We start from the raw sequence: 231,915 nt of genomic DNA, 5'->3' as shown, positions 1-231,915 counted from the left end.
ACAATCCCAAATAAATGACATGTTGGTTCATGGGAATTCTTTCTCCGGGTGATTCATGTTGAATAAGCTGCTTTCTCATGTTTGTTTCATGGGAAAGGGGAACCTAAGAAAGCAGAAAGAGTCCTGATGCATTACAAATTAATGGCTTCATGGAAGTGACTTTCAACTAAGTCAAAGGCTGTAGAAACTCAATGCCATTATTTATTTTTTGACAAAGGTTCCAAAGTTTTATTAAAGCAATCAACCAAAAGATATTACATCAGCAGAGAGCAAAGTAGAGGGAAGAGAAGCCCCGCCTTTGGCCAAAGTATCAGCAAGGACATTCGGCTCACGATACACATGGGAGAAAGACACTGAAAGAGAGAGAAAGATCTAAAATTTCCAGCCAGATGGACCGGAGCTTCCAAGGAATAGAGTGTTCCTTCTTGCACCAACCAATTACATTTAAGGAATCACCTTCAAATATGCAACTTTGACCAAGGTTATGGGATAAAAAAAATTTTAAACCTTGTAATAACGAAGCAAGTTCGGCATGATTTGCAGTGGCAATGCCTACGAACCAGAGTAGGAAAAAGATAACACCCGAACTATTGTGTAAAACCCCCCAATGCCAGCTAACCAGGATTGCCCATTGAATTTCCATAAAAGTTCAATTTGAAGTGCCCTCTTCTGGTGGTGTCCAAAAAATCCAAGGTCTCATTTTAACTTTACCCGAAACTCAATGCCATTATTCCACTATTCCTGAGTAGCTCAGAGGCGTGCCTTCTTTTGCCCTATTAGAACACATAAGTAATGGAGAAATTTGAATTCAATTGTCAATTGTGTATATCCTATTGGCAGCAGCATTGACTATGGATTTGAAATCCGTAGCCTGCAAGGTATAAAGCTGATTTCTAGGAAATTTTTCTCAGGAGAGAGATTTCCGTTGAACCAATTGTGCCCACAAGTAAATCCTGGTCCAAGTAATCATAATTGAAAAGCATTGTAGAAACATGACACTAATTCTCCAAAAATGCAGAAACATGACACTAATTTTCCAAAAATGAAAACACTGGACTAGAGTCCCTTTCAGTATCTTCTAACATCTCCCTCTCCCTCTCTCTCTCTCTCTCTCTCTCTCTCTCTCTCTCTCTCTAGGGTTCTCTAGTTTTGAAATCATACTGTTACAAAAATGCAGCAGGTAGCTTCCAAGTTCTTCAATGGGCATCTCAAACCCTAGAATCAGGGCAGCAAGAAGGGGTTCTTCCCAATAAACTCATTCCCTCAAGCTGTGATAATACAAGGAAGAAGATTGGATCCATATTTTCAATGCTTAGCTGAGAATGCGTCAATGGTAGGCCCTGCTTTAAGGGCCTCTAGGCCTCAGTTGTGGCCACGGCGTCTAAGTAAAATTCAGTGGGTGGGGTGGTTCCATTTGTTTAGAGGCCTTTGAAGTAGAGCAGATGCCATATTTGCATAAACACTCACTCCAAGTGTATAGTTCCATGGTGGTTGAAGCTTTATGGCACATGCCCTTTATAGGTATCAGATGCATACTTAGAGAGGTTATGCGGTAAAAATGACCGATTTGCATTGGGAATCCTAAATAAAGAGGGGCATTGTGATAGTTTAGCCTCTATTAAGTGCCGAGTCAAATGATAAAAATACTGCTGATAGTACAGGTTTAGCAATATAAAATTGCCCAGTAATGAAAATTGTCGTTGTTTAGGGTTAGCAACACGAAACCCACTTTTTTTTAGGGCTCGCTATGGGCTGGTCGGTCCAGACAGGCTGGCTATGTCCTAGAAAACTAGGGGTTGGGCCATAAAATGTAGCTCAAGGCTGGGACATGGCCGAACCACCACGACTTGAGGGCCAGCCTGGTTCCACCTGACCAAGGTAATCCTTGCCATGATAGGGCTAAGGGCTAGGCCTGGGCCAAGGCCTCTTGGCATGGTTAATGACGAGCTAGACTCAGGCCTACCCAATAGGAACTCAGGCCAATGTAGCCCGGCCCATTGCTAGCCCTACAATTTTCAAATTGTAAACCCGTGTTCCATGCCGCTAACGAATTTTGATTATATCTTTCAAGGAAGTGCTCGACTAAAATATAAAGGAAAAAGTTTATATAAAGGTTACAATCTTAAAATGTAGAATTACAGATGCTCCTCAAAAATCTATCGGAAAATGTTGTTTTAATGTTAAAAAAATCTCTAATCATCGAGATGCATAAATTAAAAAAAGAAGTAGATTTTGAGTCCCAAAAATAATGCATCTTGCAACACATTATCTAGACCGTCTATTTTCAAGATTATCATATGTTTATAAATCTACTTGATTTTAACCATTTTTTTTAGTTTAAATTTTATAATTAGATATGAAAATATATTTTGAGATAATCCTATGAATTTTTTACACCAAAATTACATAATATAAAATTTGGAGGTGGGCCTGTTTAAGCCCAAATATCAATTTTTAAAAACCAACACTCGTAATGTCAAATGGAATAATTTGATACCCTAACTATTTTAATGGACTTGGTCATTTAATTAATATTTTTCCATTTTTAACGATCTCCCTCGACCATTATTGATGTGTTTCACGTGACATCATTGAGTTGCGTTTGCTCTGTCCGTCACTTGAGTTCTTAAAGTTGTAGGCTCCATTTCCCTGCGCATTGTCCATGACTGATTCTAGAGAGAAAGAGAGAGAGAGGAGAAACAAAATTAACCGTGTCCGCATCTTCAGAGAAAGATGAGAATTGGATTCCAAGAAAGCTAAAATCAACACATGATGAGTCTTCAGAATAATTACAATTAGCCGACCGCACCGTCCATTCCCACCGTTCACATATCAAAGGCATACCCCTCCGTTCCCACCATTAACGCATCAAAATACAATTTAATTTGAATTTGACATGACCCAACAAATGTCTGATCTAAGGAAACTTCCCCTGCCTAAGCTGCCTTCTCTCCATATAAAAGCGCACCAACACACCCTCTCTTTCTCACAACACACTCACTCTCTCTAAAACACTACTCTCCCTCACCCCTCTTCTCCCAATTAATCATACACCATGGACAAGGCCAACCCCAATGGTGAGACACTCCATCATGTCTTATCCAACGGTATGAGGGAAGTGCCTATAGAGTCTCCGGAAATGGGAAATGACATTCTAGTCCCACGCCGAGCAGGAGTTGTGGAGATCCATAACCAAGCACTAGGCACCCTGGGAAGTGGGCTAGGTGCACCTAAGCCCATGGGCCTAACCCATAGGCAACCCACTGCTCTCACAAATGGGGACCCCATCATGCGAAATAGGGTCCCACACAACACTAGAGCCCCTCCCGTAATGCCCGAGGTGAGCCCTACAAGACCCTCACCACAAACTCCTACTGCACAGGCGAAGGCTGGCCCTACACAAGCTCCTCCAGTGACTAAAGTGGGCCCCACAAGGGCCGCTTTATCTCCTGATCTAGAGGCCAAGGTGGGCTCTAGACATGCTTCCCCTGCTCAAGAGACCAAAATGGGTCGTACAAAGCCCATCTCTTCTCCTCCAGAAAGCAAGGTGAGCCCTACAAAGACCTTAAGAGATCCTGCTCTAGGGACCGTGGTGGGCCCCAAATCCCCCCTAGCTCCTTCTCTAGAGGCCAAGGTCGGCCCTACAAAGGCCCCACTAGCTCCTTCAGAGGCTGCTGTGGGCCCTTTTAAGGCCCAAGTGAGCCCCTCAAAAGCTAAGGACCACAGAAAGGGCTCAGTGACCTCTCCAATTCAGGAGAAAGGCCTAGACAAGGTCGGTTCCCTTCCTGGCCGAGTTCAATATGATGCCAAAGTGGGCCCTGAAAAAGCCCAGGCCCAAGAGAAAGGGCCCATCTATGTGGATCCCACTACTAATATGGGCCGACAGAAGAGTGAGCCCGCTTGTGTCAGCCCACACGAGAGTGATCAGGTGGTAACCAAGGTTGAAGCAGTTCAAGAGAAAGAAGGTGCTGATAAATTTGAATTGCCGAGGGTGGTCTCTGATATAGATAAGAGATCTAGTGATTACATCCAGCGTTTTAAGGACAAGATGGCTAGGGCTCTTAATTAGTCTCCAAAACCCAAAGTCTTCTTCTTGAATTAAATGGAATTTTCATCTCTCTCATATATATATATATATGGTAATTTGTGGCTCCTTTAGTTGTTCCTCTAGAGGGAATTCGATGAATGTTGCACTCTTCTGTTTCATTAGTTTAGGGGGGAGTTACATAGCTTGCATACAATTAAAACTTCAGGTGTTTTGAGATACTATATATATATATATGCTGACAATGGTGTGGTGAAGCATAAGAAAAATCAGCTTTGTTTGATAGTTTACTACCTATGCAAAAGAGAAGGGAGCATAATGTTCCAAAAAAGAAAAAGAAAAGAAAGAGTGTGGGGCATGGAAATACTATGAGAGAGAGATTAAAATTTCATTTAATTTACTTTATTATGTGTGCTTAGGAGAATTCGACATGCCGACGTACTAGACATGCGTGTCAAACATAAATACTGACATCAGAAATAAGTACTAACTTGCATATCTGAAAAAAAAAAAAATTATTTGTTGGAGGACACAGTTTCTACGAGTCCATGTAGAAATGAGCCAATCTCTAGAAATGAGCCAATCTCTTAAAAATATATTTTTGAGATGGATTTTGGGGCTTATTTTTTTACGGACATGCAATCTCTAACATAGAGTGTCTGTGATGTGGACACGCGAGTCCATAAATTAAATTAGCAAGGTGTGTGCTAGTTTTGGAAGAGACGTGCATCCTCATTGTGAGACACATGTCCATTTAGTAAGACACGCGTGAGCACATGTGCCTTATTATTTGAACACATTTTTCTTTGATTTGGATGAAGATGTTTTATTGTTTAATTTATTTTATTTTAAGAGATCACAAGAATCATTTTTACAAGTGTATAACAATACGTATGTGTTGTAGGACTGGTATGGATGCGTCAGGATTTGGCAAAATATAGGTAGGTGAGTCGGAATAGTTAGGTTTTACCGAATGTTAGAATAATCATCATCTTCATCGTTCAAGTCTTATCTCAATTATTTGAGATCGGTTAACAGAGGTTCAATATTCATAATAAGATGTGGCAAAATTTTATGCCAACTGTCTACCACCTATAAAATACTAATTCATAACAAAACAAAGGACAGATTGCATACGATGAAGACCGTCAATTTTTATATAGAAATGTCCCGAAAAATCGATGCCATTAGATGAAATCACATGTATGAGGTTTATCGTTTTCCTGTACGTAGTTTGAGGAAAACTTAGATGAAAATCAGATGTCGAGGTTTATCGTTTTCCTGTACATAGTTTGAGGAAAACTTTCTTAGATTTTGAGCATGAACAATTGTTCACCCTGCCCCTCTCGATTTCACATCTGCTAATTCACATCCGGTGGTTAACGATGATTATGACCTTTTTATACCAAACACAAACAGCCTTACTAAATACTGCCAATATATTTGTAAGTCCCTGTATTTGAAAGTGCCCTAAAAAACCAACCACTTGGTATTGTTCCTAAAGTCCAATCGTTTGGCCCTTACATAGCCCTCACCCTCACTTCTAACATCCCTGTCATTTTCTCTTATCAATATTTGTTGAGAGCTCTCGAATCGCTTCATTCATGGAAATTCAATCCTGAACAGAATCAAATTCCTTTTGTCCATGGAAATCTTTCTCCAGGAGATTCATGTTGACTAAGCCCTCATGTGAAGTGGAAACTAAGAATGCAGTAATGGTCCCAGTGTTCGTAAAATTGAACCGGAATGGTTAACTGGTCATGAGCCTAGGAGCGGTTCGAACCGGAACCGGACTAACCGGTCAAGTAGATTAAAAAAAAAAAAAAAAAAAGGGTCGAAAACCCCCAAAATATTTTAAAAAATAAAAAAATAGAAAAACTTAGATTGGACTATATATAAGTCATTTTTCTTTTTTTTTTTCATCTTCTAGACTAGTCATATATTAGTCATTTGGATCAAGTTGCATCAATAGAGCAATAGAAAATTCTTGCAAATTCACAAGACTTCTACAGTAATTCCATAGATTCTCACTTAATAACAGCGAGTAGTGTTGCAATAAATATATTGGTACGTATAAAGTCTAGCCTAATCAAATGTTATATAACAAGGTTGTTCCAAAGTCCAAACTAGATATGGCTGAAAATTTATGATTTACTCCTGCCATCCTACAAAAGGATACGATTTGAAATATAAAATGTAGCAAAGAATGGAATACTTTTACCACGTGCTATGATTTCCTATCAAAAGCCTAAGGAATTCATTGTAAGCTTAACCAAGAAATGTCAATGTTTTGATACTATTCAGTCAACACAAACTCATTCCACATTTCCACACTGACGAAGAAAGTAGAACAAAAAAGCATACTTTTATAAAAAAATATATATAACATTACAAGCAATCCAACAAGCTCACCAAAAATATATAACACTAAAAGGAAAGAAATATTTTTTTTTGCATATTCCTCACAAAAAAAAAACATATTTTTGTAAAAAAAAATATAACATTAAAAACAATCCATGAAGCTCATCAAAAATATATAGCATTAAAAAGAAAAAAATATTTTTCTCATATTCATCACAAAAAACACACATATATATATATATATATATATATATATATATATATATATATATATATATATATACAATCCAACAAACTCACCAAAAATATATAACATTAAAAAGAAAGAAATTTTTTTTCTCATATTCATCACAAAATACATATTTTTGTAAAAAAATATATATAACATTAAAAACAATCCAACAAGCTCACCAAAAATATATAAAATTAAAAAGAAAGAATATATTTTTTCTCATATTCATCACAAATAATATATTTTTATAAAAAAAAAACGTAAATTTATTAAGAAACAAATTTTTTTTTTAAGAACCCTAAAATCGAGCCAAAGAACACAGATTCTTTGGAGTCAAAATCGGCGCCAAATCTTTCATTTTTCGAACAAATTGATAGGGGGATATGATAGATACTTCAATCACAATTAAAATGCCCCTAAAATCATGAAGATCAATTCACAATTGAGATCATTCTTCAAAAAATGGCAGATATTTCACTTCATGCAATTTTCAAAACAAAAACGCACCAAATACAAATTCATACAAATAAATATACTGAATGACAAATCAACATACCTAATGTATTCGATTTATGAAGCCTTGATGATCAAATTTAACTGATCAATTCAATAAAAAACGATCAATACATCGATAAAAAATCAATTTTTTTTTAATCGAACATAGTTCTTTGAGCAGCAGCATTTTCGGCCGAAATCAACCTCCAAAATTCATCTTTTTCGACAAATCGAAATAGAAAAAAGTTTAAGGATTCAATAATGAATCAAAGCCCTCGATTTCCATACATATTTATGGGTTTTGGTAAGTGATCTAATCTCTTCAGCCATGGAAACTCAATCCTGAACATAATCAAATTCCTTTATCCATGGATATCTTTCTCCAGGAGATTCACCTTGACTAAGCCGCTTTCTCATGTTCCTTTCATGAGAAAGTGAGAACTAAGAAAGCAGTAACGGTCACAATACTATACAAATTAGTAGCTTTATCCTGCAAGGTATAAAGCTGATTTCTTGGGAATCTTCCTTGTGAAAGATATTCCCATTGAACCAAACGTGCCCAAAACTAAATCTTGATCCAAGTAACCATGATCTATGGCCGAGTCGAATTGGTCGAATCTAAGAACAGGGTCCAAAAGTATAGAAGGAAAGCGACACCAATTCTCCAAAAATGAAAGCAATGGACTAAAGCCCCTTTCAGCATCTTCTAATCAATCTTCCTCTCTTAAGGTTTTCTAATTTTGAAATTAAACTACCACAAATTGCAGCCGGTAGCATCCGAGCTCTTCAAAGGGCCGCACAAACCCATCATGGCCCGAGGTTGGGTCATGCCCTGCCTGAGCCTGGGCCATGAGAGGTTGGCACAATTAGACCTGGCCTAGCCCTTTTTTCTTCAATTTTTTTTTCCTCTATTTTTTGTTGATTCTGTGTGGCCCATCCTTGCCCTGGGCCTAGGCCTCTTTGGTCTGGGCCAGCGCCCTACGGGGACTAGCGCTACCCCGGCCTGGGCCCGGCCCCTTGCCAACCCGACTTCCAATAGAGTTTCAATGGTTGGGGTGGTTCCATTTGTTTAGTGGCCTTTGGAGTAGAGGACATGTTTGCATAAAGACGACTCGAGTGCATAGTTCCATGGTTGAAGAAGCTTTATAGCTCATGTCCTGTATATAGGTATGCATATTTCGAGAGGTTATGGTGGTAAACATAACCAATTTGCCTTTGGCATTTTGGTAATTTAGCCTGGTTTAAGTAGCCCAAGTCAAATGGTAAAAATAGCATTGATTGTTTAAGGTTAGCAATATGTAGAATAATGAAAACTCATGGTTGTTTAGGAAGGCGGGGCTTTTTGCTCTGGCGAAGCCAAAGCTAGTTAGCAACTCAAATTCACTATTTTCTAGGGCTTGCAATGGGTTATCGCCCTGGTTCTAAAAAAAATAGGGCATGGGCTGTAAAATGTGGACGGAGGGCTAGGACAGGACCTAGCCAGGCTTGGGCCTAGGCCTGGGCCACAACAATCCAAACAAAGCCGACCATATTCGGCCCAAAGTAGCCCCTAATTATTTTCCTTCTTTTTTTTTTCTGCTTTTTTCTTGTAATGTACTCGGCTTGGCCTTGATAGAGCGAGAAAAGGGCTGGGCCTAGGCCCATTCGGCCCTATTAGTGCGAAGCCGGCCTTTAAGGAACTAGGGCCCTAATAGGGCCAAGAATGGCCTGGCCCATTGCAAGCCTTATTTTTTCAAATTTTAATTATTCTATATTCTAACCCTAAACAATCATGGATATTTCATCATTTGCTCCAGTGACATTAAATCATCAAAATGCCCTTGTTCAAGTAGGTCATTTTGATATATCTTTCAAGGAGGTGCACGAGTGAAATTAAATTAAAAAAGCACACTCATAATGTTAAGTGAGATAATTTGATCACCTTAACCATTTAAATTAATACTTTTTCCTTTTTTAATTATCTCCCCGACTAATAGTGATGTGTTTCAGGTGACATCATTAGCTGCGTTTGCTCTGTACGTCGCTTGAGCTCTTAAAGTTGCCTAGGTTCTTCATTTTCCCTGTGAGAGAGAGAAGGGGGGACACCTAAAGAGGAGAAAGTAAACTAAGCCTGCCTTTTAAAAGAGAAGAGAATAGGATTCCAAAAATCAACATCACGAGTCTGTCGAATAATACGACTGGCCCCGGCCTCACCCTCACCCTCCATTCCCATCAATTAACATATCAAAAAAATTAGAAAAAGTCACGACTCGCCGGCCTGTATTTCCACGCAACCCCATATCTTTCACATTAGTGATACGAGGAAACCTCCTCCTGCCTTCTGCCTTCTCTCCATATAAAAGCAACAACCCCGTACCCACCCTCTCCGTCTAAATTCAATACGCACTACTTTCCCTCCCTCTGAACCCAATCCAAGCACTAATACCCTCTCCTTAGCACTTCTTCCTAATTCATTCACCATGGAGAATGGAAACTCTATGCTCAATGGTGAAGGCATATGTGAAAGACTCTCCAACAATTTGGCCCTGACACCACTCAAAAGGGTTAGCCATGTGACCAATAACATGAGGGAAGTGCCTATAGAGTCCCCAGAAAAGGAAAATGGCATTCTAGTCCCTTATCAAGCAAGAGTTGTGGAGGCCCAAAACCAAGCACTAGGCACCCTAGAGAATGGGCTAGGTGCAGCTAAGCCCATGCGCCTAGCCTATAGCCAACCCACTGCTCGCACAACTGGGGACCCCAGTTCGCAAAATAGGGGCCCACCCAACATTAGAGCCCCTCTAGTAGCCCCCAAGGTGGGCCCTACAAAAGCCTCACCACAAACTCCTACTGCACAGGTGAAGGCGGGCCCTACACAAGCTCCAATGGAGATTAAGGTGGGTCCCACAAGGGCCACTCTATCACCTGATGTAGAGGCCAAGGTGGGCTCTAGACAAGCATCCCGGGCTCAAGAGACCCCTACAAAGCCCATTGCTTCTCCTCGGAAGAGCAAGGTGAGCCCTACTAAGACCCCTAGAGATCCTACTCTAGGCACCATGGTGGGCCCTAACAAGTCCCCGCTAGCTCCTTCCCTAGATGCCCAGGTGGGGCCCATAAAGGCTCCAATAGCTCCTTCAAAGGCCGCGGCGGGCCCTTCAAAGGCCCAACAAGCCCTAGTGGTGCCCACACAAGCCAAGGACCACAGTAAGGGTTCAGTCACCTCTCCAATTCAAGAGAAAGGCCTAGACAAGGATAGTTCCCTTCCTCGCCAAGTTCAATATGATGTAAGAGTGGGCCCTGAAAAATCCCAGGCCCAAGAGAAAGGACCCAGCAATGTGGATCCCACTACTAATTCGAGCCAACAAAAGAGTGGGCCCACTTGTGTCAAACCGCAAGAGAGAGATCAGGTGGTAACCAAAGTTGAAGCAGTTCAAGAGAAAGGAGGTGTAAATAAATTTCAATTGCCAAGAGTTGTCTCCAATATAGATAAGAAATCTGGTGATTACATCCAGCGTTTTAAGGACAAGATGGCTAGGGCTATTAGTTTCCAAAATCCTAAGTCTTCTTCTTGAATCGAATGGGATTTTTATCTCTCTCACACATATATGGTGAATTGTGGCGACTTGAGGCCTCGAGTTTAGGGGGTGTTCATAGTTTTTATGCTATTAAAACTTCAGGTGCTTTGAGATACTCTCTCTCTCTCTCTCTCTCTCTCTCTCTCTCTCTCTCTCTCTCTCTCTCTCTCTCTCTCTCTCTCTCTCTGTATGGTGACAATGTTATGGTGAAGCATAAGGAAAATCAGTTGTGTTTGATAGTTTAGTACCTATTGCACAGAAGTGTTATGGAGCTTAAGTGAGCTACTAGTTATACAAGGGCTAAGCATTTAATACTCCTGCTCCCTCGTACAAATAAGGTGTGGGAGGTTTGTGGGCATAGAGATACCATGAGAGAGAGCAAAAAATGAAAGGAAGTAACACTTCAAAGGGAAACAAGTGAACCTAAACATGATTAGGCATGATTTATTTATGAAACACATGGAACTACAACTAAACAGGCTTTTGTGTGCTTTTGAATCATCATAGACAGCGTGCTCATTCAAGACTTTGTGGTTTGATCGGGGGAGGCATTTGAGCTACATCTCGGATCTCGGATCTTGTCCTTGCTGTAGATTTCCTTCGCTTGATGAAGGCATCGGATTTCGCGTCTATATTTGAGATCACCCTTGAGATACTCCTCTCTCTCTTAGGACCCTTTGGAGCCTCATCTTTCCCTTGTAATGGTGCAGGCCTCCCCTCTCCTATATTCTTTCCTCTCTCTACCACCTCCATCTCTCTCTCACCTCCCTTCTTCACATCTCCCCCTTGCTTTTGGGTTGCTATGGTGGCAGCTCTTCCTTTTTCTTTCTCTTGAGACTGGATCTGAGGAGTTAAGACCTTCTCCATTCCTTTATCTTGTTTTTCACCATTGGTGATACTCTCCTTTCTCTCTCTTCCCTCTACAAGTAGGCTCTCATGGCCTCCAGGCACCATGGAACCTTTGTCTTGTGCCATAGGCTGAGTGTTTTCTTGACTTGGGGTAGGCATAAGGGCTTTTTGTCCACCTCCTTTCTCTATTAGCTGGTCTTGAGGAGCACTAACCTTCTCCAAACCTCTCTCTTGAACTAACGCAGGCTTCTTCTCTCTCATCTTTGAAACCAACTTCTCTTGCTCTTGAGCCATATTGGACTCACCCTTACTAGGGAGTTGGGTATAAATAACAACTTCATCTTTGTCTGAGGGCTTGTCTATTGCCATATCACCTTCACCCGCATTCCTCTTCTCCCCTTGAGACCCATCTTTGGGTCCAACTTGGGTTTTCAAGGGACTCACCTCATTCTCTTGGATGTGAATGTCTTTTCCATGGAACCCATTTGTGGGCTCAGTGGCTTTATCCAATGAGCACTTGGTTGAACCAGGGTGGTGATTCTTGTTGGTGGGGTTGAGAGTCACTTGACCAGGACCCCTAACCCCAAAAGTTAGCCCTTTGAGGGATTGGAAGGCCAAGTTTTTGGTGAGAAATGTGTAAAGTCTATGGCAAATGCACTTAGGCTTCTTGGTGGTTTCCTCCCTATCCATTTCTAAAAACAAGTGAGAGGTTAAGGGATAGACTTTTGAGTGGTTGGATATTACAAAGGGGAATGGAGGGGTTTTATGTTACATTGTTATGTGATTCTTGTCTTGGGATATGAGGTTGCTTGGGAATTTTACCTACATAGTAGAAGAGTATTATTGTGAGCAATCAATCCAATGTATTCTAAACTTTACTTTTGTGTAAGTGGGGTGATTTAGGCTTGGGATCCATTCCTTCCTTCCTTCTTTTTACCTAAAAGAAGTGGTAGGTCCCCAAGTAGTTGATGTTATTTTCCATTCTTCCTCTTTTCAGCTTATGTAAAGTTGCACACTCCTTCACCAAGAAACTTGCAACACAAACATATCACTTACTTCTAGATTCCAATCATGTAAAGTTGCAAACTCCTTCACCAAGAAACTTGCAACACAAACATGCATCACTTACTTCTAGATTCCGGCCGTTTTTACACACAGGGCATTGACATTTCGGTGGTCTAGTTCGTTATCACGCTAGTCTCACACACTTGAGGTAACCCCGTTCGAACCTGGGTTCAGACAATTATAACTTTTTTAAATAATACCTTTTTTAAAAAGAATTTCTAAATATAGCAAAAAAAAATTTATTTTTCTAACGAACGTTATTATAAAAAACAAAAAAACGAGATTAATAACCAGCGTTATTATAAAAAAAACAACATTTATCAGCGAGACTAAAAAGGGAGGAAATTGTATTGCAGTTGATTTCTAAATAATGCCTTTTTTAAAAAAATTCTAAATATAGCAAAAAAAATTATTTTTCTAACAAACGTTATTATAAAAAAAAAACATTTATCAGCGAGATTAAAAATTTACAACTTTTATTTAATAAAGAAACCATAAATGAAGAAAATCAGAGAGAGAAACAGAGACATTTAGAGAGAGAGAGAGAGGGGGGATCAATACCATATGTACTCTGCAATGATCTTATCAGTGATGGGAGTGAGATCCGGTTTCAGGAGGTCTTCCAATCTATTGACGACGCCATTATCACCGGATTTTGCAGGTTTTACAGAGAAAACTCTAAATTTGGTGGCACTTTTGAAGCTGTTTCTTCTGCGAAGTCTCTGGTTCAATAGAAGGGCATTCCACATTTTTGCAGTCACAAGCTCCTACTTTAATGGAAACTTTCGCGGATCCCAACGATTTGCACCATTTTTCTGCAAGAAAATGGAAGAAATAACTTCAAAATGTTATAAGTTACAGAGAGAGATTACAAAAACGAACATGAAAGAGTGCCACCAAAACGCATATGGGCATTTCTCAAGAGTACAGGAGTTGCCAGGCTAATTAGGGAGGGCAAAGTACGAGAAACTTATCTGTAGAAGTGAGATTACAAATACTGTGCTAATCAAATAATCAAATAATCTACGAGGACCATGGATTATAATGTTTATCCGAGAAGCATTAACCAACTTCTTATAGCATTTCAACTTCTAGGGCATTAACTCGACGACTCATGAAAGCATAGAAGATGGATATTGTATAATAGCAAGTATACTCGTACAAAGCATATTATAACTTATAAAAAAATGGAAAAAGTAAAAACATACGATTTGCAAAGCAAAGCATACCATTGATTAGGAACAAAATCAAGCATTTGGAGAGAGAGAGAGAGAGAGCACTTGGACGATCATATCGCTGCTTGAAAAACAAAATATCGTGATATTTTGCTTGATTCACAAAATTTCAAGGAAAATAAATGTGGGAAGAAGAAAGTCGTAAATGATTTTATTTTTAATACAAAAAAATCACAATTATCACTAGCCATTAGAGGTAAAATAGGACGACTAGAGATCACATTTGAAGTTTGAGAAAACTCTCTCAAAATTTGTCAAAAAAACCCCCAAAACATCTTATTTTATTTGTGAGCTTTGGTTGTCTGACTTTTTAGGCCTTCATATTTCATAATAACATCCTCAAGCTAGCAACCAAATCCCAAAGAAAAGGAAGAAAAAGAAATTAATACCATTCGGTAGGTGCCTGGGAAAAATGATGTCGTAAATTTCAACACAGGTTGTCCACTTTTTGGACTATAAGATCCAAGTATTTAGAAAGTTAAAAAACTAATCTTTTTTTCATTTTTCTTCAAACACCAATTTGGTAATATTCTAAAATGGATCCTAAAACTTTATATAAAAATTGCTCCTAAATAGGTGTCATACCCGAAGGAGTAAATATACAATATGATCAAGTGGGAGCATGCTGTACGAGCTATAGAAAAGTAGGCAAAATGTTAGTTTTTTTTTTTTTTTTTTTTTTTTTGTAATTCAATAAGGATGACGGCCCACATACAACTGAGGTATGAGATATGCTACCACTATGACCCCCTTACCCACATAAGAGAAAAAATAAGGATACTTAAAACTATGAATATATAAAGTGCTCCCGTGAAAGCAAAAGAACCATTTAGAGAATTTTCTGGTAAAAGAAAAAAAAATGGAATCCATGTTAAACTCAACCACGAGCATTTTCATTAAAAAACATAGATAAGAGTTCCACAATGCTTGTGATCAAATCATCTGAATTTAGACAATCTCTATTCAATCTTAAGACGGGTGGTGCGGCATTGCGCTACATCCTTGAAATTTGGAATCCTAAACTAAAACAAGTAGAGGAAGTGATAGTATACCCTTTTGACAGGTGACATCCCTAAATTTGAGGTCCTAAATTACTCTTAAATAAAGGGACAGAGCATAAAATCTTTTAATTGGAAAGTGAATCATGGTGAAACATAAAAGATAGATTCAAAGGCCCATTTTGGAGGATTTATGAAACCTATTGTAGCTCGAGACAATCATGCTTGGATATTTATTAAAGAGGGTTTATCAACCTGAAATTTTGAGATCCACAACATAATCACGAGGTATCGACAAATTTTGGATTATGAGTCTCTAAACGCTTATTGTGTGAGAATATTATAGACAATCCCTTAGATCTTAGGATTATTTTGGTTTTCCTTCTAGCACCTAGAGTGCATAATAGAATCATCAAATACATATTTTCAGAAAAGAGAAATTCAGATTCTAAGATTTTGAAGACTTCCCTATGAATTCACAATAGAATCATGAAATACATATTTTCATAAAAGAGTAATTCAGATTCTAAGCTTTTGAACACTTAGTCTGTTTGAATATCAGACGGTCACAATCTCTCTTAAATCTTTGGGTATTTTTTTTCTCTTTCATTCTTCATGCATCATGCGCTCAAATAAGTGCATATGAGATTTTTCTTTTGTTGCTTCAGATTAATCGATTGGTTGAAGAAGTCACATTCCCAAAATTTGGGGTTCTAAAGTACATTCTTAAATAGGGCTTCATTTGGCTTTTGAAAAATCTAGGGGATCAAATCCTTCTTTCTCATGAGATGTATAATAGAAAAGTCAGAAAGGAGACGATAAATGGGGGCTATGATACAATTTTGAATATCAACAGCAATGGTTCTCTGATATGAACCCAAGGCACACGATAAAAGACCTGGCATTCATGGAATCACTAGAAATAATTTTTTTTATCAAGCTTACAAACAACCATACAGAAATAAGACATACAATTAACAAGCTTCTAATTAATAAAACAGAGTCAAATATCATGAACAAATAATGCCCCAATAAAATTCCAAATTGATTAAAGATAAGAGGCTAAATGATAAATCGTGACTTAGCCCACTAACAATGGTGGGCTTTATATGGGCCCCATACACAGCATTTATGTGTATGGAGATCGATAACTGCCTGTTCTGTTTAATCTTTTCACCAGATGGTTGGCTGTAAACCGACAATAATACTACATATTAATTACGGTTTGACAAGAATGGTTGGTGTTAGTCTGTGACATTGTCAGTCACCAGAGATGTAAATCATGACTATGCGAACCCATAGAGTTTCCCATGATGATATACAACGATCACATTTTCCCTTCCATCACGAAGGGCACTTCACAACCCCTTGAAGCACATTAAATTGTAATCAGAGCTCCAAGCAAACGTCAGCTAAAACTGAAGCTGCTCTTCTCCTTGTCCTTTGGCTCACTTTCCATTTCTCAACCACCACCTTTTTTATACTGAGACAGCTTGAGACCACGGTGGCCACACCAGCAGCTGTTACAGATGGGCAATAAACCATGTGGCACGATTCGAGCCTCGTACATCTCTTTACAAGATGCCCAAGACCTATATCAGATATTTTTCGACAGTGAGACAAAACAATGTCCTTAAGTAAGGGACACCCTTCCCCTAATTCAGCGAGGGCCATGTCTCCTACATTCTGCAAAGCCACCATGGATGATCATAAAGCAGTCAACTAATTAGGGAAGTGTTGAAAAATGACATACTAGATAAGAGAGTGCATGAAACCGAGAATGTGAGAGAGAGGTGCAAACAGGTTAAACCACGACCATACCTGGCAAACACTAATGGGTGTGTGCACGTGTGTGAGTGAGAGAGAAACATTTAAATGGGTTGTGAGAAGGCCTACCCGGCAAACACTAACATCAAGATAAACAAGTTCAGGGCAACCCTTGGCTATGGCCATCACTCCGGCATCCCCAATACGGTGGCAACCACTGACATTGAGATACCGTAGAGAACATCCCCGACCGATCGCAATAAGGGCCTCATCGCCCACCCTGGTTAATCCATGGTAAACGAAAGTTAATACCTCTTCTTTAAACCAAATTTAACTACAACCCAGAATGAAGATAATGACATGACAAAACCAAATAGTTTCCAATTCAAACTGTAGGAAGACGAGAAAAAGAAAATGGATCAGAGTCACATTATTAAAGGAAAAGGAAAGCCTGCTATAGCAGCATGCTCATCATATTCCTGTCAGAATTGAAACCATCCAAATCCATAAAAAGAGGAACCCAGAGGTGATGATAACACATCAACAATAACCACTTTTTCCAGTGAACGCCATCAGCATCAACCCTACTTCAGCAGTCCCAAGTAACAGTAAGATATTCATTTGCCTAACTAAGCCAAGGTTTTCTAAGCAAAAAATACAACACGGATTTGGAGAGAGACATGTTTTCACAAGAATCACATTAGAGATAATTTCAAATTGCAGAAAAGAGCCAATATAATGAAGAGCAGAGCATAAGAAAATGGATAACTTCCAATAATTGGCCTCATAATGCCAAGAACAACCATGCTTTTCAAGGGAAGTGATGAAAGGTGACAAACTACGAGACAACATTACCATATAAAAAATAACTCTATAACAGAAGGAAATATAATGGGTCCAAACAAAACTCACCTATCACAGAATCGAAGGCTTAGATCTGTCAAAAATTTGCAATTTTCACCCACAGCTATGATACCTTTGTCACCAATCTGTGTATATTAATAGCAAACATGAGATCTTTTACAATAGATTCAGAAACAAGAAACTACAAAGCAAGCTGATTTATCATATACTATAGCCTTAATATATTACCAGCACAAAATCTTGAAATAAGACGACATTCTAATTTCTAGGAGAAAATTTCAAGCAACACATGCCACTTAAGGATATTGTTTACGTAAATTCAAAAAAAAAAAATAAATAAATAAAAAAAGGGGCCAAGTGATGAAAAGGCTACCTCATAGCATCTACGCACATGAAGTTTTTTCAAGTTCTTGCATCCTTGAGCTATATTGCATATGGCAGCATCTCCTATACTCGAACAGTCAACTAAGTGAAGTGCCTGCAGCAATTTGCACCCCCTTCCAATTTCCAAGAGGGCATTATCACCAATTTTTTGGCAGTACATAAGAACCAGTTCCGAGAGGCCCCTGCAGTTCGTAAAAACAGAATAAATTTTTTTTACGAGAGCTAATAACAAAAAGAACAGTTACACGTAAGATTCCCATCTAAAGGAAATAAACGGCGAAAGTAAAACTAGCAAAACACAAGTTTCACATGAGATGGATCATTGACAAGAAAATTTGCACATGCCGAGGATAAACACGTCACAGTCAAGTCTTAAAAGTGATGCTACTGATTATCGTCACATTAGCAGAGGCCCCTAAAACCGCCACAACATAGTGTGCTATCCAACATGTACCTAAGTCCCAAGGTTGTAGAATCCTATAACATACCAGCAGTTAGGTCTTTACAAAAGAAAATTTACATGTAAGATTCAACCATTGTTTGGATGAAAGTCCCAGACTAGTTGCGAGAAACGGCCTTTTTCAATGAACCATTGTCCAGTGATAGATATTAACCCCAACGACATATCTCACCCATGTATCCAACAACGTACGTAGTACGCCAGCATCTAGTGACAGAAAATGACATCACTGCTTAATTCCTCCTCCAACATCCCCGCTGCCAGACTATAATGTGCATAACCATTACAGAAACTCTTCGGCAAAAGTTTGAGGTACAATGGTGTATCACATCACAAGGAAGAAGTTCCACACAAAAATGAGAAGACAAGTAAATGACAAATAAATTAGCTACTCAGCATCAAAAACCAGTTCCAAGGAAGCCTTACCCAGAATCCAGAGAGAAGTTAGGAAAAGAAAAACATACTGGCAAGATCTTCCAATGGCTTCAAGTCCAGATGTTCCAATATTATGGCAACCGTTAATTTCCAGATGAGTAAGCTCAGTGCAGCCAACAGCAATTGCAGCAAGACTCTTGTCACTCAAGAAATAGCAGTCGGTCAAAGTGAGAACATTGAGGTTTTTACATCCCTTTCCAATGGCACAGAGGCTCCTACAAGATCCACGAGAAAGTAAACATCACTGCTGACCAGGAGTTAAGAAGCTTAAGCTAATATTTACTAAGCCGCAGAAAGGGGAAAAGATTAAAGCCCACTAAGCCCTGCAAAGCGTCAAGTATGCATTGATACCATGAGAATGCATTTTTTTGTTTTTTTGATAATGCATTGATAGCATATGTGTACATGTCATTCAATAGCTCTCTCTTGAAAAGACACACAGAACGACCCATTGTAGACAACATAAATTTAGAGCATCATGATGGAATAAATCCTTAAATCTCCAATATGTTAAATAAGTATCTGGATGAATGACATATAAAGGAATTCTTCTGTTATGAGAAGCTGAGATCAGTCAATACATCCACAACAATATATCTGTTAATTTTTATTTAAAAATTTTTGGAGTTCAAAAGCCTTCTTAATGTTAATATTGGTGCTGGTCCATCATGCTCTTTTGGTATGCATGGACCACCACTTCTTCCTCCCACCTTTTTCTTTTGTCTTAATTGTTTGTTAATTGTTGCTTGGTCATGGAGACCTCACCTCCTTGCCCTCATGGGAGACAAGTGTCCATGCACTTGGCATTACACATTCTCTCTCTCTCTCTCTCTCTCTCTCTCTCTCTCTCTCTCTCTCTCTCTCTCTCTCTCTCACTCTCACTCTCTTTAGTTGCCACTTCTCTACCCTCCCTATATTATATTATTTCTCTACTATATAAGCCTTGGGCAAGAGAGAGAAAGCAGATGGAGATGTATGAATTTGGGAGAGTGGAGGGAGTGAGGTCAATGGAAATTCCAGCACCATTTTGAAGAGGGATTTGAGGTATTTTCCAAGAAAAATAAACTCATAGAATTTCTTCTTGATGTTTCTTTTTCCTTTAAGTAAGATCAGTTTAGATATTGTGTTTTTAGAGAGTTTTTTGAGCATGCAACTCAAAAACTTTGATTGTTTATGATCGGGCTATATCCTGGGGGTTTGTTCACCAGATACCCTATTGCATCTCGATTTAGTATCGGATAGGGGGTGATCAACACTTCAAAGAAAGCGAGCTCCTCTCGTGCCTCCAGATCCCGATCTTTGTTGCCCCATTGTGTAACCTCCGAATCCAAATTCCCAACTCCTACGGGAGTCCGTCTGGTACTAGGAGTGTTTCGCTTTTCCATTGTATAACCTCCAAATCCAGATTCTGACTCCTACGGGAGTCCGACTGGCACTAGAAGTGTTTCGTTTTTCCAGATATAACCTCCAAATCCAGATTCGGACTCCTACGGGCTGATTGGTACTAGGAGCGTTCTGGTACAATCCAAGCTTTATCTCAGTTTAGGGGAGTTAGTGCAAAGCTTATCGGTATGGAAGCTCGCTTAAAGCTATGACCCAAGATTTTGTCAAACTAGACTGTTTTGATGGACTTAATTAAAGACAATGGCAGTCGAAAGTACTATTCTTACTTAAGACCTTAAAAGTGGAATATGTGCTAAGAGAACCATAGCCTATTGCTCCAAGTACTTCCTTGATACCTACCGGTAATTAGACTTCTGCAGATCGGATTACCGAAGAAATTGCAGCATGGGACGAAAATGATTATAATTGCAAAGGGCATATCCTGAATGCTCTAAATGATCCGTTGTTTGATCTATACTCAGGAATGCCAACTGCAAAGGAACTATGAGCAGCTTTGGAAACTAAATATAGAGAAGAAGATGTTGGCAACAAGAAGTATCTCATTAGCAGATACTTAAACTTTAAAATTACAGAAGAAAAACTGATATTCGCTCAAATTCATGATTTTCAAATCATGGCAAATGAACTTGCGTCGAATGGCATTAAACTTGATGATGCATTCCATGTTGGGGCAATAATTGACAAATTGCCTTCTTCATGGCAATACTACAGAAATACATTGATGCATAAGTCTAAAGACTTTAGACTCGAACAGTTAATGACCCATCTGAGAATTGAAGAAGAGACCAAACTCCGAGATGCCAAAGAATACAAATCTCATATGGTCACCAGAGCTCATACAATTGAAGGTACGAGAAGAAAGAAACCAAGAACTCATAAAGGAATCAAGATGGAAGGAAAGAAAGAAGAAAAGAAAGACACCAAAGATGTAAACCCGAAGACAACCCAGGATAAAGGAATGAAACCCTTGGTATGCTTCTTCTGTGGCAAAATTGGCCATGTGCAAAAATTTTGCAAAACCAGAAAGAAGCTACAAGCTCAAGCCAACGTGACCAAAGAAAAATTGGTTGCCATGATCTCCGAAGTCAATGAAATAGAGAGCACTGCAGACTGGTGGGTGGACTCAGGTGCGACTAAACACATCTATAATAACAGGAACTTCTTTAGGACTTTCAAAATGGTGGGGGGCGACGCTGTCTTGTATATGGGTAACTCTTCCTCCTCTAAAGTTGTTGGCAAAGGGACGGTTGAACTAAAATTCACATCCGGTAATGTCCTTACCCTTCTGGATGTGTTTCATGCCACTGCAGTCCGGAGAAACCTAGTATCTGCATATCTTTTGAACAAGAGCGGTTTCAAACTTGTCTTTGAGTTCGACAAGTTTATCTTGTCGAAAAATGATGCCTTTGAAGGAATGGGCTACGCCTCGGAAGGCATGTTCAAGCTCAATCTTCATAATGAAATAGTTACATCTTCTTCTGTGTATATGCTTGATTTTCTTTCCTTATAGCATGGTATATTACGACATGTCAATTATCATGCATTAAGAAAGATGAGTAGTTTAGACCTAAATCCAAAGTGTGCGACTTTAGAGAATACTCTGTGTGAAGTCTGTATACGGTCTAAGATCAAAAGAAAACCCCTTCCTAAGGCAAAACGAAGTTCCATGTTACTGGAAGCAATTCATAGTGATGTCTGTGATCTGAGAGGCGTACAAACTTGTGGTGGGAAGAAATACTTTGTCACTTTCTTAGATGATTTCTCAAGATACACCTATGTTTACTTGATTAGAAACAAATATGAAGTATTTGAGAAATTCAAAGTTTACAAAACAGAAGTTGAGAACCAACTGAATTTTAATATTAAGGTTCTTAGAAGTGACCTTTAGGGAACGAAGTTCCATGTTACTGGAATTAATTCATAGTGATGTCTGTGATCTGAGAGGCGTACAAACTTGTGGTGGGAAGAAATACTTTGTCACTTTCTTAGATGATTTCTCAAGATACACCTATGTTTACTTGATAAGAAACAAAGATGAAGTATTTGAGAAATTCAAAGTTTACAAAACAGAAGTTGAGAAGCAACTAAATTTTAATATTTAGGTTCTTAGAAGTGACAGAGGTGGTGAATATTGTTCCCCTGATTTCACTAACTTTTGTGAAAAAAATGGAATTAGTCACTAAGTTACTGCCCCATACACACCACAACATAATGGCTTAGCTGAAAGGAAAAATCACTTTCTTATGGACATGGTCAATGCGATGCTCATCAGTTCCAACCTCCCTGCTAATATTTAGGGAGAAGCCCTTATGTCTGCTCGTTTCATTTTAAACCGTATACCATATTCGAATTCTAGTGCTTCACCATATGAAAATTGGATAGTTAGGAAAGCTCATCTAGAATTTCTCAAGGTTTGGGGATGTGCAGCCTTGGTAACGCTCCCTGACCCAAACTTGGACCTAGATTTATAAAGTGTGTTTCTATGGGCTATGCTGAACATAGCAAAGCCTATAGACTTCTGGACCTCGAGTCAAATGTAATCATAGAGTCCAAGGATGTAGAATTGTTTGAACACACATTTATTGGTGAAAGGGATAATGAATATGAAGCCTGACATTGTAAACGTAAAATTGGTGAACTAGATGAAGAAATTTACATTGAGCAACCACAGGGATTTGTCCTTAAAGTAGTAATAGTTTGCCTGTATGTAGATGATATGCTCATACTAGGCAGCCATACTGCATGCATTAAGGACACAAAGAAGTTTTTGTCTTTTGAATTTAATATGAAAGACATGGGGCTAGCTAATGTGATACTTGGAATTAACAGCGAAACTACCGACTGGGTATGTCTTAACCCAGAGCCACTATATAGAGAAAGTGTTCAAAAGACTTGATCACTTTGATTCCAAGCCAATTTCAACCCCTTATGATGCTCATATGAAACTCAAAGACCGTGAAGGTCCTATTTCTCAATTGGACAATGCCAGAGTCATTGGATGTATAATGTATGCAATGTCATGCACTAAACTAGCTATAGCCTTTGTTGTGGGTAAACTGAGTAGATATACCAATAACCCAGGTCAAGAGCATTGGAATGCAGTCTACAGGGTACTGAGATATCTCAAATGAACCATAGACTATGGCCTGCATTATGTGGGTGAACCCGCTATATTCGAAGGATACAGTGATGCAAATTGGATTACGGTTTCGGAAGAAATCCATGTCTACTAGCGGATGGATCTTCACCTTTGGTGAGGGTGCCGTCAGTTGGGGTTCCAAGAAGCAAACTTGTATCTCCAAATCTACGATGGAATCGGAGTTAATAGCCTTGGAAGTCGCTAGCAAAGAGGCTAAGTGGCTAAGGAACTTGCGGGTAGACGTACCACATGTTCAAGTCCCAGGCTTGCAGTCTCATACGATGTGACTATGAAGTTTTGTATACCAAACATATGGTTAGGGATTTACTTCGAGAAATCCAGTTTTCCTTGCTAGAGGTAAAATCAGTTGAGACTTATGCTTGAAATGGAGTCAGTTGTACTCCATATGAGCGATACCTAGCACTTGGTAGAATTTTGCGAAAAACCTTGCAAGGCACCAAGTCTGGAAGAAAGCTAGAGGGATGGGATTGAGCCCAAATGAATTTATGCCACAAGGCGATGGGACCCTACCTAGGATAAGGAGATCCCAAGACAAATGTTCAAGGGGAAAATAAGTCGCTCGTGTGATGTATGATGGTTGTGGGTACCACAAAAGTTTTATATTATGGAAATTTATAAATTTCTACCCCATCCCTGGCCGCGTGGTACATTTACTGCAATGAATCAAGAGGTTGAGCTTTGCTCTTAATGATTCCATTTGCCTAGATGATGTAAGGCCTAGGCTAGGATGTTGTATTGCAAAACATCTTCCTTGGACTCACCTTTATGAGTGTGGAAGTGGAGGTTGCTTCCTATGGGAACTAACCATTCCCTAGAGCGCTTATGAAAACCAGGTAGAGAGCATGGCCTTTAATGCGCAAGCCTTTAAGAAAATCATAGCTTTTGAAAGGAAATATGTGGTATATGGGAGGCTTATCTTTTATGGACATAGTTCAAGGTTCGTCCACTCACTGTCCTGATAAGTGTTCAGTATAACACTATGTAGAGGTTCAAGTCTGAATAACACCTTCACTTATGTATTTCCTTTCCTGATCTTACTTCTTTTCTGCCTGTCTGATAGGTTTTTGAAACTGGTGGGGGATTGTTAGTTTTTATTTAGAAAATTTTGTAGTTTCAAAATCCTTTTTAATGTTAATATTGGTGATAGTACATCATGCTCTTTTGGTATGCATGGACCACCACTTCTTCCTCCCACCTTTTTGTTTTGTCTTATTTATTTTTTAATTGTTGCTTGGTCATGGTAACCTCACCTCCTTGCCCTCATTGGGGACAAGTGTCCATGCACTTGGCATTACACATTCTCCATGTCTCTCTCACTCTCTCTTTAGTTGCCAGTTCTCTACCCTCCCTATATTATATTATTTCTCTACTATATAAGCCTTGGGCAAGAGAGAGAAAGCAGATGGAGATGTATGCATTTGGGAGAGTGAAGGGAGTGAGGTTAATGGAAATTTCCAGTAACATTTTGAAGAGGGATTTGAGGTATTTTCCAAAAAAATGAACTCATAGAATTTCTTTTGATGTTTATTTTTCCTTTAAGTAAGAACAGTTTAGATGATGTGTTTTTAGAGAGTTTTCTGAGCATGCAACTCATAAACTCTAATTGTTTATGATCTGGCTGTATCCTAGGGGTGTGTTCACCAGATACCTTATTGCATCTCGGTTTAGTACCTGGTAGGGGGTGATCAACACTTCGAAGAAAGTGAGCTCCTCTCGTGCCTCGAGATCCCGATCTTTGTTGCCACATTATGTAACCTCCAAATCCAAATTCCGACTCCTACGGGAGTCCGACTAGTACTAGGAGTGTTTCGTTTTTCTATAGTATAACCTCTGAATCCATATTCCGACTCCTATGGGAGTCGGACTGGCACTAGGAGTGTTTTGTTTTTCCAGATATAACCTCCGAATCTAGATTCTGAATCCTACAAGATACCGACTGGTACTAGGAGCGTTCTGGTACAATCCAAGCTTTATCTCGATCTAGGGGAGGTGCTGCCGAATTTTTCCCAAGATGAGAGTTAGTGCAAAGCGTATCGAGCGCAAGTTCCACTTATGAGAGGGCAATCAGATCTATCGGTCGTAAGTTCAAGCTATCGGTCATGAGTTCAAGCTATCGGTCGTGAGTTCAAGCTATCGGTCGTGAGTTCAAGCTATCGGTCGTGAGTTCAAGCTATCGACCGTTAGTTCAAGCTATCGGTTGTGAGTTCAAGCAATCGACAGTGGGTTCAAGCTATCGACCATGAGTTCAAGCAATCGGTCGTGCGTTCAAGCTATCAATCGTGCATTCATACTACCGACTGTGCTTTCCAGCTATCAACAGTCTGTTAAGTTTCCACCATGCAACAGCCATTACCACTACCCAAACATAACAATATCCACACAAAAACATCCTTGCAGAACAATATGGAGGAGCTGAATAAGCTGAATTATATGGATGTGTTGTTGAGTCATAATAAAAAAAAGCAGACAATATTGACCTGATGTTAGCAAAAGGAGAATTAGAATATCTGGAAATTATCTATGTTCTGATGTTCAGATTTTTTCTTTTCTTTTTCTTTTTCGACACAAGATTTGACTCCTAAACTAAATGGCCAATCATATGAGCTTATTACCACATGCCACAGAACTGAAACAAATTGCATTAAATTTTCTTCTAGTGTTATTGAGCAAAGGTAAAATAACAGGCAGGAATAAAGAAAGAGATTACAAAAGAAATTAGTTCCAAATGGAAGATTGTTTGCATAATTAGGCGAGACATCAGAATAAGAACCCAAGAACAAATAACTTACCGATCTGTGAATTTCTGGAAGCTGGATAACGCCAAGACTTCCAGTGACAAACAATAAGCACCTACTGCTTGCAGAGCTTCATCAGTGACATTTATACATTGCAGTCTCAAGGACTTCAAAGATTGGCATCCTTGAGCTACAGCAAGCACGCCACTGGTTTTAATGAATTCTGAATCCAAAGATAAGCTCTCAAGTGATGTGCAGTAAGCCCCAACTGCTTCCAGAGAAATATCAGAAATTCTTGCACATGTAGCCACACCCAGGGATTTTAATGTTTGTCCACAACCAGCTACTAAATTGGTTAATCCTGTGTCGGTTAAACCCTCACAGAACCGCAAGTTCAAGTCTTCAAGTTGCTTGCAACACTCCCCAACTGCTGCAAGACCTTGATCCCCCACATAGCAACCCTGCGTAAGTAGGTCTAGAATATTATAGACCAATTTCAGATCAAGTTCATATGGTTCACACACATACAATGATACAATTTAAATTCAAAAAGACAAAGAAACAAAAAAGCCAAGAAGAAGACAGGCCACTTCAAAGTTCAAAAATCTATTAGAATGGGACATGCATATTTGCAACTCCATTATGAGGCTCTGTTTATTGTGAAAATATGGGTGCCAAAACAAATTTGTTTGGCTGATAAAACTTTTTATTTTCACCAGCTAGGAATCAAACCCCAGTCTATGTGGCAGATAAAAACATTGCTGTACATATTTGAAATCACAAGACCAAATTTTATAGGTTTTAAGACAAGCAAGTTTGAAACTCAAAAGCTGATTTCCAACATACAAACGGGATGCCAAACCCCGACCTCAATGTTTGGTGAACATGCACAGCGTGAAATAGAGACCGAGGATTTATAATTTTTCGTTAACCTTAATATATAAGAATGAATACTGAATTTTCAAACTGATATACTTTTGCTTCTAATTCCTTTATGGTCACCATTTTGGCTTGTTGACCAGAACAGGCCAGAAACCAAAGACTTCTTCTGGTTATTGATTTAATCCTGACCCATAATAGATATTGTTGTCAATAACATCAACTAACGGTGCATGTTTTTATTTAAATAAGTGATAGTCATTGCTTGAGAGTAACTCAATGACGTATCATTAATACACAAAGAAAATATAATATAAGTGTTTTTGCAGTTTTTGGTGCAGGTAAACTTTATTTATGGTTTAACATATGATTCGAGCTTGGGCTTGATCATATAAGGTGTTGTCGATTGCAACACTATATCCCAAGTACGAATCATACCCCTAAGCTACCCCAAAGACATATATCAACTATACGAATGAGTACCCATCCTTCCCCGAAGAGGCATGATTTCAGCGAAAACCAAAAGGCAGGACAACAAATAATTTCTATTAAGACAATAACCAGCTTCTCCATAAAAGATAAATAACAAGAAACATTGCTCTCACTTGCAAATCTAGGGCTCTCAATGCTCTACAGTTTTCTGCAATTGATTTCAGCCCTTGACTAGTGACAGCATTACACCATATTAAGCTAAGCTTTTCAAGCCTGGCAGAGCCTCTGGCAAGAGCAGTGAGACCAGCATCAGAGAGACTGCACAATTCAAGCTCAGCTTCTTCAGATCCACTATTTTCAGGCGCATAATGAAGTGTTGACAATAAGCTCAAGACATCAGAACTCCCACGAGTAATCCTCTGCATCAAAAGAAAAATTCATCCGGGTCCTTCAAATGAATTTGTGAAATAAAAGCAAATTTACCATGGCAAACAAAAGAAGCCAACAGATTAACTCTGACAATACATATATATATTAACGCAGCAATAACAGACTACTACCATTTCACAGTTCAAGGATGCATAAATCAGTCGTCAATAAGGCAACATTTCAAATAAGCTGAATCACTCAAGTTAACACTGATGGCACCATTTTTCCAATTATTATGTCAAAAATCCCAATGTGTTATTTGCAGTTAACATCTAGAGAAGGAAAATCTCAATAAGTGGATTGGCTGCGAAATCATTTCAAGAAGCCTAAAATATTCTTAAGTCTTAAGGTGATTTAAGGAATAAAAAGTCTAAAAGTGTATCTTTTTGTGCACATCATTGGGGGCTTTTAAACATGGAAAGTGTATGTCTGCTCATCATTGGAGTGTAGGTAGATCCCATATTCCCATTGTTAACCTAGAAATGCAACCTAGAAAATGCCTAGTGAATAGACTCATGGGAATGAATGCCATGCCCAATGAGAGAAGCTACAGGCCTCTAAATTTCAACATTAATGTCGCTGTATATTTTTATTTCTGAACTGTATCTTAATAACACTCTCCTCTACACCTATCATCAGTGGCAGGATGAAATTAACTTGAATGAAAAAGTTATAATGGACCACAATTTACGGCTTCGCTTATTTGACATATTATCTGTCCTTGTGTCACAATTCCAATCTCTCAAACAGAAATAAGAATAACAACTTAAGGGATTAAGGGCCAACATCTTTCAATGAAATTCTATTGTTATCATTGTTGCAGCTGTAACTGTTGTTTTTGTTGGTTGTCAGCAATCAAAAAAGTGAAGGCAAAAAACACTAGTTCAAAAACTAAAAAAGTTAAAAAGTAAAAAAAAAATTCAAAAAAAAAAAAAATTAAAAAAAAAAAAATATATATATATATATATATATATATATAGAGAGAGAGAGATATCGTTGTTGGTGGTGGTGGCTGCACGTTTTTTGACCATTCCAACAAATGGGACAAATTCCACCAGAATTTATCCAATATTAAATATTAAGAACTAACATTGTTCAAAGAAATTCCACTATTGTCACTGAACTACTGAAGCATTGGTTGTTGCTGGTGGTGGTGTTCTCCTTTATGTGATAATAGATGGAACAAGTTCCAAAACAGTTGTCCCATCAAAAAACATTAAAAATCAACATCATTTAATCAAATTTTATTTCTTCTGCTGACACAGTTTGTATTGTTGGTCGGGATGTTTCTCTCATTTGTAATATATTCAAAAGCAGAATGGAAACGAATCGTTATATCATTTAACAACAAAGTCACTTCACTTCATCATTAATAAATAAATAAGTAGTTAATCATTTCCTAAATAAAAATAAAAAATAAATAACCCGTTCTCAACAAAATCCACCAAACAGAGAAGCAAAACCCAAAAAAATGCAAGCTAGAGAGAGAGAGATTTACAGGTTTAAAGTGCCGGGAAATTCGGCCAACAAGGCCATTACCGCGATGGGAGAACCCAGTCTGAAACTGTAGACAAACAGGCAACCTCTCATCGATAAACACACTACGAAGGCCCGTGAATCTCTTTACAAGCAGTGAAATGCACCAATCTGGTATACCTGAAGCTCCAATTCTTATTGTTTCTCTGCTCATGCTCTCTAACCTACTCCATCTCTTACAAACCAATGAACAGGCATCCCTGCTCTCTTTTTGTCCATCAAGATGGTGGAAAATCTCAATCAGGAGCTCATCTGGTAAAATAGTATTGATCAGATCATGGCCTCTCATTTCTGGTTCCCCAAAAACACAAAAGCAGGGGAGTATGACCTATAATAGATGGAATTGAGGGTCCTATTCACAAAATCGCAGTGGATTACGGCATGAAATGCCCTATCTAAAATACGACGGAATCAGGGCACTGGCTCTAGAGAAATATAGGTGAAATGAATGAAATTTACAGTTTTCTGATAAGGACTAACCACAATTGCCCTAGAGAATCATGCTGAATAAGGGCAAATGATTTCCTAGCAAAACACAACAGGCAATGGAGAGAGAGAAAAAATTAAGGCATTTGCCCTAGAGAAACAAAGCTAGAGATCGTTTAAAGTGCAGATTCATCGCAAGGATGCCAGAGAAGTGCCTGGAATATAACAAATTCAGAGCAGATACACAGAGAATCACAACCAAAGTAGGGCATACGATGCCCTAGATAAACACAACCGAAACGGATCAAAAAACCCTAAAAAAATAAATCAGGGAATATCCCCCAGAGAAAAAGATATCCTTCCACAGAAATTACAGAATATCACGAATTAGGGCACAGATCGCTCTCAAGGGATTGCAAACAGGAAGAAATTCCCCCTAAAACGACTTCTGCCTTAAAAATGCTGGCCTTTAATAGCGGTCGCCCAGTGTGAAAATGGATAAATTGACCGTAGAACCATAGAAGTGCCCTCGAATAAAAAAGCAAAAGGCCTCTTATAGTATACATAGGGGAAGAAATCGAGGGGTAGCCATGGAGATTAACAGTGGTTGAAGCTGCCGCTAAGCTTAGGGCAATTCCCCTAGAGAGAGAAAGTAGGAGGAACTCAAAAGGAGCCAGAGCCACTTGCCCTGGTTCATGAGACAGGCACTTGCCCTAGAGAGAGAAGATGGACGACTCTTAGGGGCACGTGTCCTAGAGAGAAGATGGCACCTGCCCTAGAGAGAGAAAGTGGAAGATGCTTGAGGGAAAAGGCCCTTTGCCCTAGAGAGAAGAAAGACATGGAACGTATAGGGCACATGCCCTAGAGAGAAAATGGAAGATGCTTAAGGGAGGGGCACCTGCCCTAGAGAGAACGCGGAAGATGCTTAAGGGAGGGGCACTTGCCCTAGAGAGAAAGTGGAAGATGCTTAAGGGAGGGGCACTTGCCCTAGAGAGAGAGTGGAAGAAGCTTAGAGAATGGGCTTAAAGCTTTGATAAAAGTCCTAGAGAGAAGGTCAAATGGATTTGGAATTTGAGAAAATTACGTTAATGCCTGTTATAATATGCTTTTTTACGGATACACCTTTGAGTTTTCGTTATCATCGGGATGTTCATTTTTTCTCTTTCACAACGATATTTTAAAAAAAATATGATTTTACCTATTTTCGGATGTTGAATAACATAATTCAAAATTTCGATTTCGGTGTCGAAGAAATGAATTAATAATTTTCGGTTGAAGAACGGAAAACGAAAATAGCTGTTTTAACCTTCTTGTGCTGGAACAACCGAAATTAGTGTTTTCAGGTGTTGAACAATCGAAAATCTAATTTCGGTTGTTCAACATTCAAAAATGTGAATTGCTCTCCCTAACAACTGAAATTAAGTTTTCCGGTTGTTCAAAAATCGAAATTTTGATTTTGGTTTTTCAATAATCGAAATTTTGTGGAGTTCGGTTTTTTATTAACCGAAAATATTCGTGCCTATTTTTCCCACGTTTTAGCGTAATAAATTTTTTATATATATATAAGGTTGCAGGAAAACAAGCCAAATACAATATCATACCTTTTTTACTTTCCCCCAATACAATATCTCACGATATTAGCTCATAGTCGGGCTTGGTGTTCTTACTCTTACCATATGTTGTTAATTATTTTTGTTAATTTTCTTACAATTAACAGAGCAGTTTGTTAATTTTGTTACAATTGATTATTTTGAGCAGTTATTTTTTTTTTTGTTTATTGATTATTTTTCCTTTTATAGTAGTGCACTATTTGAATTTGTTATGTAATACTCACATTTCATGAACCCTAAAATAGTTAGAAATATCTAAATTGATTGTATTCTTTATTGTATCAATTTATTGTAACAACACAAATTATATTATCCATTTAATATAATAGCATTGACGATAGTTAATGAGGGAATGCAACTGGTATTCCGATATGGGGGGTCATTTGAAATAAATGCAAACGACGGTCATATCTTTTACAAAGGAAGAAAATTTAAGGTTACAAAGTATAATGGAAATAGTTATTTGGAGGAACTAAAAAGTTATTTTAGTAATTTAACAATGTGTGATCCAAACAATTTAGTCATTGTGTACCACAACATAAGTCTTTTTAGTGGGCTTGATTTTATTGATGTAAGTGATGATGTAGATATATATTTTATGTTGGGGTGAAAATCTTCTAAAATTGTTGTTCATTTTCAAGAAATAGGTGCCTTTACAATGGAGTCAGAACGGGAATCTATTGGTGATGGTTCATTTTTAAGAAATAGGTATATCTACAATTAACTTTTTTATCTGTAATTTGCTTTATTTTATTCTTTTATGTATATAAATTGTTGTTTCATCTTACACTCTATCTTTTGTCAATAGTCTGCGTAACACGTTAACTAATCAAGATCAAAACATTAAAGTGGCATCTAACCCTGAGCTTGTATCAGAGCGTGATATGGAGGATATTGAACCACTAGAGAGCCCATGTAGAGGAGTTGGTAACGAGGTTCAATTGAATATAGGGCAATATTTTGAAAGTGCCAATGAATGCCGGCATCTTGTTAATTTTGCAATCCACAATAATTTTGTTTTGAAATTTGACAAAAGTGAATTGGGACAAGTGTGGGCAAGTTGTAAGGCAAAAGGATGCACATAGCAAGTGCGGTGCTTACGAGTTAGTAGTACGACATACTTCAAAGTGAAATCTATGGTTAAGGAATACACATGTAGTGGTCCAATGGGGAGGGTCCATCAGCCAATAGCTCATAGTGATTGGGTGGCAAAAAAATTAAAGCCCGCCTTAGTGACCAACCAAAAATTAAAGCTAAAAACATCGTAAATGATGTTCAACATGATCATGGTGTTAGGCTTTCCTACATGCAAGCTTTGTAGGGAAAAGATTTAGCTAGAGAGATGATAGATGGATCACATGAACAACAATATCATGACCCCCCTGTATGCGGAGAAGCTCTGAAGAACCAACCCAAGAGTCGAAGTTCGCATTAACATAGATGAAGGAGTTCAAACGACTATTCATTGATTATCGTCCATGCATCATGAGTTTTGTTAATGGATGCAGGTCGTTAATTGGTATTGATGACACATTCTTAAAATAAAAATATCAAGGCATATTATTGTGCATCATTTATATAGATGCAAATAATGGACTCTTTCCATTGGCATTTGCAATGGTCGAGAAGAAGAACTACAGAAGTTGATATTGGTTCTTAAGTATAAAAAGTGAGTTATTAAATGAGTTTTCTAATCTGCATGCCTTAACAATTATATCAGATCGACAAAAAAAAATAAAAAAATGTTTTCCCACGTGTTTTCCAGCATTATGCATGCGACATATGGGAGAGAATTTCAAAGGATTTATAAAGAAGACAACAAACACCGAAGTATTGCTGATATTGTTTTTGAAGGCTACCCGTAAAGTGACTATTAGTGGGTTTGAAAAAATTATGTTTGACATACAGTGTGCTGACCTTGAAGCATATGAGTGGATTAAGAAAATCCCTCCCAAATACTAGGCAGATGCCTATTTCCTAAGGACAAGATACAATCATCTTACGTTTAGCATAGCCGAGTCATTCAATATTTGGATAATGTCAGTTGGAGATATACCGATAATTACAATGTGTGAAGAAATAAGGGTACAGTTGATGACCAGGTTTGAAGAGAAGATGGAGTTAGGTGATAGTTGAAGCGGCCTGCTAGTATCAAAAGCCCAAGAATTACTGAACTTGAGAAAGATGAAGGCTAGATTTTTTTACATAGTTATATCCGCTATGGATACACAGCTTGAGATCTACTTGTCGATCTAACTCATTGGACATGCAGTGGTAGAAAATGGCAACTCAGTGTCATACCGTGTACTCATGCGATTGTGGCTATTAACCATATACATTTGGATCCCACTGCATACTGCCTTCAGTATTTCACAGTGGAAACATTTAAAAAGGCCTTTCAAACTCCCTTTGGGCCTGTCCCCGATGATATTGAGTTGACAGGTTTGTTGAACCGTACAATGTTGCCACCAATGACGACACGCCTTCCTGGTTGACTGAAAAAGCAACGAAAAAGATCAAAGACTGAGCAGCCCATCACCAAGCTTATGAAATGCAAACGAAGCGGCACAATGGGTCATAATAGGATGACATGCAGAGAACCGATAGAGTGAATTATTTGTTGTCAATCTTGTGTTTTTGTATGGATGAATTGAGTGATTTTGGTGCTGTCAATCTTGTCTTGTATTTGGTGTTAGTGTGAATTGAGTGATTTAAGTGTTGATCTGAATCTGGTTACAATTCACTGTAATATAATTCTAATAGAAGATAAAAGAGCAATAAAACATAAAAGAGCATTCAATGAAAATCCACTGTAATATAAGAAGATTCAATGAAAATTGTGATTTCAGTTGTTCAACAACCGCAATTTTGGAAATTTCAAATGTTGAACTACCAAATTCTGAAAATTTTGGTTGTTGAACAACCAAATTTCTGATTGCGAAGATCCAAGGAGCTTATGGAATTCACAATCACAAATTCGGTTTTTGAACAACCAAAATTGGGATAATTTTTGTTGTTCAGCAACCGAAATTGGGATTTCGATTGTTCAACAAACGAAAGCACAAACATTGCGGTTGTTGAACAACTGAATTTCTGACTGCGAAGATCCAGGGAGCTTCTGGAATTCGTAGTCATAATTTCGGTTTTTGATCAACCGAATTTGAGATTTCGGTTGTTCAACAATCGAAATTGGGAATCACAAAAATGTCGGTTGTTGAACAACCGAATTTCTGACTGCGAAGTTCTAGGGAGCTTAGGGAATTCGCAATCGCAATTTCAGTTTTTAAACAACCGAATTTTTTATTGCAAAGACAACCTCGGTTATTCAACAAACGAAATTGTGAATTCAGTTGTTCAATGACATCATGCAAGCGTTGTATAGTAATATGATGCAACGACCTTAAAAAACCATTTTATGACCTAGAGTTGTTTTTTGAGGTGACTCATTTCGACCATATCTAGGGTTCAAATTGAACTTTTTTTTTTTGGGGGGGATTGATTATTGAAATGAAAAGAGTGTGTGTGCAAAATTTTGGGTCATACAAATACCACAAACATGGTTTTCTAGAAGTGTCGTAGCATTATACTATGATACAACCGTTGCATTGGATCATTACTCATATATATATATATATATATATATATATATATATATATTGCACAACAAAGTACAAATAATTCCCAGAAAAATAAAATCACTTACAACATCCTTTAAAAACAATACAAATGTATTCAATGACCATTACATTGCCCTTTCATAATATTACAACGGTCAAAATGACCATTACATTGCCAAAAAAATAAAATTACAAATACGCTTTCTCTTCAGCTGATACTGCTTCTGTCTCGTGTATGTCTTCTACGCTCCTCAACTGTAGGTTGTGTGGATGGAGCCAAATCTTCCGTAGCAGCCTGTCTACTCTCACCCACTACATCTTGTCCGCCTTGTTATTGTACAGCTTCATCATTAACTTCACGTTGTAATACTTCCATCCTAGCTTCTGTATCTTCCATGTTGACCGGTACAAACTTAGACAACATTTCAAACGCGTTGTTAACATGCTTATATACTTCAGGGTACCTCTTTTGTCTGTGTAAGTGCCTCTGCTAACATGATTATACTAGCCTTAAATGCACTAACCTGCAAAAACATTTTGTAGGCTAATATAAACATACAAACTGATTAGCAAATACAAAACTAAAGCAATTTGTAGGTTAAAATATATATACCAACTCATCCTCATAGCCTAGAGGTCTCATTATATACTGTGGTTCATGTGCAGGAACCACCTCTTCTTCTTCCTGATTACGAGGTTGCAAAATGTCAATAGGTGGGTTAGCAACATTGTGTATGATAAGATGGGACACTCGGTTGTACCAAGCCTTGTACTCCTCTAAGGCCAACCCATTTGCAGTATCGACTTCAATGTCTGTCATCATGTGATCATGGTGAGATAACCAATGATGAATCTTGTCAGAATTCACATTTCGCCAATCTCGCTACCCACTATGTTTGATGGACCTCTTACCAATAGATAAAGGTTTTATTAGAACGCCCTGTTTAGCTTCAAATTGGCGGGAAATACGATCTGGCATGTATAGGTCGGCAATATCATTAAAGATAAGAGTTACTATGCACATTGCAGTTTCGAATGTTTCATGCCTGTCATCTGAAATGGCTTCATCAGGCTTGAAGTACGGATTCCATATTACATGTTATATGAAGTGCAACACATATGACAATCAGTCAATAAAAAAATTATAAATAGTATAATATAATTGAAAGTATTGAATATCAAAGTACAAACTGACCTCATTTAGTTAGAGGCTATCTAATTCTTGTATAATGGGAAGCATCAAATTATGTAGATTGCCATAATAAATATTGGGTGGCTCCCACCATTTTGCCCTTGGCATATTTCTGAAATATCTTATGCGGTATAGGTCTCATATGCTTAATATGCTCATAAGACCAACAATGCATTACATTAAGATATGATAAGTTAAAATTTTCTAAGTAGTTAAAAGTATTATGCTTATATCTATACAAAAAATAAATTTACCTGCATAAGAATGGCAGAACCACTGAAATGTCTTCGCTTGAAAGTACAAGCTTTTCCAAGTGAACGATATAGATATGCGAGGGTTGCAACACCATTCATATCTGCTAGCTTGCTCAATATATTTAAAGAATTGCAAGTACCTTGTTGGGACTGTTGCAACTGACGCATCAACGAAAATGGTAACGCTAATGAGGAATAGTAGATATGCTCGAGTATACCTGACTATTTCCACAGGGGATGCATTAGGTGGCAATCCCCTAAAATTAGCCTTCAACCATGAATGTTTTATGGTTGTCAAGTTGCCTCCAATGGGGACTATACCCAAATTGTCCTCTATAAACTCGTGGAGATCACTGATAGGACGATATGTAACAGGCTGGCCATCTACAGCCAATCTTAAAATATCGTACACATCAAATAAAGTTGGAGTCATCTCACCAATTTGAATGTTATAATGGAATGAATTGGTCTCTGAGCGCCGCCTCTATGCATTGGTAGCAACCAAAGGATAATCAATTAAACCTGGTCGAATGATAGACAGAGCATCCAACCCAAAAGCGTTCACTAATTGAACTTGCTCTTCTGTTAGATGCCAATCGTTAAATTGAAAAGTCTTCTCATCGTTTTAAATTTCTTGTTTTTCCTGAATATGACAAATATAACATGTACGAGTCACATTATATATGCACATGTACTTCCCATATGAAATTGAAACAAACTACAGTTTACTAAAAAATAATAAACTTATGGAAAGAGCATATGCATATATTCATATACCTGTCCTTCCCATATGTAATATCTGTAGTAGGCTAGGGTCCTACGGACCTCTTGAGTATCCCCCCTCTGGATGGATACCACTCATATTCACTGAAATCGAGACATTAATAACTCATCATGCATATTACAATTACATTATGCATTTGCATGTACAATACTTGAATACAAGAATGCGATAATAAATTTACATATCGAACTATAAATGGAGTTACTAACACATCTACAACTTGTATGTAATCCATATATCAGTAAATCATATATTACTAACAATGGAATGGGTTTGTATGTAATCCATATATCAGAAAATCATATATCACTAACAATGGAATTGGCATGAAGTATTGTGTGCAAAAAATTTGTTCTCATATGATAACCAAAACAATGTACCTATTCATCTATGTACCATCTCTGTACCTATTCAAAATTTATGCTATAAGAAATTTTGAATTACAAAACCCACACCCATTCATTATAACTCCATTTCATACAACTAAAAGATTCGTTAAAAGGAGAAGAAATAAAAACAACTATTGTTTTTTGCTTTTATTATAACTCAAATGATATGTACAACAAAATACAAACAACAACATCCAACAACATAGAGAAACATACAAATATCTGTATTAAGCTACTAAATTTGAAATTACAAGTCCAACATAGCATAAGTCATACATTTTCAATGATAGCAGAGGGTGCTACATTAAGCTATGTATTTCAATTTACATATGGATTCATTTACATACATTCACAAAACACAAACCCATTCAACAACTGAAAAACCAAATCCCCAAAGAGCAAAATGATATAAACAACTTCCAAAAGCTTAAAAAAATAATAGAAATCACCCGTAAAAATCAAAATATATCGTCACAACCATTGGCACAACAACACATTTAACTATAGTAAGTTATTGATTTTGAGTTCTAACAAAACCCCCCAATTTTGAAGTTCTCAATAACCTTAAATTTACAAATTCTTAAACAATATAAACAAACATAACTCAATAACTCATGTATATCATTAAAAAAATTTAAAAAATCCCAAACTTACAGTTATAAAAACCCCAAATAATACATACCTTCACTACAAATTAAAAATCCTCCAAATGACCTCAAAATGTGTCAAACGCCGTTATGATCTATCAAGATGCTTCTATCCATATCTAAATAGTGATTTCGGTAGTTAGATATGTAAGAAAGTGTGAAAAATAGGGGGATTGAATAATTTTGGATGTTTTGGACCGGTGCAGCCCAAAAACAGTGACAATTATTTTTTAAAACGAGCCCTGTATAATTTCGGATGTTGAACAATCGAAATTAGATTTTCGGTTGTTCAACACCCGAAAATACTAATTTCGGTTATTGACCAACCGAATCCAGCCCGAGAAGGTTAAAACAACTATTCCCATTTTTTTTGAATTCGGTTATTCAACAGTAAAAAATGGGTAAAGTCGTATTTTTAAGAAAATGTCATTATGAAAGGGAAAAAACAGACATCCTGAGAGTAACATAAACTCAAAGGTGTATCCGTAATAACGCATATTATAACAGATATTAGCGTAATTTTATCTTGGAATTTTGATTGGGTACAAAAAGAACAAAGGGATTAGGGAGTTTTGTAGGCACGTGAGCATTTGTGCTCCGTTAGAGAGAGATAGGGGAGAGCATGTGTGCTCCGTTAGAGATAGATAATGGAGAGCATGTGTGCTCTGTTAGAGAGAGAGAGCTGCATGGTGGGAGCTGCAGTCAAAAAAAAAAAAGCACGCTCTTTAGAGAGAGAGGGCCCCTTCGTTCGGTTTCGTAGACACGTTAACATTTGTGCTCGTTAGAGAGAGAGAGTGAAAGTTAGAGATAAGGGTTGGGCATTTGCGCGCGTTAGGGTGGCTCGGTGGGAGGTGATGGCGCGCGTAAAATTGCATGCTAATTAAAGAAACGCAAATGTGGCTTGGTGGGAGATCATGGCGCGCGTAAAATTGCATTCTCAATAAAGAGCGTGCGCGGGGTGGCAACGGGTGGACTGGAAAAAACAATATGGGTCCTCGACTTGGACCCATACCCAAAAAGACAACATGGGACACGAACCCATCTGGACCCAACCAAAAATAAAAATTATTATTTATAATATTATGTTAAATATATACATGTATTATTTAAAAGATCAAGTGTATATAAGGTTGTAACTTTAAAATATAGAGTTAAGGAGCATCTCAAAAGTACCCTCTAATTTATTATCTCGATATCCAGATGTATAAATACAAAACAAAAAAAAAATTCGAGTATAGAAAATAGTGCATCCTGTTACACATTATCTAGACCATCCATTTTCAAGATTTTCCTATGTTTATAGGTCTATTTGATTTAAACCATTTTTCAAAATTAAAATTTTATAATTAAAGATGAAAATATATTTTCAGGTCATCCTAAGAATTGTTGACACCGAAATTACATGTTATGATTAAATTTTAGATGTGTGCTTTAATTTAGTCGTTTAAGGTTGCAGCTTTATGCATATCACACCCTTATTTAAATATTATAACTAAAATCTATAGTTATATTTATTTAAATATTAATTAAATATTATTAAAATATTTTACATTTAATATTATTTATATAATGATACTATCCGGGTTAGGTTTGTGTCTGGTCCATATGAAACCATATCCAGACCTGAATAGTGTGCGGGTCTAATATTTGGACCTGGATCCGACCTGTTAAGTCCAATTCTTGGCCCAATATCCGGACCCAAGTCCGGTCCAATGCCACTTAGTGCAATTATGCAGGCACGTGAGCATTTGTGCTCCTTAGAGAGAGAGAGTTAGAGAGGGAGTAAGAGTCGAGAGCATTTGTCTTGTCAAAGAGAGAGAGGATCATTTGGTGGGAGATAATACGGCCCCTCGTAGATGCCAAAATTTATGGGAAATGTTTCTACGTGACCCCAACAACATATAAGTTATATGCGACCCTACTTCTATGCCATTTGATCCGAATCAAACGGCTATGATTGTTCATACCACAATGTCAAGTCAAACATTGTTTTATTTTTCATTTTTTCTCCATAAAACATTTTTTTTTATGTAAGTGTTGCGTCCCAACAGAAAATTAGGGCGAGCCTCACAAAAATATAAAAAAATTATTTTATGTACAAATATATGACCAAAATACCGCTGCAATTTTTAGGGGTATTCTGATAATTGTTCATCACCGATAAAATTTTTTTAATATTTTTATCATGTGCGTCATTGTTAGATCTATGCTTGCCCCAAATTTTGCTTCAAAATTATTTGTAGAACAAAAATATAAAATAAAACACTATGAGCCGTCTGACCAAGATCTAACGGTTGAGTACTAGCTTGTGACATTGTAACTCAAGCTATCTCAACCATCTATTCAGATCTGATGGCTGAGACAAAAGGTCACATATATCATATATGTCGGTGGGGTCACATAACAAACCCTCCCAAAATTTATATGCCAAAAGGTTGCATGGGAGTGCATTATTCATCCACTCCCAAGGGCATCTGAATATTTTTTTAAAATCCAAATGCTGGGATTGGATTTCTAGAACCTAAAACCAAGCCTAAGAAGAAGAAAATAAGACCTCTTATTGTTGCATGTCTAAAACAAGACATCTCAATATTGCCCAGGAAGTGTCCAATTTTTTAGAGAAAAATCTAGGTGTTCTATATTCAAAGAGTAGAAATGTGGTTCAATATAATGCTAGTTTAGAAGGATCTAGCTCTTACAAAATTGATGAAAAACTAGAGTATTGATTGTCTAACTGCTTTGGGTATCTAAAAAATGGAGTAGACAATTTCTTATATAGCAAACTATAAGCATTTCATTGGTCCATGAGATTAAGCAGCAAACAAATCAAAAGGTCAATAACTCAAAATCCAAATTTCCCTTTTAAAAATAATCATTTCGTGATACTTAGATGAATACCAATATTTTGAATAAAAAGAAGCTCCTAAGTACCTATTTTGCAAGATGGAGTTGTTATATGGTATAATCCCAAGAGAGCATATTGTACACGGTTTATTTATATTTGGAGAATGTATCATCCGCATCACCATTGTCAAAGCCTTTTGTCATACCCTCAATGACATCATAAATTCTTGTATATTTTCTCACTACTAACTATATCTGTTTAGACCTAACCCCAGCCTTTTTTTAGACTTCTACATTTGAGTAATTAATGTAAAAACTATATTTTTTGTTATAATTAAAAGGTAATATTTATTTCCATATTTTTGTACCAGTTCATTGTTAAAACATTTATTTTTGCCCAAAATACCTCGAATATAGCACTTGCAATGCTGGACCACATCTGAAATCCTTCTTTTAAAATATCAAACCCACCTCTCCACGATATTGCCGGGCCGGAATTCCAAGTTGTTAAGCTGCCCTTTTACCTATTTTTAGTCAGAAGTCAGTCGTATACTTGGCATGTTGAACCCTTGGTCTGACACTACCAAAACAAAAAAATGCAACAAACGGAAAAATAGAGGTGGTTTTATATCCCCCAACCACTACCCTTCACCTTCGTTTATCTTCCCGTATATTTATCTGTTCATTGTTCATTTCCATCTTGTTTTTTTAGTTGGTCTACCACTTCAAGTGCCTAACCAGCAAGAATATAGTGTGGCACTTAAAGTGTCAGATTGATTTCTGGCAAAAAGTATGTCGAATATTGGTTTAGCACTTCAACAGCCAGCAGTCCAATGTTACAAGGGTTGAAAAAGTCAAATATGGTTCGGTAATTTAAGTACCAGATTTGAGGTATTTTGGGAAAAAATGAAGAATGACCCAAAAAAAAAAAAGAGGACCCATTAGAAAATATATATTAAAATTTTAATTAAATAACGTATTTTTATGCCAACTACCCTTAAAAAAAAATGGATGGAAAACTGGTTTTTATAATGGTGAGTACTAGATGCATCAAACCATGCAATTGGTACACTAGAAATTGCACCACTTCATGAAACCGACCCGCATGTTTCTCGATCTCAATTTATTTCCTCAACCAAATTCCTTGAAGTTAGAGATATTTTGAAGTTGACGGTATCATTTACAAAAGCCTTAACCTCTACACGTTTACAACAAAAAAAATTGATAGATATGACCCGGGAAGCTCGATTTTGTTGAAGAACCCTGTGTTCTTGAACCTGACATTTTTTTGTCTCAATTTCTTTTCATTCCTTCAGCCCAAACTTCATGAGATCAAATTTATTTTGAAACTATTTGTATCCTTCATAAAAACCCCAGATTGGCTCGTTCGATTCTAAATCAAATAGATCTAGCCCCAAAAGCTGAAATATGTTGAAAACCCATGTGTTATGAGATGTTTATTTTTTTTAGAAAATTATCACTGACAGTGATGAAACCGTTTCCAAATACACCAAATAGTCAATTTATCTCTACTAACATTGGAGGGTATACTTTTTATTTTAATTTCAACAAGATACCTCAAAAAAAAAAAAAAACAAATTGCCCCTTTTTGGTACTTGGAAGACAAAAAAATTATAGTATTTCTATAATTTGACCCTTGTGACGGCCCAACTGAATGATAAAAATACATGTAATTGTTCCGTACTACAAATGAGGAACACATTGTTCAATATTAATAATGCATAACAACTGAGGGTATTTCTTTTTATTATTGTGTTTAAATGCTTTGCATATATCACATGACAAAAATGCCTATTGCTGTTTTGCATTAGTCATTAATTATTAACATTCAACAATGTGTTCCTTATTGTAATACATAAAAATATTTTGATTATTCAGGTTAAGGCCTATTAGGGTTAAAATTATTAAAATGTGCCTCATCGTTTTTCATTCTGCAAGGGCAATTTGGATATTTTATTTTTTAAGACATAGTTGAATGAAATAAAAAAAAAGGAAAAAAGAAAAAGTACGCCGTCAATGTTAACAGAAATATGATCCCTTTCATAATTTTTTAAGAGGTTATTTTTAGCCTTTTATTGGGTGCGTAATTTTTGGATCAATTTGTATATTTTAAATGCAGAGTTAACCTCGCAAATCAAATATTCCTAAAAATCTCTTTCTTTTTTAACATTCTTCGGGATTTTTCAGGTTCTTATCAAATTTTCCAAGCCCCTGTGGGTCTCCGCCAAGACCAACTCCCGGGCCTGGGGCGAGTTTCTCTCCCAGCAAAACAGCAGCTCATCTGCCAAAGTTTATTCCCGCCAAGCACTGTTCGGAGCCTCGCGACACTAATCCGTGAGTTCTTTGTTGATTTTACATTTTTTTCTCTCTTTTTTTTTTTTTGCTAATTTCGGATTTCTCATACAACATTGTTCTCAGCGTTTTTTCGGAGGAAACCCTGTAAAAAACATTTCTAGGGTTAAACCTACTGATTTTACTAATTTTTCTGTAATTTCCTCGGTTGAATGTAATATTAAATTGGTTTAATAGTTTTTTCTGTTGTAAATCGAGTTTTAAGAAACTGCAAATGCTTTATTTCGTGAATTTTCTGTGTTGTAAATCTAGATTCATGGTTGAGTGTTTTGAGTCTTGACATCAAGTTCTCTGATTATTTTTACTCAGTTCCCTGATTATTTCCTGATTTTTCTGTGCTTGTAAATCTGGATTCATGGTTGATTGTATATGTGCGAGTGAAATTCTATATATTTTTACTAATTATTTGGTGGTTAATTGGATTACTTTAGTCTTGGAATAGAATTTGATGCAAATGTGAGTACGAGCCAAAAGCTGAAAACATATAACCTGACCTTTTTTAATGCATAGTTCTGAAACTCCTATTTATTTCAAGTGTTGGTTCACTTGTTGAGGAGTCTGAACTTTGTTAGTCTTTTACAATGGCTTTGTCATCTTATATAAGTTAGAACAAAATCATTTTAAGTAAAATAGTCAGAAAATAGTCAGAGGCATTGAGTTTAACAGCTATAATTTTTTGTTGGCTTTCGTTTACTTTGTGAGGAACATCTCGCTAGACCAGTTCTCAGGTACATTGTTTTTTTTTTATTATTATTTTGTAGATTTTATTTTACTAGTTATGTGTTTTCTTTCATATGTATTTGACACTACTTGTCCTATTACAAGGACTAGATACAACCCCTTTGCATCTCATTCCAAAACCAAGATGCCGCCATTCCAAGTCGAGCTTCTGTTGTGATCAAATTTTCACTCTACATTATAAAAGTTCAAGTATCATGAATGAGGCTATGGCTCTGAGGAGCAAGGTGTATTTATACAAGTTACTTTCCAGCTGATGCTGACATTCCACTTGTGCTTTGGGTTAATGTATCTGTTGCTCATGATACTTTTTAACACTTATGGAAAATGGCAAAGCTGTGCTGAATGTGCTGAACGTTTCATATGTTCATAAAACACCATATAATTGAATTTCTTTCAGAATCTCATTCATTGGACTGTCATAAAGTTGCCATATAAGTATTGGTGACATTTTGGACAAAGTTCATTTTCCGACAATGTGCTGCATATGACACACTTCGTGAAATATTGGTGGCTTGTTTCTTCACTTCATTGCAATAAACCAAACAGTATTTTTACATCACTTAAAAGCTGAGCAGAACAGAAACCTCAAGGTGTTGTACATGTTCAAATGCATTCTGCCTGGTCTGTGTCCAACAGTGTTGCCAAAATAGAGGCGAGAGCTTCTAAAACGAAAATATCTCCTCCACAACAATCTAATAAATGCATCTCTGTGTTGTTTGTGGTTTGCCCACTTATAATTTCTGTTCCTGATAGTTCAGGTGAGTCATGAGTCCTGTAAAAAACATATTTTTTATATTCCTTGTTAGGATTGGATACACTCCCAACAATGACTTATTCTACTAGTGAGAATTGCTGCTGATCTGCTCATGGTCAAGATATTGGTCTGGGTTAAAGCAAAACATTTCTGTCGAGCTTTTTCTTTCATGGGTTGTATGTTTGCTATAAGTTCACAAGGTAATTTTTCTTTCTATCAGATCATAAGAAACTGTTTCATGTGATTATATGGGTATAATCTTGAAGCTTTGTTCAACCATACCTCCCTGTTTAGTAGTTTGATCTGAATATTTCAGAATATTGATGCCATGATTTAGGACTCTCACCTACACGTGGTATAAGTTAGAACAAAATCATTTTAAGTATAATAGTCAGAGGCATTGAGTTTAACAGGTATGGCTTGAGGATTAGGAAGACCTGTAGAAGTAGAAGATGACAAAGCCATGGTAAAAAATTCCTATTTACTTGAAGTGTTGGTTTACTTGTTGATGAGTCAGAACTTTGTTAGTCTTTTAGTGGCGCGATGATTATATTGAAGGGTTGAACTATAGTGGATGAATTGTCATCTCTCCCTCTTTCTCTCTCTCTCATTATCTCTCTGTTTAAGTGATTGCTTTTGTGTTACTATTTCAAAGGAGACAAACTTATCTTCTGTAATATACTAGTGTGGTGGCAAAATGGAATGGTTAGCTTTGAAACTTTTAAATATTTATTTTTTAAATATATGGCATATGTTTGCTCTTGAAAGCTGCCTGTGCGTTGAGTGAAATTTTGATATTAAGACAATCAATTTTGTTCAATATTTTTGTAAATATTGGCATTCCTTGAATTTCTTTACATGTTTGGTATTAGAATGAATGGAAGGAACGTTATTTAATTACATAATGTTTTTAAAAAACTGCATTTCGCACATCATATCAATGAAATACATAATGAACAATATTACAAACAGTTTCCAGCTTTCCCATCATCAAACAGGTGAAATTACCAGCATCACAATTTATCAAATACGGTTTCCGGCTTTCAGCCTACCAATTTTCACATGCATCCCAAAATCTAGGAAAGTCAGCAGTAGGGGTGATTCCCCAGGACACTGCAGTGAAATATCAAACGCTATACTATTGCATCAACCCTTGGGTACGAGAAATTTACGAGCATATCATCCTAAACTTATGTTATTTAAAAAATCTCCAAATTTTCATGTTATTACATGCAAATACCCTAATTTTTGCAAAATTTTCAAAATAAAATTTACAAGCACATCCTCCTAAGATTATGTTGTTCAAGAAAGGAAAAAATTTATACAGAAAATTACATTTGTATCCCTTTGATTAACAATTATTAAATTTCCTCCTTTATTACAGTTAACAGCTTAAAAAAAAAAAAAAAAATCCTTCTTTTATTAATGTTGTTACGATCATACCCATTGTCTTTGGCTTTTTTTGAAAAAAACCAAAGTACCCATACTTCGGACTTAGAAAATCCAAACTCTACCATAACCAATTCATTCCTTTAAAAGACAGCAAAATATTTACAACTTTCGGGTAACTACTTTGGGATTTCCAACCCCGAAACTTTTGTTGTTGTCAATCGTAATAAATCCGGGGTCCGCAACTCCGAAATTTGTTGGTGCAAAACCCAATAACAACTTTGGGGTTTCAAACCTTGAATGCAATGTTAATTTCTCTCAAAAAAAAAACCCTCGAATTCATTATTGTTGTTACTTGCATTCCAATAACAATTTCGGGGTTGAAACCCCAAAATTTGTTAGTGCCAACTTTGGATTTTGGAAATCCGAGGTTGGGGCAATTTGGGGAAAAAAAATGAACATTTTCAAAATGGGTGAGGGTAATAATTTTAACTTATATGGAACCTCAATAATAACGGTTAATTAAAGGGTTTTCAAACGTAATTTTTTAAGTTCATATAAGGTTGCAACCCTATACGACCGAAGTAAGATGCATCTAAAAAATCAATAGAAAAGTGTGTTTCGAAGTTAGATTGCCTTCCAATACATATCTCCACCTCGTGATATGTGGATATAAAGAAGAAAGTAATTTGAAGTCTTAAAAATAATGCATACTGTATCAGTTATATGGACCTCTATTTTCAAGTGTTTATATATTTGTTTGATTCTGTGCTATTTTTAAATTTTAAATTTCATAAATTGGGTTGAACATGAATTATCAAGTTATAGCTAGGTTTTCAACACTGAAACTTCACCTTTAGTTAAATTTAGATGTATGCCTTACTTGTATATAGCATATATGGTGGTTACCTGATACAAAACTCACCCTTTTGAATCCCCAAATTTTCACGTTATTATATTCATATCCAAATTTTTTCACCGTTTGTTCAAGGGCAAAAGTTTATATAAGGTTGAGGCCCTAAACAATCAAATTAAGGCGCACCTAAAAGATTCACCAGAACAGGATGTTTTGAAGTCGAAAAACCATCAAATCGATCATCTCGACCTCTAGACACATAGACATGACAAAAATATATTTCAAGTATGGGAAATAGTGCATCTTGTAATGTATTATACGGGCTGTCAATTTTCAATATTTTTAAGTATTTATAGATATTCTTGATCTACGCTATTTCTGAAGCTTTAAATTTTGTAATTAGATATGAAAATAAATTTCATGGCCATCATAAAGATTTTTGCTGCTGACAATCATCTTTCAGCACTATTTAGAGGTATGCATTCTTTGATTGTTTAGGGCCTTGGTCTTATACAAACCACACCCTTTTTCAGAATAATGACACGGCCCCTGAAATCTTTTAGATCAAAGGTTTCTAGAGAGAATATTTTTGGAATTACTGCTGCAGAAGCACCAGAAAGCTTCAAAATCTCGACAACAAAAACACCAGAAAGCTCTGAAGGTATCCTGCTTTCTAATTTATTTCGAGATTCCCATCCCCTACCGATTCACCCCAAGCTCAATTTTTAGGGCTTCTCGATCCATTTTTGTATTTCTTAATTTTCGTTTCTTCATTTCCTTGTTGGGTCTTGATATAGTCCATTTTAATTGATATCTGATTATACATTTCAAAATTTTCTTTTTTGTTTATTTCAATTTATTGTTCTGCAAAATTTTGCAGGTTGAAGCCAAACACAAATGAACGCAGCTATAAAAAGCTGCAGACCCCTAAAGAACTGAAATGGAACCCCGGGCTTAAAGAGAGAAGTTAATGACGAGAACTCCAAAAATAATAGGTCTTTTCTCAATGGGGTTTAGGGTTCTAAATAAATTTGTTTTACTAAATTCCATACTATGTAATTACTTAGACTGTTATAAAGCTTATATGTTCTTTCAAAACTACTTTGTTTTTTAGTTTTTATTGATTCCCAATTTCTTTCTTGATGTTTTTTGTCCAAGCCCATAAGAAACCAGATTGAAAGTGGCTTTGTGAAGAAACCATTTCGAAGAATGGCGGTTTCTCGACTCAGAGAAGCTGGTCTGCCATTAATGAATCTTTTGAAGCTCAGGGGAAAACCCATTTTGGAGCAACTCCAACTGGAGGAAAGGCTTCTTCGTACATCTTCAGACAATTGGTGCATCATCAATGATGGCACAAACACACCCACCATCGTGATGGGCATATCAGGGTAACTCTCTCTCTCTCTCCTTCTCTTTCTCTAAAACCAATACCTCATTTCTTGTTTTTGCCTATAGATTCATCATCATCATAAAATCCTTTTCCCAACTATTTGGGGTCGGCTACACGAATCTTGATTTGCCATTTTGCTTTATCAAGGGTCATATTCTCAGTTAGGCTATAAGTCCCTATATCTTTTCTCACTACTTCTAACCATGTGCTTTTGGGGCTAGCCCTTGCGTTTTTTAGCCTCCACTTGACCCACCCGCACCTCTTAACAGGTGTTGTACAGGGTCAGCGCTGCACATGGTCAGCCCACCTAAGTTTATTTTCTCTCATCTTATCGCTTGTTGGAATACCTAAGTCTTTCCATATGTATTCATTTCAAATTCTATCCCGTCTTGTTTTGCCACTCATCCTTTTCAACATCTTCATCTCAGCTACACTTATCTTATGGATATATTGTTTCTTGATAGCTCAACATTCCGCCCCATAAAGCAAAGCTGATTTTACGGTTGTCTTGTAGAACATCCCGTTTAGCTTCATTGGAATGCGATAATTACATAAAACTTCAGGTGCATATCTTCACTTTGCCCACCCACCCAACTCTAATTTTATGTGTAACATCTTCCTCAATCTCTCTATTTTTTTTATTATCGACCCAATATATCAAAAATTCTAGCTTTTTGGTATTTCTTGGTCGTCAATCTCAACTAAACTTGCAGTCTATGTACTTTGTCTTAGTCCAACGAATTTTAAAACCTTTACATTGTAAAGCATCTTTCTAAAGTTCTAACTTTATGTTGATGCTGCTTCGGGCCTTTTTAATCAAAACTATATCGTCCGCGAACAACATGCACCCCAATACCTTATCTTGTAAGTGCCTAGTTAAGTCGTTCATAATTAAGACTGAGGTATGGGTTCAACATTGACCCTTGATGTAAACTTATTATCACTTCATCCGTCTTCCCACTAGTTGCTTGCACACTAGTCAACGCTCCCTCATATATATCTCTTACTAAGTCGCTATAGTATTTAGAGACTCTTTTTTTCCCAACACCCATTAAATTAAATATCTAGGTACTCTATCATAAGCTTTCTCTAGATCAATGAAGACCATGTGGGATTTTTTCCCGTCGCCCTAAACTTCTCAATTAGTTGCCTAAGTAGGAAAATAGCTTCAGCTGTTGACCTCCTTAGCATAAAACCGAATTGATTTTTTGATATACTCATTTTATACCTTAGTCATTACTCAATCACTCTCCCTTATAGCTTTATAGTGTGGCACATAAGCTTGATCCCTTGATAGTTCGCATAACTTTGTATGTCTCATTTGTTCTTGTAAGTAGGGGCCACAATACTTTTCCTCCATTTGTCTGGAATTTTTTTTGTTCTTAACATCTTATTGAACATCTTAGTCTGCCAGTCCATGCCAATCACTGCCATGCACTTCCAAACCTTATTGGGATGCAATGTGATCTTAAAGCCTTTCGTATCTTCATCCTTTTCAACCTTCTTTCATTTCTAATATCCTAATCCTACAAATGTATTTGTGACCTCCGCCCTCATTTATGCCAATGGTTATTTTTACCATGTGTTCCCATTGGGTTAGTCATTTACTAATTTTTGAAAATAAAATCTTCACTTTTTGTTGACCCATTCATTCTTCGCCAAGGCTCTTTGATCCTCACTTTTAATGCATTTAATATGGTCTAGATCCCTATATTTTTTTCTCTCTCATTTTTACTAATTTGAAGATATCTTCTTCACCTTTTCTCGTTCCCACTTTACCGTATAGATTATGATATGCTTTAAGTTTAACCTTATTTACTATTTATTTAGCTTTTCTCTTAGCATTTTTATATTCTTCCAAGTTTTGATTATTTCTATTACATTTATAATATGATATGTTTTCGCTAATGACCTTTCTTAACCTTATCACTCTACCACCAAGTTTCCTTATTGAAATTTATTTTCCTTCTAATTTCTCTTAAAACTTCTTTACCACTTTCTTAATACAGTTAACCATCTCGTTCCACATAGCATTGACTTCATGTTCAGAGTATTTTCATTCTTTAATTAATTTATCCTTAAATAACTTTATTTTAGTTCTTGGAGATCCATTAATTTCACCCCGTCTTTTCCATCTCTTTATGCAAACATACATAACCACGAGCCTATGTTGCGTAGTCAAATTTTTTATTGGGATACCTTACGGTCTTTACATGATGGTTGATCTACCTTCTTAACTAGGAAGAAATCTATTTGTCTTTTATATGATCCACTTTTATAGGTTATTAAATGTTTATCTCGCTTTTTAAAGTAAGTGATTGTAATTGCTAGGTCGAGCCATAGAAAAATCTAGAATAGCCTCACCCATCTCATTTCTTTCATTGAACCCATATCCCCCATATACACCTTCATATCCTCTACGATCCTTCCCTACATGACCATTTAAAACCCCTCCTAAAAAGGTCCTCTCTCCAATTAGTATGTCTTGGACTTGTCCATCCCCGTCCTCCCAGAATTGTCGCTCAACTCTATCCTCTAGTCTTACTTGTGGTGCACAAGCCCTAATTCTGTTAATGATCTCTTCTCCTAATACAAATTTAATTAATAAGAGCTTATCACCTACTCTCTTGACTTTAAATACTTTATTTTTTAAATATTTCTCTACTATTTTTCTTACACCATTTCTATTATTATCATTTCCTACTTATTAAAGTTTACACCGGTCTATTTCTTATTTTTTTTCCCTTTTCATTTAGTTTGCCGTACACAAGTTATGTTTACTCTCATTCCTCTCATTGTATCTACTAACTCCCTATTCTATCCTGTAAGCGTTCCTATATTTCATGTGGCTAGACGAATCATATTCTCTTGGACTAGCTTTTTACTCTCACTCGTTCAAAATGCTGCGAGAACCCTTGCCAAGCAGCACTGTGGCACGCTGATTCTGGGGAACGCCCTAACGAACCCTTGTTCATTTCTCACTGTTTCAGTACAATGTGTCGCTTACGAGGGATGCCCTAGCATAACAGATAATGTAGATTCAAGATTCATAGAAAATTTTGGCAAAGTTTTATGTTGGCTGCCTACCTAACACAACCCACGTCCTCTATTTGGGCTTGGGACAGGTTAAGAGAAAGTTTAAGGTCCTCACCCTTCTTAGACCTTGTTTTTGCCTATAGATTGTGATCATGGTATCATGCTAGCTTTTATTGCTGATAATATCTGATGGTTGAGATCGATACCTGTGAAATCCCATTTTTGCTAAGATTTTTTGTACATATTGTATGAAATTTTGTAACTTATTTAAACATGGGGGTATTGGTATAACGATTTAGAGGTAGGCAAAAGCCCAATCTGTTTTTATTAAATAGGGAAACCCAGAAATTTGTTATATGGGTATAGCTATTCATTTGTTTAGGGGGAAAAATCCAAGTTTTTTAAATAAACAGAGAAAACTCAGAAATTTGGTAGACTTATGAATGCTTGTTACACCAGGAAGCCATCACAGCTTATTGAAATTGAACCAGTGATACGTGATCGCATACATGTAATAAGGAGGTTTTCAGGGGGGGGAACTGTAATTGTTGATAAAGGAACAGTTTTTGTGACTTTTATATGCGACAAGGATGCAATACCAGGCTTACAACCATATCCTCATCCTATCATGTCATGGACTGGTCAACTATACTCCACTGTGTTTCAAGGGATTCCTGATTTTCAGCTCCGTGAAAATGGTATTTATTGATATAAAGTTCTGATATTTCCTGTTGCAAACCATGTCTAATTAAGTTGGAAAGAAGAAAAGAAAATCGAAACCTATGCCAAATTATCAAGCATGAAGACCATAGTTTCACCACCACATTGGATTGAGCTGGGGTTGCTATGCGTTTTAAAATCCATATTTGGGATGTTAATTGTGGTTTGTGAGAAAATTAAAGGTCTTTGTATCGTTTGATTCTTGAGGCAGAACTTGTTTGGTTTTCCTTTTATTTCGTCATATGTCGAATGGCTTAGTGAATAATGAAAAATCAGGTTGGGCTTATGTCATTGAAGCATTTCTCTGTGTTTGAACCATCAACTGATGCTACAAATAATCCTTCATATTCCAATGCGTCATGATTTTGTAACGTATGAAAATGTGTTAAATTTTGCAGTTGCAAATTTCACTTGGAATGTTTGGCCATTTACTTTCTGCAATTTCTACTCAGTCAATGCTATAGCATGACCTTTTTCAGTTGAAACTTATTTTCTTGTACAATCATAGCCTTATCATATGAGCTTGAGTTTTTAATTTGTATTTTCACATAGTTATACTTATAAAAAGAAAATAAAGTTATTGCAAGTTACTGAAAATTGAAGCACCTAGGATGGCATGAAATCCTGCAGCCTAATGTTATTGCTGGATACACAAAATTTATGCAATAGACTGAACAACCCACACCCACCCCCCCCCCCCGGGCCCTTTTTTTTTCTCTTTTTGTTGAGATTAACCAACATACTGAGCATTGTATTTGACCATCTAGGTCTATCAGTGATTTCCATGATAGAGAAAAACAACAGTTGCTATATTGTTTATGCACAAATCACATTCACTGTTAGTAATCCCCAGGCTTACATATCTAGTGTATTTAGTGCCTTGTTCATTTCTCATGGAACTTTTAATGGCAATGACTCTTGCATGATGGTTCCAGGTAACTCCATCTATTTTCTCTATAAAACCAGCAAAAAACCCTCGAGGCATAAGTAGCATTTGGCTGCTTCAGCATAGTTAAGCTTTAGAACTCCCTTGTGGGCCCAAGTCTGTCTCCCATTGTTGAGATCTTGGGTTCTATCAAACATTTACCTATTTTAAGAGCCCTCTAGGTTTGCTACTCAGAGCCAGCCATGTTGGGTCTCTGCTGAGGCCAAGAAACAATGTCCCACGAAAAATTCTTATATTCCTTACCTTTCAAATGCCAACCACTGCATCTTTGAGTCCTTTTTGTTCTGGTCCACTACTGGCAAACCTTTGAACCAAGCTCGAGAAAGGAGGAGGTATGATAGAGTCAGTGGTAGAATATTTTAACATACTTAAAACAAATCAATTTTGGAAGGTTTCTTGAACTGTTTGTTGCATCATGGAATAACATGTCAGGCAATTGCAGTTTTAATGTTTTTTTATTGGTTAGCTGAATGCAAGAAAAATGTTATTGCTGTGGCAATACACACCTTTCAATTGACCTAGATACAGGGTCAAGTTCTTAGAAGGAAATACATGTGGTAGTAGGATCAAGTCCATAGGACATATATTTCAACTCTTCATGTGGTTGACGCTCTGGTTTGACAAGACACTAGGTTATTTATTGCACTTCTTGAGTTTGTTTGTGGGAAGTGCAACATCGATTTGGAAGCGCAACATCGATTTGGAAGCTGCGGCTTCCAACATCAACATGACGTGATTTGGGGAAGCTGCACCATCCATGCTAACCCCTGGAAGCTTTGGCTTCCAAAGTGTATGAAAGACAGAATTTTGGCAGCACCCTCTTCCGGCTATGTGTGACCTCTACTCACACCCAGCCATGAGTTGCACCATAATTAGAAATCGCTCCAATGCTAACTCCTGTATTTTTGGGGAAAATTTTCAAAATACGCATCGACTATTTAGCATTTTACCTATATGTTTTGATTGAATTTCAAAACGCCCACTAAAATGTACATGAAATTGAAATATTATAAAAAGGGTAAAATGTCAAATAGTTGAAAAGTGACTGTATTTAAATTTTCTCTCTAACTTCTCATTCCTGTTTTGAAATCAACAATTTGCATGTTTAGTATCAGTTTTGTTGAGTCGATTACTGATTTCCCCCCATCCTTCTGTTGTTCTTTGTTAACTTCATTGTTTTGCTGCTAATAATTCTGCTAGATTATGCATTTGGTAATCGTAAGTTTGGTGGCAATGCTCAATCTATAACAAAAGGGCGATGGATCCATCACACTTCATTTTTGTGGGAGTATGACATCAAGAACATGGAGTATCTAAAACTACCAGTCAAGGCCCCAAAATATCGTTCAGTAAGTATTCCTTTTCGATACTATTAGTATGTCTTAACATGTATGTGGTTTTTCAAACTCTCATGAATCTTTATATCAATGGCTATCATAGGAACTGCTTAGGAAAATATTGTTCACTCTAAAAGCCTTTCTATTTGCGTGTAAAACGGGCCGTATTTCATTGTGACTTGTACATGCATATGCATATCTATGTGTGTTGAATTGTCTGTCTTCGAATCCTTTTTGGCTATCAGCATGCTTATTGCCATATACGTGTCATTTTAGATATTTCCAGTTCTTTGAAGGATTATACTTTATTAGGACAGGCAGGTTTCTCGGTGGTAATATTTTGGATGTTCCAAATTTTTTTACCATGATCATATAAGCCTCGAAGGTGTAGTTAGATTTGAGTATGGCCGAGTCTAAACCAACAATCAGCCGAAGTACCCATGGTGTGTCAAATATTTAGGACCTTGAGCCTGAGCTTCTGGAGGGGCAGTGTAAAATCCATCTCAAGCCCATTTGCAGTTCTGATAGCATATACATATAAGAGATTATGTTATTTTGCGGATGGATGGTATAGTATAAGCCCCATGCCTTGAATCTGGGCCAATTTGATGACCAGCATGTATAGATACTATTTGATTTTTAATTTTTTTTCTAAATCTGATGGACTTGAACTTTACACGTACTCCCAAATTTTCAACGCAATCGGATCTATAAAGGAAAAAAAATAAAATGAAAATATAGAGTGCATACACGTAGATCGTCAGTTCGGCCTATATTAAATTTAGGCCATTGGACTGATACTAAAGGAGATTGAAAGAAGATGAGAGCTTTTCAACTTTCAGGGTAAGTCCTATATCTAAAGAAAGGTCTATAATTCGAATCAAATCTAAAGACCTACTTAGAAAAATGTGAGAATTAAATATACCTTAACTAAGAACTAAAAATATTTGGAACCAAGCTGGACTACTGCCCGCTATAGATCCCAAATCGGCTTCGCAAACTGTGGACAGGCATCTTTCACAATCTTTAGTTTTAACCCTAACTCCACTGCCATTAACTTTCCACACTCTATGACCACATTTACATTTACTAGGAAGGTACATAGGGCGTGTTTGACTATATGTGTAATTGTTGTTGATTGGCCTAGGGTTTTGATTGTATATCAAAGATTAGCACTTGGAACTATTATTTAGCCTTGCATTCTTGGATTGTTAGGAAACCATCAAGCCTGCAATTATGTGATCCAATCAAGTTTCTTTTATAGAAATTGACTTACACTACCCCTATGTTGAGTGCATCAATTTTCATTGATTTTCTCATCTAGCCTAGTCATATGTTGTTTAACCTTCACTTCAATGATGGAATATGGCCTATGGATTTTGAGTCCTGAGCACGTTTCTCACTCCAATAACTTTTGCTCTTCATTATTGATGGGCACGTCCATTGTCATGCTCTGCTAATTCAGTTTCTTCCTTTTTTATGAGCAAATCTATTAAGGCTTGCATTAATATTCATGCCATTGCAGGTTTTAATCTAACCTTCATCTCTTTATCATTCCTGCAAAAATGAGGTTTTCATTCTTGAAAGGGTGTGGTTTGCATAAAGTTGCAACCTTAAACAATCAAAGTAAGGTGCAGCTCCAAACTTTGTCATGAGATGCAATTTTGGTGTCGAAAATTCATAGGATGGTGTGAGAATATATTTTTATCTTTAATTATAAAATTTTAAACTAGAAAAATGGTTCAAATCAAGCAGATCTATAAAGGCGTGGAATTCTCGAAAATGGACAGTCTAGATAATGTGTTGCAAGTTGTACCATTTTAAAGACGAAATATGTATTTTTCTCCATATCTGTACATCTTGATGTCGACATATCTCCATATTATACATCTTGATGTCAAGATGATCAATTAGATGTTTTCCAACATCAAAACAACCCTTTTCAAAGGATTTTAGAGGTGCGCCTTAATTCTACGTTTTAAGGTGTCAACCTTATATAAATTTTTTCCCTCTTATAATGTTTCATGAATTGGAAGTGTTGTCTTATGATTGTCAGGAGAGGCACCATGGTGAATTTCTTTGTCAATTGAAGGACTTTCCAATATTAAGATCAGATTTTATTGAGAAAGCAATTTCTTCCATTGGAAGCTATTTCTCAGTGGAACCCGTGGAGTTGAAAGAGATTTTGGCTTCATCGGATGCAGTTTACCCCCATACAACCAAACTCCTTGCATTAAATGAATTGCAGGCATTTTTTCCCGAGGTAACTTAGTTTCTTTTTTCTTGTAGGTGTGGTAATTTTCAGGTCAATCATCCCCATTTTCATCTTTCTCAAGTATTGAACTGTAAAATTGAGTTATGCATAAGGAAATAGTACCATTAAAATTATTTGTTTTCCCATTATATTTATGGGTTTGAATCTCTTGTTCATGTATTCCAAAAAGATGAAAAGATATTAAATTTTTTTATAGTGAATTTTGAACTGTTTTATAGAAAATTTGAAGAAAATAAGGTATATAGTGATTTGAAAGAGATTTTTATCAATTACGAACATTGGCTGAAAATTTGAGGAAACAAATGAAGGGAATTTGGAGAACATGGTGGCCCTTGAAAGGATGGGTGGGTGGCCCGAAGGAATTAGAATGTTAGGCACTTGTGGTCGAACAGTTCAGTGTTCATGAATGCAACTGTTGTGTGTGCGAGAGAGAGAGAGAGAGAGAGATTTGAAGGGCTATTAGAAGGGCCAGCAAGAGAGAGAGGCTGGATTTGAGGAGCTAGTAGAAGGCCCAGCAAGAGAGGCTATGAGAATCTAGATTTGAAAGGTGATTAGCCCATCTAATCGCCTTTAAAATCTTGATTCTCATAGCATCTCTCTCTCTCTGCTTTGTTTTGCTCTCTTCTCACTTGAGCAAAGAAGGAAGGCTATTTAGAGATCCTCTCTCTTCCTCCCCTTTGCTTTTTTCTCTGGGGGGTAAATATGCCAATTTATTGATGTCAAAGGCCAAATGGGTTATGCCCCTCTCTCTCTCCCTCTCTTTCATGACTCTCGTCTCTGTTGAATGAGTAGGGGGATTACATGCGACCGGGATATGTTGCTACTACCCATTGATTTGTTGCCAGTTATGAAAATGCAATTACGTTTTTATGCATCTAAACAAACATCGATCTCTCTCTCATCAAATGCAAACAACGTTTTCATACACCTCTCTCTCTCTCTCTCTATGTTCTCTTTTTGCGTCTCTTCATTTTTTATTTGTAAAACCTTATTGTGTTGCTAGCTAAACACGTGCTCTACAAAGTTGTTTTGTCTAAGTGAAGAACTCTTACTTTTCTTTATACTATATGGAGGCATTTTCATCTTTAAAAAAATAAAAAATGGTCTACAAAAAAACCATTTATCTTTTTTTAAAGGATTTCACAATCACTCTTCTTTTAAATTTCAAACTAGTTGGTTGTAAGAGTGTCTATATATCATTTTTCCCTATCATTATCAAGCTTGTTAAGGAGAGGTGATGGGATTCCATTTTTTGTTAAAAAATTCTTGGAATAGTGAGAGAGAGAGGGCTGGGGGATGGAGCGGGGATAGGCTCAGACTCTCTAGGACCTTGAGCCAAAGCCCCTTGCTTTGACTTGGGCAACTCCCAAATCAAAGGTAGATATTTCAATATAGAAAATAGTAAAATTTATTGAAGTACCTATGAGAAATGAACTATTTAACGTTCTACCCACATTTTTATTTAGTTTTAAAATGCTCGTCAAAATTAACGTGATCATAAGTTGGAATGATTGTAAATAGATATAATTTCAAGGGGGAAATGTGGGCAAGTTTTGAAATAAAGAGGTTACAATCATCATCGACTTTGAGATTTAAAATTGGTTGGCTGATGTTATTTTATTGTTTAGGTACAAAATTCAAAATAAAATTTTTCAAATGATGTGATATTGTTATCTATTAGATTTTATATCTAATGGTTAAAAATGAGTGTGACCTTCTTGTATTAAAAGTAAATAATCTCATAGCATACAATCATTTTTAAATAAGGGAAAGGTTTCTATGCTTACCCTACAGCATAGAAGTTCTATCCTTCTTTTACCATTCAGCCGTGCAATTTTGATCAAGAGAGCTATTCACCGTTTGATCTTAGATCCAACATCTCAAAAGTATTTTATTTTTAGTTTTTTTTTATAAAAATTGTATGAATATGAAATTTGATGCGTCCATCTTCTCATTGGGGTGTACTAAATATTAAAAATAATTTTTTGAAAAAATATAATGACCAAAATACCCCTTGAATCTTTCAAGGGTATTTTGATCATTTTATTTTATTGAAAATATTTTTTGTTAGTGCGAGTTTAATAAAAGAATGGACTTCCAAAATTTGGTGTCAAAATAGTTCATAAAAAAAATTAAAAATAAAATAGTGTAAAGACGTGACATTGTGATTGAGACAATCTTAACCCTCCATTTAGAATAAACGGTTGGATAAAAGGAAAAATAGAACTACAGGGGAAACATTGCCCTTTAAATAAATCTCTTACAGGTATTTTGATAAATTTCCCTCAAAAATAAGATTCAGGGACTATGGAAGGTCAGTCTTGCGATTTTAGACCAGTCAGCTCCTCACCTAAGTCAACTCTGGCTCGTTCCGACTCATCATGTCGGTGATTTTTTTAACACCAATAAAAACTGAATACGAGAGTGAAGAACCGAGTGGCCAAGACTTCAGTCTCTACAACTCGGAAGTTGACCAGCGTTCCCTGTTGAGTTGATACCTCGTTTAGTACATAAGAACTAATAAAACAAAATAAAGACCACTTGATCATGGGGGACATACTCTAAGAAACCCGCTCCCCATAACTTCGACATTTAGAATGCGACCACTATGCCACATTTATTTATTTCTTTACGTTACGTCTCGCTCACGTGAGATGGGAAAAAGTTTTGAAGAAATATCTCTTTATCTTTTATTTTTACCTTCCATATATCACGAGCTTTAAAATTTGAGAATATTACTTGTAAGTAAAATATCTCAATCTTTTCTATCTTACAACCCTCTAGATCCTTTGATCATAATTTTTTTACCCAAACAAACATTAAAATAATACATTATTCAAACTCTATATCTCTCTCTAAAACTCCATCTCTCTCTCTCTTCGCTTCTCGGTGAGGTTACCAGCCAAGAGATTTAGCTTGAGCTCGAACACGAGCACACCTTATATGTGAGAGAGATGAATTTTTAAAAAGAGAGATGAAGTTTGAGTTTGAGAGAAGGAGAATTTTGAAAGAGAGAAATATGAAGTTTGAGTTTTAAAAAAAAATCGAGTTTTCAAAGAGCGACGATACGATATATATATATATATATATCATTTTATAAATTGTTGAGGTTAATAATACAAAAATCAAATGAGTTTAAAAAGGTGGAACATAAAAAAAATAAAATCTTTTTGTTAACAAATAATATTGATATAAAAGTTAAAAATAGATAATAATAAGATATTTTCCCAAAAGTTTACCCTAATTTGCAAGCAAAAAAGATGCATCGAAATCAATTGGTGTAAAAATATTCCTATACCTAACCACATTACTTGAAAGAAATCTTTTACGTGAAGTTTTTTTTTTTTGAAAAATATTTTTTCATGCAAAGCAAACTTGCCCTTAATGTTTTCAATGGAATTGAATAAGAGAAACAATACTTCTAACTTAGAAATATATCTATTTTTCATCCAACATGAAGCTAGAGCAACCTATGAGGGAGTAACTTCAAGGCCAAATCGGAATTGAGAAAACATAATTTTGAGGGAAAAAATAATAAATACGAAAAGCCATGAAAACTCAGTCATTGCCAGAGCTTGTGCAGATCAAACCAATTTTCAGAGACGAAATGAGGTGGAGATCAGTTATAGATGCTCAAGTCTCCGAAACTCAGCAATTTTCAGAGAAAGAAAGAAAAAATTGGACACCGGTTAGATGTTCGAATCTCCAAAACTTGGTATTGTGATCCATATAATCATGTTAACAGTGTGGTTAGGGGTCATCACCATCTCACCAATGAGTTGAATAGTGATGGGGGATGCTGGTCCCACAAAACAAGTCACTAATCTGGAGGTCTTATCCCCTTCCATCACCGTCCAGTCCATCGATGTTGACCCCTGTTACAATATAGTTTCAATTGTTTTTTTTAAAAAAAAACACGACAATCATTTGGGTATTACTACTATTAGGTTCCCTAATCTTACTGCCACTGCACCACTAATACCCCTAAAAAATGAGAGAACAAGCAACATTCCCATATGTCCATAGCATTACAAAACAATAAAACAACATTAACCAACCAAACCAAAATTCAGTTGTCTGGAGTCACCAAAAAGTTAAAAACAAACTAATAAATAAAAATAAAAATAGACTCACAAGAATAAATCAACAAAATTTTCACCTCTAATTCGCCCTTGGGGTCGCCCACTCAACGCGGAGAATGAGGTTATCATACCCGTAGCCATTGAGCTTGTTGATTGCCCTCTCTGCATCCTCCTTATTGACAAAGTTCACAAACCCAAACCCACGGCTCATGCCTGTCTTTTGGTCCACAGCCACATAGACTCTACTCACCGAGCCAAAGGTTCGGAAAAGCTCCAGCAAGTCGGGCTCTCTTGTGTCCTCCGAAAGGTTAGTGACTCTTACTGAATTCTCTTCATTTCTCCTCCTCATTTCAGTTCCGGTCTTCCCACCCGCACCACCTCTCATGCTTGGTGGGACATAAGTGCCCTTGGTGGGCCCATCTTGGGCAGGGCCAGCGGGCCCTTCAGCTGCGGAGGGCCTGTCAATAAAGGACTCAGTGGATGAGGCGAGGTCTTTGTAAGGGCACTTTGACGTCCAGTGATCGCCCTTCTTGCCACAAGTACGACACACCATAAGGACGGCACCACCCTTGCCCAGGGCGGCTAGGGGGTCGCCAGCAGTCTTGGGTTCTTCAGCTTTGCTACCTGTAGTGAGAGAGTGGGCAACACATATGAGGAGATGTGAGCGGATGGATATATAAGGTTTAAAGTGCTATTCTCTCTCTGTCTCTTCTTTAGTTGAGATTGGGAGTTTCTCTTCTCATCCACTGTAGACTATAATAAGAGGGTGCGCACAAGGAGGGACTCAATGTCGAGAGAGAGAGAGAGAGAGAGAGAGAGATTTTGGCTTCTCTCTATGTTTTGAGGTAATATAAAGTGTTTTAAGTTGAATGAATGACCAAGTGATGAAATATTCCATTATATACTAACTACTCCTTCATGGAAGATATCATCCTTTGGGCAAACTTAATGGAGGATGCAAAAACTACAAGCATTCTATTCAACAGTACTTTAGAAGTAAAACAAAAACAACAGAGTATTCTATCACAAATAAAAAAAATACCCACAGCAGAAATAGGTTGCAGATCTCCATTTGCCACAGGCAATAATATATCAGTAACATCGGCATGATATACTTTGTGAAGAGCAACAAAAAAAAAAAGAATAGTTCCTACAACGATTCCATTTTCAGAGGCTACCCAACTTTAGAGCTATTGGGAATGTCAACAAATAACCTACTAAAAGCACAAAAGAGTCTGTACCAGTGTTTAAAAACACAAGCACTGGGTGGAACACAACAGGGTTCCGTACCTAAGTCACTTGGACTAACTTGGACAAGTCCCAAATCGAACCGGATATTGCTTTTTGAACCAGATGTTTTCACAAATTTATGTTAAAAAACCAGAGACTGGGGGCCGCTCCAGATGGTTTTTTCTCAGGACTCCAATGGGCCTGAGCTCAGCCAACTTGGCCATTCCCAAGCCGAGTCTCCAATTTTTAATCACTTGACTCTGTATTCCTTGATAGTTTGATATCATCCTGCCGTCAGTCTTTTGAGACAAGTAACAAAATGTAATGCTCAGCCGAAATTGATCATTGTTTTATAGAGGAATTTCAATAGCCTCTAAAAGTATTAAATTATGGAAAACATTTATATAGAGCCGAGGCTCTAAACAATCAAATTAGAGCCCACCTAAAAGATTTTATTAGAAGATGTTGTTTTGATGCCCAAATATCCTCAAATTGATCATCTCGATATCAAGATGCATGGACATGAGAAAAAAACGGATTTCAAGTTTTGGAAATGGTGCATCTTATAACGCATTTTTGGATAGTGAATTTTCAAGATTTTCATAGATCTGCTCGAACTACACTATTTTTTAAGCTTTAAATTTTATCATTAAAGATTAAAATATATTTTAAGGCTATCACAAAGATTTCCAGTATTGAAACCACATTTCTTGACACTATTTGAATGTGTGTTTTACTTTGATTGTTTAGAGCCTCGGCTCTATACAAACCGCACCTTTAGTTATACACTGGCCATCAGTACAAGCTTAAGGCAAGTAAAAATACCATATGGACTAGATATTCTATCCAGCACAAGCTTTCTTTTCTTCTTCTTTTTTTTTTGCTTCTTTTTTTAAATTGGTAAATAGCACCCAGCTCACATTCTGGCTTCTACACCACCTCTTCAGAACCATGTTCCAGCCATCTATTACTTCTTCATGGGGCAACATATCAATCTCTAACCTCCAATCTAGGGTACAACCTCAAATACGGCAAAAAAATGCTATTGAATGTGACAAGAATTTTACAAAAACACTACATCTCATATCAACGTATACATAAAATTACATCTCCTATGCTTGCAATTCTGAAGAATACAAACATTTATTGCTCTTTGTTTTAGCCATAGGATCATGAATTACTGACCTTTTCCCTCCAACATATCATTTACTGACTCCTAGTAAGTTCACTTCTCATACTTCGAACCTACCTGCCAATTGAAATTTTTACTGCACATCATTCTACCGTACAATCCCATCCTATATCCTAGTCTTATGATAAACCTCTAAGATTAATAGCCGCCTAGTCCTCTAGTTCAAACTTTAACCTCTCAAAAATCACTCTTTTTTTTTTTTAAAGAAATTAACATTGTGTTGCTAAAAAGGATGTACAAGTACAAAAAATGGCTACCACCAAAGGGGAGCAATATACAAAAACCACGGAGATGGTGAACTATATCCAAAAATGCTGTACACCTCCTATTATCACCTCCTAATTCCTAATAAAGTTGTAACTAAGGGTCTATCATGTGCCCCACCAATCCCAAGTTTTTTAACTTCAGGATAAACCGTAAGAAATGTTTTAAAATAAACATTCAAAAGATTGCCCCTGTGCAAGACATTTAATGATGATCTTGGCTAATAATTCTCACAAAACAGATTTCACAACTAAGTTTTTTTCCTTTAACACTGTCATCATTTTTTTGAACTCTTAACAATATATAACTATTAGGAATAATGTAAAATGTCCTAATGCGAAGTGAATGTAAGGCAACCCACAAGTGCTCAAGAAAAGAATTGCTCGAGTATTAACAAAAAAATGAGTGATGGCTTCAGTGATGGGAAGTCCCCTCATTGGGTGCTCAAAGCCCTCGTGCAGGTGAGAGAGGATGGAGAGAGAGTTAAAAAAGCAGCGAGAATGAGCGGAAGAAATAATTTGGTGGGTGTTTTTTTTCTTTTCTTTTGTGGTTTCGGTTTTTTGTTCCCGGGGGGGGGGGGGAATAGAAGGAAAGAACAGGGGAGGAACAGAAATGAGAGAGAGAAAGAGGGGGGAGGAGAAGAAATGAAGTGTAAGAAGGCAATTGAGAAAATGGAGAACATAGGCAAGGAGGTTAGAGATAAGAGTAATCAGACGAAATCAGCGAGGGAAAGAGAAGTGGGGAAGGGGGGAAGAATTAAAGTATGGAGAGGAACATAAAAAGAGGCTGAGAAGGTAGAGGAAGAGGTTATAGAAAGGGAAATGGTGGTTATAGAGTTGTTATCATTTCTGTCATCGTTAATTAGAGAGTAATAGTTCCAAATCTTATCATAATGACAAGTGGTTCATTATTGTCACTGAGAAGTTCACCATTAATAGTACCACTAATACTTATTAAGTTTGAATTATTAGTTATTAAAGTATGAACTGATATTAAAGACAACTCTCTCTCAAATAGAAATATGAATGTGGAGAGATATACCATTTCTTTTATAATGAAAGTCACAGATAGATGGATTAGACAATTATCAACTCAAATGTGTGGATACATATATATATTTTGTTATGATTCTAAAATTCAATGTATGAAATTTTATGGTAATATGAGATTTGGACCAACTCCAAATCATTGGGATAAGGCTTGGATGATATGATGATGAAGAGATTTGGACCGACTCCCAATTTTAACATCTTCCCAACATTCCTTCAGAGCATCAAGTCACCAGATCACCCTCTCCACTAACCAAACAAACAAAACTGGTAAACAAAGCAAGCCCCATCAACTTTTTTCTTTTTTAGTTCAGGTCATCAGGTGTAAGAATCAAACTCTGGACATCAAGCTAGGTGAGCAAGCTTAGGATTCAAACCATTGACCTCTCACCTCGACTGATAGGTTTACCACTACGCCGAAGCTTTGCGAAACCACAACATCGTTCCAAAGTATAATTCACCAACCTCTCAAAATAGAGCCTAACCACAGTGTTGATTCCTCTCCTCTGACCTGTTCTTGTTCATCTCAACTCAGCAGAGTATCCATTCTGCTCCACAAGCCCCTAAACCCTTTTCATTAGAGATTAGATCGTCTGCAAATCTCCTCATTGCCACCTAACATCACCTACTCAACCACCAGAACTTCTCCCATGCTTTTCTCTTGCACAATCTTCTCTTTCATGCTTTCTTTGAAGTTAGTGATAGCACCTTATCATATGCATGGGAGGATTGAATCAATAAACATTACTTCTTTCTTGGTAGATATAATTTTAACTATTGCTAATACTAGAAATCACTTGGACCACCAACTAGTAGTTCATCAATTTGTTTTCCATCTCATTAATGTGCATCCTCCTCTTCCACATAGAAGCCACTGATCTATTGCCTGCTAAGCCTTCATAACGCCAAACTTTTAGTTACAAATGAAAAAAAAAAGCCCACCTTTCAGTTAACCACCAAACCATTAAACCCTAACTCACACCTACCCCACTTTAAAAACCAACAAGTTTCTTGCCCTTTAACTCCATAAGTAGTTACATATTTTTTGAATTAAGAGTAGTTATATATTATCATCCTGCAAATACTTATACATATTCCAAAACCATACTAACATGAGTAATAATTCTCCAAAATCACATGAATGTCAACAACAAATTGTCACCAGTTACACCTAAACAGTAAAAGATAAAAGACCTGCAAAAGAAACAACCCATAAAAACCTGGCTATGTGCATGTCCTTTCCAAATATGCCTTTTCTTAAGGTAATTTCTCCAAGTATGCAACTTTCTGAAGAAAGTACAGAAATTTGCAGAATACATATCTCTTCTTAGAACAAATTTCAATTCTGAGGTATCAAGGCTCTCAGTATCTCGGCTAACTGAATCGTAAGTAACTCAAGAAAGGCAAAACAAAAATACACAAACTAGGAAAAAAAAAAAAGCCGCGAGATGTATAAATCAGGTTAATAAAGTAAACCCTGTAACTCATGACGAAATCCTAGATAAAGAAAACAGATAAAGAAACTACATCGTAGAATTCATAACAAAACCCAAGGTGAATAAATCATTATTATTACTTTGAAACTGAGATGAATAAATCATATTAAGACACTAAATCCTAGAAATCCTAAAAAATCCACAGATTCAGAAATGAAACCCTACAACTCGTAACAAAACCGTAGATGAACAAACTAAACCCTACCATTCGGACCAGAACAATAGATTTAGAAAACAATCCCTAAAAAATGCATAAAAACCCCCATAAAACGCACCTGGAGCTCTGGGCTTCTCTAACAAGATCTCCTCGGTGGAGACCATAGTGAGCCTGCTACCCGCGTCCTCATGAGCAGCGTCCCCAAACTTCTTCCACTGCCTTCTCTCTATCGCCCTCTTTGATAGACGAGCTTTAGCAAGCTTTCTAGTTCTCGAAGTGGTCACGATTTTAACCTTGTTTCCAGCTTCATCGAACTTGAATTCAGTCACCCTTTTCACGCCATGCTCATCCGGGCCTTCAACTTGACGAGGAGGGAGAAGGAAATCGAGGTCCTCTGCATCATCTTCATCAAGCTCTCCCCATCGAAGCTTGTTCTGAGCATGAGAAGCCACATCCACCGCCATTGTAGCACTGGTTTATGCTTCTTTTTAGAGAGAGAGGAAGGAAATGAAGGGTTTCTTAGAAAGTGAGGATAGAGAGAAAATTAGGGTTTTTTTTAAGCCTCTGCAAGTATCTTTGATGGAAAGACGAGATGGCCTCGACTTGGATATTTGAGGTAGACCTTTCTTCTACAGTATAAGGTTGAAACCTCACAAACTCTTTCCTGTGGACCAGGAAACCACTTACAACGCTTAGGAACTAATTTCTACGCTCTTTCGCTCGTGGCTCAGCACTATTCCGTTTATTAGATGGTTATATTTAAATTTTAATAAGTTTTTTACAAATTAAATTAACCTAAAAATTTGGGGATGTGCGCTTTAGTAAGTCGCACTTAAGTAAAATATAAAAGAATGGCTCAAATAATAAAAATGACCTTCCCTTTAATATTTTAGGGTAATTATCTCAAATATACTTATATTTTAGTTTAATTGAAAAAAAAAAAAAATCAACTTTCAAAAACGTCTTCTACACCATTTTTTCTCATTTTTTAGTTTTTTAAGAGAAAATGAGCTTCACGGTAGTCATAATTCATATTAAGTTTTACGATAATTAAAATATCGTAATAACTTGAAGTAGTATTATGGTAATTAAAATATTGTAATAACTTGAAGTCGAATTACAGTACTTTAAGTACCGTAATAAATAACATTTTCTTTACGGCATTCTTTATACCTTGATTAGGCAACATGTATGGCTTACTTCTCGACCAATGAGGGAGATGAAAGATATATGAGACTGGGGAGAGAAAGGGGTTTGTATGTGAGATAGAGAGACTTGAGAGAGAAAGAAGGAGAGAAAAGTTTTGTGGAGAGAAAGAGAGAAAGTTTAGGGGCGGATGGAGATGAAATAGAGATAAGGATGGGCGGGAGAGTTAATGTGATAGACATGGTTTATTAGGGGGATTGAGAGAGATAGAGGGAGAAAGTTGAGAGAAAGAGGAGTACATGGGATTAAAAGTGCTCTAGAAAATGAGTTAAACATTACGGTAGTTGAAGTACCATATAAAATGGAAACATTACGGTAGAAATAATGCCGTAAAGAAAATGTTATCTATTATAGTATTTAAAGTAGCATAATACTACTTCAAGTTATTACGGTATTTTAATTACCATAATATTACTTCAAGTTATTGCGGTATTTTAATTGCCGTAATACTACTTCAAGTTATTACGGTATTTAATTACCGTAATACTACTTCAAGTTATTATGGTATTTTAATTATCCTTAAACTTAATAAGAATTATGGTAAAACGACTACCATGAATGTCATTTTCATCCCAAAAAACCCGAAAATGAAGAAAATTAGTGTAGACGAGGTTTGTGAAAGTTGGGTTTTTTTTTCCAATTAATCTAAAATATAGGTATATTTGCGATGAGATTAATGACACTATGAGACCCTCCCACACCTATGTGAGTAAGACCCCAAAGGATCACCATTAAATTTTGATACAAATCTATAGGAAATTTATGACATGGGTGTGGGACTTGGGTGAATAGGTTTATTGTTAACTTTTCTAGATATCTATGTCAAATTTTAATGGTAGACCTTTGGGGTCCTACTCACATGAGTGTGGGAGGGTCTCATAGTACATTACTCTTGCAATAATTACCCAATATTTTATAGGTATTTTTATTATTTTATTTTTGGAAAATTATTATTTTTATATCCGAGTTAGTTGAAGCACACATGCTCCAAAAAATCTATTGAAACTGATTTGTAGAAATTTTTCTAATGAATATGATTTGTAGAAATGTTTTGAAAATTCAAATATTATTAGACAAACATGATCTTATAATGGATTTTGGATGGTGATGAGCTATGAGCAAAAAACTGTAGAAATGCACTTGTGAGTATTTGTAAGTGTTTTCCGTGTGTTTATGGATATAAAGAAAAGAAAAGAAAAAAGAAAAAAACAAGTATTAAAAACAGTGGATCTTGTAATAAGTTATTTTGATATTATATTTTTAAGATTTTCAAGTGTTTATAGATTTACTTGATCCGTAATGTTTTAACAAAACTTAATTTTCATAATTACGATTGAACATAGATTTTCAAGCTATCATAAGATTTTCGACACTAGGCCTTATACAAACCTCACCCATATTTAAATTATGCATTGAATAGAGGATATTTATGTAAAACGATCAAATATCATTGAAATACTCAGATTGCTTAAAAATAACATTTAAATTTGGGAGTAACACTAAGGTCGTTCAACCAAATAATCCGCCAAGAAAGGGCTTATTTCCAGGGCAATGTTTACAGGAGGATGTTAATCTTAAACAATCAAAGTAATACACACTTTCAAACCCCATTGGAAGAAGTAATTTTGGTATCACGAACGTCATGGGCTTGAAAATATATTTTCATCTCTAAGTACAATTTTTGACATACCAAAATTAGTGTAGAACAAACAAACCTAAAATCTTCGAAGTGAGTGGTCCATATGATGTGTAACAAAATGTACTATTTTTAGAACTTAAAATCTTAATTTTTTTTTATATCCATGTACTTCGAGATCAAGATAGTCAATTTGAAGGTTTTTCAATATTTAAAGAGCATTCTCTTCGGTTCTTTTGAGGTGCGGCTTACTTTTACCATACTCACAAAAACCCCATTCTTTTCATGAAACTATTTCAAGTAGGTGCCTTATATTTAAGGGAAATTATCGCAAATATATCTTCATTTAAGTTTAATTGGAAAAAAAACTCTAAACTTTTCTTTATCTCATCTACACATTTTTCCTCATTTTCAATTTTTTTTTTTTTTACCAAAATGACATTCATGGTAGTCGTATATTACCGTAATAGTTAGTGCACGTTATACGGTACTTTAAGTACCGTAATAGTTAGTGCACGTTATACGGTACTTTAAGTACCGTAATACTTAAGGAATTTTATACGGTACTTTCAGTACCGTAATACTAAGGGCATTTTATACGATACTTTAAGTACCGTAAACTCACACTAACCCTTATACGGCATTTTAAGCACCATAAACACTAACCCTTATACGGCATTTTAAGCACCATAACACTAACCCTTATACGGCATTTTAAGCACCATAAACACTAACCCTTATACGGCATTTTAAGCACCATAAACACTAACCCTTATACGGCATTTTAAGCACCATAAACACTAACCCATGTTATATGGCACTTAAAATGCCCTAAACCCTTTTTTCATTATTTTTATCTCTTTCATCTTTAATTTTTTTTATGTTTATCTATTTTTTCTCTCTCTAGTTTTTTTAAATTTGTATATCTTCTTTCTCTATCTGCAATCTCATCATCATTTCCTTAGATAGAGTAATCAAACAGTGACTTTGGCTATACAAAACAGAGGACATAATCTACGGAAACAATGATGAGATTGTGGAGAGAAATAAGAGATAAAAAAGAATTAGAGAGTGAAAGAATATATAAATATTAAAAAGAATTAGAGAGAAAAAATAGATAAATATAAAAAGAATTAGAGATGAAAGAGATTAACATGATAAAAGGATTTACAACATTTTAAGTGTTGTATAAGATAGATAAGTTTTTACGGTACTTAAAATACCGTATAATGGGTTTTAGTTTTTACGGTACTTAAAGTACCGTAATTGGCTTCACGTTTTTACGGTACTTAAAGTACTGTAATATTACTTGAAGTTACTACGGTATTTTAAATACCGTATGAAATGATATATATTACGATAGTAAGAGTACCGTGAAAGTCATTTTGGTCCAAAATAAGTCGAAAATGAGAAAAAATGGTGTAGACAAGGTAAACGAAAGTTTGAAGTTTTTTTTTTCAATTAAGCTTAAATTAAGGATATTTGCGATAATTTCTCTATATTTTATTAGAAATGCGCAAAATCTCTTGTCAAGATGTTTCCACCTAAACCCAATCAATGACATATTCATAAAATTTTATGTAAGACATGAAGGGCTCAATCTAGGGTAAGAGAATTTAATAATAAATAATTATGGTGCGTTTGGAATCTAAAACAAGTGTGAGTGATGCAGACCATTTAAATCAAAGTAAATAATAAATTGCTAATGCTCGTTCCAAGTTTCGAACATTGTGACAACATGTTTTATGTTCTTAACCTAAAACAGGTAGAGATATTTACATCATTTGACTTAATCACTTAAGTGGTCCAACTTACAAATATTTCGACCATAAATATAGGCACTTCACATCATTCTAGGCAATATAGTTTAGGACATAATCGAATGACACAATATGAAAGTAACCATTTTATTGTAAATTGATTGATTTGACCACATTAGTGGAATATTTGAATAGATTTGGGTTTTTTGTGATATTTAATATTTGTTTTTGTTTATGAAAAACTATTCCTAAAACTACTACTACTACTATAGGTTGTGATTTCATACTAAACAAAAATAAGTGAAAATAATCCATTAGTCCATAGGATATCAGGTTGTGATTTCATACTAAACAAAAATAAGTGAAAATAATCCATTAGTCCATAGGATATCATAATATAACAAGCAAACTAAGGAGCAATCATAGGAATCAAATATTAGATAAGTATTTATGATTTTGCCCCTTCTTCAAAATTATAGTGGTTTCTTGAAAAAATACCTATGTGACAAGCTAGGAATTTTCAAATACCAATATTGCTCTTTAAACACTTCACAAGAAATTCATTTATACATATTCTAATGTTTCGCGAGTGATTTGTTTAATGAGATGGTGTCAAAAGATATAAATTTCACATTAGGGTGTAGAGTGAAATACTGGTATTTGAAATCACCAATATCTCTTGAAAATTAAATGCCATTGAGATATTGGAATTCAAACGTACCAATATCTAACTAGGTGATTTAGGGAGTAACTAATTTTGAAAATACCCATTATGGTAATTCAATTAGTGAAATACTATCATTTGAAAATACCAATACCCTAGTAATCTATTTAGTGAGATATTAACGTTAAAAAGTACCGATATATTTAGATAGAGATACTAGTAGTAAAAAAATACCAATTATAATGTTCTTTCATTGTGATAGAGAGAGAAAGTAAATACCCATCCAACAATTTCCAGCCTATTGATCAAATGGCATGACAATATATTCCATTAAGGGTTTTTTGACAAAAAAAGTCATAAACATCTCAAGCTATCACAATGAAATAAGATGGTTGGCATACGTCAATTCTCTCCACAAAATTTACAAATATTTTGTTAAAGACTTCAAGTGTGGTTCGTGCGGTCCATGGTATGCCCTCAATTACCCCGTCAGACATCCGTTGAGCATTAGGGGCTTTCGAGACCCTATTGTATCAAAGGTAAACTGTCTTATGATTATCGCATGTATTTTAGAAAAAAGAAAAATAGATAAAATATTAGATAGTATATTTTTTGAAAATGATTTGATAAATTTTCGTTTCTTTTATATTAGAGAATGAGTCTCATGGTAGGAATGAAACTCAATATGTCATGACATCACCACTTTAACCACATATGCCTTAAGTCAATTTCATATATTTCGTCTTAGTCAAGCTAATTTTGAAATATTTAAACTTTAAAATATCCCTCAAAAGTTATAACTTTGTGTTAATGATATCTCTAGTCTCAACCGAAATATACACATCATCTAGCACGTGCTAATCAACAACCGTCCATCACGGAGATCAAAGGCAACTTTTGATGATGCTTGTTTATATTTATTTTCACCATTGGTGGATACCCTGAGTTACATGCAATCCAAAAAATCCATTGGTGGTGCGCCGTATTGTTAAATGTACAGCATGAGAATCAATGTTTTAAAACCCAACAATTTCTAATTCAAATCACCAATTGGATGGAAATTAGTAAGGAGGAAATCGGTTTCAGGATGGTACGAGTCTCGATCTCGTTTACCTTAAACCTATTTGATATATTTATATTCCGTCTTTTAAAATTTATTTAATATTTTATTAGGTCCTCATAAAATTCCACCCTATAAACGTTATTTTTTTTTTAATTTTGGGTAATGATCCTATGAGATCCTCCGACACCTATATGTGTAGGATTCTAAATAATCACTATTAAATTTGACACAAATTTTTAGAAAAGTTAAGTCTTACACCCATGTAATAATTTTTTTAGAGATATGTGCCAAATTTAATAGTAATCATTTGGAGTCCTATACATATGGATGTAGAAGGGTCTCACATGATCATTTTTCTTTCATTTTATTTATTTATTTTTCAATAGTTTATTTGGTTAATTGATTCATGTCTATTCATATTCAATCCAAATTGCCGATCCAATAACTCGATACGGATCCATGGGTGAACAATCCTTTCGATCCGGATTTTGAAATGGCGACGGGTTTTTTATGAGACCAGAAAACATCCTCTCGCTCCATTTGTCCCTTTCTACTATGTTTGTCTTTCTTTCTAAAAATCATCAGACAACTATTTTCGTCATGTGATCTCTTTTTAATACCTGGAATCAGAGAAAATGCAGGCGAAGAATTTTGCCTTCAATCTCAGGTAGGATGTAGAGAGAGAGAGGAGTGAGAAAAAGGCGTTGATTAGAGAGGGTGAGAAAGAGAGAGAGAAGAGAGAAAAGGGGTTGATTAGAGAGAGAGGATGTCATTTTCATTTTTTAGACCATCATCAAGACCCAAGAGTCCAGCTGAGCTTGTGAGAGCCATTAGGGATTCTCTCGTTGCTCTCGATGCCAAGACCGTTGCAGAAGTTCAAGCCCTAGAAAAGGTAAACTAATTGATGAAAAAATCGCCTTTTTATGTTTGTTTTCCCACAATTTGCTCTCTCTCTATCTCCCCACAATTTCCCCACAATTGTTTTCCCCACAATTAGTAGTGTAATGGAGAAAATATATTTTCTTTGTTTCTAATCTCATTCTTATGATATTCACTCTGGATACTTTTATTGAAGTGTCTTGAGCTTTCAAGGCATTGAAATTAGGACTTGGGTGATATTTCAATCGGCTCAGATGATGAATGTTCATGAAATTGGGTTTCTCAGATTTATCTCAAACTAGTCCAGTGGCATTCTTCTTTGAATTTTTTATTTTTTGCTAAGAATCTTGTTGATCATTTACTTGGGTCTTGCTTTTATATTTTGCTGAGAATCCTGTTGATCATTTACTTGGGTCTTGCTTATTGATTGTAATTGTGTCTAAATTTCTTGATTAATTGTTGCTATGTTTCAATAATAAAGGGGACAAAATGATTTTTTTTTTCTTTAATTGTATTGTTTAATTGGTTGTTTTATTTGAAGTGGGTGCAATATTCTTAATTGATTGCTGAATGCTCCAATTATTATGATGAAAAGGAGGGTCCATCTGTCTTTAATTATATTATCTACTTGGTTTTGGGTAAATTTTAATAGGGACTAGCCTTAATTTGCTGCAGGCTTTAGAAGAGGTTGATAAAAACTTCCTTTCAATGAGACAAATGCTCTTAGGAGATGGAGATGTGGAACCAATTCCAGATCAAGTTTCACAGATCACCCTTGAAGTTTGCAAGGAGGGTGTCCTTGACCTCTTTGTTCACAAATTGCCTGTTCTTGGGTGGGACGTGAGTTCATACTAAATTGGTGAATTGGTTTTCCGATGAATTCTTTGTTGGCTTATCTTGGTTGTTTTTTAATAGGCTCGAAAGGATTTAGTACATTGTTGGGGGACTCTGTTGAGGCAAAAGGTTGGATCTAGTTATTGTTGTGTGGGCTATATCGAGAATCATTCGGAGCTGTTAGAGTTCCTAGTAACATGGTTGGTTGATTTCTTTTCCTTGTTCCTAATTCTTACATTGTTTTAATTGTTCGTTCTGGAATTCCTTTTTTCATGCATCAATATTCTCAAATTCTTATGATATTGTTCTTATTAAGTCAGTTGATTTTATCTTGCATGATGTGTTCATTCGGAAACTGCAAGTAACTTTTAGCACATGTAGCTTCTGATCTTTAATTCTAATCACTCCTTTTGAAGCTCTTTGTGCATTTTGAGGGTTGCTCAGAAATTCCTTTTCTTGTCTAGCTGCTTACATTATGTATTCTGTCTATTCACACCCAAAACACTTGTCTCTATTCTATGATGTGTATATACAAAATAGATCCCTAGACATGCAGAGAAACCATTACATGTTCATGTCTTATATAAATTAATATATGCAAGTGCATGTAATTTGTCATATAACCATACATGTCGCTGATTGATGAATATTTTTTCCTGTGGCAGCTATGATAACAAAGAAATTGCTTTGAACTGCGGGAATATGTTGAGGGAATGTATCAAGTATCCAATACTCGCAAAGTAAGATATTAACCAGTTCTTCATATTTGTAATTTGTTCGTTTGTTTAACTTGGTTTGCCATTAGCATATGGCAAAGTCTTGGAGGATGCGTAGAAGTCTTAATCTACATGAAAGAGTACACCCGAAACAAGACTAAAGTGTTGCAGTGTCATGAATGATTTTTGGCTGCCAAGTAATGAGTAACTCTCAAAGAGGGCTCTCCCTTAACTATGAGGCATGCTTAGCTTCAGGCAATATATAATCAAACTTTATGTGAAATACACCAGAAATGGGTTCGCCAACTAATTAGTAATGATATATATATAGAACTTTAAAGTTCAAACACGATGCTTGTATACATGATTGATAACAAAATGACGAGAGAGGAAGAGAGGGTGATAGAAGTTTTAAACACCTAATGTGTTCTTTTATATATTGGTGTCCCTTTTTTTGCACAACTCCGTTCTCATTTAAAGGTAAAATAATGGGAAGCATATGATTTCTTTGTCTTTAGGAAGAATTATGTGGATATCTTGCTTTTTCTTGTGATTGATTTGCCATATCTTCCCTTTCAGATATATGTTGGAATCAGCCAGCTTTGAACTATTCTTCAAGTTCGTGGATCTTCCAAGCTTTGATATTGCTTCTGATGCTTTCGCTACTTTTAAGGTAAGATTCCTTGCCTTCTAACTTCTCATTTCTATTTGTTGCAAAGCAGCTATTGCAGAATCGCTTACATGGATTTACCTATTGGATGTCTGGTGCTTGTTCGTTTAGAGGTGCACTCTAAATTAGATATTTTGGCAGGATCTTCTCACCAAGCATGAGACTATGGTCTCTGAATACCTAAACGCTAATTATGAAAAGGTTAGCTCGAATCTTGCTATTTCTATATATTTAACTAAAGCGAGCATCGGTTGCTAGTTCTTCGTAAATTTTGATGGTAGTCTTGGGAATGCGTTGTTCAATTTATTTGCCTATACTTTTGAATACTTAACAAAAGACACCCCCACATCCATATTTTGTATGCCCTTATAATTATATATTATGTGTCTGTGTGTGTCGTTCACAAGCAGTGTCATTTTCCTTGAATTTTTAGTCTAAGATTTGCTGAACTCCTCTACATTGGCCCCAAATTCCTAAATTTGGTTGTTTTCCTAGGGCTTTATTGATGTTTTATTCAAAATGACATTTAGTTTGAAATTGTTGATCATGGTATGCATTTACTGCTTGGTGTTTGTTTTGCATTATCTGATCAGAAGAGTCATTGTTCCAGTTCTTTGAGCTTTATGAAATGCTTTTGACATCTGCAAACTATGTAACAAGACGGCAAAGCTTGAAGGTTAGTTTCTATGCAAGTTCAAATGTTTCTACTGAAATCTTCTAATTGACTCATGATATAGAGTTTCTTTAACACAAACATACTACTTTGTAGCTTCTCTTGGAATTTCTTTTGGAATCTCCAAATGCACGAATTATGGTGCGGTACATCTCAGAAGTGCGGAACTTGAAGATCATGATGACACTTCTCAAGGTATAGAACTTCTATGTCCCTGGCCTCTCCATTACCACACACTTACATTTGTCTACAAAAAAGCTATTTTATTATGTAAATTGATGATTTTTGTAATGGCTATTATTAATATAATCTCCAAAATCCATACAGTAGTTGCCATCTGCCTCCAATGGCAGACTGAGTCCTTTGAAGTTAGGAGGTAGGTTTAAACCACGAGAACCTTCACGACTTCTCAACCTAAGACATGCCATGTCTAATAAGTCAACACTTTGTGTCAGACATGTTGACACAGCTCTAAGAGCACCAATCGGTTTGATGCCAATTGATAAAGTGTCAGCCCTAAGTGGGGCAGTGTCAACATATGTCTACATGCAGCAACAAGGCCAGAGCCCTCGAGGTTGCTATGGGTACTAACTGATAACAATTTCTCTCAACGGGAACAGGAAACAGGGTTGGGTCAATACGGTAGAGGCCAGATTTTCATAGCCCGTCTCAAGTTCCATTCGTATGTAACCTTGTCAAAAAATAAAAATCTCAATGGGAACAATGGCAGTATCCAGATTTCTAAATTCCCAGAGGTTATAGGAAAATCAGTGGCAAATACCACCCTTGCTTTAACATCTTATTTTATCTTTGTAGGCATACACAAAAAAATTAGATGTCAATACTCTTCAGAATCTAATGAGAGAGCTTTCCTTTTTCATGCAGGATCCAAGCAAAAATATTCAGATCTCGGCTTTTCATGTTTTCAAGGTGCATTCCTCTTACCATTTTTCATTTGCATCTCATCAATTTAAGCTGATAATAGTTCGTACATGAAAATTTCACAATTGTATCACTTTTCTCTTTGAATTATTGTTTTCTTTACTCAGGTTTTTGTTGCCAATCCGAATAAACCACTGGAAATCATTTCAATCCTGGTGAAAAACCATGAGAAATTGTTGATGCTCTTGCACAGTCTTCCTGTCAACAAAGGTAAAACTTGGTAGAAATTCATATGCTTTAATCTTATTTTTGCCTATTTCTTTTGAATTCATCAGTTGTAAAAGCTGCGTCTTTATGCTCTTGAGCTACAGATGATGAGCAGTTTGAAGAGGAAAGAGGTATTCTAATCAAAGAAATCGAACGACTATCTAGCATTTCAGAAGTATGCTAGACGGGAAATGTGCGCACACTTCTGTGGGTACGAGAGAGAGAGACCCAAAGCCTATATCAGGCTCCCAATTATGTTTGGATTGTTTGTTGTTCATTTTGGTAAATGCATTTTACCATGGAATCCTAAATGCAAATACATAGTTGTTTTTTGTTTTGATGGACTGATGCTCATTTCACTTATCTTTCCCTCTCACCACCTTCTTGGATTTTATTTTTCGATCGTTGTATTTTCATTCGATTTTATTACAAGTATCCCGAAATGCCGAGTACTTTTCGCGATACTGTAACACAAAAAATGTGTATAAATGCATCATCACCAGGGAAGTCAAATCATCATAGAACATAAAAATGAAGCATCTTAAATAAATCCAAGAACGCTATCCACAGGTTGTGTTTCAATTAATTCACTTTGTTTCAGCCAAAACAGCAGAAGTCTTCGATTTCAAGCCCTAAAACCCAGGCCAGTAAATCACTTCCCACAAAATTAAATATATTGGGTAAAGTTTTGAAAAATGCAGCTGATGTTCAAAATTTGGTAAAAATGCCTAATTTAACGGTACCTCCATGATATTCAATTTTTTTGAAAAACATAACTCGTCATTAGAAAGTTTGAAAACAAAATCAAAATAAAAAAGTTTCAAATTTATTTTTATTTCTGGAAATACACTTTAAAAAGTCTTCACTCAAATCTGATGAAGAACCGTAGCATTTCCAAGAACACTTCTATTATTACCCCCATTCTCATAAACTAGTTTTGAAATTCTTTTTGCATACACAAATATGGTCCGCCTTTGCAGCAAAAATTTGCATAATATGTTCAATATAGAAAAAAATGAGGGCGAAAATAAGCATACATCAGATGTCTGGGTGGCATCTTGGTCGGTCACCCTGAAATGGATCTGGTTTGAATCCAAATATTGGATTCAATGGATCATGTCGGATCTATATTACCCAACCCAATATTTACATAATATATAACCTGATATTTATATAATATATATGCATATACACAACATTATTTATATATTATAGAATATTTATAACATATATTTGGTTCGAGGAGCCTCAAAAGTAGTCCCAATATCCTGGTGTTTAGTTTCTCTTCTGATTTTCTTCGATAAATGTGGCCTCATCTGACTGAAGATTGTCAAACAGGGTAATGGGAATCATAATGGTACACCAGAGCATGATCCTGATACTTGAAACACTTGGTCAGCTCCGTTCACTCCGACCCTGACTCATGTCAGGTTCAAGGTTCCATTATTTGGACGTAGATGCAAGCTGACACTTTCGAGCTGTCTAGATTTTCTAAATCACTGTTTATATTGTGTTTCATACAGCGACAGTTTTCATAAAGGCTAGAAGTTGCCACATCACCTATTGGGATGTGAAGAAGAAGAGATACGAGCAATGACCAATGCAAGTGCTGTATTATAGTATAATCAAACGACAGTTTTAAAAAATCATGTTTGTGCTATTTGTATGACCCTAAATTTTGCATACACTATTTTCATCTCAATAATTAACCCCCAAAAAAAAAATGAAAACCCTCCAAATACAAATCTAGATCATTTATTTTGTGAATTTCAAAATCTTAGCTTTTATAAACTCAAAATCATTTTTTTCTTTTGTAACATTGTTCATCTAATGATAATAAAGTCATCCAAAAAAATTAAAAATGAAAATATCTTTCTAAAACTTATATCTAATCATCTCACCAAAATGGACGGCCTATATTAATTGGGCTAAAAAAATAAGTGTTTTCAATTTTTTCTTTTTTTGCGATTGTTCATTAAAATGAAAAGAGTGTATATTTCAAAATTTGAATCAAACAAATGGTCATAAGATGGTTTTTTAAAGTTATTGCATCATATTACTATAGAACGGTTGCACAAAACCATTTGCTCAATAGATAGATGAAGCAAAGGTATCCATTCTAATGATCCGTAATGGGAACTAAACAATGACCAAAGTGTATAGAGAGAGATGAATTGATAAAATTCATAAATCTGAAGCCATTTGCTGGCTGAACATGACCATGCCTTTAAAGTGTAAAAAAGAACAAAACAACAGTGAACGATAAGACATTTATTTCCCGCTATAAAAGGAAAAAAAAGACCATGCTTTTAAAATGTAAAAGAGAGCATAACCGGACTGAACAATAAGACATTTATTTCCCACTATAAAAGGAAAAAGAAAATTATCCATTTGAAATATGCTAAACTTGCCAAAAATGAAGATGCCATTTTACTAAAAGGCCATCACCAAACAAAAAAAGTCACTGCAAATCTCATCCACACCCATGAAAGAGCAGTTTGTTAAATAAAATTGCCCTTCAGTTTCATAATATCCTCTCCCCCAACTGATGGCTGTTTAAGATCGAGAATGATTCATGATTAAGAGTTCAAACCTGCATCTGAAACATAAATTTTATCATTTTTGAGTGGCAAATAAGCATCAGTAGATCATAGAACCAGAGTAATATATCCTCCAAGAATGATACTAGGTTGGATGATATATGCACATATACTTGCGATGCTCTCATGAGTTAATTTCTGTAGCACTAGCTTTAGGCAAAAAACTCTTAAAAAGGCTCATTCCTTCGATGCCAAAAAACAATCTTAAAAGGTCTTTGATGCCAAAAAAAACTCTTCAAAAGTAAAAAATTATCTAAGGGGATTTGCTTCACCCCAAATTTTGCACATACACTCTCTTTTAACTCAGTAAACAACAAATAAAGAAAAAAGGACTTCTACAGAATTTTTAGCGGTCATGAGAGTAGGCAATCTTTTTTTGTTTGTGAGTGTGTGTGAGAGTGAGAGAGAGAGAGAGAGAGAGAGAGAGACCCCACTTAGCTTATGATGATCTACACTGCTATCCGTCCACAAAGACGCCAGTATGCTCCAGAGTGGAAAAGAGATCTCTCAAATACCCATATATCACGTACAAGAACCTAACAGAAACATGAAAGAACAGGAAATAAGACTAAGCAGACTGAAGTAGATGGACTGAGTGAATATCTCACAACATAAAAAGGTGGGAAAGAAATACCATGAAAAACACATATGAGATTCTAAAGAAGGTAAGAAAGCATACATTAGCTCTCAATTCACCAAGCCAAAATCCTCAGCTAATAGCAGAAATAGAAATCAACTGTCCACAAAACATTAGAAATAGCGATTTAAAAAGGAAGAATACCTCCTTTGTTTTGTCACCAGAGATAAGAGTGCCTTTGGAATCATAGGCTGCAAACTTCTGCAAGATCATTTGGCAAGCGTTTTCAAGGGTATCTACAACTTGCTTTACTCATAAAAATATTGTAACATGATACATGTACCTTATTCTTCAGTTTGGTACATTTACCAACAGCCATTCATAGTCAACAACTGAAAGTCATTGTTAAGTTTTCCTCCACTTACATCAGCTTTAGTGGAGGAACAGTGGATGGTGGAAGTACCAAGCTGAACGGTATGGTACATGAACAAACCCAATAAAGAAGCAAGTGGTTAAACCTGTTTGGTTAGAATCTCAAGAGTCAGCTGAATAAACCCCTTATTGAGATCATTTTTATCCACACCAATCTAAAAAACCAAGCCAGCAAAAGAATTCAACGCATTATATCAAAATACAATTTTGATTAAAGTACAAAGAAAGATGAATTAGTGTGACAGTTGTCAGAGATTTATAACTTTAAGTTAGAAATGAACATATACGATCTTCTAGCAACCACATGTAAGACTTACCATTCGAGCCCGTAATGTGCGTACTTTTACAGCAGGTCCAATCATTTCCCAATACACGCTACTCCACATTGATTCTCGTTGCTTAATCTCATTCTTGAGGATCTACAAATGCGAACCAATTAAAGATCACAGCAAAAAGTAATAAGTAAACACAATAAAATGCAGAAGTTGATCCCAGGGAATGAAGATGATAAGGCAGAAAAGAACTAGAGAGGGCAAACAACAGTAGCATCTACAATTTAAATATGATAAATCCTTTTTTTTCATTAGAAAAGGTTTAAATATGAGAATCATGATCATATCAAATATTAACTTACAACTTACAGAATACATATTCTCTGTGACAAATTTCCTCAGTAATGTTTTATCGCCTTTCGCCATCAGAGTGTTTATCTGGACTAGTTAAAAGCTGAAATGAGAGACCAACTCAACATTGACTTAAGTCCCAAATCTTCGGAGCAATAGCAAAGACTGTGCTACCATCAGAATAGAAGTAGAAACCAAACTTGCAAATGTGAAATATAGTGAACGGGAAAGGAGGTTTTAGGAGAACTATACCTCAAGAAACTATAGGCCTAGGCTCTGCATTATATGTTTACATGATATATACACAATGACAATGTCAACAAGGCATTTGCTAGACCTAAGTGACTTACCTCTTTGTATAATTGTATAGCCTCATTGTAGAATTGTTGTTTGGAGTATCCTTTTAACTTCCTTAATTTTGCAACAGCATAGGCACTCTTGAGCTGTAACAGAACACACAGTCAAAATGTTCACTTTTTAATTTGTGCAATTGTTCATTGATCCAGCCAAGAATGAAGAAGACTACTACAAGAACGACAGCCATATATAGAATAAGGCAGACTGTGGGAGAATAGATCAACATAATTATGGAAAGAAATATGGAATCAGTCATCAGCTGGTTGTACATAAGGATTATGAATAAATGCTTAATTACAGTAAAAAGCATAATCAGAAGAAATAAAGTTATTAAGCCTTGGCAGTATTTGAAATGCATTTCAGACTATAGACTTCCAATTCAAATGCTAGTCCCATTGAAGAATGCCCAACACCTGGATCCCTATAGTCGCCTCATAGCTCCCTTTCTTTTGTTTTTCGCAATTGAAAGATGATACCGGTTTGCATAACTCTTTACCCTTCCTTTTCTTTGAAACATTTGCTCCCTCTTCCACAAGTCACCCTATCAGAGACCTTTTCATCTAGGATGACTTTCTTGTGTACATGGTTTTAAATGTGCTAGTGCAAGAACCATCCTATTCTTAGAAACAGGGAACTGTTGGAGAGCCCATCTGCCATATCAGCAGTTGGCAATTTAAAATGAATCCAAGTGACTTAAATACAAATGAATCTTGGGACAGCCACCAGTTAGTTTTTTTTTATGTATGTACAGTGATATCTGAAATTTGATATATGTAGCACTATATCTCCGACACCACATGGCATAGAAACTCTTTGAACAATAATCTAAAGCCAAAGACAAAAAATTAAAGGGTGCGATTTGCATAGAGCCAAGGCTCTAAACAATCAAATTAGAGCCCACCTTCAAATAGTGTCGAGAAACGTGGTTTCAATACTGGAAATCTTTGTGGTATCCTTAAAATATATTTTCATCTTTAATTATAAAATTTAAAGCTTCAAAAATAGTATAGATCGAGCAGATCTATGAAAACTTGGAAATATTGAAAATCTACGGTCCAAAAATGCGTTATAAGATGCACTATTTCCAAAACTTGAAATCCATTCTTTTCTCATGTCCATGCATCTTGATGTCGAGATGATCAATTTGAGGATATTAGGGCATCAAAACCAACTCTTCTAGCGAAATTTTGGAGGTGGGCTCTAATTTGATTGTTTAGAGCCTCGGCTCTATGTAAACGTTTTCCAAAATTAAATAACAAAACAAGTCACAAAGTATGGTTCATCTCCATTAACATTTTCTTATGAAATCTGTAAAGATCAACCCTGAATGTTTTTTAAGTGCCTTAGCTTTAATATGCACAATGATTACATATCAAATAGATCCAAAATATTATGGTCAAAGGAAAAACTACTCAGCTTACTTGAAAAATCCTATCAGGCCATATTTATGATAAATGAAAGCTTCCAAATCACTATGCTTTAACAAAAGAGAAAGACAGAAGTGACACTATGCTCAAAATTCAAAATGAAGCTCATAGAAATAGAATATAGTCTTTAACTAGGTATTAGCTTCTGTTCCACAAATAAATGCAGCCACTGTGAGAAAGAGCAACTCATATATAACAAAAGACCAAAACAATACCTCCAAAAACATGTCCTCTTTTGTCCTTTTCCAACCTCTTCTTGTGAACCATCTATACTCAAGTTACAATAATACAGATTATAAAAGTATAAATGTTAAAATGGTATAAAGTTGACCAATAAACATGTAAGATCAGTATTTCCTCCACAAATTTCATTAAATCCCAATCTATAAACACAACATTCAGCAAAAAACTTTAAAATTGCACATTAGCAGGAAAGAAGCAAAATACCTAAAAGCAGTGTTTCAAAAAATGTGGTCCCAATCGGGAATCAGCTGAGACCAGTCTGGTTCCGGCCAAGTATCATAGAATCGGCCGGGTCCACCCCAAACCCCCCCCCCCCACAATAAAAAAAAAGAAACCCCCTTACTTTTTTATTCCCCTTCTTTCTTTTTTTCTTTTCTAGAAGTATTTTTTTTCATTTTGTTTTAATTATTTTATTTTATTAATTTTTCCTGGATCGGAGATCAATGGATGGGTGATCCAGCCCACCGATCCAGTTTTCCAAACGCTGCCTATAAATCTGTACACAGTAACAAGTTGAGTATCTGTTTATGATATGTAAAATGCAAACCGTTGTCAAAAGGGGCTTGTAATCAAACCACGGGCCAAAAACATAGCTAAGATCCTTTACATTGAAAAATGTAAATAATAATTATGCCATATTCGAAGCAAAATATATTAAGGAAAAAGTTTTTTGATCGTAAAAGTAGGCCAAGCAAGACTTATGTGGTTACATGTAATTTCAATAACTTTAAATTAATTTTAGTTTTAGCCAAGCAGTGACAACTATGAGAAATTTCTAGGATGGTCATTCAAATAGAATGGTTCTTTAAACTAACAAAAATAAAAGAAACAGAGTGAAAGAATTCACCTTCTCCAGAATGAGATTGGTTCGCGACGCTCATATGGCTCATATATGAATCCTGGGCTCACGATGGACACCTTCAAGGCCCCCTGCATACATCAACCACACAGAGAACTAACATAGGTACACTACACAAAATACATATCCAATAAATTCAGCATAAAAAATTATATATGCCTCACAAAAGATAAACTAAACAGGGAAAAGAAAACAGGACACAGAACTATGTGCAAATCCGTAACTCAACTCAAATTAACCAATATGTTCATGGTGATGCCCTTTGTGGAAAAAATGAGAGGAATAGGGTTTCTCTAGCAAGTATCAACAACTCCCCGAAGAATCAAGCTCAAAAAATGAGGGCTTGTGCAAGTGGAGAATAATTGGGGGAACAAGGGGGATGGTGCTGGTGGTTATGATGTTATTGTAGAATACTTCCTAAGAACAGCTTCCTGATGAATACCGGATACATAATATTATGATTCAAGCAGATACCATCACTAACTGAAGTCTGAAAGATGTTATCTTAAGCTACAGAATCCCAGTATCTTACTGGTGAGCCATTTATGCCCATTATCATAATCTACGAGATACAAAAATTTCTTTTCTTGAGAAGATATTCAACGAATTATAAATTCCATAGCACAAAATGTTTACAAATCAGACTGTCTGCATCGTAATTTTTTGAAGAGTAAGTGCACTTACAGTTTGTCTCGCTTGAGGAGGAGCTTTTGCTTGCACTGTGCTAAACCCTTTGTGGTTAACAGTATCAAGCAAGTCACCAACCTAACAGGGAAAGCGGTTATCAGAAGTTGGAACATATAAAACAACCATTGTAAAAGTCAAAATCATAATACAAACATACAGCTCTCTTGATCATAGTGAGTAATAAAGATCAATGATCAATGGCAGGTGTGATGTGATGGTTTACAAAATGAGATCCAAGCTCTCTAGCAGATAAAAATATATATCAAATTACGGCATTTTCATCCAATCTCGAAAAAGGATAGCTAAATGAGTAAAGTGTGCATGAGCACAAGTTCCTCGCTTCCCCACTTTAGAACATGAACCTCAATAAGCCGTAAGTTTCTTAATTTGCAGTTTCTTTTCTTGTCATTTTAGTTTTGAATAAAATGAAGCACATGAGTTTTGAAATTTTTTAATACAATAAATAAGGCAGGGAAGCTTCGTTACTTTAGCAGATGATTTTTTTCGGTAAGAGCAAGAAACAATAGTAAATGCATCAACCAATGATTTGGTTTATTGTACCTTTGAAATAGTAGAATGTATTACACTTAACCAAAAATGGCCGTTGTATTTTCTGTGGCCGAGAAACTATAGCTACCGTTTCAATAATATTGCCAAAAAAATTAAAATAAATAAATAAATAAATCATGGAAAAGGAATAAATTAAGGACTATAAGCAAATATTTTACCACTGCAGAATGAAGCAACTTTGCATTCTCCAGACTCCTTGAAAAACCATTGAATAAGTTAAAAGAAGGCGATCCTATGCTTCTGTAACCAATACCTGGCTTCAAATAGCAATGATAAATATATAGAAATTAATAAAATGGGCATAAATAAATAAATGCAACATTAAAGAGCAAACAAATGTATCCATAATATAGTTGAAGAAGCTAAAAATTTGGATATGAGAACGGTAGTCAGATGGATATAGCCTATAATTTTATACATTTAGATCTTGCACCGTGAAACCATGAACAAACTATCAAAAGCCCATTTTCTTAAAATATCAATGGCTCAATAAGTGCAAAAAAGTGTGAAAATCATAATTCATGAATCCGAGAAAAACAAATATCAATAATGTCTCTGACCAAATCTTCAAATAAATAAAAGTTGAAATATCAAATATCTCTAAACTACCAGTAACTGGTTTCCTTCATTCCATCTATCACTATACAGCCAGAGAAACTACATCACATGATCCAATTCTATTAACTGGACAGAAACCACTCAGAAAAGCCTAGGAGACAGAAACAACATGGCAATAACGTGATCAAATAAGCTAATCTCAGTAGAATATGCAATAAATCACCAATTTATGTTTCTTTTTTCTCGAGTGTTGAGCATGTAGATTGCTATATACTCACCATATGAAGTGGTTTCAGATGTGGCATTCAAATGATCCACTCCTCTGCAAAATCTTGTACCTTTTATCAAGAAACTCCCATGGCTTCCATTCCTAAAAATCACACAAATAGATTATCAGAAATAATGCTGAAACAACAAAGAATCAGAGAAAAAACTGGACATTAACAGAGAAGTTAAGCTCACAGTGGTGAATATGGGGGTTGGAAAGTTAGGGTTTTGCAGAGATTTACGGTCTTGTGGGCATTTCGTAGAGCATTCAGCCTTGAAAAAGCCATGAAAATAGGTCGAAAAAAGGCAGTGATTTAATTGAATTTTTGACTCATGGGTGCGGGTATGAAGGGGAGTTTAAATATGAGGTGGAGGAGAAGAATATGGAAGCCCTTAACAAAACAGAAAATGGCTAAACTAGCGTCGGGCTTATAAGAAGTCGCACTTGTATGAATTATTGTAGAAGTTTCTCAAACTGCACGGGGTCCAAATACATTTAGTGTATTAACTATTGAGAAATGATCCTACTCGACCTTCTCCTACCCATGTAATACCCCTAAAAGATTGCTATTAAAGTTGGTATTAATCTCTAGAAAAGTCAAATCCCACACCTATATGATAATTTTTTTAAAGATTTGTGTCAACTTTAATGGTGATCTTTTGAAGTCTTATTCACATAGGTGGGGGAAGGTCTTATAAGATTATTACTCGAAACTATTTAATATAGAAATTTATAGAATGAGATCATTTACTTTTGATATAGAGAGATCACAATTATTATTGTAATTGAGATTGTGTCATTATTTGGATACAAAGTCAAAAATAAAATTCTCGACATACTTTTACCTTTGGATTTCACATCCAATGGCTATAACTGGTTTGTGACTTCCTTGTACCAAAAAATAAATGGTCTCATAACATATAATTTGATTTAATATTCTCATTTTAGTTCTTATATAATTTCAAATTTTCTCTTAAATTATACATTATTTTGCGTAGGGACAATATAAAATAAGTAAAATATTAAATAGTTAAAAAGTGATATATCGTGAGAAATTCCCGATTGCTAAGTAAGTTTTTATGTGTTGAAAATGATGAATATTATCTCTTGGGCTGATTTATTATGTGCTTCAATCTCTCTCTCTCTCCTATTTGTCTTACCCTCGAGTAGATTTGTTGTTTGATCCAAGCTCTCTCTCGTGATATTTGCTTCAAGTGGTGAATAATCAATTTCTTGAGTAGACTTGTTTTGTGCTTCAAATGATGAACAATCTATTTCTAATTTTTAGATGCTTCAAACAAGGCCCTCAAATTAGTGAAGTGTTTGGCCCAATCAAAATCAGTCTAAGACGGTTAAATTTGTTGATCAAAATTAGAGAGGAAAAAAGAAAAATAAATAAGAATTCCAATTAATATACATATGTAGTATAAGAATGATGATGAATGTGGAGATTATCTTTTACATGGTCCCCACCCGCCCCCCTCGTAACATCTGGAAGCGGACACTTCAAAAGCTACATATATGCTATTGTCTACCAATATCCTATATAAATGTTTTGGATCAGCTAAATATTCCTAGTATCAAGATCCTATATAGATGTTTTGGATCAGCTAAATATTCCTAGTATGCCAAGTATGGGGAAGTCTATATGCAAAGCCTTTAAAGGATAGCTATATTATGGGAGATGCGGAAAGAGAGGAATAGAATGGTATTTGACGACATCTCTTAGAATGAGGTAAGGATCAAAAATGATTTTGAAGAATCATTGTTTAGATGGATCTCTGCGTTCAAGGAGTCTTTGAGGTGGATATTGAGGTGAGATTGGCAAATGTTGTTCAGATGAAGATTTGTAGATCCAGATCAAAGAAGATTTGGAACCACTACCCTCAAGTTAAATTTTGATGGTAGTTCTTTTAAGAATCCTATATTAAAAAAGGTGGGGATTTTGCTTAGGGATTGTGAGGGCTATTATTTTTCTTTTTCTTTTTCGGGGCATTGTGACTCTACCACAAGACCCGACAATTATTTTCTCCCTCTCAAGTTCCTCTAGGAATCCAAACCTAACTTGAACTGTTTTACTTGATTATCTCAATCTAACCCAAGCGAATTTAAATCAGATTGGAAATAATCGGTTATACATTTGTTTCTCCCATCAAATGGTGTTTTTCATAAGTATACTTTGACAAAAATAGGAAAATTAATGTATATATATATATATATATATATATATATATATATATATATATATATATATATATATATATATATATATATATATATATATATATATATATATATATATATATATATATTGATAATTATTAAATGTCATCTATTTTGCATATATTTGCCCTTTATGTCATTTTTTCTAAGTTTTATTTTCAAAATACACAAAGTTTTTCCCTTTTTTTATCTCTAGACCAGTTTAGAACTTTAAGTTCCGAACATCTATTTGATAAACCAACCAGATCTGAACTAGTTATTCAATAACAGAATTAATGATACACTTGATTTTTTTACTAAATAGCTGATCATGAACTTGGAAGTACCGAATCGAGTAGAAGAAACCAAGCAAATAGTGTTGATTAGAAACTTAAAAGTTTTGAACTACTACTCCACAAAAAAATAAAAAAAACAGGCGTTGTGCAACACAATCAGATCGAAGCCTATAAAGTTCATGACTAATTGGTTTATTAAAAAAGTCACATGAGAGCTACAATTCTAACCACCCGCTCTACAATTTTCGAGTTCCAAACCAAAGGTATTTGAAATACTAAAAAATAAGAAATGACATAAAACTATGGAACATAAAAATGGTAATTTTGAATATTATAAATAATAGTAATTGTGACTTTTTTGTACTAAAAGTAAATAGTTTATATATATATATATATAGAATATTTATAACCATCATAAAAATAAGAAAATAATTTCATAAGGTTTCGACCCTATCAAAATAAATAAAGTATTTTGTAAAAAATAGTAAAACCTTACCTCATAACTCATAAAAAATTGCAATTCAAGCACTAAAAACCTTTTCATCGATCATCTTGGCTTGAACATTATGGTTATATAAAAAAAAAAAGTTATCAAGCTCTAAAAATAGTATAAACTGCAACAAATTATCTAGACCATCCATTTTGCCGTAAAAAAAATTATTCATAGATCTGTAAGATCTGTATTATTTTTTGAATTTGAATTTAGTTATTATGTTGAAAATTAATTTGAAAGCCATGCCATCATAGAGATATATGTTGCCAAAAGTGCTTTATTTTGTTTTTATGAAGTCTTGGCCTTATAAAAACCCCATCCAAAAAATAAGGGACATCTACAATGATTTATAGTTTAATCATATTTTTTTGAACAGTTGATATTCTCTATGAAAGAAACCCGAAGTCCGGGAGCGCTTTGGTCATTTTTCAGGTTATCTTATTACACAAGGTACCCTCCTCTTTTTTATTATACACGCATTGCCCTCCGCTGCTACATTCTCTCTCTTTATTGTTCACCCTTGGCTTGCTTCCGCCCTTTTGGTTATCCCTGAAAATGTGCCCTTTCATGGATTTGAAACCCTAGATTTTTTCTGCAATCTCTCATTCATGGTTTTCTCTCTTTTCCGAAGCCATCTAGCCTTTTGCAAATCGATATTTTTTATGGTTTCCATCTATCCCCAATTATTAGATATTATATTTAGAGACCCCTAGAATCGCGTCACAAATCCACCATTTCTAGGGTCTCTCTCTTCCCCTGTTTCGAGGTTTATCCCAGAAACCCCCTCTCCGAATCTGCTGTTTCTCTTTCTTACCGTTTCAAGGTTCTCTCTCCGTGAGCCTTGTAAGTTATTTGACATCCCCCATTTCAAGGTTTCTCAGTCTTCTCAATCCCTGATCTTTTTGCCCAATCTGCCATGAATTTCTTTAAATCCGTATTCGCAGAAGACCCCAATGATTATTCAGCAGAGGACAGGGAAACCCACCAAGATGAGGAATTGAGCCCAGACCCTGATCCACCCCAGAAGCCTAGACCCACTTCAAACCCTAAGTCTTCACCATGGTCCTTTGGTGGCCTGATCAAAACCCTATCCGAAAAATCAGAGGGAGTTTTAGAGACTTATCGTCGAGATCTTGAGGAATTCAGCTCTGGTCTCAAGCAAGAGACTGCAGCTATTCGTGAAGCTGCTACTCGTGCTGTAAAGGACTTGCCTGGTTCTCTTGAAGCTGGTGCATCAGTGGCTCAAGAATCCCTAGAAAGTGTTGGCCAAGCCCTTGATGACCTAATTGCACAAGGTAAGGAAGTCTTAATTTCATCTGAATCGTCAAATCAAGACTTCAGTTTCAGTCATGGCCATAGCTCTGGTTATAGTAATCCAGGGTTAGGGCAGACACCTGTGAGATACAGTAGGCTTGATGCCCAAATTAGAATTTTACAGGGGGATCTGAACACTTATTGTGAGGAGCCTGAGGATTTAGTTGATTTTGATAAATGGAGACTAGGGTTTGTTTTAGAGGATAAAAAAAATGAAATTGAAGTGGTCTGTGGTGAGAGTAATGGTGTTATGGAGGGGATTTTGGGTAAGCTCGTGCCTAGGGTTGTTGATTACGAAACATTTTGGACTAGGTATTTTTACAGGGTTCATAAGCTTAAACAGGCTGAGGGTGCAAGGGCTGATCTTGTCAAGAGGGTTATTTCTAGGGAGGAGGAGGAGGAATTGAGTTGGGAGGTTGATGATGATGAGTTCCCAGCCATTGATCCAAAGGATGGGGTATCGGGATCCATGGAACCTGCAACTAGAGCAACTGATAAGGTTGCTGGGTATTCAAAATCTCATCTCGAAGGTGAACTGATTGATGAATCAGAAACCCAAAATGTGGTTGCGAGTACTTCGGGAAATCGTAATATGGGTGATGCAGATTACAGCAAAAAATCAAATTTTGAGGAAACTCTGAAATTGAGTATGAGTAATTTGGGAAATAATGAGATGGGTAGCGGAGATTACAACAAAAAAATGAATGCTGATTCTTCAGTTTCTAGGGAATTTGAGAAAAAATCAGACACTAATGAAGCAAGCAAGGAAGTTGAAAAGGAAGCAATGGTTGAAGAATCAGGTGTGAAACCATCTAGTGATAAAGGGACTGTGGAAGATAAGATGATAGTGGATGGGAAGGCTGACACTGGGGAATCAAGCAAGGATAGTGATTTTTCGGTTGTGTCGAGCCAGCCTTCGATTCAAGAAGAAGATGACCTTGGATGGGACGAAATTGAAGACCTTGGAGAACACGATGACAAGAAAGAAAGCAGGAGTGGCAGCCCGATCAGGATCGATATAAGGAAGCGGCTAAGTGCTGCTGATGAAGATGATGATCTTTCGTGGGATGTTGAAGATGATGATTCAGTCAAGTCCTGACCAAGCAGACATTATTGAAGCAAATTGGTCCTCCATTATGCACAATGCACTTAGTTTTATCACTTTATGTTATCTTGTTTCTTGGTTTTTCTGATCATGGATTCCAATAATTCTTTCAACGCATTTGTTCTTTTATTATGTTCTGTAAATAAATATGACTGGTGTACATTTTAGTGTTTTCAATGATGAAATGGCCATGCTCCTGTAACTTTGGTCTCTGTCAATGTTTGATGTATTTAATTTTCTGTTCAACTTTTTCCTTTTTAATATCGTAAAACTCCTCTCTTATGAAATTGAGTCATGGAGTACTTCTTATGAAATTGAGTCTTGGAGTACTTCATTTCTTGAGGTCATGCAGACTTTTCATGCTTAGTTTTTTAAAATCATTTGAAACTTTAAATTCCAGTACCCCATGGCATGCTGTGAGTTGAGTTGATAGGCCCAAATAACCTCTGAATTAGTCCCAACTAGAGTTACTCCCAACTAAATATCCTTATTGAAATGTATCTTTGACAAGGAGAAACCCACCACAAACACTTCAGTAGCCTTTCCCACTCCGACTTCCTCCACAGTTGAAACCCCATTCTCAGATTCAACCCTCAAAGTCCCCCTCGATCCTCCCTTCCGAGACCACCTGATGAAGGGAAAAATGGCGATGTATAATTTTCTTTTTTTGGCCTCTCTAGGCTCCTTGTATAGGGCACCCGTCTGTGGGTAGCCTATTTTTTGGGCGGAACCCATGTGTGGGTATCCAGTTCTCCTCACTTTCTCTGTACTCCTTTTAGTTAATATAGAATTAACATATTAAAAAAACATATCTTTGACAAGGAGGTTTATGGTGCCTGAAGCTCATCCAGCTCTGATGCGTGGGTACCCTCATACATAAGCTCACACATTAGTAACCTTGTGGGAGACATAATTTTTCTCCATTGGTTTGGGATTGTTCATGCTTGGAACCTGATATCTTTTAGACCACTTGTAGTATGTTTTGTTTGTCAATACTTGTTTGCATTATCTTGGTTTTTCCTTATGCTTGGGTTCCTTATCATGGTACTGTGTACTCTTAAACTGATTTGTCATTTTTCTTAATTTGGATACTTTCATTGTTTTTGTTAGCACCTTGTATTTATGCCTAATAAGTGGTACTTTGCAATTTACAGTTAAAAAAAAGAAAAAGTAGTAGTTTGCAATTGATATGCTGATCATTGTTAGCAAACTTAATAACAAAAAACAAGAGAGGTTTCTATGGATATTGAATATTGCATGTGTTAGTATGCATCTATGTATATTAATAAATTTGTATACTACTTCTGTCATGACTGTTGTGGCTATATAGTATGTTATATTTATATTCACTTATTAGCTGACAGAATGACTGTCTACTTGAATGGCTATTAGCTGATAGAATGGTTATTTATTAGCTGACAGAATGGTTATTTATTAGCTGACAGAATGACTATCTAGATAAAGTGTTTTTGAAATGTGAAATCGACTCTTGTTCTCTGAGCTTTCTCTTGTATGTTTCTTTCATCCCATTGGAACCCATTGCTTCTTTTTTAGATAATTTGAGAAGTGTTTCATTCGGGGGAAAAAGTCTATAAGTTATGCCTGAGTAAAGGCGCCTATCCTAAAAAATGAGAAATAGGATTTATGGATTATGTTATTGGCACTGCAATGATTCATGACTGAGCATCTCATACTCAGTTTGCTTTTGTTGATCTCAGTGTCCCATATGTCTTAATCATCCCTTGGATTCTCCATTTTGGGCCACCTTTTGGAAAATAACTTACCTTTGTTTGTTTGGGTTTTGAAGCTGTCTCAATCCTTTTTCTCCTTTATACTGTACCTAAATTGTCTTCCTTGAGGTGATTATGGAACTTCAATGTTGCTTAATTTCCTCCGTTTTGTCTTTAACTAGCACTGAGCCCTTGTGTCAAATATTTCTGTGGTAGAAACAATGCCTGTTCCCCCTTTGTACTTTTTAAGTGTCGACAATGTGTCTTGTGCAGTACCTTTGTTAGGAATAATATGGTTTCTAGTTGTCCCTGAGTTATTGTGCAGCTTTGCCAGATTTTGGATTACCAAAGGTGATGCACCCTTACTTCTCTATGATGCATAAGGTGTGTTCTTCCCAACGCACAATCGTGTTCCAGCCCCTCTCTAAATTGTCGCAGGTATGTCCATACCGCTTCTATTCTATTTTTTTCATGAAGTCTGTAAAACTGGAAAAGGGTACATGAAATCAGACTGCTATCAAAGATAAGCCTCAGGGAGTGTGTATCTGAGCTATCTGCCAACTAGATATTCAATGGATGGAAGATCTCTTGTTCCTCTTGCTATCGTTTAGTATCAACAAAATTGGTTTATTTTATGGTGTCCACAAAGCTGTGTCTGATACGCTTAATTGCTGTCCATGAATTTGACATGAATTTTTTTTTTCACTACAAATTTTTTTCTTCTTGTTCACCAAGCCTAAGAAATATTAGCTAAAAGAAGTGGTATGTAGCTTACCATATTGGTGTACATGAAATCTCATAATCTGATGAATACAATGCTACAATTAGATAGTGCCCTCAAATTTGCCTTACCAAGGGACTGAATATCCCCAAAATTCCCAGTAATAGATCATTGAATATAATATCCACATGGCACTGAATTCGTGACAACAATCTGCCACCTATTAATCGCACAGGCTTCTGAACGTGGATAAGATGAAAATATGAGATCTATAGGCTGAATTTTGCTGTTGAAATGGCTACCAAAAACTAAGTTATGATCGAACCCAGTGTTTAAAAACCCAGAAATATATAAATTCTTGGACATGGATCAGACTCGTCTGAATTTTAGGACTAATCATCCAGATCTGAATCTGGGTTCAAGGAGGCGATCTTTGAACATTGATAAAACCCATAAAACATAAATCAACCATTTTTTTTGGGTAGTCAAGTGGTAGGAATTGAAGGTGATTGCTTGACGTTAAATGCTAACCACTCAAGCCCAAGCACGATTCCTACAAAAAGCAACATCATTATGCGAGCGAACTCAACATGTTCTGTGACATTTACGCTAGTTTTGAAGTACATTTCTATTGAGATGGCATCTGAAACTAAATTCCCATAGAACCCATCACTCAGTCACACACAAGCTGAATTCTTCAAATAAACTGAAAATGCTATTCTTAAACATCAACTCAATTTAAAGTACAGTTCCCTGATGCCGAATCTACTGGGCATATGCTAGTACAAGAAACTCTACAAAGCATGAACAACTCAACATAGCATGTTTGCTTCCTAGTGCAGAAAGTTCTAGAGAGAGAGGATGCCTCAACACAAACATAATCCCCTCTCCAAGTTCAAGAACTTCTGGAGAAAAACGAACCACAAAACACACCACAACTCTCACGAGGTGGTCTCTATCAGTACAAGAAGTTCTAAATAGAAAATAAATGAACACAAAAACATAATCAGTGAACAAGACCTGCTGTGTCTAGATCAGATTTTGCAGGCTTTGGGGCAGTTGGGGGAGTCTTGGAAGCCATCCTCCCTTTAGCCTGAGGTGCTTCTCTGTGATTCTTTGGACTATCCGAACGAGAAGGAGAGGGCAAGAATACCCCAGTTCCACCTCTAGTTATTCCCTTTGTGGGGCCCACTGCTATTGGGGCGTGGGCCACTGCGATCATGGGACCATAGAGAACACCCCATCTAGGGACCACATTTGACAAGCCTAAGGGGGTGGGTCCTGCACTAAAGGCAGGGAGCAATTGGGGAATGCCTGGTTGGCTAAGAGCCACAGCCATGGCTGTTGATGCTTGCTGAGAGAGGGGAGGCAGACGGTTTTGATTTATCGGCTTGGCTTGAACCTTGAGGAACGTTATGGTGATCCTTTTTGTAGGTGAGGAGCATATAGCGTGCCTTGCAATTTCGGCACAATGTCTTGTCATGACTACAAGTGATCTGCATGTTCCACACGACTAGATCCATCAATTATTCTCCTTTTCATTTTCTCATAATTTATTTATTTATTGGTTTTTTTAAAGGCAATGGAACAGTAGTTTTTTTACTTTTTCTCAAGAAATTGAACATAACAAGTTAACATGACAGTGGATGTATTCATTCTTTTCATGTTAAAACCTAGTGAAAAAGAGCTATATAAGCCTAGCAACGGAAAACATCTTTAACTTCGCAGAAGAAATCAGGAGGAGAAGGATCTGTATCGAATGCATACCCTTCCTTGAGGGAGAGCATCAGCGAACCATTATAGTTTCCATGCTGATCATTAGCCAAAACTGGCCCGAAAACCATTTTACATTCGGAAGACAGTGAGAGTGTAGAAATCGGCAGATCAAAGTGTGGGGGTTTCAAATAAGGTTGAGAGAAATCCCCCTGCAAAAATGTAAGCATGAATTGTCACACTCCATGAAGAATATGAAGGGCAAAGAGTTCAGAAAACATTGATTTAAGAGCAGTGGTGTCATTACTCTCGCTCTCGCTCTCTCTCTTTCTGGGACAACAAAACCAAAAGAGATCACCTCATTGAAGTAGTTGATAACACAACAATTTGGTCTTGCAGTTTCAGGTATCAAATTCCACTGGACAAGATGATCAATGACAGCATGCAAAGATGCTGGGATGGGCTCTACTGTTCCTAAAACAAGAGAATTAAAGTTTAATATCTGATAGCGTGAACAGAATCAAATATCTGATAGTGTGACAAAAATCACTATTCAATCTACGGTTTTAGAGATTTTACTTGCTGATTCTTCTTTCTTCAATCCAAAGATGGGAACACCAAGCTGGATTATTTCTCTTTTGTTGGCATGCAATTGTCTGTTGAGAACAATGTATGTCTCGCCTGAATTGAAAAGCATAATAAATAAGACTGAAGAGTCAAACACCAAAACGGAAGAAGAAGAAAGATTTTAATAATGGCGCACAAATTTCGTGCAAAGAATGCAATTCTAATAGCATACCAAACCTTCACCAGCAAAACTGGATTTAAACCAATGCAACATGAGAAGAGGGGAGCCTGAGACAGTTTGAAACTTGCCTAATAGTTCTCCTTTTTGGCCCGCAAGATGAAGTTCATTTACAATGACAGCAAGACTAGAAAGTTCCTGATTGGAGAAAACATTCTCGTAGAGCTTCAAACCTTTTACAACATTAACCTGCCATGATTAATGCAGGCAACATAAAAAATGATACCCAAAAACAACCATGAATGAGCCCAACTTGTGAGAGAGAGAGAGAGATTTACCTGCAAAGCCATTTATAATTAAACCACTATAGTGCATAAACTCTTGATGCAAGTAACTCACCATATGCCCCTTTATGAGCTCATTTGCAATGAAACCCTTGGTGGTCTTTATCCTAGCAGGACGTTGCCGGCAATCCTCATGTCCGGAGAAAATCGAAATGTTCTCTGAAGGGCATTTCCTTTCCTGAAATCCTAGTACCCAACACCAAATGCAAAAGGATTATGCCTGGAATAGAAGCCATAATCATCACAGAGGGAAATCATAGGCGAGGCGACTCTCTCTCTCTGAAGCCATAATCAATACAGAAGGAAATCTTAGGCACGAGACGTATCTCTCTCTCTCTAAATAAGTATACGAATGCATGCATGCATGTATGTGCAAATGATGATTGGAATGAGGGATAGAACACATGAACGCTGCAGTAGAGACTGAAAATTAGATCTGTTCAAAAGAAAATGCAGGCCTTCACTAAGCTAACCAACAAAGAATAAATACATAGATCTTGACGAATCTAAGCATCAACAGAAAAAACAGGTCCCCAGATAAGTGAATCATGAGGCAGCCAGTGATTCTTAACTAAATGTCAGTTACTTGGGGTTCTCGAAACCAGAGACGACTGGGAAGGAGATTCAGTTTCTTTCAGATTTAGTTAGAATTTCTAATTGTCAGCTTTTCGTTTTTTCCATTACTTCCAAAGTTTACTATTAAATTAAGGGAAAATTTCGTAGAGACCCCTATCTTACCCCCTCATCTCTTCTTTCCCACGTTTATTGATTTTTAGGCTAAAAAACTAGCTCCAACAAATTGTTTTATTCCATCTCAATCACTTAGGTACTGAAAGTGCAAAATAGGGTTAAAAAGGTTTTTGGATTGAGATGAAATAAAACTATTTGTTGGGGTTAGTTTTTGTAGCTCAAAGTGAATAAACGTGGGAGAGAGGAGATGAGGGGATACGGTGAAATACTCGAGGGTTTTTTATACCGCTTGAAAGAAAAATAGAAATAGGGTCTAACGTAAAATAAGATGGGAAATTAAGGATATGTACGAAATTTTTCCTTAAAATAATTGAAGAGAGAGAGCGACACTTAAAGTTTCCATGTATACAGTGATTCTTGGTGAAGGACCCCAAGAATTTTGCAGCAATAAGAATAAATACAATAAATACATAGATCTTGATGAACCTGAGCATCAACAAGAAAAAACAATTCCCAAATAACTGAATCATGGCACGAATCATGAGGCAGCCAGTGATTCTTGACTAAATGTCAGTTATTTGGCATTCTCGCAATCAGAGACGACTTGGAGGGAGATTCAGTTTCTTTCAGATTTAGTGTCTTATGTATATTCAGCTTTTATTTTCCTCCATTTCTTCCAAAGTTTACTATTAAATCAGTTGGAGAGAGAGACTTAAATCTCCCATGTATACAGTGAGATGAAGGAAGCCAAGAATCTTGCAGCAATAAGATTTAGTGACAGTAAATGAAGAAAATACTACTTATATCAACCTGATGCAGGGAAACCCAACTTGAGAAACAGAATATACCAAGCTATCAAGAAGTTTGTTGGTCTCTTTATGTGCATATGGGACAAATATTATGTATATACAGGACAAATATGAAGGGAAGAACAGAGCCAAATGACCTCAAATCTCGTGAAAAATGGCACCTCACCACCGGGGAAAACCACTTCAACCCTTAATCGATTTGTCGATGCTGAATTATTGGAATCAAAATACAATGACAATCTAGTAAAAACTAATCAAACCATAAAGTAAAACTGATGCACTAATCATCTTCAAGGCCAATTCTTTGGATGGCCTAATGTAATAGATTAGAACTTGAACAATCTTTTCGATACTTACTCCTTCCAAGACGAAATTTCCTTAAAACAAACCATACCCATGCTCGAGTCTCACTGCCCCTTTTGGAGAGAGCAAGAAGGCATCCACCACCCATCCTCAACATCAGGCAATGGTGATAAACCATGGACCCCAGTGAAAGTTACTCATCAAAGCATAGTTAATTTCCGCATTCTGTTGCTTGGAATGCTCTGCATAGGCGTACGCCTTTAATCTTTTGATCCATGGGCATAGATATTACTCGTAAAGATTTAATTTTTTTTTCATTATTCTCTACTTTATACAAATATATATGCGAAGCTACCACTTCTAGATGGGCATAGATATTACTCGTAAAGATTTAAATTTTTTTTCATTATTCTCTACTTTATACAAATATATATACGAAGCTACCACTTCTAGTTGCTGCAATATGTGATCAGCTCCTCATAACAGAGTGATAGGATTTGGCCAACTTCTCTTTTTAAGTATATACTTTACCTTCTCATTAAAAACAGGCAAAATTTGTGCACCACAGAATCTACTTTTTATGCACAGATAGTGATAATAAGTACTGCAAATATTTCCACAGTTATACTGATCAGTTTATATCACTAGAAGTATCAATCCAAAGGTAACTAGTAAAATGTTTATCTCAAGTAAATGGAAAAACAATTCATCATTATTACAACAGAGAAACACTCTTTTGTTATATTCATTGTACAGCATCTATAATTGCACAGTGGTGAAGGAAATAAAGCTAATCAGCTTTTTCTTTCTTTATAATCTAATCACAATCTAGAGACAAAACCTGGTAAAAATTTAAGGAAATTTTATCAAAATACACCTAAAATATCAATGATTTAACATTTTACCCTTTTGTAACTATTCCAATTCATGGTTACATGTATTTTGATTGGTATTTTGAAATTACATTAAAAGAAATGTGTAAAATGTTAAATATTTAATATCTTAGGTGTATTTTGATAAATTTCTGAAAATTTAATTACAAAGACTGTCTATTGAGACTCCATTAATCTAGAGGTGAAGCAGCTATAACTTAATGGATTTTCCTATAATGATTCTGTTTTCGTACATCAGAACCTTAAATTATAAATATTAAAGAACTAATCATTATGCCCCCTACAGACATAACAATGAGAATGAAAAACAAATCCCCTTAAACATGTGTCCAACTGTCTACTGCAACTAATTACCAAAAAAAAAAAAAAAAGAGAGGGCAAAGGAGAGAGAGACTAAAATGAAGACAAGGAACATGTGAAAGTGATGATTTACAACATGACAGGCAGGCTCTTGATGGGCACCTCGCATGGTACAAGAAAAAAGAAGCAAAAATTAGGACACAATGAAAATGAGATGCATCACGGATAGTACCATGTAGAAGTCCATCCAAGCTACCCTCAATAAAAACTAAAATGGAACAAAAAAGAAAGTTGGAAACTCACATGGAGATCAAATTAGACCGTTAAATGAAAAAAATATCTTTAACAAAATGAGTGAATAAGAAAAAAAGAAAAATAAAAAGAAAAAGGGATCACCCACGTCTACACATGATCCAGTAAAAAAAATAGAAATTTTTTGAAAAGGAAAATGGCAGAAATTAATCAAAAATTCAAGCTCAAGCATCCTACAGAACAATATCATCAAATCGAACATTAAAAATGTAGAACTATGAAATGCAGCGATTCCTCAATAATGATTTTTGAGAGAAACCACCGATGTTAATAAGCACAAAAAAACAATAACAGCAATAAAAGATTGAAATTACAGTCAGCAAAAATAACAACAATAAATTACTCAATCCAAAAAAAGAAAAAAAAGGAAAAAGAAACCCAATTCCAAATAAAGTCATATCCATGCCAAAATTCAGTGCAAAAAAATCTAGATATTAACACCTCACTTAAACCATAAAAAAGAAAAAAGAAAAACCATTGAAAGATCAAATTGCACCCAATAACTATCCCCTCGAAAAAACATAAAAATAAAAATCAATCCTCACCACGAGACGATGATCGACCATCTTCCTCTTCCTCTTCCTCTTCCTCATCCACCACCTCACCAGTCAAGGAATCCCCGTTTTGCCCCTGCCTTCCATTAACAACCAGTTGCAGAGCAAAGGCCACATCTGTAATGGGAAAGTACTTTTGCATATGAAGCACTGGAGCCCAATTCAGTCTCCTCTGATTTATACAAGCCAAAACTGAGTCATATTGAGAGGGCCTATCTGAAACCAATCGAAGGTGAGCGCATAGAAGGTCTATAATGGCATTTGCAGCTGCAAATTCGCCGTTGAACCAGGCCAAGAGAGCGTCGTTGGGCGCAAATGTGTTGGGAAAATGAGTTGGGGTAGGATTTGGTGGTTGAGGAAGAGCACGAGTTCGATGGTTGGGCGCCATTAATGGAGGAGGGAGAGAGACATATAGGATTGGAGCGTGAGAGAGAGAGGAAGGGAAGCCATTAGAGGTTCGGGTATACACCTCGTTTGTCCATCATAGAGAGAGAGAGAGAGAGAGGGGTTTCTTTCTGAATTCTGAATTTTCAGTGGGGGAGGCTAGGAATTACATCGGGAGATGTTCTCTCTGCGTTTTAAGAGAGAAGGAGGCGTAGGGATTTGTGCCTGAGTTGAGAGAGAGATCAGATGTCCTCCTTTTCGGTCTCCAAAAGTGAAGGACGAGAATTATTCATAGTTAGAAACAGAGAGAGAGAGAGAGAGCCTCCTTTGTGTGTTATCAGAGGAGGCTCAGGGTCAATGGGCTTTTAGAGAGAGAAAAATTCTTTCCTCCTGCTCCAAAAAGAGAGCACTGCTTGAAAATTATAGAGAGAGAGAGAGGAACGTCGTTTGTGAGAGAAAGAGAGAGAGGTGTCCCTTTCTGGCTTCTTAGAGGCTGGGGTCAGAGAGAGAGAGAGGGGGTAGAGCGTGCCTCCCAATTTTAGAGAGAGAGAGAGAGTACAACTTCAGAGAGAGAGAGTGGAGTGGCTCAAAATTATAGAGAGAGAGAGAGAGAGAGAGAGAGAGGGGGAGGCTTTTCATTTTGGACCCATGAGAGGCTGAGAATTTTATGGGAGGGATTATAGAGTGTGACTCGTAGATGACGTGGCGATTTTTGTTAGGTGACGTGTCAACTTTGGTAGCTTGGGCTTGTTCGCCCGTGGGCTTCCCCATTATTAACCCCTCACGCCCTTCAAAGTATCTGAACTGCCCCTTCACCTGACCTTTTCTACCTCCAATTCATCGCCATTCTTTTCTATTCCTCGCGCTCGGCATAGACGCTGCCAGCATCGAGGTCGATGACGTGGCGCTCTTTGATGACGAGGATGTCCAGCATGGCTGTTTCTGTGTGATGATGTGGCTCATATCGGTTCGATGACATGCGGTGCTGATTCTAATCCAACGGCCTATGTTTTTAATTCTTCGTTCTTAGCGTTGATGTTGCAAGCCTCGTGACTCATGACATGACATGGCCCATTTGGATGCAATGGAAGTCCAATGTGGTGCATCTTATGTGGCTCGTATTGTTTCGATGATGTAAGGTGCTTACCCTAATCCTACCCACCTACTAATCTTAAACCATTGAATTAGAATAAGTGTATCACACCATCGAACCGATTTGGACCACATCATCACCTTGAGAACTGCCACACACTAGATTTTCATATCATCCCAAGGTGCCATGCCACATCAATAGGCTCGTCGAGGCCCACAACGTGAACACCAAGCGTGGCGAATCAAAAAGATCGGCAATGATCTATAGGCCGTTGGATTAGAAACAACACCGCTTCACATCATCGAACAGATTAAGCCACATCAATAACTGCTACGTTGGAGTTTCACATCATCCAAATGTGCCATGTCATTGGGCTCGAGGCTGGCAACATCAATGAATCGAAAAGACGAGCTCGGCTTTGATGTTATTGGCCTCGAGCCCAATGATAATGTGCATTTCTATGATGTGGAAGTCCAACATAGCAGCTATTGATGTGAGGACGTGGCTCATTCTGTGGATGACGTGCCGCATTAGGGTGACATGGAGTCCAGCGTGGTAGTTCCCAGGTGTGATGTGGCTCAAATCAGTTCCATCACGTGAGGCGCTGACTCTAATCCAACGGCTTACATCATCGCCGATCTTTTCGATTCCTCGCGCTCGCTGTTGACGTCGCTGGCCTCAAGCCTGATGATGTGGTGCCTTGGGATGACGTGGAAGTCCATCATGGCAGTTCCCGGGTGATGACGTGGATAGAACCGGTTCGGTGACGTGAGGCGCTGACTCTAATCCAACGGTCTGCGGTTTGTTTGAGATAAGAGAGAGGTTTCTATTGCTGGAAAAGGGACAAGGGGGTGTGGGGCCCGCGCGTGCGAGGGTGTGGTGGGTCCGCCACGTGTGGATGGCACATGCGCCTCCAACTTCCACCCACAAAGGGTGGAGAGGGAGAGGGATAGGGAGAGGGAGAGGCGGCTCCCAAAAGATGCCTAGCGTTGAAAGACAAATATCCTTCTACTTAGAAAGTGTTTTGTTTTTTTTTTGAGAAGCCAGTTCCTCAACCTAAGTTTTATTGATAGGGTTTATTTAACTATTTTTAATTATAGAGTTTTAGATAGTATGCTATGGGGTGTTTTCAAACCGATCTTGTCGATTTTAAGTTTGAAAGAATGAAGAGGGTTGTGTTAGATTGACAGTCAATATAAATTTTTTTATCACATCTATTTCATAAATATCGATACAATATCATGAGTTTTAAACGATGTTTGAAAATCAATGGTTGGGGTTCGAGCTCATATGTGTCACTTTGATCCCGCAAGGTGCTGGGCTAGATATCAAACCTTAAAAAAAACAGGAGAGTCTAATTGGAATCCAAAATTTTTCATATGCATTTATATTGAAACTCAATTGTTAACGATTTATACACCCATGTGTTCTTAATTTTTTCTCATTAGTGTTAGTTAACTATGCATATATAATACACCTATATGTTCTTAATTTTTTCTCATTAGTGGTAGTTAACTATGCATATATTTGTTTCATTTTCTATTTGGTGTATTAGACTATTCTACATATGGGTTATGGCCAAGTAGTAGTGAGGGTCCACCATGATGAAATAAATGGTCCCACATCTTTCCTTTGGCTTTTCTAGTACACATAAATCAGGTTGCACATGATGGACGAATCAATGCTTGTGTTCTTTTGCCTTTTATTCTAAATGGACGGTGGAAAATCTTTTAATAAAAAGTAATAAGATCACCTGCCTATTTATATGCGATTGAATATAAGGAATTTATAAGTTTATATAAAGTGTCAACCCTTATACTGTGCAAGTACGGTGCAACAAAAAAAAATCTACTTATGTTTTTTCCTAATGCTGTAAAACCATCAAATCAATCATGTTGACCTTGAGGTTAATATATATATATATATATATATATATATATATAAAAGATTTTAAGTCTTGAAAATAGTTCCTCTTCTAACACATTATCTAGACCGTTAATTTTTTAGATTTTCAGGTGTTCATAGATCTGTTCGATCATCACCATTTCTGAAACTTTAAATTTCATAATTGGGGGTAGCAATAAAATTTCATATCATCACAAGACTTTGCAGCTCCAAAAATACCGTTGAAATTGCATTTTCGGCACAATTTTGAGATGCATCTTACTTCAATGGTATAACGTTGACACCTTATACAAACCTCACCCTTTATCAAAATACAACTAAGTTTTGAACTGTTTGACATTTTAGGTGCATTTTGATAATTTTCAAAACCCGATGTGTTGATGGGTTAATTGAAGCTTGATCAAAAGACTAAGCTATTAAAAATTAGATAAAAAAAATATGAGCAACAAGTTAATTTGTTCAAATCTTAGAAGTAGGTTGATAACTTATGAAACGTATGCAATAATTTTTCAAATGCATTTTATTTTACCTATTTTGTTCTATTCCCACTCATTATTATGTGTATTTCGACAGGCAAAATTGGGTCAAGGGCAATTTATCAATGTATCCATGAGAAAGGAACTATTTAACAAATTATCTATTTGGAACTATCTAAACTCATGACTATATGTTTTTTTATAGGTATTTCGAAACAAAATAAAAAAATATGTATGGTGTTAAATAGTCGATTTCCTATGAGTAATTTGATAATTTGCCCTTGAATCAAAATACAACAATAAAAATAAAAATATACAATGAGAACATTTAGGCTACATTTATTGCATTCGCCAAGCTCAAAGTTCAAAAGAAATTTTCTTAAACACATCTAAACTATCAAATTTCATATTAGATGGTTATAAGTAATTGTGACATCCTTGTATCAAAGGTATTAAATAGTTAATACCTTTCATATTAGATGGTTATAAGTAATTGTGCAATCCCATAATAAAAAATTAAGTAGATAATATCTTAGGTGCATTTTCATAAATTTATGGAATGTACACCAAAAGCCCTTTTTCTAATGTCATAAGGTTTGAACTTCCTATTGTTGACATAATGAAAAGATATACATCGACTGCCTTAATTTAGACATGAGTGAGATTGAATGCAATGTTTTTAATTGATTGCATTTTTTCAAGAATTGACAAATGCATGGCCCTAATAATGACCCCAAAATCAGTCTTGGAAGTGAGTTGAAATTTCTGTAGGACCTCATTAATGTGGTTAAAATGCAGCCATTCTTGACAAAAATGGAGCACAAAATTAATGTCTTGGTTGTAATTTCTTTAGGACCTTACCAATTTTGTCATGAGTTAAACTTGGCAAAACTTTGCCCAAATTTCATCTCCAGCTAAATCTTGCCTAAATTGGTGAGAAAAATATCATTAATTTGCACAAGAGACAAACCCAAAAAATTGGGATAGGACTCACTTTGACCAATGAGTGGCACCAATGAATAATCTGTATTTCCTCCATTCTTATTAATGAAAATGGGTAGGGGCCTTCTTCCCCACTGACTCATTCAAAAAAACTGTGGCATCAATGAATGGATTGTCCAAATAACCCATGCCAAGCAAGCACATGATATTTAAGGCATGTTTGGTCCGCAAAAAAATAAAGATTTCGGCTTTATACATTTAGTTTTTGTTGTTCTTTTTTAGTCTTTATTACGATTGCTTTTCGGGAAACCATTATATGGTTCACCATTTTATGCCATAGTGTAAGTCAATGAAAAAGGTATTTGTTTATTGGATTTTAAAATTTTCACACATGCGCGTCTCATCAATACTCAAAAAAAATAAAAAAAAATAAAATGAGTATGTTATTTTTTATGAATAAAGCCGTCGGCAAAAATGGCCAATGGAGATAGGCCTTTGAGAATTCATTTTCTGTTTTGCTTGTTTATTTTCCAAAAATCAAAGATAACGTACACATCAAATATAAGTTTAAACCTAAAAATTCCCTCAAGCTATGTATTGTGGAGATTAAGTTTTACTGTCGCTCCGTCCTCATAAAATAAGATGGATTTAAGATTTAAAACACAGCCTAAATCACTTTAGAATCATTTTAAATTTAAATCTATGATTTTTTATTGTAAAAAAGTAAATACAAATTGAAATAGTCGTTTTCTAAGATTCAAAATCCATTTTTTCTGGATTCATAATTATGATGGTTGAAAATTTCAAATTGCAATATTTTAAGTCCAAAATCTCTCTCTAATATAGAAGGAAACGGCATTTAAATAGGTGCAGGCACCAAATTTATCATAAATTAAAATGTTTTGAAAATATATTTGAAAGTTCTAAAAGAAAACTCAACCAGGAGTTCGAGAACAGATGAATCCACCTTGGCTCTGCATGGATTTATGATGTAAAATAAATACTATTTTATTGAGAATATTATTCTATTATGAAGAAAAGTTTAAATAAGGTTGCAACCCTAAAAATGTAGAACTAAGGTTCATTTAAGAAATCTAGCGTAAAAGGTTGTTTTAAAATTAAAATCTTATAATTGAGATGTGTGAATATGAAATAAAAAATAAAAAGATTTTGAATCTAAAAAATAGTGCATCTTACAATATATTATCTGGACCGTCTATTTTTAAGATTTTTATGTCTTTATAGATCTTTTTTATTTGAACCCTTTTATGAGATAAAAGATTTTATCACTATTGATGAAAATGGATTATCAAGCCATCCTAATAATTTTAGCACCAAAATTATATCTTCTAATAAAATTTGGTGGTGCACCTTATTTTGATTGTTTAAGGTTGCGACATTATACAAACCACACCCTCCTATTATTCTGCTATAGATCTATCTTTTTGCAACTCAAAAATGTAGTCTTTTTGCAGCTCAAAAAATGGTGAGAATCTTGATATGTGAATATAAGTAAAAGGGTGTGGGTTGTATAAAGCCAAGGCTCTAAACAATCAAAGTAAAGTGTACTTAGTGTCGAGAAATCTGGTTTCAAAATTGCATATCTTTGTGACAGCTTTAAAATATATTTTCATATCTAATTATAAAATATGAAGCTTAAAAAATAGTATAAATTAAGTAGATCTTGTAAGTTTGAAAATCTTGAAAATTAACTGTTCAAAAATGCATTACGCGTTGCACTATTTTCAAAACTTGAAATTCATTTTTTCTCATGTTCACGCATCTTGAGGTCGAGATAATTAATTTGAGGATATTTGAGCATGAAAACAACCTACTCTAGTAAAAATTTTGAGGTGCATCCTAATTTGATTGTTTAGAGCCTCACACTTATTAAGTAAAATGAATAGTATAAAAAGTACAAAAATGTTATTTTTAAAATTAAATTTTACTATTTAGATTAATGATCAACTTGATCAGGACTATCGACCCCAAAAATCTTAGATCCAAAACCCATCTCTAAGTTGGATTTTGGAGGGTGGACCCATAGGAACAGATGCACCGGCGGCCAGCGCACCAAAACCTCACCCAATTCTAAACCACATTTTCCTCAATGAAAGGTAAAGACTGAAGACTGAAGACTGAAGAATGGCAGGCCAACCAACTCCTTTTTTTGTCATTCTAGGGTTTAGTGAAAAGGAAGGGACATTTTTCTATGGGGCACATAACCCAATGCCCATCTTATTTATTCATAACTGTTTGGTGGGCTTGGAAATGGAACCTAGGTTTAGCAAAGTGAGGTAGATTGGTAAGTATGTGCTTCCAAATACAGGCCACTTGCCAGTTTACTTAATATTTTTCAATGATCACAATAACTCTCTCTCTCTCAAAGGTCACAATCTCTCTCTATCCTCATAGAGAGAGATTGTGGTTTGTATAAAGTGTCAACCCTGGACTATTGAAGTAAGGTGCACTTTAAAATTATGCTGAAAAATACACTTTCCGTGCTGCAAGATGATATGAAAATTTATTATTGCCCCCATTTATAAAATTTAAATTTATAGAAATGGTGTGAAATCAAGCAGATTTATAAACACTTCAAAATCTTAAAAATTGACGGTCCAGATAATACATTGGAAGATTAATTATTTTCAATACTATAAATTCTCTTTTTTCATATATACAAATCTTGAGATTGAGATGATCGATGTGAGTATTTTTCAACATAAAAACAACCTTCACTAGTGAGTTATTTAGGTGCACCTTTTTCTAGTGAGCTTGCACCTTACTCGTAGAGTATAAAGTTGATACTTTATATGAACGTTTTTTCCGTCAAAATATCACAATCTCTCTATCCAAATAACACAACAGCTTTCTCTCTCTCACCAAAGATCACAATGGCTCTCTCCTCTATCTCTCTCTCTTCCAGTATCACAATAGCCCTATCCGTCTATCTCTTCAAAAATCACAATAGCTCTCTCTCTCTCTCTTCAAAAATCACAATAGCTCTCTCTCTCTCTTCAAAGAGCACAGTTGCTCTCTCTCTAAAGAGCACAACAACTCTCTCTATCTCTTCAAAGATCCAATCTCCCTCTCTCTCCAAGTATCACAATAGCTTTATCTCTCTACAAAGATCACAATCTTTCTCTCTCTTCAAATATCACAACAGCTTTATCTTTCTACAAAGTTCACTATAACTTTCTCTCTCTTCAAATATCACAATACCTCTTTCTTCTCTCTATCCAAGTATCACAATAGCTTTCTCTCTCTTCAAATATATATGGGTGCAGTTTGTATAGGGCCGAGGCTCTAAACGATAAAAGTAAAATACACCTTCAAATAGTATCGAGAAATATGGTTTCAATACTAAAAATCTTTGTGAGAGCTTTAAAATATATTTTCATCTTTAATTATAAATTTAAAGCTTTAAAAATAGTGTAGATCAAACAAATATATGAAAGCTTGGAAATCTTGAAAATTGAAGATCTAAAAATGCATTACAATATGCACTATTTTCAAAACTTGAAATCCATTTTTTTCTCATGACCATACATCTTAATGTCAAGATGATGAATTTGAAGATATTTGGGCATCAAAACAACCACTTCTAGTGAAATTTTTGGGCTCTGATTTGATTGTTTAGAGCCTTGGCTCTATGTAAACTTTATCATATATATATATATATATATATATATATATATATATATATATATATATATATTGTTTTTTGAAGGATGTGGTTTGCATAAGGTTGATGCCCTAAACAATCAAAATAAGGTGCACCTTCAAATAGTATTGAAAGATGTTTCAGTATTGATGGTACGAGAGCTTAAAAAATAATGTAGATCAAACATATCTATGAACACTTGAAAATGTTAAAAATTGATGGTCTAAAAAACGCATTATAAGATGTATTATTTTTAATATTGAAAATCTATTTTTTCTCATGTTCATATATCCTAACGTCGAGACGATCATTATGAAGATTTTTGGGCATCCAAACAACCTCTTCAATTGAATTTTTGGGGTGTGCCTTAATTTGATTGTCTAGTAAACAAACTTTTTCTTTTTTAGAATGAAAAAAAATGGTTTCATACCTATTTAGGTAGAAAAGTTCTCTCCCATATGACGGAAAGCTCACTTCTGGAACAAATTTTGGAGGGAGAAGTTTCTGCGAAAACAAATGTGCCCCTAGAGATTATAAATTGGATCTGAGATCCATAACAGTCCAAAGAGGTTTTCTGAGGGAGTAAGTGTATAGTGCAGTCCTGCAGGGGCAATAGGTAGACCCTTTCGAAAAGACGGTAGACAATATTAACCTGGGATTCACAACAAAACAAAGAAAGAATGTATTTATTTGGACATTGTCGACTCTACAGGGAAAAAAAGACCATGGCTTGGGCGTGCAAGGTTGAAAGTAGGGGAAAGGGTTGACTTGTGGTAAGTGGAGGTGCACACGCACTACCATAAAGTTGGAAATGGCAATAGCAAATGAGAGATGATCGCATCCATTAAACCCAAATACTTTCAAGTTTGAACCAGGGTTGGTGCCACACACCATATCTCTTTGGGCGCAGCGCTTTGCTTCCATCTCCACCCAAAGTTTCAAAAACCACCAACTAATTAAAAAATAGATAAAAGCCTGTTTTCCCACTGAATTATCCAAAAATAAATAAAGCCCTATGATTTTTTATTCAAATCATTGATTTGGCCATTTTTGGGATGGTATGGGTTCCGGCACAGTTTTTCCTTATACCCCCATTTTATATATTTTTTTAAAGATTATGTAATGTTTTTTGAGGTCCCTTCTAAATCTCTATAACTATTATATTTATTTTATTTTATTCTTTTATTTATTTTTAATATTTTTGTTGGTCATCAATTTAAACGGATCCAAACCCAATCTGGATCGATCCAACAATTCGAAGCACATTTGTGGGTGAACGATCATTTTCAAACGCTACTTTAAACAGCGAATGCTCAACTCGTTTTTAGGTCCAAAAAAGGAGAGAACAAAACTGAAATGGTGTTTTCATAAGCATAACATGAGAGAGAGAGAGAGAGTTTTATGAATATAATATTCTAATAAAAGTATATATATGTATAAAATGTTTTTTGAAATACATAATATTCTAATAAATTTTCCTATATATGTAATGATCATGTGTGTGTATTTGAGATATATATTTTTTAATATCTTTTTTTTTTTTTTTTGTTAAGTTCTCGACCTGAACCTAATCCAGGTCCAAAACCTTAGATTCGAGTTGAGCCTAGGTCCAGATCGACCGAATCCGACGCGACCCATTTCCACCCCTATTGTATCATCCTGATAGCATTAGCTTAAGTGGAGAATGCATTGCCGATCAGTTTAGACATTTTCCTTATAGACTTATGATGAATGACTCACTTTCCATCTTGTTTAATAATTTCATAATAGTAGTCCAACAATATGCTATTCCAAAATGGACACCCCAAGTTTATATTCATTTTTTAAACAAAAATATATTTATAGTGATTTGATATGTATTTTGGGTCCCCAAACCCTTGAATACCACAAAAACTCATCATAGATTTATAGTGATTTGATATGTATTTTGGGTCCCCAAACCTTGAATACCACAAAAACTCATCAGTTTGACACTTGTTTTCCTTTTGCATGAATCCATTTGGGTTGGAGAGAATGTTCTACAAATTCATTCAACAATTTTTTGGGACAGCTGAAACTCGGTTTCCAGGTGCATGGAGCACTAATGTCATTAATCTGGCAGCAATAAAACTCGTAACAAAATTTAACCTTGAGCATGATAACCATGCTCCAGAAGAATATAACAGCGTGTAAGAATATAATATAGGAAAGTTATCGTAAATATATTTTAATTTAAGCTTAATTGGAAAAAAATCTCAAATTTTTGTTTATCTTGTATACACTTTTTTTCCTTATTTTCGATTTTTTTTTTATCAAAATGACCTTCACGACAGTTGTATTACCGTAATAGTTAGTACATGTTATATGGTACTTTAAGTACCATAGAGAATTTTATACGGTACTTTTACTACCGTAATACTTATGAAATTTTATACGGTACTTTTAGTACCATAATACTGAGGGCATTTTATACGGTACTTTACGTACCGTAAACTTACACTAACCCTTATACGGCATACCATAAATATTAACCCATGTTATACTGCACTTAAAATGTTTACATTATTACGGTTACACCAAATAGTTTATGTTATTACACAATTATCCATTTTTTATCTTCCATAACGCTATTTTTTTAAAAAAGACAACTTTGCCCATTTTCAAATGTTCAACATCCGAATTTCTCATATTTTTGGATGTTGAATATCCGAATTTAGCCGCAAGTCAAACAATGTTTTTTCCCATTTTCAGATGTTCAACATCTGAAAATATCAAAAATTCGAATGTTGAACATCTGAAAATGACTGATAGCTGAACAAAAAAAAAAACCCTCACTACTGTTAGCGAGGTTTTCCGAAAAACCCTAGCTGCACATTCGAAATCCTTCGCTGCTACTGTAAACCTCGCATCATCTTCAAAATCTACCGTCGCTGCTATTTCGAAGTCTTCAACTCCCTTCATCTTATTCAACAAGGTAAGGTTTTTTATTTTTTTTGCTTGTTTTTTTATTATTATTTTTATTTCAAATAAATCATTGTGCTCTACTCTGCATCTAATGGTCCTAATGATTCTATGCATCTAATGGTACAAAAATACATCAGTATAGAAGTTACTTTTTTGTGGTTTTATTTTGACTATTCTCTGCATCATTTTCGTGGTTTTATTTTTACTATTGATTTTTTTATTTTTTATTAGGTTTTGATGTGTATATGATGCATCCCTAAAAATACATTAGTATAGAACTCACTCAATTTCTTAATGTTGGGAGTGAATTTTTTACTCAATCCCTAAAAATACATCAGTATAAAAGTTACTCAGTATATGATGCATCCCTAAAAATACATCAGTTTGACTATTCTCTGCATCATTTTTACTGTTGGATGTGAATTTCTTAATTGTTTATTCTTTTTTTTTATATATAATATTGGTCTCTTTTAGTTGCATTTGATCAAATTATCAATTATATTAATTTTATGAAATGTATGGTTGCCCAATTAGTGAAGATTTGTGTTGGTGAAATTTGTGTGTTTTTTTGAATACTTATGGTTCTTCTTTTGAAACTTGTGTCTTCTATTGAAGGCTTATTACTCCTCTTTTGAATATATGAAATTGAACGGTTAAAAATGGTTAACCTGATATATGCAATTTGTAGTATTAGAAATAGGTATTAATCTATATTTTGAGTGATAGTTTGCCAATGGGTGGTTCAATATAATGAATTTTGGACAGAACAAATCTTTAATTACCAGTAATTAGAAAACCACTGGGCCAACTAGAGACTTTTCCAAGTTGGTCTAGACCAACTAAAGACTTTAGTTCAATTTCAAGAAACAGTAAATTTTTTCGTTTAATAATAGCATGTCATTATTGTTTGTTCATTTGTTATTCAGTAAATTGATGTATATGTAACCTTATGATTAACATGGTGACCATATGGGATTTCAGTGAATATGAATCGTTTACATCCTGATGGAGAGTATCCAAGAGGTCCTCAGGACCCTAGTTTGCTGCAACTTCATCCTGGACACGCATCATATTTTATGTAGGAATGACATGTATATGCATATATTCATCTGCCCTTTCTATTAATTTGTTATTCTTCAATAAAGTGTACTCAGGTTCAAACATTTTATGAGAAGTACATATAAATGCATTTGGACTAATATATTGTCTATCTGTTGTATTTCAGGAGAAAGAAGAAATTAGAATTGATGAGAAGAGTTTTCAATTAAACGAATAGAAATTAACAGAAGAGCAAGTTGAATTAGTTAATGCGACTGGGTTGGGTCCCTTGTCTATCAGGCTAAGCCGAATTGATCATCATTTGGTCTCAACTAATGTAGAGAGGTGGCGTTTCGAGACCAACACATTTCATTTCAACATTTATATTGGTGAGATGACACCAACGCTATTTGATGTATATGACTGGCTGTGGATGGTGAGCCAATTACATGTCATCTTATCAGTGACCTGCGATAGTATATAAAAGACAATTTGGGTATAGTCCTTGATGGTAATCTGACAAGCCTGAGGCATACATGGTTGAAGGCGAATTTTAGGGAATTGCCACTTGATGCAACTCCTATTCAAGTTGATAGATATACTCGAGCATATCTGCTCTTCCTCATCAGTGTCACCATATTTGCTTATGCATTAATTTCAATAGTGCCAACAAGGTACTTGTAGTTTTTTGAAGATATTGAAGGAGCCCGCAAATATGCTTGGGGTGCTGCAGCCTTTGCATTCCTCTATCGCTCACTAGGAAAAGCTTGTACCTTAAAGCAAAAACATTTTAGTGGTTCAACCACTCTCATGCAGGTAACCTTTTTTTTGGTATATGACATAAACGTAATAGTTTAGACTGCTTTCCTAAAATATTAAATAATCTTCATCGCTGAATTTATTGCAGTACTAGTCATATGAGCATATTATGCATATGAGGACCATACCGTATAATATCTCTCCAAATTTGCCTAGGGCCAAAAGATGGGAGCCCCAGAAAAATATCATGACAATCCACATAACTTAATGCCTCCCATCATACAAGAATTTGATAACCTCAAACCTAATCAGGTTAGCCCATAAAAAATGGACAGATGAATAATAACAGAAACTATTAAGTGTAACCGTAATAACATAAAGTACAACAGATATATATGTAATTTTCTCTTCTTTTTATGTTTATCTATTCTTTCTCTCTTGAATTCTTTTTAATAGTTATCTTTTCTCTCTCTAATTCTTTTTTATCTCTTATTTCTCTCTCTACAATCTCATCATCGTTTCCTTAGAGAAAGTAATCAAACACTGACTTCAGCTATGCAAAACAGAGGACATGATCAATCTAAGAAAACGATGATGAGATTGTAGAGAGATATAGAAGAGATAAAAAAGAATTAAAGAGAGAAAGAAGAGATAAATATTAAAAAGAATTAAAAAGGGAAAAAAGAGATAATTAGAGAAGAAAGAGATAAATATAAACAAGATGATAAAAGGATTTACGCCATTTTAAGTGCCGGACAAGATGGGTTGGTTTTTATGGTACTTAAAATGTTGTACAATGGGTTTTAGTTTTTACAGTACTTAAAGTACCGTAATTGGCTTCACAGTATGACCAGAGTTTTACGATACTTAAAGTACCGTAATATTATTTGAAGTTACTACGGCATTTTAAATATCGTAAAAAATGATATGTATTGCGATAGTAAAACTATCGTGAAGGCCATTTTAGTCCAAAAAACAAAAATTAAGGAAAAATGGTATATACTAGATAAACGAAAGTTTGGAGGTTTTTTTTCCAATTAACCTTAAATTAAGGTATATTTAAGATAATTTTCCTATAATATACATTATTACTTTTAAAGAGAAATATACTCCTACCCCTTATTTTTCCTTTTCATATCTCAATCGACTCAAAAATTCAAAATATATCTCCTAACCTCCTGATTAACTTTATCCAATTTTAACTATTTGTTTAGCCCTAACAAATATAAAAGAGATATGCTCATTCTAAACCCTTCTTCTTATGTTCCCCCCAAATTTTTCTTTCTCCAACGTTCACCCTCTTTGTCTCTCTAACTGAAGAGAGAGAGTGAGAGACACGGGATAGAGAGACTGGCAAAATAGGTAAAGAGAGAGATTTAGGGAAAAATTATGTGAAGAGAGCCTTATATTTGTTTGGGGCAAAAAAATAGGTTTAAAAGAGATAAAGTTAGCTCAAAGGCTTAAAAAATATAAAACTTTGAATTTTTATGACTCAAGATATATTTTGAAACCATTGGTCTATTGAAATATAAAACTTAAAAATGAGGGGTATGAAGATCTTTTCTCTATTGTAATACAAGGAGTTCGCAATCATTCTTGTCCTTCATATTTCAAACCGGGTGATTGTGAATGTGTAATTGACTAGACTCAAAGTTCCAAAAAAAAATAATACAAACTTTATTATACACCCCAAACTATCCAATTTAATATCTAATGAGTAGGAGTGATTGTGATCTTGTAACAAAGATAAATGGTCTCATAGAATTCAATTCCATAAAAAATTTGATCCACCTAAGCAATCATTTTCAAAGACCAATTTAGATTTTGAAAAACACTTACAGCATACATCCATCAAATAATTGGACAATTTATTTAAGAAAATACATGCAAGGAGACCATTTACTTTTGATACAAGGTCACAAACATCATTGACCATTAGATTTGAAACCAAGTGGTTGATGATATATTATTATTTATGCATAAAATCCAAAACAAAATTTCTTAAATGTTATGAAACACTTTCATCTATTAAAATTCACAACTAATAGCTAAAAATAATTGTAACCTCCTGACACAAAAATATATTGTTGCATGGTATGCAATCCCTATATTTAATCATTGGTTATTATTTTGTTCAATAGGTTAAAGGGGCCAAAATGCAGGTACCTACGAAAACTCCCAGGCTGGAATTTAGGAGTGAAAGGAGAAAATGCTCCACCGGGAACATAGAATCTTCCAACTTTCTAACTTTTGATATCTGTACACAGTTTTCCCTATACCGTAATCTCCTCACAACCACATGGAATATTGTGGTCCCCATGGTCATCGCCGTAATCCTCCTTATCTCAGATCTAGCAAGTCTCACATCACTCATCATAACCGTCCATAGAGTACTCATACACTCATGACCATAGAACATGACAAGTCCCAGGCAATCATGAATATCACAAAAAGAAAAGGAAAAAGTTTATAGAAGGTTGCAACCTTAGAATATAGAATTACCGATGCACCTCAAAAATCTATTGAAAAAGATTGTTTTAATGTTGAAAACCCTCTAATCGATCATCTGAACATCGATATGTATGAATATGAAAATATATATATATGTTTTGAATCCCAAAAAGACTGCACCTAGCAACACATTATCCGGACTGTCCTTTTCAAGATTTTCATATATTTATATATCTAATTGATTTTAAACATTTTTGGAGTTTAAAATTGTATAATCAGATATGAAAATAGATTTTCAGATAATCCTAAAAAAAATTTAAATCAAAATTACATGTTATGATAAAATTTGGATGTGCTCCTTAATTTATAAAAACTACACCCCAAAGAAAAAGTCTATATAAAGGAGAGGCGCTAAACAATTAAATTAAAATGCACCTCAAAAATCTAATAAATAAATTTATTTTGATGACAAAAATTCTCAAATTGATCATCTCGACCTATAAACATGAAGAAAAAAAGAATTCCAAGTTTTGAAAACAATCCTTGTAATGTATTTTTTGACTGTCAATTTTCAAGATTTTTCAAGCGATCCTAAATGTGCTCAATGTACATTATTATTGAAGCTTTAAACTTTGTAAGTTTTTAACTAGATATGAAAGTAAAGTTTCAAACCATCACAAAGATTTCTAATACTGAAAAACATATTCCGACCCTATTTAAAAGTGCGCCGTACTTTCTTTGTTTGGGGGGCCCAGGCCTATACAAAACCACACCCATAACAAAATGTACTTAGTAATAATACCTCAAATTGTAATCAAATTTCCATTTTATATGAAAAATAACTCTTTCTTTTCAATTGAATCAAGCACTTAGCCGGTATCAAGTCTCACCATGGAAATCAAATTTTCGCTTAATTGGGAACAACCAGTTGACTTCCTGGTTATTTTAGACACGGTAAATTGACCCGAGCATAGAAACCGGAAATTCAAATTTACATTTTATTAAAAACAATCAATTAACGCAAGCATACAAACCAGGAATATCAAGTCTCATGTAGTGTAAGGAAAGAAATGCCGTTTGCTTCAGAGAGTTCTTTTTTTTCTGGTTATTTTTTGGTGGGGTAGGGGGGATGGGGGTTGTTGGGGAAGAGCCAACAAAATGGCAAAGGGGAAGACAACAAAATAGACAGGAACTTACAGACCGGAAAGAAGGTTCTTTCCCAGTATTTGAGTGAGAGAGAGAGAGGGACTAGGATTTATACATTTCATCCAAAATGCAAGTTGAGGCATTCTTGTAAACATTGACACATCAGTCTAGCATCAATTTTGAAAAACAGCGGTATTGTTGTAATTTACCCAGTGACATAAGCAATCGAAAAAGTAATTGGTGTAATGTGATTGCCTCTCTACCCATCAGACTGAACACCTCTTAGAAGCTGAAGAAGATACAGAAACAGGTTGAGGATGTCGAGATAGAGGATGACAGACGCCCATATGTATTCGTCATAGGTGAATCGCTTAATGAGATTATCAGTGTCGTAAACTACATAAGCTGAGAAAATGAGGGCGCCAAGACCTCCATATACAGCAGATGCAGCAGATCCAAGTGGGAAGAATATCTGCAATAACATAATACATAAAACTATAAAATATTAATAGGAGGAAAAGTAGGCAAAGATGCAGTAATAAACAGATCCAAACCTGATGCAAAGGAGAAACATCATTAGAAGTTAGCTAATTCCACAAGTGTGTGTGTATGAGAGAGAGAGAGAGAGAGAGAGAGAGAGAGAGAGCTAAATGCAGCGACTGAGATTGTTAATTTGTACACATAATGACACTCTGAATTTCTCAAAATCATTTGTTGTGATTTAAAAAGAAGTATGCATGTATATCTTCAAGTAAAGAAAGGACGAGAAAAGAAACATATTTCATAATTATAGCAGAGAAGTGGCTTGATAGGGTTGCGGAATGCATCACCGAAGTGGGCTACCAGAGATGTTAAGGTCTGCCAAGCATGAAGAGAATTATTCTGCATCCTTTCTTTTCTTATTAAGTTCCTTTTTGGGGGTGCAATAACAAACAAGCAGGTCATGTAAGTGTATGACAACTGTAGGTTAAACACTTATTTTCTTTCATAACCATAGAGTTCTGCAACAAGCAAATGATATTTTTTTTTTTTGGGTAATTCAGTGGGGATGACGAGCCCCTACACATTTTTTTAAATCGTTAGCAGTTTTTGAATGTCTTAGGTGAGAATGGAAGCCTAGACCTTAGCTGGGGCACAAGTGGTGCTACCACCACGACCCCAACCCCATTCTCACAAGCAAATGATTTCCTTTATTAAAAAGACCACGCGAATTTTTAGTTTCATAAAGGTTCAGATCAAATGTGGCAATATCAAAACACACTAAAAACAAAATTCGTTTTGAACATCGGTAAAATTTCAAAATGCAAAGCAAAAGTGAAAATAATTAGGTACATTTGAAGACAAGAAGCTGAGTATAAATTGAATGCACAAAGAGAGGTATAAGTAAATATCTGAGAATAAAGGAATCCGACCTGAATAAAGCCAGTTAGAATCAGGATCATCAGCCCAGCAAATAAAATTGGACCAAGGAAGCTAAAATCCTTTCCCTTCTTTGAGGCCCAGAATGTGTATCCAGTCAAGGAGCATACAACAGCCGATGTTAAAATGAGAGCTTCCAATACAATAGTTCCTGCAAAATGCCAAAATAATATATGTATATTACAGTTGATATGGTCAGATTATATATATGTATATTACAGCTGATATGGTCAGATTATCCTCAAATATCAAGAATACTTGAAATATGTTGATATTCCATCAAGTCTCAAGCCAAAACAATGCACAAAAAGAAATCAATTCCTCACCTTCAGTATTTGCGCAGGCAACACCAACCGAGAGACTCAAGAAAACAGTGAACAGCCCAAGTAGAATAAGATTCACTGGATGCTTCTGATGATAATAGTATAGTGGGCACATCACTGCATATTCAAGTTTGTCATTATATAAAAAATGCCTTTCTTTTCATGAAAATATAGGATAATGCAAATTAGCATAATAAACAAGAGCCTATAACACAGAAGAGGATACCAAGTGGAAACCAATCCCCATTGCAAAAGCATCCAGGCGCCAAAAGGCATCCAGGAAAGAGATTTTATGAGTGCTCCCTAGAGGTTCCAGATTTTCTATTGGTTAGTTTCTATAGCACACCTTAATGAAGGTTTCCTGTCAAATTTAACTAAATTATGAGAGCCCTGAACATTTTATAAAACACACTAGCAATGAATGTGTAATTGATGGAAAATGAGCACTGGGTTAAAATTCCATCTGGTCTAGATATTGTATCCATAGGAATCTAAAGAACAAGCATAGAAATTCTCCCAACAAATTTAGGCAAACAACAAACATCCAGATTCCAGATAATTCAAATGAGGAAAACAAAGAACACCAAAAGGCAGTTATAAACTCAATGAACAAAAGGATATTGAAAAAATGAATATGATGCAGTTAGAACTATAACCAATACGCATAAGACACTCACAATCATATAATAACATCATTTAGTAGCAACGAAAAATCAGAAGATCCAACAATTGGCTTAATTGTCTTCCCAAATTGTTCCCTCCCTCATTCCAAAGGAAAATTTGAAAGAATGCCACAGGAAACTGCAATAAGGCATTGAAGTAACCTTCGACCATTGGCCATTACTCTATTCCAACCTATATTCCTTGATTTAGAGCATAATTATGCAATAAACCATTTGGAACTAAGAAACCATAAATTTCTATGTGGGCCACTCTTACAATATCTCTATACAGCAACTGAAGTGAATTTCAAAAATACTCATAAATATCACCTTAACTCTTTAATCACCTATAAATCATCCATACAAGAGGCAAGACAAAGGATAGTGGTCTAACAGGTAATCAACAAGCATATGTTCTTAGCTAAATCATGTCGTAAACATTTATGGGTATTATTCATACTCAGTTAAATCATTTAACTTAGAACATTGATTGATACTATGTTATGGTGGTCAAAACTTCCTGGCCACCATCTAGCATTTTGGAAAGGAATAAACAATGGTGCATTTGGTAACAAAGTACACAAAAGATTATTGAATAATTTGACAAGAGACAGTCTAATGCCCCAACAAGGCCTAAAATGCAAGGGATAGAGAGTCTCCATTGCCCCTTTTTTTTAGGAAACAGCGACCCGATAGAAAGATATGCGAATTATGCTTGGCTTTCATGTTGTGCTTGGTTTTCAAGTTAGATATACGAATAATCAATGATTTCAACAATGAAACCCAGGGAATGAAAAACATCAGTTTAAATCATCTCCTGAATTCTATCAACTCTAGAGTTCTCACAAATTGAAGCATCAAACCCTAAAAATTTAATTATTTATGAACCCGACATAAAAAATAAACAAACATTCAGTGAAACAATGGTGAAAAAGTTGCACCCCTAAAACCAAACATCAAACTCTTTAATCAGATATCAACCAAAATGGAATATCAAACTCTTTAATCAGATATCAACCAAAATGGAATATCAAACAGACCGAAAAAATCAATTAGTCAACAGACCCTAACAATAACAACAAAATACTTACAAATGAGGGGAAGAATTGCCAATCCAATGGCCAAACCAGGACTATTCTGCAACAAATGTGATATAGGCGGATGCAAAACTACGATAGCCGCAACCACAGTGGTGAGAACAATTTGGGTAGCGAGAATTCCATAAACTTTGCGTATAAAACCCCATCGAAGCTCATTTTCGCCATAGCCAAGCCCCGGATACAAAGTCCCCGCCTCTAAATCTCCTTTGCTGTAAGCAGCAAACCCCTGCATCTTTCCTTTTGAAAACTCCTAGTATATGCAATTTATATATCTGCAGTTCTAGAGGGAGGAAGAAACCTTAGTTCTCTGTAATTGTAGAGAGAGATAACCCTATTTCTCGCACAATGAGAAGCAAAATGGCGTGAGAACGAAGAGGGGCAAAAGAAGGGACTTATATGGAATTGGGCGTTAAGGGCTAAGACTGATATATACCCTTCTATTTCGAAAAGACCGAAAGACCCCTGGAAATTGTATCAGAGTGCGTGGACTCCGAGGGTAAGGATTGAATTTTGAAGGGAAGGGTTACAAGAATCGCCCGTAACTTTGTGTTAAAGACGGAAGTGGAAAAAGGGTGGAAATTTCTCTCTCCCTCTCCGGTCAAAACAAGAGGCTCTTGCGTGTACAGATGGCAATTATATGCTGGGGCCTACTCTCTCTCGCTTTCTTCCTAAGAAATTAGTTGGTTTGGCCATTTGACCTACTTCCTCTTTAAAACCAAGCCCTTCTCCCTCTCTCTCTCACAAAATCTAGCCCTTCTCTCTCTAGCACTAGGCCCTTCTCTCTCCTTTCTCTCTCTATCAAAATCTAGGTCCTTATCTCTCTAGAACTAGGCCCTTCTCCTCCTCTCTCTCTCTATCAAAATCTAAGTCCTCTCTCTAGAACTAGGCCCTTCTCCTCTCTGTAAAAATCTAGACTTTTTTCCCTCCTATCTCTCTCTCAAAATCTAGGACCCTCTCTCTCTAGAACTGGGCCCCACTCTTTTCCCATAGCTGGCACCCTTCTTGAGGAAAAACAAGGAAATGCCCCTTAATTGCACTAAATAATCTAAAAAATATCCATTAGGTATTTCCCAATAATAATAAGGGGGTGGAAGGCCATTTACCTTCAAGATAACAAACTTACAACCACCTTTTAGTTGTCATGCAATGCCCCAATTTCTTTGGAAATATAAGAAATTTTATTTTTTAAAACTTTAGTGACTTTTTTAAAAAAAATTAAGGTCAAAACTGTTAATTCGGCCGATTCACCGATCTGGATTGCCAATCCGACCCGATCTTTAGGGGTGGCAGATCCAGATCACCAATCCGTTTTTTTAAAGCTTTCTACCAACAAACACGTCCTACATAAGGCTGAATGTAGCATTATATCAAAAGTAAATAGCTTTATAATATAGAATCCCTAATAATAATGCACAATAAAGCATGCATGAATGCATTTATCAAAAGATTCAAAACCAAGGAGACCATCCCCACTAACAATAAACATCTTCATATTTAAAAATGCCATTTCTTGATTTCAAAACCATACTTTATCCTTTGATATTTCCTCTTACAATGATTCAAAACAACATATCAAGTGTAAATATAAATATAACTGTGAAAAGTATCATAAATCATAATATAAATGAATACAACTGACACAAAAATGTAGAGAACACACCTTTCCTTTCTTTTATGAAGATTTTATTTTTATATTTTCTTCTTTTAGAATTTATTGAGAGATTTTCGGACACCTATGAAGTTACCTCACAAACAAACTCTCAAGGAGATTACTTACCATGTTTCACATGTAATAGATACTTAATTAAGACCAGTACACAAGCAAGACTAAGATACAAATGAATAGTCCAGAGATATTGGAAGGAAATGCATATCCCGTTCTGAAGGGTTCATCCAAACAAATGAAGATGAGCCATCAATGATCATATATTTTCATCATTGGCACCAGTTGGCGAGCTCGGAACAAAAGGAACAAACCCACGTCCGCCAAACACTGGTCTCATATAACTATCATCAAACTTCCTCCAAAAATAGTGAATCGTAGAGGTGGGAGCTTTTAGTAATAACCTAAAGCTGTTTCTTCTGGACAAAGTCTGTTGATTATTCTCACTTCTGTGCTCTTCAAGAAAGAGGAGCTGTAGATCTTCCAGGCTGGACGGCTCGGGTTGATTGACGTGATCAACTTTTGAACGTTGAAGCAACATGACTCTTATCAGAGGCCTTGTTACCAACCCAAAAACCTGTTTTCATTTGGGTTTGGTTAGTTCAAAACACTATAACAAAGAGAAACAATGACAAACACGTATACTCTATTTAGAGGTTTCGTTACCACTTACCAGCTCAATGAGATTTTTCTTCTTTTTTTTTTTGGCAGTTTAATGCTCACAGCAAACTCAGAGAGAAATTTCTATCCAAAGCGATTTCTATCCCAAAGCATGACAATTAAGTGATTAACTATCCACCTTGATGTTTTGTTTATAATCCCACAAAAGTGATGGATTAAGAGCTACTTAATGAGAGGAGAAGTCCTTCCAATTCCCATCACATTCTTTAGTTCCAATTATACCAAACTGTGTAGGGAAGATTGAGATAAATGACAAAATAAACCACAGGTGGATGGTCATACCATTGTACTAAACAGAACCACAATTATGGTATTTGTGATCATAAGAGCATATTCCCGCGATGAAGTAGATCCTGATACTGTGAACTGCCAAATCATATTAAAATTCTATAGTGCCAAAAATCCCATGGAAGGCAAAAATCATGGAGCAAGCTAGAAAGTTTCATAATTACCTCATTATAGGATAAAGCTATGGTTACTGCCCCTCTCATGAGACCAGCCCACCAGATTACAAACTGAAAGCAACAATGTTCAAAATCTCATTTGAAGGAGCCTTGTGAAAAATCTTTCTTTGTTTGGAATAGTTCAAAAGAATGGAGTGAGCCTCAGATTCAATAAGCTCTAACCTGTTGACGAAATCTTATCTTTGTACTCTCTAACCTCCTAAAACAATTAGAGATATATGCAAGGGAGAACACAAAGGCAGCCCTTCCAACCAAAACTAAGGCCAATAGCGTTGCACTGATAGCAGCAAAAATGCTTGCACTGGATTAGACAAAAACATAACCAAGTAAGATCATGAAACATTAATGCAGTTCCTGTTGAACATATACAATTCAACAGAAGATCAAGGCCTTCAAGGAATATCGTATAGCCACAATTGGCAAGCAGCAAATGGATGGAAATATGAGAACCAAATTCCAAGCATGGAAAGATTAAAGAGAAAGAATAAAACCAGAAAAGCTATCATCATCTGTCCTCCAAAACCCATCCTATTTATATTCATCTCATGCAATGTAGGCTATTGATGACAACATTATCAAATTTGAAGTCTAAATCTAAACTTCCAGAAGCACTAACAAAGACAAATAATCATCAATACATTATAGGCGAGGAACAATTTCCCAAGCCATAGAAATCTCACGACCACTGTCCCAAAATTCTCTTGCTGTCACATACAGATATAGTTGAGCATTGTCACATCAAAGTGCCAAGTGGAATTTCAAATCCTAGAAGGAATCCATCAAAGATGAAGGATCAATGAGGAGAGGAAAATTATTTCAAGAGGCACGCTGATCAAATTGGAGGAATAACCAGAAAGCAGTCACTACATCAAAATTGTATTCATATAAATTTTTCAAATGACACTTCTATCCCAAATTTATCTCCTCTACCAAAGCCACTTTAAAGCAACAAAATGGTAGAATCCATCAACTACATGAACAAGTAACTTAAAGATGACTTTGAAAAGAGAGATGCAGAAACAATACCCATATGTCGCTCTCCAATGTGAATCAGAAAAACAAATTCGGCAAAAAGTTTTAAAATTTCCAACCCCATATGGTACAAATAATTCCAACAGATCTGTTCCTTTGCCCTGAAGGAGCATTATTTCTTGATGCATAAATAAAACTTACGTAGAGGTAAAAGAGAGAGGAAAAACATGTATTCCATTGATAATAAGACAGTATAAATTACTTTACCTTGCTTCACTTGTTTTCCACTTATCAATGTCCAAGGCATCCATGCCAACATAGAGGAAGATAAAAGTTTCCGTAATAAAAGACATTGTTGCAAATACATGCCTGGAAAATGGGAATCCGGCAAATAGTTAAAATCTTGCTTTAATGTATAAAATAAAAGATATTCTTATTATGACATCCTGCCAATAAAGATCCTTAACGAGAGAGAGAGAGAGAGAGAGAGAGAGAGAGAGAGAGAGAGAGAGAGAGAGAAGATATGCATCATTTGCCATATAAGGAGCTATCTTTAGAAAGTATGCAGGTGAGGAAGCTAGAGAAATCATGAATCACAAAAGGAAATGTATACAATAGGACTACTTACTTATGGTATAAGGAAGTCACAATCGTATCGAAAGCTACATATGAAATCAGGAGGTTGGAGATGAATTATTGCTAGGGCACAAAGTCCAAAACAGGTTTCGGCAATAATGATATCTCCCAACATACCGAAACTCACAGTCACTCCACTGGTTGTAGGAGATGTAAGGATTGATACATAGAATAACTTTTTATTGGATTGATAATTATATGAAGCGGAAGATATTTTAGCCATTTGCATCAAGCTCAAACCTCCTTCTTGCATTAATTTCTCAAACTATGTGACTCACTTTAAGTTGTTGGATTTCACATCTTATGGCTAAGGGCGATTGTGACCTCCTTATACCAAAAGTGAATGATCTACAATCTCATCAGAAAAATATTATATTATTGAGCTATTGTGTTGTATACCATTATTCTAATAAGTGATGTATTATAGAGCACGATTATCATATTCTGCAACAAATAACAAGAAACTGCCACCAGTTTACCATAACAATGTGAGTACCACCACTTTAAGATCCTGTTATTTACCGAATTTTAATTCCATCCCAAAAGCTTGCATTTGAATAGGTGAAACAGGTGCAGATTATAAGAATAAGGAAATGACAAACAATAAGGATCGTAACAAATAAAAAAAATGAAGTATATCTTAAATCTCACTTTTCGTACAAAACTGTGAGAAGCCCCTATTTTCTGCTTTGAGGTATATTGAGAACGGACTTTTCATATTGCTATTGTAGTCAAGAGAAAATTTTACCGAGTGTTGGCAAATACTAATTTAAAAAAGCACCTCAAAAATATGTGTTTGCACAGATTTTTGCATCACCGCCCCTAATGAATCGTGTAATAATGAACCTGCAAGAAAAGGCCCATTTGAAGCCAGAAGGCAGGTATCAGGGCCTCTCATACCTTATAACACTCAAAATATAAGGGGTCTATGATGCTTCCCAGTCTATGCCGCTGTTAACTTTGACAGTATTTCACTACCATATATACCAAAAAGCTCACACTATATTGAGAACAGACTTTTCATATTGCTATTGTACTCGAGAAAATTTTACGAGTGTTGGCAAATACTAATTTAAGAAAGCACCTCAAAAATATGTGTTTGCACAGATTTTTGCATCGCCGCCCTAATGAATCGTGTAATAATGAACCTGCAAGAAAAGGCCCATTTGAAGCCAGAAGGCAGGTATCAGGGCCTTTCATACCTTATAACACTCTTATAACACTCAAAATATAAGGGTCTATGATGCTTCCCAGTCTATGCCGCTGATAACTTTGACAGGATTACCATATATACCAAAAAGCTGCCGCAAATACAGGAAAGGGCACTTGGGCCTCCAAACGATGCAAGTTGGGCCCAAATTTTGGGGAGACTACAGTGGTGAGGCATATCCCGGCCGGGTTGTCTAAAAGGATTGGCTAAACCAACCCAGGAGCATGTGAAACCAACTTTCCTGAGGTAATCCTTGTATCTGTTTACTTCAATTTTAATCAAAATGGTGTTTGTTGATTTAGGGCATGTGTAAACTATATTCTTGTTTTATCTGAGTCACATATATTCACATGTTCACACACAAGCACGTGTGCATAAAGTCCAGCAGAATAGCATCCAACTTTCTTTATTCCAATATCGATTGTACCATCATTTCCTTATTTTTTTGTTATGATCTGGCCCTGTTTCGTACTTGTCAAATTAAACAATTCCAAAAGTTCCCTTGTGAAAAGTAATGTATATGTAATATTATTTTACAATAATTTCCCCAGAGTATTTTTTTAAATGAAAATCCTATTAAAAATAAAGGCCTTTGTTCCCCCTTCTTGCACTTTAGGAACAGCTAATTAATGCATACAGGAGCAAGAAGAAGCCATGAACAGCATGAAACTTTCATAATACCACTCACCATGGTCACCAGCGCTCTTGCATAAGGAAGTTGAAAATGTCATGCTTGGTATTTGATCAAGAAAAGTGCATATTAGACACTAAAGATATTTTTAAAGTCAGTTGTCATTTACTAGGGTGTTTTCAAACCACTTATCAGTTTTAGAGTTTCCCCATTTAAAATATCCAAACCAACAAGATTAAAGAAACACAAGAAGAATTTATATTCCACCAACAGCTAGAACATGTGAAGGATGTTTTCTTGGAAACATGACAACACTACAGAAATATAAAAACTATACATTCAAATAAAATCTAATGCCAACCAAATAAAATAAATTCTTAATAAAATAACAAAACACAAAGGAAAATCTAAGGGAAACTCACTCTTACTTAGTTGTAATTCGTGAGCTATTGGTGACGTTGTGCCATGTATAGTGTGACATGACAATTCCACAGAAGAAAACTGCAAGAATCCCACTAAGTGAGAAAATCTGCATGGAGAGGCGTACTTTAGGAACCATAAGATACAAAGTATCACATTCTCCAAAAACCATGGCCCACCATCTAGGAAGCATATGCCAAGAATTTAGAACCAGTTCTTTTCTTTCTTTTTCTGATGGGCAACAAAAAACAGTAAATGACTTCAAAGATATAATCACCTCTGCCAACATATATGACAGATAAGCCATGATCATCATGAGTGCAACTTCACGATCAGTAGAATGCCTGCACGGATAAATGGACATTTTACCACTGAAAACAAAAGTAAAGAGTGGAAGATTCACCTTAAAAATAAATAAAATCAAAATATGATATTAACTTATGAAGTGACCAAAGAAATTAAAAAAAATTATAAAAAATAACAGTTCAACATTTTACCTATTGAAACTATTTCAATTCAAGATCATGTGTTTTTTATGGTTATTTTGAAATTAAAACAAAATACTTGGATGGTAGAATGTTAAATTCTTCAGCTCTTACATATAATTTGATAAATTTCCCAATAAATTATCTCCAACAATAGAGTATACTGGATAAGGATCCTACTAATTGGCAAGTTTCAATTCTTTTATTTTCCTAATACAAACCGGGTGCAACAACACTAAGCCACAAAACTAGAATAAATTAGTGTTTGGGTGTGTTTTGAATCACATGAAAAATCCATACAAACTCAAACAGGACTTCATCAAAGTCCGGGCATGTCTATAAGAGTTAAGATAGAAGGTCAAAACTAATTGATCAATCTTTAAGGCACAAAGCCTGGGAATTGGTATAGAAATCATTTATGTCAGAGAAAAGCCGTATGATAGAGCCTAAAATGTGAATATAGCGCAAATAGAAGCCACATAAGGTATTGGAATGGGCAGACCAACGGTCAAACATCGCCATTCAGCCTGGCCATTGAGCAACCTACAATCTGACCATATTGAATTCAGATTCAAGTGAAACCTGGATGGTTAAGTAATAGAGGCATGATAAACCGATGGTCCATATTGCATAGGGATTGGATCACACTTGACCCAAGCAGTTAGCTATGGCTCCATAAGTTTGACTCAGTCATTTTTGAAACTCAATATAATGAGCTCAAATGGAATCATACTCCATTAACCTGTGTTTTAAGTTCCATCAAGATTGGTGTGAATACAATACAAAATCAATCTTTACCCACAGTCAAACATGCATATAAGTGCACAACTACAGGCCAACTTTTAGAAAACCCTAGTGAACCGTATGGGAATAGTTGAAGCTTTATAATTCTTTTGTCCAAGTTTCATATCAGTTGGATTTTATTTGACCCACTTTTTTGAGGTTAATTGGCGGTCAGAATGTCTTTACCATCGTCAACTTTGAAGACCTATCAAAGAAGCTAAAAGTGAGTTGAAACTTTGTAGCTTCTAGTCTAAGGCATTATAAGCCTACTGTCCAAATTTCGTAGCACTTAAACATTTTGATCTACTTTTTTAGTACACCCGCAGTCAAAAAGCCAACAGTGTTTGACAACCAATCTAGCCTGAAAATCTTGTTCATGTCCAATCACTAACGGGCAAGCATTATACATCCGCCTGACTGCCATTCTAACTTCAAGATCAGATTTCTCACTAACTTTAGCATATTCTTTTGTGAGATTTGATAAAGAAAAATTGTTTCATGTGGGCTGGACCGCATTTCTACATATGCGGTCCAGAAAGCGTAAAGCATCCATCTTAAAGATGGATGTAAGTAGGTGTTCCATCTAAAAACAATGGAAACTAACGGTCCAAATGTTTTCTTACTAGAATTATTATTTTTAGTTTTTAAAATTTATTTATTTATTCATATTCATGATCTCCATGTTAGAGATTACATTCCTTAAATTAAGTCTTAAAATCCATCTCAAAAATAGATTTATTAAGAGGCTCGCATTTCTACATATGCGAGCTTGGCCGCATAGAAACCGGGTCCTTTGGTAAAAGTGTTCTTCATGAGATGCTCTAAGATCCTGGCAAAGGATGGGGTCCATAAATACATAGGGTCCTTTGGTAAAAGTGTTCTTCATGAGATGCTCTAAGATCCTGGCAAAGGATGGGGTCCATAAAATACACATTTAAAAGACATACGGGAAATGAACTATTGTTATTGTTATTGTTATTATCAGTGGGGAAGATAGGCCCCTACCTGTTTTTAGAAATAATTAGCGGTTTTCGAATGCGTCAGTAGGAATGGAAACCTAGACCGGTAGCTGAGGCTCAAGTGGTGCTACCACCACGACCTCAACCCCATTCCTGGGAAATGAATCATTGGCTTGCTGCAAACTGCTAGATTCACTAAAAAAAACTGCTACATATGGGCACCAAACTTTCAAGTAGATTAAATTTTCAATATTTTGAAGGGGGTTTTTTATCAAAGTTTGTCATTTAATTTGCATCTGGAATTCTGGATGCTTTATCATCCTTGAAATGTTCCAGTGAGAGAGAGGACTCAACCAACTTGGTTTTGGACAAATATGGAAACAAAATCAGCAGCAATCTTCACAATTATGAGAGGGTGAGATATACTTCGAAAGGAATTCAGAGACTTTCAAGACTGAGCCTTTGCCCAAAGCATTCTTTGCAACTCCGGGAACATTTCAGATAATTTGAGAGAAACTGGTTCAAGGCATCTAGAGAAGTGGAAAACAGCAGCTTCACCAATCCTTGCATTGATAGACAAGGTACATCAGGTCTCCATAGATTTCGATGCAATATGTTTCATTCTTTCATGCTTTGTCTGTATGGGTCTTGAAGCCCAAATTAAGGTCTTCATTCTTGGAGAAAATGAGAATGATTTAAATGAAACATGGTACTGGAGGGCCTCAGGAACTCCTATTTCCCGATAATATAACAAAAGCCCATAATAATATGTGATTGTGGGTGAATTTGTTATGCTTGTGTGATTGCTTTCATTCTTTGGTGGTTTAATCATCTCTAGTAGTCATATACTTTGACATGAACACTTTTGGCATGAATAATCAGCTATGAATGTGGGTGAATTTGTTATGCTTGTGTGATTGCTTTCATTCTCTGGTTGTTTAATCATCTCTAGGAGTCATATTCTTTGACATGAACACATTTGGCATGAACAATCAGCTACAGATCTAATAAGCCAGCAAGCACATTTGCATACATCCAAATAGACATGTACGGTGTGGCTAATTATCCTTAGTGGGTTAATATAGTTCAAGCATATTTGAGATTTCTTGCCTTTGGTCAAAGATCTCTGGCCATAGGCTAGTCACTGATCAAAAGAAGAGAAGAAACAAAGAACCAGGAGAAAACAAAATGAGGAGATACGTGCCAGATATTTACAACATGATGAGCAAAAATTAGTATCAGGTCACAGCACCCACTACTGACCTTCCAAAATACAACTTTTTAATGACAAAAGCACTTAGTAGCCCAGCCTGAAATTTTGACATAAAAGACATGAATAACTAATGAACAATTCCATTACCACAAATTAGAAATGAAATTTGACTAGTATGCCAATATGTTAACAACTATTGCATCCTCTAATACTCACCAACACACCCAGTGCAGTGCTAGTGCAAAAGAGATAAAGGAAGTTCCCACATAATTTCAATGCTTCAACAACATCAATATTGTTGTAATCAAGTGACTGGACTGCTTTAAATAGTACAATAGAGGTAGCATCATTCACTACTCCCTCCCCGAATACAAGACTGTAAAGCAAGGGTGTCTCATCTTGATTGAGAACCTTTAGCATTCAAACATTCAGGAGGTCAGATGGCAGCCATGTATCACAGTAAGGGAATCGCAGAAGAAAAAAAATTCATCATCTTAAGGCATACCTGTAGTGTGCAAACAGAGTCTGTAGCTGAAAAAATAGAGCCAATAGCTGCAAAGAAACCAGATGTAATATAGAACTTAAACATTCATAAACAAGACAAAAGTTTGATATTTACAGAACAAGGAGAACTCCATGGTTTATCTCACCTAGATACTCTCGAAGTTTGAGGGATTTGATACCAATTTTTTTAAACAAGAAATATGCACCTGCAGGATTTGAAATAAATCAGAAGCCAACAACTTGAAGATGAGTCAGGAAAATCAAAATATAAATCAACAATGCCTTGGGGATTTTCTATAAGGTCGCATAGTGCATCTGCCAGTAAATCATCATTATTGTCCCATGTGATCATTACATCTACAGGAGGGCATATGACAGACCCTTGACATTCCCACTAACTGATACTAAAAATTAAGTGCAATTTCCGATAGCTAATACATTACTAGAGTGTCCAACATTACCAAAGCATTGCTAGCGTTGGACAGAAACATGTCAGATCAAGTAACGTTAAACAAGTGACTCTGCTTAAATTCATCACACACATACTTTTTTATTTTATAAGTTCTCATCAATAATATACTATCTCTATAAGAATGTAAATACTAGAAAAATATTAGAAATCTTATGTTAACCAATGACTGCTTAAATTTTATCACACACATACTTTTTTATTTGATAAGTTCTCATCAATAATATACTCTCTATAAGAATGTAATGTTAGATCTCTACTCATATTGTGGATTCTCCTTATATTTGTTGTCTTCTCAATAACCAGGCTTGCTTAGCAGCATATTTGCCCGTCTAACTCAAAACAGAAGCACACATCATCAGTGCTACACTCAATTTTGGTTAGCAAAACGTTGGAAGTGTAAATTTTTAACCCATTCAATTCTTAGCTTTGTAGATCCTAGTAAAATGCATAATCATTAAATAAACGAGAGCACTAGAAATCTCTACTTTCCTCTTCAAGTTCTTCAGTTTGTGCCCCTAAACTGGATGCATGATTATTACTTTCATTTGATTTCCACATCAGGATATAACTTTCGAAGTAAACCAAACCTAGACTCTTGGCCCTACATCATAAACAAATTGCATGGCCCTCGCATATATGATGAAAAAATAGAGACATAGGTGTCAGCATGTTAAAGCCTAAATGACAGTATGAATAGCACAGTTTCTGTAGAAAAGCTACAACAAATCTTCACGGCTATCAATTGGTTCAAGAAATCCGTACATAGTACAATATTATAATGACATGTCTATCAGTGGAAGTGACCTACTTCAATCCCAAAAACCATCAACAATCATTAGAACTTAGTGATAAGTTAGGAGAGGCCAATTCATAAACAAGATGCAAAATTATTGGCATTGATATGTGTCTAGCAGAAAGGGATTGGTTACATCTCAAACAAGCCAAGGGAGGGAACGCTTCGCTTGCATAATGGAAATTATACTATAGAGTTGTCTTCGTATTTTAGCATCATTTATTAAAACCCATGTGAACTAAACTGATCCTAACAAGACTTTTTGTCACACCCAATTGATTAATTGAAATTTAATAGTTTAACATATAACTCAAGAAGTCAATGGTTTTATATTTAGCTTTCAGTCACTAGAAGATTCTTGCAATAAATTTTAATTAGAAATCAGAATAGTAACTGCATATCTACTTTTGGTTTATGTGGCAAATCCAAGTACTGTGTAAAATTTCCTGCGTAATGAAAAAGTTTCAAATAACACCCTGCATGCAGCATCCTGCTTTTTGCCACTAAGGGTGGACTAAAGCAAATATGTAGGAGATATTTATTAGAAAGTACATTTCACATACATTTCACATATTATATGACACAGGTCTAAAAGGAACCATTAGCCCTGGAACTATCTTAGCGACTAACTCCCTCCAACACCTCAAAAAAATTCATATCCAAGGCTCCTAATATTTTGTATTGAATAGTATATACTAACAATTTGATCTTTAAACTGTAAATATTAAACTATATGACAAAATCAGGCAAGAGATGATCACAACTTACCTAGAGAAATTATGCAGAAAGATACGAGTGTCCCTGCAGCTCCAAATAGCAATATTGTTGCAAAATTTTGAAAAAATTGCTTTTTCTTAACCTGGAAACTGGAAAAATCATTGAAGGTTTCAATTAAAATGTCAAAAACTAAGATTGTCGAGCTTCTCATGATCTAATTACACCTTTTTTATGATAACCAAGATTTATCACTCAGTTATGAAAATCAACAATTGAGACATAGCTATAACCCGCTCAGCAAAAAGAAGAAAGAGTAAAAGAAAGAAGAAAGACTCATGTGGCCATGAAACACCAGTATGATGAAAATGTTTGTATGCCCTAAAGAGCATTCATTTAACATACCATTGTATAACCACTATGGCTTATTAGCTTGATGTTCTTGTTCGATGTAAATTTTAATACAGAAACTATTCCAATAATACTACTTCTATGGATATTATTCTAAGAATAATATTGTAAATAATTCTAATGATATTATTCTAAGAACTATATTGTAAATAATTGCATCTACCCTCAACAGCATGTAACTTATTGTAGCCCATTTCATCTAGCACATGAAGGGGCTTAACCCAACACGCAATAAACACATTTTTCGGCACTTCCACAGACTGATCATGTAAACCACGACATAGTATAAAAGTATTGGAATCCATCTTCTCAAGCTGCAAAATGTTCACATCTCCGCAGATTGATCATGTAAACCAAGGCATAGTATAAAAGCCTTATGAAATCCATCTTCTCAAGCTGCAAATCTTCACATGCTTCAAAGCTTTTTTGATTCGATAAAAAAACAAAGATGAATACCAGAAAATTGTAATTCACGTCATGTGAAGGATCAATGATCCAAAAAACCAATCAGCCCAAGCATTCAATGAAGGTTTATTTTGGGACCTTCCCCTATAAGCCTTGAAATGTTAATATTACTGAATCCATGAACATAACAAAAGATCAATTTTCTTTCAAATTAATCCAAAAATAAATCCATACAAATCCGTAGTCTAACTTTTTTTAAAGCTCAATTGTACAAAACTGATGGCATCCTAGTCTTTCACGTATTTCAACTGGAATTGAAAAAGCAAACTTCCAGTATGGGTAAATATATCTATCAATAAGGATGATCATATCTCCAAGGAGAACCACGAAGAATGCTATGTGAAGAGAAAAACACATATTATTCTATAAATATTTTCAAACACTGTCGTTTTGAGCTCGGACCAATAGTTCTAGAGTACTCTAATAATATAATTGTTTCCCATGTTGAGAAAGGAAAAAGTATCTGTCCTATGTATATTAACCATTGAGGCATGTTGGTTAAGAGTTGATATGCATAGTTAGATATGAAAAGCCTGTTTATGGACTACTGTAGCTATCTTGCAGCTTGCTTTGTTGATAACCATTATAAGGTACAACGATCACAATCAAACAAGTGGTTTCAATTAACTCAAGTCTTAACAAAAAATATGCTTCTATTAGTCCAACCATCAAAAACATGAAAAACATTTTATAATAATTATGAAAGCATAATTTTTTGTATTTTTCAGGTTTCAATAGAAGTTTGCCTCTTTGATTTCGTTCTGCAATTTTAAGACTGTCTAGTTACATTTCCCACTTATAAACTTCAAAAGTAATCATCCATACACTCGCTTGAGAGACTGTGAAATTACAATTCTTAGTGGTCTTTTTCATTTCATTCAAAAAAGAAAACAGAGCATTACTTGATAGTACATTTAGCAAAAGTCTTGACAAATGAATCAACCTATAACATACCCTGCATTGAATATAATGGGAGGCAAAAGATATATGAAGAACAACTCTTCATTGAAAACCAGTATATGAGAACTTTTCCCCTTGCTGATCAACAAAACAACTGTACCAGAGCACAATCCCTGAACAAAAGTAAAAAGAACACAAATAAATGAGCATGAAACAAATCAAAGAAAACAAGAATAATGAAACCATCAATGATTCCAGGAAAGGCATATGAAATGATGATCAAGAAAATGAGACAAAAAGAATGAAAATAACAAAACCATGCAATGTTAGTATTTTAGTTTGAAAAATACCAGTTGTATTTCAACATAGTATATACTTTCAAATCAGTTTTTTCCTGAGTTTATAATAAAGAGACAGAAAGTCGAGGTATTTTTAATCCCACATTAAAGAATAGAGCAAAGAAAGAGAGGTATTTAAATGGAAATTCTTTCTGGCCCTATGTTCAAGGAACAAAGGGGTAAGAATGAGGCCACATGTTTCAATAAAGGCATATAAACTGATGATCCAGCAAATGAAACAATCATGTGATCTAAGGATGCTAAACAGGTTGAGTTGACCCAGCTACCCACCAAATCAAACTTACTGAGGTTGAGGTCTCGACCGCAACCCTGGACCTGCCGGGTTGGCCCCAGGTCCGACCTGGAAGGCAGGACCATACTAGGTTTGGGTCAACGTCCATGATTGACCTATCTAGGTCAGGGTCAACTTGACCCCGTGTGTGTGTGTGTGTGACAGGGTCCTTTTCATGTCTAGGGTTGGGCCCTACCACATCCGGTCCAGGTCAAGGTCGGGCTCAGGCTTGGACTCTGTTGGGTTCGGTTAGCTAATGTGGTATATAAATAACCGGATCGCTATTTGCAAAAACCAATTTGCAAGTGGTTTGATTCAATCCACTAGAAGTTTAATCCAAAAAGGGGCGAACAAAATGTGCAATTGATTGAATGAAAAATAACAACTTAATCAGATGGCAATCCGATAGTCATGATAATGATCATAACAATGACACTATACACAAAATATCATTAATATCAATGGTCAACCTCAAATGAACATAGGTATAGAACAAACAATACTGGAGGAAGAAAGGGTGACGGAAGATTAAAAAACAAAAGCACAATAAGAAAAAGTTTGAAAGAAATAACCATACTTGGAGAAATTACACACAAATAATCAGATGTCGGACATCAAATAAACTACATTAAAATAAACTGCAATAATGAGAAAAGTAGAAATACAAGTTGGTTTTCAGGATAAAACAAAATAGTGGAAAAATAGAAAAACGCAGTTGAATAAACCATTTTGAGAGGAATTGCCAATAATTAGCGCATTAATTGACTGATGGAGCAATCATATGCAAATAATTAGATGTAAAATACCAATTAACCCAGAACAGGTAACCTGAAATAATGATAAAGTAAGGACGTGAAGTGGAATTCACCGTAATTCACAACGATTGGGAAAGCATAAAGTGCAGTGGAATTCAACATTTTGAGATGAATTACCAAAATTAGGGCGTTGATAGATTCATTAGTCCATCGACTCTCCGCCAATAGATGACCTATAACAATACACGCGCAGAGAAGACAGAAAAATAGGGTTAGTGCAACCGCAGTGCCCTTCTCTGAATGAAAGACCGAGCCAAGATTTGACGGCATCCAATTCAAACCATCAGAAAATCCCATTGCTGCAAATTCAGAGACGGATTTTGCATTTATGTGCGTGTTTTTCTTGAAATTGGGGAGATTCAGGTGCAAGAGAGAGAAACCGTGGTGAGAGCAATGAAGCTTGAGATGGCTTTAGTGGCTTCGACAATAATTGGGGAGCAGATGATAGAGAGAGGGATGAGAGAGAAAGAGAGGCCATGTGAGAGACGACTGGCAGTTGGAGAAGAGGGAAGCGCGTTTGGTATGGAGAGAGCACCCTAGTTGGTATTTGCGAAGCAATGTTTGGCGGGAAATGGAAACACAAATGAGAGACATGTAAACGTGTGAAGTTGGGATGAATTTCTATAAGGCCCAGGCTTTATGCAGACAAAATAAAGCCTCACCTCAAATCCTTGTCTGAAAAACAACTTTAGGCAACGAAAATATCTATGATGGTTCCAAAATCAAATTTTCAACATGGATAATAAAAATTGAAACTTCAAACATATACAGATCTTGGATATCTTTGAACAATTATTTTTAGGGCGAAATGGGAAGTCTAGATAATTTGTTATAATATAGCTTATTTTTAGAGCTTGAAATCCTTATTTTTTTCACAATCATATAAGCTAGCTTATTTGTTATAGGGAATGTATGCTCCACTCCTTTAAGACAGTTAGTTCAATCGTGTTGCAATACAAGGGCTTCTTAAATTCAAGATGTAGTAAACTCCTCAAGCCAAATATTCAAGCCAGGATGATCTATGCAAAGGTTGTCCAATGCTTGAATTGCAATTTTAAATGAGTTATAAAGTTAGGCTTTACCATAGATATTTTAGATTAAATATTTTTTAAATAAAATTCATGTGCTGTTAAAATAGAAAATATGTAAAAAAAAACATGCCAAAAAATAGCAAGAACGGTAGGGTTCCAGTCATCCAAGAGAATCAAAAAAATCGGCAATTAAATCGGTCCAACTAGTCAACAATCGGTTCTCAAGAAATATAGATTTAGTGCTTATGTTGGGAAGGGTAAGGGCCCGGTCACCAATTTTGTTGATCGGATTACCAGTTTGGTCCGGTTTTGATAATTGTGTGAGAATTCCTAGTTCCCCCCTGAAACCCTAAATATTTTGTAAAGTTTATTTTATATTTTATAACGTCTTGCATGTGTCCCCACCCAAAAACTCATATTTTAATTTGTTTTTTAACATTTTTGTGGATCACTGATTCAGACAAGTCTAAAGTCAAGATATCAAACACGGATCTATCGGTAAATGGTCCGCCTCATCGATCTAGTTACATGTTTGGCTCGTATAAAAAAATTTATATAAAAATATTTTCATATAAAATAACTCCCTCATGAAACTAAGCTTGGAGGCTATATCACACTATAATTATCAAACAGTACTTCTTCTTTTTCGGTAGTCAAACTCTCTCATAAGATAACCTTACCGTATTTATATGATAATCAATCTATTTTTTTAACTGGAAAGAAATCTATAGGGCTTTTGTGTTATCCAATTTTATATGTTATAAAATATTCATCCCATTTTGTAGAGTAAGTATTTGTTATTACTAGGTTGTAGGCCATAACAAAATCTAAAATAGCCTCACCCATGGCATTTATGTCACCAAACTCATATCCTCTATGTCCTCTTCCCATATCCTCTACTATCATTCCCTACATATCTATTTAAGTCCCCCTCCCAATTTTTCCATTTGGTATGTCTTGTAGCTGTCCACTCTTGTCCTCCTAAAATAAAAATTAATGTAATTTATAGAAAATACACTTTGACCATCTCAACAATCAAGACTCGAAGTATTTTATTTATTTTTTCATATCCATACATCTCAAGTTTATGATGATCCATTAGAAGGCTTCCCAGCATGCAGGCAAGATTTTGTGGCAGGTTTTTTAGGTATACCATCTACATAATAGGCCAATACCTTATATAAAATTATTTCCTTTAATGAACCATGTAAAAAAAAAAAACAATCGTGAGGTGAAATTGAAATAGTCAGCAAAGAGTAAGATTGTTAAATAGCTGATAACTAAATTTTGTAAAAAAAAAATATATATATATATATATATAAAGTATATAATGTGACCGTTTATCTTTTGGTACACGGTGGTTACAATTAATCTTGACTATTATATATGAAGTGCATTTATTTATTGATCAAGGTCTAACTTCAAAATAAAATTTATTGAACTACGTGACTATCAGATTTCACGTCAGATGGTTGTAAGTAAGTGGTCTAATTGCATACAATCCCTATAAAATAAGAATAAGAAATAAGCAGTGATATCATGCAACGGTTGTATCGTAGTATAATACAATCATACTTCTTAAAAACCATGTTTGTGGCATTTGTATGACCCAAAATTTTGCACATACTCTCTTCATCTCAATAATGAATCTCCAAAAAAAAAAAATTCAATTTGAACCCTAGATATGGTCAAAATGAGTCTCCTCCAACAACTGATCTAGACCATTCATTTGGTGAATTGTCAGATCATAGTAGCATGCACTGTAGATCATTGAGGAAGAAGACTTGCTTAATGACGTATGGTCTGCTAATAGGGTCTTCCAAACTGTTATGGGATATAGATTGTTGCGCTATAGAAATATCTTTGCAGCATGTGCACTGGGAAACAAAGAAGCGAGTTGATGTGTTGGTCCTAATTGCGATCTCTAGTAAGAGTTTTCATGTGCTTCTCTCCCTTTCTCGCAGTATCCATTTGTATGACGAGTCTTTTATATAATTCGCTTATCCATATCCTTTAAAAAATTTCAATGCAAGAATTATATGCCAGTGTCAGGATTCCTCTTAGCCGTAGATTCTACTGATGAGACAACTTGAGAAATATATGTGAGGAGACTTCTGATGTTTTTGAATTGATGTTAGTTTCTGTCCGAAAAGGAAAATTGAGCAAATAATGCCTTTTCCATGAATTACTTCGCTTGAAAGTAGATGGTTGTTTTGGGTTGAATGGGGGGGGGGAAGAAGGGGGGGAGAAAAATGAAATGCATGGAATGTGTGAAAGGGAAGAAACATTGTTTATTGGCACACTTGAAAAAGTTAGATTGCTTTGCTACTATCTGTTGAAGAATCAACTCTTAGCTACATCCACTAGAAGGTGCATCAATAAGTGCAGTAATGAATGTTACCATCTCCTTGTGTAGCCGAAAAGTTGCTGAAGAAATTCTTATGCGGTTGATTTTTTTTGCTTTACTAGTAGCCAAAACGGATGGGGCATTAGAAAGATCAGTGCTCCTTAGTATATGAAAGAACATTTGCGTCTAGTTCATATACAGGAAATGCTTGCATGGAGGCCCTGAACATTGAGATTGAATACCATAGTCAAGCTGTCATTGAAACATCTTAATCTTTTGAAAAATACACTTGATAGGCATGTCCAATTACTTTTTTCAGAGGTAATTGCCCACTGATGTTTACCATGTCATTGTTGAATATGACTGTAGAGAGAAATGTAAGTATTTGCAAAAATATGTGTTTATGCACATGATCAAGTGATCAGAATCTTCTGGAGATAATATATGTGTGATGACTTTAGGCTCTTTATAGTCTCTAGGCTTGATACCAGTGATGGAGGGCTGTGAAAGCCATAAAAGCTCATATTAGGGTTGTGTTATGGACACCATAATGATTGATGTGGAGCATCATGGCGCATCATCTTGCACTAAGGGAAATCACATAAAATCAAATTTATGTTTTCATCAGTAGATTGTATGGTATTATTACTATTTTGGGTAGGTCAGCGATGGAATTTAAACATTGGACACTTTGTTGCAGCCGTCAATGCTCTGGCCAGTGGCCACCAAATCATGAGCCCAATAAATCCCTAGTAAATTGTATATATTCATTTGTTACTATATGAAAAATCGTAGTTTAGGAAATGCCCATTGTTCGATAGTTTTATCTTGATTTATTTCGGAATATTCTGGTTGGCAATCCTTGCATGCATAGTGCTAAATACTGGTTTATGATATGTGCCTCCCACCTTCCAGTCAATTTTATTTTTAGGTCAGATTTCTATGGTCGCATCATTGATCTTCACCAAATAAAGGGAAATGATAGCGTGATACAGGTGGAGCACCAAATGTTTTCCTTCATCCACCTAAAAAACTAATTTTGAGGTGTGGGGGGCACATCAAAAGAATTTCTTAGTCCTTAAAAATCTTGGTTTGGAGCTCCAAAAGAGCTCTAAATCCTCCCGACCTATCACCCATTTTGAAAGAGCAAGTGCTAACTTACAAATGTCTTAATTGGATCTTCATGCCTCTTGTTATATTTTCATTCCTCGAAAGAAAAAGTCAGCTTGAATGTGAAGACCAAATCAGACCCGCTGCTCTCCCACATATGTATGGTTTTTTTTTAATCAGATATGTGTGGTATCTCATGACTCATGCTCTAAAGTCTAGAAAAGAAATTTTTGTGAGACCTACAGTAGATTGTTATCTGCTGCAGAGATTGTTATGCATCATTGTCGGCTTCTTTCCCTCACTGTTTCACAACCTTATCTTCTTCTTCTTTTTTGGTTCTACTTAAGGTGGAACGGATACTTCTATGAGCTGCAGAGGAGAGAAGGGTAAGCCTTGTTTCCAAAAACTTTCATTCTTGGTCTATCTAGGTGCTATTATATCAGAAGGTTGATCTTGAGACAGCAGAAGCTTTGGACCAGTTTTTTATTAAATTGAATTCCTGTGCAGAAGGAAATGTGCCGTTTACCTTCATACTTGATGATCCTACTAGCAATAGCTTCATTGAGAACCCATAAGCCATGATCAAAAGGACATTGATGCAATTAATATCATCATGATGGTGTCTTCTTGTTGTGCCTGATTGTTTATTTCAATTTTAGAGTGGAATGTCACTTGCTTGCAAACTGGGAATTGCCTACTGAGGAAATAACTAAAGACTCTAACCACTAAGTAGGTGTTAAGGAGAATTTCTATCGTCCATTTGAGAGTGGATTGTTATGTTTTACTTCTATTTTTCGATTTTTATGGGTTCTTTTTTTTGTTACTTCTGCATATTCTGTCCATGATGTACTGTTCATCCTTTCCTAGGATACATGTATGTATATGTTTAAGATGCATCACGTAATAAAGGTAAGGTTTAGGTCGTCTTGTATCACTTCTGGCCGGTAAGTTCCCTATGAGAACTACTTGATATAAATTTAACACTCTAGTTGATGGATCACTCATTTGATGCCCTAAGGTTACACCCATGAGCATGGGGTGGATTATGAGGAGATTTTCAGAGTTGCTTAGCTTAACGTTGCCCAAAAATTCTATCATCTCTCGCAGGAAATTTGTGTTTCAGGCTGTCTCAGACTGCATATGCTGTTGTGTCAGCAGATGGTTCACCATTATTGGGTCTCTATTGACTAACATTTGGTTCACTATTATTTGGTCAAACCTCTTAAACAGGTCCTTAGATGTCTTCTTTCTATATGTAAAATAAAGATTGTTTACAAAGAGACCATTTATTTTTTGTACATGTAGATCAAAATCATTCACACTCATTAGATGTCATCAAATTGGATGGCTTAAAGTGAGTCACGAAGTCCGAGAAATTATTTTTTTTGGAGTTTTGTCTATTCAATGATATTTTGACAATCACCTATTTTGAAATTTAAGGGACAATAATGATTGTGACATCCATATACTAAAGATAAATGGTCTCTTTATAAACAATCCAATTAAAATAAGGGTTTGTACACTATGGGGCAATTTACCATGATTACCTACAATCACTCCCAGCAATTAGATATCAAGTTGGATGGCATGAGATGTATCACGAAGTACAACAACTTCTTTTTTTTTAAACTTTAATACATTTACAATCACTTGATTTAAAATGTGATGGGCAAGAGTGATCTTAACCTCCTTATACTAAAAGTAAATGGTCTCTGGGTACTTTTCCTTAACCATGACATGAAACAACTCCAATACACTTTTTTTGTTGGGTAGTTCAGCCGTGCATGCTCGATTTCAATTTTGGACAGTCGTATATAGGCCAACATACAGGAAGGGACCTTGCAGTTGTCATATGGGCTCGCTTTAGCTTCAGACCAAGGCTAGGCCAGGCTACCCTTGGCTCAGCCCATCCTCATCCCAAAATTGTATTGATGCTATAATAATTACTTTGATGATGGCCACATATGGCGTTATATAGAGTACAAGTATACAATAATCTTTCTTTGTTTTGAAAATTTTATTTTTTATACAATGGAAAGAAAAATCTCACTATGTTTTATATTTAAGGGAAATTATCAAGTAATATCTCTTAAATTTGTAAAACTTTGAAACTAGCCTTTTTTTTTTTTTTTTCTTTCAAATTTACACCCATACCATATTTTCTCCATTTTTTTATATCCCCATAACGTTCACATTTTTTTATATCCCCAGAATCTTCACATATCCCCATAACGTTCACATTTTTTTATATCCCCAGAATCTTCACAGATCTAATAGGTCCCTGAAAGCCTTGGAATTTGCAGATGGAAGTCCTTAGGTCCTTTACGGCCCCTATTAGGTCTGCAAGTTGGGATGGCAATGGACCCGACTAGACCCAGGACCTGACGGTTAGACACGACCTCGGGTCTAGGTATAGGTCCAAATTTTGTACCCGAACAATATTCAGGTCTAGGTCCAAGCAAGCGCTAGATGTTCATATTGTCACAATATTGGTAACATTGATAGTATTATTGGGAGAAAAAAAAAAAAAAAATCTCATAGTCATAGGGTAGATGATGATAAAAAAAATGCAAAAAATTAAAAAATAATAATAATAAATAAATAATATACATTCATAGTTTAGTTTTAAAAACGGGTGAGGTTTATCTGGGGTGCCCACCGTATACCATGCACCGCTAAATTTTGTGAAAGTTGTAATTCCAATGTCAAAAACCTTACAATAGCTTGAAAATTCATGCTCAAGCTAATAATAAAATTTCAAATTTAAAAAATAGTGCAGATCTATAACACTTGAAAATCTTAAAAATAGATGGTCTAGATTACTTGTTACAATACTCATTAAAACCAGTAACCTTTGCCATTTCCAATAGCAAATTAAAAAAAATTTGAGGTAAACTAAGAGCAATACCCAAAGTCTGGAAATTCAGGACAAAGTTGCATTACTCCACACAAGATCAAAAGCTCATATGCCCTCTTATCAGTGTAAAGAAGACCCCATCCCATACAAATCATCAATACCATTACAATATTGGAAGAATAAGCACCACTAAAGAAAGCTAGTTACCATGTGAACCGTTCAATATGCAGACCAACCTCAGCCAAAGGACATAGACCTTGGCCAAGGCAAATCACTTTGTGGACTCGACCGATTCCTGCACATGGCCAAAAGGCCCTAAATAAATTTAAAAGAAAAATAGTAAAAGTAAAATAAAACCGAATGCAACTTTAAAAAGTTAAAATAAGCACAAAAATGTAAAAAAAAAATGGTCCCAAAGAGGAAAATTGTTCATTACAGGCATAGGAATGTATTCCCAAATTTCGCTCTCCATATCAAAGGCCACCACCGTCCGGTCTGAAACTCTGTAGTAAACGCCACGCACGCAAATGTCCGACCACCAATGGGTTGGTACTAGAAAGCTAACGTCTTTCCAACATCTCATGGCCGAGCTGAACATGGCCCTCCTTCTCACCAGCAACTTGAAAGTGTGGTTCACAGGGTTGAAATAAAACCCTGCAATCATACGAAGGGACATAACCATAACATTACAATGATGGAAGGGTGAGATGTTGCTTAGTTACAGGATTACGCACAAAAATCATCCTAGTGTTTTCTGAAGTTGTGTAGCACACCATGCCATTGCTGCAAATGAACTTAGTAACACGTCCTCTGGACGAGGGCGGACTTACCAGGGTTTGACTCAAATATTTTTGGGTGGATTTCTTGGAGACCCGAAGAAGGAAGAAGCCAAAGATATCGGGAATCACATCAATGGTATCAGAAGGTAGGGTGGGAGAGAGAGAATGGATCTGTGCAAAATACTTGGAGCCGAGAAGTTGTTGCCATGATTTACACACACATTTTAACCTGTACATCGATTCAACAGTGAGGGCCGATAAAATGCAGACGCAAATATCATCAGGAATATGAGGACAGCAAATTTGGGATGAACACCTTCTCTTTCTAGATTTTCCCTCTACATTTGCATTGGTGGTAAAAGGTTTAAAGATAAAGAGTAGAGAGAAAGTAAGAACAAGTTATTTAACCTTGAGAGGAGGAGTCCTTTTGTTCCCTCTTTTATGCCGTTGATGCCTGACGTGTTTTATTTTAAGGTGACTATTAAGGCGTGCTCCTCCAGGGGCACCATGCACACTTTTTTATCTCAAACAACAAATATATTTGAGAAAGGGGCTGGGCTATGGTTGTAGCAACCCACATCATTGTATCAAGGTTTTCATTATCACCACTAACATCACCTCACCAAAACCTTCAAAAAGCTAACCTCTCGACTATTTGAAAAACAAACCTCTCGACTATTTGAAAAACAATGGGTAGGGGCCAATCTTTCTCATCGAATTACCAAAACAAAAAAATATGTGCTATTTCAAAAAATAAAAAATAAAAATAAAATGAACAATTTTAGAATCCCAAATTATTATTTTCAAAATTAGAGAAAATGAATCAAGCCATTTAATTGAAATCCCACGAGGGTGCAATGGTGGTTTCGGATTTCAATGGGCTCCTTGGCTCAAAATTTCAAGTTTGGTAAAGGGCATATTTGTCTTTTTCTTTTTTTCTTTTTTTCTTTTTTTAAATATGTAAGTTGGTGATTTAGAACATCAATCATAAAATGAGTGTAGCCGATACGAGAATGTTGAGATTGATAAATGACAAGACAAAAAGGGATAGAATTCAATACGAAATTATGAATACATTCGAGAAAATTTAGATGTGGCACTAATAGACGATAAGATGAGAGATAGTAGAATTAGGTGGGGATCTTGCGTATCTATGATGACTTATTTTTAAGGCAAAATGGTCGGTTTAAATAATTTATTATAATTTATATTTTTGTTAGAGCTTGAAATCCTTTTTTTTTTTTTACAACCATAATATTCAAGTCGAGATGATTGATTTATCCGATGCTGGACTTGCAATTTTGATGAGTTGGACTTGCAATTTTGATGAGTTGTGAGGTGAGGATTTACTTATTTTGATAGGGTTGCAACCCTATCAAACGATTAGTTGGTTCAACCATTATAATAGGGCAAGCGGCCAAAAAAGTGATAAAAAAATAAAATAAATATATAATAAATATAATAAAATATGAAAGGTGTATTTAAATAATGATTAAACAAATCACATCTAAATGAAGTTGAAAATTAATGAAAAATGAATTTTAAATAATCAATTTGTGCATAGGGGTGTTTTTGAAATTTTTAAAAAAGGAAAAAACCTAAAAATAAGTACTAACATAATTCCCAAACTAACTGACTCGATGCCTTTTGAGCTACCAGTACGTTTTGGGTTTTGTGCATATATATCCCAATTTTATAGGTGTTTTAGAGATGAATCTCCTCGCATAGGAAGTGGTTGCACTTCCACACTTATATAGATGTGTCTATCAAGAGTGCCCATGTATATAAAACATTCGGACTTATGTATAGTCCATAGACCACATCAAGAGTATAACACAACGTACTAACATATAGGTCATCACTAGACTCATCCATTGTATGGATTTTTAAGCATAGGTGCTTATAAAAATTTATCGTCTAGTGACCAAACTAATCATATGTGTAAATTGTTTTTACCACATTAAACCAATAATTTTGAGGTTACAAAATACTATGTTTGATTCTCTAGATGATTACTCAATGGACTCTAGTCCCATTCGTTTCGACATCTTACTAATGTCATCCCTTGCAAGGCTTTTTGTCAAACGATCAACCAAAAAATCCTTTGATCTTAAATAATCTACATTTATCATTTTATCCCCAATTAACATTTGAATGGAATTATTTCTTATAGCAATATGTGTAAAATTTTCATTATATGCATCATTATAAGCTATCGCTATAGTAACTTGATTATCACAATATATAGTTATCGCATGCATTAGTTTTGACTATATGTAAATGTCATATAACAAATTATTTAGCTATTCGACATCTTTATTGACTGAGTCTAAAGCAATAATTTAAGACTCCGCGGCGTGAAATACATGTTTGTTTATTTGATTACCATGATATCGCACCACTTGCTAGTGTAAATATCCATCCCGATGTTGATAATTAATCTTGGATTTCTTTGTTCACAATTAGCACCACTATATCATTACAACAATATAGGATAATCCATATATTTTATGGTATAATTGATAGTTATTTCTAAGTATTTTAGTATTAAAGATATAGCATCTCCATGCTCTTTATTTGGACAACTTGTATATCTACTAAGTTTGCCTATCGTATATGTATTGTCAAGCATCGTGCTAGTCATTAAATACATTAAACAACCAAATATCTTAACATATTCAGGTTGAGATATACATTTCATATCATTTTTTTTTAACCTTATATGAGGATCTTATTTTTTTTAAAAAAAGGGACACAAATTACCGATTCCACCGATTTTTTCGATCCACCGATGCGAATCACCGATCCATTTTTTTAAGGCAAAATATCTCCATATATTTTATTTTTAGGTTTCATTTATTGATAAACTCAAAATTTTAAAAAATTCTTCTAACCCCATTACTACTTTAAATCTATTTTTTAACCTAAACAAATGTAAAAAAGACATGCTCTCTCTTCAAATCTCGCTTTGGTTACAAAAAGCTTCTCTTTCAAAAAACGAGCACTCTTTGATAGCATCACTGCTCTATCAAATAAGGCCAGGCCTCTGTTCTCTTGAAGGCTTATTTCTTCAAATCCCCCATTTTATTTGCTCTATTTCTCTCATCCTCCATCTATCTCCCTCCTCCCATGCGTAAATCAGCCCATCAACAACCAATTCTTATGTATTTTCAATACAAGCTTCTTTTAAGAGCTAGCGCTTGAAGATTATCAGGCTACATCACATGTTTGGCTTCTATCTTTGAACTACCAAAAAAAACCTTAACATATTGTGCTTTTTAGAATGAATTTTTGTGGCTTCATTTACGACATGATCAATGGGCAAGTTAGGAACATAAATTTGAAGAAAATTGCAAGAGAATCACATGCGACAGTAAATATTGCAAATCCTCTTTGCGAAAGCTCAACCCCCTCTTCGCAAACCAAAACAACATAGAAATCAACAAATGGTTCAGGCTCAGTGTAAATTTAGCGGCTCTCAAATCCCAGTAGAAATCGAGCTATTTGCTATCAATTTCGAAGGATTTGACCCCTTTTTGCTCCAAACGTACCATGGTTTGAGCTCCATTTTGCATGTGTAGTGATACCCGGATTTTCTAGGGCAATGGAGAGGGCATGCGCCACTAGGTTTTACATCAGGTCAGTGTGACTAGATGTCGGAACCCAACGATTTATGTGTCATATAGGCAATTCATGGTGCTCTGGTTCAATTTTCCGGCAATATTGGCCAGGTCTTCGGCCAGCTTTTTGCCGGAAAAACAAGTGGGAATGTGGACGGAGTCTTGCATTGAATTGAAATTTAGAATGGGATGAGGGATATCTTCATCAATAGATGATAAAGAGAATACCAATGGCTGACGCGATGAGAGAGAGAGAGCTAGAGGAGAGATAGTGAGGGGAGAGAAATGGGAAAGAGCAGAGAGAAGGGTGCGGGGATAGAAAAAAAAGAGAGAAGTTTGGGATGATGGGTTTTAGAAAATTGATGTTTTTTAGATTTGTTTGAATTAAAAAAATAAGTTTAAATATCTTTTAAAATTTTTGGTCTATTGTGAAACGAAAACTTAAAAATAAGATATATAAAAATATTTTCCCTTTTTTAAAACATTGTTATTGACATATTTATCAACCTCATTTATCTTAAAACTATTTGACATCAACACACTGTCAAATTGTTTATACAATTGTTTAGGTGTTTGTTTTAATCAGTAAAAAGAGTTAACTAATTTATAAACTTTGTTATCATGTACTGGCATCACAAACCCTTTGGGTTGTTGCATATATATTTCTTCATCTATGTCACAATTTAAGAAAACAATTTTTACACCCATTTGATGTATTACTAGATGATTAATAGAGGCTATTGGTAAGAACAATCTAATAGTATAAATTCATGTCACAGGTGCATATGTGTCAAAATAATCAATGCCTTCTTTTTGCTTAAATCATTTCGCAACTAATCCTACTTTATATTTATTAGTAGAACCATCATCATTATTTTTTCTTTTAAATATCTATTTACAACCTATGAATTTAGAACTAAGTGAAAAATCTATTAATTTCCAAGTTTTATTAGTTATTACGGTGTCCATGTCACTATTTATAACTTATCTTCAAAAAAAAATTGTACATTAAGATGCTAATGCCTCACTTAGTGATGTATGATCTTCCTCCACATTTGAGATAATAGGTATAGAATTTAAAATCTTATTTTGATTAGCCTCAATCAATAAATATAAAAATCAGGTCCAAAGTTGAAAGATGGATCACCTCTAATTATTTTACTTGTTTTTAGTTCCATTTTATCTTCAACATTATTTTCTACATGTTCTTCATCAATATTTTTATCATTGTGGATGTTCCTGCAGGAAATGCCATATTAGGGCGTCTTGTTGTCGTCGTAAGAAAAATCCGCTGTGAAAGGGATGAGGGCTGGGAGGGTTTTCATTATTATTTTCATTTGGCAAGCTACTTGATTCATTTAATTCACTTTTACAAGTGAGAATTTCAAAAAAATCAACATCTTTAGATTTAATTATTGTGTTAGAATTTAGATCCAAAAATCTATAACATTTACTATTTTGTGAATATCTCACAAAAACATATTTTGTGGTTATAGGAACTCTTTGTTTTTTTTTAATGATATGGAAGTCTAACATAAGCAAGACAACCCCATACTTTGAAAAAAATTCAAAACATGTTTTATAATAAACCAAAACTCAAGCGATCATATCACTTTTTTATATGGAATTTTATTTAAAATAAAACATGCAGATAATAAAGCTTCACAGCATAAATTCAATGGCAATGAAGAAGAAATCAACATAGCATTTACTATTTCAATTAAAGTTCTATTTTTCTTTTATGCTAATCCATTTTGCTGAGGAGTATAATGAGCAATTACTTGATGAATATTCTCCACCCTTGTCACTTCTTTTGATTTTAATTCTTTTACTTAATTGATTTTCAACTTCCGCTTTGAAATCTTCAAATTTTTCAAAAGTCACATATTTATGTTTAAGCAAATAAACATAAACATATATAAAAAAATCATAAATAAAAGTAATAAAATATCTTTCACCACATCTAGTTGAAATATTATTTAAATCACATATATCACTATGTATAAGTCCTAACAATTCACTATTTATTTCTATTGACGGAAATTATTTTCTAGCTATTTTTGCTTGCGCACATACTTCAAATTTTTCTTTAGATAAATCATTACAATTAGATATCAATCATAATTTAACCAAATATTTAATATAATCATAACACATATTACAATAAGTCAAAATATAATCAGAAGACTTATTTATTCCATTCACTAAATTAAAATTGAACATCTCAATCACTAAATTAAAATTGAACATCCCTTCACAAGAGTATCATTTGCCAACAAATACATCATTTACTGTTAATATGAATTTATCATACCCAATAGCCATTTTAAAGCCTTTATTGTTCAAGATACATCCCAAAACAAAATTTATTTTCATATCCAGTGCGTAATACACATTTTCCAAGGTTAAAATCTTGTTCAAACTAAATTTTAGTTCCATCGTTCCCTTTCCATACATTTTAGCCACGACTTGGGTTCTAAGCTAAACTAAATTATCGTCACCCACTAGTTCGAAGGTCTTAAACATATATGAAAGGTAGCACCGGTATCGACCCACCATCCATTATCTTTATCGATTATGTTTACTTTCGTGGGCATTGCTATAAATTGTTCATCAGTGATCATGTTCGCTTGGTGTCTAAACCTTTTGAGCCATTTTCGGTGTCGACATTCTCTTGAATAGTGCCATAATTTTTCACATACACAACATTATGCTTTTTATTTTTATTTTTACTAACATTAGATTTTTTGTTCTGATAATTTTATATGGACCATAGGAAATAAAGGCTTATTGTTATATAGAGCATTTGATTTTTGCTCAACACAGTTTGCCTTAGTATGAAAATTCATAGTTTCGTATTTCTTTTCCCTAAGTCTATTATCTTATTCAATTCGAAGGTATATTTGAAGTTGAACCAAATCAAGGTCCATTTTTTTATGTTTCATTTTCTTTTTGTACTCTATCCAAGATGGGGGTAGCTTACGAATCATAAAGCCTAATAGAAAAATTCCATAATCTTTCAGTTCATTGACTACAAGCTGCGATTCATAAACTTGAGAAATAATTGGTTTATTTTGAATGAATTTAAAGTCTGTAAAATTAACAATAATGAACCTTTTATTACCAGACTCTTCCGTGAGGTACTTGGTTTGAAGTAGTTTCTACAGCTCTCTCGCCGTGTCAATGGGTGCATATATATCATAGATCGGGTCCTCCAAAGCATTGATGATGTGTCATTTGCAAATATAGTCGTCCTTCATCCATATTTTGCAGCCTTGAGTTTGCTCCTCGGTTGAGTCATTAGATGGAGGCAGTAGTGTAGGCATAGGCTTGGTGACTATGTAAGCATAGACTCGGTGACTATGTGAGCCACTTTGAGAGTAGTAAGTAGGAAGATGACCTTCTGTTGTCATCTCTTGAAATTCAGGCCATTGAAGCGGTCGAGTCTTGTAAAATCATGGTTCATGACTTTCAAAAACGTCTCCTTTTTCCACCTATGAAATATCGTATTGAATTGTTGAATAATTGGTGGGTGAACTGCGGGCAAAAGATGGCATGGTTTTAGAAAACTAAATGTCTTAAGAGTTCTTTTCTTTCGAGCATGCATGAGCAATATTTCAAGATGATATTTACCCCCCTTGGATATTCTATTTGATGTGCATAAGAAAAACACTTCATCATCGGATATAAGAAAACAAAGAGGTATATTTGATGTTTCTAAGCTTTATGCACCCTAGCTTGGAACTTATACTAGACACTAGATTTTTGATAGTTTAGAGAGAGAATGAGAGAAAAAAATGAGTAGGGACAGAGGTAGAGCTATGCTATGCTTATTCGAAAACAGAGAGGATATCTTTGATGTTTCCGAGCAATTCGTCATCGGGATATAGAAAAATAGAGAGGTATTTTTTATGTTTCTAAGCTTTTTGAAGTGCTCTTTGAACAAGATTTCCAGAGGAGCTTTACCTGTTTTTCATAAGGCCTAGGCTTCATAGAAACTGCATCCTTTTTCCAAATACCAATGAAAGATGAATCGTTGAACATTATACCCATACTATTTGATTTATTTGTAAAATACTCATCAAAATCCATATGATTATGGTTTGCAATAGCCGTAAATTGGTAAAATGTTAAGTAATTCACCTCTCACAAGTATTTTTGATAAAATTCCCTTAAATTTAGTTTCAGAGTAGAGCTCATTGTGACAACAAAAACGAAGAAAAAAATATAAAAATTATCAAATAATTATTACAGAGACACCTACTAACCCTATGGACGGGGCCTGCACTTGGTGCTGTTTATAAAATTCGGACTGGGCGCACCGTTGGCATCGAAAACCGGCCCATTTGCAGCCTTCCACGTGTAAACTGCCCGAGTCTTGATGTAGTTTGCACGTGCAAGCGGACACGATCCTTAAACTTGCTCTCGGATATTATGGCTCGTGCAGGACAAACCGCAGTATTTTTGGAGGGAATGCACCCGCTCTTTCTCCTTCTACTTTCTCTCTCAACTGTGCGCCACACCAAGCATTAATTCTCACTCTCCTTCCTCTCTCTAACATGAGCCAAGCCGACCATCAAATTGCGCAACGTCTATAAATACCAACACAATCCATTTCATTATCTCTAAACTCCCGCCTTTCCAATTTTTACGGTCGACGACCTCTGAGAGCTAGGGTTTACTCTGCGTAATATCCACTGTGTTCTAGGGTTGTTTCAGGGTTTTAGGTGTCATTTTCTGAAAGATATGCCAGGTTGTAGCATCAGGGCCATTTGGATCCTCAACAATCTGGACAACGTTGTCTATTCCAGGTAAATTCTTTATTAATTCATATTTTTTTTTTGTCTATTTGTGGGATCCGTTATTTATTTGCGTTTTTGTGTTGTTAGTTTATGGATTCTACTGTTTCAGTTTTTTTTTTTTCTTTTCAAGTGGTTCAATTGGATCTTCAATGGAAGTTTAGGTTCATTTGTTATTATTGTGAATTTTATTTATCTCTCTCAACTGAAACTGTAGGGTATTATATGGCTTTTCCATAGAAACAATAGCGTGAGTATGGGCACTGCTTTGCAATATATGGTTTCATTAGATGTTATGTTGCATCCGTACGTTTACTGATAGAAGTTTCATTTTTTCTTTCCTACTTCACTCAATATCAGATGTGGATTTCTAATTTATGTTTCTCTTTTTTTTTTCTCTCTCTCTCTCTCTCTATTTTTATATCTATCTAGATGTGATTGTTGAGGAAAAATCAGTTTAATTTGGTTCCATGTTGCATTTGTACAATCAGTGATTGGGACGATTTGTTTACTTCTAAGGACATCAAATGGCTACTCTCTCCCTCTCCCTATCTATCTATCTATCTATCTATCTACCTATTAATCTATTTATTATTGTTGTTGCAAATTCATCTCGATAATGGAAATCATCTAAGAAATACATAGACGGTTAATTTCTCTCTCAAAAATTTGATTATTACTCTGGAGATTTAAACCCTGCTTTAGTGAGATTAATGTTGGAAAACTCGGTGAGTCCTATACGTCTCAAGGTTTTGAGCATGAAGAAAAAGCTCTCATTCCCGTCATTGAGCATGTCCTATCTCTCCTCCTCAAGCTGACATGGCAGCATAGAAAGCTTGTCTTTATCATGAGAGGATTTATTCTTGTTGAGAGCTTTGGTCATAATGTCTGCAACTTGATTTGATGTGTGTATAAACTTTACAGTAATTTCACAAACCATATCTCGTAAATAGTGATGATCAACTCCAAGATGTTTGGTCTTCCCATGTTGTATTGGATTTTATGATATCTCGATTGCACTTTGGTTATCACAATATATAGTAGTTGGTTTTTCCAAGTGAATGCTCATTTTTTCTGCTCTATTCTACTCCATGGAACAAGATTTCTTCCAAGGAATATACAAAATCATGCAAGTGATCTTCTATCATCAGGACAAATTTCCGAGTCGGCATCAGAGAAGGTTTTGATTTTAGTCCACCTTGTGAGACATATAGAAGACAAGAGTTTGGTGTTCCTTTAGCATATCTCAATATTCTTTCTATAGCCTCAAGGAGCGATTTCCTTGGACTTTGCATATGTTGGCACACTGTATTGACTGCATATGCAATGTCTGGTCTTGTGTAGATGAGATATTGAAGCCCATTGACCAGACTTCTATATTGAGTAGCATTTGGAACTTGGAAGTAATTTCTTCATAGGCTAGGAGTTTTAGATTCACTTGAGCTGGGATTTCTAATGGTTTGTAATCCAACATGTTAAACTTCTCAAGCAACTCCATAGCATATTTTTGCTGAGATAAAAGTAAATCTCATAAGAATCTATGTACTTCTATGCTAAGGAAATATTCTAAGTTCCCAAGGTCCTTCAGTTCAAGGACGAGTGCAGCTTTGCTTTTAGATTTACGATATCCCACTTGTTACTTCCGGTAATAATCATGTCATTAGTATGAGGGTTATACCTGAGCTTCCTTTGTTGATGAAAAGAGAGTTATCTGCAAAACTGAGTGAACCCCTCCATTTTGTTAACGTGTAAGAATCTGCAAACTAGGCCCTGGGAGCCTGCCTTAGCCCATATATGGCTTTTCTAAGTCGGTATAGATGGTGAGGGAATTTGTCATTGACAAAGCCAGGAGTTCGTGTCATGTAGACTTCTTCCTTTAATTTTCCATGGAGAAATGCATTTTAAAATCCAAATGGTTTAGATCCTATCCATTTAGGAACGCCAAAGCAATAATAGCCCTTATAGTTGCAGCTTTGACCATGGGGTTGAAAGTTTCTTCATATTATATTCCATATCCTTTGTTATATATTTTGGCCACCAGGTGTTCTTTGAATCTCTCAATACTTCCATCTTGTTTGTGTTTTACTTTGTAAACCCATTTGGAGCCCACCACATTTTTTTTTTGAGGTAGTGGAACTAGCTCCCACCCGTATTTCATTTCTATGTAAAGCTCAATTCCTCCATGGCTTTTCTCCATCATTGATCTTGAAATGCTTCTTCATATGATATTGGTTATTTTCTTTCAATACGTCCACCATGAAAGCTCCATGCTCATCAGAGAAGTTGGAGAAGGAGTCGTATTGATCCACTAGGGAGCATGAGCTTGGGTGTCGAGTACAATCTGATCTCTTCAGATTGATGGGAGAGGAAGACAATAATGTGGTGTGAGAAGATGACACAGTGTTATCTGAGATAGTATATCTTCTAACATGTTGACTCCCTTCCACATGTCTCCTTTGATATGTAAATCGAAGAGGTGGTGCTGGGCTTGGAAACTGCTTAGACGTCAGAACCAGACCTCTCCCATGGGGATGTATTTACCTCGTTGGGTTGTGCTTGTGGAGCATCAGTCCTTGCAATAGGAAGAGGTTGAAGAGGCGATGGTGCATTCATCTTTCCATATTCTTCCCCTGCACTGATGTCTATATACTTTGAAATAAATGATGTGAAGGAAAGATTTATATCAGTATTGGAGTAAGAATGGATTAGCCTCATCAAATGTAACATGGCGTGAACTTATCACTTTTCGTATTGAGGAAATATAGCATCTGTAAGCCTTGTGGTCAGGACTGTAACCATTGAACAATCTTCGATGTGCTTTAGGCTGAAGGTTATTGTGAAGGGAAGAATCAATATCACAAAACATGTACAGCCAAAGATGCACAATCTACTAGTCATCACTGATTCATAAAGTTTATAGTAATAACATATGCTTCCTGAAAGTATTGAAGAAGGGGGTCGATTAAAAAGATGGACTGTTCTTAAGAAAGCCTTTCCCCATAAGGAGTATGAGAATCAAGCATCATGATAAAGCAGTCTCTACAATGAGTTTATTTTTTCGCTTAGTGACCAATATTGGTGTGGAGTATATGTGCATGAAAATTTGATGCTGGGTTCCATTATCATTTAGGAAATTTTGAAAAATCATTTGATGTATATTCTTCCCTGTGGTCAGATCTCAACAATTTAATGTGTCTTCCTAAGTAGTTTCTAACCTTGGCATGAAATAGGTTAAAACATTCAAAAATTTCAGTTCTATGTCTCATAAGAAAGAACCAACTATATCTACTGCGTTGATCAATAGAAGAATCATAATAACGGTATCCATTCATAGTATCCACAGGTGAAGGCCCTCAATCATCATCATGTATTAAGTGAAAAGGTTAATAAGTAACATTTTCATCATGATTATCCAATGAGAACGGGAGTTATGCATGCTTTCCCAATTGACGAGTAGTGCATAGTGAAGTAAACTGAGTAGTACTAAATGAAACTACGCCAGCATCCCAGTCTTTGTAGGGTCTTCAAACTAGGATTGCCAAGTCTCCGATGCCAAGCCCTCAATCCCTTCCTTGCTTATAGCATCTACTTCCACGCCAATCATGTGCGCTCTGTTGTCCGCTCCATGAGAAGGGTGCTCTTGGGGCTCTTACGATGAAGGTAAATGCAAGAGGTTGTGGATTGTTTTCTAACTTTGGGGTATTGACAAACATGCTCTCAAAATTGAGCAAGATAGGGCGTTAATCCTCAAAGGAAGGGCAAGGAGGTCTCGAAATAAGTGATGTGACAATCATTTTGTATTCCTCCCCAAGCCCATTTAGAATAAACATGACTTTATCTTCGTTGGATACAGCTTTCTGTATAGCAGCTAGATCATCACATTTCGCCTTGAAGCGTTGAAAGTACTAAAGATGGATGGAGACCCACACTCCCAGTTTTGTAAGTCCATGCGGAGTGGCATTTCTCTGACCTTTGATTTTTCGGTAAATAGTTTTCCTAGAGCAACCCAGTGTCTAGGGCAGTTGGGAGATCATCGACATCTGCAAGTACATTTGGGGATGTAGAAGCAAATAGCCAACTAACCACAAGTTGATCTCAGCTTATCCATGTGTCATATTCTGGATTAGGTTGAGGTGTTTCTTGGATTTGATCTTGTTGTGGATTTTTCTGAGATGTATTTAGGAGGACAAGGCTTTGTACCATCAAGAAATCCAGCCATATTTTGGCTTGTGAAAAACTTGGAAAAACTGTTTTTTCCATAAAAGGTAGTTTGAGTGATTTAATGGATAACAGAGCATCTACATTTGATGATGCCTTGAGAAATGAGGTAGATGGGCAAACTTTTTTTTTTTTAATGCAATTTTGCAATTTATGATAATATATTGGTCTAGGTGTGGAGAAGATGGTAGAAAAAAGAGGATAAAGAGAAGTTCATATGGAAAGAAAAAAGGTTTCAGGGTTCAAGGAGAAGAATTTTTTTCTAGAGAGAGAAAGAACTTGCAAGTGAGAATTTCCACACCTTTTGAATGACTAATCTTGGATTTTGTATTTTGTGCTGGAATTTCTCACATATGAGGTGCTGCCTAATCTTTGATTTTGGAGATGCTTCTTCAAAGCAAACAATATAGGGATTTTCTTCTTGCTTGGAGAGGATATTGTAGCAATGAATAGCTAAGAGAAATTTTGATCCTGATAGATGATAGGTGATAGAGATTGGAGGATTGAGTGCTCTGTTGCTCCCACTCTTTCATTTTCAACCGTGGCTCTGATGCCATCTCAAGGTTTTGGGCAGGAAGAAAAAGTTCTTATTGCCTTCATTGCCCCTCTTTTTTGATACATATATGTTCCCATAATGGGAATGGACAATTATGCTCTTGAACTAATGAACCAAGACCAAACAATGGTTTTATACATATATACATTAAATAAGAATTGAGCATGTCTTAATAACTCGGACTTGCCTGAGTTACTTGGACTCCGCAGTCTGCCAATTCCCAAAGAAAAACATTGTCAATGGACAAGTCTCACTGGTTCCCAATATTTTAGTGTTAATATTCTCAAGACTCGACTGACTCTCTTGCTGAGTCTCCGGCAGACTCGGTTGAGTTGAGTTGCCTGGCTCGGGCTCGGGAACCCAGTAAGTCCCAACCCAAGTCCTTGCTTTAAAACACTGAGTCAGATAACTTGTAAATAGTGAAACTAGATTTCTTTGAAGTCATTGTAGTCATGTGGATTATTGTACTGGAGTGGTAGCTGTTTTCAATTGTCTAGGGTTGTAGATATCAACACAAAGATCTTCTGTTTCTACTTGGCATTTGATACCCTTGAATCTTCTACATCCAAAACTTCTGAACTTTCCATGCAGTTCCCGAGTATTAATCTTAAACTTAAAGAGCCTAGGGTCCAACCCTGAATGCATTGCTGGATGGAAGCATTAAAGATCTGGGAATCCTCAGCATCAATTCACAGCATCTGGGACAACGTTGTATTTTCCAGCTAAAGCATCTTGTTCCTGAGGTTTATTTATCTCGTTCTCTGGAAGTTGGAGTTTGGGTTACTTTACTGTCCCATGCTTTTAGTCCAGGTTTTCTCTAGTTTCATTTGAAGTATGGCTCATCTTTTAATTGCATTTGTTTTCCATTTGAAGTATGGCCCATCTGTTTCCTATAAAACATACATGGTTCCGATGCTCTGCCATCGCAATCTGCCTCCCCAGCATTTTATGCTGTAACTATCTGGTTTTATGTGGTACCACAGGGTCTTTTTGGGCGTGATGATATGTTCATTTATGTTTTCTCCCCCCTTGTTGCAGTTATTGGATGCATGTTGCATGTTTCAAATCACCTGAATTCACCTTGAATTTAGGTTTCATTTACCCACCTTACATGAAATCAGACAATCGTTCTTTTTCCCTCTTAGATAGAAACTCTTGCTCTCATAATTTAAATTATTTACCACAAGTATACACAACTATACACGTTTGTTTTTGTATATCAACTATTTGATGATCACTTATTTTGAAGAACCTGTATATCTTGAACTGAGTGTCTTTATCACTCATCGTAGTTTGTCAATTTCAATTGTTCAGCAATTATATACTTTTGAGTGACCTTCTTCAGGCTAAAACATTAAAAATTGGTCTTGTTTTGCACGATGTGTGAATGTGTGTATACATACATCCACAAATATATGGTCTGTCTACATATGCATGCTTTGTGCAGATATACACATATACATGCATGAACTTGCACACCCAGTCTAGTTGCAGGAATTTTATAGGTACCTCACAAGCCTTCCTACTTCCAAAGTCGCTTGCTTTTTAAAGAAAGATAATGTCTGGTTTTCTCCCTCTCTTGTTCACACAGAAGTTTCTTGGGGACTTTCATATACCCTGCACAGCAATGTTTTTTGATTCAATGATATCAAAAGAAGGGGATGATGAATTTTTCAAAGTAAAAAAGGAAATGGAGGATTGCGTGTGGAGTTAACAACTAAAAAATATGGGTAGGAAGTTCAATTAAAAACAGTTAACAACAGGTAAATATTATAAAGTGGATGATTAAGGAACAAAACAGAACAAATAGGTGTATGAACAAAATGGGTCCAAGAAGGGAAATGAGCACATGTAAAGATGATTGATGCTTAGCAATGTAGGTTTACCATAAAGGGTGGGAAAGAACTTGTGTAGATTATTTATTCTTCTTTTCATGTTTTTTCTTTTTATACATGTGTTTATGCATATTATGTGCATGCATATGGACACAATTTGGAGATACGGTTTTTTATGTAGGAACACATATTCTTGTTCTAGTTATGTAGTCTTGAATTTTTTAGTAACACTTAATGAATTCTGAAATGGATATGTAGACGATTTCCAGTGGTTGAAAGGCGATGGCGCTTGGCTTGTAAGAGTGAAGATAATAGCTTAGAAGAGGGAAAGTTTCAATATAGTGTCTTGTCATTGCTGCCAAGTGATGGGGAGATAGCTGCTGCTTTTATAGAGAGAAAGCAGAGGTTAGTGGAATATATTACTTGTTTCTATGTTACCTTCTCTTTGTCTTTTGGTTAGCCATATCATTCCCTTATCAGAAAATAGAAAACCTATACGTATATTTCTTACAGAAACATTTATTATTTGCTCAATTTTCACAACTGTGGACCTTTGTCATTTTCGATTGATTCCATTTGTCATCGCTGTTTTTTAACCAAAATCTGCAATACATGACGAGTTCGTATGAAATAAATGGGTTACTTCTGGAATTACTTTTTATGTTTCTAATGGTCTCCACATGTTTTTCTTTTTCTGATAAATTAATATACTGATGAAATACATGTAAAAGGAAAGGTTATCCATATGGAATAGAATGACTTTTTTCTTTAGAAATTTCTTATTTACATGATTTAATTTTGTTTGTGAGCTTGTTAATCTTGAATTAGTGGATACTTTTTCAAAGCTTATATGTAACCACTTGCACATAGAATACCCAGAGGTAGACAAGCAAGCGCTTCACAGTTCACACATGTATGCAGACTTGCAGTGGTGGCACTGGTGTGTTTTAAATCTGGTGAAAATGTATCTAATTTATATGAGGGAGGTTTAGAGTTCAAACATTTCTCTTAGACAAACCGATGCACACCTGTACACACGCTTGTTTTTCGAAAGACAGCATCATCACTCACATCAATACATTTGTTTTACATGAGATACCATCATCTTAAGGAGAGAATTAATTACACATCTGTTCCTAACAGAACAAAAAGACCTAGAATAACACTCTTAGGGAAGGAGGATAGAAGAAAAAGGGGACAGAGTACCGACCATCAAAAGTGGTCAGCTCTCTGATTTCCTGCATATACATACCAGATATGCGCCAACATATATGGAAATCACACATTTTTCAGGGAACACCAGTATGTTTATGTGACTGGTCCATTTCAATCTTGATCATTATTGATTTGCTACTAGTGGATTCTTTTAGTTGTCTTCCTTGGCATCATTGTTCCATCAGTTGTGATCTATCAAACCCTGACACCCCCCCCCCCCCCCCCCCCCCCTTCCCCTCTTTTTTTTCTGACATGTTGACGGAGTACGAATGGAACAGTTGTGATCTGCTTCAATGTTCGTTATTATTGACTCTACAACATTTCTTCTGCAGGGAAGGTTCGGTTCGTGGTTATGGTTTACGTGTTGGCCTATCTTTAAAAGGATCGGATTCTTGGGTTGATGATCCAATCACTCGCCACATTATTAGCCTTCACATTAACAAAGAAGAGGAAGCAGAAAATTATTTGGTATGGCCTGTTATCTTGCACATCAAAGGCCTATACCGCATTCTTATCTTACCTTTTCTTGAACCTCGGTATGTGAAAATGTATGAGAGATTGTCCCAGAGACCTGACTGTGGAAGTTCAAGCGGAACGGTGGAAAATGGAGTTCCTTCTGAAAATCTATCTTCCAATCTACTTGATCTTCCATGCATCACAGGGTATGGTAAGTTTCTTTGAAGCTGTAATTTCTATGGATTTATGGAATAGCTAATCCTGGTTAGAGTTTTTAATCTACCGTTGAGTCTACAGGTTAGCTGGATATATATTCTATGTCTAATAACTGTATCATGGATTTGCATAGGGCATTTATGGTGGCACATGCACTGGGAGATGTAATGACTGGTGATTTCTTAGAACCCGAGGTGGTTGTCAATCCATCACCTTCAGTTGGAGGCTTATTGGATTCTTTAACTGGAAGCATTGGGATATCAAGCATTTCGGCTAGGGCAAAGCCTGTAGCTGCACCTGTAGCTGCTGCCACGATGGCTGGCAATGCAGTGGTAGGTGCCGTAACATCAGATGCTCCAAAAAGCAGTTCGAGACCAATTGATAAAGACGCATTGCGAACTTTTATAAGCAGCTCAATGCCCTTTGGTCGGTACTCTCTGTTCTGGTATTTCTCATCTCAAATTTCCTTTTCGTTTTCTAAATGCAGACCTGTTGTGCTTGTTATATTAAGTAAATTTAAGTGCTAATTAAAGTGATTCTCAACTGTTTTTCAATGTGTACAGGGACACCATTGGATCTCAATTTCTCCAATATATCTGCCATCAAGGCCAATGGTTTTTCGGCTTCAGATGTACCACCTTCAGATCTTAAGCAGCCAGCTTGGAAGCCTTATCTTTACAGAGGAAAGCAACGTATACTTTTTACAATTCATGAAACTGTTTATGCTGCAATGTATGATCGGGATGAAATTCCAGATACTATATCAGTTTCAGGTCAAATAAATTGTAGAGCTGAGTTGGAAGGTTTGCCGGATATATCTTTCCCTTTGACTGGGTTGAACACAGCACGCATTGAGGTTCTATCATTTCATCCTTGTGCTCAGGTCCCTGAACAGGGTGTGGATAAGCAATCTCTAATGTTTTCACCTCCACTAGGAAACTTTTTATTATTGCGTTATCAGGCCTTTTGTGGCTTAGGTCCTCCTATAAAAGGCTTCTACCAGCTCTCAATGGTATCTGAAGATGAAGGGGCCTTTCTTTTCAAGCTAAAATTAATGGAGGGTTATAGGTCTCCCCTAACTATGGAGTTTTGTACAGTAACAATGCCCTTTCCACGACGAAGAGTTGTTTCTTTTGATGGAAATCCATCTATAGGGACTGTAACTACCACAGAACACTCGATTGAATGGAAGATAATCACTAGTGGAAGAGGTGTGGCTGGGAAAAGCATAGAGGCAACATTTCCAGGAACTATTAGGTTTGCATCAAGACCTGCTCAAACATTATCTTCTATTTCCAAGTCTATTCAAGGTTCTGTATTTGATGAAGATAGTGATGTTGAAGTTGAAAGCTCGACTAATATGGTTAATATGGAAGAGTTTTTGATGGAGAAAATGAACAAGGACCTTCCTGCTGTTGATCTTGAAGAGCCCTTTTGCTGGGAAGCATATAACTATGCAAAAGTAAGCTTATCGACTGATGCCCTCATTTTACCAGTTTTGGGATGATTTCCAATCTGTTTGCTGCTTTCCTGGGTCTTGATATATAGTTCTTAAAAACACTCCTATTTCTCTGTTTCAAGCCATTTTGTGATGCTTATCAAGATTGTGTGTATATACAAAGTTTTACTTCTATCTCTGATTTAATTCAAGGATTTCTGATGTCTTCTCGGTGCTTCTGTGTGTCTTCTGGGTGACTTGCCTGTCTTTTTGCCAGGAGAACTTTATGAATAACTCTAAATTTGATGAGGATGTGATAGTCATCTTTCCAAATGTTGGAGCATAGGATAATTCCAAAGTTCTAGACTCATATTGCTGATCAATGGGTTAATTTTTTTGTATTTCTCAGTATCTTTAACTGAAGATAATGTGTGTGCCTTTAAGAATGTAAAGTGGAAATATCATTGACCCCTTGAGAGTTTTCCTTAAATGGCTTGTTCAGAAATTGGCTAGTTGACTTGTCAATGTTTATTTCTTTGCCACGACAACTTTTCATTTCTGCCGAAACCTTCAATATTTCTGGTTGTTGTTATTAGGTTGGTATACCTACTCGATATTTGTTTATTGTTCTTTACTATGCTCTGTATGTAATACTGTTTCTAATAGTTCTTTTTAGTTACTGTTCGTCACCGTGATGTATTCCTATTGCCTCAAAGAAATTTCAGTATTTATATATGTGCCGAGTATTTTGGGATCTTTTGCTTTTCTCAAAACAAATGTGAAATATGACTGCTTTCAGCTGTCGTATTCTCCCATTTTCCTCGACTTTGGGTATTCACTTATGTTGCTTTTCATTGTTATACCCTTTCTGAAGAAGAAAAGATAAGGAGCCTTACACATCATGTGTGCTCATGTGGTTTTTAACAAGGATGCGGTTTGTATAGAGCCGAGGCTCTAAACAATCAAAGTAAAGCGCACGTTTAAATCAAGAAATGTGGTTTCAATACTGGAAACCTTTGTGATAGCCTTAAATATATTTTCATATTTAATTATAAAATTTAATGCTTCAAAAATAATGTAGATCGAGCAAATCTATGAAAACTTGAAAATCTTGAAAATTGACTGTCAAAAAATGCATTACAAGATGCACTATTTCCAAAACTTGAAATCCATTATTTTCTCATGTCCATGCGTATTGATATCGAGATGATCAATTTGAGGATATGTGGGCATCAAAAAAACCTCTTCTAGCAAAATTTCTGAGGTGGGCTTTCATTTGATTGTTTAGAGCCTCGGCTCTATATGAACTTTTTCCTTTTAAGAAACAACTAACAAGGCTATGGCTTGTATTACAGGTAGATTTTTGACATTTTTATGTGTTTGTGCAGACATAATAGACACACACACACACTGTCTCGACATTGGAGTTACCTGAAATTTGTGCTTATCTGCTGTGCTGTGCTTTGCTGAAAGGCCTATTCACATTTTACTGTCTATTAACATGTCACTTTGTCCTTTTTGTTCTTTCCTTATTGTATCTCTCAGGTTTCTTTCAAGATATTAGGAGGAACTTTATCAGGAATGTCCATTGATCCAAAATCAGTAAGTCACTAGCTGTGTTTTTTGCATGGTGTTGCTTGGACGGTTCATGCGTGATGACCTTTTTATATTCTGTGAGAGAAACACATACATTTTTTTTCAAGTGAGCATATACTTAATTATTAAGAGGACCCAATGATTATTACAACTATTACAGTACACTACCGAGATTGAACATTCTATATGGGACATTTTTTATTCATGGCCTCAATTATATGCATGAATCACGAGCCTTGTGGTTGTGCAAATGAAGGCATGGGTTGTGGAGCTTCTGTGAGATGTCTAATGCCCCTTCCTAGGCCTGTTCTGTACCATGTCCACTTCTTATGGATGTTGTATATGGAGACTTACCATCTAGTGTTTTCCCTCGAAAAGTGTTGCAGTATAATGTTGTTCAGATTTGAAAACATCTGGTTGGAAGTGCTGGGTTTAAAGAGATGGGTGGAAGCACATAGGGAATCTTTTCAGGTGGAACAATGGTATGAAACAGAGTTTAATAAGAAGCTTTACATGCTGGAAGGGAAACAAAGGGGGACTCGAACAGAGGGGCTTTTAGCTAGGAGTGCTTAAGACTAGAATGTTACCCATGGTTGTGAGGGGGTTTCAATGGTGACGTCTGAGATTGTGAAAGGGTCCAGGAGAGAAGTCTGACCTTTCATCACTGGGAGAAACCATTTTTAACAAATTTCAAAATAATAATAATAGATTGGAATGGATTTTTTTTATCAGTTCTGTTTGATGATCTAAGGACCTTGGTCTTGTCATCCTTGTCAGCCAAGTATGAGATGATACTAATAGGAAATCCTTGAATTATTTGTAATATGGAAAATTATTATCATGAAATCTTTTATGTGGGTAATTTTTTTTTTGTAACTATTCTAACTTTAATTCATTCCCTGTATCCAGATCTTGTTGGATTTTTTGCTTGTTACACATTATGTGATAGAAGCAACTAGTCTTCATGTGTTTTTACTAGTACTAAAATATTTTTACAAATGTTATGCAGGTAAACATTTATCCCTCTGTTAAAGCACCAGTGGAGTTTTTCGCACAGGTGAGCAATCAATCTGAAGCTTCAAAATCTTTTTAACAAAGAAAATGGCAAAGAAAAGTACTCAACCTGTAAATTTCTTTCCTTGATATTCCTTGTGTTACACAATGGTAAAGTTGTAGATATTCTTGCCATACCAAATACCAGTTACACTTTTTGAGTGCCATAGCATAGAGGTGCGGTGAAATTTATTACAACCATTGTGTTTGATGTTTGAATCCATTGTTCTGATTTTCATTTTTTTTTTTTTGAAAAAATGGCTGGTGGCAATATTATTTTTATTCTGGAAATTTTGGAAAGTACAGTTTGAAGCTAGAAAACTACTAAAATGTCGCTAGTTTTGAAAGAATAAAACATCAGTGGCATTTTTGTTTTACGAAATTCAAATTAGTAGAACCTGTTTTTGTTTTATGGTTAATTTTAAATTTTTTTTTTTGGTTGGAAAATTTAAAGAATGACCCAAATAATGTGATAATTAGCCCCACTATTTGAAAAGAAAGGGTTTCTTATGTGTCTATTCCTTGAGTCTACTTGTGCTTCCATGGATTTAGGGACTAATAAGGGTGAGGACTTTAAACTTTCCCTTAACTCGTCCCAAGCTTGGGTGAAGAATGTCGGTTGCGTTAGGTAGGCAGTCAACATAAAACTTTACCACATCTTATTATAAATAAAGTTGAATCCAAATAATTAGATAAGGTTTGGATGATGATGATGATGAACCTATAAAATATCATTACAAAATGCGTTTTTCCCATTCAATTCATGAATTTGCAGTTCCAAAAAATTGCATATTTGATGATCTGCGAAGAACTCAAGTGATCTGTCCAAAGAAAGAAAAAAGTTCAAAATCGACTGTAATTTTAAATTATTTTAAGGTTCAAAATTTATTATCTATCTTTTCAGTCATGATTGTTGTGGTTGAGATTGTCGGCTTGTGAAATTTTTGATCCAAAACCCATCCCTAGATGGCCTTTGGAAGGTGGACACATTTTAATAGGTGCAATGGTTGACACGCTGAAACTTTACCTTAGAAAATTTGAATTGAATCCCTTATATTCTCTTAATTCTTGTTTCAGGCTTCATCTGGTGATTACATTTTGTGGAATACATTAGGCAAATGCCCGCATGCTGCATCACCAAAAGTTTAACAGCTGTCCTTCCTGTAATTTCTTCTTGGGTAATAATTTTCCTGCTTATTTTTGCCGTTTCCTTTTTGCGTTATTTTCCTATTATTTTGTCCTATGGATTAAATTTTTTCCGTTCACTTTTTTTTTTGACCTTTTTTTTTTTTTTATATCTTTTGTTTGAGTCCTGGTGCCTGGAATAAGCAATTAATTCACCATACTGGAGCCTTTTGTGAGCTGTAATTTGAAGATGTAAGTGCCTACTTAATTTCTTTGTTGCCTAGTATCAAAAAAATAGGGAAACAAATCGAAAATGAGATACTTTTTTCTTGATCACCCTAGAAAGTGATCACTTTTCTTATTCTTTATTAATTATTGTGATATATTCTTGGCTCCTTAAAATTTGTGCATTTGGGGACGTTAATGTCATGGTGATTTGAGAGCTTTTTGCTTAACCATCAGTTAAGTTAATGAAGAGAGAAAAAAAAAGATTTGAGATTTCTTCCTTGAGATGATTAGAGAATAACATACTAACAGTGCAACACATTGAAAATGTAAGAAAAGGGCAAAAAGTTATATGGATTTTATTTAATTTTTTTCTCATATTTTTTTATTTTTTCCTTGTAAGAAAATGCTATATGCTTTCGAGGTTGCTTCATGAGGTTACGTGGTTTCTCATTTAGAGATTTTCAAATATTTATTTGATAGTCAATTGATTTGAAAAAAGAAAAAATTTGAGTGAATAAAACCCTATTGTGTGGCCTAGATTCAACAAGGGGTGATTGAGTTGGAGCTTCCTCTTTAGTTTTGTAAATGTTCATGGAGGCAATAAAATCCATCTAATACTTTTTGGACAAGGAAATCCCCTGATCATGCCTGAGGAAGAGTAAATTCTGGAGATGGATTGTATAATCCTGTCCTTCTACTTAAGTGTCCGCTGTTACTAGTTCTGTCGTGTGCACATCTCCTTAGATTTGCTCGATATGAAAATTTGAAACACCATCGAACTGTGGATAGATAATTTACAAAAATTAAAATATATAATTAATATTAATTTTTTTATACAAGGAGGTTGCAATCATCATTAGCCATTAGATTTGAACTTGGTGGCTTGTGTTGCGGTCGTTGATAAGACTCGAAGTTCAAATGGTTTTTGGCAAGGTTAAAAAAAAAAAAACGGATCGGTGACTCAAATTGGTCACACCCATATCCCGGTTGGATCGGGGGAATTGGTGGAAACAGTAATTTTTGTTTCATTTTTTTTTAGAAGTAATTTAAGAAAAGATTGTTCAATCTTTTTTGGTTTGTTGTTTTTGCTTTACTCGGTGAAGTATTGATCGTAATTGGTGAAGAATTGGTTGGACTCTTCAAAATTGGCAATTTTGCAAAAAAATTGGCAATTCTACTATTTGGAGCTGTCTGAATCCTTTTTTTTGCCTATTTTGGTGGAGCGTTTGGGCGATTTTTGATTTGGATAACACGATTCATATCCGTCAACGATTTTGGCTTTTGGACTCAACACCCAAAGCTTATAGATTTGACAAACGAGACAGCTCTTATTGCATATTACCCTTTTTTAAAATATTCCTACCGTACCCATGTTTTGGGAGTAAATACTTTATCTCAGTTATACTCATCGTTGAAATCTTGGTCCAACAAAGTCCTCTTACCTGGGTTTTACCCGTGGGAGTACTTGTATATTTTGATCTAAGAAAGGTTCGTGTAATCTTTTCCTTGACTAATTCGACATTTTCCCTCCTAATTCGTCCCAATGGGTAATGGCACAAACTGGAAATGAAATGCTAATCCCAGTCAGGCCTAGAGGTTATCAATTTTTGTCACAACGGTGTGATCCAATTTTGGATGGAAGAGGAATGAAACCCATAGAAAACAATCAAGCAATCCATCAAAAAACACTGATCAACCATTTAATATTTTACTTTTTTCGACAATTTCAACTGGTGATCATGGGTACTTGGATGAACTTTATGAAATTAAATAGAGGTTGAGTAAACTGTTAAAAAGGGAAAAGTTTATATAAGATTGCAACCGTAAAATGTAGAATTACATACGCACCTCAAAAATCTACCGGAAAGGTTGTTTTAATGTTGACTAACCCTCTATTTGATCATCTCGACATCGAGATGTATGAATATAAAAATAAATAAAAAAAATTTTGAGTATCAGAAATGATGTATCTTGGCAATACATTATCTAGACTGTCCATTTTTAAGATTTTCATATGTTTATAAATCTTTTTGATTTTAACCATTTTTTAAGTTTAACCTTTTCTAATTAGATATGAAAATAAAATTTAAGATAATCTTAAGAATTTTTTACAATAAAATTACATGTTACGATAAAATTTGGAGGTGCACCTTAATTGGATTGTTTAAGGTTGCAACCTTATAGAAACCACACCCATTGTTAAATAGTTTATCTTTTGGTATATTTTTTTGATAACATGAAGTAAGAGCATGAACTGGAAATTGGAAGTTACTAAAGAACTGTAAATTAAAGTTACTTAAAGAACTGTAAATTAAAAGTTACTTAAAAAGTTTTTAGTTTCTGTGTTTGATAATCTCACTGAGAAGCTAAAACGTTAATAGATTTTGTTTGATTATTTACATAGATAATAATTTAAATAGAAATATATAATATTTATAACATATTATAATATATGAAATACTGTATTTTATATTTATTTTTAATATATATATATATAAATAAAATAAAAAATATATTATATATTGTATATATATATATATATATATATATATATATATATATATATATATATATATATATATATATATATATATATATATATATCATGGACAAAATAAAAAGTTCCATTTTCAAGTTCTATAGTTTACTATAGAACTTTACTCAAGCCTGAAAGGTGGGAACTTCAACACTTGAGAGTTCTCATTTTATCTTCCACTTTTTATCAAAAACATAATATGAATACTAATAGATAAAGTTCCTTCTTCCTCTTCAAACTCCCTGTTATCAAACTCGCCTTAATGAACTTTTCAACACAAACATACGCCACGAGTGTAGATTGATTTTGATGCCCCTTCGATCATATACTGGGGAAATGGGGATTGGGTACAATTGGTTGGGGGCTGGATGCCTCAACGTAATGTCCCGCCTCCCATTCTATTAGCATAGATATAAATAAATAAAAAAGGATCATATATTAACTGAAATGTTCTTTTGAAGAATCAACGCTGGCTTTTTAGACAAATTGATCCGAGACAAGACCTTATTTTTGCCTTAGTCATATTGTTTTGTGCCAACTTATCAGGATACACACTTGTTTACATTTAGCGTGAGAATTTTGGGTATCTTTTTTAGCGTGATTTTTTGCTCAAGGTTGCAGCTTTAAACAATCAAAGTGAGCTGTACCTTCAAACTTTGTTGTAAGAAGCAATTTTGGTGTCGAAAATGATAGGATGGTCTGAAAATCTAATTTCATCTCTAATTATAAAGTTTTGAATTTAAAAAATAGATCAAATCATGCAGAGCTCTAAATCTATGAAAAATCTTAAAAATAGACAGTCAATATAATGTGTTGCAAGTAGTATTTTTGGGACTTCAAAACATTTTTTTTCTGTTCTTTCAATTGTATGCATCTCCCGAGATGATCAATTACGCGGCTTTTCAACTTCAAAATAACATTTTCCGATATACTTTAGCTGCAGTTTAATTTTGTTAATCTGAGACCTTTTTTCTTTTTTTAATGGGTATGATTTGTATAAGGGCGCGGTTTGTATAGAGCCTAGGATCTAAACAATCAAATTAGAACTTACCTTCAAATAGTATTGAGAAATGTGATTTCAATATTTGATGGTCTTAAAATATATTTTAAAATTTATTTATAAAGTTTAAAGCTTAAAAAATAGTGTAGATCACAGATCTATGAAAACTTGAAAATCTTGAAAATTGACGGTCCAAAAATGTGTTACAAAATGCACTATTTCCAAAACTTGAATGCAGTTTTTTCTTATGCCCATGCTTCTTGATGTCGAGATGATCAATTTGAAGGTATTTGAGCATCAAAACAACATCTTCTAATGAAATTTTTGAAATAGGCTCAAATTTGATTATTTAGGGCCTTGGCTCTATAGAAAGTGTCAACTTAAAGCCATTAAAGCAGGACACACCTCTAAAGCTCATCGGAAGGTGTTCAGATCCAAGACAATAATTTCCCGTCTTTAATTACTATTTGCTCCCAAGTGTTTTGTGCCAGCTTATTCTTTTTCACATTGACCGTTAGAGTTTTGGGTATTTTTTTATGGGAAAAGTTTGTATAGATCCTAGGCTCTAAACATTGAAATTAGAGTTCGTCTCAAAATTTTTTACTATAAAAAGTTGTTTTGATGCCCAAATATCATCAAATTGATCATCTCGACATCAAGATGCATGGACATGAGAAAAAAATAGATTTCAAGTTCTGAAAATAGTGCATCGTATAATACATTTTTGGACTGTCAATTTTCAAGATTATCGAATGTTCATAGATTTGCTCTATCTACACTATTTTTTAAACTTTAAATTTTATTTTAAGAATATCACAAAGATTTCCAATATTAAAACTACATTTCTCGATACTATTTGAAAGTGGGCTTTAATTTGATTGTTTAGAGCTTTGGTTATATACAAACCACACCCTCTTTCTAATGGGTGTAGTTTGTATAAAGTATCAACACCTTAAAGCAAATAAGCAATCCAAGTAAGATGCAAGGCTCTTTTATTTCGGTGTCTTGAAATTTCAAGGATGACATGGAAAATTATTTTACATTGAATTATGAAATTTGAAAATTAAAAAATGGTACACAAGCACATCTAAAAAATATTGAGAATAGATGGTCTAGATAATGTATTACAAAGACTATTTTTGAGATTTAATTTTTTTTTCCACATCTATGCCTATCAAGGTGATCAATTAGGAGGTTTTTCAGTGTTGAAATAACCTTTTTTGATAGATTTTTTAGGCATGTCTTTTTTCTATGGTATAAGTTACATTATATAAACTTTTTTCCTTTTTAATGAAATAATTAACATAGGTACTTAAGTGAAATAAAACGACTGTGCTTGTAAATGAGCTAATTTGCCTAAATGAATTGATTTGATTGTGTCATTTGGTTATTTCAATTAATTTTTTGAAATTAATTCAAGAAATTTAACAAAAGACGTCTAGAATATCAAGATCAAATGGGAACCATATCAAAAAGTGTTGAGATGGAACTATTTAACATCTCAATAGAAAATTTAATTTAGAAAATCCCATCTAAAAACACATTTAAATAATTGCTCGAAAACTTTGGGGACTACCCTACCATACATATATGCTAAGGCATCTTGCTTTCCATTTTTAAGGTCAGGGGTGGAAAATGGGTCGGGTAAGCCTACCTTGTCCTAGTCTGGACAGATAATAGACCTTACGGCTCGGGTCTACGTCCATTTGATTTTGACAAAACTCAAGTTAGATCCGGTCAAAATCCATTCCGGGTTATATCTATTCAAACAAATATATACATTGAGATAATTTACTTTTGATGTAAGGAGTTCACAATTATAATTGACTATTGGATTTGATATCGGGAGGTTAAGGGTGTATCATTGTTTGGGTACAAAATCTACAGAGCAATGATCTAATGCAACATTTGAATCATAGTATAATGCAACGACACTTTTAGAAAATCATGTTTGTGGTATTTGTATGTCCCCAAATTTTGCACACACACTCTTCATCTCAATAATCAATCAAAAAAGAAAAAAAACTTCAATTTAAACCCTAGGTATGGTCAAAATGAGTCCCCTCCAAAAACAAATCTAGACTATTGATTTTGTGAATTTCAAGATATTAGCCTTTATAAACTCAAAATTATTTTTTTCTTTTTTACCATTGTTCATCATAATAAAGCCATCCAAAGAAATTAGAAATGAAAAAAATCTTTTTAAGGTCTAGATCTAAGCATCTCACCAAAATGAACGGCCTATGTAAATTGAGCTAAAAAAATATTTTATAGGTTGTGTTTTCAAATTTTCCTTTTTTGTGATTGTTCATTAGAATGAAAAGAGTGTATATTTCAAAATTTGGATCAAACAAATGGCTATAAGATGATTTTTTAATGTTGTTGCATCATATTACTATACGACGATTGCATGAAATCATTGCCTAAGTCGAGTCTGAAATAATTTTTTTTGAATGTTGTGACATGATTTCATCTATTGGACTTCACATTTAATGGTAAAAAATGATTATGACCTCCTTGTAAATAAAATTAATGGTCTCATAGCATATTGTCCCCATTTGTAAAAGTATACAATGAAATCATTTGTCTTTGGTACAAGGTAGTCATAATTGATCTTAACCATTGGATGAGAAATTAGATGATTGCATTTATTCCATTGACCAAGCCTAAACTTCAAAAGAAGCTTTCTCGAACTTTGTAACACACCTAAGTTATCAATTTCACATCAAATGGTACAAGTAATTGTAACATTTATGTGTTTTTTGAAACTAAATCAAATTATATAGGTAGTGAAAAACTTTTACATGAGGTTGCAATATTTTTTGTAAAAATAAAGTTATAATAATATGCTTCTTTTAGTTTATTTGAATGATATAGATTTAACATTATCTTAAAAAATACAATACCTTTTACAATTATCTTAAAAGACATTTTTAATCTACACCATCTAATTAAAATGGATGGTGTAGAGTATTGCGACCTTACTGCTACCGTTATATGCAGACCGCATTCGTAGGTAATATTACAACGAATCAATAATAAAATTCCTATAGTTTTATAAATAAACATATAAATTTTATGTTTTCTAATATCAAGACAAGATGAGCCCCAACCTAATTTTGGTCCAAATTAGGTTGGTTTCGGGTCGGGGTTGATCTGGAACTAACACATGTACATTGTATAATCTAAAGTCTAAACTGGAGAGATCGAGAGCGATTGAGAGATCGAGAGCGAGAGAGAGATAATGAGAGGGAAAATGTATCATTTTCATACCACAGTGGAAGTATTTCGTCCTGGTTGAGATCGTTTTTACTCAACGTGCATGTTTTTGCCAGGGTTGCGGTTTGTATAGAACCGAGGTTCTAAATAATTCAATTAGAGCCTACCTTCAAATAGTAGTGATAAATATGGTTTTAAATATTGGAAAGTTTGGTGATAGCTTTAAATTATATTTTTATCTTTAGTTTTAAAATTGAAAACTTAAAAAATAGTATAGTGTTGATAGAGTAGATCTATAAAAACATGAAAATATTAAAAATTGATGGTAAAAAAAAAGAGTTACAAAATGCGTTCTTTCCGAAACCTTAAAATCCATTGTTTTTTGTCGTGTCCCTATCGAGATGATCAAATTGATGATATTTGAGCGTCAAAACATAAAAGCTTTGAGATAGGCTCTGTATAAAGTTTTCCGTCGTGCGAGAGTGAAGAATTTGACGCTTATCTGACACTTGCCACGTGTTTGAGTTGGTGAAGAGAGGGAGAGGGTGTCAGCTAGTGTTTTTGGTGGCGGAAAAAATAGTGGCCTGGTATTGGTGGAGAGAACATAAAAAAGAAGGACGAGGTCTCCACCACGAGGAGTAGCTAGAGAGAGAAAACCAGAAACCCATTATCAAGAGTAGCCATGCCCATGGAGAAATGGGTCAGGCAATCTCTGCCCCTTCTTTAACAACACCCACTTATAATATTTCCACCATTTCTTCTCACTTTCCCAATCAACACAGAACCCACCTGTTCAACCCCACCTCTCTCAGTTTCCCATCTCTCCAACCTCATTGCCACACTTTCCTCAAGGCCACTGAAAACCCCATTGTTTCATTTTCTCGTTCCCCTTTGCCTTCTGAAACTCTGAATGCAATGAGGAACGCAACCAAAGATGAAGTCTTTGAGAAGCCTGGTTTGGACTCACATGAAATTCCTGAAGAGTTGGTAGAGGAGATGGTTACTGAGGCCCTGGTTTGGAGTTCTCTTCATGGGTTGGTTGTAGGAGATAAAGATGTTCAGGTACTTCATATTTATTTATTCATGAGTTTGCTTGGTATTGTGAGTTAAGGTGTAATCGATTGATTGATGACTGGTTACTTTCTCTCTGAATTTTTTATTTATCATTCTTATTGGAGAGCTTTTTCCATGTAGAATTGGCTGAGATGTGTTGTTGATTATGAATAATGAAGTTGGGATTTCAAGATCATTGACCTGGCTCTCGTTGCTTATAATGAAGTTGTTTTCTTATTTACTATTCTTTGTTCTGTATATGTTATTTCTAAAAAGATTAACTTTTTTTTAATATTTTTTCCAATGGAAAGAACTGGCTTTTTCTGAAAGGAACCGAAATTGCTCTCTTTTTATGATACTACTCATGTGATCAATTCAGACCTTGTGGACAAGCTTTGAGGGAGATAATCTCTTTCAGTTTTTGTTCTTTTGTTTAGGGAGGCATGATAATGAGCTAGAACTGGCATGGCTATTGGAATCATTGCTTTGAGGATGTTTCTTCTCGGTTTTAGTTGATTTTCTTGTTCACCTTTGTCATTTTTGAAGGTGTCACACATATAATCCTTGTACTTGGTTGCTTGTCAATATGGATTTTAGTGGTTTCATTTATTTCTTTTAACCTTTTTTAAAAAGAAAAGTAAGTGGAATGACTATTGAACTCAGTAGGATTTTGACATCTGGAATTTAGGATTAGAGATTTGTAAAAACTCGGGTTTGGACTCTGAATCAGAGGCCGATTCTGCCGAGTTAGATTGCCTGACGAGGCTGAGCCTCAATTAAAAAATACAAAGGCTTACAGGACTCATGTCAGACTCACTCTATTTGTAGGGGTAATTATCCCAAGTTTCCGACCAGGCACCCTGCCATGTCCTAGTGACTTGGGCTAGTGTGAACCCAAGTCAGAAACGCTTTAATAACTGGTATTTCTAAATTTGGTGTATTTGCAGATGTCTGGAAAGGTTCCTGGCGTGGGTATGGTTCATGCTCCAGTTTCCCTTTTGCCTGTATCATTTCCTCAGAGTGATTGGAGGCAAGCCTGTGATCTGGCACCACTTTTCAATGAGCTTGTGGATCGTGTGAGTTTGGATGCTGAATTCATCCAGGAATCACTTTCAAGGTCCTTTCTTTCTTCCTTATATCAAGCGATTGACCTTTACTTTTGGGAGGAAGAAACTTGCAATTTTGTCTTCTGTAATTGAGTCATTCTTTAAGGCTATTTCATAAGGAATGCCAAAAGGAGCCAATGCTATATTGAAACTTTGGGCATTCTGTAATAGTTCCACTTAGATTTGCACTTATGACAACCATCACCATATCTTTTAAGTTTGAGAATGATCCAAACATGAGAATTGCTGGTATCAGTATAGGGGTTGGGACCGAAGCTCTACAAAGTTCTGTTTGGGTGAATCGCGAGTATATTTTGGAATTTGTATAATAAAAAATCTGGTTTGTAATTGTGTGGTTTATAGAAAGGATATTTTTAATTTTATTTTATTTTATTTTTTGGGCAGTCGCCTGGGGAGGGGGGCAGTGGGGTGGTTTGTGCACTTGATAAATTGTTTTTTTACTATTATGGTCTTAGAAATGGTGTCTACGGCTGGACAACTTTCTCTGGTGTCCAGTACTAAGTAGCATTGGAAGTTTTGAGCTTCCAAAGATCTTTATTGTCAACCCAGTCATGTAGTGCTTCTTCAATCATGTAGTGGCCTAAGAATCATCATAATGATCTATTTCATCAACATATCAACCTGTAATATGCAATTTTTTGAAAGTGTTAATAATTTCTAGGTTTTGGCCTTTTACAGAACTAAGAAAGTGGATGAGTTCACAGGAAGGCTTCTAGATATCCATTCTAAGATGCTGGAACTCAATAAGAAAGAGGTCAGTGAAAAGTACAACTAGTTTATTCTTTTATAAGAATTTTTAGATAGTTCTATTTTTCTATAAAGATTCTTTAGTTTGCTAGATTGGCGAGCATATATCAAAATCTTGGGTACAAATAAACAGTCATTACACAGTATCAAACATGAAAAATGGGAACTAGAACTGCTGCCAAAATATACTGATGCCGTTTTAATGACTATAACAGGATATACGTTTGGGACTACATCGCTCTGATTACATGCTTGATTCTGCAACCAAAGAACTTCTTCAAATCGAGCTGAACACAGTTGCTTCTTCATTTCCTGGTCTTAGTTGCAGGGTTACCGAACTTCACAGGTTTTGATTGTTAGTTTGTTGAACTAAAATTTCCCCTGTCATTATAGTCGAATTAGTTCTTATGTGCTTCTGACCAGTGATAAAATTGAGCTTTATCTGTTCAATGACTAGAAATTTTGCTATGGATTTGTATTGATGGTTGCTGTAATGGTTAATTGAGCTTTATCTGTTCAATGACTAGAAATTTTGCTATGGATTTGTATTGATGGTTGCTGTAATGGTTTCATGATCAGCACTATTTTACTGAAAATGGGACCCTATTTTGGCAGAAGCGTGACCCAACATAAGCACTCATGTAGACAGCTTTTACATTGTGCAATTAAACGAAAATCATGATGTTTGGCTTTTTCTATAATATTTCTAAAATAAGTTTCCCTTGCCTGTTGCAAATTGGGGATAATGGTTGACGGCCTTTATACTTTGATTTTCGGCTGAAACTCAGAGGCCTTTGTTTCCATTAAACTCAGCCAGAATATTCAATGGCCTTTTGCCAACTTCTGTTTTTGTGGTTGACTAAAAGTTTGTATGGTGACTGAATTTGTTATTAAGTAAACGTTATAGTTGAGTAAAAAATTGATATTTAGTTGACAGGCACTTACTTAATCATTATGGGAAGCGAATTGGATTAGATTCCAAGAAAGTACCTGGAAACACTGCAGTTATCAGATTCGCAGAGGCCTTAGCTCAAACATGGAATGAGTACAATAATAGAAGGTTTGACTCTTGAAGTGAGGGACTTTTACGGAACCTCCGTCAGCATCCTCATTATTTTATTTTTCTATCTAATCCTCAAATTAGTTTCAGATTTTCCAGTTAATTGTTACTTTTAAGAAACATTTGCAGTGAAAGGTCATAAAGGCCTGTTACTTTGGTTCTTTTACTTTTTTCCTTTTCTTTTTTATGTCAGTTTCTATATCAAATAACTCGTATTTTTGTTTGGATACAGTTCCATAATTCTGGTTGTGGTGCAGCCAGAGGAGCATAACATGTATGACCAGCTTTGGCTCTCTTCTATATTGAAGGACCAATATCCTTTTATAAGACAAAATGATAAGTAACTTTGTTTGGTTGCATGAATAATCATGTTCTCTTCTGAATGATTCAATTGGTTTTCATTTGGCCCTTCTTAACTCCAGAACACGCATGGTATAACAAGTATTAGGAAATCAATGGCTGAAGTAGATTCAGAGGCAGAACTTCGGCCAGATGGAAGACTCTTTCTGTATAATATTTCTCAGATTTCCAACATTATCAAGATCACTCTCACATTTGGTTGAATGACCAAAGATATTTTTATTTTTGTCTTTTATTTTTTTGATCATCTTGAATGTCAAAAACTTATTGGAAGAAAACAGAAACTGCACTAGAACCCAATATAGTAGCAATGTAGTACTCCAAAGGGGCATCTACCTTTTCTTTCTGATGATGGATAGTGGAGATTAACTGTACCTGGGTGAATGTCCATGGTGGACCTACTATGAGTAATCTCCAATGTTGGTCATCTCAAAAGGATGACAGGTGCTCCTTTGGAGTGCTGTACACCATACTCCATTGGATTATCTTTTATGTTCCCCAAGAAAGTATCATTCTGAAACAAGTATACATCATTTCTGAATCTATGTTTGTTATATTATGTTGTTATTTCTGCAATTTAGAACTTTATTTACATGCAGAGGAGACTATGAAGTTGCGGTCATTTACTTCAGAGCTGGATATAGTCCTAACAATTATCCCACAGAATCAGTTTGTGACCATCCACTTCAATCTTGTCTTTCATTGTTTATTGCCCCAATTACGGTCTCCTTTTTTTTTTGTTCTTCTTTTTTCAAGATGACAATTATATTCATCTATGAAGCACTGTATGGTTTTCTTTATAAAATAATGTTTATAAATTTCTGTTGTAAGAGGTGGTTATATTGAAATAACTTAATATTGGCCTATAAGAGTGGTTCTAGCATCCAAAATTACTTACTGCCGTATTATTTGTCATTTAGCATTTTTTTCATTCTTCTTTTAGTTATCTTTTGATATTGTTGTCTACAATATTATTATTTTTGGTTAATGAGAATTTTTTTTATAATTGTATAGATATTATTTTGGGTTTCCATGTCATTTGAAAAGTTGAAATTCATATCATTTGATTAGGAATGGAGAGCAAGATTACTCATGGAGCAATCATGTGCTGTCAAGTGCCCATCAATTTCATACCATTTAGCGGGCACTAAGAAGATCCAGCAGGAGCTCGCAAAACCCAATGTTCTTGAAAGGTATGGGTGAATAGGGAGGATGTTGTTATGGAATCCTAGGTCTTGGAAACCTATGATTGAAATCTTGTGGAATTCAAATGTTGTGGTGGTTGAGACCCTCTATATATCAACTATAATGAGATGATATTTTTTCTATGCACAATTTAAAAATTGAACTCAAACTTTGAGCCCATAGTTTGATAGTAATTATAGACCAGAATGTGGCTTGGTGGATGGTTTCCTATTTTGGTTTGAGAGCCAGCTGGTGGCTTTCGTTCCAATCTTTGGTGGCTTTCGTTCCAATCTTTAGACTTCTAGTTCTAGGGGAAATTTATCAAACCACAGCTTTGATATTCACTGTTTAACATTTCACCAACACCCTTTGTCCTAAGTTCAGAGAGCCATTAAGGTACATATCAAGTACACATCATAAGGGGTCAGGGCCCCCAGGGTTCACATATTGATCGTTGGGCAATTTTCAGTTTGACCCTCTATCACAATTAGATTGGGTTTTAGGAAAATTAACTGTATGAGATATTGGCATTTTCTGATAACAATATAGAAATCTAAACTCCTTATGAGATATTGAATATCCATTTCTCATTGGTGAGTTAGTGAGATATTAGAGCCAACCCCAAACAGTTGGGATAAGGCTCAAATGATGATGACTTAATGAGATTATTTGGTGAGATGTTGGTTTTCAAAAATACCAATATCTCTAGGGTATTTAGAGTGAGATATTGATGTTTAGAAACACAAATATCTTATGAAAACTTATCACTCATAAGATACTGGTATTCAAATATATTAGGGTGGGGTTTGTTTGGAGCCGAGGCTCTAAACAATCAAAGTAAAGCGCACTTTCAAATAATGTCGAGAAATGTAGTTTCAATATTGGAAATCTTTGTGATAGCATTAAAATATATTTTAGATTGAACAAATCTATGAAAACTTGAAAATTGATGGTCCAAAAATGTGTTACAAGATGCACTATTTCCAAAACTTGAAATGTATTTTTTTCTCATGTCCATGCATCTTGATGTCAAGATGATCAATTTGAAGATATTTGGGCATCAAAACAACCTCTTCTAGTGAAATTTTTGAGGTGGGCTCTAATTTGATTGTTTAGAGCCTCGGTTCTATATAAACTTTTTCCAATATATTAATATCTCACAAGGAGTTAGACAATACTAATATCTCATAGGGTGTTTAGAGTGATATATTTGTATTAGAAAATACTAATTTCTTACATAGGTTGTTTTTCTAAAAAGTACTTTCTCTTTGATGATGGCCAAAAATTGGGATTGCCCTGCAACAATTTCTAGCTCATTATTGACCCGTTATAGCATGTCCTTTGAGGGCTTTTTGAAATTAAGATATAGGAAATGGGTACAATGTTAAATAGTGCATCTTTTGACGGTGCTTGGTTATCTTTCCCAACTTGTAGTAAGAAGCAGCTCTTGCAAGGATTGCTATGAATAAGTAAAATATATTATTTTAAAGAAAAAATAATGTATAAATTATAGTTGGATTACTCGAATATCTTTCTGGGATGCTTCTGCTGTTATATTCTTATTGAGAAAACTTCATTAATTGTTCAATAACATTTAGATTTGTAATCAATTTAATAACATTTAAATTTATTATCAATCAAAGCACAAAAGAGCCCTGGGATATTTGGTGATCTATAGTTGACTGCTAGAAATGGGTATCTTTTAGCATCATTTGCTGAAATTCAGAGACTAAGCGGCAATCATGCTTGCCAGAGTTGGGGTCGAGCTGATGGGTTTCGTGTACTTGAGAGGATGATAATTCTGATGGTGGGAAATGACCAAAATATTCTTGAATTTGATTGTCATGAGTTATGACCAAAGTAATCTTGAATTGTTAGTCATGACTGATGTACTCACTTTCGCATGGAGTTCCATCTTCTCAATTTGGTTACTGATTAGAAAAATATATATTGGTTGCAACAGAGTGTTCACGTTTGTTTAGTGTGTGGAATGCAGGTTTGTAGATAATCCAGAGGACATATCAAAGCTTCGCAAATGCTTTGCGGGATTATGGAGTTTGGACGACCCGAATATTGTAAAGGATGCAATGGACCAGCCTGAACTCTTTGTGCTCAAACCCCAAAGAGAAGGAGGAGGTATTACACTTCATTTCTATTAACTCCTGTCATTTTTTTCTCCTTTTTCTTTTTTATTGCTCCTGTGTTCCCTATTGTTTTAGTTCAAGTAGTGAGTGTCATCTGTGTGTCTTGAAATGTTATAAGAAAACACTAGTGAAAACGAAAAAATCTAACAAGAAAAGCTCAAGGCATATACCAAGTGCCAAGAAAAATACATTGTACGAAGTTCAATCAAACACCCAAGATAACCTCAGGAGTCGTTCGTGATTTCTTGGGGAATTGAGGTTTTTGAGTTCAATCTAATGAAGTGGTTGATAATTTCCATATTTTGTCTAGAAGTTTGATAATACTCATCTTTAAAATCATGAAACTAAAAATAAAAAATAGTTAATTTAATTTTAAGACAAGGATTATGGCATTAATGTCATTCTTTAGGTTGAGGGGAAATAAGGCATGAACTTTAGGACAAAGAAGGATGCAGAGATGCAAAGGTCAGAAAGATTTGTACTGTGGCTATCAAAATGCTCTCTCTCTCTCTCTCTCTTCCCCCCATATATCCCTCTTGTATTAGTTGATTCATGAAAGTGGCTGAGCATCCTTTTTGCCTCTTTGTTTGAGGGTCTCTTCTAATATTAATCTTTCTGTCTTCTAATATTGATCTTTCTGTCTCTGCTTTTCTTTATTACCTGTTTGGTTGTTCGGTTTCATTTCTCTCCATTTTCGGATATGTTCATAATGTGAAGGGCATGATCTATGGTTATTGGGAGAAAAACTGCTATTTATCTGTTGCATTATCCTTAGTAAATGTGTTTATTCCAATTGTAGGAAACAATGTATATGGAGATGATGTGAGGGAAAAATTGAAGGAATTGCATAAGGAAGGGGGTGAAGGGTTTGCTGCTTACATTCTGATGCAGAGGATTTTCCCTCAAACTTCGGATGCCCATTTTGTTAGAAAGGGCTGTTATCATCGAGATCAAGCTATCTCTGAGCTGGGTATATATGGAGCCTATCTAAGGTTTGGACCTTTTGTTGCCAGGACTGTCTTGCAATTTTAAATTTGATTGGTTTTTGTTATCATATGTAACTGATAATGAAAGAAACTGACTAAAATTTTCAGGATTTATTTTTAAGTACCAGATGGTCTTTTTCTGATATTGAAGGGCATTCATGCTACTGTTTTGCAAAACCGCCAGTACAACTTTGCTTTCCTCTTTGCTTCTCTCTCTCTCTCTCATGCACACATATGCAGTGTATGTGCGGCACACAAAATTTGGGGTCCAATGAGCCCTACTTCTCAAAATGGCTTATGCTATACTATAAGCCGGGCTCATATAATATTTTATCATGTGTGAGTGGGTGGGTGGGTGGAGGTGGGTGTGTGTGTGTGTATGTTGTTTATTACAATTTTTGCTTTTTGTTTAAATTTGTCTGAAAGGTAAAACTTTATTTTATTTTTATTAGTTCTAATAGTTTGATGTGGGTGTTTCATTTAGGAACAAAGAAAAGGTTATTTTGAATAATCAATGCGGTTATTTGATGAGGACGAAGGTCTCGAGTTCAGATGAAGGTGGGGTGGCGGCCGGATTTGCAGTTCTTGATAGTATTTATCTCACTTGATTAATCTCCTTTTAGTTTTTTTTTTTTTTTTCAATTGGTCTCTAAATTTGAGCGATTTTATTCCCAAAAATAAGTGGGATTAAGCTACAATTGGTTTGCGTGTTGATGTCTTATGATCATTTGCTGTACACTATGAGACTGGTGTTTCAATTTCGAAAAACATAATTAATTGGATTTTCTTTATTCTTTTCATTTGAAAATCAGAACATGGCTTTTGCGTGTGATCGCAAAATGTTTGTAGCAAATCTATTTTCTGAAATCGTAATTTGTTTTTTTTTTAAGGACAAGAATCCAAGTGATCAGCATCTCAGGAGCACATCTTTGAATTTGTGAGTTTGTTTTTACATGAGAATCCAACTGATTAGCATATCAAATACATATTGGATCTTATGTAAATAGGCTTATTTTTGTAAATAGCATAATTCTTATGGAAAATTGTTTCAAGCGGGCTGGACCACATTTCTACATATGTGGCCCAGAAATTGTAAAGCATTCTTAAAGATGGATGCAAATAGGTGTTCCATCTAAAAACAATAGAAACTATCGGTCCAAATGTTGTTTTACTAGAATTATTATTTTTATTTTTTAAAATTTATTTATTTATTCATATTCATGATCCTCATGTTAAAGATTATATGTCCTTAAAAATTAAGTCTTAAAATTCATCTCAAAAATAGATTTGTTAAGAGGCCCGCATTTCTACATATACGGGCTTGGCCGCATAGAAACCGTGTCCACTTGTACATCATTTTTGACAAAATTACTAAAATGAAAGAGAAAGGTTAAGAAGTGTATAAATTTAAAAATATCAGGCATAATCATCGTATCTTAGATAGCTTCTACCTCCTTTTCAAGATACATTTGATACAATCAAGCCTGAACCGTCCCCTATGTGAATGCTCCCTTTCTCTTTCATTTTATATTTTGTCAATGTCTCTTGCTGTACATTGGTTACATGCTATAATGAATCAAAATCCAGCAAATTGCAGAGGATTCTACAAACAACAAAAACATAATAAATGCCATGAGTAGCCCCTAATGTTCACACACGCACACACTTATTAATAGGTCCAATGCGATATAAAAAATGCTGAAAAGATCTCGGGTCATTTTTTTTTTTCAACTCCGAAATCAATTGAATATTTGATACTGATTTCCAAAATAATAGAAAAAATGATGATGATAATTGGTTAGAACAATTACAGTGATGGTGATGATGATGACAATATACTCGTGCTTAACGAAAGGGTCATTTGCCCTGTACTTGGAAACATGATGAGAGTCATGCTTGATTGTGGAACTCACTCCCCTCGCCATGAATCCACCCCCAAAACATATGTGCACGAATTATGGCTCCAGCTCTCGCTTTCTTTGCCTCTAGCTTCCTCACAAGTCGAAGCGGAGGGAAGATGATTGGAAGAGGTCATAAGGTGCCCAAAGGCTGTCGATTGGGCACGGTCTTCGTGCGTCGAGCCGCAGCCATGGTTTTCCTTTTCCACTCCAATGCAGCAAGCTGACAGGTCCAGGATGAAGATCTCTGCACTTGCCCTCAAGGTTGTCACCCCCAAGCCCATGCTGGTTCCACCTGTGGTCCACACCTTGTATATTGCCCGCAAAAACAAGCAAAAATGGAGGCAATGAACCCAACTCATATATCCTCTTATTTTTTTGTATCTCCATCCAATTCTCAATTCTCCTAGTGTAGCTCCCAAGTCTCCACCTTTGTATGTCTATGATCATCACCCCGGTGTTGAAGTAGCAAGGCTTCCTCCCCCTAAAACTGGCAGCCAGCTTTCGGTCCGACCAAAATGCAGGGGTAAAATAGGTCGTGAAATTTGCATGACAGTACTCCGGTGCTCCGAGGACTTTCCCTTTAAGGTTGACATCCCAGAGTTTGAAAATGTCGTCCACTAGAATGAGGTCTGAGTCGAGGTAGACGACACGGTTGACATTTGCTGGCAAGATGGCGGTCAGGTATGCCCTGGCATAATTGAGAGGCTGGTCCAGGGCTCTTCTTACCGAAGCTGATATCAGAGCCTTGACCCTAGCTGGATCAAAGTGGTGGAGGGAGAAGGAGAGATAAGGGAATGACGCCTTGAGAGCGGACTGGAGCTTCGACTCCCTACCCGACGCCAAAAAGTGGAACGTAATGTCCTGCGGGCACGATGCATGCTGTAAGATGGAGAGGACCGCTGCCAAAGAGCCCCTCAGATAATTCGCATCGAGGGTCATGGCCACATGGATTGGTCCTGACGGACGTGGGTTCATGCACGAATCACTGTTCCTAAATGCTGGGGCCTCGCGGAAGGTTGGGAGGGGTGCGGCAATTGTGGTGGACACATCGCAGAGGAGGGAGAAAGAGAGGAGATAGAGAGGGAGGAGCCCCAAGAGGTGGAGGGAGGCCATCCTTCCCCTTGGGGTGGTGGGGGAGGGGGAGGGGGAGGCGGAGGGGGAGGGGGAGGGCTAAGTTGGGTGGGGAGAGAGAAAGGGTGACGACATGTTGGGAGTTAGAAAAGGGTGGATGGGATTGTAGAGCCGTTGTTTAGTGGTATGGAGCTCTTTTCCTCTCGACCCTCCCAACAATTGAGAGAGTCCAAATCCCATATTTTCAAACCCCAATGAAAATAAGAGACTAAATGTTCAAAATGGTGGTGGTGTAGAGAAGGGAAGGGAATGTGATGGCCCAAAATAAGGGGGGGGGGTCGGAGAGGGAATTTTGGAGGTGGGTGTGATTGTACGGAGGGGAACAAATATAGGAGAGAAAGAAATCCCCTCCTTTTCCTCTCTTATCCTTTTCTAAAAATAAGGGGAATGTTAAAACCAAATTGATTTTCTACTCTTGCGGGAGTATCCCATCTATATACTCCCCCAGGCAAAACACTAGCTTGGGATTTTTTTTTTTTTTGAGATCCATCTAACTATAACTAGATGATTATTTTCAAAGAAAACAATTTAGAGTTTGAGTTCATAAACATCAAGATCTTCATTCCCTCCAAAATTGGACGGTTTCGGTGCAATCTTGGGATGATATTTCATTTAGGCAAATAGAAAGTGAGAGTTATTATTATTATTTTTATATCCTCTGCTGGAATCTAGAGATCACATCCCAAATTTTGATATAAAAAAGATATCCCTTAGGAAATATTTTAGCATAAGTAAAAGGTTTGGCTTTTTTTTTTTTTTGGTAGGTTAAATTTGTGGTGCATTTTGTTTGCCTATGCTCCCGGGGGAGCATATTAGACATGCACTCCCTCGGGTCAAAATTTATCTAGAATTATTTTGTGGACTCTAAATTTCGGATCTCCCCAACATAGCAAACTAACTAAAAGAAAAAAAAGGAAAAACTATCATTTATTAAGAAAAACTATCATTTATATAGATAATTTATTTTTAAAACCTAGATAGTAATATCATTTATGTAAGTAAAGAATTTATTTTTCCTATTTTGAGAATTTTTAGCTATTTTTTAAATCTGTAAATTTTAATGATTTTTGTCTTTTGAATAAATAGTCATCTAATTTTACCCATTTGATATTATAATTCAATAATAGAGATGTGCATTGCCTCTTGCTGATTGTTACTTAGAGGAATTGTATACTACAAAACCATTTAATTTTGGGATAAAAAGGTCACAATCAATCCTAAGATGCTAATGAGGCAGCTTGGAATGTGCCAAAAAAAAAAGTTTACACAACCTCTCGACCGTCCAATTTGACATCTAATGGATGACAATCATTACGACATTCTTTTACAAAAAATAAATAGTCTTATGTGTAATATTCTAATATTGAATCCTTCACAAGCCCAAGAAAAAACCTACCCTAAGTCAATCAACGACATTTCATTAAGAAATCGTGACAGTTAAAGAACCGCGTAAGTGATTCTATGACTAAGGTCCTCTGTTTATATTTATTAAGTTTTTATGAAAAATTTCACGATTTGACTCAGACTCGCTCATTCCAACAAGAAGGGACAAGGGCTTAGGACCTAGATGAGTTGGAGCCCAAGTCTTAACTTATTGAAAAATGAGGAATAAAGATCAATTAGTTTGGTTAGGCAATACTAGCCAAATTCAATTGCTACTCAAAGATAAACGGTCTCATTGTATATTTTATAAAAATGCTCATCATTATCATTATCCAAACTTTATCTCAATTATTAAAGGTTTTTGCCATATGATCAATATTTCTAAAATAGATGTGGCAAAAATTTTGTGCTGCCTACCAATCTAACATAACCCTCATCCTTTCTCAAGGCATGGAATCGACATGATTAGTTGGGAACTACTGATCTTGAGAGAGAGATAGAGAGGCGCGCCTGTGTCAATGTATAATGGTCGTCTTATGAAATTTAGAGGACAGAGATCCACCTATATCAAGGGTATTTAGGAAAAATATATAAGGACCCGGTTTCTATGCGGCCAAGCCTGCTTATGTAGAAATGTGGGCCTCTTAATAATCTATTTTTGAGATGGATTTTAAGACTTATTTTTTAGAGACGTGTAATCTCTAACATGAAGATCATGAATATGAAAAAATAAATAAATTTTTAAATTAGAAATAATAATTCTAGTAAGAAAACATTTGAACAGTTAGTTTCCGTTGTTTTTAGATGGAACACATACTTTCATCCATCTTAAAAATTGATGCTTTTCACTTTTTGGACCGCATATGTAGAAATGCGGTCTAGCCTGTATGAAACAATTTTCCAATGTATAAAGAGATCATTTATTTTTAATACAAGGAGGTCACAATCATTTTATAGTTCAAATTTCAAATCAGGTGGTTGTGAGTGTGTGTTGACTAAAATAAAAATTCAAAAATAAATTTCACGAACTTTGTAATAGACCATAAGTAATTCAATATGACATCAATAGGTAATATTAATTGTGACCTTCTAGTAATAAGGAAAATCGTCTCAAAATATAAGGAAAAAAGTTTATATAGAGCCAAGGATCTAAACAATCAAATTAGAGCCCGTCTAAAAAAATTTCACGAGAAGAGGTTGTTTTGATGACTAATATCCTCAAATTGATCATCTCGACATCAAGATGCATGGATATGAGAAAAAAATGGATTTCAAGTTTTGAAAATAGTGAATCTTGTAACGCACGTTTGGACCATCAATTTTCAAGTTTTTTAAGTTTTCATAGATATGCTCAATCTATACTTTTTTTTAAGCTTTAAAGTTTATAATTAAAGATGAAAATATATTTTAAGGATATCCCAAAGATTTCCACTATTGAAACCATATTCCTCAATACTATTTGAAGGTGTATTTTATTTTGATTGTTTAGAGTCTTGGCTCTATATAAACTGCACCGTAATATAAAAGGAAAAATATACAATGAGACCATTTACCTTTGGTACAATGTGAGACGTTAATCTTGACCATTGGATGTGAAATTGGGTGGTTACAACTATTCCATTAACCAAGTTCAAACTTTAAAAGATATTTTCTCGAATTTTGTGACATCCAAGCTATCAAACTTTACATCGAATGGTTGTAAGTAATTGTGACCACCTTGTATCAAAATAAAATGGTTTTATTGTATACAATCCCAATGTAAGTAAAGTAAAGTATATAATGAGGCCATTTACCTTTGGTACAAAATGAGACATTAATCTTGATTATTGGATGTGACATTAATCTTGATCATTGGATTTGAAATTGGGTGGCTGCAATTATTTCATTGATAAAGCTCAAATTTCAAAAAAAAAATTTATAAACTTTGTGACATATCCAAACTATCAAACTTCACATCCAATGGTTGTAAGTAATTGTAACCTTGTATCAAAAATAAATAATCTTATTCAATACAATCCCAATATAAAATCCCCAAATCGAAAGTACTTAAATAGCTGTCTCATAAAACTTGGAGTACTTTGTCTTTTGATAAAAAGGCTTGGGCTCGCATGCAAATTTTGATAAGTGGGCAAAGAGCAAAAATGCGGGAACTCAAGTTCGCGTGTCTGAAGGGCGGGCACCCAACTCTTCCAGAAGGTTTTTAGAGAGAGAAAGACAGTTTCTAGAGAGATAGGAGTTGCTAGGTAAAACTCTGTAAACCCTAGGTTTAGTTTGTGAGGAGAGAGGAAAGAGTACTTGTATAGAAGAAACTCAGTAACCCGAACTCTAATTTCTGAAGAGAGAGAGAGAGGCAGTAGCAGCAGCTAAACAGGAACTCACTAACCCTAGCTTGATTTTGTGGAGAGAGAAATTGAGTTTTTAGAAAGAGAGGGAGAGAGATGCGGGACGTTAACTTTGCAATGACGCAGACCCAAAAGGTTCGACTGAAGAGAGCTCTGCAATGCCTCCGAGATTGCAGTGTCGCATCTTCACCTGTCATTGTGGCTGACACCATCCCTGTAAACCTTGAAGACAACATTCTCAAGTATAAAATCTCTCTCTCTCTCTCTCTCTCTCTCTTTTGTATCTAGGCATTTTCTTCAGCTTGTTTCCTGTATAATGTTTCTATATTTTACTTATGAGCTCATTGAATTTAATGATTTAGGTTACTTTCTCGACAGTTGGTTCCGTTTGTGTTTTTTCTTATTTGATTTTTTTGGCTTTGAATTTTTTTTCTTGGGTAATATTAAATACGTATTTAATTCCTTTCTTTCTTCCAAAGTATTGATTTGCTTTTTTGCCTTTATCTTTTTCCCGTGTTTAGTTTCTAGGATTTTGCTCTAGTGTATGAACTGGATAGTGTGAATTTCTGATATTTCGTTTTGAACTGTTATGAATTCGCACTTTTTTTGGACTTTGGGGTTTGAAATTACTAAACTTAGTGTGAAATTACTAAACTTAGTGACGCCCAGTTGTTATTTCTCCCTGTTTATTCCTTTTTTATTTATTTTTCCTTTAAATTTGTTGAATATATAGTGGTTATTTTGGGTTTAGGGGCCATGGAACAGCTGAACTTGAAGGTGAAGTGGTGGCAACTCTATGCGGTGCAGTGGAACGTGTTAATAAACTGGTTTTAGTTCGACCCTTTAGAGCGAGGTATTATTAATTGAACATTTTCAGTTTCATCATACATTTCATTTTATGTATTTTTTGTATCTTCTTTGTCTTTTTGGGTTGTTTACAAGGATTGATATGGTTGTTTGGGAAAAGGCTTTTTTGATGATGATGATGGTTGTTGACAAAGATTAATATTTTTTTCTTTGTAATTCCAAGTTGGCAGAATGGTTGTCTTTTTGTCCTAATGCTTTTATCTGCATAAAATGCTTATAAGTATGCTTTTTTCTTCAAGAATTAGAATCACTGAAATCAGGATTGGTAAATGATTAGTTATATTTTATTTATTCTTACATGTGTTTAGAAATTTCAGGTTCAGATATGAATGTTCTTTTTCATATTATTCAAAACTTTTTGGTCCGATTAATGTGGTGGAATCTAGAGTGCTTTGAGTGATAAGCTTTGGTCATTGCTGCTTCTCTATGTTCTTCGGTCCATGTTAGCTCAACTTGGTACTTGCATGCAGGATTGTTAGTTTGATTTCTTCATTGGATATGGTCCTTATATCTTTCATTTTAACCTATGGTGATCTGTTGCAGGTACAAACCTGAAATCGGTGATATTGTTGTTGGTCGCGTCATTGAGGTAAATGTAGAATGCTTCACAAATTCAAAGTTATTGCTTGTCAGATATGACTACTTGCTATAAAAACAACTCAAATACTGATATTCTGAAAATCAAGATTATGTGAATCATGTAGTTTTGGATCACTAGCAAATGTATGTTGTTAGTGGCATAATGGTGTCACAAACTCAAACTTCTACCTTGTTATATTTGGTGCTGATTACCATGATTGTGACCTGAAAATCCATATTTAGAAAAATCAAGATTTTATCAACTTTGTGAAATTTTTAATTGATAATTTATAATGTAGGGCTGATCTTTATGTATAATTGAATTGTTGTAATAGCTACTTTATCTATTTCCTTTTTTATTTCAAAATCATGTTCTTCATCATTCTCTCATTGTGACACTTCTTTCATATCAAACTGGTAAAAACTTTTGATGCTGCTTGAACATTTGGAAATTGCTTTTTCCCATAAGAAATCCTCGATTCCATGTCGTAATGCTGAAAACAGATTTAATGTTCAAAACATTTCCTAAAATTTAATAAATCTATTGTTCTAATTTTTGATACTTAGCTAACTATAATTTTTGTAAAGAAAGTGAAAAGAAACTCTCTGCCTCTAGTCATTCATATTTTGTTCTGGACTGAGTTTTAAGTTGATTTGTAGTTTGTGTACTATGATCCACATCCCAAAAAATGTGTCCAAATGAAATATTAAATATCACAAGAAAAAAAAATGCTCCAAATATCCAATGAACATTTTGCCATTAAGTCTTCAACTATGCAATCACATGCAGAGAATACACTCTGCATAGAAATTCCAACAAATTGAGGTTCTCTTTTATGTCTAAATTGATATTTAACGAATCATTTTTCATTGGATTTTTTTCATTTATGTTTTTTCCTTTTATGTCTTAAAAAAAAAACGTAAATGAAAAATAATTTATGGACCGACCATAGACAATCAATATACATGTATATATAATGAAAACATGGTCTTATTGATTACAGGTGGCTCCAAAACGCTGGAGATTGGATATTAACTTCATCCAAGATGCCATATTAATGCTTTCGTCGATGAATTTGCCAGATGGCATTCAGGTTCAAGAATGCTCTCCTTCCATTTCTTTATTATCTTTGCTAAAATATCATGACTCTTACAAAATGTCCAAGACCTCTTAAGTTTTTAAGCTCTGACTAATCTTTAGTATATCTAAATCTGATCTTGCGATCTGTGATGTTTAACTCCTCCAAGTTGTAGGGTGTCATCAATTGGTTCTTTCCTAGAGGATATTTTGTACCTAATAAATGGTTTTTTTTTTTTGGAGTTCTATAGGTTTTGTTCTTTGTGCTTTGCATATGTGTTGGTTAACTAATTAGCTCAAATAAATTTGAACAGGGGCATAAAAGTACTTCTTGTTCTCTAAATTTGCATGTTGCAAGAGATTGGGTATATGAAAGCTGAATTAATAGTCCTGTTATTGTTGCCAAAATTTTTGAACCTTTTGCATTTTGTAAGCAATATGATTTCTATGGGGCATATGCATCCACATCAGCAGAAATCAAAATGGACAGTGATCACAAGAAATAGGGCTTGATTCTTTATGTAATTCAGTAAGTGCCTCATGGTTGAGATTTGAATACCAAAAGGCTTAATTGGGTTTATACTAGTAAAATGTCACTGAATTGTCACAGGAATCTCTTTGGTAGTTCTCTAATATTTGATTGCACCCAGTTTATGGAATTCTTCTAGATCAGCAATCTTTAACCAGAATAATTTTGATTGAAGAATCTTCAAATAAATAGAGTGTTTCCAGTTCTGTCTATTAAATCTTACCACTACTGACTGAAAATAAAGCATACCCCTTTTGGTCACTTACTTCTTTCATCTCAGTGTTCTCCAATTGGTAAAAACACTGGTTCGTATATTCTTTCTTCTTTTCGATTGTTATAATTTTTTTTGGTAAGATAGAACTGTTAGATTGTTATTCGTAGGAGAGGAAAAAAAGCACTAGATATATCATGGCTGATGTTTATATTCTTGTGGCATTGACTTGGCTATTGCTAGAGGCGGCGAACGGCAGTTGACGAACTCAACATGCGAAGTATCTTTGAAGAAAACGACGTCATATGTGTAAGTTCTTGAAGTCCCTTGGTGTTTCAATATAATTTGCTGATGGCATTCTCTTCACAAGTAAGTTGGCTGCTTATGAAGGTAGGTATTTTCCTTTACTTTGGCCATGTGTTGTATATTCTTTCTTAAAATGAGAAAGATAAATAGTAATCAGGTTTTTTTTTTAAAAGAGAAAGATAAAGCCTGTTGTACTTGGATGGTTGCTCGCGTGATTCCCATCAAGTGAGACTTTGGTCTAGTCAGCAATGCATCATGACTAAAATTAGTCAGTGTTCTAATTGTTAATAAACTATTATTCATTTTTGGGAAATCATTTCCACTTCAGCTTTTCATCAATTCAGGTTTCGAGTTCCATATTGTGTCTATAATTTACATTAAATGATAACTAAATCAAATGTATTCACTCTCTATGTTATGTTTTCAGGCTGAAGTTCGTGGTTCCCAGAACGATGGAAGTTTACACCTTCAAGCACGAAGTCAAAAGTATGGAAAGGTAATGTGTTTTCATTTTGCTCTTCAGGTTTCTTCCCATGAGGATCTAGAGCTATTGCTACATATTGATTTACATCTTAAAATCACTATACTGTCCAAACTTTATGGTGATGCTATGCTACATTTTCCTTCATAGGGTTGGATGGTCCAGATTTGAAGGCCTTACTGTTATCTTTTTCTTTAATGCTCTGATGATAAATTGTAAACTAAACAATATTTATATCATTATGAACGCCTTAATTTCTGGCACATACACACACCCTGTGTAAATTGTCCTATGTGACTTTTGCTGAAACCTGCATTCTACCATTTTTAGCTAGAACCCGGTTCTCATTTAAGTTATTAAACACATCCATTATTTGGATCTATGACTTGATTCTTATTCAATTGGCGGGTTTTTTTATTTGATTCTATTCTCATTAGTTTCTTCAAATGGGTATTTCTAAAAATACTATTTGTTTACTATTTCTTGGGGTGCATTGGAAGGCACACAATATTAAGATTGAAATGGATAGTAGAGACTGTTGGCGGATGAGCATGTTAAGTTGATATGTTTTCTTTGGTATTATTGAGAAGACTTTGGTTGAGGGTTTGAGGAAAAGGGCATCAGACTTTGTGGCTAGTGAGGCCCTCAGCCAAAGGGACATGGCAGATGAATATATCCGGGGGTTGTTTGTTATTCTCTCTTTTTCTTTTCCTATTCCTGCTCACATGGACATTCAATTTTGGGGTGTCTATTAAATCATTTCTTGGACCCCTCCACTGATTGTTTTTCTTTACAATTAATTTACGGATTGTTGTTTCAATAAGTTATCCTATCTTCTCAGTTTTCGTGATCCACATGACTAGAAGTAGTTTACATGTTGCAGCTTGAGAAGGGCCAGCTTCTCTCCGTCTCCCCATATCTGGTGAAAAGGCGAAAGCAGCATTTCCACTATCTTGAACAATATGGCGTCGACCTCATCCTTGGCTGCAATGGCTATATATGGGTTGGTGCTCACTCTGATGGTGGTGGGAAAAATGAGGATTTTGAAGATCTCAGTGCAAAATTAGAGGACAAAATGGAAGTAGAGGTGAGCCCTTTAGCTCCCCACAAAGAAGAGGCATCATCAGTTCCATTGGGCACGAGAGAGAATGTTTGCCGGCTTGCCAATGCGATCCGAATTCTCTCGCTTTTGGGCTTCAATATCTCTATGGAATTGATCCTTGACACAGTGGTAGCTAGTGTCACTTGGAACACAACTGTGAGAGACATGCTGGGTGGAGAGTTTTATACGAGGATTGCGGAGAGGGAAGCCGAGAGAAGAAGCTCAAAGAGGGCAACACAAGTTTGAACTCGGTTTTATTCAGTTCGCTCTATTCAATAATTCAACTATCCTCTCTCTCTCTCTCTCTCTCTCTCTCTCTGTATGATATGCACGTATGAGCAAGAGATTGGTATATTTGGGATGAAGTGCATGATCATTCCGGGAAAAATCAGTGGCGATGTGCTCATTCTTGGTTTGGGTTAGTGTGATGTGTGGCAAGAATTTAAAACTTGGCTCTCACTATTTTGAGATTAAATTAATTAGTTCAGGCCCTGGATGTCCAAGTAGCTCTATCCTAGCTGTGTCTATAGATATTTTTATGCGCAATTGTGAAAATAGGCACTGGTAATAATCTATATTTTTATGCGCAATTGTGTAAATCGGCAATGGTAATGATCTTGTGGAACAATATTTGAAGTTGTGGTGATGGTGTTGAAGGTTTATTTAGGGAGTAACTATTTTTTATACAAGTCGCAATCAGCCCCTGCTATCCAATGCAAAAATTGGTGGTGTTATTTCTTCAAAGTCTTAACGAAATGTGTAAGGAAATAATCTTTAGATTTTCGGTGCTACTAATAGTACATCCCTAGACACCTGAATTTTCATTTAACAGTGACCTTTGAACAGGGATCGTGACCTTTGGACATGAAAATAAACGGGCTCATTGTATCCTTAAAAAACAGAAAAATCATCGCGGCCAATATGAAGCCTGTTCTATTCTTTTACTTGCATTACGAACAGTAGTGTTACCCAATCGCACTCTGGCTAAGAAAGTGGACATTAAAACAGCCCATGAACATTAGAAACTATACTTAAAAAAAAAAGGAAAAAAGAAAAGAGCCAAAGACATCGATTAAGTCTGAAAGAGATGGTTGAGCTGGTCAAGAAACAATTCACAGTTCAAATCCATAAATAATTTTCTTTCTTGAGAACAAAAACAGTTACATCCATGAATTCTAAGTTACAAGGCTAGGGGAAAAAAAAAGGTGAGATAAATTCATAAGAAAAAAATACATAAAAAAGTTATTGAGCCCAAACTAAGCCTTTGGAGCATTTGAAGACAACAAGCCAAAAATAAGGACTCAATTAAATACGAGAGGGGAAACCCGATAATAATTAATCGGAAAGAGATGACCAAAAAAAAAAAGTGTCGATTTTCTTGATCACCTATTCGTGGTTTCAGAGCCATTCCACCCTCTCTCTCTTGCTCTCATTTCCCATAATGCAGATAACTTTCGCTCTGCAATGAGAGCGGCCTCTGCTTTCTCTCTTGCTCCTTCGCAAGTCTCCATTCCTGCATTGCATTTATCTGCCTCTTTTTGATACTGAGAGGACACCTTTTTGGCCTCGAGCAACGCGGCGTCCGCATGTCGCTTATTTTCTGAAGCCACAAGTTCTTGCAATTTTAATTCCTCAGCCAAAAGATCGGTGAAGCTTTTCTCCATTTCCTCACTCACATTGGGATCATTTTTTCCACAATCTGCATTAAATAAACAGAAAGCCCAGGCCAAATAGTCGGGCGATGTTATTGAAATTGATTTGACAAAAAAATGGGTGGTTCCATCTTTTCCCTGAGAAGAAAAAGATAAGTTGAAATTTGGGTTACGTAACACATGCTTCAATAATCTTCAAGACAATTATGACCATGACTTTTATGTTTTCTCAATAATCATACAAACCTGATTCTTCAAGAGGATAACAAAGTATACCTACTAAATGTACGGATAATTTACATTTAAGAAAAGTACTGGGGTTGAACTAATAGCCAATCAAAAGCAACATAGTCTAACCTGTAAATGAGCTGTTGCCAAAGCCTACAAAAATATAGATCAAGAGAACCAATCAGCGCATGCATAACCAGATAAAAGAAGGAAGGGAGAAAGAGGTACTCACGAAGCACAACATGCAGCAATGCTGGTCCAAAAGAAATCTAATTCATAAGAATATCCCTCGGAGATGAACTAGTTCAAGATCAGAAAAAAATTACCATATTCCATTTCCAAGAGAACATTCACATTTTTCTTTTGAATAAATTGTCTTAGGACAACTGGTCAAAAAGAAAATAAACTATCATTGGACGTGGTATTTGAGAAAAGTAAATCAGATGTTGTAGATATAAATTTCAGTGTGTAAAAAGGTAACAACGGAATACATCTCATTTGATAAGTTAACAGTAGATGTATCATAAAAGATATTGCTGTCGAGACAAATAAGAACTCATGCAAATATGGAAAAATTAGTTCTAAAAGAACTTCTAAATTAAATCTAAAAAAGTCAAACAGGCACTGGGTAAAAATGCACAGAAGAGAGAAGTCAGCTGGATGTATGAGAGAAAAAACACAGCAAGTACTTTACCTTTCCTTAAAATATGCTAAATAACATTGAAATTACACTACAGGCTTTTATATTTCTCATCATATGCAACATGGAAAATAGATATCGAAAGTAAAGGATACAGGTTGTGTATGTTATAGGATGCATGGCTGTCCAACCTCTGTTCTCATCAGTGGAGATCAATAGTATTTCTCTATACCACCCTGGTATGGTTAATCTTTATATTGTTTGAGCACAGATGGTGGATTTCCCACCTGTGTATCATACACCATACATAGCCGATATGTTATACTTTCCTAAATAGAGATATACTGGGGAACCAGGTCCTCTATACTATCTATCTTCAGTTGAAAAGTTCTCAATGAGTCTGCCGACTTGTGCATCAGCGTTGATTTTCAAGGGTCTTAAGACCCAAACACATTTTAAATCACAACTTTTACACCTCATACCCATGAATTTGGACCTCCAAAAACAGTGTAGATTTGATGATCTCCGAACAATTGAAATGAACAACCAAGAAAAGGGAAGAAGATGGACCATTTTCAGCACTAAAAAAAAAAAACTTTTTTTTCTCTCCTTTAGATTCAAGATCGTGGTAGTTGAGATGATAAACCCATAAAGTTTTGGATCCAAAATCCATCTCCACGATGGACTAGGATAGTGTATGCATGAGAATGGGTGAATCAGGGAACACACTGAAACCAGACCATCTCAAGGCAAGGAAGCATTGTTATCACCATTAACTAAAAAAGAGAAGAAGATTATGATGATAACGATAATGACCTGATGGTATGATATGATATGATAACGAAAAAGGAGGCCGTGGCAAAGCTACCATCATATCATGTAGAAACATGTTTCATATAAATACCTATCTCATTCTTGAGTGGTCTTCACAGCTAAGGACTCATGGCTGCTATTATGAAGGCCATTGCTACAAATTCCTCTAAAACATAAACAAGTAGGAGCTAAGATGTCCTATAGAAATGCAATACTACAATAACTAGAGGGACTGAAATTTGGCTAAAACCCAAAATCCCATTCCAATTCCCATGAGCAAACTCCGGATATAAGAAAGTGAATGGTTCAACTGAATTTTGATAAAAAATCCAAACTCCACATTTGAATTCCAAGATTCTATTCTCATATATATACTATTCAAAAAAAAAAAGAGAAGAGAAAAAAGCCTATTCCCATATATAACCAAGTATACGGCCAACAAAACTTTGATTAAAAAGTCAAAAAAAAAAAGGAAAAAAAAAAACTCCAAGTTATTCTAATTATTTAGGGCCGGCTACATGAATCATATTTCTCCATTCTTCTCTATGAAGGGCCAATAATATGGGTTCATGATTTATGGTAGGATGGGGCAAAATTTTACAATGGCTGCCTACCTATCGCAATCCACCTCCTTTACCCGAGTTTGGGGCTGGTTAAGGGAAAGTTTAAGGTCCTCCCCTTTTTAGTCCAACTTTGAAGCTTCTAATAATTTCCCCAAATTGATGCTTTTAAAGTCATCAAGAAAAACTTAATCTTGGGAAGAATATGTATCAATTTAACTTGTATCAATTTAACTAAGTACAAGCCAGTCATGCACAAAGCAGACTCGTACAGTGTAAAACTAACAATAATATCCCCAAGGAATTAGAAGCAGGAAACGTAAACCCATAAGTTTTACTAGAATATAGCAAAATTCAATTAATCACCTTTATTTATCACAGACAATTTAGAGTAAAACTACGCAATTTAAAGCAAATGCGCTCTAACATCAGCTTCAATCATTCAACACAAAGAACCAGAAAAATTTCACTAACCCAGTGTGTTACCAAAGGAATCTCAAAGCACAAATGGGAGAGAGAGAGAGAGAGAGAGAGAGAGAGAGAGAGAGAGAGAGAGAGAGAGAGAGAGAGAGAGAGAGAGAGAGAGAGAACTGGCCTTACCTTGAGGCATGGAGAAAATGGCCTCAGAAGAGCAATCACAGCGGCATGGAGAACATGAGGTAGAGGCAAATGCACCTTCTGCAAAGTACCAATACAAGGGTGGACCTAATAGATAAACACCCAAACAAGTACTCATCAAAATCAGTACTAGTCTCAGTGTACTTGGATTAACTGACCCTGAATTTAATGGATAGGCCATCGTCTGGTTCCTCAATTTCAGAAAAGGAAACCCTAACCCAAACTTTCCTTTTATAGAAACATAAGAAACAATTGGCTCAAAACATATTGAATGATCCCAAAATTTTGATCTTTAAACCTAGTTTTCCTTTTAAGGAAGCCTCTAAGCCTGAGAAAAGAAGCAATAACCACACAGAGATCATCAAAATTTAAAGGCCCTGAAACCTAGCCCTAATTTTCCTTTGAAGGGACACAGAACCCAGGAAGGAACTGAAGAACTCAGGAGGATTTAAAATCCACGGTTAACTGCAGTTAAAACCCTAAACCTTTTTTAGTCTTTATGGAAGCAGCAGGACATTCTTGGACCGGTAGCTGATGACCTAGATCAGGTGTCACCATTTATAACAAAAAAAATAGCAGGCAATCATGGCTGAGAAACGAGATGAGCAGGGATTGATTGGGAACTCTCAGTTCCCGAGAAAATAAAGACCACCAGATCCCCAAAATGCCCTGTTTCTCTCTCTACGATGCGCTTTTTCGTGCCTTTTGAGATTTTCTCTCTCCAAAGCAAAAGTCTTAAGAGTGGATAGTTGAGCTTCAAAAATGGAAATGTATTAAATTGGAGAGCATTAAATATAGTGGGAAAACGGATATATGTATCGTAATTATCAGGAGAGAGGATAAAAATATAGGGAAGATGTTAATTTTAGACGTGTTGGAATAATTAAGCATGCGAAGTTGAATTTAAGAGAAGCCAAATTTAGATCAATGAGCTCACGCTTGGTGGTCCAAATGAAATATTTTGACGTGAAAAAATTCCTTCGCGTAATTAGATGGTTAGTGTGAAAAGATATACAAACGAATTGGTAAATGAAATATTTTGACGTAAAAAAATTTCTTCGCGTAGTTAAATGGTTAGTAGAAAAGATATACAAGCGAAATGGTATGAAATATAGTTAGATGATTGGTCTGAAAAGATGTACAAATGAATTGATATGGGAATATTTCTACACTAAATAAAATACATGAATTTTTATTTTATATGAAAATATTACATGCCCTAAACAACAAAACACACTTCTCTAAACGACCAAACACACTTCCCTCTAAGTGACCTTAATGGACCTTTGCTTTGGCACTCTCCTACTCTCCCAAACAGGCTCGTGTAGGGTGCTCCTCTCTCTCTCTCTCTCTAATGGAAGTTAAGAATAGGTTGCAATCCCACTCACCTCTCTCTCATGTCACGATTCTCTCTCATCCATCTCACATAATCTTATCCAACTTAACAACTCTCTAAAAGAAATTTTTGCTTCCTTGCAATACTAGGCGAGAGTATTTTTTTTCTTTCTAGTTTTAGGTATCCTGCGGACTGTTTTATTCTATTTAGCATGGTTGTAAACAGGAAAATCCGTCATTTCTATTTGTATTTTCATAAACGAAAAAGTTTATATAAAGTGTCAACTTTATAGTAAGGTGCATCTAAAAACCCATTAGAAAAAGTTGTTTTTATATTGGAAAACCCTCAAATCGATCATCTCGACTTTGAGATTTATGGACATTACAAATATGCGATTTCAAGTATTAAAAATAGTTAATCTTCGAACACATTATCTGGACAGTCTATTTTCAAGATTTTCAATAGTTTATAGATAAGTTAGATCGTCACCATTTCTGAAACTTTAAATTTCATAATTGAAAGAAACAAAATATTTTCATATCATTGCTAAGCTTTGGGGCACCGTAACTGTGTTTTTCGACAAAGCTCTCAGGTTCACCTCAATATTATAAGGTTGACACCTTAAACAAACCTTACCCTTTCATGAAACTCCTCACAAACATACTTTTAGCCCTCATTTCACCTTCCAATTTTCATCAGCTGACACGCGCATACAATACCATCCATCTCAACAATTTTAGTGGGCAGGCACTTGAAAAAGAGGGAGCTCATTTTAGTGAGAGAGTAGATAATAGGAGTAGGGGTTTAGTGTTTCTAGATATTTGAAAGCGAGAGCTTATTTTAGTGGGCAACTTGCCGTTGCTTTTCTCCTGTATGAGCATCAATGACCTCTAAACGAGTCATCTCTCCCACTAAATAGCTTTCCAACACTATTTAACTCTTATTTTGGAGTTTATATAAGATTTCAACCTTATACTATTGAACTAAATAGCTTTCCAACACTATTTAACTCTTATTTTGGAGTTTATATAAGATTTCAACCTTATACTATTGAAGTAAGGTCGTCATTATCATTAAAACTTAACTCCAATTATTTGGGGTTGGCTATATTAATCACACTCCGCTATTCTACTCTATCAAAGGCTAGTCACACTTCGCTATTCTACTCTATCAAAGGCCATACCCTTAGTAAGATCATAAGTCACTATAACTTTTTCACTACTTCCATCCGTATCTTTTTGGGTCTTCCACTTGAACCAAAACGCACCTCCTAACTAGTGCTCTATTGGTTCTACGCTGCACATGGCCAGCCCATCTAAGTCGCTTTCCCTCATCTTATCACCTATTTTAGTCACCCCTAAGTTCCCTCGAATATAATCATTCCAATACTATTGAGGTAAGGTACACCTCAAATTCTTTGAGAAGGGAGCGTTTCGATGTTGGAAAACCCTATAATTTATCATCTTAACCTCAAGACATATTAATACAAAGAAAAAAAAGAATTTCAAACCCTAAGGACAATGTATCTTTCAAACAGTTATCTAGATCATCTATTTTTAAGTTTTATTTAATATTTATGTTTTGTTCGATGAGACCTGAAACAACGTTAACATAAAGTTAGAACTTTGGAGCGACGCCCTAGAATCCAAAGTTTTTAAAATTAGTCGGACTAAAACAGATTGTATGAAATGCAAGTTTAGTAATAATAGGAGTAGAGAATATAACAAGTAGTAAAAATTGATGGTTAGGAATTACAAAGAAGATCGTACTTTCGATATATTGGGTCTATAATCTGGAAAAATGGAGAGATTGATGAAGATGTCGCACACAAAAATAGAGCTGGGTGGGCAAAGTGGAGATGTGCAACTATAATTTTATGTGATCACCGCATACCAATGAAGCTGAAGGACTATAGGATAGTTGTGAGACCAACTTTATTTTATGTGGCGGAATGTTGGGCAGACAAAAAAAAAATACACCCAGAGTATAGCGGAAATAAGGATGTTGATATGGATGAGTGGCAAGACCAGAAGGGATAAAATTCGAAATGAATCCATTTGGGAGAATTTAGGTATGACACTAATATACAATAAGATGAAAGAGAGTAGACTTAGGTGGGCTGGCCATGTATGGCGCCGACCAAGTACAACACCTGTTAGGAGGTGCAAATTAGTTAAAGTGAAAATATTAAAAAAGACAATATGTAGGTCCAAAAAAACATGATTGGAAGTAGTCTGAAAAGATACGGGGACTTATGACCTCGTTAAGGGTATGACTAGCAGAATGACAGACCGAAATCTATGTAACCGAACCCAATTAATTGACAAAAAACTATGATGATGATAATGAGAATTGAACATTTATGTATCTATTCTATATGTACCATTTTCAAAAGTTTAAATTCTATAAATAGGGATGAAAACAAATTTTCAAACCATAACAAGGTTTTCAACGTGGAAACTGCATCTCAAATTGTCAAGTCATTATGAGATTTCCAACACGAAAACTACATTCCATATAACAATTAGGGGTGCGCCTTACTGCCATATTCCATAGTAAAAGAAGGGTGCATTATATAAACTCACCCTTTTGGTTTCTATCTCTTGCATGTATCACGCAAAATACCCCTCAACCTAATTTAAGCAAAGCGAGTTTTGTAAAATAAAAATAAAAATAAAAATAATAAAATAAAGTAAAATAAATAAAATAAGGAAAGGGTTTATATAAAGACCTTAGAAGGTGGGCAAGCTGCAAATAAAAATCAACCCCAAAAAATGTTATTTTGATATTAAAAAAACTCTACAATTGATCATCTTGACCTCGAGATTTACAAATATAAAATAAAAAAGATTTCAAGAACCTAATACATCTTATAATTTATTATCTAAACTGTCTATTTTCAAAATTTTAATATACTAAATCTACACTCTTTTTTAGGAAAAATATCTCCATATCATTTATTTTTAAGTTTACTTTCACAATAGACTCAAAGTTTTAAAAGACATATTGGGACATAAAAATTGTAAATTTTATTTACTTTAACCCCCTGAGCTAATTTTAACTTATATTTTTAAGTCAAACAAATCTAAAAAAGCATACCTTTTCTCAAAGCCATCCTCCCAAATTTCTAGAGAGAGATGTGGCTTCATGATGGTGAAAGGTCACCGAGAGGAAAGAAAAAAAATATTTGGAAAAATATAATAAGAGAGAGAATGAGAGACATAAAAAAAGAGAGTGAGAGGCGTAAGAAGAGAAAGAAAGAAATTTAAAATATATAAGTGAATAGAGATAAAATATTGGGTTTCAAAAGAATATGTTTTTCCCACATTTGTTTAGGTTAAAAACTAGGTTTAAAATGACTAGAGAGTTAGAAGATATCTTTTTAGACCTTGAGTTTAACAAGAAATAAAACCAGGGATATAGAGATATTTTTTTCTTTTTTTTAAGCTTTAAATTTCACAAGGGAAAAAATAGATTTTCAAATCATCGTAGGTATTAAAGCACCGAAACCACTTTATTCACCCAATGAAAAACCGCATCTTTTAGCAAGATCTAGAAATGCACCATTAATTATTTAATGTTGAGACCTTATCCCTACCAATCCCTTCTCTTTATCCAGGACCAGTGCACTTTTCTGACCAATCCTCTCTCTCTCTAACCACGCCCTCACCCCGTTTATATTATTTTCACATCAACCACTATTCAATTAACCACTCTGAATTATCTTTTAAAGAATCTACAAATTTTGTTTGCAATTCCAATCAATTTATGTGTTGAGTTTAGTAAGCTGCAATAAAAGTTTTGACCACATTTATAACAATTTTTTTTAAAAATCAGTACTTTAACATAAGATGATGTGATGACCAAACTGTTTTTTAATGAAAAAATCATCAATATGACCATAGCATCAAGAGAACAATTTAATACTAATCAATCTGTGAAAGAGAAGGCATTCAAAATGTACAGAAAAGAAGAATTGGAAGTCGCAGATTATTACAATTCATCATTATAATCATCCTTAGAAAGATGGAAGCACTCCTCATCCCAATAGTAGGGAAACTTCAGCTTGGCTAAAGAATGTGGCATGAGCCAGTCATCATAAATGAACCTGTATCCAAAAAAGTCATTAAAAATTCTCTCCCTCTCTCTCTCTCTCTCTCTCTCTCACACACACACACATACAAGAAAAAATAACATGCATCCGATGAAGTCATGACTAAGCTCTCTCTTACACACATGCGCACACACAAACCGACTCCAAAAAGGATGCTGGGCAGAAAGGATGGATGATGTTGGGCAGAAAGGGAAATAACACCTAGGGCCTATCATGTTTTGGTGGGTTGCACTCTCTCTTCAACACCCTCCATCCATCAAATGCATAGTGGTGAGCTGGATCCACCTCTGATCAGGTAGAACCACGTTCTACTCGATCATTTCTCTAAAAATAACACCCACACATGAGAGAGAGAGAGAGAGAGAGAGAGAGAGAGAGAGAGAACATTTGCGACATTTGACTAAGAAACTTCTGTCGCTTAAGCAGTGTTTTAGAAAACAGATTGGCCACTTGAACTGACCACCAGTTGGACTGCTCTGGGTTGCCTGAATCAGACAACATGGATAGCACTAATAAGATTATCTGAAATTTTAAGATAAAAAAAAATTCACCTACCTACATTTTTGGCCCGTCGACACAACTTAATTATGTCGATGGGTTAGCCCATATTAGGCCCGGCAATGGGTCAAGCAGGGGCTGGCCCAGGATCCTAGAGGCCTAGCCCTAGCCTGGCTTGGACCAGGACCGAGCTCAGAGGCCCTAGCCTTGGGCCGACCTCATGGTGGCTTGGTGCCTGGCCCAATTAGTGGTTTGTGCTGAGGTGGGCGCCCTGTAGGCCTGGCGCCAGCCTTTTTCTTTTTGCTTTAGAGAAGTTAAAATTTTAAAAGTGATAAGTTGTGAATCTTGTGATTTGAACTGAGTGATAAAACTAACATGAATATAGTAATCATTAAAACCCCAATTCGTTAGTAATATACTGCACTACTTCTAAAATATAACCCAATCTCCCTCGTTGATAGAACCCATACCTCTCTCCTAACCCACAAACCTAGCTCTCTCTCTAAACTAGAAACCTTTTCTACCTCTAACACGAAGTCAATTCGACTCTCTCTCTCTCTCTCTATGTATATATATATATACACAAACCCAAATTTTTTATCTCCCCAAAGCTTTCTTTCTCTACACAAATCCAAATTGTCTCTCCTCAAAGCCTAACCACTCTCCTAAGCCACAAACCTAGCTTTCTCTCTAAACTAGAAACCTTTCTACCTCTAACACGAAGTCAATTCGACTCTCTCTCTCTCTATATATATATATATAGATATATACACAAACCCAAATTATTTATCTCCCCAAAGCGTTCTTTCTTTACACAAATCCAAATTGTCTCTCCTCAAAGCCTACCCACTCTCACTACACAGCTAGTCTCAGTAATCTTTCTCACCCACACTCTTCTCTCTCTCTCTCTCTCTCTCTCTCTCTCTCTCTCTCTCTCAACAGAGCCAATCCCACTGGTCTCCTTTACTGCACAAAATTGAACTGTTTCTCTCTCCCACCAAAGCCCCCTCTCAGAGGCTCTACTCTCTACAAAAACGCAAACTGTCACTCTCTCCCACCCAAGCCTACTCTCTATTTTATATAGAACATCTATGGTATGGGATTTCTATTCCGAGTGAAACGGGTTTCAAAAGGATACTAAAATTAATGAGTATGATGAGATTTTTCCTTATTTTTTGAATATGTCCAATTTTGTATTAAGCTATCCTTGCATATACAGGATAAATGTTAATTTCTAATTTTCTACGCTTTCTTAAATTTTTATATTTCATAAAAAGGAAAATAATAAATTTATTATTTTACAAATTTAAATTATAATTTTCTGTTGAAACTAATAAACCTATAAAAAAAGAAAGAAATTTATCATCAATAAATAAGGTTGACTTTACAGTTGACAGCATCAAAAAAATAAATAATTAAGGTTGACTTTCAGAAATATCTATGTTCAAATGAATAATGCCTTCTAACTTCTTTATATTTCTATTTTCTTAGAGTGTAAAATCATTCATGTAACATAATGAATGATGTTTGAAAAAATAGTTTAGTTTTATTTTGTATAATCATCTCAACAAATAAAATGAATTTTTATTTTCTTTACATTTGAATCTTATTGATTTTGTAAATAAAAGAATATATATTCTTTTAAGTTTTATTCTAATCACAGTTGTTTGTTGATTAAGAAATTTATGCACATTTAAAGTAACTTCGAAATACGCATTATCCCCAATATAACCTTTATGCTATATTGCATGCTACGTATTATGAATTTCCTATGCAGCTATGCTACCATCATGCAATCAATCAATTGTAGCCCTTCATTGCATAAATAAGTTTTTCTCTTCCACAAGTCGCTGCAGAGTAGGAAATTCTCCTTATGAATTCTTAATCAATAACTCGCCTTGCAAACTAATAAAGGATTATGACTAATTTCTACTCCTTTGATTTTCTTCTTAAAAAATAATTCTTGCACAGTACAATAGCAGAGTTATATATTCTTAGGAAAACATATTTATTTGGGTGTATGTATGTGCGTGTTTGTGAGTACTAGAATGAATTTAGATTTTCAATTGTTCAATCATTTTACTTAGTTCACCTAAATAACATGGAATATCGCACATCTACTTTAACTTTTTCCATGATAAAATTTTATTAAATAAGTAGTCTATATAGTCTATATGTTTAGTCTATTATATAGAATATAGACTACTTGGTGTATAGGCCAAGTCAGGCCGTTGATGCCTTGCCTAGGCTGGCTACCAGCATTAGGATTCAGGCCTCACCAGCCAAAATTAGGGGCCAGAGCTATATAGGCCAGGCTGGCCGTTGCCACCCCAAACCATATATCCAAGGCCAAACATAATTGTTACATGTGAATAATATAAATTCCATAGAGTAAGAAGCAACTCATGAGAGCAAATTTGAGTTAACCAAAAAATCACATGGATAAGAATAACTATTTCAATATCAAAATAGAAAGACTTCAAAATGCGACTATAAAAGATTACTCACACTTTGACTGGAGGACGAGATATTACGACAAGCATCTGCAAATCCGTATCCTCAGCCGTATTCCATACCTGTGTGTATTTACATAACAAGGTTGCAACTTCATATACACATGAATTTAATATAACAATATTGATTAAGAAACAAAAGCTACTCTTGAAAAGACATGAATAAAGAAAAAGGAAAAAGTTGATATAGAGCCAGGGCTCTAAACAATCAAATTAGAGCCCACCTCAAAAATTTCACTAGAAAAGTTTGTTTTGATGACCAAATATCCTCAAACTGATCATCTCGACATCAAGATGCATGGACATGAGAAAAAAATAGATTTCAAGTTTTCGAAATAATGCATCTTAGTAACATATTTTTGGACTGTCAATTTTCAAGATTTTGAAGTTTTCATAGATCTGCTCGATCTACTTGTTTTTGAAGTTTTAAATTTTCTAATTAAAGATGAAAATATATTTTAAGGCTATCCAGTATTGAAAGTTTGAACATTTCTCGACACTATTTGAAGGTGCGCTTTACTTTGATTGTTTAGTGCCTCAGCTCTATACAAACAACACCCAAGAAAAAATACAACATTTGGATCATGACATGTCCCTTAAAATGGACAGTGATGGAGACCGACCAGAGCAGATCATGTAGCCAATTGTGGGTCCCTCTGCCTTGCAATCACTGTCCATTTTAATGGATGGTCATGATGCCAAGGGACAACGGTTTTCTGAATCCATTGGATTATAGAATACCTATCCCAAAGCAAACAATTTTAGCAAGGATAACATGAACAAATAAACAGAAAGACATGCCAAAAAGCAAAGCAATGATACACATATCCACATTAAATGAAACATTGAGCATAGCACCACTATAGTGGTTGGTTCGAAGCCTATGTGGTAGGTCAAAAAGGTTAACTAAGAACCCACTTTTATTTTCATTGACTCTCTTTCATAATCCTTAATCCTGATGGAATACAATCTCCCAAATCAAATACACTTGTTTCTCTCTAAGGGCATTCAATGTTACTCTTTTAGCAAGTATTAAAAAACTTACCTGATGTACTGCATTTACAGGGATAGAGAAGGTGCTGTTTGGGAAAATAGAGAACTCATTTGGCTTTGCTGGCTGTCGCATATGCAAATCTGGGGCTAGGAAAAGAGTTCCACTCCCCTTCAAAACAACAAATATCTCTTCACACGAGTGTCTATGAATCGGTGTCCGAGATCCAGGAGAAAAAGTCTGAAGCCATAATTCAACCTAAAAAAATAAGGCAATATGAGCCCAAGCAAGTAAATTATTCATTTGCATAGTAACAAGATAAGAAAGAATAAACTAAGCATAGCTAGAGTACTGATATTCAGTATCATCATCGTCAAAGTCTTTTTCCAACTAAGCATAGCAACTAGCATTGTTAGAACATCGTTACTATATATATAAGATACTCTATAGTGTGAGCACCCTAACATAACCCTATATATAATACTTCAGTTATACAATCTTGTACAAACTCTTCATTTTAATTAATACTTCATTAAAAAAAAATTTAAGGAAAAAAAAAAGGAGGATTGATTGTAATGATCCAATCAACAACTTCATTGAGCATATAATAGCTTGTTTTCTAAATGACTACGTCAGCCAAATGCTGATTTGAGTTGCACCGAATCCCAAACTAATTTTATTTTTAAAAATTTTCAGAATTGATTAATATGGGCCTAGTCAAGTTATCAGTTCAAATGCTAAAGTCAATCAGAAAAGTTATATAGCCCCTGAATACTTGATAGTGATTTTAGAGGGCATAACTGGCTGCAAAAACAGTCAGAAATCTACCTTGGGTGTAGCTTCTCTGTTATCATATAGCAATAAAATTAGTAGACATCAAACAGGTAATTAGTTTTTTGATTGCCTCTACAGTTCAAATATATGGATAGCAACACTCATTTCGACAGAAATATTGAATATATGAGCATTTATTTCAAACAATAATACAAAGACCGATGACCAATATTCTACTAGGTGTTTGAAAACTGAGCGAGTTCGACTTGGACGTGCCCGAGGCCAAGTCAATAGGAACCAGCACACAGCCGGTTCTGGATGAAACCAATTCAGGTAAACTGAGTCTGCCCAAGTTTACCCATTTCTGTCCGAGTCTTAACAGGATCTCTGGAAAACAGTGATGGTTTTCTCCAAGCCATGACTTGTCCGATTTTCGGTTTACTAGCTGTTTCAGAGTTTTAAAGACTGATTTTACTTAAAGAACCTCTTTATTAGAATCCCCAACAACTTTAACTCCGTGAAAATCAGAATGGCAAGTAAATCATTGGTTTAGAACAGTGTTTTGAAACTCAGCGAGCTGACTTGGGACTACCCTGAGTCAAGTTGCCTTGGGACAGTGTCCTGATGTACACACTCGAGACACACCTGAAATCCACAATCTCAGCCCTTTATTATGTTCTTTTGCCATAGACTTGGCCAAGTCTCACTGAGACTGGGCCTAAGTCAAATGGCATGACTCGGACTCTGGACCCTGGCAAGCTTCAATCTGAGTCTGTGTTTCAAAATACTGGTTTAGAGAGTATTGAAGGCACCAGATTACCTCTTTCAATCCATCCAAAACAGCACCAGCAATGGTAATATGTGAAAGACCTTCCCTTCCAAAGTTATTCTGTGGATAACCACTAAGATTTCTAACCAGTGGTAAACCTACAGAAATAAAAGAAGAGGTAAGAGATGCACATTGCCAACAAATTTTAAGAAGAGCACTGGCTTATCAAGAAAGATTACACCTACTTAATTTGTCATTCTCTTTATGTATATACTGACTAAATGTTACTGTCAACTTTCAAAACAAAATAAGAGTCGCTGATACGAAGTCAGCACTTACTACATAGAGAACTAAACCGAACAATTTTTATGAGACGGTTTAGTCTTTACGAACATGGGAGTGGGATTCCTTGAGCTAATCTCTCTCTCTCTCTCTCTCTCTCTCTAAGTTGCCAATGAAATTATTAACGTAGAAAATATTTGTCTATACAGTGTTGAGCACATAATAAGTCTCAGGAATAGAAAAAACATGTACGCCAAGATGTAGAAAACAATAACTTCCAAATCACCAAAAATACTCAATTTAACCATCATCTCATATTATCATTCATAGAATCAAAACTAAAAGCATTATTGGACCCAAGTTTAACACAATTGTATCCTGAATAATCATTGGCAAACCAGAGTTTCGAATACATATGGAAAAAAAATATCAAAATCAAATCTACATTGGTGATTTACCCCCAAAAAAAAAAAATCTTAATGGGTTCCTACAGCAGTAATCATAAAAAATTCCTGAATGACAACAATTGGATACCAGCAATCAGTATTAAATTGGTCTCAACTCAATAATTACTTACAATAATAATCTATTCAAAGGTGTGTCAAGTATCGATCCAAGTTCTTGGGTTCAACAGGAAATACGTAATCTCAAGAAAAACGGTATAAAATGAACCAATTTATCAAAAATATAGAGGTTCACGAGAACAAACATATAATCTCTAGAAAAAAAACCCAAAAAAGAACAATTGTATAATCTCAAAAGTCAAAATGCAAATGAAGTGAAACAATCAATCTAATTCCTGGGGTTCATCTGATGTAATTATCCCACAAAAATAGAATCACTAGAAAACCCATATCCAGAAAACAGTAAAAAATTCTGGGGTTAAGCGAACAGCAACAATATCTCTGAAAAATTGAAGCAATCAACACGTGTTCTTGGTTTTAAGAGAACAAGTTCATAGCCCTTCAACTACCCAAAAACAAAAAGAAGGAAAAACAAACAGATAAAGAGAGAGAGGAAACTGACATTTTAAATGAAGACATAGGAGAGAGAAAAAAGTGCAGAGAGAGAGAGCACTGACCTTTAATTAAACAGTGGGGTATTTGGTGAGCAGGAACCTTCAGAGGAGAGAGAAGGAAGAAGAGGAGGAGACAGAAGATAGCAGACATTGGCATTTAGCAAACCCCACCATTTGGATTTGTTTTCCAGAGCCTAATTATCCATTTCTGTCGAACTCAGGGCTAGTTTGGGGATAAAGAAAATCTTCAGGGGATATGACTGATTAAACAAAGAACAAAGACCTTCAGGAAAAGTTCTTTACCAATATCGTGGACACTAATTTACTGCTAAAATTACTTTTATTGCCTTTTTGATGTTTTGAAGTTCCAAAATGATGAAATTTCAATAGTGCACCAGACACTAGGAAAGCAAAAACATGGACTCGGACGAATTGCCAAGGTCCGATCCCGAGTCCAAATACAACTTTGAGTTGGGGTGGCAATGGACCCGGACCCGAACCCGGACCCGGACCCGACCAGAAACCTAAGGGGTAGACGCGATCCGGGTCTGAGTGTGGGTCCAAAAGTTGAACCCAATAGATCGGGTCTGGGTACCTAACCTGTTGTCCCCTATTTAACAACAACAAGAAGTTTGCAATTCTGAAAGACATAGGAGTTTAAAGACTCGGTGTGCGAGTCTTTAAACTCTTTTGATAGTCATCGTCATCTTCTTTCATGCTTTATCCATTCTGGGTGAAGTTGAGTACTTGAATCTTGTTTTACCATTCTGCTCTATCAAAAGTTATACTTTCAGTTATATCAAATATTTGAATATCTAATAATAAAAAGAATTAAGTTTGGTTAAATGTGTGGGATTTTAAATAAAAAATTGTGTTTGGCTTAAACTAGGCTTTTGTGAACCATGATATGAAGAAATTTGCTAGTTGTAACTTGAAGTTTTAACCGATAACAAAATGGAATGAGATTTTGAAATCATAACTCATCCACACTATGGATAACAAAATGGATTATTTATATCATATAAAAAGAAAATGAGAAAATATCCTATTATTCTCTATTTTTAACTTCTATATCTCATCAGACCCAAGCAAAATGACTCCATCTTTTTCTAAAACGACATTTTTATTGGACTTTTTTAATTGTCAAACTAAAGACCACCGTGGTTTACTGGGAATTTCGGCTTCTGGCACTAAACCCCCATTAGTGTAGCACATAAGTGGGCTTTTGTCGTGTCAAACACCTTAAATGGTAGGACTGGGCAAGTTAGAAAAATATATTAATGGTTATTTTATACTAAGGAAAACACCTCCTTAGTATAAGGAAAACATCTATGAAGTATTAGGAGTATTTATGTCAATTCATTTTTTGACTATTATATTTTTAATATTTTATTTTGGTGCAAGTTGGTCATATGTACACACGCCTCAACTTTTAAATAAATCTGACTGGTAAAATAATTATTAAAATTCAAATACTACCAGACAACTTTGGCCATGTAATAGATTTTAGACAGTGATGAGATGTAAGTGAAGTACTATAGCACTTCACTTATAGATGTTTTATAGTTCTTTTTTTTTTGGTACAAAAATGCTTCAACCTTGTTTGAATTTTGTTTAAAGGTATCTTTATTGTTTATAGAGGGCACAATCGATATTTATATAGAAAAATAAAAATAATTCATCAACTACGGGAACATTCATTTCCAAAATATCTATTTTTCTTTAACTTATCACTTATAAAAACGCTTTTAAAAACAAAAACAAAAAAGGGCAGAAACTTTTGACACTTTATTGCAAGTAATAAAAGCTCCGCCATTTAAAAGGTGTTGACATTAGAAAAACTAGTACTAAGATTGTGTGGTTTGTATAAGCCTTAGGCCTTAAAAATAAGGTACACCTTCAAAAAGTGTTGAAAGATGTTGTTTCGGCATCAGAAATCTTTGTTACGGTTTGAAAAGTTATTTTTATCTCTAACTATACAATTTAAATATTTGAAGTTAGTGTAGATTGAGCAGATCGATGAGCACTTGAAAATCTTGAAAATTGATAGTCTAGATAATATATTACAAGATGCACTATTTCCAATGCTTGAAATCTAATTTTTCTCATGTCCATATATCTTAAGGTCTAGATGATCGAATTGATGGTTTTTATATATCAAAACAATAACTTCTACTAAATTTTTGAGGTGCATCTTAATTTGATTGTTTAGGACCTCACTTTCATATAAACTTTTTCCTTCTAGAAAATAAAAGTCTTTCTTTTAAAAAAAAAAAAAAAACCGTCATAAAGGTACCTTGATAGTTGGTGTAAGTAATGAAACCTTATTCAAACCCTTGGATTTTCTAAGATTTTAATGAGATTGAGAAATCCCATGGTGCCAACCTCTATGGGAGGGTTTGTGTGTTGAATTTTAAAATTTTAGCTTGGGCAATGATCCAAAGCTAACAATCATGTTTGCCTTTGGGAAAGACCTTTTGAAGGAAGTTCTTCCTTAGAAATCCTGTTTCTCATGTTTGTTTCCTGAGAAAGTAGTGCTTAACGTATTTAGTTGGTTAGGTGCTTTTGATGCTTTCCCGAATGTTCTACACAATCTTTAATCATGTGAGAAACTGTAATCCTACTTGATATTATTAAACACAAGCCATATATTAAAGTATACTAAGGAATTTGACCCTATCCATTTTTTTAAATAGTTTAGCAATTAGTTTTTTGAAAGTGTTAATGGATGGGTGTCATTTGGAATATAGACCACAAGGTGTAGATTAGGGTGTGGAGGAGCTACCACCACGACCCCGGCCCCTTTCCTGGCATGGAGGTAGTTTTAGTTGATAAAATGCAGGGCCCCCTCATTTTCCCATATTTTGAATAGTTGAGAACGTGAAAGTCTACAAATCCATCATATCAACCCCTAGATTAAGATCCTAAAGAAAAAGTAGATTTAAAGTCTTGAAAATGTTCTATCTTGAATGCCATCTCAAATGAATTGTCTATTGTCTTAGACCCTAATTCAATCATACAAGCACTATTTTAAGGGCTCCAAATCCATTTTTATAGGGTGAATGGATTCACAGGGGTTTATACCAGGTTTTATAACGGTATTAGTGTTTCAATCCATGGCGAATTTTGAAAGGGGAGGCTTCTGTAAACCCCCGAACCATCATTAGATGAGTTTAAAGATACATTTTCCATTGAGCCATCAAGTTTTTTGATGTTGCTTTTTTGTTTTCCCAGGAGATCGCATTTATTGGTGAGTTATGTGGTGAAAGGAGATTTCAAACGAAGTCCAAGGTGGGTTCTTCTCCAATGAAATCACAATATTTTTCGGCAAAATTTGAGATGGGTTGTATTTCCTTGTGAAATCACATGTTGAGTTTGATATCTGACAAAATTTCAAAAAGATTTTAATTGTTTTGGCGATTTTAATTTTTTTTCTTTTCACGGCAAAGGATATTTCCATCCGTTTTAGAATTATTGGCAAGTTCTCAAGCAATGACTAGACTCCGGGATTAAGGGTGGCTCAAAAGAACCTGTATCTGTGTTTTTCTTTACCATTTCTCAATCAGGAGGACAGATTGGTACTTCATAGAACTCTGGTTTGCTTCACCATAGAATGGCGGAAAGACTATTGCCTTTTTGTAAGACTGCACATAAAAAAGCAGTGTGGTTTCATCCAAGAGTGACACTAGAAGAACCAGGCTTACCTATAGTTGTATAGGATGAAGAAGGAGACAATCACGACATTATCTACCCAACACCAGAATCTGTCTCTGTGGCGATTGGTAATCATCCTGACTTTCGGTCCGATGATGAAGTAGAATTCGCGCCTCCTCCACTCAATGTAATGGAACTACGTATTGGAGAGATTACTATGCCGGGGTTGCTGGGTTTTCAGGTTCCAGATCTTCAGAATCAAGAGCATGTTGCAAATTTTGTGTTCCTCAATATTCTAATATGGATCAGGAGTAAAAAGCGCCTTTTAAACTTATGGGTGTTGTTTTTGGTGATGGTTTGCCATTGATGCTTGATGCCCTTAGAGAGAAATATAGAGGAGAACAAATGAGTTTAACGATGATTTACTAATCTCTATTGCTATAGAAGATATGATCAATGAGACGGTTGTGAAAAGTGAAAAGAAGAAAGCTCCTATGAGAGGAACTCGTCGAACTCGTCATTCTGCCCGTATAGCTGCAAAATCAAAAGCGCATATTGGAGTGGTTATTTCTGAAAATCGTGGATATACAATTGTTTTAAGCATTGATGATGACAACCCTAGACCTGCCAAATTACAGTCCTTCACTAGAGTCGGGGAATGCTCTAAAGTTCATGCAGATGCTTAGTTCGAATGTGCATGGCTTGGGAAGCATACACTGAAAAAATGGGGTGTCTTTTTTTCCTCAGGACAGAAAGACTGGGTATCTTAATGCTACAGGAAACTAAGCTTGGAGATAAGGTCTATGCATTTATGGGGAAGGGGGTTCTTGCCATTTTGTGGGTTTAGATTCAATAGGATCTTTTGGGAGTCTTTGGTGTATTTGGGATGCATCTTCTTTTATTGTTATTGATGTTTTCTTAACGGATATAGACTTATTCGTATTATTTTGGAAGGACTTTTTTGCACTTTTAGATGGTTGTTGATAAATGTTTATGGCCCAAATGAGACTACTCTTAAACCTGCTTTTATTTCAAAAATGTCTGGTTTAATTACTTATTGTGGTTTATCGATATGCGTTGGGGGAGACTTTAATTTTGGGCGTTGGGATGACGAATCCACCTCAAATAATCCTATAAATTCCTCTATGTGTTTTTTCAATAGCTTTATTCAACAAAATGAATTCATAGATTTACCTTTGAATGGAGCAAAATTTACATGATTTAATAATAGTGTCACTAATCTTGTTATGAGTAAGTTGGATAGGCTTTTTGCCTCTAGTTCTTGGGAAAATTACTTTTTATTAGTAAAAATTATGTAGACACCTCATTTTAGAACTGACAAATTCTGTAATATTCATGAACCCTTAGGACTACACTATCCTAGTAAACCCCCAAACTATAGACCACCATAGTCTATATTGCCTGCTTTGTAATCCAGAATCATGCATAATATCTTGTTAGTAAAAAAAATCATTAAAAATAGCAAAACACCTCATTTTGACCCAAATTTTGGCAGGCATCATCACAAGAGCCCGTAGATCCCCCCATACCTGGAAATTTGCGATTTTGGGCAGTTTTAGTCTGGGTGACACCACCATTGTCGCCCAGTCCAGCCAGACCCAAATTGCCTGATTTTTGGCAAGTAGCATCCCGAGAGCCCCAAAATCAGCCCAAAAAGGAATCAACCAATTTTGGACAGATTTGTTTTGGATGACACTACCAGTGTCACTTGAGCGATTCCAGTAGTGTCGCCTAGCCCAGACCGACCCAAATCGGCTAATTTTTGGCAGGCAGCATCCCGACAACCCCAAAATACCCCAAATTAGAATCTGCTAATTTTGAGCAGATTTGGTCTGGCCCAGACCTGACTGCCCCAAATTGACAGCTTCCTCATTGCAACCCCCCTCCCGAGTCATTTTTGGCCAAGTTCAATGAACCTGGACCATTTTGGTCTGGGTCGCTCTCCCAAGTCTTGGACCACCAAAACGGTAGTCCAGGCTGGGAAATCTTATGGTTATGGTATGTTACCCATTTTAGACGACTTTCAACTTATAAAAAGGTCATTTTTGGATCATTTTAGGTTAGACTCTAGAGACCCTTTAGATCTGATTAACTTGTGTGCCTAGAGCATACTTAGAGAATGTGAGACTTGAGAAAAACCTAGACATAGGAAAACCTTAGCTCTAGGTCACTTACAGCCCTTAGATTAAGAGATCCATCAATCAAGCTATGACCTGGTCAAAACGTGAAGAGAAACAAAGAGGATGCACGTCATAAACTCAACCGGTCCTAATACGGGCGTGGGCGTGGCCTCGAAACTTCAGGAGCCCCGGGCCAACTGGCCCGGTCTGGTATTTTTTACTCTTTCTACATTTATTTTCTGTATTTATTTATTTTATCAGAATTAAATTAGTTTTATTGCATGTTATGTTGTATTTCGTATTTCGGATCAATGTTGGCTCTGCCACTGATCTGAGAGCAGATCTGCTCACTTTTGAGTAGATCTGACCTCATACCAGAATTTGATTGTCCCACTCTCTATAACACATCTCTTTTAAGATCAGTTTGTGGTACGGATTTGTGGCATCTTCCTCTAAAGATCTCTTTGATTTGCATTGTAAACAAGTTAATTATGTGGGTAAATTCACTTCTGATCATGTAGCCATTATTCTAAAAACGGAGGATATTCATCTTAGACATAGACCTTTCAGATCGGATATTGTGTGGCTTGAGGAAATTGAGGTGGTGGATCTCATAAAAAATTCATGGATTAATACTACTGTAGGGGGGGTGGTCTGTATATAAAATTTTAAAAAAATTAATGGTTCTGAAGCAAAAATTACTTCAATAGAAGAAGGAGACTGAGTCATATTAGTGATGAGACTGAATCATCTTAGTGATGAGACTGAGTCATATTAGTGAACTTGATGATGTAATGTTGAATCAGGGTTTTACATCGGTGGATTTGGTGAATGATTGAGAGACTCTTGTTAATACCAGGCATGAATTAATGATAAAGGATGAAATTTATTAGAGGTAGAGATCTCTAGTGAAATGGTTGAAGGAAAGGGATTTAAATACAAATTTCTTTCATTGTATTGATAATGCTCGACGTCGACAAAATGATATTTTTGATATCTCGTTTAATGGGGTGGAACATTATGATAATAACGCTTGGGAAAATGAATTTATCAACCATTTTCAAAGGGAATTTTCTAGTGAACAACTATGTCGTGTTAATTTAGAGGGTGTTCCTTTTAATGTACTCTCTCAAATGGAGGGTTTAAATGGAAGAACTTAATATGCAGTCTTTGCACTTCCTACTGATAAAGCACTAGGACCTGATGGCTTTCCATTTTTATTTTTCCATAAGTTATGCTCTTTACTGAAGGATGAGATTTTATTTATAGTCAATGATTTTATGCAGAGTGGTAAATTGAATAAAGGAATTAATTCTACATTTATTGCATTGATTCCAAAAAAATCATCGATTGCATGTATTAATGGTATTCAGCCAATTAGCCTGTTAACCAGTTTATATAAGATTATCTATAAGGTGTTGGCAAAGAGATTGAAAAGTGTACTTCATGTTATTATTTCTTGGAATCAATCTGCATTTATGGATGGTGCATTGATAGCATAGGTATGTATTCATGTAAGAGTAGAAAGTGGTATGCCGGGAATTCTTGTCAAACTGGATATGGAAAAGGTTTATGACAGAGTGGAATGGGGAATCTTTAATGAAATTATGCATAAAATGGGTTTTGGTATTAGTCGGAGGAAATGGATTTCTGGGTGTTTCTAAACTGCTCATTTTTTCATTTTGGTGAATTGTAGTCCCAAGGGTTTTTTTAAAGCCACAAGAGGTCTTAGGCAATGGGATCCTCTCTCCCCTTTCTTACTTACCCTTGTTGGTGAGGCCTTCAGTTTGATGATTAACAATATGGTTCATCATCAAGGTTTTTCTGGTTTTCAAATAAAAAGTAAGGGACCCACTATCTCTTAAGGGACCTACTATCTCTCACTTACAATATGCTGATGATACCATTTTATTGTGTAGGGAAGATGTAGATCAGATCATGACTATATGAAGGTTTTTTATTTGTTGTTAATTTGTTTTGGGGCTCAAAAGAAATTTTGGAAAAACCTCAATAATTAGTGTGGGGTGCCAAGATGTGGTGGTCAACTATCTTGCTCAAGATTTTGAATTGTAAGAAAGAATGTTTTCCAATTACTTACCTGTGAATGCCTTTATCCGATTGCATGTTACCAAAGGTCAGACGGGACCATGTTGTTAAAAGGGCAAACCAAAAACGATTCATACAGAAATCAAAACAATTATCTCTTGAGGGTAGAGTTACTCTGATAAAATCATGCTTATCTAATTTGCCTATTTACCAGCTCTCTTTATTATGTATGCTAGGTGATATTATTAAACAATTGGAGAAATTAATAAGGACTATTTTGTGCGGCTCTGATAAGGATGTGAAGAAATATCATCTGGTTTATACTTTAAAATTGGAGGGTTTGGGCATTAGAAAATTAAAATTTATTAATCAAGTTTTGCTAGCGAAATGGTGGTGGTGTGTAATGCAAAATGATGAGTGCTTATGGAAGGATGTGCTTCAGGATAACTATGGTTGGGATCCTTGCAATCTTATTATTGCTCGTGGACAAAGGGAAGAACAATCTTGTATATGGAGGGCTTTATATTCTATGCGGCATTTTGTGCTTTCAAACTCAAGATGGATAGTTGGAAATGGAGATTCAGTATTGTTTTGGCATTCTAAATGGCCTTCAGATTTGTCTTTTAGATGGTTATATCCGGATATTTTTCTAAGAAGTTCATCTCTTATGGCTAAGGTTAATGACATGCGTATCAAAGATGGCTTATCTGTAGTATGGAATATTAACTGCCTATATAACCGTATCCCCAATATTGCGGTGAATCAATATATTAACATTCTCAAGTCTTTGGATGGATTTCGTATATTTGATTCAGGAAAGGATACAGTTGTCTGGGAGTTAGAAATAGATGATTTTTTTTCAGTGAAATTAGCATATAATTTATTATTCCATGACAGGGTAAGGTGGACTCAATCGACTCTAAAGGACATATGGAAATGGCGCATACTTCGTAAGGTACAAGTGTTTACATGGATTATGTCTTAAAAGACAATAGTAATGATTGAAATTTAAGGAAAAGAGGGAAGATCATCGTTAATGTTTGACTTTTCTGCAAACAAGATGAGGAAACTGTTGATCATCTATTTTTGCATTGGCTTTTTACCTCTCTCTTATGGTATTGAGCAATGCATAAAATAGGCATGCATTTACCTATCCAATCCTCGATTAGTCACTTAATGAGTCAACTGAAGATTCCAGGCTACCAAAGATAGGCATTCTGCTACGGGATATTTTGAGGGTGCTATTATATGGGAAATTTGGTTGGAAAGGAACATACGTACCTTTGATGGTGTAGCTATAGGGTTGGCTGAATTATAAAGCAAAATTAATTTTTCTACGTGGAGTTGATTTAGTATTACAAAGGAGGGTTGGGGGATTTCAATAGCCAATGTTGAATTAAACTTCACTAATTTGGTCATGCAAAGATCTCTTAAGATGAGATGACGGTGCAATTGGAACCCACTAGCCATGGGATGCATGAAATTAAATTTTGATGGCTCTTCTTTTGGAAATCCGGGGCCTTCAGGAGTTGGGGGTGTAAGTCACAATCATGAAGGTCAAATAATTTTTTGTTATGCTTGACGTTGTGGGGTGGTTACTACTAATCATGTGGAATTTGAATCTTTGCTACAATGATTGTGGATCTATAGGGAGAGAGGTATGAGCAAAATCTGATCATTGAACGAGACTCTCACAATATCATTAATTGGTGTAATAGTTTGTCAAGGACTCCTTGGTGGCTTTTAACCTTATTGTACATAGTGATTGAGTTATCTTCTGGTATTAATGTTGCCTTTCACCACGTTTATAGGGAAGCATGTTGCCTTTCATCACGTATATAGGGAAGCATGTTGGCTTTCATCACGTTTATAGGGAAGCATATTGCCTTTCATCACGTATATAGGGAAGCAAACTCTATTGCCTATGATTTAACCAAGAAAGGAGTACCAATGGCCTCTTTATCTTTATCTTCTTTGTTACTATAATTTTTGTTGTAATCTATGTTACTTCTAATATATTCCTTACTCCTCTCAAAAAAAAAAAAAAAAAAAAAAAAAGGAGAGAGAGGCCCATCACCTTGTAAAGGCAGAGATCCTTCTCAGAAGAGTGGCAGTAATGCAAGAGACAATAATTTCCATCAAGTTTCAGGTTGTAGAGGCTCTGCAAAGTTTTAGGGATTTAGTAGTAAAGGGTGCGGTTTGTATTGAGCCGAGCTCGAAACAATCAAAGTAAAGCGCACCTTCAAATAGTATCGAGAAATATAGTTTTAATACTAAAAATCTTTGTGATAGCTTTAAAGTAAATTTTCATCATTAATTATAAAATTTTAAGCTTCAAAGATATTGTAGATCGAGCAGATCTATAACAACCTAAATATCTTGAAAATTGACATTCCAAAAATGTCTTATAAGATCACTATTTCCAAAACTTGAAATCTATTTTTTTCTCATTTCCATGCATCTAGATGTCAAGATGATCAATTTGAGGATATTTGGGCATCAAAACATTATCTTCTAGTGAAATGTTTGAGGTGGGCTCTAATTTCACTGTTTAGAGCCTCGGCTCTATATAAACTTTTTCCTTAAGTAAACCACCATGTGGTTAGGGTTGGGCAGCCCGCCCTAAAAAAGTGGGACCTGTGTTACAAACTGTTGCCCAAGGGCTGGGCTAGGGCCAGTGCAAGAATGGATCCGCCATTAGGGGTGAGAAAAATCTGAATCTGGATCCGAAACCCATAATTTGGACCCTATTTGGATCCAAGTATAGACCCAAAATTTGGATATGGATCCAACCCGATTTTTTTAATAGGATATTTTTATTTTATATATATATATATATAGATCCAGATCCGACGTATACTATTTGACTCCAGATCCATATCCTAATATCCAAGATCCGATTTGGACCCAGATCCAGATTCGGATTCGGATCTGGGTGGATCCAGCCCAATCCAAACCGTTCTCACCCTATCAGCCATGACCTAATTGACCCCACTCAAAGTGGTTTATGAGATGTTGCAACATGACAATGTAGTGTTCCATTGTACACCATAGGATTTACCAGTCTCAAATTATATTTCTAATTTTTTTAAATATTTTTAAGGTGTTTCAAAATCCACATTGGTGTGGTGAATCGTTAGCCCCACTTGTTCGTGTTGGATCAAGAGATTGGCGATCGAGTCAGTCTGCATCAGTGTGGGAAATATCGAACTGAAATGGTCAACCATACATGGGCCTAGAAGCGGTTCAACCGGCCTAACCGTTAAACCGACTGGTTCAACCGTTCTAACCAGGCAAATCGCTGGCGGTAAAAACAATGTTGAAAAAATTAAAAAAAAATGCAACAAATTCTATTAAAATATGAAAAATATATTTAAAGAATGATTAAACAAAGAACATCCAAATGAAGTTGAAAATTAATTGAAAAAAAATAAATTTTAAAGGATCAATTTCTGCCTAGGAGCATTTTTAAAAAAAAATTAAAAATATGGGAAAATGTTAAAAGAAATATTAATGGCCAAAACAATCTCTAATTTTTATTATAATGATAAAAAATATTAAAAATACATTGCAAATAAAATCCCTTATTTTTTGAGATTTTATATAATTTTTTTTTAAAAATAAAATACCCGGCCAATCACCAAAACGGGCCAAAACCCAAACTTAGCAGTGGCCGGTTCCGATCTAACTGGGTGGTTACCTGTTAGAATGGGTGAGTTTTCCAACAATGGTCTGCATGGGTTTGAACAGGTAATTTAGGAAAATATAAAAAATAAAAATAAAAATAAACTAAATTAAAGGTTTATGGGGTGAAGATTTATGAAGAACCTAAAAAAATAACAAATATGCTTAAGTAAAAAAAAAAGAAATTATGAAGGGGGGAGTTCTAAAAGAGAATCGTGTCGAGGACCGACGCTTTCTCAAATGCCGTTCGATCCCTGCCAATTCCATTTCCAGACCAGAGATCTTGATCACCAAGAATCACCCGGTTTTAAAGACTGATTTCAAATAAAAGGACCACATATCCGGTACTAATTGCTAACAGGTTCAAATTGAATTTAATTTAGAGAACATTACAAACTTGGTATGGTATTTTACGTGAGTTTTCTACTCATCTTCATACCTATATAACCATCTAATTAAAATTAGATTGTTGAGAGTGAGTTGACAATATTGTTACACATTAATAACTACCGATCAAACATAACTTATGCCAACTGCCAGACAAATACAACCGATGCCAACATGTGATATTGTTCTTAACTCACTTTTAGTCATGTAATAAAAAGTCAGAAACCTTTCTATCATTCCATTAGACTTTCTATGAAGACTGTAATATATTTGTAAGATAAGTGACAAAGATCATAAATTGGTACCTTTCTATCATTCCATTGGACTTTCTATGAAGGGTGAGGTTTGTATGAGGTTTGCCTCTTTATAATGTAAAATAATGTGCGCCTATAAAATTTAGTTAGAGATGTCATTTCGGTGTCGAAAACCTTATGATGGCTTGAAAATATCTTTTCAGCCTTAGTTATAAAATTTAAAATTTCAAAAATTGTATAGATCAAACAAATCAAGAGATATTTAAAAATCTTGAAAATACACTATCCAGATAACTTGTTATAAAATGTATTATTTTTTGACTTAAAAATTCTTTTTTCCTTCATGTCCATTCATCTCGATGTCAAGATGATAACTTGAAAGGTTCTCCAATGCTGGAATACTCTCCTCAATAGGAGTTTTGAGGTGCACCTTACTTCAACAGTATAAGGTTGCAACCTTATATAAATTGGTATCAGGCATAATTGTGGTTACTGAGCCAAACTGGACCCGCCTATTGCTCCCTTGATCAATCCGATCCAAGGTTTAATCAAAATTGGTCTATTTTAATGTTTGACTACTTTTTACTCGTCAGACTAACCAGTTTTGTTAAATAAAATTTTAATATATATTTTATTTTAAACTATTATTTTACTAATCTAAATAAAAGTCAGCTTACCTGATTCGTAAATTATTTGACCAACCATCGCACTGATTTTAACTCAGTAAATGAAATATTGGCGGTTCAAATCAGAACTGGCCGGTTAGATCGGACTCGGCCAATGGACGCTTCTGGTTTTGGCCAATTCGAGTGATCAGGTTGGATATATTAAAAAATTTCAAAGAAAAATACGTAAAAACATTTAAAATAAAGCATTTGTTTGTAATACATTTTTAAATATTTTTTATCATTTTGAAAAGATTAGAAATAGTTGTAGCTATGAATACTTATTTTTACATTTTCTCTTCTTTTTTTTTGAAAAGATCCAAAAATACTTCTAAGCACGAATCATACTTTAAATATACTTTTCACATTTGTTTATATTTTTTATAATTTTTTATTTTTTAACACTTTTTTGATCGGGCAGGACTTGCTCGATTGAGCCGGTATAACCGGCTGGTTTACCTGATATTCAAAACCAGCTTTTGGCCAGTTTCGAAGGCCGGTTTTCGAGACCAATTCGATTTTTTAAACTAACTTAGACCGGACCAGACCTTCTCAATTGAACTGTGCCACCGCTCACTCACGCACTCTCTCTCATGCGCGCAAGACCCAAAAAATGAATACAACACGAGCATGTAATGAGCCACCTCTCTACTTCACATGTAAATGTGGAGTCCACCACGCATTGTACTCCCCAAATGAAAGTCAGGTCCACCTTACACAATGATACCATCCCCCATATCTCTCTCTCTCTCTCTCTCTCTCTCTCTATCTAAGACACAAGACTGCATAGAACACGCAAGATCCTAGTCATGCACATGTCATCCCCATTGTAGTGAGAGAAAGTGAACATCCGTCAACAAGCACGCGTAGTGGTTAGTAATAGAGAGCACACAACAACCCTTTCCCCCCACTCCTCTTGCCTCCATCTCGCTCTCTCTACCACCAGGCAATGCTTATTTCTCTCTCTCTACCATCGTCCAATCCTTCTCTCTCTCTTTGGTGCATGTATGCATCATTTGTATAGCGCCTTCTCTCTCTACACTTTATTTTTTGGAGTAATTTATGTACGGACACAAAAAAAACCTACTTTTACCCAAAAAAAATTGCCCCGAATATCAGTCAACCATGTTTTGTTTTTTTTCAACAATTATCTCTTGATTTGAGCAGCATCTTCGTACCGTTTTTTTTTTTTTTTTTTTTTTTCCGTTAGTTTGGTAGTGCCCAGCCCAAAAGGTAGTATCAGGTTGGCATCCTTAGACCGCCTTATTTCTTAACAAACAAATGAGCTAATTCAATCCGAGGATACCAACTTCGGGCCTCCCTGAAGAGCACCAGAAAAGGAGATCCGAGATTGGGCAGCTCAAACCGTCTCTAAATGCTTAACAGAATCAATCTTTATGGTACGAGGATGCCAACCTTAGACTGATTTAAGAGCACCACAGAGGGCGGTCCGATGATGTTAGCACTGACCTATTGGGCCCTGTGCCAAACATTAGGCACAACCATACTATTGAAATAACTCAAAAAAAAAAATCCGGCTATCCCAGTATCGAGAGGTAATTTCGAAAAAAAAGAGATTGTATACAATGAGATCATTTACCTTTGGTACGGGAAAATCATAATTACTTACAACCATCTGATGTGAAATCTAATGGATTGGGTGTGACATAAAGTTCAAAAACAATTTCGGTTCCAGGTTCAAAACTTTGACCTGAACACTATTCGGGTCTAGATTTGGTTTCAAATCCAATTGAACCTGACTCATACGTATAAATTGTTAGAGATAAAATACTTCAAGCCCTATTCATTTGAATGTATTAAGGATCATATATAATAAGAACTTATAATCTTTAGGTATTACATGACAAATAAGACTGCTTGGAATCTAATGGAAGGTGATTGTAACTTTCTTGTCAATAATATTGTTATATGATGTAAAAAAAGAGAAAAAAAAAAAAAATTCATAATGTGGGTGGCAATCGACCCGACTAATCCTGAGACCCGGGCACAGGTATGGATCTAACTTTTGGACCCAACAGGTCGGATCCGAGTTCAAAACCTGAACCCGAATACTATTCAGATCTAGGTCCGAGTCAAGCCAGACGAAACCCATTACCCGGCTCTCTCTCTCTTACCCATCTACCTCAATATCTCTCTTACTTATCTACCTGCATTATCACACTCTCTCTCTCTTACTTATCTACCTGCATATCTCTGTCTCTACACAAAGACGAATCATTGTTCATGAATCTTCTCGGTACTTCCCTCACAATCTCTCTCCATCTCTTTCTCTCTCTAGAGAAGCACCACCATCATTGCTCATGAATCTCAAGTCGGGTACTTAGGGGGCCCGCCCGCCTCCATCATGCATGCCTCTCTCTAGTGCCCCAACTCAATAGTACTGCATCTCCCATATCTCTCGACAAGCGTGAAAACACACACACATTCTCTCTCTCTGTGGGGCTAAACCCTAGAGATCTTAGAAAGCAAATTCCAAGTCATCAGCCTTTTACCTCCTCTTTTTCCTAAACTTGATTTTGTTTGGACAAAGATACGCAGCATGGTGGCTATCATGTCCCCTCTGCCCCAAACTCTGGCCCCCTTTTGAAAGTAGATTTCAAACTTTTTAGAGAGAGAGAGGTTTTACAAATCGTGTATGATTTAAGCAAACTTTTTAGAGGCAAGGGTCGCCCCAACCCAAATGAGTGCACCACCTGCATTCCTCACAATCAATAATAAAAAGTTCAAGGTTGGTTACCATTCAACAAAAAATAAGAGGTATAAAAGTTCAAGGTTTTGGGCTTCCATTCCCAATGTGACTTTCAAATTATGGTCACCCCATTATGGGAAGTAAGGGAAAAAGGCCTGGGGTCCCTTAAGTGATTGCCTTTAGAGAGAGAGAGAGAGAGATGTTGTGCCTCAGGCCTAGGCCCTACAAGAATGTGAGAGAGATGGGATTGTTGTGCATCTAGTCTAGCTCCCCACAAGATATGAGATAGAGAGAGAGTGGTCTGTTGGGTATTAGACCTCTAGCCTCTGCAAGAAGAGAGAGAAAGAGAGAGAGGATTGTGGGGTAGGCTATAAGAGGTGGTAGAGAGAGAGAGAGAGGAATGTTGGGGCAGGCTCTAAAGGTGAGGTAGAGAGAGAAACAGGATTGTTGAGGGTGGGGTAGTGGTGTCAAGGTGCAAGGGCACAAGTGGGGCACCTTAAGAGAAGTTGCCTACACTTTGTCTCAGATCTCGAGCAAGTGTATGAATGGGAGTGAAATGAGAGGAGAGAGAAAGTGAAATGTTCACGAGGGGGGACAATTTATGCTTAGGTTTTGGATTGGATCCCATAAAAGGAGAGCAGCTCAAAAGCAACAAACCCAACATAAAAAAAAAAAGAAGATCGACGGAGGGAGAGGGAGAGGGCAATGAAATGTGGGTTTTGCTCCTTTTCATGAGAGAGGGGGACAGAGAGTGAGAGAATAAACTTTCCACTCAAATAATAAATGTAAGGAAAAAGCAATTGATGTTTGTGTCTTTTGATTAAGATTTTATTTCGATATTCAAGGGGATTAAGGTTGACCGGGAAATACTTACTCGTATAACCTAAAAACAAACCATAGTATTAAAAAATAAAAGAATTATTAGAAATGGATGACCGTTATGAAAGGAGCATCCCTTGTCCATTTCATGATTTATAATAACGTGATATGAAATACACTAATGGGAGTACCCCTTCCCAAAAATAACGGGTTCCTTATTCAATGTCGATCCATTATAATGGTGTCACCGTAACGGATTCAAGTTTGTTAAGATGAAACAAAACGAAAATGTGAAAATGGCCGTTATATAGAAACCAGGAGTCGTTAGAATTCGTTATTTTCTAGAATGACACTAGCGTTATTAGAACCAAACCTAAACTCGTATGGTTTTGGTCATGTTAAAACTGGTTTGACCATCAATCAAACATGTTGGACCCCATTAAAAAAGATAAAGAAAACTAAAAACAATAGATTAAAAACATAAATTTTATTATAAATAAATTAATCTACTTTATTTAACCAGTCAAATTAGTCAAACTCAACTAGTTTGACATGCCAAAACCTGTTATATATATATATTAGTATCAACTGGTTTCATCAAATTTAATAATTGTTTCAGACTAAACCGACCAAAACAATAATCAGACCGACCAAGACAATGGTTAGATCGACCAAACTAGCTTTAATAACTGTTATAGTTTTTTTTAGTCTTCGCTATGTTAATTACATTCCAATTAAGAGTAAAACTTAACATTATCTCGAAAAATGCTTCATTCCCCCCGTGTGTCGAGAGAACTCTCACGTGTGATGTGAGAAATAGTCACGTGTGAGGTGCACGCGAAGTGGCGTGCAAGTCCCTAGGCTAATCATGGGTGGCAGCAAGCATAATAATAATAATAGATAATAACAATGGTAAGGAATATCACTCCAAATATTGGAATCATTTGATGAAACTACCCATACATCTCAAGACACATTTTCATCATTGCCCATGCCCGTGCCTTCACATTGTCACCTTCTAGCTTGTTTACTCAATTCCTATTCAAAACAACAATGATAATAGTGATAAAAATAGATTATAAAGTTTTAAAATAGAATAAATAAATAAACATTCTACTTATTTTTTGGAGAATCGATTCTTCTAAACTTTTGGGGGAAAATAGTGATAATGCAGTAGATGCTAAAACAAGTACATCATTATGAGGTTTCTATAAGGCCTAGGCTTTGTAAAAATGAAATAAAACTTCACCTCAAATTTTTATATGGAAAGTACTTTCAACTACAAAAAGTTTTATGATGGGTCTAAAATCAATTTCCAACGCCGACAACGAAATTCAAAACTAAAAAAATGATACAGATTTTGTAGGTCTATGAACACTTACCTTTAGAGTGAACTGAACAGTCTAGATAATTTCTTATTGGATACACTAATTGTAGAGTTTAAAATCTTTTTTTTTTATCACAACCATAATGTTCAAACCAGAGTTGATAGATTTATATGGTGAAGCTTTACTTTGATAGGGCAGCAACCCTATTGAACCATTTTCCAAACTAAAATTTGTTTAAGAGTGCCTAAAGTGTACCCCCGCAGGAGCACATTGTATACTTAGTGAATCTATGATTGTGGTACACGTAGACCATATATTTTAGTGAATACTACTCAAATATTAAGAAAAGACAAAAAAAGAATTTTGGCCATCGAAAATTTTGACGTTTTATATTCATTTTGGGACTTTTTAAGCATATATAAAGCGGGCACAATTATTTATTTCAAAATAGAGATAAACTGTGTTTATGTTGTTTTTGTTTAGGAAAATTACTTAAATATATATTATATTTTGTGTTATTACAGATGTACTAAATAGTTTTCGTTATTACATGTTTATCTGTTTTTTATTTTTTATAACGTAATTTTAAAAAAAAAACGACTTTAACCTCCTTAAAGTTTCGGGAATTTCGCAGTCACATTTTCGGATGTTGGTAATGCAAGCTTTCTAAAAAGTAATATTGTTCAACAACTGAAAATACATTGAATTTAGATGTTGACCATCCGAAAAACCCTTTAATTTGGTTCTTCAACACTCGAAAAAAGATAAAGTCGTCTTTTAAAAAAAATTTATGTTATAAAAGGTAAAAAACGGACAGACATGTAATAACGAAAATTATTTGATCCATCCGTAATAACATAAAATATAACAAATATATGTGTAATTTTCCGTTCTTTTTTTTTTTTTTTTTTCTTTTTTTTTTTTACAACCGTTAAGGTTAAGGAAGTACATCCTCGAAATTTAAGGTCCTAAATGCACAATGCACCTACAACCTCATGGCATATCTTCACTGCAAGATTTAGGAGTGAAAATATATGTAACTAAAGAGGCGTCTAAATTTCATTCCACTTCCCATATCCTCCACGATCAAGGACAAAAGGCCTCTGTTTTGGGTTGAAATGATTGAATGTTTGAAAGGACTTCAAGAAAAACATGAAAAATCCTTGGCATTTATGAAAAGCTGAGCCAGAACCTAGGGCAAGAAATCATAGTCCACTGGAAAAATAGTCCGTTGAACAGTATTAATATAATCGAATTTTGCAATTTGAAAGTTTTCATAAATTATTAAAATACTATAAAAAGTGTAAAACTCAAGAAGAGGAAGAGACCCCTTCTCCCAATATCAAATTCTCATGAAAAAATAAAAAAGAGAAATGACAAATTTTCTATTTTTTAATTTAAAATGATACCATTGTTTCTTTAAATGAGATTTTCTCATTTATGAACTTTGGAATAGTACAAAAGTGAACGGGGAAGAAAAGAAAAAGATGGACAAAATTTGAACCTCCCCACTATTCCAAATATAAAACAATAAAATTATAATATTAATTATTTCATATAAACTATTAGACAAGTAGACAAGAAAGAAACAATGCCCTTTTATGGGGTTACCCCCCACCAAAAGCCACTATCACAATAACAATAGATTAAAATAAAAAATAATGAAAGGAAGTAGTTCATTCAAAAGCAACAATGTCTATTGAGAGAACAGCAAGAAAATGGAATCAATTAAAAAACTAAAACAGAAAAGGAATTTTTTTATTATCAAAATACACTTAAATTACGTGATATAGTTTTATGACTCCTAGGATTCATATGTAGATATGTGGCCCTTCTTACTAATCTAATTTTTAGATGGATTTTAGAATTTATATATATATATATATATATATATATAAATAAAAGATGGAGACTAATAATATGTAAAAACAAAAAAATTTCAAAAATTAAAATGATAATTTTTTAAGAAAATTTTTAGATCTATTTTTAGTTTTTTTTTTAGGAGCAAATGTTATGCATCCCATGCATGTAACACTTTTTCTAAATTATAACCTTTTTGACGCTTTACCTATTCATTGTGTGTGGTTTCTATGACTGACGCTCTAAACAATCAAAGCAAGACACACTTTTGAGGCCCTAAACAAT

The 231,915-nt window shown here is 35.4% G+C and overlaps 16 protein-coding genes and 3 long non-coding RNA genes across 102 annotated transcripts; 8 read left to right on the top strand and 11 right to left on the bottom strand.

Annotated features, from left to right (window-relative positions):
- Window positions 1-11,105: 11,105 nt before the first annotated feature.
- Window positions 11,106-14,166, bottom strand: LOC110007802 (hypothetical protein). 5 transcript variants are annotated; one of them, XM_088849992.1, is made up of 4 exons: window positions 13,163-13,717; window positions 12,666-12,765; window positions 12,474-12,567; window positions 11,106-12,358 (listed from the first exon to the last, which is right to left on the bottom strand). In XM_088849992.1, the coding sequence occupies exon 4, from the start codon at window positions 12,224-12,226 to the stop codon at window positions 11,204-11,206; it is 1,023 nt and encodes a 340-aa protein (XP_088706118.1). In that variant the 5' UTR covers window positions 12,227-12,358; window positions 12,474-12,567; window positions 12,666-12,765; window positions 13,163-13,717; the 3' UTR covers window positions 11,106-11,203. The 5 variants fall into 5 exon arrangements, with proteins under 5 accessions (XP_088706118.1, XP_020526758.1, XP_088706133.1 ...); XM_020671099.2 differs by adding an exon at window positions 13,831-14,166 and having other exon boundaries at window positions 11,106-12,765; window positions 13,163-13,416; XM_088850007.1 differs by lacking the exons at window positions 12,474-12,567; window positions 12,666-12,765 and adding an exon at window positions 13,831-14,136 and having other exon boundaries at window positions 13,163-13,416.
- A 1,632-nt stretch (window positions 14,167-15,798) lies between these two features.
- LOC18440630 (F-box/RNI-like superfamily protein) lies at window positions 15,799-30,790 on the bottom strand. 2 transcript variants are annotated; one of them, XR_016043003.1, is made up of 8 exons: window positions 29,282-30,777; window positions 27,528-27,773; window positions 26,098-26,504; window positions 18,736-18,959; window positions 17,839-18,031; window positions 17,514-17,590; window positions 16,731-16,881; window positions 15,799-16,520 (listed from the first exon to the last, which is right to left on the bottom strand). XR_016043003.1 is itself a non-coding variant. In XM_006850768.4 (8 exons), exons 1-8 carry the CDS (start codon window positions 29,606-29,608, stop codon window positions 16,224-16,226), a joined length of 1,884 nt encoding a protein of 627 aa, XP_006850831.1. In that variant the 5' UTR covers window positions 29,609-30,790; the 3' UTR covers window positions 15,799-16,223. The 2 variants fall into 2 exon arrangements, 1 of the variants encoding a protein (XP_006850831.1); XM_006850768.4 differs by having other exon boundaries at window positions 18,774-18,959; window positions 29,282-30,790.
- Window positions 30,791-43,099: 12,309 nt separating this feature from the next.
- On the top strand, window positions 43,100-57,121 carry LOC18440632 (Biotin/lipoate A/B protein ligase family). Of its 8 annotated transcripts, none has more exons than XM_020671383.2 (8): window positions 43,100-43,182; window positions 43,291-43,437; window positions 47,729-47,856; window positions 48,076-48,190; window positions 48,354-48,583; window positions 52,081-52,319; window positions 54,488-54,636; window positions 56,681-57,121. In XM_020671383.2, the coding sequence occupies exons 5-8, from the start codon at window positions 48,405-48,407 to the stop codon at window positions 56,894-56,896; spliced, it is 783 nt and encodes a 260-aa protein (XP_020527042.2). In that variant the 5' UTR covers window positions 43,100-43,182; window positions 43,291-43,437; window positions 47,729-47,856; window positions 48,076-48,190; window positions 48,354-48,404; the 3' UTR covers window positions 56,897-57,121. The 8 variants fall into 8 exon arrangements, 6 of the variants coding, with proteins under 6 accessions (XP_020527042.2, XP_020527041.2, XP_020527044.2 ...); XR_002282075.2 differs by lacking the exon at window positions 43,100-43,182 and adding an exon at window positions 56,150-56,255 and having other exon boundaries at window positions 43,188-43,437; XM_020671388.2 differs by lacking the exon at window positions 43,100-43,182 and adding an exon at window positions 47,599-47,670 and having other exon boundaries at window positions 43,319-43,437; window positions 47,759-47,856.
- Window positions 57,122-59,067: 1,946 nt separating this feature from the next.
- On the bottom strand, window positions 59,068-66,861 carry EIF3G1 (eukaryotic translation initiation factor 3G1). 4 transcript variants are annotated; one of them, XR_016042979.1, is made up of 4 exons: window positions 66,488-66,861; window positions 61,059-61,605; window positions 60,672-60,774; window positions 59,068-59,382 (listed from the first exon to the last, which is right to left on the bottom strand). XR_016042979.1 is itself a non-coding variant. In XM_088849942.1 (3 exons), exons 1-2 carry the CDS (start codon window positions 66,831-66,833, stop codon window positions 61,061-61,063), a joined length of 891 nt encoding a protein of 296 aa, XP_088706068.1. In that variant the 5' UTR covers window positions 66,834-66,861; the 3' UTR covers window positions 59,068-59,382; window positions 61,059-61,060. The 4 variants fall into 4 exon arrangements, 3 of the variants coding, with proteins under 3 accessions (XP_088706068.1, XP_020527150.2, XP_006850834.2); XM_088849942.1 differs by lacking the exon at window positions 60,672-60,774; XM_020671491.2 differs by lacking the exon at window positions 59,068-59,382 and having other exon boundaries at window positions 60,478-60,774.
- A 6,477-nt stretch (window positions 66,862-73,338) lies between these two features.
- Window positions 73,339-77,959, top strand: LOC18440634 (Mo25 family protein). 3 transcript variants are annotated; one of them, XR_016042972.1, is made up of 11 exons: window positions 73,339-73,590; window positions 74,253-74,417; window positions 74,493-74,611; window positions 75,077-75,151; window positions 75,707-75,800; window positions 75,909-75,998; window positions 76,408-76,473; window positions 76,567-76,665; window positions 77,356-77,400; window positions 77,520-77,622; window positions 77,724-77,959. XR_016042972.1 is itself a non-coding variant. In XM_088849933.1 (11 exons), exons 4-11 carry the CDS (start codon window positions 75,114-75,116, stop codon window positions 77,801-77,803), a joined length of 585 nt encoding a protein of 194 aa, XP_088706059.1. In that variant the 5' UTR covers window positions 73,339-73,590; window positions 74,253-74,410; window positions 74,493-74,611; window positions 75,077-75,113; the 3' UTR covers window positions 77,804-77,959. The 3 variants fall into 3 exon arrangements, 2 of the variants coding, with proteins under 2 accessions (XP_088706059.1, XP_006850835.1); XM_088849933.1 differs by having other exon boundaries at window positions 74,253-74,410; window positions 75,939-75,998; XM_006850772.4 differs by having other exon boundaries at window positions 75,939-75,998.
- A 1,994-nt stretch (window positions 77,960-79,953) lies between these two features.
- On the bottom strand, window positions 79,954-87,238 carry LOC18440635 (Mitochondrial inner membrane translocase complex, subunit Tim44-related protein). Of its 50 annotated transcripts, none has more exons than XR_016042954.1 (13): window positions 87,015-87,238; window positions 86,831-86,922; window positions 86,153-86,247; window positions 85,422-85,502; window positions 84,726-84,808; window positions 83,851-83,902; window positions 82,202-82,858; window positions 81,870-81,954; window positions 81,546-81,647; window positions 81,315-81,383; window positions 81,001-81,057; window positions 80,654-80,755; window positions 79,954-80,218 (listed from the first exon to the last, which is right to left on the bottom strand). XR_016042954.1 is itself a non-coding variant. In XM_011627408.3 (13 exons), exons 1-12 carry the CDS (start codon window positions 87,104-87,106, stop codon window positions 80,669-80,671), a joined length of 972 nt encoding a protein of 323 aa, XP_011625710.1. In that variant the 5' UTR covers window positions 87,107-87,238; the 3' UTR covers window positions 79,954-80,218; window positions 80,649-80,668. The 50 variants fall into 50 exon arrangements, 18 of the variants coding, with proteins under 18 accessions (XP_011625710.1, XP_006850836.1, XP_020527108.1 ...); XR_016042958.1 differs by having other exon boundaries at window positions 80,649-80,755; window positions 81,863-81,938; XR_016042949.1 differs by having other exon boundaries at window positions 81,870-81,938.
- A 2,914-nt stretch (window positions 87,239-90,152) lies between these two features.
- On the top strand, window positions 90,153-92,432 carry LOC18440636 (BSD domain-containing protein). Its single transcript, XM_006850774.4, has one exon. The coding sequence runs from the start codon at window positions 90,728-90,730 to the stop codon at window positions 92,222-92,224; it is 1,497 nt and encodes a 498-aa protein (XP_006850837.2). The 5' UTR covers window positions 90,153-90,727; the 3' UTR covers window positions 92,225-92,432.
- A 2,942-nt stretch (window positions 92,433-95,374) lies between these two features.
- LOC18440637 (RNA demethylase ALKBH10B) lies at window positions 95,375-101,868 on the bottom strand. Its single transcript, XM_006850775.4, has 7 exons — window positions 101,336-101,868; window positions 97,539-97,669; window positions 97,271-97,388; window positions 96,974-97,075; window positions 96,753-96,868; window positions 96,449-96,606; window positions 95,375-96,177 (listed from the first exon to the last, which is right to left on the bottom strand). The coding sequence occupies exons 1-7, from the start codon at window positions 101,730-101,732 to the stop codon at window positions 95,688-95,690; spliced, it is 1,512 nt and encodes a 503-aa protein (XP_006850838.3). The 5' UTR covers window positions 101,733-101,868; the 3' UTR covers window positions 95,375-95,687.
- A 16,104-nt stretch (window positions 101,869-117,972) lies between these two features.
- LOC18440640 (Bax inhibitor-1 family protein) lies at window positions 117,973-122,012 on the bottom strand. Its single transcript, XM_006850778.4, has 4 exons — window positions 121,641-122,012; window positions 119,891-120,004; window positions 119,558-119,715; window positions 117,973-118,617 (listed from the first exon to the last, which is right to left on the bottom strand). The coding sequence occupies exons 1-4, from the start codon at window positions 121,879-121,881 to the stop codon at window positions 118,405-118,407; spliced, it is 726 nt and encodes a 241-aa protein (XP_006850841.1). The 5' UTR covers window positions 121,882-122,012; the 3' UTR covers window positions 117,973-118,404.
- A 1,406-nt stretch (window positions 122,013-123,418) lies between these two features.
- On the bottom strand, window positions 123,419-138,039 carry LOC18440641 (sodium/hydrogen exchanger 1). Of its 9 annotated transcripts, none has more exons than XR_016042814.1 (14): window positions 137,588-138,039; window positions 136,080-136,198; window positions 134,304-134,401; window positions 132,417-132,476; window positions 132,272-132,318; window positions 131,983-132,177; window positions 131,817-131,863; window positions 128,604-128,670; window positions 128,329-128,435; window positions 125,697-125,798; window positions 124,620-124,758; window positions 124,446-124,508; window positions 124,276-124,359; window positions 123,419-123,889 (listed from the first exon to the last, which is right to left on the bottom strand). XR_016042814.1 is itself a non-coding variant. In XM_011627409.3 (14 exons), exons 1-14 carry the CDS (start codon window positions 137,765-137,767, stop codon window positions 123,572-123,574), a joined length of 1,620 nt encoding a protein of 539 aa, XP_011625711.1. In that variant the 5' UTR covers window positions 137,768-138,039; the 3' UTR covers window positions 123,419-123,571. The 9 variants fall into 9 exon arrangements, 3 of the variants coding, with proteins under 3 accessions (XP_011625711.1, XP_020526837.1, XP_088705889.1); XR_016042815.1 differs by having other exon boundaries at window positions 124,276-124,352; XR_016042807.1 differs by having other exon boundaries at window positions 128,329-128,407.
- A 3,957-nt stretch (window positions 138,040-141,996) lies between these two features.
- Window positions 141,997-142,892, top strand: LOC148783958 (uncharacterized). Its single transcript, XR_016042796.1, has 2 exons — window positions 141,997-142,344; window positions 142,466-142,892. It is a non-coding gene; the product is annotated as an uncharacterized LOC148783958 (long non-coding RNA).
- A 1,980-nt stretch (window positions 142,893-144,872) lies between these two features.
- LOC110007820 (uncharacterized) lies at window positions 144,873-146,005 on the bottom strand. The gene is made up of 3 exons (XR_002282076.2): window positions 145,646-146,005; window positions 145,252-145,469; window positions 144,873-145,110 (listed from the first exon to the last, which is right to left on the bottom strand). It is a non-coding gene; the product is annotated as an uncharacterized LOC110007820 (long non-coding RNA).
- Window positions 146,006-153,546: 7,541 nt separating this feature from the next.
- On the top strand, window positions 153,547-168,123 carry LOC18440642 (clathrin adaptor complexes medium subunit family protein). Of its 6 annotated transcripts, none has more exons than XR_016042786.1 (9): window positions 153,547-154,025; window positions 160,881-161,027; window positions 162,170-162,504; window positions 162,643-162,935; window positions 163,073-163,766; window positions 163,886-163,971; window positions 165,493-165,549; window positions 166,553-166,600; window positions 167,674-168,123. XR_016042786.1 is itself a non-coding variant. In XM_088849727.1 (8 exons), exons 3-8 carry the CDS (start codon window positions 162,488-162,490, stop codon window positions 167,743-167,745), a joined length of 1,386 nt encoding a protein of 461 aa, XP_088705853.1. In that variant the 5' UTR covers window positions 153,547-154,025; window positions 160,881-161,027; window positions 162,170-162,487; the 3' UTR covers window positions 167,746-168,123. The 6 variants fall into 6 exon arrangements, 4 of the variants coding, with proteins under 4 accessions (XP_088705853.1, XP_006850843.1, XP_088705857.1 ...); XR_016042776.1 differs by having other exon boundaries at window positions 153,656-154,025; window positions 162,170-162,499; XM_088849727.1 differs by having other exon boundaries at window positions 163,073-163,971.
- Window positions 168,124-175,304: 7,181 nt separating this feature from the next.
- GSH2 (glutathione synthetase 2) lies at window positions 175,305-184,174 on the top strand. Of its 4 annotated transcripts, none has more exons than XR_016042769.1 (12): window positions 175,305-175,766; window positions 176,705-176,874; window positions 177,563-177,638; window positions 177,847-177,977; window positions 178,569-178,691; window positions 178,924-179,004; window positions 179,119-179,199; window positions 179,651-179,720; window positions 180,123-180,244; window positions 182,219-182,372; window positions 183,180-183,372; window positions 183,851-184,174. XR_016042769.1 is itself a non-coding variant. In XM_006850781.4 (12 exons), exons 1-12 carry the CDS (start codon window positions 175,401-175,403, stop codon window positions 183,972-183,974), a joined length of 1,677 nt encoding a protein of 558 aa, XP_006850844.2. In that variant the 5' UTR covers window positions 175,305-175,400; the 3' UTR covers window positions 183,975-184,174. The 4 variants fall into 4 exon arrangements, 2 of the variants coding, with proteins under 2 accessions (XP_006850844.2, XP_088705833.1); XM_006850781.4 differs by having other exon boundaries at window positions 182,233-182,372; XR_016042767.1 differs by having other exon boundaries at window positions 179,651-180,244.
- Window positions 184,175-185,062: 888 nt separating this feature from the next.
- Window positions 185,063-186,578, bottom strand: GATL4 (galacturonosyltransferase-like 4). The gene has a single exon (XM_006850783.4). The coding sequence runs from the start codon at window positions 186,378-186,380 to the stop codon at window positions 185,361-185,363; it is 1,020 nt and encodes a 339-aa protein (XP_006850846.1). The 5' UTR covers window positions 186,381-186,578; the 3' UTR covers window positions 185,063-185,360.
- Window positions 186,579-189,948: 3,370 nt separating this feature from the next.
- RRP4 (ribosomal RNA processing 4) lies at window positions 189,949-195,767 on the top strand. The gene is made up of 7 exons (XM_006850784.4): window positions 189,949-190,365; window positions 190,875-190,976; window positions 191,534-191,579; window positions 192,574-192,663; window positions 193,631-193,696; window positions 194,121-194,189; window positions 195,058-195,767. The coding sequence occupies exons 1-7, from the start codon at window positions 190,220-190,222 to the stop codon at window positions 195,520-195,522; spliced, it is 984 nt and encodes a 327-aa protein (XP_006850847.1). The 5' UTR covers window positions 189,949-190,219; the 3' UTR covers window positions 195,523-195,767.
- Window positions 195,768-196,367: 600 nt separating this feature from the next.
- Window positions 196,368-200,912, bottom strand: LOC18440647 (uncharacterized). 2 transcript variants are annotated; one of them, XM_011627410.3, is made up of 3 exons: window positions 199,770-200,912; window positions 197,286-197,309; window positions 196,368-196,975 (listed from the first exon to the last, which is right to left on the bottom strand). In XM_011627410.3, the coding sequence occupies exons 1-3, from the start codon at window positions 199,966-199,968 to the stop codon at window positions 196,659-196,661; spliced, it is 540 nt and encodes a 179-aa protein (XP_011625712.2). In that variant the 5' UTR covers window positions 199,969-200,912; the 3' UTR covers window positions 196,368-196,658. The 2 variants fall into 2 exon arrangements, with proteins under 2 accessions (XP_011625712.2, XP_011625713.1); XM_011627411.3 differs by lacking the exon at window positions 197,286-197,309 and having other exon boundaries at window positions 199,770-200,663.
- Window positions 200,913-204,549: 3,637 nt separating this feature from the next.
- Window positions 204,550-212,413, bottom strand: ABP1 (endoplasmic reticulum auxin binding protein 1). Its single transcript, XM_011627412.3, has 5 exons — window positions 212,146-212,413; window positions 210,834-210,940; window positions 209,294-209,497; window positions 208,244-208,311; window positions 204,550-205,231 (listed from the first exon to the last, which is right to left on the bottom strand). The coding sequence occupies exons 1-5, from the start codon at window positions 212,237-212,239 to the stop codon at window positions 205,117-205,119; spliced, it is 588 nt and encodes a 195-aa protein (XP_011625714.1). The 5' UTR covers window positions 212,240-212,413; the 3' UTR covers window positions 204,550-205,116.
- A 2,606-nt stretch (window positions 212,414-215,019) lies between these two features.
- LOC148783957 (uncharacterized) lies at window positions 215,020-216,708 on the top strand. The gene is made up of 2 exons (XR_016047108.1): window positions 215,020-215,373; window positions 215,649-216,708. It is a non-coding gene; the product is annotated as an uncharacterized LOC148783957 (long non-coding RNA).
- Window positions 216,709-231,915: the final 15,207 nt, after the last annotated feature.

The sequence above is a fragment of the Amborella trichopoda genome, chromosome 1 (assembly GCF_054954075.1).
Source record: "Amborella trichopoda isolate Santa Cruz 75 chromosome 1, AtrichopodaSantaCruz75HAP2 v2.0, whole genome shotgun sequence".
Lineage (NCBI taxonomy): Eukaryota > Viridiplantae > Streptophyta > Magnoliopsida > Amborellales > Amborellaceae > Amborella > Amborella trichopoda.
This window is presented reverse-complemented; position numbering and strand designations above follow the sequence as displayed.

Bases quoted from the DNA above. Each gene is read 5' to 3' on its own strand.
- LOC110007802 (XM_020671099.2), bottom strand. From the start codon at position 12,226: ATGGATAGGGAGGAAACCACCAAGAAGCCTAAGTGCATTTGCCATAGA.
- RRP4 (XM_006850784.4), top strand. From the start codon at position 190,220: ATGCGGGACGTTAACTTTGCAATGACGCAGACCCAAAAGGTTCGACTG. The intron at 190,977-191,533 runs GTATTATTAATT...GATCTGTTGCAG, and splicing joins GTTCGACCCTTTAGAGCGAG to GTACAAACCTGAAATCGGTG. The intron at 194,190-195,057 runs GTAATGTGTTTT...TACATGTTGCAG, and splicing joins GAAGTCAAAAGTATGGAAAG to CTTGAGAAGGGCCAGCTTCT.
- LOC18440634 (XM_006850772.4), top strand. From the start codon at position 73,465: ATGTCATTTTCATTTTTTAGACCATCATCAAGACCCAAGAGTCCAGCT. The intron at 75,801-75,938 runs GTAAGATTCCTT...ATATTTTGGCAG, and splicing joins ATGCTTTCGCTACTTTTAAG to GATCTTCTCACCAAGCATGA. The intron at 77,401-77,519 runs GTGCATTCCTCT...TTCTTTACTCAG, and splicing joins CGGCTTTTCATGTTTTCAAG to GTTTTTGTTGCCAATCCGAA.
- GSH2 (XM_006850781.4), top strand. From the start codon at position 175,401: ATGGGTCAGGCAATCTCTGCCCCTTCTTTAACAACACCCACTTATAAT. The intron at 177,978-178,568 runs GTTTTGATTGTT...TTTAGTTGACAG, and splicing joins AGGGTTACCGAACTTCACAG to GCACTTACTTAATCATTATG. The intron at 179,200-179,650 runs GTATAATATTTC...ATTTACATGCAG, and splicing joins CCAGATGGAAGACTCTTTCT to AGGAGACTATGAAGTTGCGG.
- GATL4 (XM_006850783.4), bottom strand. From the start codon at position 186,380: ATGGCCTCCCTCCACCTCTTGGGGCTCCTCCCTCTCTATCTCCTCTCT.
- LOC18440641 (XM_011627409.3), bottom strand. From the start codon at position 137,767: ATGGGATTTTCTGATGGTTTGAATTGGATGCCGTCAAATCTTGGCTCG. The intron at 132,178-132,271 runs GTATGCCTTAAG...TGAATGCTAAAG, and splicing joins ACTCTGTTTGCACACTACAG to GTTCTCAATCAAGATGAGAC. The intron at 128,436-128,603 runs GTGATTATATCT...CTCTCCATGCAG, and splicing joins TGTCATATATGTTGGCAGAG to ATTTTCTCACTTAGTGGGAT.
- ABP1 (XM_011627412.3), bottom strand. From the start codon at position 212,239: ATGCCAATGTCTGCTATCTTCTGTCTCCTCCTCTTCTTCCTTCTCTCT. The intron at 210,941-212,145 runs GTCAGTGCTCTC...TTATTTCTGTAG, and splicing joins ACCCCACTGTTTAATTAAAG to GTTTACCACTGGTTAGAAAT. The intron at 208,312-209,293 runs GTAAGTTTTTTA...AAATACACACAG, and splicing joins CTGTAAATGCAGTACATCAG to GTATGGAATACGGCTGAGGA.
- LOC18440642 (XM_006850780.4), top strand. From the start codon at position 153,961: ATGCCAGGTTGTAGCATCAGGGCCATTTGGATCCTCAACAATCTGGAC. The intron at 163,972-165,492 runs GTAAGCTTATCG...TGTATCTCTCAG, and splicing joins AAGCATATAACTATGCAAAA to GTTTCTTTCAAGATATTAGG. The intron at 166,601-167,673 runs GTGAGCAATCAA...TTCTTGTTTCAG, and splicing joins CAGTGGAGTTTTTCGCACAG to GCTTCATCTGGTGATTACAT.
- LOC18440647 (XM_011627410.3), bottom strand. From the start codon at position 199,968: ATGGCCTATCCATTAAATTCAGGGTCAGTTAATCCAAGTACACTGAGA. The intron at 197,310-199,769 runs GTAAGGCCAGTT...ATATTTTTGTAG, and splicing joins CATTTTCTCCATGCCTCAAG to GCTTTGGCAACAGCTCATTT. The intron at 196,976-197,285 runs GTTAGACTATGT...TATTTAATGCAG, and splicing joins TGGCAACAGCTCATTTACAG to ATTGTGGAAAAAATGATCCC.
- LOC18440636 (XM_006850774.4), top strand. From the start codon at position 90,728: ATGAATTTCTTTAAATCCGTATTCGCAGAAGACCCCAATGATTATTCA.
- LOC18440640 (XM_006850778.4), bottom strand. From the start codon at position 121,881: ATGCAGGGGTTTGCTGCTTACAGCAAAGGAGATTTAGAGGCGGGGACT. The intron at 120,005-121,640 runs GTAAGTATTTTG...TTGAATATGCAG, and splicing joins GGCAATTCTTCCCCTCATTT to TGATGTGCCCACTATACTAT. The intron at 119,716-119,890 runs GTGAGGAATTGA...GGCATTTTGCAG, and splicing joins TGCCTGCGCAAATACTGAAG to GAACTATTGTATTGGAAGCT.
- LOC18440630 (XM_006850768.4), bottom strand. From the start codon at position 29,608: ATGAGAGGCCATGATCTGATCAATACTATTTTACCAGATGAGCTCCTG. The intron at 16,882-17,513 runs GTGAGTTTTGTT...TGGATTAACCAG, and splicing joins AGCCTTCGATTCTGTGATAG to GGTGGGCGATGAGGCCCTTA. The intron at 16,521-16,730 runs GTAGGCCTTCTC...GTGGCTTTGCAG, and splicing joins TTGATGTTAGTGTTTGCCGG to AATGTAGGAGACATGGCCCT.
- LOC18440632 (XM_020671383.2), top strand. From the start codon at position 48,405: ATGGCGGTTTCTCGACTCAGAGAAGCTGGTCTGCCATTAATGAATCTT. The intron at 52,320-54,487 runs GTATTTATTGAT...TAATTCTGCTAG, and splicing joins TTTTCAGCTCCGTGAAAATG to ATTATGCATTTGGTAATCGT. The intron at 54,637-56,680 runs GTAAGTATTCCT...TATGATTGTCAG, and splicing joins AGGCCCCAAAATATCGTTCA to GAGAGGCACCATGGTGAATT.
- EIF3G1 (XM_088849942.1), bottom strand. From the start codon at position 66,833: ATGGCGGTGGATGTGGCTTCTCATGCTCAGAACAAGCTTCGATGGGGA. The intron at 61,606-66,487 runs GTGCGTTTTATG...CTCTCACTACAG, and splicing joins AGAGAAGCCCAGAGCTCCAG to GTAGCAAAGCTGAAGAACCC.
- LOC18440637 (XM_006850775.4), bottom strand. From the start codon at position 101,732: ATGGCGCCCAACCATCGAACTCGTGCTCTTCCTCAACCACCAAATCCT. The intron at 96,869-96,973 runs GTAAAATCTCTA...CTCTTGTTTTAG, and splicing joins GAAGAAAGAAGAATCAGCAA to GAACAGTAGAGCCCATCCCA. The intron at 96,178-96,448 runs GTATGCATTCGA...TGGAACATGCAG, and splicing joins ATGCTCTCCCTCAAGGAAGG to ATCACTTGTAGTCATGACAA.
- LOC18440635 (XM_011627408.3), bottom strand. From the start codon at position 87,106: ATGGCTTTTTCAAGGCTGAATGCTCTACGAAATGCCCACAAGACCGTA. The intron at 85,503-86,152 runs GTAAAATATTTG...TTTCCCTGTTAG, and splicing joins AGTTGCTTCATTCTGCAGTG to GTTGGTGACTTGCTTGATAC. The intron at 81,648-81,869 runs GTAAGTTGTAAG...TCGCATTTGTAG, and splicing joins TCACAGAGAATATGTATTCT to ATCCTCAAGAATGAGATTAA.